The 288,358-nt window shown below is 46.1% G+C and overlaps 4 protein-coding genes across 8 annotated transcripts; 2 read left to right on the forward strand and 2 right to left on the reverse strand.

Moving 5' to 3' along the window:
* Positions 1-48,917: 48,917 nt before the first annotated feature.
* LOC115638820 (ceramide synthase 4-like) lies at positions 48,918-84,376 on the forward strand. The gene is given in 11 exon segments (XM_030540814.1): positions 48,918-48,922; positions 50,497-50,614; positions 56,543-56,661; positions 62,562-62,619; positions 63,079-63,129; positions 64,100-64,192; positions 66,331-66,459; positions 68,597-68,703; positions 77,784-77,937; positions 84,042-84,103; positions 84,105-84,376. Coding segments are annotated over 11 exon segments (1,122 nt in total). The 3' UTR covers positions 84,331-84,376.
* Positions 84,377-88,885: 4,509 nt separating this feature from the next.
* On the reverse strand, positions 88,886-98,271 carry LOC115638831 (kelch-like protein 23). Its single transcript, XM_030540836.1, has 3 exons — positions 95,958-98,271; positions 94,506-94,917; positions 88,886-89,427 (listed from the first exon to the last, which is right to left on the reverse strand). Exons 1-3 carry the CDS (start codon positions 96,877-96,879, stop codon positions 89,136-89,138), a joined length of 1,626 nt encoding a protein of 541 aa, XP_030396696.1. The 5' UTR covers positions 96,880-98,271; the 3' UTR covers positions 88,886-89,135.
* A 2,639-nt stretch (positions 98,272-100,910) lies between these two features.
* Positions 100,911-112,733, reverse strand: LSM7 (LSM7 homolog, U6 small nuclear RNA and mRNA degradation associated). Of its 2 annotated transcripts, none has more exons than XM_030540841.1 (4): positions 112,666-112,733; positions 111,542-111,632; positions 108,906-108,977; positions 100,911-102,124 (listed from the first exon to the last, which is right to left on the reverse strand). In XM_030540841.1, exons 1-4 carry the CDS (start codon positions 112,669-112,671, stop codon positions 101,982-101,984), a joined length of 312 nt encoding a protein of 103 aa, XP_030396701.1. In that variant the 5' UTR covers positions 112,672-112,733; the 3' UTR covers positions 100,911-101,981. The 2 variants fall into 2 exon arrangements, with proteins under 2 accessions (XP_030396701.1, XP_030396700.1); XM_030540840.1 differs by lacking the exon at positions 112,666-112,733 and adding an exon at positions 112,415-112,643.
* Positions 112,734-112,799: 66 nt separating this feature from the next.
* Positions 112,800-240,987, forward strand: SPPL2B (signal peptide peptidase like 2B). Of its 4 annotated transcripts, XM_030540832.1 has the most exons (16): positions 112,825-112,950; positions 113,777-113,852; positions 154,665-154,784; positions 200,593-200,775; positions 207,508-207,597; positions 220,144-220,283; positions 221,081-221,223; positions 222,465-222,561; positions 222,840-222,956; positions 225,805-225,886; positions 227,291-227,365; positions 227,491-227,553; positions 229,093-229,192; positions 230,651-230,728; positions 235,390-235,550; positions 240,609-240,987. In XM_030540832.1, the coding sequence occupies exons 3-16, from the start codon at positions 154,683-154,685 to the stop codon at positions 240,921-240,923; spliced, it is 1,746 nt and encodes a 581-aa protein (XP_030396692.1). In that variant the 5' UTR covers positions 112,825-112,950; positions 113,777-113,852; positions 154,665-154,682; the 3' UTR covers positions 240,924-240,987. The 4 variants fall into 4 exon arrangements, with proteins under 4 accessions (XP_030396690.1, XP_030396693.1, XP_030396692.1 ...); XM_030540830.1 differs by lacking the exon at positions 113,777-113,852 and having other exon boundaries at positions 112,800-112,950; XM_030540833.1 differs by lacking the exon at positions 113,777-113,852 and having other exon boundaries at positions 112,800-112,950; positions 235,390-235,617; positions 240,609-240,693.
* Positions 240,988-288,358: the final 47,371 nt, after the last annotated feature.

A 288,358-nucleotide genomic window follows, 5' to 3' on the forward strand; every position in this document is an offset into this window, starting at 1 on the left:
GGGAAGGGTTCAGTTTGGGGAGGGGTGTGTGTGCACCCACGAGCACTTGTGCACAGTCAATAGGCGGCTGGCTGCTGCTGGAGGCCCAAACGGCGGCAATAGGGCGTGGCTGGCCAGGCAAGCAGCTGAGTCCCAGAGGTGGGAACCGAGGCAGATGGTAAACCGTCTGGGGGGGTGGCGGAGGGGGCAGCGGTGGTTGGAGGGGGACACAGATGGACCAGGGGGCAGGCTCCACGCCACACCCCCTGTGCCCCCACAAACACAGTCTACACCCCCACCACTAGAGCACAGTCAGAGAGTTACTCAGTCCTGAAAGGCCCCCTCCACGGCAGTCTTCAGAGTCCTGTATGCTCCCCCAGCAGCCAGTGGTCCTCTCAGTCCTCACTTTCCTCCAGGCTCCAGCAGCTCCCCAGGCAAACACAGCTCCAGCAGCAGCAATCCTGGTGGCCAGGCAGGAAGGACCCCTCACAGGTGGTAACAGCAGTGGTGGTTGTGGTGGGGTCCTGGCTTCTCCCTCCGGAGGTGGAGGAGTGGGGGCTGGCCCACAGGGCCCCCCTTGCTCAGTAGCAGTCCAGCAAAGGAGCACTCCAGCCAGCAGCAGCCCAGGAATGGAGAAGGAGCTCCGGCCAGCAGGGTAGCCAGAGAAGGGGGAACGCTCCCAGCAGCAGGGTGGTGACCCAGCTCCTGCCCTGAAGGGCTTGAAACAGCTCTGGGGGAAGGTTGTGGCTGGTAGCTGCTAAACTGGGCTGATTGGGAAGTGGCTGCAGCTGGGCCATGCCCCAATCAGGCCACAGCTGGCCTGTATAAAGAGGCTGGGAGCCAGGAGCTCAATAGTCTCTTCCTTTTTATAGAAGGAGAAGGGCCTGTCTGCAGGGAGCTGATGACAGGGTACCTGAGTGTAGCAGGGCTGGGGAAAGGCTGAGGAGCTGGTGAGCTCCAGCCTGGAAAGCCCCAGGCTGTGGCCTAGCAGAAGGCCAAGGGGTACTGGGGGTTGCAGGGGGCAGCCCAGGGGTAGGCCAAGGCAGCATGTCCAAACCCAGTCTTGCCAGTGGTGAGTAGGCTGATACTGTAGTCTGCCCCAGGGTATGGGGCTAGACAATGACTGGCAGTAACCATATACTGAGGTGAGTTGGGGATGGAGGGTGGGGGTTTCCCTGGGAGGGGGAGACCCAGAGAGAAAGGGGTTACTGCTTGGGGGCAGCATCCCAGTGACAGGGCACTGGGGTCCTGGGAGGAACATGGGGGCCAGAGGACAGGTGGATCACTGGCCTGCAGAGGGTGCTCTGGAGCTGGAATGAGCTAATTCCCAGACGTCACCAGCAGAAGGTGCCACAGGGGTGAGTCCACACACAGATTTCATAGATTTTAAGGCCAGAAGGGACCATCATGATCATCTAGTCTGGCCACCTGCCCATCGCTGTCTACAGAACCTCACCAACCCATAATCTTACAGGCCTGGCTTAACAAAGCCCTGGCTGAGATGATTTAGTTGGGAATTGGTCCTGCTTTGAGCTGGGGATTGGACTAGATGACTTCCCGAGGTCTCTTCCAACCCTCATATTCTGTGATTCTTCTTCAAGTGCTTGCTCATATCCATTCCAGTTAGGTGTGCGCGCCGTGTGCACGTTTGTCGGAGATTTTTACCCTAGCAACGCTTGGTGGGCCGGCAGGACGCCCCCTGGAGTGATGCCGCTATGGTGCCTGACATATACCCCTGCCACTCCTCAGTTCCTTCTTGCCGGCTACTCCAACAGTGGGGAAGGAGAGTGGGTGTGGAGTCGATATGAGCAAGCACTTGAAGAAGAAAAGACGGTTACTCACCTTTGTAACTGTTGTTCTTCGAGATGTTGCTCGTATCCATTCCAAATGCGCCCTCCTTCCCCGCTGTCGGAGCAGCCAGCAAGAAGGAACTGAGGAGCTGATGGGCCGGCAGGGGTATATATCTAGTGCCACTCCAGGGGGCATCCTGCCAGCCCACCGAGTGTTGCTAGGGTAAAAATCTTCCCACGAACGTGCACGTGGCGCGCGCGCACCTAACTGGAATGGATATGAGCAACACATCTTGAAGAACAACAGTTACAAAGATGAGTAACCATCTTTTCTAGTTCATGGAACTAGAGTCAATTAACAGGCCTGCAGGCGCAGAACCTCGTCCCATTGTACTGTGGACTCAGAGTATGGGGTGGGGGGTGGGAGGGCGGGAAGTGCCTTAAGGATGTTTACACAGTGGTGACTCACTTCACTCAGCACCATATTTTGAGCCCATGTTCACTTACTCCTAATGCTGCTGATGGGTGCAGCTGAGGCATTAGCAGTGCAGTTTTCCCTCACACAGCCAGGCTGGCGTGCCTCACCATTATGCTGACAGGCTCACCTTTGATAAGTAGCAGGGGGTTCACTCTCTATGTGCCACTCAACTAGGGTTGCCAACTTTGTACTAGCACAAAATTTAACATCCTGGCCCTGCCCCTTCTCTGAGGCCCCCACTCCCATTCACTCCATACCCCCTCCCTCTGTCTCTCACTTGCTCATTTTCACCAGGCTGGGGCAGAGGGTTTAGGTGCAGGGTGTGGGGGGGCTCCACCTGGGGGTGCAGACTCTGGTGTGGGGTTGAGGATGAGGGGTTTGGGGTGTAGGAGGGGGTTCCAGGCTTGGACTGAGGGGTTTGGAGGGTGGGAGAGGGATCAGGGCTGGGACAGGGGGTTGGGGTGGGCTCCACTGAGGGTGCAGGCTCTGGGGTGGGGCTGGGGATGACAGGTTTGGGGTTCAGGAAGGTGCTCCAAGGTGAGATTGAGGGGTTTGGAGAGATGGGGCATGGGAGGGAGTCAGGGGTGCAGACTCTGGGGTGGGGCTGGGGAGGAGGGGTTTGGGGTCCAGGAAGGTGCTCCAGGGTGAGATTGAGGGGTTTGGAGAGACGGGGCATGGGAGGGAGTCAGGGGTGCAGGCTCTGGGTGGCACTTACCTCAAGCAGCGGCCAGAAGCAGTGGCATATTCCCCCTCTGGTTCCTGCATGAAGGCATGACCAAGTGGCTCTGTGCACTGCCCCAGCCGCAGGTGCTGCCCCCGCAGCTCCCATTGGCTGTGGTTTCTGGCCAATGGGCACTGTGGAGCTGCCCTTGGGGTTGGGGCAGTTCATGGAGCCCCAAAGCTGCCCCTAGGAGCCAGAGGGGGACATGCCACTGTTTCCAGGAGCGGTGCAGAGCCATGGCAGGCAGGGAACCTGCCTTAGCCCCACTACACCGCTAACGAGACTTTTAATGGCCTGGTCAGTGGAGCTGGCAGGGTCTGTTTTCGATCAGGCATTCCGGTCGAAAACCGGACAGTTGGCAACCCTACATTCAATCCTTGGCCTTTCTGCTGCAATGGCCAGCCAAAGCTCAGTGTGAAATCAGAGATGCTGTGTTTCTGTGACAGGGACCCATGTCTATTACAAGGTGGAGTGAAATCACTAATTCATTCATATAAGCCATCTTTAAGAATAGCCTCTGCATCAGGACTTTCAGAAATGGGAGCATACTGGGCTAATCTTTCAAAGTTGTAACTAGACACAAGGAATGTAATGAGGTGAGTGGTAATTTAGTAGCTAAATGAGAGACAGTTTTGTCCAGTGGTTAGGGTCTCAGGAGCTCTAGCTTCTAAACCTGGTTCTGCCTTCCTATAACCCACATGGCTGGGGGTACTGGGGAGGCTACCTGGGGCTTGGAGCCCCTGAAAGTGAGATGTCCCCACATCTAGTCTGGGGAATCTGTGGATGGATTCTGTTATTATTCCCGCTGCTGCTGAGAGACTTATGCACCAAAATATGATGAATGGGCTATAAGGTGGATAGAAAGCTGGCTAGATCATCGGTCTCAACGGGTAGTGATCAACAGCTCCATGTCTAGTGGGCAGCCAGTATCAAGCAGAATGCCCCAAAGGTTGGTCCTGGGGCCGGTTTTGTCCAATATCTTCATTAATGATCTGGAGGATGGCATGGACTGCACCCTCAGCAAGTTTGTAGATGACACTAAACTGGGAGGAGTGGTGTATATACACTGGAGGGTAGGGATAGCATACAGAGCAATTTAGACAAATTAGAGGATTGGGCCAAATGAAACCTGATTAGGTTCAACAAGGACGAGTGCAGTGTCCTGCACTTAGGATGCAAGAATCCCATGCACTGCTACAGATTAGGGACTGAGAGGCTAGGCAGCAATTCTGCATGAAAGAACTTAGGGATTACAGAGGATGAAAAGCTGGATATGAGTCAACAGTGTGCCCTTATTGCCAAGAAGTAGGGGCATTGCCAGCAGATCGAGAGATGTGATCATTCCCCTCTATTCGACATTGGTGAGGCCTTGTCCGGAGTGCTGTGTCCAGTTTTGGGCCCCACACTACAAGAAGGATGTGGAAAAATTGGAAAGAGTCCAGCAGAAGGCAACAAAAATGATTAGGGGGCTGGAGCACATAACTTCTGAGGAGAGGCTAAGGGAACTGGGATTGTTTAGTCTGCAGAAGAGAAGAATGAGGGGGGATTTGATAGAAGCTTTCAGCTACCTGAAAGGGGGTTCCAAAGAGGATGGATCTAGACTGTTCAGTGGTAGCAGATGACAGAACAAGGAGTAATGGTCTCAAGCTGCAGTGGGGGAGGTTTAGGTTGGACATTAGGAAAAACTTTTTTTCACTAGGAGGGTGGTTAAGCACTGGAATGGGTTACCTAGGGAGGCGGTGGAATCTCCTTCCTTAGAGGTTTTTAAGGTCAGGCTTGACAAAGCCCTGGCTGGGATGATTTAGTTGGGGATTGGTCCTGCTTTGAGAAGGGGGTTGGACTAGATGACCTCCTGAGGTCCCTTCCAACCCTGATATTCTATGAAATCTTGCTGCACAGCAACTCACCAAGCTGGCTAGTCTTTGGGTAGCTGATCCAGCAGGTTTTGAAATGTGTGCTTAGGGCTAGACCTCAGCCTACAATTCCCGTGATTACCTGACAGGTTTCAGCATCTCCTGAAACCTCTGGATAATCCTGGCTGATTGCAATGGCTCCACAAGAGCAAGTGGGGTGCTGCTATTGATGTGAATTGTTTGCAGCTATCACCTGCTCACCAGGGACAGGTTTTGTAGTTGAACCGTCTCAGGTCTTAACTTGAGAGGCAAACATCCAGGGACCGGCCAGGGAGAGAGACTAGGGCTCCGCATTTGGGTACCATGTGCAGGGAGTGAGCTGCTGACCCACAGGGTATGTTTGCAGGGTCAACAATATGTCTCTAAGGATGAACTAAAATAGCGGTGTGGCTGCAGCGAGCTGGGTGGCAGCACGGGCTAGCTGCCCAGTACAGTCACACCCAATCCCTGCTACGTGTGCAAGTGGCTAGCCCAAGCCACAGCCCATGCTGCCATGGCCCCACTGCTGTTTTTAGTGCCCTTACTCCAACAGAGCTTGCACCTGTCTGCCTGCACTGGGAAGTTGTAGTGTAGACATGCCTAACAGCCGTCATGACAAGCGCCAGTGCCCACCTTGACTGCTTCCAAGAGACGCTGTATCAGTCTTTCCAAGGGACAATGGAAAAGCCTATTCAATCTCCCTTGGAGCCTACTGCCTTGCGCCTTGTTCAAGTGGAGCTGTGTCATCTGATTGAAAATGAATGTACTGCCACCAAAATTACACAAGATGGATGATCTCTTTCCCAGCCATTACAACAGAAGGATCTGTGTTCACTGAAATGTTTAGCACCTTTCTTTGGGAAGGTGCAAAAGCCCCAGAGTGAACCTCCTGTTTGCTGGTAAAGCCTCTGGGCATTTTAATTTATCCCAGATGTGCCATGCTGCTCTCAGGCTAGTAACATACACTGTACTGGGCCAACCTGATTCCTAGTGTACTATCTTTGAAGACAGTGGCCTTACACCAGAGTTGTACTGGCCTAGCGACATTATAATCTACATGACATGCCAAAAATACATTACACCATTGTTAAGGTTGGAAAGTGAAGCACACAAGTTAGGACAGGCCAGAATTAAGGTTGTCTGTACTCAGCAAACTGAACCCCAGGAGGGAACCCAGGAAATGAGGTACACATAAGTAGTTGCCACTTGTGAAAAATGTGATGTAAAAATGTAACTTGCCTAGCATCATGTAGCAACTCTTTGGAAGAGCAGGGCCAGAATCTAGTGCCCCAGAGCAGCATTCAGCTGCTTTAACCATGGCAGTCTCTGCCCTCTGTTGCTACACACCTTCCAACTTCTGCAGCAGATGAGGCAGGGGCCTACAGACAATAGCCTTCTTCACTGCACTATCCAGAGTGGGTGCCTCCTGTGCACTGAATGAGGCAGGGGTCCTGTGGAGAAAACAGACTACTGTATACACCTGACCTTAATACATCTGGCATTTCCTAACTACTGAGTTAGTGACTTTGCAATCTTAATCATATTGTCTAAGTCAAAAAAAATTCCATCAGGTAGACATCTCACGTAGGTCATCAGCAGGGCTGGAACCTTCAGTTCCATCACCCAGACCCCTGCCACTTAAGCTAATGGAGTTGTCAACCTCTGTATGGCCAGGCACTAGTGTGGGATGGGGCCCTTTGCCAGTGAGTTTCACAACTATTTTCTAATGGCAGAGGAATGCTGAAACTCAGGAATCTTGGGTTTGGAGGAGCATATGCTTTAGTGGCCACAGACTCTTCCACCTGTTCCCCCCGAGTTTGACCCTTCTGCCCATCCTATGCAGCCCATCCCTTTTCCAGTCCTGTCTCTTCACTACTTCCTGCTCCTTGCCCAGCCAGTTCCAATCTCCTCCTTGGGGCTTGCTGTCCAAACCTCAACCTCCCACTGCACATTCAGTCCCAGTCTCACTGCCCTCCTCCAGCTTCTTGTCTGATCTCTCTTCCACCACTGCATCTCAGGCTCCTCTCTCATGCCACCCCAGTGCCTTGCTCCCATCTCCCCACTCTGATTCGTTTTCCAGGACAGTCCCAGTTCCTGTCCTAGCCAAACCTTCTTGTCAGAGCTGTCTGCAGTCCTCCTCCCATCACCATTCTCTCCCCTCCCTCCACAGGTTCCTAGTCCCTGTCTCCTGGCCTGGCTAATCCCAGTGTCAGTCCCATCCTCAGCTCTTCATCTGATCTCACTGTTCCCACCACCCACCCACCCAATGGTTACCCAGTCCCCCTCACCAAGTCCCATTCCCAGTCTCCTTGCTCAAGCAGTCCCAGCTTCTCCTTTCTCCCGGCCTCTAGTCTACACTCCAGTTCCAATAGCACCAAATGCCTTGTCTTAATCTACTTCTTTCCTGTCCCTCAGGTCCAATTCTTGTCCCCTCTGGATTTGAATCAGACTGTTTCCTCCTGCATACTGCTCAGGTGCCAGCAGAGGGGTCACTGATCTCTAGGAGAGACAGTCTCCCTGCTCTCAGTTCCAGTACCTACACCACCCAAGCTGGGAGCAGTTGTTACAGGGAAAGTCCTGCTCAGTTCCTCCAGTCCCAGGATGGAGCATGAGCAGTTGCTCTGTAGGGTGCTGCATGCACAGTCTGGTCAGCACTAGGACCTGTCAGGGGATGGAGCATGCTCAGTGAGGAAAGAATCTTCAGAAATTTTAGCTGCTAAATTCTAACAAGACTCAACTGAACATGTAGAAATTTCAGTGAGTGTTCATGGAGATCGCACATGGCACATCTGACACAAAGGGCACCCCTTGCCAAATCTCAAATCTTTGCCTTGCCCTGGTTTGGGGTGCTATATCTGGACAAAGAAAGGGTGTCTAGATGGCAAAACATATTTTGCCCCAGTCTCATTCTCAGAAACAGCTGAACTGTTTTCTCTGAAGTTTTCAAAAAAAATATTCAGCTTGAGGCAGACCACCAGCATGAAAATCTTTAACTCAAACTGTTAAAGTGAGGCAAAGTTACAAGCAATTGAAAACAGGTAAGTGCTGGACAACTGTAATAACAGATGGGGCTTCCAGCTTCTCCTATCATATCCATAGTATCCCGAATCCAAAGCTGTGTTGAGATAGGCACTGTACAAACACATAATAAAGATGGTCTCCCCACATGCAACCAGCTTCCGCTAGGTTACCCTGGTCCATCTCATCCTCTCCCTGTCCTCTTCTCCTCACTCCTTATCCCTCATTATTTGAAAAAGTCCGGCTCCTTCATAATCATGTCTCTCGTACCCATAGTCTGAGTCTGAGCAGGGGGAGCGGTGCTAGCAGTCTCCTTCTCTCAGTTAAAGTGCCCAACACCACAGAAGCCAAGAAAAGCAATTGCAGTGAAACTCCTGCTCCCCCCCGCAGCCTGCAATGGAGCATGCTCAGTGCAGAATAACACTACCAGCCTCTAACAAACCTTTACTGAGCATGTGCAAATGAATATTTTTTTTCAGAGGCTTATAATTTGGCCAAATTTGGATGAATTTTCACAGGGAAGATGAAAGGGACCTCCCTGTACTAGGGCAACCCCTGTCTTCCACCAATGTCAGGTCTCTGCTCCAAAGCATCAAGGCACCACATACAGTTGCCAATTTTCATTGGCCATATTCCTGGAGGTTTCATCACATCCCATAATCTTTATGTAAAGATGAACCTTTAATTCCTGGAGACTCCACAGCAATCTTGGAGAGTTGGCAACTGTAGCACCAGAGCTTCTCAAGTCAGTGACTGGAGGAAGTTTTAGCAGGAGCAAAACAACATTATTTTCCCCTAAACTCTCTCTGAAATAGATGAACTGGTTTTGTGAGATTTTCATATTAATAAATTAATCATAATTTAAAAAAAAAATTGGCCAGCAGCAGGGGAGCTTCAGTCTTAACAGTTCAAGTTTGACAAATTATAATCAACTGAAAACAAGGCTTTATAGTGGACAGTGCTGGACAAGGTTAACAAAGGTGTTGCTACCAGTACCATCTATAACCAACCAATGCCTATGCAAACTTTGTCAATATCAGCATCACTTAGCTTGCAAAGACATGAGTCGGCAGGTGTGGGGAAAGAGTTCTGGGGTCTTTTCAACAACTGCATAATAATATGTATGTATAAATATCTCCTGTATGTATGTATAAATATCTCCCTATGCATCCAAAGAAGTGAGCTGTAGCCCACGAAAGTTTATGCTGAAAGAAATTTGTTAGTCTCTAAGGTGCCACAGTACTCCTGTTCTTTTTGCAGATACAGACTAACATGGCTGTTACTCTGAAACCTGCATAATGATAGACTTTCAAAAGAGTTTCAGCAGGTCTCACAGGTACCGCCATACCAGTAACGCTGTTCATGGCCTCAGACAAGAAATGCCATCTCCTGCAATCTTATCAGTTTCATATCAACAATATTAGGGCAGACACACTGGTGCAGGGAATTGCTTGTCTCTGGAGAATATGTCACTGCATAAACAAAGGTCACCTGTATATCTCAGCTTGCTTGCGCTTGACCCTTGTGCAAGTGGGAAGGTGGGAAAGGGAAATGGTGCTTTGCTCCCCCAGTTACACCTTCTTCATGAAAGGGCAAGGTACCATCATAGTCCCTGTGCTCCCTTGGGACTGGACTGCCTACTGCCTGTTAAGACACTAGCCACCCTGGCAGTGGAGGGGAATAGGGAGATGTAATGAGGCAATAACACCCCTCCCTTGCCCTCACACAAACCAGAAGTGAAGAGGCCTGCACACCAAGGCATTCACTTCCCCTGCATGGACTGCCTCCTGAGGCCAAGCCCTCCAAGAGCTTGCCTTTGGGCCGTAGTGATGCTCCAGCCTTCCCCTTACTCAGGGTAGTGCCTTGATGGACCAACTTGCCCTTTTTGTATGCAGCATCTGCTGCCCTGAGTTGATCACACTCCATCCCATGGCAGAAGGGAAATAGATTGAGATCAAGATTGTCAGCAGTGCCTGGTGACTTTTTGGGGAGTCCAGTTTGAGTCCTGGGACATATCCAGGGTACAACCTAGACTAGTGAGTGGCTGTGTCACCCCTCCCCCCTAACCTGAGTGCCCTTTGCACTGCTCTGCTGTTGTTGCCTCTACTCCTGGACTGCCCACAATCAGCCTCAAGCATGTAAATCACTCCCGCTTATGCCCACGTGCGCTTGCAACCTGCCAGTCACACCCAGCCGGAATTATACTGAAGGTGACCCCAGCACACTCCCAGTCCCAGACTTTTCCCCAGAAATGTGCATCTTGTATTGTGCAGCACTGTCCAGGACAACACAAGCTCATATAAAGTCAATTTGATTAATAGAAATGATATGCACAAATTCTGTTCTCCCAAATGGAGTTTATCAAACACTTCATGTCAAACACACTGGTTTAGATAAAACAAGTCTAGTAACTACAAAGACTTAGATTTTAAGTGACCACAAGTAATGAGGCATAAAAGTCAAGAATGGTTACAGGAGAACTAAAGATAAAACACAACTGGTACCTAACTTAACAAACTATGTGAAATTCAAAGCAAAGTTTCTCTCACCAAATCTTCTCAATAGTTTTACTGGACAAACTTCTAGGGCAGGATCCCTTCTTCTGTGTCATGGCTGCTACCTTTTTTCCTTCTAGTGCAATGAATCGATGTACAGAGAGAGTGGAGGCGGAGGGGTGGGGTCCCTTGGGGTTTTTGTCCCTCATTTTTATAGTGTTAGTCCCCCTCTTAGAAAACATTTTCAGCGGAGATTCAGGAGACAAAAGGGCTGCTGGTGAGGCTATTTCCAGCTGGTTTTCCCTGCTGTTGGAACTCCATTTCTGCTTGATGACTCTGCTTATTGCTTAACTGCAAATTAAGCAGACCACACATTCTTTTGTTTAAGACAGACCTGTTTGGGCAGGGCTGTGCTTTGGAACATGTTAATAACACCATACAGGGGAATCTTATAACTTTACATACAATGTTGCCACATTTTAACAGCACACTACTGACCAGCAAGGGGTGAGTGCAGTTCAGTAACTCCAGCCCAGGCAGCTGGCAGATAGATGTGACCCTTGTGGGAGTAAGAACAAGGAAAAGGAAGTCCTTGGGGGATGTCCAAGGAACAGACAAGTTCAAGGACTGCTGCAAATGGACCATTTTGATTACCACTACAAAAAAATTTTTTCTCTCCTGCTAGTAATAGCTCACCTTAACTGATCACTCTTGTTAGAGTGTGTATGGTAACACCCATTGTTTCATGTTCTCTGTATATATAGATCTTCCTACTGTATTTTCCACTGCATGCATCCGACGAAGTGGGTATTCACCCACGAAAGTTCATGCTCCAATATGTCTGTTAGTCTATAAGGTGCCACAGGACTCTGCTGCTTTTAAAGCTCAAGGAGGAAGCTCAGAGTGGGTTTTCAGTTGTGTTATTGTTCCTGAGTCAAACATACCTTCTTATTTGGGTTTGGTTGTGAGTCTGGCCATGGACTCAGGATCTGTGCATTCTGCTGAGTGTAAGGCGTGTAAACGAGTATGTCCATCCACACTCAATTTATAAATATACACTAGAGTGTGCTAACAGATTGGAGCCATTTGATTGGACATGCTGACAGCTTTAAGTGGAGCCTTGGGCCCTGAACTCACTTTCTTTGGTTGTCAGGATTCCAACCAATGTGTCAAGTAAAGTGATTGAATCAGCTTGTGTTCCCCAGCAGGTGGGGAAACACAGAACACCGCATTGGACAGCCCCTGACAGCCCCAGGCTTCCAGGTACTAACCACATGGTTTGATGTTTCCAAGAAGGCTGTCCTATGAAAAAGGGGCCCACATCAGGAAGGCAAGAAAGCAGCTTTCTGGGTTGATTGTCTCAAAACAATGGACCTTCTCCCAAGATTGTGGCCTTTCCTTTCTAAAGATATTTAATATCCAGTTGGCTACTCACAGGCATTCTGAGCTATCTCCTGGACAACAACTAACTGTAGCTGATACAGCACTAAAGCATGTGATAGCCATGTGAACACACAGTGGAGAGCAGTGTTTCTTAGGGTATGTCTACACTACAAAATTAGCAAAAAGAACAGGAGTACTTGTGGCACCTTAGAGACTAACAAATTTATTTGGGCATAAGCTTCGTGGGCTACAGCCCACTTCATTGGATGCATGTAGTGGAAAATACTGTAGGAAGATCTATATATACACAGAAAACATGAAACAAGAAGTGTTACCATACACACACTAATGAGAGTGATCAGTTAAGGTGAGCTATTACCAGCAAGAGAAAAAACTTTTTGTAGTAGTAATGAAAATGGTCCATTTGCAGCAGTTGACAGGAAGGTGTGAGGAATAGTGAGTGGGGGTGAGGGGAATAAACATGGGGAAAAAGTTTTACTTTGTGTAATGATCCATCCACTCCAAGTCTTTATTTAAGCCTAATTTAATGGTGTCCAATGTGATATATGCCATCATGTGCCAGCAATGTCCCTCTGCCATGTACATTGGCCAAACCAGACAGTCTCTACGTAAAAGAATAATTGGACACAAATCAGACATCAAGAATTATAACATTCAAAAACCTGTCGGAGAACACTTCAATTTCCCTGGTCACTCAATTACAGACCTAAAAGTTGCAACATTACAACAAGAAAACTTCAAAAAAAAGACTCCAATGAGAGACTGCTGAATTGGAAATAATTTGCAAAATGGACACCATTAAATTAGGTTCAGGAGCAAGGATTTAAAGTCCCTATCCCAGGTGAGGACCTGGCTGCAGTCTCTCTCTCTTTCTGGCCTAGTGAATGTTTAATAATTTACCCAGAATGAAAGAGCTCCAGCAGGAGTGATTAAGAGAGATTCTACATCCTGGGAAGTAGGACACTCCCCCAGGATGTAGGGAGACCCTATTTAAAGTTCCTCCTCCATCTCCAGCAGAGCAAGGACTTGACTCTGGGTCTCCCATGTCCCACGTGAGCACTCTGGACTCCTCTGGCTCTCATCTTTGGCAGAAAATAACACTGCTCTGAAAGGTCTCTGTTTCGTTCCAATGTGGAATGAAAACAAATTTCAAACCCTCAAAATTTTTCACAAACTTTAATCCTTGTTTTCCAGCCAAAGTGAGTGGGATATACAATAACAATGAGAGATGCTGCTTTGCACACCACAGCAATCATGTCAGCTATAGCAATTTCATTTGCAGATATGGTTAACATAGTTTAAAAATCTCATGCTTTTCCTTTATTCATGTAGGTCTGCAGGACACAATGAAAACTGATACCAATACTCAGTTTGCTAAGAGTCACATCCTCCTTTGCAGTGATCTGCTTCAACTAGCTCAGCATTCATTAAAATTAAGAAACTAAAAACTCCATTGGCAGCATAAGGAATATAAAGATATGGATGTTTTTTACTGATGATGAATTAACAATTAATATGTGTTTTAATACAGCCAAATGCAAGATGATACATCTAGGGACAAAGTGTGTAGATCACACCTACAAGATAGGGGACGGTGTCCTGGAAAGTAGCGACTCTGAAGAGGACATAGGGATAATGGTGGAAACCAACTGACCATGAGCTCCCAGTGTGATGGCCTAAGAGGGTGAACATGATTTGTGGATGCATAAACAGGGTGTAGTGGGGTGGTCCCCCGCTCCTGCCCTGAGGAGTTTAAAAAGCAGCCCTGGAGAGGGCTGCAGCTCTAAAAGCTGGGCTGATTGGGGAAGCAGCTGCAGCTGGGCCATGCCCCAATCAGACCACAGCTGGCCTGTATAAAAAGGCTGTGAGCCAGGAGCCCAAACAGTTTCCCTCTGCCTGTAGAGGGAGAAAGGCCTGGCTGCAGGGAGCTAGAGACAGGATACCTGAGTGAAGCAGGGTTGGGGAAAGGCAGAGGAGCTGGGGAGCTCCAGCCTGGAAAGCCCCACGCTGGGGCCTAGCAGAAGACCAAGGGGTACTGGGGGTTGCAGGGGGCAGCCCAGGGGTAAGCAAAGGCAGCATGTCCAAACCCAACCATGCCAGTGATGAGTAGGCTGATATTGCAGTCTGCCCCAGGGTGCAGGGGCTGGACAATGACTGGCAGTAGCCATATACTGAGGTGAGGTGGGGATAGAGGGTGGAGGTTCCCTTGGGACAGGAAGACCCAGAGAGAAAGGGGTTACTGCTTGGGGGCAGCACCCCAGCTTACAGGGCACCAGAGTCCAGGGAGGGACATGGGGGCCAAGTGGTAGTGAATCACCTGCCTGCAGAGGGTGCTCCAGAGGCTGGAGAGCTAATTCCTAGAAGAAACCAGCAGGAGGTGCTGCAGGGGTGAGTCCACTCATTTATGCAGGAGAATAGCAAAGAGGAGTAGGACGGTAGTATTACTTGGGTATAAGGCATTAGTGAGACCATTACCTGAATACTAAGTATCAGAGGGGTAGCGTGTTAGTCTGGATCTGTAAAAGCAGCGAGGAATCCTGTGGCACCTTATAGACTAACAGACGTTTTGGAGCATGAGCTTTTGTGGGTGAATACTCACTTCATCAGATGCAACGACAAAGTGGGTATTCACCCACGAAAGCTCATGCTCCAAAATGTCTGTTAGTCTATAAGGTGCCACAGGATTCCTTGCTGCTTTTACCTGAATACTGTGTCCAGTTCTAGTGTTCACACTTCAAAAAGAATGTGGAAAATTGGCAAAGGATTCAGAGCAGAGCTCCAAGAGGGTTCAAGGTCTGGAGAACCTGCCTAACAGTAATTGCTCTGGAGTCTCTTCTGGCACCCAGATGTGTTAACATTCTGGGCACGCTGCATCCTCTTTCTCCTCTAAAGCTGCTGAGGTGCACATGTGCTGAGGTGAAATATTCCTGGGCAGTCCTCTCTATATTTGGGGATTTTAGTTCCTGGGGTAGGTACCCAGAGCATTGGCTGGTGCCTATAGTTGTATTTTTAAAATGTGAAGGAATTAATAAAATAAACACCGTCCACATGTCAACCTTTCTTGGCAGAATTACTGCTGCTGGATGACTGTGAAAGTGTGGGGCATTAACAGGAAAGTGCTGGATACCTTGGGGAATGGGTGTACAAATGTGTAGAAATTATAATATGCAGAGATGAATATATTGGTTGGCTTTGCAAGGTGTTGGCCCCAGGCACCCCACCCCACAGGGGGACTCTGCGATCATCCTGCTTCATTTTCCCAATTTAGCTCTCCATTAAACTCCTACACACCTAGGAGTTTTAAAATACCATTGCCCCTCTTCTGGCTTGATTTACTGAGCCATTACAAGGTAAATGCATGAGGGGGACTTAGGCAATGCAACTCTCTATGGGCACCTCGCTGCCCTCTGCATCTTTGAAAACCCTACTTGCCTGTAAATTTATCTGCATTTGAGGGCTGAGATGTCTGTCCTGACTGGGGAGCAGACTGAACTGTCTGCCAACAACATTGTTTTGTTTGGGATATTAAAAAAACAAACAAAAAGGAGTGAACAACTAGACAGAGAAAAGGAGAGAGAACAGCTACCCGTGCAGGCATGGGGCTTGAAGGGATGAAGAGGACACCCAGCCACTGCTTAGTTAGAGCTCTGGCAGCAAAAGTTTGGGAATTGCTCATCTAGAACAACAGGTCCCAAAGAGCAGGGTGTGAATCTTGGGGATTTGTGGGGTCAGGGGAAGCACAGAACAGCAGCAGTTCAAGTCATAGACTTTATGAGTCATAGACTTTAAGGTCAGAAGCAGGGCTGGTGCAACCATTTAGGCGACCTTGGTGGTCACCTAGGGCGCTGGGATTTGGGGGGCACCATTTTCTTCGGCAACTACCGCGGCAGCCGGATCTTCAGCCACCCCGGTTGCAGCCAGCATTTAGGCAGAGGGAGCTGGGGCAGGGAAGCGCAAGGAGGGCTGCCTGCAGCAAGTAAGGGTGGGGAGGGCGGCACACAGGGGAACTCCCTGCCCCAGCTCACTCCTGCCCTGCTTCCTCTCTGAGCATGCTGTGGCTGCTTCACTTCTCCCGCCTCGCAGGCTTGTGGTGCCTAAGCTGATTGGAGCCACAGGTAGGGTGACCACATGTCCCGATTTTATAGGGACAGTCCCAATTTTTGGGTCATTTTATTATATAGGCTCCTATTACCCCCCACCCTCTGTCCCGATTTTTCATATTTGCTGTATGGTCACCCTAGCCACAAGCCTGGAAGGTGGGAGAAGTGAAGCAGCGACAGCGTGTTTGGGGAGGAGGCGGGGCAGGGATGAGCTGGGGAGGGGGGGTGCCTCAAGGCGGACGGTGGGGGGTGGGGAGCTGCCGCAAGGGGAGTGCTTCATGGCGGGGGGGGAAGCTGCCACCAGGGGGGGCGCCTCAGGGCGGGGGTGCAAGGTGGAAGTTTCACCTAGGGCACGAAACATCCTTGCACCGGCCCTGGTCAGAAGGGACCATTATGATCATGTAGTCTGACCTGCACAATGCAGGCCATACAATCTCACCCATCTACTTCTATAATAAACCCCTAACCTATGTCTGAGTTATTGAAGTCCTCAAGCTGCAGAGAATCCTCCAGCAAATGACCCGTGCCCCATGCTGCAGAGGAAGGCAAAAAACCTCTAGGGCTTCTGCCAATCTGCCCTGGAGGAAAATTCCTTCCCGACCCCAAATATGGTGATCAGTTAAACCCTGAGCATGTGGGCAAGACTCACCAGCCAGTACCCAGGAAAGAATTATCTGTAGCAACTCAAATCCCATCCCATCTAACATCCCATCTGAGACCACTGGGCATACTTACTGTCCTTGCTGTCTCTGCTAACACAGAGGTGTTGAAGAGGTTGGGGGAGTCTTAGTTTTCAAAAAAGTTTGGAACATGTGGTTCTAGAGAGTGAGGGTTATTGTATCAATGCAGCTTTGCTCATGCTGGAGATCATGGTTCTGCCAAAATCAGGGCACTTGCGTGATGCAACTCAGCATTTTAGGCCTTGAGCCAATAACTTTCTGAAAAATGTCTGTCTGATAATCTACTAATGACTCAACAGTGTAACAGCTGACTGCACCCTCCTGCTTTCCTTTAAAAGGATGGTTGGTTGCTACATTCCCATACAGTAATACCTCCTGTCTCACTGCACGTGAATGTGTGATCTCATGTAGCCACAGCTCATGCTGTTTTCTGTTCCATCTAGGATGGTGCTAGCTCTAGATAAATGGTTTTGGTGGCACGAATACTGGTTCCCACCAGGATTCTCCTGGGAGGACATTAAGGAATCTGGGAGTATCTCCTATCCCAAACCTCGAGATCTCCTGCACATCGTTCCCTATGCCCTGCTCTTAGTTGGTGTCCGATACCTCTTTCAAAGGTAAGCCAGTTTTTTTTCCCATTGCACTTACTTGATTCATCTAGCATTTTACTGCTAGCTTTTCTTCAGGACACTCCCTTTCCACTGCTCGATGATGACTGCATGGCAGAGTTGAGTCCTCACACTTTATATTAAGCTAAAGTGAGTCAGACAACCCTAACGTTCAAAGCTGTTTAAACTGAACAGCAAAGTCTATTGTGCATATGCACCTCAATGGTCTAAAGCAGGGGTTCTCAAATTTCATTGCACCACGACCTCCTTCTGACAACAGAAATTACTACACAACCCCAGGAGCAGGGACTGAAGCCTGAGCCTGCTGGAGCTCCACTGTCGCAGGCGGGGGAATAGGGGGAAGGGGGCAAAGTCGAAGCCCAAGGGCTTCAACCCTGGACAGGGGACCTGTAATCTGAGCCCTGCCCCCCAGGGTTGAAGTCTTTGGGCTTCAGCCCCAAGGGGAGCGACTTGGGCTTTGGCTTTGGCCCCAGGCCCCAGCAAGTCTAAACACCAGCCCTGGCGACCCCATTAAAACAAGGTTGTGACCCACTTTGGGATACCAACCCACAATTTGAGAACTGCAGATTGAAAGTATAGACTGAATAACATAATCTAAAGAAACCTAGCAGAAAGTCATAATTTTGCATGCATAAAAAATGTAATGCCAATAACTTCAGAACCATTGAAATTTCCTTCAAACTCAGTGTATTCCTTTGATCATAATGAGATTAACAAAGTAAGCCAAGTTTCAACAAAATTGCTCTAGCCACTGCTGCTCAGCAACATGTAAAACTTTTTATTGGAACACATGAGAAGGACGTTATGCTTAGGTTCAATTTTTCACTTAAAAGTAATTTTTCCATTTCCCATCAACCACTTTGTGTTTTCTGAAGAATACAATGCATTTTCCTAAAACTTTTGTCAGATAATCTTAACTAAAGATTTGATTTGCTGAAGTTTTTCAACTTAACCTTGTACTTAGTTTGAGTCAAAATTTATTAAAAATGGGAACTTTAAAAAAAAAAGTTTCCCCAAATTTCAGATTGCTTGTGCTATAAAATGGATGGTTTGCTATGCTTCCAAATTCCCGTATAGAGAAAATTAGTTTCAAATGTGCATTTGAAGAAATTAGGTTGCAATTAAACCAATGTATTAATGATACTTGTAGCCAGTCTTTGCCACAATAGTCACAATTTGCCCTTATTCAAAATGGCCATAATTTCCCATAACTTACAATATGATTGAAGCCATCCAATGAGATTGAAAGTATTTATGCCCTCAGAGAAGATGGCTCCTATTTCACCAAGCCCTGGGCATGTGCAAGTAAGGCTGCCTCTAGTAAAAAGGCCTACATTTCCCATTGTTTCCTTTCAGGCTCAAGCCAGGCTGTCTCAGGAGAGATGGACATTTTCTCTTTGTGGTGATTACAAAGCTGAACAAGAAGCTGGACTTGTGACAAGCCCCAGCTCAGCCACTAGGGGTGGCTGCCAGGGCTCCTGGGAAGAGATTGTTATGTTCTCTGCCAAAGTTGGATTCTCTTCTCAAAAGACTGAGTCTGGAGGTGGGAATTTGTACTTGCCTCCCTCCAAGTATTTCCTAGGACATCCAGTTAATTTTGTTTGTCCCAACAGTTTTTTTTCTTGTCTGGCATATTGTTTAAAATAGTCCTTTGACATTCAAAATACTACCCAGGATTTACATTGGCCAGGCCTTGGTATACAGAGACCTCAGTCTGCTTAATGCCATGGCAAATACATCATTAAAAATCCTTTTAATCTTTTATTAAGAATAAAGAAAAGCAGGGAAAACAAGTTAAAGCATTTGAAATGTAAAGTATTACATGAGGCTTTCATTTTAAAAACATCCCTTGTTCCCTCTCCCTTTAGCTAGAGAAAGTCTTTAGATGGGGGGGGGAAAGCCCTTATCAGACAGTCTCTTAGTTGGTATCACAGATGGTGAGAACTATCCTTTGAGAGAAAGAAGTGAGCCGGGATGGGCTGGAACTGTTGTTTCTGCTGTTGTTAAGAGTCCAATCCCAGGTGGTGGTTGGGATTCAACTGGAGCCGCTGGAGATGGTGGTATCATCTGGGCCCCTCTCTCTGGCCCGACCAGGTCAGGATAGTTATAAGGATTAGGACAAAGAAGCTCTGGGGTCCGAGGAGATGATGATGGGGCGGGGGGGTGGCAGCGATGATGATGGGCCTGTTAGTGAAGCTCTTTCCAATAGACAACAATTTTTCTCCCGAAGTCTTTTTCTTTAAGGACCCACAAAAAGAACCCCACATTTTGTCCACCAGTTAGGCCTAGTTTCCAGCACACCAGTTTTGAACACTGATTTCTGATTCCACATTTTTCTTGTTTGTCAAGCATGATATGGTCCCTGAATTATATCAGCAGGCTTTTTTGGTTGGACTAGTTTAGTCTTTCTTCCTTTCATACCTTTCAACATCACCATTTGTTATATGTTACAGAGTTCCTCCTCTACCTTGGTGGGTCCTGCTTATTGGCAGATTTGCTCACCTCAGTGATCTTCCCCACAGTCTGGATCAGCTCCTCCTGTGTCTGATCAGGAGTTGGGAGGTTTGGGGGGAACCAAACCCGCCCTCTACTCCAGGTTCCAGCCCAGGGCCCTGTGGATTGCAGCTGTCTATAGTCCCTCCTGTAACAGCTGCATGACAGCTACAACTCCCTGGGCTATTTCCCCATGGCCTCCTCCAAACACCTTCTTTATCCTCACCATAGGACCTTCCTCCTGGTGGCTGATAATGCTTGTACTCCTTACTCCTCCAGCAGCACAGCCTCTCACTCTCAGCTCCTTGTGCCTCTTGCTCTCACTTCCTCTCCTCTGACTCCTCCGTCCCAGACTGGAGTGAGCTCCTTTTTAAAACCAGGTGCCCTGATTAGCCTGCCTGATTGGCTGCAAGTGTTCTAATCAGCCTGTCTGCCTTAATTGGTTCTAGCAGGTTCCTGATTACCCGAGTTCAGCCCCTGCTCTGGTCACTCAGGGAACAGAAAACTACTCATCCAGTGACCAGTATATTTGCCCTCTACCAGACTCCTGTACCCCACTGGCCTGGGTCTGTCACATATCCCTCCCCCCTGCTCAACACCAAGGGGTTGGGCAGCTTGGGATGCCAGACAGTGCACACATGACAGCCATCAGCATTGCCGTGATGGCTCCCTCCTCTGTGCTGCACACGGAACTGGAAAGGTTGGAGGGATAAGAACCACCTGGTCTACCTTGTGTTCTTCTCCTTGTTCCGCTGCATTCATTGAAGAGGGACATGGTCGGTCATGATGACAAATCTGTGCCCGAGCAAGTAGTAGTGCAATGCTTCCATGGCCCATTTTACGGCGAGGCACTCTCTCCCCACCACTGTATATGTTTGTTCTCTCGGAAGGAATTTCCTACTGAGGTAGAGAATTGGGTGTTCCTCCTCCCCGACCATCTGTGATAGAATGACCCCCAACCCTACTTCCGATGCATCCGTCTGCAGGATAAATTCCTTGGAGAAATCAGGGGCTATCAGTATGGAGTCACTGCAGAGAGCAGTCCGTAGGTCTGTGAATGCTTCCTCTGCTGCGTCAGACAATCTCACCAGATCAGGTCCACGGGCTTTCACTAGGTCTGTCAAGGGGCTTGCCCTTGTGGCAAAGTGGGGGATAAATCGTCGGTAATACCCCAGTACACCTAGGAATGCCTGGACTTTTTTCTCGCGACGTGGTCGGGGCCAATTTTGGATGGCCTCCAACTTGTTCACTTGGGGTTTTACCAGACCTTTTCCCACAATGTAGCCAAGATATTTGGCCTTTGTAAACCATACAGCGCACTTGGCAGGGTTTGCTGTAAGGCCAGCTCGCCTGAAGATATCAAGGACTGCCTCCACCTTTTCTAGGTGGGTTTCCCAGTCTGGGGTATGAATGACCACATCGTCCAAGTAGGCAGCAGCATAACTGTTATGCAGGCATAATAGCTTGTCCATGAGGCGCTAGAAAGTAGCTGGGGCCCCATGTAGTCCAAAAGGGAGAACAGTATATTGAAAAAGACCCTCTGGTGTAGAGAGTGCAGTCTTTTCCTTTGCGTCTTCTGCAAGGGAATCTGCCAGTACCCCTTTGTCATGTCTAGGGTAGTCAAGTACCGGGCACTCCTCCGACGGTCCACTAGCTCATCTATGTGAGGTATGGGGTATGCGTCGAACTGGGATACTTCGTTTAGTCGCCAGAAGTCGTTGCAAAATCTTGTGGTGCCATCAGCTTTGGGCACCAGCACGATTGGGCTGGACCACTGACTGTGGGATTCTTCAATGATCCCCAACTCCAGCATTTTTTTTACTTCTGCTTTTATTTCCTCCATTTTGGCCACTGGCATCCGATAGGGCCTCATTGTTATTCTGGTCCCAGGGTTCGTGACGATGTGGTGATATGTCTCGGTTTTTCGACCCGGTTTTGTCGAGAACACATCTTGGTTCCGGAAGATCATCTCAGACAACTCATTCTTTTGGTCTGGTGTTAAATCAGGAGATACTCTCACCTGTTTGGAAGGCTTGTTTTCCTGGGTTAGGTCTTTTTGGACAGTTATGCACACCTCTTGTGCATGCCAGGGTTTTAGAAGGTTGATATGATAAATCTGTTCTTGTTTTCGGCGTCCTGGCTGCCACACCTTGTAGGATACTTCCCCCATGGGTTCAGCCACCTCATAGGGCTCCTGCCATTGGGCCAGAGTTTGCTTTCTGCCTTGGGTACCAACATCATAACCCAATCCCCTGGTTGGAACTGTTGGACTTTTGCCTGGCGATTGTAATGGATTCTCTGGGCCTCCTGTGCCTTTTCCAAATGTTCCCGTACAATAGGGGTGACACGGGCTATCCGGTCTCACATCTGTATTACATATTCTATTATATTTCTCCCCTCATTGGGTTCCTCTTCCCAAATCTCTTTGGCAATATCTAGTATGCCACGGGGATAACGCCCGTATAATAACTCAAATGGGGAAAACCCAGTCGAGGCCTGAGGTACCTCCCAGATAGCGAACATAAGGTAGGGTAGTAGGGTGTCCCAATCCTTCCCGTCCCGACTTACCACCTTCCTTATCATAGCACTGAGGGTTCGGTTAAACCTTTCTACCAATCCATCAGTCTGTGGATGGTAGACTGAAGTTCTCAGGGTATGTATATGGAGCAGCGTACAGAGGTCCTTCATTAGTTTTGACATAAATGGGGTTCCTTGGTCTGTTAATATCTCCTTTGGTAGCCCCACTCGGGCAAAGATCCCCACCAGCTCTTTGGCTATCGTTTTAGAGGCTATGTTCCACAGGGGGATGGCTTCTGGGTAGCGAGTAGCATAGTCCAAAACAACAAGTATATATTGGTGGCCCCTAGCCGTCTTCTCCAGGGGTCCCACTAGGTCCATGGCTATTCACTCAAAGGGGACCTCTATGATGGGAAGGGGTACTAAAGGTGCCCTCAGGCGGGGACGGGGACTGTGCAGCTGACACTCTGGGCAGGACGCACAGTACCTCTGCACTTCTTCGTGTACTCCGGGGCAGAAGAACCATCGTAGGACTCATGCCAGGGTCTTCTCTACCCCCAAGTGCACCCCAAAAAGATGACTATGAGCAAGACTTAATACAGCATTCTGGTGTTTTTGAGGTACTAGGATCTGCTGTACCTTCTGCCCCTGTACTGGTGCAACCCGATATAAGAGATTATTCTTCATTATGAAATAGAGTCCTGGGCCCTGGGTTTTCCCTTCCACAGGGACCCCATCTATTTCAGTCATCTCCTTTCTAATGTTGTCATACCTTGGGTCTTCAGCCTGGTCCCATCCAAAATTTCCTGTTCCGGGGATAATCTGCCTAAGATCTAGGGGCCCGGTCTCTGTTGCCTCTACTGGTTCAGAAGCGTTAGGGTGGGGGTCAGACTCAGGTGCTTCTCCCTCCTGGGTGGCCTCCTTTTCAGCTGCTCTGGTCCGCCTACGGGAGCAACCCTCTGGCTTTGGGTCAGTATTCGGGTTCCCAAGGCCTTAGCTGCCCTCCTTTCCCTTTTTGACTTTCTACCCTGTCTGGGAATGGAAAATAAATCTGGGGATATTTCAGAGAAGACTGGGGGTTGACAGTCTACTGTGGATGCCTCACTAACTTCAGGGTTCCCCTCTTTCTCCAATCCTCCTACTGGGAGTAAGTCTCCAAACCCTGGGAAGTCCCTCCCTATGAGCACCGGGTATGGGAGTTTAGGGACTATACCTGCTGCTACCTCAGTAGTGTTCCCCTGAATCTCGATTTTTACTGGGATAGTGGGGTAATAACCAACTGTCCCATGGATGCATGTTATCCCCATACGCTTAGCCCGCAGCAGCTGACTACACTTCATGAGCTTCCCTGAGACAAGCGTGATAGCACTCCCTGAATCAACCAGTGTCGTGGTCTCTACTCCATTTAGCTTTACTGGTCTGGTGTACATATGTGGGTTTAGTGAGACCCCCACAAGGTGGATTAGGGAGCATGGGTCTGCCCAGTTCCCCAGGTTACACTGCATCGGCTCCTCAGCATTGGGACACTGTGCAGCTATATGTCCCCACTCCCCACAGGCATAACATCTGTATGGGGCCTTAGGCATTCCCCAGTCTCTTGGTTTGGGCAGTCTAACATCACGATCCTCTTCTCCCTTAGTGCTCCGACTCTTTGTGGCTTCTGGTGAGCCTTCAGCCCCTCTCTTTTTCCACCTGGGCCCTTCTGGTGGCCCAGTCACCCAGCTCTAGGGCTTGGTGCTCCTAGTTTAACCCGGGGTGCCTCTTCCTTAACTGGTCAGGTCAGCTCCCTCGCTATCCTTCGTCTCTCTACCAGTGCGACAACCTCATCATAGGTGGAGGGTTCGTTCTGGCTTACCCAGGCACGAAGGTCTGGCGGTAGTCCCCTCATGTATCAGTTGATGACCAGAACCTCTAGTATCTCTTAAAGACTCCGGGACTCTGTTCGCAACCACTTTCGTGCGAGATGGATGATGTTATATAATTGGGACCGTGGGGTTTTGTTTTCCTGGTACCTCCACTCGTGATGCTGCTGGGCCCGCACTGCAGTCGTTACCCCAGATCTGGCCAGGATCTCTGCTTTCAGCTGGGGGTAGTCTGCTGCAGCCTCTTCAGGCAGATCATGGTAGGCCTTCTGGGCCTCCCCACACAGGAATGAGGCAAGGATGCCAGACCACTGATCTCGAGGCCAGGCCTCCTGTAGGGCTGTCCTCTCAAAGGCCAGAAGGTATGCCTTTACATCATCCTCCTGCGTCATTTTCTGCAGCCAACGGCTGGCCCATATGATCTGCGTCCCATTATGGCCAGGGTTCAGCTCTGTAAGGGTCTTTACCTGGTTTACCAGTTCCCCCAACATAGCTCGGTCTTGAGAAGCCTGGTCCATCAGCAGGCGATTAGTCTCTTGTTGCAGCCGCACTGCCTCCTGTTGGGCAGCTGCCTGGAGACGGGTAGCCTCCTGCTGGGCTGCCGTAGCTTGTATCAACGCCTGTGCTAGGTCATCCATTGTGATGAAAAAAAATAAAACCTTCTACCTTTTTTTTTTTAAAGCACCCTCCTTCTTCCGCCGCACTGTGCACACCAGATCCCACGTGTGACACAGTTGTGACAAAGTTCCTCCTCTACCTTGGTGGGTCCTGCGCTTATTGGCAGACTTTCTCACCTCAGTGATTCTTCCCCACAGTCTGGGTCAACTTCTCCTGTGTCTGATCACGAGTTGGGAGGTTTGGGGGGAACCCAGGCCTGCCCTCTACTCCGGGTTCCAGCCCAGGGCCCTGTGGATTGCAGCTGTCTATAGTGCCTCTTATAACAGCTGCATGACAGCTACAACTCCCTGGGCTACTTCCCCATGGCCTCCTCCAAACACCTTCTTTATCCTCACCACAGGATCTTCTTCCTGCTGTCTGATAACGCTTGTGCTCCTTAGTCCTCCAGCAGCACAGCCTCTCACTCTCAGCTCCTTGTGCCTCTTGCTCTCAGCTCCTCACACACACTTCCTCTCCTCTGGCTCCTCCTCACCTGACTGGAGAGAGCTCCTTTTTAAACCCAGGTGCCCTGATTAGCCTGCCTTGATTGGCTGCAGGTGTTCTAATCAGCCTGTCTGCCTTAATTGCTTCTAGCAGGTTCCTGATTACTCTAGTGCAGCCCCTGCTCTGGTCACTCAGGGAATAGAAAACTACTTATCCAGTGACCAGTATATTTGCCCTCTGCCAGACTCCTGTACCCCACTGGTTTGGGTCAGTCACAAGGCCAACACCCTGGGACACCACTAGCTTCTCCTCTCAGCAGGAACCTAGAGCTCCTTGCTTTCCTGTCTCTCCCTTGCTTCCTCCCAGCCAGCTTTATATAGCAGACTGGCCACTCAGACCCACAGGTGCATCCCCTCAGGTGATATGGGCATGGCCTCTCCGCCAGTCCTAACTAATCTCCCTTTTAAGCAGAGCTGGGTTAACAGGGCCTGACTTGGATCTCCTAGCCAGCACCCTGTTACATTGTCCTTCTTTGAACCTTTTCTAATGCCAGTATATCTTTGAGATGAGGAGACCACATCTGTACTCAGTATTCAAGATCTGTACTCAGTATTCAACATGGATTTATATAAGGGCACTAAGATATTCTCCTCCTTATTCTTTATCCCTTTAATGATTCCTAACATCCTGTTCGCTTTTTTGACTGCCACTGCACACTGCGTGGAAGTATTGCGAAAACTATCCATGATGACTCCAAGATCTTTGCTGATTAGTTGTAGCCATCATGCAGCTGTTACAAGAGGCACTATAGACAGCTGCAATCCACAGGCCCTGGGCTGGAACACGATGTAGAGGGCGGGCCCAGGTTCCCCCCAAACCTCTCAACTCGTGATCAGACACAGGAGGAGTTGATGCAGACCATGGGGAAGATCACTGAGGTGAGCAAATCTGCCAATAAGCGCAGGACCCACCAAGGTAGAAGAGGAACTTTGTCACAGTCTGTAAGATATATAAATAGTAGGTGGTGGGGATAGGCACGAACAATAAAAGAGCAGTGGTGCATGTACTTTGGAGCAGTCTCCGACTGAGTTTGTGGAGGGGCTGGGAGAAGGCACTGCTACAGGCAACTAAAATGATTAAGGGTTTGGAATGGGTCCCATGTGAGGAGAGATTAAAAAGACTAGGATTCTTCAGCTTGGAAAAGAGGAGACTAAGGTGGGATGTGATAGAGAGATATACAATCATGAGTGGTATGGAGAAAGTGAATTAGGAAAAGTTATTTACTTGTTCCAATAATATAGGAACTAGGGGTCACCAAATGAAATTAACGGGCAGCAGGTTTAAAACAAATAAAAGGAAGCTTTTCATCACACAGCGCACAGTCAACCTGCCTGAGGAGGTTGTGAAGGCTAGGACTATAATTGAGTTTAAAAGAGAACTGGATAACTTCATGGAGGTTAAGTCCATTAATGGCTATTAGCCAGGCTGGGTAAGGAATGGTGTCCCTGCCTCTGTTTGTCAGAGGGTGGAGATGGATGTCAGGAGAGAGATTACTTGATCATTACCTGTTAGGTTCAATCCCTCTGCGGCACCTGGTATTGGCCACTGTTGTAGACAGGATACTGGTCTGGATGGACCTTTGGCCATACTGGGTCAGACCATTCTTATGTTTTTAAGGACTCTCCCTATGCACATAAACAAAGTGGAGCACAAGCCCCCTGCCTGACCCAACAGAGGAATGAAAAACAGATGCCAGCTCTACCTATGTTTGTTGTACCGCTACCTCTTCTCATACAGTAACTCCTCACTTAACGTTGTTGTTATGTTCCTGAAAAATGCGACTTTAAGCAAAATGGTGTTAAGCAAATCCAATTTCCCCATAAGAATTAATGTAAATGAGGGGGTTAGGTTCCAGGGAAAAAAATTTCAGCAGACAAAAAACTATATATATATACACACAGTATAAGTTTTAAACAAATAATTTAATACTGGTACACAGTGATGATGATTGTGAAGTTTGGTTGAGGTGGAGGAGTCTGAGGGTGGGATATTTCCCCTATTTCTAAATGATGAACTAGCAATTGGTTGAGCCTGCAAGGGTTAACTCTCTCTCTACACAAGACAGCAGGAATGGAGGGAGATAAGGGAAATACACCTAAGTACCCTGCCTTGTTAATTAGATCAGCTTGCTGATAGGCAGCTGCTGCAAGCTCCCTCCATCCTGAGTCCTGATCTGTCCGCCCTGCTCTATGGAAGGTGGGGTAATCGGGGTGCAGGAACAGGGCAGAGGGGGACACCCTGACAGCCCCCCTCTTCCTCTCCCTCCCCCCCCACAGCAAGCAGGAGTCTCAGGGAGCAGTTCCAAGGAAGAGGGCGGGAGCAGCACATGGCAGTGGGGGGAGGGACACAGCTGAACTGCAGGCAGCTGCTGCACAGGGAACTTAGGGAAGCGGGGAGCTGATGGGGGCTACCGGTCCACCCTGGTTCCAAGCCCCCACCAGCTAGCTGCAACAGGCTGCTCTTCCTGCAAGCAGTGGACAAAGCAGGCGGCTGCCAAACGACCTTAGAAGGGAGCATTACACAACTTTAAACGAGCATGTTCCCTAATTCATCAGCAATGAAACAATGTTAACCAGGACGACTTTAAGTGAGGAGTTACTGTACAAGTAAAGCGAAGAAGTCAATATTTGTATCTTGTTAACTTGGGGATGGGATGGGCACCATCTTTAAATTTAAACGCTGTGAGGAAAAATGCATGCACAACTTACCTGAGGTCCCTTCCACTTCGTCAGTCTCCTCAGCAGTGAAGTCTCAAGCAAGTTCTGGCTCACAGCATGGCTGGAGTCCCCCCACTGTGTCTTTCCATTATCCTTGCTGTTCATGGCAGGGATCTCTGTGTTGTGCTCCTCCAAGGTATCCACAGGGATCTGCAGAGTGCTGGTGGGATCTCTGACAAGTATGGTATGAAGTTCATTGTAGAAGCACCAGGCTGCAGCCTAACATCAGAACTATTGCTGCACTCCCTGGCCTTGTGGTACCCCTGATGCCTTTTCTTTGCTTTCACACAGCACGTCTGCTGATCCCTGTCATACCTCTTTGCCTGCATCCCCCATGCAATCTGCTCATAGATGTTCACATTTCTATGGCTAGTCCATAGCTGTGCTTGCATTGCCACTTCTCCCACGGGCCCAGGAGATCCAATTCTTCATGTGTACTCCAAGCAAAAGTGCATCTAGTACCTCTTTGTGTTTATGGAGCTGGCATGGGCAGTTGGGCAGTTCTATACAACAAGGATGAGCTGCTAGGTTTGCTCACCAGGGTGCAATCAGGAAAAAATCATTTCAAAAACAATTTTAGAGTTGGGGTGGCTCCTGGTCTCTGAGCCCTAGCCGGTGCAGTTTACAATTCTGACTAAGAGGGGTCACTGTCACAGGGGATGGGGCATTGTGAGACAGCTGTGGAGGGCTATTAGGGATGACAGGCCATGCAATGTTGGCACTTGCACTGTGTCAATCTCAGTGGTCAGTAGGTGTTCCAAGAAGGAGGAATGCTAGGCAGAGACAGGCTTCACATAAAGAAGAGAGGGAAGGGTGTCTTTGCAAGCAGGCTGGCTAACCTAGTGAGGAAGGCTTTAAACTAGGTTCACTGGGGGAAGGAGACCACAGCAGCATAGCTAGAGGGGAGCAGGAGTAGCTAGGGGGGAGTAGGGATAGAGGCCGCTACCCCACTAAGCATGCTTCAAAAAGTGGCGACTTAGGGGTTAACATAGCGCCAGCGGCCCTACGCTCTGCTCTGAAGCTTGGCGCTGCCGTCGCTGGGCTCCTGCAGCCAAGCTTCCTCCCCCAGCTGCCCTGATAAATGGCTCCCAGCTGATCGGTGGCAAGGAGGGACAGGGCCTGGGGGAAGAGAGCTGAGCTCCAGCAAGCTGCTGGTCGCTCCTGGGAGGAGGAGAGGTGGGGGCCCAGCTCCAGCAATACTTGAGGCCGGGTGTCCCCTCATGCCTTCCGGCCCCGACTTGCTGCCCCCGCCCGCAGCTCGCCTTTCACGGGCTCCCGACCCTGTCACTTGCGTGTGCTGCCTCCGGGAAGCAACTTCTGCCACAGGGTCCTAGTGCCCCTATCTCACTGCCAGGGCAGACTGGCTGAGCTCACCCTTCCTCCTCAGACCGTTTCATTTTCCAGCAGGACCCTCCAGCAGCACAGGGCCCCCCCCTGCCTGCAATAACCACTCCTGCCCCATGCTGGGCAAGGAGGCAGCCCCATCCCTCAGTGAGGCTACAGTCGAAGACAACAACAGGGGAAGAGGTGTGCACACAGCACCCCCTGGCACCCACCACAAGGGAGGCGAAGGTGATTCCTGGACCTGAGAGGGACCCTGGGAGCACATGCAGTGACAGTGGAGTTTGGGCGGGGGCAGGTTCTGGGCACCACCAAAATTTCTACAAATATGCCACCCCTGGGCATGCCCCTTCAGCCATAGGGGCAGGGGCACCCACCCACCAGTCAACTGTTTGAGGCTCATGGGGGCCACAAGCCATCAGCTGTTTGGACAGGGCGGGGGCAGCAGGGTAGCTAGGGCAGTGCTGTTTAGCTGGTTTTTGGCCACCAGCCAATCAGTGAGGGGAACTCTGCTCCTGAAGCATGGGCCAGCTGGGCTGAGCTGAGCGACCCCACAGGTTCGGTGCAGCCCCACCTCCTTCTCCTAGCTGCTTCTTGTGGCAGGCCTGCTTTCTCTGGCTCTGCAGCTCCTAACCTCTCACCCAACTAAAGGCAGCCAGTAGCAGCAGCTGGTAAGTGTATTTCAAAGGGGGCCTTGTGGTGAGGGTGGCTGAGGGGAGGGGACTGAAACTCCATCTCAGGGTGCTGTGCTGAGAGCCAGCGCCTGGCTGCTGGCGGGGTGGCTTTCTGCATGGGGGGGGCACTAGCTGCCACCCAGCTCTCTGCATCTGGCAGGGGGCTCAGCCAGAGGCATCTCCAAAAACATCCCCTGCACCCCCACAGCACAGAGAGACTGAGAATACCAGCCCCTGCCAGGCAGCTGGACCATGGTGGGCAGGGGGGGCATCTCCTGATCTCCTGCGGGGTGTGGTGCCCCCCTGCTTTCCCTCCCTCCCCAAGCAGAGATGCCTGCCTCTGGGACAGTGGCCATGTCCATATAGTGCACTTAGTTCCCCTCCCTGACATCTGGGTGACAGCCGCAGTTCCCCTCTCCTACCTCCCCCACCCCATCCCTTCCCCACTGCCTCTTCCCTTGCACTTCCTAAGAGGCAACCAGGGAAAACCTTCCTAGCAGTGCAATCTCTGCCTTGGGGGTGTGTATGGAATTGTCTTCCAAGGGAAGGCTGTTGTAATGGTCTGTGTTAATCCACGTGTTCTGGCAAACACAAGTCCAGACATAATGTTGAGGGGGAGGTAGGAGGGGGAAACCTGAATTGTCTCCTAAGGGAAGGGCTAGTGATCGTGTTGGGGGCGGGGTGGCGGGGAACATTGCTGAGTCCCAGGGTTGAGTAATTCTCTGGTGATGGTGGTCATTGAATTGCTAATTGTCATTCTCTTGCCACACAATGGCTGGTGATGGTTGTTTAACATTCACCCAGCCATTTGGTCAAGTGACCTTGTTGTTTCTTGGGAATTGCCTTCTGTAACTTGTATAATTCCATCCTGAGAGTACAAATTCTGGTACTAAAGGCCTGGAGGGGAGCCCATATTGCCTTGCAGCGGGATTGGGAATTAGTGCCCTGATGTGCAACTCCTCCTATTATGCCAGTGTAGATCCTGCTGTTAGTACAGCTATTTGCAGATGCCCTTGTGTTTAACTAAACCTTTGGACTCAGTCCCTGAGTGTATCCCCACTAAGCTGAGAGCTAAACGGACCCTACTATCCTGCTGTGTGGATCCCAGTGGGCTTGTATTGTGAATTTTTGGCATGCACATGTGGCTGTATTTATCTCATTGTGCTGATAGTGCTACTTCCTTAATGTGATGATGACATTATGCTAAGATGAATCGTGAAAATAGTGTCCTGGTGTGATGGTCACTCTGTGCTGTTCATGTGAATCTTGCATTTTTGTATGCTGTGTTGGTGTAGCCCTGTTGTTCCCAGGAAATTAGAGCCACAAGGTGGGTGAGGTAATATCTTTTATTGGAGCAACTTTTGTTGGTGCGAAAGAGAGAGAGGCTTTGAAGCTTTCACAGAGTTCTGTCTTCTTCTTGAAGAAGAGTTCTGTGAAAGCTCAAAAGCTTGTCTCTCTCTCTCACCAACAGAAGCTGGTCCAATAAAATATATTACCTAACCCACCTTGATATATATTATACACAGACAAACACCCATATTACCTCACCCACCTTGATATATATTACACACACACACCCATATTACCTCACCCAGCTTTCCAGAAGTGAGTTTTCATGATGACATGGGAAGTGCTCTGACTGGTCCTAACTTCTCTATATCAGCCCCTCTAGCTTGCACTGCAGCCCAGTACCTGGGGGCTGGGGGCCTGCAGTGCTGAGACTCTGCGAGATCAGGGACACTCAGACCAATCTGGGAGCGGAAGGGCACCTCCTCCTCGGCCTCCCTCTCTTGCTGCCTCCTTTTCCCAAGTGGTCTCATGATGCATAGAGCCAGTATGGCTAGGTGCTGCATTGGAGAGTCTCTCAGTGCAGCACCCTACCCCATCTCTCCTGCTCGAACCCCCAACAGACCCTGTCCATCTCTGTCCAATTGTCTCTCTCATGCGGGGGACTGTGCCCCCCCTTGCTTCTGTGTGCTGCCTGCTTCCAGGGGCCACAGATTACAGAGCAGCCCCCTCAGAAGAGATGAGAGGGGCTGTCCCACCGGGTGCGTGCAAGCAATGGCCCCCTCACAGCGAGACGCTGCTCTGCCCCTGCCTCCGTCTGGGTGGTGACCCCGGCCTGAGGCAGCGTGAGCTGAGCATGAGGGCTGGGGGCCAGTCCAGCAAGCCTGATCACTGACACCTCAGGTGTGCCCAAGTGCGGAGCTAGTGCTCCGGGCTTCTCCTTCATTCAATGACACATCAGTGGGACTTGCTTTCTTCCTGCAGAATTTGCCTTTCAGAAAGCAAACCAGCCCCCTCGCCCCCCAGCCCTTTTCATTGGGATCCTGGGGGCTCAGGTTGGAGGCTTGGAGTGGATCCGGGCGCTGAGCTGAGAACAGGGGCAGAGCCCAAAGGATCAAGTCAGTGGCTGGTCATCCTCAGACCCCAGCCCACTCCTGGGTCTGCTGTGCCCAAACTTCAGCCGGGAGCCACGCAGGGAAGGAGACCCTGGTGCAAGCAAACTGCTTCTCCTTTGGAGCTTTTAATTAAAAAAAGGCAGAAATCTGGTGGCTCCAGACAGTCCGGAGTCTTTTTTTCACATGGAGGGGTAGCTCCTAGTTTGTCCCCTCCTCCTCAGATGCTGCCTGCCCCTCTTCGGGGGCTTTCCCTTTACAGCACTCACCTGCCAGGAGGTTGCAGTTTGAGGCTGGGGCTTTTGAGAGACAGACCCCTGGTGGTGTCGAGCCCCCCCCGCCCACACACACCCCCCAGCTGGTCTCAGCTGATCCCTTTGCTACAGTGTGTCTGTCCACAGGCCAGGGAGTGGAGGCTGTAGGGGCTGGGCCAGCTTCACAGTGCTTAGCTCTGGTGCCTCTCCTGAGCTGGCACAGGGGTTTGGGGGGGGGGGGGGGGCACTTGGACCCAGCCTTGGTCTTGTGACACAGCAAATCTGGTGTTGGGGCGGGTATGGTGCATGGGGGGAGGAAAGCCCCTGGTATCAGGCAGTAGCTTCCATCACATAGTCAAATGTGGTAGAAATTTCATCTGTACACTTGTAACACTTACCACGACAGCATTAGTCAGTCTTGTAACATGCGAATCCCTTGCAAGAGGCAAGAGGCCCACATTTTAAAAAAATATTTTGTCTTCGCCCTTTTGTCAGCGCTTTTATAAATGCAGAATAACACACAAACTTATAAAACAATATCATTCTTGTGTTTTTATTTCAAGTACAAAATAAATATGTATAATGAATTTAAAAGTATGTAATTAGTAATTTGATATGTCAGGTTGCGCCTTTTTTTATGTGTTTGCTCCCCCGATTTTAGAACCTGGCTATGCCCCAGCCAAAGCTCTGAGGTAAGTAGGATACCAGGAGGAAGCATGAGCAGGAGAGCGCAAGAGGGGAGGACTCCTGTCTCAGACTGAGAAAGCGGGACAATCAGCAAGTTATCTTAAGTGCCTATACGCAAATGCAAGAAGCCTGGGAAACAAACAGGGAGAATTGGAAGTCCTGGCACAGTCAAGGAATTATGATATGATTGGAATAACAGAGACTTGGTGGAATAACTCAGATGACTGGAGTACTGTCATGGATGTGTTGCCTGCAGATAACTACCTGAGGCCAAGCAACAGCGGGGGGGGGGGGGTCCGTCGCCTGGTGTACCGCGCCAATAAACACACCAGGGTGGAGAAGCAAACCAAGTTTATTTGAGATCTCAAAGCGGTGCAGGGAGATTGACTCAGATCAAGCACACCTAAAACAAGCAGTCTGTTCCTTTATATCCATGAGAACTTTTCTCACTGACTAGCAATCCCCCGTTTCCCCTCCCTCCTCCTCCTTTCTCCCCCTGTAGCAATTACGTAAGCGCAGGTGCATTAAGTAATCTTGGCCACGGCAGCTCGTTAGTAAGTTTTCCTTCTGCAAGTTATCTTGTCCTTCTGCTAAAGGTGCACAGGCCTCATTATTTCTGCTTTAGACCAGTTAGAACTGTTGCAACTGATAACGGCTGTTACACCTGGCCTTTTAGGTCGATTAAAGTTCAAACATGGAGGGACTCTTGTCTGCTGAGGCCTAAAACCAGGAAGGCTCCATACTCTTGTGGCCTTCCACCCTCCCGAGTTACATAGGGTTATGCTTAGTGACACCAACAACTCCCTCCTTTGAGAATACTCAACAAACTTTTGGCTGAGTGTTCTCACATTTAAAGGATAACATGTGATTAAGCTCTAGGGAGCTGGAGTGCTTTACAGCAAGCAAGCAAGAAAAGAGTAACAATACACAACACCACACCAGTGAGCAGGAGGTGAACAATGCCTTCCCCTAGTTCTCCCAGGTTGAGTAACCAGCCCCAGAGGGAATCAGAAAGAGTAGGTTTCCTTTCCTGGGCCTTAAACTGTTCAAAAGCCTGTTTGGCTGACAGGATGTGCTTGTTAATATCCTGTGCGCTTTCTGGGACATAAGTACAGCATTCATCCCCTATAAGGGCGCACACCCAGCCCTGGGAAGCCACACTTCCACCCAGGAAGTGTCCAAGTATGTCTCCATGATCACGGATCAGATGGTATTCCTGATGCGTCTGTAAGGGCAGTGGGCCAAGTCTGGTACTCAAGATCACTCCAAATGGCCATCAGCTGGTCATTTAGGAAATCGTGAATTCCTAAACATACTAGATCCCACTGCAATGCCTTCCCAGCCTCAGTTATATTTAATACCATCTTTTCTTGGTGTAGTACTATAATACACCTGTTATTTAACTATTCTCAGGTACTGTCAAAAGGCATTTCCATTAATAGCATACATTATTAGTCACTGGAATGGTTTCAATACCGGTAAAATTTCTAGTAGCAGAACAAACTCTTTGGGTACTTGTTATTTAAAATCCAATTAGAGAGAGATATATATGCTGAAGGATTTATCCAAAACACAGGGCACAGCCTGTAGAATAAACCCCAAAATCCAATTAATACCACATTCCCAAACATGGGTCCCACAAATGTCCTCCCATCAGTGTATAATTCTTTGTTTCTTCACCAGGGTCAGTTCTTAATGTCCTTTCTAGTCAGGAATTCCTGGACTTTGGCAATTTCAGTGGAGCGAGTGTTCCTTCTTCTTTCCCAAAACAGTCGTGGTGCAGCATCCTTGTACTTTTTCCCTACTGTCCAGAAGGCACAGTGGAGCTAGAAGGTGAAATAGGCTAATCATCAGTAGGAGAATTCTCCCGAGGTGGTGGGGTCTTTTTGCAGTGAGAATCTTGGGTCCAAGCAGTCAGTCTTTGGCACTTCACAGCGGTGTTGGTAGGTAGCAGGACTTAATAAGGGCCTTTCCAGCATGGAGCCAAGGCAGTCTTTTGTCGGTGGACCTTTACATCAATCTCGTCTCCTGGTTCCAAGGAGTGGCAGGGCTGCTAGGGTCTTTGGGTAGCCCTTCTTTACCTGTGAGAAAAGAAACTTAACACATTTCATTAGTGCCTGGCAATGTTTTTCAGATCTCATAGCTGTGTGGGCAAATTCAAGCCCTCCTTTTCCTAGTTGTTAGCCAAGTCTTAACTGTGAGCAGTGTCCTTGAATGGAGTCAGTATCTTATCTATAGCCTGAGCTTGCTAGCTAATTTTTTTTTTTCCCGTTAACTCATTCTGTGCTTTGTTCTTCTTCCTTTCTTGTCTTCTTTTAACCTACAAAGGAAACTTCCACTTTTTACTTATACACCTTTTTCCCAACAATGAAGACATAAACATTGTCATTATACAGTAATTAGTCTTATTATTTAATATATGCCACACACACCCTTTTACTAAAATAACCTTATTACAGAGCTTTGGAGCAACAAGCCAGGACAAGCACACCCACTTTGAGGAGTTAACTCAATACAACCTCTAGTCCAATAGCCTTCCACCATCTCCAGCCCTCTGGCTAGAAATCTGAGGTAGCCAGAAAGATCCCATGTACAATATGGGGAGTGGGTTAACTTTTCATGTCTTTGCTTTCAAAGACTGTTGGTATGCAAATTTTAACAACAATTTTTGCAATTAACAGTTTGGCCAATGAAATTTCTTTTTCTTGAGGAAATGCATTAGACTTTAGTATATCACATTCTCCTGATTTATCCAAACACTTTGTATTCCAAGTTGAACAAAACAAATATCTGCATTTTAATTTAACTTTTTGTTTAATTTTAAACTAGACTATTTTATAAAAATATTAAACACAAAAATTCTGGCCACAAGACAAACACCACAAGACAGAACATAGAACACAAAACATAATTTCTATTGTGCCAGTAAATACATGGTATGTTGAATGCTGTTCAGCTGGCATCAGTTTTCTCTGATTATCTGAAAGACAAAAAAGAGAGGTCTACCCACCCCTTCTGGGCAGACAATCATCGCTTGAAATATACAAATACTCTTGTTGGCTTCAGGCAAAACAGAGGAATTACCCCATAGTTTCTTGTATTTGTTTCATAGGCAGCCCAGGTTTTCAATTACATAACACTGTATACATTCTTCAGCTAATTCAGCTAAATTGTTCATAGCCAAACCAAATGATTGCAATCCAATAACTTCTTTGCCTGAATTTATTTACAAACATTTCACAGACACCAAAAACATTTTTTCTTTAGCATTTTTACAAAGTTCAACTGCCGTTTTCTCCAGCAACTACAGAGTTAACTTCTCACTCTCCCTTAAATCACTTGCTTGTCTCCCAACAGCCACTTTTATCAACTTAAATCACCATTCCAAGTAAGTCCTAGGTATTTGAAATCTCCATGCTTACACTTACTGACTCCTTCCTTCCACTACACCCTTAAAGTTTTCCAACCTGCTTTCCAATCTCTCTCTCTCTCTCTCTGTTGCCTGCCTGCCTGGGCCCGATCCTGCTTTTCTTGCTGAACCGTCCCTTCCATGGGCACCAACTTGTTCCACTACCAGTTTAGTTAGGAGGGTGGGCTTCTCAACTAGCCCCCACCCCTCCTGGTCTCTTCCCTTAAACATTCTTACTCACAAGACTACCCGAGTCCTCCTTCATGAGGCTTGCCACCTGGACAAAAACACATGGCCCATTGGGCAAAGGCCATTTACTTAACATATAATTTAAAGGACTATTCTTAGAGGGTTTACCCAGAGACTCATTCATCTGTTTGACACTTAAACAGAAAAGAGAATTACACAGAGAGCAGAGGGAATTACAGTCTAAGCCAGACTTTCCCACTTCTATACACTGACCGCTACAGGGGACGGGACAGAAGGATCTCAATTCAACCTCAGAACTTTCTCGCACACATGGCTTCCACTCCGAGGAATTACGAACAAGAGGTTCAGTTCTGCCCACACTCCTAACGCCCAAATGAACAGAGCAGGAAAACAACAGTAACCGGTTAAACAGAACAGAACCAGAACCAGATAGCGTTTTCTTATCCTATTAGGACTCACTTTTACTCATGCAGTTCTCAACATATAACACCAACAGTACCAAGCAAAGCAAACACAAAATAACAAGGGTAAAACAAATAGATGGTGTAAATTCTGCAGGGCTCCCCCCTTCTTAATTGCTCACCAAACTGTGACAAATTTCTGTTACCAATCTATCCCTCGTGTCAGGTGATCAGGCTGACACTACAGGATCGTTGGGGGAAGATAAAGAAAACACACCATATAACTGTATTTTAAAGCTCCATTAATAAAATAATAAAACAACAACGGAGAGTGTTGGGAATGCTCCCTCATCACTCAGGAAAACATTAATGCCCCAAGCCCCTTTCATACCCACACACGTACGTCCAAACTGGCCACTTCTGTGTATAATGTTCAGAGAAGGGGGGGAGAGGTGGACTGGAGATTACCCTGTATACAGCTTGTCCAGAATTTCTAACATGCTTCCGCTCTTTGGAGGGCTGTTCTCTTGCACCCTGGAATCTTCTGCAGCGTCTCTTTCAGAGATTCCAGTCCAGGTCGGCTGCCTGTGGCTTCTTCAGTGTCACCAAGCCACACTGGCTCCGGGGTCACAAAGGCACACTGTTGGATCTTACTGGACAGTTAAGCTTTGCAAATGTAATCTTAGTTCTGTATCTTGTATTGCCTTTGGTTCGCCTCTGTCTATATTTTTTCCTTCACAGCCAGCTGGGGCCGAAAGCAGTTTTTCTTTGTACTTAGCATAGTCTGCTTTGATTCTGGACCTTGAACGCAGAGCAATCCCCCCCTTCCATCCCTGGGCCAAGATGAATTTTAAATTAACCCGTTCCTTTCCTCAATAGACAAATGTGCTCACCCTGTATCAGGGCTTTTTGGTGATTAAACGCTCCTCTTAGATGTATGATCTTATCTAGATTGAAGTACTTCTAGTGGGCATTGTTTAGATGGATTTTCACACGTGTAAATATTCCATTTCTCTAAATACCTGCAGGTTGTTGAACTATAATGTACGTACATGTAATATGCTGGGGTACCCTTAGGGGGTGAGATGGAATGTTTAGACTGCCCCCCACCCATTTTCCACTTACACACACAGGGAGGGTGCCCTGTCCGCGCTAGCGGCTCATAAACTAAGGATTTTTCCCTACAGGGTACTCACACAGGAGAGGCTAACGAGGATGGCCACGACCCTCCTACACCTCCCTTCAGCAAAGAGCGTCGGCTAGTCTCTCGGAGATGGCGCCGCTTACTCTGATTGCATCCAGTGAGATGATCAGACTGTCAGTAGCCCACACGGAAAGGAAAGGGGAAGGGAAGATGGGTACACACACTCCTAGACCCAGGCAGCTTCCTCACCGGACGATGCCAGGCCAAGTCAGCCCACCACGGGTCGGACCTCCTAAAGATCCACTAGTTACTGGGCTTGCGTTAGAGTAGTCCTGGTCACGAGCTTTTGCTTCACAGGGTACTCTGGGCGTCTTCCGGTAACAGTCATTCACACTGGCCCCCAGTACCATTCTGCATCTGATCTTGCTTTTTAGCTACAACAGGGAGAGAGTGCACTAGGACATAGGGTCTCCCCTTTCTAGACAGGTCCCTCCTTTGTCCCTGCACTATCCCTAACCTGCTTTTGGATCCTTGCACTCTGCCAGACAGAGGGAGGAACTGGAGCTACAGTGGGGTATTTTTACAAGAGCTCTCCATACAAACAGCTTCAGAAGCTACCCATTTGCTGACAAAACAGGAGTAATTGGAGGATCGTGTTATAATTAAGTGATCCTTCCGGTGGCCACCTTTCTGGTCCTCTAGTTGATATTGAGGCCAGTCTACTATACAGAACTTTTTAGTTTGCTTTTAGTTAGTGGATCTGATCCAAGCACTTCCCAATTTGCTAGAATGCATTCTAAGGGTGTACACCGTGCCCTGCCTGTACTCTGTCCCTGCCCCATATCCTAGGGTGACACTGGGCGTCCCCAGGTCATAACAGGCAAAAATCCAGACCACTGGACTGTTCCTACCTTATCCAAGGGACCGGTTCCTCACCGTCGCCCTCAACTGCTTCTCCACTACTCGAGCGCATTGCACTGTTGTGCCCTCTGGGGTCAGTTGAACTGCGTCTCCGCCGAGGCCCCCGGTGAAGTCACCGGTGCGCGCTGGGCGTCGGTCATCGCCGCAATCCGTCGACTACCAGAAGGGATCCAGGCAAGGCTAATTTTAGCCTCAACGCCCCACGTTGGGCGCCAAGAACTGTTGCCAGCAGATAACTGCCTGAGGCCAAGCAACAGCGGGGGGGTCCGTCGCCTGGTGTGCCGTGCCAATAAACACACCAGGGTGGAGAAGCAAACCAAGTTTATTTGAGATCTCAAAGCGGTGCAGGGAGATTGACTCAGATCAAGCACACCTAAAACAAGCAGTCTGTTCCTTTATATCCATGAGAACTTTTCTCACTGACTAGCAATCCCCCGTTTCCCCTCCCTCCTCCTCCTTCCTCCCCCTGTAGCAATTACGTAAACGCAGGTGCATTAAGTAATCTTGGCCGCGGCAGCTCGTTAGTAAGTTTTCCTTCTGCAAGTTATCTTGTCCTTCTGCTAAAGGTGCACAGGCCTCATTATTTCTGCTTTAGACCAGTTAGAACTGTTGCAACTGATAACGGCTGTTACACCTGGCCTTTTAGGTCGATTAAAGTTCAAACATGGAGGGACTCTTGTCTGCTGAGGCCTAAAACCAGGAAGGCTCCATACTCTTGTGGCCTTCCACCCTCCCGAGTTACATAGGGTTATGCTTAGTGACACCAACAACTCCCTCCTTTGAGAATACTCAACAAACTTTTGGCTGAGTGTTCTCACATTTAAAGGATAACATGTGATTAAGCTCTAGGGAGCTGGAGTGCTTTACAGCAAGCAAGCAAGAAAAGAGTAACAATACACAACACCACACCAGTGAGCAGGAGGTGAACAATGCCTTCCCCTAGTTCTCCCAGGTTGAGTAACCAGCCCCAGAGGGAATCAGAAAGAGTAGGTTTCCTTTCCTGGGCCTTAAACTGTTCAAAAGCCTGTTTGGCTGACAGGATGTGCTTGTTAATATCCTGTGCGCTTTCTGGGACATAAGTACAGCATTCATCCCCTATAAGGGCGCACACCCAGCCCTGGGAAGCCACACTTCCACCCAGGAAGTGTCCAAGTATGTCTCCATGATCACGGATCAGATGGTATTCCTGATGCGTCTGTAAGGGCAGTGGGCCAAGTCTGGTACTCAAGATCACTCCAAATGGCCATCAGCTGGTCATTTAGGAAATCGTGAATTCCTAAACATACTAGATCCCACTGCAATGCCTTCCCAGCCTCAGTTATATTTAATACCATCTTTTCTTGGTGTAGTACTATAATACACCTGTTATTTAACTATTCTCAGGTACTGTCAAAAGGCATTTCCATTAATAGCATACATTATTAGTCACTGGAATGGTTTCAATACCGGTAAAATTTCTAGTAGCAGAACAAACTCTTTGGGTACTTGTTATTTAAAATCCAATTAGAGAGATATATATATGCTGAAGGATTTATCCAAAACACAGGGCACAGCCTGTAGAATAAACCCCAAAATCCAATTAATACCACATTCCCAAACATGGGTCCCACAAATGTCCTCCCATCAGTGTATAATTCTTTGTTTCTTCACCAGGGTCAGTTCTTAATGTCCTTTCTAGTCAGGAATTCCTGGACTTTGGCAATTTCAGTGGAGCGAGTGTTCCTTCTTCTTTCCCAAAACAGTCGTGGTGCAGCATCCTTGTACTTTTTCCCTACTGTCCAGAAGGCACAGTGGAGCTAGAAGGTGAAATAGGCTAATCATCAGTAGGAGAATTCTCCCGAGGTGGTGGGGTCTTTTTGCAGTGAGAATCTTGGGTCCAAGCAGTCAGTCTTTGGCACTTCACAGCGGTGTTGGTAGGTAGCAGGACTTAATAAGGGCCTTTCCAGCATGGAGCCAAGGCAGTCTTTTGTCGGTGGACCTTTACATCAATCTCGTCTCCTGGTTCCAAGGAGTGGCAGGGCTGCTAGGGTCTTTGGGTAGCCCTTCTTTACCTGTGAGAAAAGAAACTTAACACATTTCATTAGTGCCTGGCAATGTTTTTCAGATCTCATAGCTGTGTGGGCAAATTCAAGCCCTCCTTTTCCTAGTTGTTAGCCAAGTCTTAACTGTGAGCAGTGTCCTTGAATGGAGTCAGTATCTTATCTATAGCCTGAGCTTGCTAGCTAATTTTTTTTTTCCCGTTAACTCATTCTGTGCTTTGTTCTTCTTCCTTTCTTGTCTTCTTTTAACCTACAAAGGAAACTTCCACTTTTTACTTATACACCTTTTTCCCAACAATGAAGACATAAACATTGTCATTATACAGTAATTAGTCTTATTATTTAATATATGCCACACACACCCTTTTACTAAAATAACCTTATTACAGAGCTTTGGAGCAACAAGCCAGGACAAGCACACCCACTTTGAGGAGTTAACTCAATACAACCTCTAGTCCAATAGCCTTCCACCATCTCCAGCCCTCTGGCTAGAAATCTGAGGTAGCCAGAAAGATCCCATGTACAATATGGGGAGTGGGTTAACTTTTCATGTCTTTGCTTTCAAAGACTGTTGGTATGCAAATTTTAACAACAATTTTTGCAATTAACAGTTTGGCCAATGAAATTTCTTTTTCTTGAGGAAATGCATTAGACTTTAGTATATCACATTCTCCTGATTTATCCAAACACTTTGTATTCCAAGTTGAACAAAACAAATATCTGCATTTTAATTTAACTTTTTGTTTAATTTTAAACTAGACTATTTTATAAAAATATTAAACACAAAAATTCTGGCCACAAGACAAACACCACAAGACAGAACATAGAACACAAAACATAATTTCTATTGTGCCAGTAAATACATGGTATGTTGAATGCTGTTCAGCTGGCATCAGTTTTCTCTGATTATCTGAAAGACAAAAAAGAGAGGTCTACCCACCCCTTCTGGGCAGACAATCATCGCTTGAAATATACAAATACTCTTGTTGGCTTCAGGCAAAACAGAGGAATTACCCCATAGTTTCTTGTATTTGTTTCATAGGCAGCCCAGGTTTTCAATTACATAACACTGTATACATTCTTCAGCTAATTCAGCTAAATTGTTCATAGCCAAACCAAATGATTGCAATCCAATAACTTCTTTGCCTGAATTTATTTACAAACATTTCACAGACACCAAAAACATTTTTTCTTTAGCATTTTTACAAAGTTCAACTGCCGTTTTCTCCAGCAACTACAGAGTTAACTTCTCACTCTCCCTTAAATCACTTGCTTGTCTCCCAACAGCCACTTTTATCAACTTAAATCACCATTCCAAGTAAGTCCTAGGTATTTGAAATCTCCATGCTTACACTTACTGACTCCTTCCTTCCACTACACCCTTAAAGTTTTCCAACCTGCTTTCCAATCTCTCTCTCTCTCTCTCTGTTGCCTGCCTGCCTGGGCCCGATCCTGCTTTTCTTGCTGAACCGTCCCTTCCATGGGCACCAACTTGTTCCACTACCAGTTTAGTTAGGAGGGTGGGCTTCTCAACTAGCCCCCACCCCTCCTGGTCTCTTCCCTTAAACATTCTTACTCACAAGACTACCCGAGTCCTCCTTCATGAGGCTTGCCACCTGGACAAAAACACATGGCCCATTGGGCAAAGGCCATTTACTTAACATATAATTTAAAGGACTATTCTTAGAGGGTTTACCCAGAGACTCATTTATCTGTTTGACACTTAAACAGAAAAGAGAATTACACAGAGAGCAGAGGGAATTACAGTCTAAGCCAGACTTTCCCACTTCTATACACTGACCGCTACAGGGGACGGGACAGAAGGATCTCAATTCCACCTCAGAGCTTCCTCGCATGCATGGCTTCCACTCCGAGGAATTACGAACAAGAGGTTCAGTTCTGCCCACACTCCTAACGCCCAAATGAACAGAGCAGGAAAACAACAGTAACCGGTTAAACAGAACAGAACCAGAACCAGATAGCGTTTTCTTATCCTATTAGGACTCACTTTTACTCATGCAGTTCTCAACATATAACACCAACAGTACCAAGCAAAGCAAACACAAAATAACAAGGGTAAAACAAATAGATGGTGTAAATTCTGCAGAGCTCCCCCCTTCTTAATTGCTCACCAAACTGTGACAAATTTCTGTTACCAATCTATCCCTCGTGTCAGGTGATCAGGCTGACACTACAGGATCGTTGGGGGAAGATAAAGAAAACACACCATATAACTGTATTTTAAAGCTCCATTAATAAAATAATAAAACAACAACGGAGAGTGTTGGGAATGCTCCCTCATCACTCAGGAAAACATTAATGCCCCAAGCCCCTTTCATACCCACACACGTACGTCCAAACTGGCCACTTCTGTGTATAATGTTCAGAGAAGGGGGGGAGAGGTGGACTGGAGATTACCCTGTATACAGCTTGTCCAGAATTTCTAACATGCTTCCGCTCTTTGGAGGGCTGTTCTCTTGCACCCTGGAATCTTCTGCAGCGTCTCTTTCAGAGATTCCAGTCCAGGTCGGCTGCCTGTGGCTTCTTCAGTGTCACCAAGCCACACTGGCTCCGGGGTCACAAAGGCACACTGTTGGATCTTACTGGACAGTTAAGCTTTGCAAATGTAATCTTAGTTCTGTATCTTGTATTGCCTTTGGTTCGCCTCTGTCTATATTTTTTCCTTCACAGCCAGCTGGGGCCGAAAGCAGTTTTTCTTTGTACTTAGCATAGTCTGCTTTGATTCTGGACCTTGAACGCAGAGCAATCCCCCCCTTCCATCCCTGGGCCAAGATGAATTTTAAATTAACCCGTTCCTTTCCTCAATAGACAAATGTGCTCACCCTGTATCAGGGCTTTTTGGTGATTAAACGCTCCTCTTAGATGTATGATCTTATCTAGATTGAAGTACTTCTAGTGGGCATTGTTTAGATGGATTTTCACACGTGTAAATATTCCATTTCTCTAAATACCTGCAGGTTGTTGAACTATAATGTACGTACATGTAATATGCTGGGGTACCCTTAGGGGGTGAGATGGAATGTTTAGACTGCCCCCCACCCATTTTCCACTTACACACACAGGGAGGGTGCCCTGTCCGCGCTAGCGGCTCATAAACTAAGGATTTTTCCCTACAGGGTACTCACACAGGAGAGGCTAACGAGGATGGCCACGACCCTCCTACACCTCCCTTCAGCAAAGAGCGTCGGCTAGTCTCTCGGAGATGGCGCCGCTTACTCTGATTGCATCCAGTGAGATGATCAGACTGTCAGTAGCCCACACGGAAAGGAAAGGGGAAGGGAAGATGGGTACACACACTCCTAGACCCAGGCAGCTTCCTCACCGGACGATGCCAGGCCAAGTCAGCCCACCACGGGTCGGACCTCCTAAAGATCCACTAGTTACTGGGCTTGCGTTAGAGTAGTCCTGGTCACGAGCTTTTGCTTCACAGGGTACTCTGGGCGTCTTCCGGTAACAGTCATTCACACTGGCCCCCAGTACCATTCTGCATCTGATCTTGCTTTTTAGCTACAACAGGGAGAGAGTGCACTAGGACATAGGGTCTCCCCTTTCTAGACAGGTCCCTCCTTTGTCCCTGCACTATCCCTAACCTGCTTTTGGATCCTTGCACTCTGCCAGACAGAGGGAGGAACTGGAGCTACAGTGGGGTATTTTTACAAGAGCTCTCCATACAAACAGCTTCAGAAGCTACCCATTTGCTGACAAAACAGGAGTAATTGGAGGATCGTGTTATAATTAAGTGATCCTTCCGGTGGCCACCTTTCTGGTCCTCTAGTTGATATTGAGGCCAGTCTACTATACAGAACTTTTTAGTTTGCTTTTAGTTAGTGGATGTGATCCAAGCACTTCCCAATTTGCTAGAATGCATTCTAAGGGTGTACACCGTGCCCTGCCTGTACTCTGTCCCTGCCCCATATCCTAGGGTGACACTGGGCGTCCCCAGGTCATAACAGGCAAAAATCCAGACCACTGGACTGTTCCTACCTTATCCAAGGGACCGGTTCCTCACCGTCGCCCTCAACTGCTTCTCCACTACTCGAGCGCATTGCACTGTTGTGCCCTCTGGGGTCAGTTGAACTGCGTCTCCGCCGAGGCCCCCGGTGAAGTCACCGGTGCGCGCTGGGCGTCGGTCATCACCGCAATCCGTCGACTACCAGAAGGGATCCAGGCAAGGCTAATTTTAGCCTCAACGCCCCACGTTGGGCGCCAAGAACTGTTGCCAGCAGATAACTGCCTGAGGCCAAGCAACAGCGGGGGGGTCCGTCGCCTGGTGTGCCGTGCCAATAAACACACCAGGGTGGAGAAGCAAACCAAGTTTATTTGAGATCTCAAAGCGGTGCAGGGAGATTGACTCAGATCAAGCACACCTAAAACAAGCAGTCTGTTCCTTTATATCCATGAGAACTTTTCTCACTGACTAGCAATCCCCCGTTTCCCCTCCCTCCTCCTCCTTCCTCCCCCTGTAGCAATTACGTAAACGCAGGTGCATTAAGTAATCTTGGCCGCGGCAGCTCGTTAGTAAGTTTTCCTTCTGCAAGTTATCTTGTCCTTCTGCTAAAGGTGCACAGGCCTCATTATTTCTGCTTTAGACCAGTTAGAACTGTTGCAACTGATAACGGCTGTTACACCTGGCCTTTTAGGTCGATTAAAGTTCAAACATGGAGGGACTCTTGTCTGCTGAGGCCTAAAACCAGGAAGGCTCCATACTCTTGTGGCCTTCCACCCTCCCGAGTTACGTAGGGTTATGCTTAGTGACACCAACAGATGGATATAAACTGTTCAGGAAGGACAAGCAGGGCAGAAAAGATAGGGGAGTTGCACTGAATGTAATAGAGCAGTATGACTGCTCAGAGCTCCGGTATAAAACTGCAGAAAAACCTGAGAATCTCTGGATTAAGTTTAGAAGTGTGAGCAACAAAGATGATGTCGTGGTGGGAGTCTGCTACAGACCACCAGACCCGGGGGATGAGGTGGACGAGGCTTTCTTCTGGCAACTAGCAGAAGTTACTAGACTGCAGATGCTGATTCTCATGGGAGACTTTAATCACCCTGATATCTGCTGGGAGAGCAATACAGCAGTGCACAGGGAATCCAGGAAGTTTTTGGAAAGTGTAGGGGACAATTTCCTGGTGCAGGTGCTGGAGGAATCATCTAGGGGCAGAGCTCTTCTAGACCTGCTGCTCACAAACCCGGAAGAATTAGTAGGGGAAGCAAAAGTGGATGGGAACCCGGGAGGCAGTGACCATGAGATGGTTGAGTTCAGGATCCTGACAGAAGGAAGAAAGGAGAGCAGCAGAATATAGACCCTGGACTTCAGAAAAGCAGACTTTGACTCCCTCAGGGAACTGATGGGCTGGATCCCCTGGGAGAATAACATGAGGGGGGAAAGAGTCCAGGAGAGCTGGCTGTATTTTAAAGAATCCTTATTGAGGTTGCAGGAAAAAAACATCCTGATGTATAGAAAGAATAGTAAATATGGCAGGCAACCAGCTTGGCTTAACAGTGAAATCCTTGCTGATCTTAAATGCAAAAAGAAGCTTACAAGAAGTGGAAGACTGGACAAATGACCAGGGAGGAGTATAAAAATATTGCTCAGGCATGCAGGAGTGAAATCAGGAAGGCCAAATCACACTAGGAATTGCAGCTAGCAAGAGATGTTAAAAGTAACAGGAAGGGTTTCTACAGATATGCTAGCAACAAGAAGAAAGTCAAGGAAAGTGTGGGCCCCTTACTGAATGAGGGAGGCAAACTAGTGACAGAGGATGTGGTAAAAGCTAATGTACTCAATGCTTTTTTTGCCTCTGTCTTCACAAACAAGGTCAGCTGCAATGGGTAGCACAGCATGGGGAGAAGGTCACCGGCCCTCTGTGGAGAAAGAAGTGGTTAGGAACTATTTAGAAAAACCAGATAAGCACAAGTCCATGGGGCCACATGTGCTGCATCTGAGCGTGTTAAAGGAGTTGGTGGATGTGATTGCAGAGCCCTTGGCCATTATCTTTGAAAACTCCTGGCGATTGGGGGAGGTCCCGAATGACTGGAAAAAGGCTAATGTAGTGCCCATCTTTAAAAAAGGGAAGAAGGAGGATCCGGGGAACTACAGGCCAATCAGCCTCACCTCAGTCCCTGGAAAAATCATGGAGCAGGTCCTCAAAGAATCAATTCTGAAGCACTTTGAGGAGAGGAAAGTGATCAGGAACAGTCAGCATGGATTCACCAAGGGCAAGCCATGTCTGACTAACCTAATTGCCTTCTATGATGAGATAACTGGGTCTGTGGATGAGGGGAAAGCAGTGGATGTGTTATTCCTTGACTTTAGCAAGGCTTTTGATATGATCTCCCACAGCATTCTTGCCAGCAAGTTAGCCTGGGCTGGATGAATGGACTATAAGGTGGATAGAAAGCTGGCTACATCGTCGGGTTCAACGGGTAGCAATCAACGGCTCCATGTCTAGTTGGCAGCCGGTTTCAAGCGGAGTGCCCCAAGGGTCCATCTTGGGGCCGGTTTTGTTCAATATCTTCATTCATGATCTGGAGAATGCACTCTCAGCGAGTCTGCAGATGACACTAAACTGGGAGGAGTGGTAGATATGCCAGAGGGTAGGGATCAAATACAGAAGGACCTAGACAAATTAGCGGATTGAGCCAAAAGAGAGCTGGTGAGGTTCAACAAGGACAAGTGCAGAGTCCTGCACTTAGGACAGAAGAATCCCCTTCATTGCTACAGACTAGGGACCGAATGGCTAGGAAGCAGTTCTGCAGAAAAGGACCTAGGGATTACAGTGGACGAGAAGCTGGATATGAGTCAACAGTGTGCCCTTGCTGCCAAGAAGGCTAACAGCATTTTGGGCTGTAGAAGTAGGGGCATTGCCAGCAGATAGAGGGATGTGATCGTTCCCCTCTATTCCACATTGGTGAGGCCTCATCTGGAGTAGTGTGTCCAGTTTTGGGCCCCACACTACAAGAAGGATGTGGAAAAATTGGAAAGAGTCCAGCGGAGGGCAACAAAAATGATTAGGGGGCTGGAGCACATGACTTCTGAGGAGAGGCTGAGGGAACTGGGATTGTTTAGTCTGCAGAAGAGAAGGATGGGGGGGGATTTGATAGCTGCTTTCAACTACCTGAAAGGGGGTTCCAAAGAGGATCGATCTAGACTGTTCTCAGTGGTACCAGATGACAGACAAGGAGCAATGGTCTCAAGTTGCAATGGGGCAGGTTTAGGTTGGATATTAGGAAAAACTTTTTCACTAGGAGGGTGGTGAAGCACTGGAATGGGTTCCCTAGGGAGGTGATGGAATCTCCTTCCTTAGAGGTTTTTAAGGTCAGGCTTGACAAAGCCCTGGCTGGGATGATTTAGTTGGGAATTGGTCCTGCTTTGAGCAGGGGGTTGGACTAGATGAGCTCCTGAGGTCTCTTCCAACCCTGATATTCTATGAGCCATGGCGCCACACCCTTGGGGGAAGTGGTGTTACTGTGTCATAGTAATGGGGTACTTACATCGGCCATAGACAAATTGGAGTGTAGACAGGTGCACAAATAGGTAGACACAAGGCAACTGATGTTGACCCAGCTTTGTGGTGTAGACCAGCTGACTGAGGCACTGTAGTGTCTGCTCAAGACCCAAAGCTTTTAAACTATTCTCTTTATTTGTTTAATCAAATGCTCTTATTTCTTAACCCTATTTAAGCTATTGCCTCTGTTCATACTGAAGTGCCACAATCATGCCAATTTGCAGCTGTGTTTGCAGTTCATCCATGTTTGTGAACTTGTGTTCAGTGTTACCAACTGTAATGGGGGGGGGTACTCATCTCTTGAGCACCTCCTACTGCTTTGTGCAGTACTACAGTCTTTTCCTTGCTCCTAGTGTCCTCTGTAGGTTATCGACCTTGCTTGGTAGGTTTTCAGTCGCTCAGCCCTCTGGCCAGGTCACACACTCAAAATGAACATCTTCCAGTGTAGCAGTAGTCCTGTTTTCCCTCACCAGGGTCTTTAGCCCCAACTGTAGGGCTTTTAAATTCAGCCTTTCTCTCAGAGTTCCAAACAAACCTTGTTCCCTTCTCTGGGGTTAGATTAGGCTTGTTCCCCATCCTTCTTGGGGTTTACACCACTTTCTCAGTGATCACTGGAGGAGCGCAGGCCCACCTACAATGCTGAGTTCAACTCTGGGACCCTATAAACAGCAGTCATGTACTGCTCACTTCAATTCATTGCTGTACTTCCCTGGGCCTCTTCCCACCTGGCCCCTGTATCATCACCCCTTACCTCAGGTTAAAGTTCTCCACTCCTCTCTCTCTCCCAGTTTAAACTCTGGTTATCTCTCAAGCTCATTTGGCCAGAGAGGAGCACCCTTCCTTGCCCTTCTGGTCTCAGCCAGGAACTGTCCTGCTACGGTTCTGCAGCTCCTTTTTATCTGAGCCTGCTGGGCTCCGACTGGCTGCTTCTGTGAGGCATCTATAGGCAGACCCAACTTCACTGTTCCTTTCCTGGGGCGGGGTGTAGTAGGAACACTCCAAACTTCACTATTTCATCCTGGGTTTTATGATATTTAGTCCTTTTTCTTACCACCCTAGACCCTGGGGTCACTGACACATCATAATCCCCACTTCCATGTTTTTAAAAAAGCAAGTTTCTAGCAGTGGTTATAGAGATCATGTGGTTTTAGAGAAATGCTGGCAAATGTGTGCAAAATACAGAAGAGAAATAAAAAACTTCAAATCCATATTATTAAAAATCTCATGATTTTGAAGCCAACCTTGAATTTTGATGGTCTGACTCACCATTTTTTCAATGCTTGGGGTTGGCCATACTATTTTCATCTGTATATTTAATTGAGTGCACATTCAATATTGACTGTATTATTTTGGCACTGGAGCATGTCACAGTTCTGCTCAGATGGTCATACCAGAAATGCATGTTTGTACTTGGACAGTATGTGGCATCACCAGGTGACCACAGTGTCTTTATGCCAGATCAGTGGGATTAAGTGTGCATCAGCAATACCATGACACCTACAGGACTGACTGACACCTCACTTGGCTGAAACCTGCTTGTGGTCTCTTGCAGATTCATAGCCCTACCCCTGGGCAGAAAGCTGGGGGTGAGGGACAAGGTGAGATTGAACGCTCCACCCAATCCTGTGCTGGAAACCTTCTACACTACTCACAGCAAGAAGCCAAAGGAGGTGAGTTCCTTCTTCTACCATCCTCTTAGATTCAGACCCTTGCATCCAGGCACCTTCTTATTACTAGTAAGCTACAATTTAATTGAACTGAGCTCTCATTTATGAATCCCCATAGTCACATTGTACATTGCAGGTGGCACCTGCATGTAGAACTGCTGAAAAATCCTTTTTTTTTCATAAAATTTTTCAAATGAAAATATTTACAAATTTTGAATTTTCCTTCCTCTTTCTACTCCTTTGTTTGTTCTCCCTATTTCTGCAACAAGATTAATGATCATAGAATATCAGGGTTGGAAGGGCCTCAGAGTGTCATCTAGTCCAACCCCCTACTCAGGGTAAGACCAATTCCCCGACAGATTTTTGCCCTAGATCCCTAAGTGGCCTCCTCAAGGATTAAACTCACAACCCAGGTTAATGCTCAAACCACTGAGCTATCCCTCCCCCCAACCTATGAGGCATAGGTTGTTTTGTTTTTCCACTTAATTTTGTTTTCTTTTTCTAGTCTTTAACTGCAAAATTTCTCCAATTTTGGAAAAGTTTAAGTGGCAAAAAGAAAATCTGTAACTTTTCCAGAGTTGAAGTTTTGAGAAGTTAAAGAATGGAAAAAGGGGGGGGGAAGGGAACATCATTTGTTTTATTGAATTCAGTGAGAAGTTATGATAAAATAGGGACAAAGAAAAACAAATATCTGAAACTTTAAAATCCCTTGTTTTCAAAAACTGAATGAAATGAAAATTTCCCATAGAAAATTATAATAAAATGAAATCTTCCACAAAAGTTTTGGTTTTGATGAAATCCAATTTTCAGCAGGAAAATGTTTTAGTCAAAACATTTTGGCCAGTTCTGCCTTCATGTAATGACTCATCTCACTCTGCATTTCATGCTAATTCTCTGTGAAGAATGAGTTTTTAGATTTTGCTGTTCATAGAATATCAGAGTTGGAAGGGACCTCAGGAGGTCATCTAGTCCAATCCCCCTGCTCAAAGCAAGGCCAATCCCTAACTAAATCATTCCAGCCAGGGCTTTGTCAAGCCTGACCTTAAAAACCTCTAAGGAAGGAGATTCCACCACCTCCCTAGGGAACCCATTCCACTGCTTCACCACCCTCCTAGTGAAAAAGTGTTTCCTAATATCCAACCTAAATCTCCCCCACTGCAACTTGAGACCATTACTCCTTGTTCTGTCATCTGGTACCATTGAGAACTGTCTAGATCCATCCTCTTTGGAACCCCCTTTCAGGTAGTTGAAAGCAGCTATCAAACGCCCTCCCCCCCATTCTTCTCTTCTGCAGACTAAACAATCCCAGTTCCCTCAGCCTCTCCTCAGAAGTCATGTGCTCCTGCCCCCTAATCATTTTTGTTGCCCTCCGCTGGATTCCTTCCAATTTGTCCACATCCTTCTTGTAGTGTGGGGCCCAAAACTGGACACAGTACTCCAGATGAGGCCTCACCAATGTCGAATAGAGAGAAATGATCACATCCCTCGATCTGCTGGCAATGCCCCTACTTGTACAGCCCAAAATGCTGTTAGCCTTCTTGGCAACAAGGGCACACTGTTGACTGATATCCAGTTTCTCGTCCACCGTTACCCCTAGGTCCTATTCTACAGAACTGCTTCCTAGCCATTCGGTCCCTCGTCTGTAGCAGTGCATGGGATTCTTCCGTCCTAAGTGCAGGACTCTGCACTTGTCCTTGTTGAACCTTATCAGGTTTCTTTTGGCCCAATCCTCCAATTTGTCTAGGTCCCTCTGTATCCTATCCCTACCCTCCAGCATATCTACCACTCCTCCCAGTTTACTTGCTGAGAGTGCAGTCCACACCATCCTCCAGATCATTAATGAAGATATTGAACAAATATCTGTGGCTGTACCCATTCATTACCTAGATAAGTAATGGACAGTGTGGCAGGGCCCACTTGCTCCTGCCTCTTCTCACGTCCGCAAAGGAGCTCGGACACCTTTATGCTGGCAAAGCACACAGTGCAGTTTATTTACAATGGTGGTTCCCACCACCCTTCTGCAATATACAGCCATACTGCTAGCGTCTTAGGGAGCCCTCAGCTCCTGAGGCAAATGGGGAAGAGCAATCTCTTTCTCCCTCTCTCTGTCTGCTTCCTCTTCTTAATGAGCTCTGCTCTCATGTAATTAGAGTTACAGTGACCAGACTGTGCTGCTGTTGCCCAGCACTGTATCAGAGACAGAAGTCCAGAACATTAGAAAGTGATTTCACCATGGTCTTTGTGATATACTTTGATTCCTGGGCTTCCGTAGTTAGTGAGTTATGGGCTGGTAGTTTTCTAAAGAGACATTATTAAGGGCACAAGAGCAAACTATCCTAATGCATAGGAAAGATAGGAAGTATGGTAAGAGAGCACCATGGCTTGACCAAGAGATCTTCAATGACCTAAAACTCAAAAAAAGAGTCATACTAGAAGTGGAAACTAGGTCAAATTGCAAATGTTGAGTATTTTAAAAAGCAACAAAAGAATGTAGGGACAAAATTAGAAAGGCCAAGGCAAAAAAACAAGATTAAACTAGCTAGGAACATAAAGGGTAACAAGAAAATAGTTTACAAAGCAAAAGGAGAACCAAAGACAGGGTAGGGACATTACTTAATGAGGAAGGAAAGACAATAACAGAAAACGCAGCAATGGCTGAAGTTTTAAATGCCTTTTTGGTTCAGTTTTCACCAGAAAAGTTAGCAGGGATCAGATGACTATGACGGCATAAATTGGATAGGATCTGAGGCTACAATAGGAAAAGAGGAAGTTAAGAATTAGTTAGACAAGTTAGATGTCTTCAGGTGAACAGGATCTGATGAAATACATCCTAGAATACTTAAGGAACTGGCTGAAGAGATCTCTGAGCCATTCAGAACTCCTGGAGGACAGGAGAGAGCCCAGAGGACTGGAAAAGGGCAAATATGGTACTTCTCTATAAAAAAGGGGAATAAGGACAATCCAGGGAATTATAGACCAGTCAGCTTCACTTCAGTACCCAGAAATTGGTAAGCATCTAGAAGGAAATAAGGTAATACAGTAATAGTCAACAAGGATTTGTCAAGAACAAATCATGTAAAACAAACCTAATATCCTTCTCTGACAGGGTAACAAGCCTTTGGATGGGGGGAAGCAGTAGATGTCCTATATCTCAGCTTTAGTAAGGCTTTTGATACTGTCTCACATGACCTTTTCATAATAAAACTAGAAAAATATAGCCTAGATGAATCTACTATAAGAAGGGTACACAACTGTTTGGAAAAGTATACTCGGAGAGTAGTTATCAATTGTTCACAGTCTAGCTGGAATGGCATATCGAGTAGGGTCCTGCAGGGATCTGTCCTGGGTCCAGTTCTATTCAATGTCTTCATAAGTGATTTGGATAATGGCATGGAAAGTACAAATTTTGCAGATGATACCAAGCTGGGAGGGGTTGCAAGAACTTTGGAGGACAAGATTTGAATTCCAAATGATCTTGACATACTAGAGAAATGGTCTGAAATAAATAGGATGAAATTCAATAGGGACAAATGCAAATTACTACACTTAGAAAGGAATAATCAGTTGCACAGATAAAAAGAGGGGAAATGATTGCCTGGGAATGAGTACTGCAGAGAAGGATCTGGGGTTTATTCTGGATCCCAAACTAAAAATGAGTCAACAATGCAATACTGTTGCAAAAAAAGTGAACATCTTTCTGGGATATATTGTCAGGAGTGTGGAAAGCTAGACATGAGAAGTAATTCTTCCACTCTACTCAGCACTGATGAGGCCTCAGCTGGAGTACCGTATCCAGTTTTGGGAACCACATTTCAGGAAAGATGTGGACAAATTGAAGAAAGCTTAGAGGAGAGCAACAACAATTATTAAAGGTCTAGAAAACATGACCTTCTGCAGAAAAGGACTTGGGGATTACAGTGGACGAGAAGCTGGATATGAGTCAGCAGTGTGCCCTTGTTGCCAAGAAGGCCAACAGCATAATTGGGCTGTATTAGTAGGAGCATTGCCAGCAGATCGAGCATTGCCAGCAGATCGAGCATTGCCAGCAGATCCCCTCTATTAGGTACTGGTGAGGCCACATCTGGAGTATTGCCACTCGTTTTGGACCCCCCACTACAGAAGGGATGTGGACAAATTGGAGAAAGTCCAGCAAAGGGCAAATAAAATGTTTAGGGGGCTGGGGCACATGACTTACGAGGAGAGACTGAGGGAACTTGGCTAGTTTAGTCTACAGAAGAGAAGAGTGAGGGAGGATTTGATAGCAGCCTTCAACTACCTGAATGTGGGTTCCAAAGAGGATGAGCTTGGCTGTTCTCAGAGGTGGCAGATGACAGAACAAGAAACAATGGTCTCAAGTTGCAGTTGGGGAGGTCTAGGTTGGATATTAGGAATAGGGTGACCAGACAGCAAGTGTGAAAAATCAGGATGGGGTGGGGGGTAATAAGCTTCTATATAAGAAAAAGCCTCAAATTTCAGGACTGCCCCTATAAAATCTGGTCACCCTAATTAGGAAATGCTATTTCATTAGGAGGGTGGTAAAGCACTAGAATGGGTTACCTAGGGAGGTGGTGGAATCTCCATCCTTCAAGATTTTTTTAAGGTCAGGCTTGACAAAGCCCAGGCTGGGATGAGTTAGTTGGGGATTGGTCCTGCTTTGAGCATGGGGCTGGACTAGATGACCTCCTTAGGTCTCTTCTAACCCTAATCTTCATTGATTCTATGACTGTGTGTTGAAGGGGCAGGAGGAAGGATTGTGTGTGGAAGATGCAGGATTGTGTGTTGAAGTGGGAGGGGGGATTGTGACTGGAAGGGATCGTGGAGATCTAGACTGGAATGGGTGGGGGGGATTGTGTGTGGAAGGGGGAGGATTGTGTGTGGAAGGGGCTGGAGGAGATGGTGACTGAAAGGGGCAGGGGGAGGATTGTGTGTGGAAGGGGCATGAGGGCAGGTTGTGTGTGAAAGGCAGGGGTGGCTCTATGTATTTTGCCGCCCCAAGCATGGCAGTCAGGGATCCTTTGGTGGCGTTTCTGCAGGAGGTCCACCGGTCCCGCGGATTCCGCAGCTGTTCAGCGGATGATTTGCTGGTCCCCTGCCTTTGGTGTATCCGCCACCGAATTGCCACCAAAGCCACGGGACCAGTGGACCTCCCGCAGAAATGCCGCTGAAGGCTTCCTGACTGCTGCCCTCATGGCGACTGGCACACAAACACACCCTGGCTTGCTGCCCCAGGCACATGCTTGCTGCACTGGTGCCTGGAACCACCCCTGGTGAAAGGGGGCGGATTGTGGGGGGAACGGGAAGGGGGCAGGTTGTGGGGGGGGCAGATCATCTGTGGAAGGGGCAGGATGGAGGATTGTGTGTGGAAGTGGCGGTAGGGATTGTGAGTGGAAGGGGGAGGGGCAGATTGTGTATGAAAAGGACGGGGATGATATTAGTTCTGAGGGATTTGGGAGGGGTTTTCATTTTAGTTTTAACAGTGGCTTAAATAGATTTTTATGATTGATTGGTAACATCAGTGTGGATTCCTGGAGCTTGGACAGGCTCCCACTGACCAAACTACCATAAATCAACAGGCCTCTGAGAAAATCTTCCACTCGTCCAAGTGAACGTGATCACTCCAACTGCAAACCATTGAACAGTTAGGTGCTATTGGAGCCTCTGCTCAGGAGACTCTCACCCAGGCAAGTGTAAATGCTTCCTGGAGCTAGCAGGAGGCGTGGGTGAGGCCCAAAGAGCCCTGGGCAGAACAGGACAGATAGTGTCTTTATTCCTGTGATCTGAGATTGTAGCTGTAGACTGTAAACTGACCAAGCCTTGGACTCATTCTGGCCCCTGCCCCAGGTGGGAAGAGGGATTAGTGAGGAAGGCTGGGCACTTCTGCTTTTTATGCCATCAGGGAGTATGAGTCCTGTTTGTTTGGTTGTTTTCCAGGGGGAGCTGATCTGCTTATCCAAGCAGTGTGACTTGCCCGCCAGAAAGGTGGAGACGTGGTTCCGATACCGGCGGAACCAGGACAAACCCAGCCTGACTACAAAATTCTGTTCAGTGAGGTAAGTGATGTGGCGAGAGGCCTTGGGTCACTTCAATCTTCCAGCAGGGTCTGAGCTCTGCAGTCTGTGCACAGCCTCCCAGCACCTCCAGGTCCCAGCTGGAATGTGTCCTTCCTGCTGCCCCTCTGCTTCGTCTCCCCCCTCCTGTGCTGCCTCCCTACCCTAAATCAGAGGCCTCACTTTTCCCTCCACCTTCAGCCTCTGAACTGTCTCCTCCTACCCCGACCTAAGGGCCGGCTCACAACATTTTGGCACCTGAGGCAGGGAGCTCAAATGACGCCCCCACGCTTGGGCCAAAACTTTGAAAGGTCTCAATTCTGCCTTCTTCCTGTTCTACTCCTCTCATGGTGCTGCTTTGCTACCTCCCAATAAAGGAGAACTAACAATTTAAAATGCCTTGTTCAAATATTTTAAGTAATACTTAACTTTCAAACACCTGAACAGCAAATGTAACTTTTCTTGTCTGCATAGTCAACACTGGCATTTTTATCTGTTTGAATAATAAAAGTGGTGCTTTCCATGCCTTCTTGGTTGCAAAGATTTGAACTGCTTCCTGCTGAAGGTCCACAGTCTGGGCCAGCTCATGCTCTATTGAGATGGTTGCAAGGCCGACCAGCCTCTCCTGTGTCATTGTGGAGCATAGATGTGTTTTTATTAACTTCAGCTTGGAGAAGCTGTGTTCTCCACTGGCAACAGGAATTGTTAGAAGTATGCGGAGAGCAACAAAAGCATTTGGAAAGAGGATGGTCATCTTATTTGTGCACATATATTCCAGAACAGCCTTTGGAGTTGATCCTGCTGAAATGTACTTTGAAAGGGCTTTCAGTTCATCAACTAAATCACTTGCATCAATATCATGCATGTCATCATGTGTCAACACTGTTTCTAGTGCCCTGCATTGCTGGTGTAGGTCTTCTTCAGGTATAATGAGGAGTTTGGGAATATCATACAATGTCCCAAATATACTGCGGTGTTCCTTGAGCTGCATGAAACGTTCTTCAACTGAACGTATTGCACAATATAGCACCTGGTTAAAGAATTCAACTTTGAATTGTTGTTTGGGGTCTCTTATGGGATTATCCCGTGCCTCGTAATCAAAATGTCTTCTTCAGTGACTCTTGTATTCTTGAATGGGTGGGAAAATAGCTTCAGTGTGGAGTTTCTCTGCCAACTTCTGTGCACTCTTCAGAACATTTTGAAATCCCTCATCTGACCGGTAAGACTGTAGGTACGACTTTGCTTTGTCCAGTTGTTCCATTGCTCCAGATATACCAAGGTCAACACCTTGGAGTCTCTTGCTTACAACATTTATTTCAAACAGTATGTCATGTGACAACACTAAGCCACACAGAAATGTGAAGTTATGTATGTTTCTGATGATTCCATTTCCCTCTGCCACAGTTCTCCCACAAACTGTTCCTCTCATAGCATTATCCACCATAACGGCAACTATGGCATCACCTATCATCCCAATTTGGTGTTCGATAGGCTTTATCGCCTCCACTCGACTTTCCCATCGTGTGGCACTCAGTGGTTTCAGTGTCACAGAAAATGTTCTCAGATGTTGCTTCAAAATTTGCCATCGATGAGTTGATGCAGAGAAAAATACATAGATGCTTTGAATTACGTTAAAAAATTCAGCAGCCTCACTAGAAGTTGATGCTGCATCACTGACCACCAAGTTCAGTGAAGGAGAACTGCAAGGGAGAAAAAAAGCTTGAGGGTTTAACTCTCGGATCAGTGTCTGCACGCCTCTGTTCTTTCCTCTCATGTTGGCACCATTATCTGACCTCTGACGTCAGCTATCGTAATTCCCGTATCTTCCAGCTTTTTAAGAAGCACATTTGTCATACCAGCTCCTGTAGTATCACAATGTCAATAAATTCTAGAAAATGCTCTCTGACAGTCACCATTGCTGGGACACTTTCACTAGGTTCCGTTACAAAACGCACCATTCAAGTAATTTGTTCTGTATGGCTTCTCTCAGGTGTGCAGTCCAGAGTAATATCTTGCTGACTTCAGATCTGCCACAATCTTCTGTTTAACTTTTGTTGCCAGTAACTGTATGATCTCATTTTGAATTGTTTTTCCAAGGTAGTGATGTGTGTACATTTCTTGGGTGGTGACTCTTCTTAGATGCTCCTGGAGTACAGCATTAAACTCAGCCATCAGTTCCACAATTTTAAAGACGTTTCCATTGTTTGGCACATACAGCTGATCTGAAGTGCCACGCAGTGCTAGGTTTTGGGTAGCAAGCATTCTCACAATGGCAATGAGCCTTTTCAGAACATTTTGCCAGTAAAGAGACACTGATGCAATCTTCTCTTGATGCTGATCATCTACAGTGGCCTTTAACCATAGTTTCATCTCAAGCTCTTTCCACCTATGGAATGCTCTCTGGTGATTTGCTGCCTTCTCATGGCATGCCAGATTTCTAGCCAGATTTTTCCAGTGCTTTGTTTCTCTAGAACCCAATGTGGCTTGAACGTTAGACTGGAAGAGTTTGCACCAAAAACAGTATGCAGCATTCCGGGGTTTTGAGTACATAAGCCATGGCCTCTCCACTTTGTCACCGTTGGGGATTTCACGCCAGTAATATGTTGGATGGAAACTTCTATTTTCATTGTCTTTGGGGAACATGAAGTTTTTCACTTGCTGTGGCCCATGCAGTACAAGGAAATCCCTCAGGTTACTGCTCAAGTGGGTCCACAGTCCTGGATTATCTAGACTTAAGGAACTAAACTCAGCAGCAGCTGTTTCTTGTGCCTCCCCCACACTCTTCTCTGATCTACACTTTTCTTCAGGAATGTACATGATTACATCCATTTGAGATGGAGATATGGATTCTGCAGCAGCTGCCAGGTCACCTGCACTCTGACTAACAGGAATATCAGGCATCTCCTCACCACTCACATCCTCGCTGAGGCTGAAGGCTCACCGTGAACATTTGTGTCCATGGGTCATAACTATAATGGGAAGGGAACAGCCCTCCTGTGCACAATACTATAAAATCCCTCATGGCCAGAGACACCAAAATCCTTTTACCTGTAAAGGGTTAAGAAGCTCAGGTAACTTGGCTGACACCTGACCCAAAGGACCAATAAGGGGACAAGATACTTTCAAATCTTGGTGGGGGGAAGGCTTTTATTTGTGCTCTTTGTTTTGGGTGTTGTTCGCTGTTGGGACTAAGGGGGACCAGACATCAATCCAGGCTCTCCAAATCTTTCTGAACCAGTCTCTCATATTTCAAACTTGTAAGTAACAGCCAGGCAAGGCGTGTTAGTCTTATTTTTGTTTTCTCAACTTGTAAATGTTCCTTTTTGCTGAGAGGATTTTACCTCTGTTTGCTGTAAACCTTATTTGAACCTAAGGCTAGAGGGGGTTCCTCTGGGCTACATGAATCTGATTACCCTGTAAAGTATTTTCCATCCTGATTTTACAGAGATGATTTTTACTTTTCTTTCTTTAATCAAAGCTTTCTTTTTAAGAACCTGATTGATTTTTCCTTGTTTTAAGATCCAAGGGGATTGGATCTGGACTCACCAGGAATTGGTGGGGGATGGTTAAATTCTCCTTGTGTTAAGATCCAAGGGGTTGGATCAGTGTTCGCCAGGAACTTGGTGAGAGTCTCTCAAGGCTACCCAGGGAGGGGAAGGTTTTGGGAGGAAAGGGGGTGTTCCAGACTGAGGAATCTGGATGGTGGCAGCGAACCCAGTCTAAGCTGGTAGTTAAGCTTAGAAGTGTTTATGCAGGTCCCCACATTTGTACCCTAAAGTTCAGAGTGGGGGAGGAACCTTGGCACTACGTATCTCAGGAGAGCTCCTTCCTGCTTAGATAGAAAAGCTTCCTTTGCTTGCTTTCTTTTTCTGAATGCTGCCCCAGAGGGGCGTTTTCTTCTTTCACTCATGACTACTGTTCTGCGCCAGCTGTGGTGGCTCGCAACACTCAGTTGAAGGGGACAAATAAGCAGGCTGGTAGAAGGGCCTGAGTGAGGGAAGATATCAGTGTCTTAAGGGCCTAACTGGCTCCTCCTACTTCAGGCGACTACCTATTCTCCTCAAGTGGGTTTAGGGAAGCAGCAGGAAACAAGAAGCTCCCTGAGAAGCTGGTGTGAATCAGTCCAGGCTCCTGGAGGTGCTCAAGAGGTACATAAGAGGTTCCTCCTCCTCTCTCTCCCCGCCGCTTCTGCTGCTTTCTGTTATTCCCTCTCACCTTTTCTCCTGCCTGCCTGTTGTGTCTCTTGTGCCTTCCTTCCTCCAGCACAGCACTCCACCATCTCTGTGCATCTAGAGCAGAAGGATACATATGCACCAGCACCAGATACAATTTTCTACACTCTGGGTCCTAATGGCAACCCCCCTCCCCCCAGTCTGACACCTGAGGCAGCCGCCTCAGTTCGCCTCATGGTAAGGCCAGCCCTGCCTGCCCTGTCTCCACCCATGCTTTTACCCTCCTCACCCATAATTCATCCACGTTCCCTTACCTTCAATTCAGTTTTCTCCTCAGGTTCTGCTTTCAAACACACATTCTATCCTGTAGCTCAGAGGTAGGCAATCTATGGCACGCATCCCAAAGGCAGCACACGAGCTGATTGTCAGTGGCACTCACACTGCCCGGGTCCTGGCCACCAGTTCGGGGGAGGGCTCTGCTTTTTAATTTAATTTTAAATGAAGCTTCTTAAACATTTTTAAAACCTTATTTACTTTACATACAACAATAGTTTAGTTATATATTATAGACTTCTAGAAAGAGACCACCTAAAAACGTTAAAATATATTACTGGCATGCAAAACTTTAAATTAGAGTGAATGAGTGAAGACTCAGCACACCACTTCTGAAAGGTTGCTGACCCCTGCTGTAGCCTGAAAAATCCCTCTTGACCTCACCTGTCTTCCCAACTACCAGCTGTTTCCCTCCTCCCATTCATGATGCAGTGCCTGTAGGCACAGCTATGAGTGTGGGTGGGGGGGTGCTGCATAAACTGCACCCCACCCAGAAAGGCTTGTGCCTCAGATACCCCTTGGTTGTACTCCACAGCAATGCTTATTCACTACTGGCCTCTACCAGCAACACATTGCAACATGTCCTGTGCCATTTCAGTTGTCCTGACCAGGGCATGATCACCAATTCCTTGCACTCCCATCCAGCTTGGGCTCCATCTGCTCTGAGCAGGAGTAAGCAGCTGCACAGAGCTAGAGCACAGACATTCTTGGCTCCCAAGAAACCATGCTGCCTCCTTGCCAACCCTAACAGCATCCTCTCCACCAAATCTCCTTCATCTGTCTGCTTGCCTTTGACACAGGTGATCACTCCCACCTCATCCTCCATAAATGAAACTTGGCTGCCTGGTGCTTCTGAAACCAAAATATACCAAGACCTACCCCAAACTGCCCCCTAAGACCTTGTCTACATTGTGTAATAGAACCACTGATGACTATAATTGTCATGAGAGTGGCAACTCAACCAGTGGTGAATATGGTGTGTTCTAGTCTATACTTTCATTTAAACCATGGTGAGCTCACAACCGTTTCTGACAGTTCCTATCAGCAGTGCTTCAGTCTGATGGTATGTACCAGGGCTAAGGAAATTTAGACTGGGCTTATTAGAAGAGAATATGGAGTAGCGGACTAAGGCTGATGGAAGTGATACGAGATACACTAATGTGCATTATAAGCAGTTATATACAGTATTACATGTTGCTCCTTTTTTGTGAATGAGGGAATGAAATGCACCCAGGGCTCTGCTTTCAAGTGGAGCTCATTTCAGTGCTATATGCTGTGTGAGTATCTTTTAGCTAAGGTCAGTGGTTGCACGAATGACTGACACTAGGTGTGGCCAGAAGGGCTGAGCCTGACCTCTGAACTTCTAATTTCCTGTGTTCTTTTCTTACTTGCTTTTAGTTGGAGTTCTTTGTGTTACCTCATTTCCTTCTGCACTGGACTTGTGGTCTTGTACGATGTGAGTATGTAATCAGCACCCACCCTACCTTGCTAGCAATGATGCACAAAAACAAACGTTCAATAAATATTTCTACTCTGTACTTGGAGAGAAGCAGGATGATGTATTTGTGTCACATAAGGATGATGAAGTACTTTCCAGTCCATCTACTAGGGGAAAACATTTTTAAATAACCCAAAAACTACACAGGAAGTTCAAAAGGCAGAAAAGCTAACACCAAAATTTCACCCTGCGAGGCCATCCACATATTAAAAGAAGTAGGACCTTAATGTAGTCTGATGGAAAATCTTATTGTAAGACTGTTTCAGAATGCATCTTTTTATGATGGGGTCAAAACAAGCACCTCCATTTTGTACTATTATATAATCTGTAATGGGAACAGGCCAATTCATTAGGCCGCTGGTTGAGAGAGGACTGTTTCTGACACTCTCACAGTTAGATTACACTGTTTCTTTGCAGAAGCCCTGGTTTTGGGACCCAAGAGAATGCTGGGTGGGGTATCCACAGCAGGTAAGTCATCCAGGCGTGTTGGTCCATGTAACAGCAACTCAGAAGGTTCACATAGTCTCTTGGCCTTTGTCAGGACCTGTGCCAAGCAGCTGGATGCACCCCTTATCCTGTATTGTTTAAGGTAGACCTCGGAGGGCTCTTTACAGGTAAGTTACAGCATGTGTCATGGACAGACTGGTAAGCATCGCAGGTCTAGGCTTGAGTCCAGAGAATGCAATCACCTGACAACAGGTAGGCTAACCCTTCAGTTCAGCAGAGGTGTGACTCTGTGTAGACACCCACTTCCACAGACGGTTTGTTCAAATCAGTATAATAAAAAGATCCTACGTGGTAAAGGCAGAATCACCTCCAAGGGCAAGTACATTTCGCCCATGGCGCTGAACATAGCTGGGCCTTCTGCAGGTCTGCATCCCATTGGTGTAATGGCTGTTCAGACATTCACAAGAGGGGAGAGATGTAAAAGGGCTGTGGCCATGTCAGGACTTAGCCAGCTCTGCACTCCTGCAAGCAATGGGGGACAAACTAAGCTGAGGTAATAAGAAGGATCCTGTTAATGGTGAATAAAACAAAAACAAGTCACTTTCGTCAGGGTTCACAAAGATCTCTTAGAGCATGGGAAGGCAAACAGTGTCATTTCCCAGCTGCTGGAGGATGTGCTGTGGACATAGGCTTCTCCAGTCTGCTTTAGGGACATCTCAACACAATCTCCCTCTCAAATATATTTTTCCATCTAAAGGGGTCAGGTTCATCTCAATACAGATTGGGGGGGGGATTTTAAAATCTCAGTTTTTCACAGAACAGCTAAACAATTTCCCACACAGCTCTACTGATTCACTGTTTGCCAGATTCCCTGTGCCCAAGTAAATCGTTTCAGACACAGCAAACGTATTCAGCTCTGGTTCTCTTTGCAGCTATCTGCTCTTCCCCATGGTTTATGCATTAACTAAGCCTCTTTGTTTTGCTGCTGCAGCCACTACAGCGCTCTGTGTACTGGTACTACATGATGGAATTCTCCTTTGCCTTGTTACTGACTTTCACCATGGCCTTTGATGTGAGAAGAAAGGTGAGAGGAAGTACTTGGGTTCTAGACAGCGATGTGAGAGATGTGAGTGGCCAACCAGAGGTTCTCTGGGGTCCAATGCAAAATAACAAAGTCAGGGACCTATTGAGCACCCTCCCACTTCTTTCAGCTCTGCACCCTCACAACTGTCTCCTGTCTGCCTCATCAGTTTGTCAGTGACCCGCACTTCAGGCTGTGGGGAGAGTTACCCCAATCTGTTTTAAATGCTCTACATCCTATAGTGATCTTCCCTTCAAAGGCCAGTTTGGGAGATGCTTAGATTCTAGTGTGGTAAGTTCAGTATGGATCAATAGACAGATGCAGACAGAAATTATCCCTTTCCTTAGAGGCTTAATTTTCCCCACTCAGTGTTGACAGGAGGGCAAATCTATCCATTTCAGCAGAGAAAAGCTTTTAATTTCATGTCAAGACATATAATTCTGTGGGACTGAGCTAACTCAAAGAGACAGGTTTCAGAGTGGTAGCCATGTTAGTCTGTATGAGGAGTACTTGTGGCACCTTGAAGACTAACAATTTTTTTTCCCCCTCGCTGCTCTGCCAGCAGCACTTGCCGTTTTTTTTTCCCCCCTCCTCTGCCGGTGGACACCCCACCCCCCACCCCCACCCGCCCCATGTGTCCCGATATTTTCTCCCTCTCATCTGGTCACCCTAGTCAAGGCTCGCTGTGTAGAGTTTCATGAGCCGTGGCATTAAAGGGTAAGTGGGGTCTCCAAGGATCACAATGGGCATTTTGACTTCCCCTATGGTGATCATCTGGTTTGGGAAGAAACTCCTCGCTTGCAGCTTCCTGAACAGGCCAGCGTTCCGAAAGATGTGTGCATCATGCACCTTTCCGGACCACCCTACATTAATGTCAATGAAACGCCTACAGTGATCCACAAGCCCCTGGAGAACCATAGAGAAATAGCCCTTCCGATTAACATACTTGGAGGCTAGGTGGTCTAGTGTCAGAATTGAAATATGCGTCCCATCTATCACCCCTCCACAGTTAGGGAAACCCATTTGAGCAAAGCCAGCCACAATGTCACGCACATTGCCCAGAGTCGTGGTTCTTCTGAGCACGATGCGATTAATAGCTCTGCACACTTATACCAGCACAATTCCAGTGGTCGCCTTTCCCACTCCAAACTGGTTAGCGACCAATTGGTAGCTGTCTGGAGTTGCCAGCTTCCAGACTGCAATAGCCACCAGCTTCTCCACGGGCAGGGCAGCTCTCAATCTCATGTCCTTATATCGCAGGACAGGGGCGAGCTCAGCACACAGTCCCATGAAAGTGGCTTTCCTCATCTGAAAGTTCTGCAGTCACTGCTCATCATCCCAGACTTGCAGGACGATGTGATCCCACCACTCAGTGCTTGTTTCCCAAGCCCAAAAGTGGCATTCCACGGTGGTGAGCATGTCTGTGAATGTCACAAGCAATCTCATGTCATATGCGTTGTGTGTCGAGATCATCATCGGACTCCTCACTGTCAGTTTGTAGCTTAAGGAATAACTTGACTTCAATTCATGATGTGCTGGTGAGACCCATCAGCATATTCCTCAGCAGTTCGGGATCCATTCCCGCAGACTGAAAGGGAAGACAGAGCGCACAGTACAAAAAACACTGAAAGATGGCGCCAGATGTGGACGGAAGCACAGGGTTTGCTGGGATGTGAAGCGATGCATCCCGGGGCGTTGGAACAGGACCCAGAATGTCCCGCACCTCCTGTGCCCCCTTCCCACAAGACACGGTGCCAGAATGGGAAGAGGTGCTCTGTGGGATAGCTGTCCATAATGCACCGCTCCCAGTGCCTCTGCAAGTGCCGCAAATGTGGACTTGCCAGTGCATTTGCAGCTGACAGTGTGAACACACTGCAGTGCTTTCCCTGCTGCAGTCTCCGAGGGCTGGTTTAACTCAAAGTACTCTACAGCTGCAAGTGTAGCCATGCCCATACTCTCAGTCATTTTTCTGCATCTAACACGTCATGTTCTGGGAAGCCAGGTGAGATCCCAGTTCATCTAGAGAGAGTTTAGATTATCTAGAGACAGTTTCTAAACACTGGAAAGGCAGCGGTATCCCTTGTGCTGATACCTGCAGTTTATCGCAAAACTGGAACTCTCAATCTGTTGTCTTATTCCAGGACTTTAAGGAACAAATGGTGCACCACACAGCTACCATCATCCTTATCAGTTACTCATACTGTGCCAATTACCTCCGGATTGGGTCTTTGGTGATGTTGCTCCATGTTTCTTCCACTTTTCTCCTAGAGGTAGGTTATTCACTGGTTATAAAATAGCTGTGCACTTTGGCTTCCTTTCTTAGAACATATACTCCTGTTGCACTGTAGTGGATACATTGCAATATCCCTCCCATGCTGTCTCCATTTTTTTGGTTTATTTTCATAGAACGGTAAGAATGGAAGGGACCTCAAGAGGTCATCTAGTCCAGTCCCCTGCATTTTATTTTATCTCTAAAAAAAAAAATGCTAAGAGAAAAGTTTTAAAAAGAACTCTAAGCAGCATTTTGTGTTGGACAATGTTAGGTTCTGATCCTGCTCTCTCTTATACATGTGCTTAGCAACACAAGTGACTCTACTTCCAACTAACTCAACTTTCATTCTGCAAAAGTAAGAGTATTTCACCAAAGAAATAACCTAGACGATTCAACTGCCTTCCGATGAGCAATGATGTCAAATTTAGACATTGAATTTATTTATTAAATTGTGAAATAGAGGGATTTTAGCCCTGCTTTGAGTGTAAACTTCAGCACAATCTTCACTATGGAATCTCTACTAGAACTTCCAAATTACAGTCACTATCTTTTTAAGAGTGGTGACAGCTTCCAGTGTCATTTGATTAGATTATATAGATACTTGGGCCCAAATTTTCCAAAGTCACCACTGACTATGCATGCCCCAGTTTTTGGGTGCCTAACTTTAAACCCCTGAATTTCAGAGTTACTGAGCTCCTGCAGCTCCCATTGATTTCAGGTGGGGCTGTGGGCATTCATGACCTCTGAAAATCAGAATCAAGTGTCACAAGCTGGATGCCCAAAATCAGTGGCCACTGGGAAATTTGGTGATGTGCAGCCTTAGGAATGTTTCCTTCAGTTTTACTGTGCATGCTGCCTTGAGTCCCTCTCTGCAAAGAGTGGGTGTATGCACACTGCATGGATGCAGTTCAAAGTCTCAGAATACCTAGCAATCACCAAGAGCTTGAAACTTGTTTCTAGTTAGCTGGGTAAACATGTAGTCCAGTCCCAAGCAAACATTACACAGCAGACTCACTGTAGTTTAGACACACAGTTTACAAACCTGGGCATGTTCTCTCTTATAAGCATTCGAATTAAAATGACCAGGCTGTCACCTGCGTTCGGGGCAGCTCCAAGCACCAGCGCACCAAGCGCGTGTCTGGGGTGGCAGGCTACGGGGAGCGGCCTGCGAGTCGCCAGGAGGGCGGCAGTGAGGCTGCCTTTGGAAGTGTTTCTGCTGGAGGTCCGCTGGTCCCGCAGCTTTGGCGGCAATTTGGTGGCGGGTACACCAAAAGCGTAGGACCAGCAGACCTCCCGCAGGCTTGCCACCGAATCCACGTTACCAGCGGACCTCCCGCAGGCTTGCCACTGAATCCACGTTACCAGCGGACCTCCCGCAGGCGCGCCACCGAATCCACGTTACCAGCGGACCTCCCGCAGGCGCGCCACCAAAAGCCTCCTGACTGCCGTGCTTGGGGCGGCAAAATAAATAGAGCCGCCCTTGCCTGCCTTACAGGTTATAGACGTATAAAGTCTGTGTTAATTATCAACTGAAAGAATTTATGGGTACATATTACTACTTCTCTAGCTCATTTGGTGATTCATGATTTGGTGCTTTTTCTAGACAAGTAGCAGCTTTAGAAGGAATTACTGTTATTGGGTCTGATTCTCCATGCCTGGCACCTTGTGTCACCAGTGATACCCGTGCAAAGTGAGGGCAAAATGCTGCCATTCTGATCTCAGAGCATTGTACACGCATTTTGCCCTTGGGTAAATGAAGAAACAAGCAGATCAGGCAGGTGAGAGTCAGTTTCTCGCTGCTGAAAAGACCTAGATAAACATTGTCCCTGGAGCAGGAAAAACTTTCTGGAAAAAACCTGAAAGTACTTTATTAAATAAAATTCAGGGCATAGTATGTAAAGATTTCCTCCCCTCTCTCAGGAAATGCAACTTCCTGTACTCACTTAGGGTTTCCACCTTGTCCAGGATGTGCTGCCTGCAGGTCTGAAAGGGGAGTTCGATTCCTATGACCCATCTTTGGCCTCTGAGATTGATTTGAGGACTGAATGTTGCACTGTGCCTCACTTGTCTGTGTGGGTGTTAACGGTGCCATCACACACTGGCTGACAATAATGGCTTGTTTCTTCTTTCTCCAGCTAACCAAGCTGCTTCATTACTTGAACTGGAGACGCGCAAGCCACCTTCTCTTCTTAATTTTCTCATCCATTTTCCTTGTTACTCGGCTCATCGTTTTCCCATGCAGGTGAGCCTTGGCTTTATTGCAGGTTTCTTCAGGTTTTCTTCAAACGTGCCTCCCATGGAGCTTTCCAGAGTCACCAGGGACTTGCCTGGCTTGTCCAGCTTCCATCAGGTAGTTCAAAGCTCCTTGGGGGACAAGGTTGATCCCACTGGGTCTTGACCCTGTTGAATCTGGGATAATTTTAAAAATGATTTATTTTCCCTTTGATAAATAAACACATGTAACCCTGAATCTCTAGGTGCAGCCTCTGCTCCTTCTATTCCAGGGTTTCTCAAACAGCGGTCACTGCTTGTGTAGGGAAAGCCCCTGGTGGGCTCGGCCGATGTGTTTACCTGCCCTGTCCGCAGGTCCGGCTGATCGCAGCTCCCGCTGGCTGCGGATTGCTGCTCCGGGCCAATGGGAGCTGCTAGAAGCAGCATGGGCCAACGGATTTACTGGCCGCCATTTCCAGCAGCTCCCATTGGCCCGGAGCAGCAATCCATGGCCCGTGGGAGCTGCGAATGGCTGGACCTGTGGACGGGGCAGGTAAACACACCCGCCAGGGGCTTTACCTACCCCTGTTTGAGAAATCCTGCTCTATTCCCAGACACTTATCCAGAATAAGACAATCTGAGTGCCTGGGGCTGGGAAGAAACGTTGGCATTTCTCCCACTTTGGAGTTTCTCATACTGGCATCTCAGAGAAAGGACACCTGAGGTAGATGATCCTGTATAGAAGATCTTGTGTGTGGCTATAGGCTGAAGGCTCTTCCAGATCAGAGATCAGGCAGCAGAGTGGACAGGAGTGAACAATGCATAGGGGAGAGACTAAGGCTAGGTCTACACTTGGGGCAGAGATAGACCTAAGATATGCAACTTCAGCTACACGAATAGCGTAGCTGAAGTGGGCGTATCTTAGGTTGATTTACCTAGCCATGAGGATGGCAGCAAGTCGATCGCTGCTGCTCCCCTGTCAGTTCCGCTTCCGCCTCTCACCATGGTGGAGTTCCAGAGTTGACAGCAGTGCGATCGGGGATTGATTTTATTGCGTCTACACTAGATGCGATAAATCGATCCCCACCTGCCAATCTGGCAGATCCGGCGGGTAGTGTAGACGTACCCTAAGGGTCAGAGCTGTAATCTGAATACATTGGTTAATCCAGGTGGGGGAGACACCACAGCACCAGATGCCAAGGAGCTGAGACTGGGATCCATGCTGCTACCCTGCTTCCCCAGCAGCGATGGCAGGATCCCCTCATAGCCCCTGATCTTCCTTGTCTAATTTCAAGACTAAACTTGTTGATGGCCAGTTTATATCCATTTGTTCTTGTGTCCACAGTGGCACTTAATTTAAGTAATTCCTCTCACTCTTGGGTGTTTTATCCCTCTGATGTATTTGTATAGAGTGATCATATCTCCCCTCACCCTTTCGTAGAGTATCAGGGCTGGAAGGGACTTCAGGAGTTCATCTAGTCCAACTCCCTGCTCAAAAAAGGACCAATCCCCAGACAGATTTTTTGCCCCAAATCTCTAAATGGCCCTTTCAGGGATTGAACTCTCAATCCTAAATTTAACAGCCCAATGCTCAAACCGCTGAGCTATCCCTCTTTCCTTTGTTTGGTTAGACTAAACAAGCCAAGCTCTTTGAGTCTCGTCTGATAAGGTAGGTTTTCCATTCTTCTGATCATCCTAGTATCCCTTCTCTGTACCTGTTCCAGTTTGAATTCATCTTCCTTAAATATGGGAGACCAGAATTGCACACAGTATTCCAGATGAGGTCTCACTAGTGCCTTGTATAATGGTACTAACACTTCCCTGTCTCTACTGGAAATACTTTGCTGATGCATCCTAGGACTTCATTAGCCTTTTTAATGGCCGCTTCACACTGGGGACTCAGAGTCATCCTGTGTTCAGCCAACAGACCTAGGTCTTTCTCCTCCTCTGTCACTTCCAACTGATGCATCACCAGCTTATAGCAAAAATCCTTGCCTTTAGTCCCTAAGTGCATGACCTTGCATTTTGCGCTATTAAATTTCATCACATTTCTATTACTCCAGTTTACAAGATCATTCAGATCTTCTTGTATGATATTCTGGTCCTCCTCTGCATTGACTTTCTGTCATCTGCTAATTTTATTCACATACTCCCACTTTTTGTGCCGAGGTCAGTAATGAACATGTTAAATAAGATTGGTTCCAAGGCCAGTCCCTGAGGAACTCCACTAGTAACCTCCCTTCATTTAGGTGCTGGGCCATGCCTAGATTATCTTTAATCTCTACCTCATCCTCAGTGATTAGAAGTCCCACTTCTTCTTTCCTTGTTTTCATTTTATTTATATGAGTATAGAACATTTTGTTGTTGGTTTTAATCTCTTTTGCAAGGTCCAACTCTGCTTGGCTTATGGCAGTTCTCACTTTTTCCCTAAAAGCAGCAGAGAGTCCTGTGGCACCTTATAGACTAACAGACATTTTGGAGCATGAGCTTTTGTGGGTGTATACCCACTTCATCGGATGCACCCATGAAAGCTCATGCTTCAATATGTCTGTTAGTCTATAAAGTGCCACAGGACTCTTCGCTGCTTTTACAGATCCAGACTAACACGGCTCCCCTCTGATACTTGACACTTTTTCCCTACACTTTCTGACTTCCAAGAGGTAGCTTTCCTTGCTGATCCATCACATCTTCCATTCCTTGTAGGCTTTCTGCTTTCTCTTAATCACCTGTTTAAGATGCTTATTCATCCAGGTTGGTCTGCAACCCTTCCCTATGAATTTTTTCTTCTTACTTGGGATGCAGGCTCTAGCTAGCTTCTGCTACTTTGACTTAAAGTAATTCCAAGCCTCCTCCACATTCAGATCCTTGAGTTCTTCTGTCCAGTCCAATTCCCTAAGAATTCCCTTAATTTATTAAAATCAAAGCCCCTAGTTTCAGATCTATTTTTGTTTATTCTTCTATTTAGTTTAAACTGAATTAGCGCCATGATCACTTGAACCAAGGTTGCTCCCAGTTCTTCTGTTAGGTCCTTACTACTCACCAATACCAAATCTAAAATATCAGCCCCTATTGTTGATTCAGTGACTATTTGGTGAAGAAATCTATCAGTTATCACATCCAGAAATATCTGGGCCCTACTATTATTAATAACACTTGTCCTCCAATCTATATCTGGGAAATTAAAGCCTCTCATAATCACACAATTCCCAATAGTATTTATGTAATTAAAAACATTAAAGAGGTCTCTATCCAGATTCAGATCAGATCCTGAGGGTCTGTAGCGCACCCCAAGCATAGCCCAGGGGAACCTCTAGTAACTTTCTTCCCCAAAGTGATTTTGGCTGAACTAGACTCTGTTTTATCCATTCCATCATTTCTATCTCATTAATATACAGAGCTTCTCCACCACCTTTATCTTTATTCTGTTTTTCCTGAACAGCACATTCCCTTCAGTGCCTGTGCTCCAGCCATGGCTACTATTCCACCATGTTTCTGTTATCCCTCTAATATCTGGTTTTACTTCCTGCGCTAGTCGTTCTATTTCCTCCATTTTGTTACCCAGGCTCCTTGCACTGGGGTACAGACATCTTAGCAGTTGCTGCTTGATTTCGCACACACTCCTCACCCATTTGGGTACAGTCATTCTACAGACAGTATCACCTACCTGACTGTTAGCGTCATTGGTATCAGCACAACCTTTCCTCTTCATGTCCATTCTCCTACCCACTGCTGTTCCTTTCTCCATTGCTGTATCCTCTCTTACTTGATCTTTCTCCCTCTCAATGTTAAAATCAGACGTGGAGATTACATGAGCATCTCCCCCATGTTCCTAGTTTAAAGCTCTTTTAATCAGCTGTGCCAACGTCCATCCCAGAAGTCTATTTCCCTCTCTATTCAGGTGAAGTCCATCCCATGAGAACAGTCATTTGTCCATGAATATCTTCCAGTGGTCAAACATCCCAAAGCCCTCCTTATGCCTGAGCCATCTATTGATTACCAATCAGTGAATTCTTTCCTGCTCCCATTAGGACTCTCTTCAGTCTCAGGTCCACATCCCGTATCTTCGCTCCTGGCAGACAGCTCACCCCTCTGTTCTATGGATCAGCTCTGGTGACAGGGCTGCTAGTTTTTCTTAGTAGGGAGTCCCCAGTCACATAGACCTGCCTCTTCCTGGTGATGATGCAATTCTCCAGTCTTCCTCCTGTTCTTTCAGGCTGCAAGTCCTCTTGTATTTTGTTCTTATTTGCAATCTTCTGTGAGTCATCCTGTGTCCTCCTGGGACTCCAAACTCTGGCTATCTCCATTGACTCCTCCCCTCTTCTTGTAAGGCTAACTACTCTTCTCTTCATCCTGGCCCTCCCACCTTCTGTTAGCAGCTGCTGTGCCCCTTCTTCCTTCTCCAGCTCAGCAAACCTGCTCCTGAGCTTTGTTTCTCCTTCATTAGCCAGTCTTTTTCTCTGTCTGGTTCTTGTAGTGACATGCTTTCACTGGACCCTTTCCTCACCCAGCAGTCTCCCCTCAGAGTTCTTCAGTCCAGCTTGCATCCGAAAGTCTTGACATTTCCCTTCAGCCTCATCTTGCCGTCCCTCCATCATCTCCCTGAATCCTCTTTAAAACTGAACCTTAGTTACCACCTGCATCTCCAAACTTCAGATCTTCTGTTCCATCAGCTCTATCAGGTGGCACTTCATACAAACAAAGCTCTTTTCAGGTACCTGCGCTAAGATCATGTACATGCTGCAGCTTCCACTTCTGGTCCCCTTCTTTGTCTCTTTCATTACTTGGGTCACTACCACTTCTGCCTCTGTGTCTGTCACAGTCTTCCCACCTAAAGTCCTGTCAAGGAAAAAGAAAAAGAAAACACAAAAACCCAAACCCCCAAAAACACCAGGACACTACACAATCCCTCCCCCCTTCCCAACTCCCACGCAAAATCCCCTGTTTACAGTTCTGACTGGATAGGAAGCAGCAGCTGGCTGGGCCAGCGCTGAGCTGAGCCAGCCGGCCAGCACCATGAAGTGACCCACACTGCTACTCCCCAGGACAGGATCAGCCTGCCACCTCCTCACCCATCTCTGCAATGGAACCGGCCTGCTAACCCCCATGAGCAGGCACAGCCTCAGTATGGAGGTAGGAAGTGTCATAACTCTAGTCCCAGATTTGGACCTTAGCGTCCAAAATATGGGGGTTAGCATGAAAACCTCCAAGCTTAGTTACCAGCTTGGACCTGGTACTTGCTGCCACCACCCAAAAAATTAGAGTGTTTTGGGGCACTCTGGTCCCCCTGAAAAACCTTCCCTGGGGACCCCAAGACCCAAATCCCTTGAGTCTCACAACAAAGGGAAATAATCCTTTTTCCCTTCCCCCCTCCAGGTGCTCCTGGAGAGATACACAGACACAAGCTCTGTGAATCCAAACAGAGTGACTCCCCCTCTCCGTTCCCAGTCCTGGAAACAAAAGCACTTTCCTCTTCACCCAGAGGGAATGCAAAATCAGGCTAGCAAATCCAACACACACAGATCTCCCCCTGATTTCTTCCTCCCACCAATTCCCTGGTGAGTACAGACTCAATTTCCCTGAAATTTCCCAGAAAAGAAAACTCCAACAGGTCTCAAAAAGAAAGCTTTATATAAAAAAGAAAGAAAAAATACATACAAATGGTCTCTCTGTATTAAGGTGACACATACAGGGTCAATTGCTTAAAAGAATATTGAATAAACAGCCTTATTCAAAAAGAATACAAATCAAAGCACTCCAGCACTTATATTCATGCAAATACCAAAGAAAAGAAACCATATAACTTACTATCTGATCTTTGTCCTTGCACTTAGAAACAGAAGATTAGAAAGCAGAAACTACTTCTCCAAAGCTCAGAGAAAGCAGGCAGACAGAAAACAAAGACCTCAGACACAAAATTCCCTCCACCCAGAGTTGAAAAAATCCGGTTTCCTGATTGGTCCTCTGGTCAGGTGCTTCAGGTGAAAGAGACATTAACCCTTAGCTATCTGTTTATGACACGCCCCCCAAATTGCAGACAGTGGGGAAACTCACTGGCGGCGATTTCCTTCTAGAACTTTAAAATAAACAGAAGCAGCAGCTGGCTGGGCCAGCGCTGAGCTGAGCCAGCCGGCCAGCACCATGTAGTGACCCACACTGCTACTCCCCAGGACAGGATCAGCCTGCCACCTCCTCACCCATCTCTGCAATGGAACCTGCCTGCTAACCCCCATGAGCAGGCACAGCCTCAGTATGGAGGTGGGAAGGGAGAAGCCCACTCTGCCTTCCTGCTATTGGGGGAAAAAATGCAGCAATACAGGACGGCCTCAATGGCTGTGCATATCCCATGAAAATCCAGCATTCACTCGGGAAACTAGCGTGAATTAAAAAAAAAATCTGATTTTTCTCAGCCTTAACCATAACTCCAAAATCCTTTTCTGAGTCACTGCTTCCCAGGATGGAATTATCCCCTCCCTTCCCCCCCTAGCCCCCCCACCCCAGTAACTGTGGCCAACATTCTTTGTTCCCAGCACTTACATTTGGCTGTGTTAAAATGCATATTGTTTGTTTGGGTCCAGCTTCCCAAGTGATCCTGATCACAATGAATCAGTGATTTGCTCTCTTCATTATTTACCACTCCCCCAGTTTTTGTGTCATCCACAAACTTTATCAGTGATGATTTTATGTTTTATTACAGGCTATTCAGGAAAGTGTTAAATAGCACAGGGCCAAAAACCAGTCCCTGCATGACCCCACTAGAAATAACTCAGTTGATAATGATTCTGCACTTACAGTTACACTTTTAGCTATGTCAGTGACCCAGTTTGTAGTCCATTTAATATGTGCTATGTTAATTTTGTATCATTCTATTTCTTAATCAATTATCACATGATGCCCACTCAAATACTTTACAGAAGTCTCTTTCAACACTATCAGCCAAACTTGTAATCTCATAAAAAATTATATCAAGTTAGTCTGACAGGATCTATTCTCCATAAAACAATGTTGATTGACATTAGTTGTATTACATTCCTTTAATTTTCTATTAATGAGTCCTATATAAGCCTCTGCATCATCTTGCCCAGGACTGATGTCTGACTGATAGGCTTATAATTGCCCAGGTCATCCCATTTACTCTCATTAAATTTTGGCACAACATTAGGTTTCTTCCAGTCTCTGGAACTTTTCCAGTGTTCCATAACTTACTGAAAATCAACATTAATGGGCCAATAAGCTCCTCAGCCAGCTCTTATAAAACTCTTGGATATAAGTTATCCAGTTTAAAAATGTCTAAGTTTAGTACCTGCTGTTTAATATCCACCTGTGTTACTGCTGAAATCGAAAGTTTTCAGTTTCATCATCTGACATGACTACACCATTCCCCCCGCCCCCAAATACAGAGCAGGAATATTTATTGAACACTTCTGACTTTTCTCCATTAATACTGACAGGTTGGAGCTCCAAGGTCTAGTCCCTTGTTTGTTTGTATAAACACAACTTCAACAGGAGAGATTGATACAGAACCACACCTGAAGCACCAATAGCCTGGTGGTCAGGAGATCGGAGATCCAAATTACAGTCCCTGCTCCAAATAATGCAGAGCAGATGTTCGAAAACAGGTGTCCCATATCCCAGATGACTGCCCTAATCACTGGGCTGTTGGCTATAAGGGGAGTAGGGGTAACAATCTCTCTCTTCTTGTGGCTTCTGGAGAGAGAGAACTGACCTGGTTTAGGCTCCTAATTCCAGGAAAAGGTTCATGGTTGTGGGCCCCAAGCAAAGCACCTCCCTCCAGCCCAGAGTTAGGCACCTAACTACCTTTAAGAGTGGGATTTAGGTCATACCCCTCTCTGGGATTTCCTCCTGGCTGATTTAGGTAGATCCCCACTCAGCTTGCTGTCTTCTGTGTCCCTTTTCTTAGGTGCCTAATTCTCCTCATACCTTGTATAGGGAGTCTGGGTGCCCAGTTCCACTGGGCCGCAGGGTACCTAAAAATAAGATGTTTCAGCACCTATGTCCTGTTGTGGAACTAGCCTTAAGTGACCACCAGAAAATCAATGTTCATAAAGGGTTAGCAATCTTGTCCCATTAAAATTAACCAAGTAAAATATACATCCAGTATCTCTGGACACTTTTGTGTAATTTTCACACACCATCTCGGTTTGTTGCTACAGCAATTTCCTACCCTTACTAAGAGCCTTGAAAACTCCTAATTATTTCTTTGGCTTAAACTCTCTTGGCTGTGAGTAAGAAGGCTAATGTGATGTTTGAATAGGAATATCAGGTAGTAGGGAGGTGGTATTGCTTCTGCATACAACATTGATGGGACCATTCCTGGAATATTCTATCCAGTTCTGGTGTCCTCACTTCAAAAAGATGTTGAATTCAGAAAAGAGTCACAAGAACGATTCAAGGTCTGGAAAATCTGCCTTACAGTAAGAGATTTAAGAAGCTCAATCTATCTAATCAAGGATGAAATTAAGAGATGACTTGAGCACAGTCTACAATTGCCTACATGAGGAAACGATTTCTGATAGCAAAGGGCTCTTAAATCTCACAGATCAAGGTGTAATGATATCCAGTGGCTGGAAGTTAAAGGTAGACAAATTCAAACTGGAAATAAGGTACCAATATTTAAGTGATAATTAACCATTGGAACAAATTGCCTAGAGAGTTGATAGATTTTTTCTGACTGAAAGTCTTTTAACTCAAGAGTGGAGCGCTCTCTGAGGCGCATGCTTCAGTTATGGATGTGATACAGGATTTACTGAGTGAGGTTCTATGGCCTTCCTATGCACTAGATGATCATAATGGTCCCTTTTGGCAGTAAAAGCTAAGAAATGCATTAATTTTTATCAGGCTTTGTATCTTCTTCAACTTTTGCTCATTTTATAAATAGTTTCATAGGTCAGGGTGACCTAATTGTCTGTTACCTTTCATTTGCTTTGGACAATTTAAGACATTCATTCAGTGTACTTACCACAACTGGCACAACAAAACTGACCTGAACTTCCACCCAGACCTGGAACTGAACACTCTGAGGTTTGCCTCTTGCTGTTTCTGTTTAGATCTCATGCCTGTTCGTGACTGTGTTTGTCTCTTGCTATATTGCAGGGTGCTGTATACTTCATTCTATGGTTCCATGGAGTTCTACCAGCCCTACTTCGGATACTATTTAATGAATGCTCTCCTGATGGTTCTGCAGCTGCTGCACGTCTTCTGGGCCAGCCTAATCATTCACATGCTCTACAAATTCGTCAATGGCACGGTATAGCAAGTGCCTGTGCAACCTTAATTCAGTCCCCTTATTGTATGCATTATGATATGGTACAGTCTGTACTACTTTTTCCATAAGATCTCCAGCTGCATTCAGGGTACAGAATGGATGTTGCTCAAGGCATGAATCAAGTCTGTGTACAGAAGAAAACTTTTTGTCTGTGGGAGCCCCACTTTTCACAGGTGGTCACTAATTGTATGTTCCCTATTTTTCAGGTGTCTAGCTTGACACCTGAAAAATAGGGAACATACAATTACATACAATGACTTACAGACATGGGCACTCCCAGGTGCAGCTAATGTCCATGGCACAGATAAAGTGCTATATAATGCTATATTACTCTGGAAAATCAGGTCCTAAGCATCTCAGATCAGGCACCTAAAATCAGTGGATATTTTTTAACCTTAATCTCTATGTGCCTCAAGCTCCCATCTGTAAATTGGGGGTCCTATTCCCTTCATCGTGCAGGGGATCTGTGAAAATAAGTGAATGTTGGTGAAGCACTCAGATACACTGTCCATCCTATGCAATTGGGCCTGGCTTGCAGCTGGCTACTGGAGCTGGAGGAGGGTCCCTGGCTGTTCTGCTCCTGCTGCTTTTCCAGGGGAAGGGTGGTGCTGCTGTGGCTGTTGCTCGCTCCCCACCTGGTTCCATTCTGCCTGCAGCAGCAGCTTTCTTGCCTTGTTCCCTAGCTCCGGAGTGTGAGGAGGCCTGTCCTGGCAGTGTTGCCCCTTCCGTTGTAGGTTTGCTTTGGCTTGGTTGATGTTCTCCCTTCCCCTCTTGTGTTTGCTTGGTCTGTTTGTCCCACCCATATTCCCCTTTTTCTCCTCCTGCCCTTCCCTTTTGTTGGGAAGACAGCTCCCTTGTGCTCCCTTTCCCTTCCCTTTTCAGCTTCCTCAGCCCCTGTCCAGGGAACCCTTTTCCCTTGGGGGGGGTGGGAAGGGGGACAGGTTTTCCCCTGCTTCTCCCTCCCTGCTTCTCAATCCCTTCTCTCCCCCCCCCCCACCCCGCCCATGGTGCAGAAAGGCACCAGTAGAGCCACTGTAACCATGACATCTGGGTCAGCCCCTCCCCAGAGCCTTCTTCTGAGCCAACTCAAGTGCCTGGGATGGCCTTTCCATTGCACCCCGACAAGCATTATGGCTGGTGTGCACAGGCTTGAAGTGGGAGGTGGCTGTGGCAGGAGATGGAGAGTGTCCCCTTGGGAAGGAAGATGGAGACCCAGAGGTGCTGCCACTGGCCCTGCTGGCAAATGCTATCTTATTTGCTGACTTGATAATGTTGCTTGGGAGATGGTCTGTGGGGGGAGGCAGGGAGAGGGAGGACAGGTGCAGAGTTAAGGGGAAACACCAGGCTGGGGGGCAGCTGCTGCTTTCAGATTTGGAGGAAGCCTCCCCTTTACCATTCTTGGGGGGAAGCTGCTGTTTCTGCCACACCCCATTTAGTGTCCCCGGGAAAGTTCACTGGGTGGAGCTGGCTGAGGAGGAGGTTTTTTGGGGGGGTGTTATTGCTGCTGTTCCCCCCATTAAAGGAGCCCATGATAGAGGAAGTTGCCAGTGGGGTTTCCTTGTTGTCAACATCAGTCCCCCCGAGTTGGTGCTAAGCTTGAGATTTCTTCCTTGGTTGCCAGTGGGGTGGACTTTGTGACTGGGAGCCTTCCAAAAAACTTGGGGGAGATCTGGAACCTGGGTCTGACACCAGCTGACCCAGGCAGGGATGACCATCTTCCCACCGATCCCAGTCTTGGTGCCAAGCTTATTTTGATGTCCCCCCATTCTCCTTCTGCACTTCACTCCAGCCCTACTTTGGAGAAACCCCTTGGTCCTGGCCCTGGCAGCCTTCTCTTCATGAGCCAGTTAGAGCATGACTTCCTCCACTACCTCCAAAGGCTGTGATATGACCGGCAACTCTTTTATCTCTATCCGAGAGCTCTCCCTCAAGACCTCTCTGAGTTCATAGAATCTCAGAGTTGGAAGAGACCTCAGGAGGTCATCTAGTCCAATCTCCTGCTCAAAGCAGGATCATCCCAACCAGGCCTTTGTCAAGCCATCTAAGGATGGCGATTCCACCACTTCCCTAGGTAACCCATTCCAGTGCTTCACCACCCTCCTAGTGAAATAGTTTTTCCTACTATCCAACCTAGACCTCCCCCACTGCAACTTGAGACCATTGCTCCTTGTTCTGTCTTCTGCCACCACTGAGAACAGCTGAGCTCCATCCCCTTTGGAATCCCCTTTCAGGTAGTTGAAAGCAGCTATCAAATCCCCCCCATTCTTCTCTTCTGCAGACTAAACTAGCCCAGTTCCCTCAGCCTCTCCTTGTAAGTCATGTGCCCCAGATCCCTGATCATTTTCATCGCCCTCCACTGGACTCTCTCCAATTTGTCCACATCCTTTCTGTAGTGGTAGGCCCAAAACTGGACGCAATACTCCAGATGTGGCCTCACCAGTGTTGAATAGAGGGGAATAATCACTTCCCTCAATCTGTTCCTACTAATGCAGCCCAATATGTCACTAGCCTTCTTGGCAACAAGGGTACACTGTTGCCGGTGTTTTGCCAGGACCACCTCAGGATCTGGAAGTTGATCTCCAAAACCAAGTCCATTGTGGCCACTGAGGGTTTAAAGCTCCTTGCTGAATCCCTGTTCCACAATCCATATCTTGTGGCACAGGTGGTGGAGGTCCCCTTGTTGCGCCGGAGGTTGGTCCTGTCAGGTGTTTCCAAAGCTGGAGATCTTCTGGACTACAGGACAGAGTGGAGTCTGGTATGCTCACCCAGCATATGGGGTTGCCCATCCTGCATGTCCTTTGCCATGTGCTGCCAAAGGAAAAGACTGCCCTGCCTTCTGCGTCTGTAGCTTTCTTCAGTGAGTCCTGCAGCAGGGTGTTCCCCGTCCTCTCATCTCCCTTGGCCTGCCAGAGCTTGATGTTGGGCCCCTGCCCTGCGAGTCCTCTCCTGGCTGCTTTTGACCTGGCTTGGACTTTCAGAAAGCCTTTAACACCAAAGGCTCTTAAGCAAAGGCATAAGAGGGAAAGTCCTTTCATGGATCAGAAACTGGTTAAAAGATAGTAAAGGGTAGGAATAAATAGTCAGTTTTCAGAATGGAGAGAGGTAAATAGTGGTGTCCTCCAGGGGTCTGTACTGGGACAAGTGCTCTTCAACATATTCATAAATGACCTGGAAAAAGGGATAAACAGGGAGGTGGCAAAGTTTGCAGATGATACAAATTACACAACATAGTTAAGTCCAAAGCAGAGTATGAGGAGTTGCAAAGGGATCTGATCAAACTGGTGGCTGGGCAACAAAATGTCAGATGAAATTCAATATTGATAAATGTAAAGTAATGCACATTGGAAAACCTAATCCTGACTATACATACCAAACAGTGGGGTCTACATTTGCTGTTACCACTCAAGAAAGATCATGGATAGATCTCTGATAACGTCTACTCAATGTGCAGCAGCAGTCAAAAAAGCTAAGAGAATATTAGGAACCATTATGAAAGGGAAAGAAAATAAGACAGAAAATATCATAATGCCACTATATAAATTCGCCCACACCTTGAATACTGCATGCAACTGAGGTTGCCCTAGCTCAAAAATATATGTATTAGAATTGGAAAAAGTAAAGGGCAACAAAAATGATTACGGCTATGGAACAGCTTTTCTACAAGGATATATTTAAAAGACTGGGACTGTTCATCTGAGAGCCCATTAGCAGGGGATAAAATCATGAATAGTGTGAAGAAAGTTGACAAGAAAGTGTTAGTTACCTTTCAGTTAACATGGCAACCAGGGATCACCCAATAAGAACATAAGAACGACCATACTGGGTCAGACCAAAGGTCCATCTAGTCCAGTATCCTGTCGTCTTACAGTGGCCAATGCCAGGTGCCCCAGAGGGAATGAACAGAGCAGGGAATCATCAAGTGATCCATCCCCCGTCACCCATTCCCCGCTTCTGTCAAACAGAGCCTAGAGACACCATCCCTGCCCATCCTGGCTAATAGCCATTGATGGACCTATCCTCCATGAACTTATCTGTTTCTTTTTTGAACCCTGTTATAGTCTTGGCCTTCACAACATCTTCTGGCAAAGACTGAAATTAATAGAGTTCAGAAAAGAATTGGATAAGTTCATAGAGGATGGGTCCATCAGTGGCTATTAGCCAAAATGGTGAGGGTCACAACCCCATGCTCTAGGTGTCCCTAAACATCTGACTGTCCGAAGCCGGGACTGGATGACGGGATGGATTATTTGATAAATTGCCCTGTTCTGTTCATCTCCTCTGATGCACCTGGCATTGGCCACTGTCAGAAGACAGGATACTGGGCTAGAAGGACCATTGGTCTGACTCAGTCTGGCCATTCTTATGTTCTTACATTTTAACTGAAAGCAGGGAGCCTGTCTCTCCTGTGCTATCTCAGTGATTTCTCTCCTGGGCCCAGGCAATATGGAGGAGGAAGCTGTAAGTTCAAATGGAGAGATGATAGCCTGACCTGGGGTGGAGGGGTTGGCCAGACTGGGAAAAGGAGAATGAGGAGACTGGGTCTGGAGGCTGATGGGGGAAATGCACATTGTGACTAGGAGTTGGGGTGAAGGAGAGACTGGAACTGGGTGGGAAAAGACCCTGGAACTGTAACCTGAGGAGGAAACTGGGAACCAGGGGAGACTGGAACTGGCAGGGCAGAGAGACTAGGAGTCAAAGGGGAGACTGCTTGGCACTGGCTGAGGAAGGAAACAGTGAGCTGGGGCCTTGTAGGGGAATTGGGAATAGCTGGACAAGTAGCCTAGGACTGGTGGAAGGAGATGAAGCCTTGCAGGACAAGGAGACTGGAATGAGACTGGTACTGGCTAGCTGAGGAAAAGACACTGGGACAAGGAGGCAGCAGTAGGGATGATCTGTGACTGGAACAGGTTTCTGGGGATGGGACATAAGTGGTCACCGTGGAGTGGAATGGGCAGAAGCCAGGTCTCCTGTACCCAGTCCAATGCTCTATCCACTGCCTCCTGAAACCCTTATTCACACACAATGTGCCGCAATCAATAGACTTGCCATGGAAGGACCTCAGGGTTTGGCCCATGTGCTCCTTGCTAGAAACCCTTTTGTTTGCTGAATTTCATCCTGTTGCTCCAAACCATGCCACTCTCCTCTTCTACCCCCAGACCAGCACAAACAATTCTTCCCCCTCCTTGGAATTGAGGCTCTGCATAGCCCAACCAGCTGCAGAAAGCTCTTTTTTCCTTTCCTCTGGCCCCATTAAACAGGGATTTGTTACCCTTCTCTGAACCTACAAAGGAAATGTGTTCAGGGGCCCCAGCTCTCACAGCAGGGAAGCCCAAGCAAAACCACAGGCCAGCATGCCTTCAGCCCCCTCCTCACGTCTAGCCCAGCTGCAGGGCCGGCGCTTCCATTTAGGCTGCCTAGGCAATCACCTAGGGTGCCAGGATTATTCGGGGGGGCGGCATTTTGCCGGCGGGGGGCGGCAGGCAGCTCCGGTGGACCTGCCGCAGTCGTGCCTGCGGAGGGTCCCCTGGTTCCGCGGCTCCAGTGGAGCTGCCGCAGGCATTCCTGCAGACGGTCCGCTGCTCCCACGGCTCCGGTGGACCTCCCGCAGGCACGGCTGTGGCAGCTTCACTGGAGCCGCGGACTAGCGGACCCTCTCTGCAGGAATTCCTGCGGCAGCTCCACTGGAGCCGCGGGACCAGCACGAGGGGCAGGCAAAATGGCCGTGCACCTAGGGCACTAAAAACACTAGTGCCGGTCCTGCCCAGCTGTGAGTGTTTGGAAGGTAAATCCTCCCCACCTAGGAACTTAATGTGCTCCTTTGACCTCAGGCTGCTTCATGACCATACAGCCATTCCTGGCGTCGACTGGGATTGTCCCTGGGTCACCCCTCGAGTGAGACAGAGGGACAGTCAGAGACAGTTTCAAGGAGAGATTCTCCAAAGGGCAGCCCAGGAGGACACGAGAAAGAGTTTGCTAAAGCTCACAACCAGAAATGGCAGCTGGACTCGTCATCCGGTAGCTCAGCTGTTTCTTGTGCAGCTTTCCATGTATTATCGCCTCTGATTTAAAATCTCTCTCTCCTGCAGATGAAAAATGATGCAAGAAGTGACACAGAAGAAAGTGATGAGAGTGAAGAGGTGCAATAACAGAACAAAAAAAGAGAAGAATGGGACCCTGTATTTCGGCAATGTCACAAACAATTACAGCCAAAGTAACGGCTACCGCTCTGAAACCAGCCAAAGTGACGTGGCCCAACAACTAACTGGCAGAGCCCATCTCACTAATGGGTGTGCTGATGGCTCCAGAACTGCTGACTGCCCCCGTCCACAACAAAGCAGCCCAGTGGCCTTAGGAACTGTCATGCTCACTGTGTAGACCTGTGGGGATTAGGGTGACCAGCTGTCCCGATTTTATAGGGACAGTCTCGATTTTTGGGTTTTTTTCTTGTATAGACTCCTATTACCGCCCCCGCCCCCACCCCCACCCCCGTCCTGATTTTTCACACTTGCTTTCTGGTCACCCTAGTGAAGATTCAGCCATTTGGCGAGTTAGTTTTAAGACTAGCAATTAAAAGTTGCAAATCTTTTAACCCGCAAGACCATGATGTCTTCTTATTGCAGATAAGTATTTTCCACAAAACTGATACTGAGCAGAACTAATGCCAGAGCCGTGCTGAAGAAAGGCACATGTCTCAGGCAGATACTTCCCTTCGGAAGTAGGTCTATTACTTAACCAATAGAGCCTTCTTCCTTGCCTGTGGGAGTGTGGGATTTGGGTAGTTAGTGAAGTAAGTGTTCTTAAGCAATTCCCAATTATCAACCATGCTTTTCTGTTTAAATTCTTTCTCCCAGCTGATTCAGCTCACAGCTGTTTTCAGCTTTTTGAAACTGGCCCTTTTAAAGAGCCAAGTATATCTATATCTCTGCTCTGGACTTCATTATCAATGTGCTCAAGATGTGATCACTTGTACCTAAGGTACCAGTAAGTTTTAGTTCTGTGAGTAAGGAAATTGTCATCTATAAAAAAAATTAGAAATTCCAAGAATGTTTTGTCCTGGTAGCATAAGACCTTCATCATATATCACTCAAATTAAAGTTATTACATTATAACTAGGTGTGTAAGGAGAGGTCATCCTGTTCCCGAGTGTGATTTGATGGTCTGTAGCAGACACCAGCTAATACCCCATCTTGAGGTTTATCTGTTAGGACATTGGTTCATAAGCAAGCTAGATCATTTTCTTCTGAGCTGTCAGTGACTCAGAAACAGGTAATGCCATTTTTGCCAGAATACCTCTCCCTCGCTTCCCTTGCCCACCTTATCCTTCCTAACTGGGTTACAACCATGATTTTAACATTGCCAGTCATTTGAACCATCCCACCAGGTGTCAGTGACACCAAACAGATCAAATTTATGCACAGAAATGAGTGATTCCAGTTCCTCTTGTTTTGTTACCCAGGCTCCTACTATGGGTACATAGGGACTTAAATAATTTCTTCTCTTCGTGTTCTTTGGTTCCTTGATTAATTTTGTTCTAAACATGTCAGTTTGGTGCTACATAGTGCGAATATCTTCCCTCTTGTCACCCTCCCCTTTTGTTGGTAGTTTAACACCCTCCTGACCACTCTAGCTGGCCTATCCCCAAGAAGATTGGGGCAAAAGGTGGACCAATGTTCCACAAAACCAAAACTCTCCACACTCTACTACTTACCTACCCAGCAGCTCACTTCTGGAATTTTCTTCCTTCTTTTACTCATGGAAGAGGAAGGGTTTCCGAGAAGATCACTTGGACATTCTTCTGATTAAAATTACATTTTCCAGTAAATAAATTACTTGTTCTAAAAGTGTTGTCCAGCTCTTGTCTGAGTGTCATTGGTGCAGTGATGGAGGCGGGGTTATGAATTTGGGAGGCAATATAAGCTGATAGTTAAAAGTGCCCAAGGTCAGTGGAGAGGGCCAGCACAGAGCTGCCTGGCTTTATGCAGCTCCATGTGACATTTTATGAAAATTACATCATGAGTTAATGTTTGATTATCAGCAGGTAAGCATGCCCAGTGGTCTGTGATGGGATGTTAGATGGGATGGGATCTGAGTTACTACAGAGACTTTTTTTCCTGGGTGCTGGCTGGTGAGTCTTGCCCACATGCTCAGGGTTTAGCTGATCGCCATATTTGGGGTCGGGAAGGAATTTTCCTCCAGGGCAGATTGGCAGAGGCCCTGGAGGTTTTTTGCCTTCCTCTGCAGCATGGGGCAGGGGTCACTTGCTGGCGGATTCTCTGCAGCTTGAGGTCTTCAAACCACAATTTGAGGACTTCAGTGGCTCAGACATAGGATAGTGGTTTGTTACAGGAGTGGGTGGAAGAGATTCTGTGGTCTGCATTGTGCAGGAGGTCGGACTAGACGATCATAATGGTCCCTTCTGACATTAAAGTCTATGAGTCTATGTGAATGTGTGGAGCGGGCTAGAGGAAATCCTTACCTTAAAGTCTATGAGTCTATATTTGCAAATAATTTGCATATAGCCATAAGTGTCAGCTTGTAAACAAGTGTTGCTTTAGCACTGGCTAATGGAGTCTCTTGTTCATCTGCCAGGAGGCAAGCATTGCCTTGCCCTGGCTGCCTGCTCAGCCTTATTCTGGGGTGACACCTTCTACGGGTGGTTTAGTGTCCAGGGCCCAGGCAGGTCTTGGCTTTTCTGCTGTCCAAGAAACCTTAATTCAGCCCCCTTAATTTGCCACATTGGCCTTTGGTCACTAGGAAGCACAACTGCAAGGGAAGTGTTGGTCAGCACTTGCTGCCCTGGAAGAACTGTGTGAGAATGGCATGTGCTCACGGGAGGTGGAATTGTAATCATAGCACCAGCCTCTAACAACCCCTACTGAGCATGTGTGAACTTGGCCAAATGGAGGTATATTTTTGTAAGAAAAGGCACATCACTGACATCAAAGCATCTGTGCCCTCCCCCCCCAGCCCCCAGGTTCACACACATGCACTCCCTGCCCCCAAAGTTCAGAGCCAAGAACCACATTCTGCTATCCACCCTCCAAACCATTGTTACATAGTTTAACTTTAAAAATAATGATAATACAAGATGTCAGACAACCATCTCAACCAGAATGTATTTAATCAAAGATTACTAGCCAAAGATTAATACAGCACAATTCAGAATACAGAAAGAAAGGTTTTGTATTTTACCCAGCCAACCTGAAGTCTGCTTGCATGCAGTCACATGCGTTGCTCTATGGCTAATTAATTTTCTATCCAGCATAGCTCTAGATCATGGGTCGGCAACCTTTCAGAAGTGTTGTGCCAAGTCTTCATTTATTCACTCTAATTTAAGGTTTTGTGTGCCAGTAATACATTTTAACATTTTTAGAAGGTCTCTTTCTCTAAGTCTATAATATATAACTAAACTAGTGCTGTATGTAAAGTAAATAAGGTTTTTAAAATGTTTAAGAAGCTTCATTTAAAATTAAATTAAAATGCAGAGCCCCTTGGACTGCTGGCCAGGACCCGGGGAGTGTGAGTGCCACTGAAAGTCAGCCATAGGTTGCCTACCGCTGCTCTAGATCATAATGTTTAACATTATAAATTATATCATTTATCATATTCATATATCATTGGCGTGTCTCTCTTAGGGAGCAGCTGGTGCACAAAGTGCAGGTAAATTTTCAAACATGAGTAGGAATCAGGTCTTATTTCTCTCGTTATACATGTCATGGGCAGAGCTGGGCAAATAACTGATTTTTTGGTTTGGTGGCAGTTCCATTTTTTTTTAAATCATGTTGAATTGACCCAAAAACAATTTTTTGATACTTTTGGCAAATTGAGAGGTTAAAAAAATCATTTGGCCTCAGACAAAACATTTCACTTTGATTTTGAGCATTTTTATAAAACTTTTAAAAAATACAGTTGAAGGAAATTTTGTAACAAAAAGTTATTTTGAATTTAAAATATTAAATATTTTGTTTTGCAAATGTCAAAAGAAAATGTTTTGACTTGTTTGAAGTTTGTTGGCTTTGTTTTCAAAATTAAAACTTCAGTGAAACTAACACAAATTGGTGATATTACCTCACACACCTTGTCTCACAAATTATTGAAACATTTCAGTGACACCAAATCAGTTTTTGCAGAGAAACAGTTTCAGTCAGAAAATGTCACCCAGCTGTGAAGCAAGCAGCCTCATGCATAATAATGCACTGAAATGTTGCAGCGGGGAGGGACAATGCATCCATCCTGAGTGAAATCTTGGCCTCTTGTAGCTAACTGCAAAATTCCATTGACATCAATGGCTGGCATTTCATCCCCTGACTGAGCATCGTAAGATTAGACCAGTGCAAAGTGTATGCAGCTCAACTCCTATTTGCTAGCCGATGGCCACTTGTCATTTGTAGAACTATCTCCATAGCCATCAACAGCACCTCTGAACAGGATTCCCTAGGTTCTTCCTAAAACCCGAGTGACACTTTACACATAGAGCTGATTCAGCACAGAGGTGATGAGGGCATTGGCTTGAATAAAGAATCAGTTTAAATCCTACCATATGCTTGCTCTTTTCCTTCCAAATATAATCAGCACCTTGCCCAGGCTCCTTAGGAACCCAGAGGAGTGAAGCATGAAGTGGCTCAGGTCTTTATAGTCTCCCCATGGCTCTGATTGCATTTTAGGTATTGTCATCCCTATGGACTGAAAATAAAAGAATCAATTTTCAATGACTGAAATTTGATTTTCTTTAGACAGGTGCCTTCCACCTGCTACTGCCTGGAGTGCTCTTCAGTATTTGAGAAGCTGCTGTCCTGTCATTTGGAAAAATCAAAAAAACGAAAAACCAACAGCCATGTTTCTGACTGACCCTGCAAAGCTGTTATTCCTTCTGCTGCTGCAGAGGCCAAGTTAGTAAGTTTGCTAACTAATGTTTCCATGGAATCATGCTGACACCAGTGGCGATATCTTGATAAAGAAAGGAGCAAATCTTCCATTGCCATGTTGGCTCTTTGAGGACAAAGGACACCAGCATTTGCCAAACTGAAAAAGATAAAATCAGGAGAGGAATAAATGATGTTTTCAAGATTCTGTAAGTTCTACAGACAATAAATAGCAGCCCTTGTAAGCGTTAACACACTGGACTCCCTTTCTGTATAGTGGCCTGGGTCCAGCCTTGCTTAAGCTCATGTGTCAAATCTTCATATAGAGACACACCCATAAATAGGAACGGGGCAAGGGAATTTGCTATCTACCACCTGACATGTGTCAGTGTAAGGGTCAAAGAGCACCATGTTGGGGACAGCCATGTTCCCCTTCCTCTGTCCCAGGAGATAAATTTGGCCATTCGCGGTGCTGCATCCCATGAAGAATTTCTGAGTCAGACACTCTTCATCCACTTGGGTCCATTCATCTGTGTCCATATCAAAGCGAAAGGCTCCACCTCCTATGGTGTAGAGCGCTCCATTCAGAGCTGTAACACAGAGGTCATACCTAGGGAGAAGGAAAACTGGTGATCTCAGGAGGACACAAAGAGAAAGGTCAGCACCCCCAGCATGCATCCAGTTTCCTCTAAACTGAAAACCATTCAACAAATTGTATAGTTGCTGAGAATAACTCAGTTTGATGATGGTGAGTGAAGATCTCAGACCCTCTCTGCAATATTCTTACTAATCAACTCTCTGCTTTACTTGCATCTGAAGTTAACTGAAAAGTTGCTACTCTTTAGCTTTCAATAACAACCATCCACTTCAGGGAAAAATCACCTCCTTTAAATATCAGAGGTCAGACATGCATCTGACAAAGTGAGTATTCACCCACAAAAACTTATGTTCCAATACGTCTGTCAGTCTATAAGGTGCCACAGGACTCTTTGTCGCTTTTTACAGATCCAGACTAACATGGTTACCCCTCTGACACTTGACTCCTTCAAATAGTTATTAATCTTTCCCAGGACACTGTCAGGTAGTTTAGGGCCTGGGATTTAATAGCAATTGCCTATCTTTTCCTCTTTAATTCAATGAATACTGCTTGTATTTTGCATTTAAATATCCCCCTGCAGCCCCAAACAAGAGGAAATGCTAGGGCAAGAGCACTAGATAGTGAAACTGACTAGAAATTGAGCAGTCTAGTGTCACTGTCCAAGTCCAGTGAAAGTAAAAAAGTAAACAATAGAAATAACGCCAGCCTTTGGTGATCATATTTTAAAGTGTGATGATTGTTCAAAACAGCAACTTGGGGCTGTTTTTACAATCTCTCTCAACAGATCTGCTCTAGGAATGAAATTCACTTGTGCAGAGGACAGCATAAGACTTTCACGCCAGTGCATCAGCTTTGTGCTGGCCCTTCACAGGGGTAAATTTCAACCTTTGTCATCAGATTAAAGGAGCACCTAAGCATAGAGAAAAAACTGCCTTTGTGATACTGTAGGGGGTGTTTCAGTTCTGCAGAACACCTTTCAGGCTCATGAATGCATCAAGGACATTTCAGAGGGTAGCAAATAGTCTAACCCAAGTTTTGATAATTGAAGACATACTAACATACCTAGATGACTTCATTCGTTCCCACAAAACATGGAAGGAACATCTGGTAGGAATGGAAAGGATCTTAAAGCTTTGTAAGGAGTCAGAGTTTAAATTTTTGGGACACAAATATCAGTTTACAAGGAGTCACATCACCTTCCCAGGACATACAGTCAGTGAGGAGCCCCCACCTTGGAAACTGAATGTTACAAAAGACTGAACGGTTGCAACAAACCAGGAAAAGGTGGTTCAACCATTTGTAGTCCTCTGTGGATTCTACAAAGATTTGTACAAAATTTTGCAGCATGGGCAGCAGCGCCATTATACCAGCTAATTAAGAACAACTTTGCCTGGACTGAGCAACACCAAAAACCATCTGAGTCACTGAAAGAAGGACTTCTAAACCATGCTGTGCTTAACTTCTCAGATCCATCACATCCATTCCTTGTACCCTGTGATGCCTCAAAGTTTGCTGTGGGATTTGCACTTAAACAAATTGATGAGCTCGGTAGGTACAGACTAGTGGATTTTGGAGGTCACAAATTAAATGAGAGAGAAATCAAGGATTTGGCTACAGAACTGGAGTGTCTAGTGTGGAGGTCTTCAAGGCCTATCTTCCATATTCAGAATTCACAGTGTACACAGGGCACAGTGCCCTGCAGTGGCTCTGATGAGGGACATTTTCAGCAACCAGCCAGGAGTCCAAGTCACTGCCAATTATTAAAATGGACTATCAATTATTCTCCTTATTGCATTTAGTAGGCCTTTGCAGGAACTTAGCATTACTAAGGCGAAGCTGGGAGAGAGGGGTTAAGACAATCACCAGAAGTTAGCCTAACTCTGTCCTCCCTAATACGCAAGGATAAGTGTCTGTAAAAAAACAGGAAGTCTGAATATATTTTAAAACTGTCATTATGGGAAAATTTAGCTGCCAGCCAAACAGCTCCAAACTGCTTGTTTAACCATTTTTTTCTTAGTAACATGTTTTTGTAACACCTGCTTTTTGCCCAACAGTTGATTTTGTTTGGTCAGCTACGTAACACTTTTGATTAACATATCTTTGTAACTTTCTAAGTATAAAAAAAATTAAGGGTCTGAGACAGCAGATTGCTTTGTGAACACATTAAAAAAATCTCCAGCAGCAGACGGAAGGCTGGCCACCAAAACTCTGCTGTTAAAACACTCAAAAACCGCTCCAGACTTGTGGGATAATGCTGTAACCTACTGTGTTTGTATCCCCTTAAGGTTAAACAAAGCAAAAGCTTTAAGTAAAGGCATTCCTGTAAAAGTGCTGAAGACTAAAATAAAAGTAAAGGCTTTAAGTAAAAGCACTTAACTTTGGCCTTGTCTCACTACATGGTGAGATGGATCTAAGTTATGCAACTTCAGCTACGTGAATAACGTTGCTGAAGTCGATGTACTTAGATCTACTTACTGCAGGGTCCACACTACGTGATGTCGACTAGATATGCTCTTCTGTTGACTCCCCTTGTGCTTCTCATTCAGGTGGAGTACAGGAGTTAACAGGAGAGCGACCTGTGATCAATTTAGTGGGTCTTCACTAGACATGTTAAATCGACCACTGATGCATCGATCACCCTGTGTCGATCCACCACTAAGTGTAGACAAGCCCTTTGTATGATTTATGCCAACCATCTAGCAGACAAACATGCTGCGTCTTCATTAATTTATTTCCTAATATCGCCTCGCAAAAAGTAGTCACCAAAAGCTTTGTATTTAAAAAACCCTGGGTAACAGCTCCTTATGAAGCACCACCCAGAAGGATGCCTGTGCAGATGGATTCACAAACTCTCTGGATATACACTCACCGTTGACCATAAACCTGGAAAGCAAAATATGGTTGCAGATGCGCTCAGCTGGGTGAGGGCAATTAGAATAGACTCTGCCTACTCTTGTGAGGACATTTGACAAGAACAGCTTAAGGACTCTGAGTTATGTTTGGTGCCGAAAGATCTAGCAAAGGACACACAGATTAGCACAGTGCAAGAATGATTATCCATTGATATGGCTATCAACTTGCTGATATATGAAGACAACAGGATTATCTTGCAAGCAAGCTTACAGAGAACAGTACTGGAGTGTGTTCAAACAATGAAGACAAGTCACTGATATACAGCAGTCTGGATCAGTTGGTTAGCTGGATGCAATTAAAAAAATATATGTTTTAATGATAGCTAAATGCAATGTCATACATTTAGAAACAAAGAATGTGGACTGTACTTCTAGGATTGGGAACTGTCCTGGAAAGCAGTAATTGCAAGAAGGATTTAGGGGTTCATTATAAATAATCAACTTAACATGAACTCCCAGTGCCATAGTACAGCTAAAAGAGCTAAGGTGTAGAAACAAGGGAATATTGATGAAGAATATAGAGGTGATATTACCTCTCCATATGGTACCAGTGAGACCATTACTGGACATTGTGTCTAGTTCTGGTGCCCATACTTTACACAGGATGTTGACAAATTGGAAAGGGTTAGAGCAGAGCTACAAGAATTATGCAAGGTCTGGAAAATACTCCTTATACTCAGAGACTCAAAAGAGCTCTGTCTATTTAATTTATGAAAGAGAAGGTGATTACGTGATTTAATTAAAGTCTAGCGAGGACTTATACAAAGAGAAGACACCTGATACGAAATGGTTCTTTAGTCTAGCAGAAATACATAAGCTGGAAGTTGAAGTCAGCAACATTCTAACTGGAAATAAGATGCACATTTTTAATAGTGAGTGTAATTAACCATTGGAACAGATTAGCAATGTGCTCAATTTGCCTTCAGTTGAAGCCTTTAAATGAAGACTGGATCAGTCTTTCTATTAAATATGCTCTAATTCAATCACAAGCCATTGCCTGAAGTTAGCAAAGTTCTAACTGAAATAGGATGCCTACTTTAACAATGAATGAATAACCATTGGAACAAGTCAGTAAGGGGTGTTGTAAATCCTCCATTACTTCAAGTCTTTAAATCAGGATTTGCTGTCATTCTAAAAGCTACGCTGTAGCTCAGCTAAAAGTTGCTGGATTAGATAGGAGGAGGAGTGGTGAGGTTGTCTAGTCTATGCAATGCAGGAGGACAGACTACATGACTATAGTGGTCCTTTCTGGCCATGAAATTTATGGATCCACGAATGGGAGGGGACGTGTTTCACAGGATGGTGAATAGAGGATGTGTCCATGAGAGAATCTGTTAAAATACTGTCAAGGCAGCCAATGAAATGTCTGAGGACCCTTGAACTAAATGCTATGTGATTCTTTACTTTGCAAACCTTTGTGATGTGATTTTCATCTTGGCATTGTCCCTTTTATATTGATTCTGATTCACACTAATTTGAGAGCCAGACAACAATGGCTGGGGGGCTGAGCTGGAACTTCTACTACTGATATGTTTATTTCTAAAGAAAGAAGTAAATAAACCCTCAGCAAACTGCATGCACTGTTCTGGGCAGAAGCAGATGGGTCTGACTCACGCCTCCTCTTTCCTGCTCCCTCCACACATTTGTCTGTAACACTCACTTGGTGCATCTAGAGTTAAATTAAGTGTACACTCTTTAGGGCAGAGGTTGCCTCTTACTATAGGTTTGAGCTGCACCCTGCACATTGAGGTTTGATCTGAGTGCAGCCTCTGGTGTCACTGAAACAGAAATTTATAAATAAAATCAATCAGTAATACCTATTTCTTATATAGCATTTTTATCTGCGAGTGCTTTACAAGGAGGTCAGAATAGTATGAACAATAATAAATTTAATTTTGTCTTTTAAAAAGAGGAACAGTTGTGACCCTAGAAAATAGGGGCCAATCTAAATGCTGCTAGGGAACCTATCCTGGACATCACCTTATCCCTTCAAGAGATGGAACAGCTTGAAGAGATACAGGTTACAAACAGAAACCAGCATGATCAGATGGATCATACTAGACCAACCAGAGGTGAAATTCAGCTCTACTGAAGTCGGTAGGAGTTTTGCCACTGACGTCAATGAAATCCCCGTGAAATCTTTTGCAGGGAGTCACATTCCAGAGCAGAGTTCCTCACCTGGGAAGTGGTGAAAAGGAGATGACATCCCAAACATCCTTTTCCATGTCCAGTCTCTGCACTCCACCATACACATCTCCCTTTTCATCCAGGCCACAGACCACGTAAAGCCTGGTCCCCACACTGACTGCACCTGCTCTCTCCACAGGCTGAACCATGGGGCTCATGTTTTGCCATTGCGAGTCCATTAATGCCAGGCGCTCCACATCTGGGATTATGCCTTCATCTGTGCTCCCTCCAAGCACGTACAGATAGAGCCCAGCCCCTACGGCACAATGACTGTTGCGAGACTGCTTCATAGCAGGCCCTTCCAGCCAGTTGTTCTCCCAGCAATCATAGATCAACACCCAGTCCACGCTGTACCACACAAACTCATCTCGGAAATAACCTCCTGTCACAAAAAGGAAATTCCCTGGGGATAGAATGGAAAGAAGTGTCAGGCAGAGGCATCTCTCAGCCATCCTCATGCATATCCTGCTGCCCACTTCCCCTCAAGCAATTTGCACATTTAGGTTTCCTTCCTGCAGCCTGATGTGTGGAGTCCCTTGCACCTGAGCAAGTTCTTGGAATCAATGGTAGGTATGAGGTCTGCCCATGTAGACCAGAGTGCAGGACTGGAGTCTTACTCTGTCCTTCAGCTTCTAATATGGATGAGTGATGAACAGTTTGCTGCAAATATTTGACACTCGGTATTTGAAATTTAGCTGCATTGCCTGCATTGTGATTGGTCATGTAAGTCAGATGGCCTTGTTTCTCTTCCCTGATAGGAGGAAGCTAACTCTTAAAATAAGGTTCTATAGAGAACTAAGCTTAAAATGTGCATTCCACAAGTATTCCTCCAATTACAACTTGATCACCCCAAAGCCATCACAAAATGGCTGCAAAGATAGACAGAGCTAATCTGCCCTTTAACTTGCCCTAAATGTCATACCAGTTTACAACATTTGTTTCAGTATTTGCTCAGATGTGTCAGACTAACAGAATAAAGCAAGTCTCCCGTAAGAGTAATGCACTCAGTGTAACAGAGTCAGGTCTGGGCAGTTAATTCTGAAGATCATCACTGTGACAGAGAGGGCTCGGGCCCTAAGAAGGGAGCGATACAATAGAGTTAACTCTGCACAACTGATGTAAGTGGCAGTAGAGTCAGAGCTTTAATGTTTATGCCCCATGGTCATCAAATTCAGAAAGAATGAATATTTCCTTTTTTCAGTCAAGTCCCCATACAAACCCCTTACAGCCCAACCACAAGGACTAATAGGTCTTTGAACCAAAGACAACTTTAGGTCTGAGTTAAGTCACTAACAGCACTAGTTTAATGGGGGGCGGGGAGAATCTGAGCCCATGGCAATCAAGACTTTAACCCCTGACTTCCTCTGAGTTTGCCCAGTTCTTGCTAGGTGCACCATTTGTTGCAAAGAGTTTTGAGTACACATGCATCTCAGGGAGAGTTACCTACTGCTGCCACTGCATACTGGATGAGGTTCCTGCGCTGCAGTGGGGAGCAAAGATGCCAGGTGCCAGATTTAGGTTGAAATTGAAACAATTCTTGCTGTTCCTTATCATGCTTCCCTCCCAGAACATATAGGATCTCATAGCTTCTGCTGGTGCAATGAGACAGCTCCACATTCCTCCAGCTGAGTGGAGGGCAGCTGTCTAACTTCTTTAGCAGCCTGGCAGAGGTATCCTTCTCTCCAGGGCATCTGCTTTGTTTCACCAAGGTATCGAGGAAGGAAAGACTCAGAAAGGTTACCCTGACCTGCCCGACCAAGTCCAAGAAGGCCTCCTCCCTAGATGCTGGGTCCTGCATTATCCATTTCATCACAGTATCAAAAATGACATCCTCTCGAGGAACAAAGAGGTCATCGTTTTGCAGGAGCTGCAGCAAAATTTCTTTGGGAAGCTTCTTAAATTCTTCCTGAGAAGTCACTTCCATCCAGTGCGTGAGAGCCACGCTGAGAGCTGATGCATGAAGCTCTGGACAGGCAAAGCATTGGGCATAGGCCATCAGGCTTAGACAGTTGGAAACATGCAGCTCCCTCTCCAGGAACTTCTCACACATCCTTTTCACTCTCTCAAACTGGAGGAAGTCAGCTGTTTCCAGCAGGCGGGTGACATTGTGCAGAGTTATGAGCACCTTGGCTGTGCGAGTGAACTCGAGGAGCACATGGAAAGTCTCTGCATCTACTCCTCTGATCACTATGTGGTGTTCAGAGCTCTCTCTAGTGCCCCCAAAAAACATGGCCTCAAAATAGCGACTGTGGAGAGATAGTGCACCACGATTGACCTGGAAAAGTCTCTGTCCAATCTCAAGAATGGTGTCGGTAACTGGTTCTGCCTGAAGTCCCAGCCCTTCTGGTTCCTGCACACAGTCCATGTTAGTTGTCAGCTGGAGGAGTTAAAATTAACTCAGCCCTTCAGCACCCTTTGCTCATGTGAGGAATCTGGAACTGTGACTTTAATAAATATGGGATATGCCAGGCTTGTCCTAAAAATAGACCATGCTGCCTACGCCCCTGTCTGGCTCCACTGTCTTTCCCACTCTCACTAAGCTTATTCTGCCACCACTTCACTTCTCTCAGACCCCTCAGCAGCTGCTGCAGTAAGGCTGTAAATCAATACTGAGGTTTTGTGGCTAGTTTATAAACGTTGAGAGTAAGGGGTAATAAGCCTCTCTGAAGGGGCTCATGGATTTCAGAAGCCTAATGGTGAGTGACTGAATGGAAAAAAACCCTGCACACCCTAAACAAATTCCATAAATTAATAAGAAATAAATAAATACTTGGCAGTTATACAGTGGTTTTCATTCAACTAACCCTAACGATTCTCTGTGGGTGGATAGGCAGCTGATCTCTACTCCCAAAGAAATTGAGGCACAGAGAGGTGAGGTGATTTGTCCTGGCCCCCAGGATAAATCTTAGATTCAGCAAGAGAGCCCAGAACTCCCAGTCCTTGTTTTCACCACAATGCAGTTAAATGGTTTGACTAAGCTACAGCTGAGAAATTAATTGTGTGATTTTAAACCGTCAGATCTCTCTGCAGTTCTGGAAAGCAGAGGAAGTTCAGAATGATGTGGGCTTCATAAAGTAAAACCAAAAGGAGCCAGCTGGTTTTCTCAACTGCAGAAAGTCTGTTGTAAAACAAAACAAGAACTAAGAGTCATAACTCCCAGGTCTTTCTCTAAATGAAGAAGTTCAATCTGCAACTTAATACTGGATAAACACAAGCAACCAACTAAACTGAGGCGCAAATCTAGGGGCCCTGGAATGGATCCAGATCCCACCAGCACCACTCTACTTCTCACAGAGAGTAGTGTGAATATGCCCTCCCTCACTGTTCCGAATTACCTAGGTCTTCACAGATGGAGGTATTTCTGCAAAGTGAATGTGGCTCAGAAAGTCAGCTGCAGTAGAAAGTCCCCGCTCTGTTCCTCCAGCTAAGGAGAAACTGTCTCCTAGCATGAGGTTCACAATAATGCTTCTTTAGCAGTTAAGAGCCCTTTTCTAAGGACCTTGGTACTAGGTCTCAACTGTCTCCTACTCTGAACCTCACACTAATCAATCTGACATTTTGGATTTAAATGATGCTGGGTGCTCTGATGCAAGTCTGCCTCCAGATTGGTTACAATCCTTGAAATTGAGCTCTGCAGAATTCATACCAGGCTGCTACAGCTTGGAGAGACTGGGATTCTGCACTTTAGCATTGATGCTATCCCTTTCTACCAACCCAGTCCCTCATTAATAACACAAGGGCTGCTCCAGAGAGCAGTTCTAATTCTGTCAACCAATGTAAAGTGCACAAGCTCCCAGCTGACATGGTCAGATTCTAAGATACGTGACCTGAGGAGGATTTGGCTGTTGCCCGTAGCACTGACAAAGGCAATATTATTCTCTAGAAGTGCTCTGGGTCATCATATTGCTAGTCCAGTAGTAGGTCCACCTAAATACTTATACTATGGCTCATCACCACGGTATATGAGAGCCTTTCAAAGAACCAGAAGCAGGAGTTCTCCACACACTGATCTAACTTTCTTCATTTATCCATGTCAAGGGACAGGATGGGATGGTTATAGCTGATTGGAAAACAATTTCTGTCCCCTGGGAAATTCCAGTATTTCATCCTGTTTTCAGCCTCAATTGGGACAAAAAGTCAAACTATCAAAACTTTTAGAAGAACAAAAAGTTCAGAAAAAGTTTGATTTGGCATTATCTGATTATTGAGAGTCAATATTAACTGGTGCCTGCTTGAGTTGCCCTGGAGTCTCCTACAAGTGTGTAGTTCGTCTGTGTCATAAACAGGTAGTTAAGGGTTAATGTCTCTTTTACCTGTAAAGAGTTAACAAACAGGGACCGAAACACCTGACCAGAGAACCAATCAGGAAACAAGATACTTTCAAATCTAGGTGGAGGGAAGCCTTTGTTTGTGGGTTTTGGGTTTGTGCATTGTTCTCTTGGGGTCCTGGAGGGGACTAGAGGTGCAACCAGGTTTCTGCCAATCTCCCTGCTACAGTCTCTTATCTATTCAGAATAGTTAGTAAGTACAAAGGCGGTTATAGTCTTTTAACTTGTTTTTCTTATTTGCAGATGTGTACTTGCTGGAAGTAGCTTAAATTGTGTTTCTGCTGGAGAAAGCTTCTTTCTATTGTCTATAAGCTATAAAAACCCTGTGTATTTATCATCTTGATTACAGAGACAAGTTTTATTATGTTTTTCTTCTTTTATTAAAGTTTTCCTCTTTTTTAGAATCTAATTGATTTTTTGGTTATCTTTTGTAAAACTCCAGGGAAGGGAGTCTGCACTTACCAGGGATTTGGTGGGAGAAAGGAAAGGGAGGAGGGAAGAAAAACCTGCTCTCTGCGTTTATCTCCGTATCTCTCTCCGGGGAAGAAAGGAGGGGGGGAAAGGGAAATGGTTTATTCCCCTTTGTTGTGAGACTCAGGGAATCTGGGTCTTGGGGGTCCCCAGGGAAGGGTTTGGGGAGACCAGAGTCTATCAGGCACTCTACCTAAGTCCTGATTGGTGGCAGCCTATCAGATCTAAGCTGGTAATTAAGCTTAGGAAAATTCATGCTAGTACCCATATTTTGGACGCTAAGGTTCAGATTTGGGAATTAGACTATGACAGTCTGGCTCATGCTCCTATTCTTCTTTACAGGCCAAAGTCCCCTGCTAGACTAACTTTCCCATGATGCAGCATGGGACACTGCAGCAGTTTAGATGGATATAGATAAACGCTGAACCCTCCTGAAACTACATGTTTTAATTTTCCATTAGAAAAATGGATACTTGTAGGCAAAATTGACATTTTCCATGGAAAAAGCTGATTTTCCAGAAACCACATTTTCCATCATTAAACAGAGCCAAGGTCATGGAGAAGCAGTGATTCTTATTCTTTCACTCAGTCCCACAAATGTAGAATGAAGATGGGGCAGAGGAGACGGGGAAAGTCTCATTTCTGGGAGTTCTCTCAGCAACTATAGGAGCCATCTTTCCACTGACTTCCATCTCCAAATGGAATGGTGGCCCCACATCAGTCCATATGTACATCAGACTTGGTCTTTCACCTTCCCCTCCACCCTCTCTTCTCGCAAACATCTCTATGCCTTCTTCACCACTGCCATACGTGGTTGGCATGCTCTTCCAAGATCTATGCAGAGATGTGGCAGAGTTAAGGTTCTGGTGCACAGTCAGCAGGGGAGGTGCCTGGTTGTTGTTGGAGAAGGCAGGCATGCACTGTTAAGTAGCTTAACTTTTCATGTCCTTGCTTTGGTAGGTTTGCATCACATATGATTCCAAAGTTGTGTGTGTGTGTGTGTGTGTATTAGTCTACATAAGTCTGTAGGACAGAACCAGTTTTGTGAATTTTCTGCAGAAGCCCCAGTACATTTGTGAGTTCTAGAACATAGCATGTTAAACAGGTAAAACTCCTGTTAACTACTGAAAAGTATCACAATTACAGAAAAGAACTTACAAAAATAATTGGCACAGCTTTGATCAAGAACTAGCAAAAGCTTATAAAAACTAAAATCCAACACCTTCATCATTTTATCCCTCTGTAAACAGCCTTTTACTGGTATACCAACAGGGAATTTCTTCTCCCTGAAGTTTCACATGTGTATTCAGAGACTGTCAACGTTCTTGTGACAAAAAAAAAGGGAGATTTAACCCTCCCCCCTTCAAAATCTCTCTTTTTTTTTTGTCACAAGAACAAAGTTTACCTTCAGAGCTATGCTAAATTATGTTCAATGGAGCTGCCCAGACCAAGCTGTGCTTTCACATATATGGGCAGCATTGTTATTATTGATGCTGCATGAGCCAGAAAGAACTCTAGCTGACTTTTCTATGCTCTAGTGAGTTACAAGACTGGCTTTTCAGATTAAAATTAATATGATAAGCACAACAGCAGCAAATTAGCCTCATAAGAGCTTTTATTTATTCACAGTTGTTCTGAAGTTTTCCCACGTATCATGTATAAAGTTTAGAAATGCATAGTTAAAAGTCAACAAGAAGAAATCACAAGTGGGAGTATGTGTGCAAGGTACAAAGTAACCTAGTACTACTAGACTGCCTGCTGTAGAAAATTAAATTTTAAAATAAAGCATACAGGACAAAACCAAAGTTTCTTCTCCGTGATCCAATCTACCATATAGAAGAAAACAGGTAACTTCAGTAGATTTTAGGTCACTTAGCCAAGCCTGAAATTTTCTGGGGCACTCAACACAGATGTTTCTAGGGAAGACTGACTTTAGAAATTCCACCAAAGGCAAGGTTTGGAACAAGAACCAGAAACTGATAGATTCCCTTCTTAGCTCTGTTGTTTATAAAGAATGGTAACAAGCCAGTAAACACTCAGATTTGTTTCCCTGTAAGTATCAGTGTGGGCAGGAAGTTAAGAAATCACTAGTACAGAGCCCAAGATGCTCTATGAAATGGTCCCTGCCTATGAATTCTGCTGCCTAGAGGAACAAAAACAGAATGGAAAAAACAGACCTGAAGAAGAGCTGTGTAAGCTTGTCTCTCACTAACAGATATTGGTCCAATAAAAGATTGGATCTCACCCACTTTGTCTCCCTACTATGAAAACTTGGTTTGGGGTTATTTAGTCAGTCTTTTAAACCCAGTCTTCATGCATACCTGCTGGCTACCACTACTATTAGTTCCAAGAAGTCATTTTAAACCCAGAATAGAGAAAGGGATCCCTGTACCATTTAAGACTTCAGTCTGAACACTGACTAGAGCAGTAATGAAGTTTTTCTTTATTGAACAAAATTAGATCTTATTTTGCAGTTGTCATTCAGTGTTCCTGCTATCACCGTGGCAAATGGCAAAGTAAAAAGGTCAAGGTCCTTCCAACCTTTATAAAATGAACATTTAAAAAAAAACCAAAAAATCTATTCCCCAAAATGGGAAGGTTTCTCACACACTGTCCATTATCTCCAATGATTTGCAGCCTTGAGGCTTCAATGAGTCCCAAGAAAATGTTAGCCTTCCTGCTGCTGAATGAAAGGGTTTGGAATAGCTTCCATTCCATCCTGTGGACAAATAAGAACCACAGATGTTCCTCTGCAAACCACCAGTCCCAGCTGACGGGTATCCTCTGTTAGTTTGTACTGATCATCTGGATCTGAAAGAAAACCACCCAGGAGGGCTTAGGGTTACAATGACAGCATAAATAAAAGAACAGAATTCAGCAATTATTTTAGACAGTAGAGATTAAATTTCCTCTGTCATTCTTCATAGAATCATAGGACTGGAAGGGACCTTGAGAGGTCATCTACTTCAGTCGCCTGCACTAATGGCAAGACTAAGTGTTAGTCTTATAAACTTTTGATTCCTATTAGTACCTCTAAACACACACTTTGTTAGTCTTCTTTTCTTTCTATATTAAACTCACTTGCATATTAACTATTCTCCTAAAATTTTTACAATATTAGCAAGAGTGTGTCTAAGTTCTAAGGCCCAGCATGTTGGTTCTTAACTTGTGAATGACTAGTATTCAGTAATTTTAGGTGATTGAGGGCTGGGCTGTATCTAATTATCCTCAGGCTCTCCGAGTCTCTGGGAATTCAAGTATTCACAGAAAAGACCCCTCAAGCTAGTAAAAATGTCCACAGAAGTATGTTATAAAAATCAGGGCGATCAATAAGGATTATTTGTTATGGCACACTGGTTCTGTAATGGAGGAAATAATGACCACTGAAAAAGGTTTTAAACACATTCAGAACAGTCATTTGTCACAGCTGTTAGTAATAGTGATAAGACTAGAGATTTCTTTTGACTCGGTCAGGTAAGGTGAATTTGTAATAATCCATTAGTAAGTAGAAAAACAAAAATACATTGTAAAATCATCATGGGAAAGTATTTTTTCCCCTTCAGTAATGAGTTTTTGATCTCCTAACTTCAAAAAAAACCAAACCCAGGTCTTGAAAGTCAGGCTGGGGATTGCAGAATATCAGCATCCCACCAGAAAACGAGGAGAGAGAAACAGAGGCCAGCTCTTTCCCTTACACAAATGTGGTTATGTATCTATTCTTTCTGTATTCTGCATAGTGCTGTACTAATCTGATAATCTTTGACTAAATAATTCCACTGCAGCCTGTTATTTGAGTATCTTGACTCGTTAGTAACTTCAAACATGCAGCATATCTTAAAATGAAGTTACTAATAACAGAGGATTCAAAGCTGCACATACCCTGTGCTGTGACAATAACCATGAGTGACAGAAGGCACCTATGTCCACACCCTACACACTATTGTAATAATCTTTGTACAAAGTGTGTCCTGCAAAGAATCACTTGAAAACTCAGGATTTATTTGTTGTCAGTGTTCTGATAAAATGCGTGTGACAACATTGCATGTGAAGTTACAAGATTGTATGTTGTAAGACACCATTGTATGGTGTTATTAATATGTTCCAAACGGAGGTTGGCCAACACATCTGTCTCAAACAAAGGAATGTGTGCTCTGTTTAATTTGCATTTAAGGATAAACAGAGTCATCGTATAGAAGGGTAGACAAAGAAACCTCAAATAGGTGAGGAAAAGCAAAAGGGAATATCCTTTCCTATAGAGTGCCTCCTGAATCTCAGCTGGAAATGTTTTCTAAGAGGGGGACTGACACTATAAAAATGAGGGACAAACACCCCAAAGCACATCCTCTCTCTCTCTGCGCCCATCAATTCACTGCACCAAAAGGAACAAAGGAAGCAACCAATGAACTGGGGAAGGGGTCCTGACCTAAAAAGTTGGTCTGTAATACTTGAGAGCATATGGTGAGAAAAACTTTGCTTTGAATTTAATATAGTTTAAGTTGTGCATCAGTTGTGTTTTATTCTTTATTTTTCTTGTAACTATTTTGACTTCTATTCCTCATTACTTGTACACAACTACAAAAAGATAAATTGTGTGTAATAAACTTATTCTTTTGTTTTATCTAATCCAGTATGTTTACACTAAAATGCCTGTGAAACTCCATTTGGGGTAAGCAGGTCTGTTCATATTATTCCTATTAAACAAATACAAACTTTATAGGAATTTGTATGGTTTTAGGAGAGGGCTGGGACATATAAGACATACATGCACGGGGGAAAATCTATGACTAGGAGTGTGGTAGGGTCACCCTGCAGCAGAGCCAAGGTACAGCTGGCTGCCTGACTGCAGCACACACACAGACATAGCTGGGAGTGACTTGCATGCTGCAGACTATTTGTGAACAGTCCAGACTAGAAGCTACAGCAGCAAAGGATTGTAAACAGCATCCCATGATAAAGAGATTGCACTACAGTACTTGTATTAGGTGAATTGATAAATATTTTTTACAGTTTATTTATTACAAATATTAAGTGATCACTGTATTCTTTGTATTCTGTTTCAACTGAAAACAATATACACCTCTACCCCAATGGAACGCGACCTGATATAACACGAATTTGGACATAACATGGTAAAGCAGCAGGGAGCCCCGGGTCCTTTAAGGCATCACCTGAGCCCCGCTGCTTTGCATATCCTTTTTATATTCGAATTCATGTGGAGCCCTGGGCCCTTGAAAGCACTGCCCGAGCCCGGGCAGTGATTTAAAGGGCTAGAGGCTCCAGACACTGCAGGGAGTCCCAGGCCCTTTAAATCTCTGCCTGAGCCCCAGTGCCAGAGCTCCAGTGGTGATTTAAAGGGACCAGGGCTCCCCACAGCAGCCTGAGCACCGGACCCTTTAAATCCCCACTGGGACTCTGGAAGCCAGGCTCGGGCTGTGATTTAAAGGACCAGAGTCTTCGGCTGCTGCGGGGAGCCCTGGGCCCTTTAAATCCCCGCCCGAGCCCCAACGCCAGAGCTCCGGGCCCTTCAAATCACCGCCAGAGAAGCATGGCATACCGGGCCAAACCCGATATAATGCAGTCTCACCTATAAGGCGGTGAGATTTTTTGGCTCCCGAGGACCGCGTTATATCGGGGTACAGGTGTATTTGAAAATGCAGAAAACATCCAAAAATATTTAAATAAAATGGTATTCTATTATTAACAGCGCGATTAATCATGATTTTTTTTAAATCGCTTGACAGACCTAATTTTTGGAAGAAAAACAAAACCACCAGCAATAAAGTTCGCACATGACACAAAAGTTGGAGAAGTGGTAAATAAAGGTCTCTTATTTAGAGCGATCTGGATCAAACTGGGCACAGGCAGACACTATGCATTCTACTATGACTAAATGTATGCATCTAGGAACAAAAATGTAGGCCATACATACAAGATGGGGGCCTTTACCCTAGGAAGCAGTGACTGTGAAAAAGGTTTGAGGTCATAGTGGATAATCAGTTGAACATGTGCTCTCAGTTTGATGCCGTGGCCAAAACAGCTAATGCTATCCTGGGATGCATGAACAGGGGAATGTTGAATAGGAACAGAGAGGTTATTTTACCTCTATATTTGGCATTGGTATGATCGTTGCTTGAATATTGTGTTCAGATCTGGTGCCCACAATCCAAGAAGGGTGTTGATAAACTGGAGAGGGTTCAGGGATGAGCCACGAGAATTATTAAAGGAATAAAAAACATACCTAATATTCAGAGGGCTAGCCATGTTAGTCTGGATCTCTAAAAGCAGCAGAGTCCTGTTAGTCTATAAAGTGCCACAGATGTTTTGGAGCATAAGCTTTGGTGGGTGAATACCCATTTTGTCGGATGCATCCGACAAAGTGGGTATTCACCCACGAAAGTTCATGCTCCAAAACGTCTGTTAGTCTATAAGGTGCCACAGGACTCTTTGCTACCATGCCTAATACTGATAAGCTATATAGAAGGAGCTCCTTGAGTCTAACAACGACAGTTAAAAGGATAACTGGATTACAGTCTACAAGTATCTACTTGGGGAATATTTAATAAGGGACTCTTCAATGTAGCAGAGAAAGGTATAACATGATCCGATACTGGAAGTTGAATCTAGACACATTCAGATAAAAAACAGATGCCTTATTTCCAAACAATTAGAGTAATTAACCCTGCGTTGTGGTGGATTCTCCCTCAATGACTATCTTTAAATCAAGATTGTATGTTTTTCTAAAAGATCTGCTCCAGGAATTATTTTGGGGGAAGTTCTATGATACTATGTTATTCAGGAGAACAGACTAGATGATCACAATGATCACTTCTGGCCTTGCAATCTATGAACTTTACTTTGAAGGACATACCAATCAGATTCCTTAGATGCTAGACACTAAAAGCTCTCATCAAACGAGGCACCTAAGAATTGTCCAGATGACAAAAGAACTCCTCAATCCCTAAATCATCAGTTTCAAAACACTTCCAGAGAGATTCTGGGACCAAAAACTACAGGAAGACAGACTTTTCCATATATAAATTCCTCATTCACCCACCAAGAATTACATTTGCTCATCCCTAGTACTTAGCCATAATGGCAGAGGGAGAAAAATTGTTCTCCTTAACCTCTGAGGATAGGACAAGAAACAATGGGCTTAAATTGCAGCAAAGGCAGTTTATATTGGACATTAGGAAAAGCTTCCTGTCAGGGTAGTTAATCACTGAAATAAATTGCCTGGGGAGGTGGCGCAATCTCCATTGTTGGAGATTTTTAAAAGCAGGTTAGACAAATGCATGTGTCAGGAATGGTCTAGGTAATACTTAGTCCTGCCTTGTATGCAGGGCTAGAGGACCTCTTCAAGTCCCTTCCAGTCCTACAATTCTATGACTGTTCCCCTACTGATGTCTGATGCAGTCCATTCTCTTGTGTGGATATTGCAACATCAAATGCTATACTTTTTTGTAGTCACCACACTTATTTTTAGCATTCCACAAATTCTTTTTTTTAAATCTACTTCTGAAAAATAAAGTTTTATTCTAAAATTGTGGCCAACTGGACCGATGATACTTTGTGACACAATAAACATGCTTACTTTTGACCCTGTGTACCCTCCTGAAAGTTAGATAGCATGATGCTCATGACCTAGCATTGCCAGCAGATCGAGGGATGTGATCATTCTCCAGTATTCAACATTGGTGAGGCCTCATCTGTGTCCAGTACTGTGTCCACTTTTGGGCCCCACACCACAAGAAGGATATGGAAAAATTGGAAAGAGTCCAGCAGAGGACAAAAAAAATGAATTAGGGCATTGGAAAACATTACTTCTGAGGAGAGGCTGGGGGAACTCAGATTGTTTAGTCTGCAGAAGAGAAGAATGAGGGGGGATATGTTAGCTGCTTTCAACTTCCTGAAAGGGGGTTCCAAAGAGGATGGATTTAGACTGTTCTCAATGGTAGCAGATGACAGAACAAGGAGTAATGCTCTCAAGTTGCAGTACGGGAGGTTTAGGTTAGATATTAGGAAAAACTTTTTCACTAGGAGGGTGGTTAAGCACTGGAATGGGTTACCTAGGGAGGTGGTGGAATCTCCTTCCTTGGAGATTTTTAAGGTCAGGCTTGACAAAACCTGGGCTGGGATGATTTAATTGGTAATTGGTCCTGCTTTGAGCAGGGGGTTGGACTAGATGACCTCCTGAGGTCCCTTCCCTTCCAACCCTGATATTCTATGATTCTATGCTGTACCATAGGATATGCTAAAAAACAAGATCAGAGAGGTAGTCGTGTTAGTCTGGATCTGTTAAAGCAGCAAAGAGTCCTGTGGCACCTTATAGATTGACAGACATATTGGAGCATGAGCTTTCCTGGGTGAATACCCACTTGGTCGGATGCATGTGACGTTGCCATGCATCCGACAAAGTGGGTATTCATCCACGAAAGCTCATGCTCCAATACGTCTGTTGGTGTATAAGGTGCTACAGGACTCTTTGCTGCTTTTAAGGTAAAGATCATAACACAGCAAGAGAGTGTTGTTTTTAAACAAAAAGGGGAAGCAGGCATCAACTGTAGAGGATCACCTGTTTGTGCTGATGGTAATTTTACAAGAGTGCCCTGGGGTTCATAACACAGCTAAGACTGGAATTTTCAAAGAAGATTAATGAAATCTCAGTAGGTCCTGGATGTTTAACACTTCAGGTTGGGATTTTCAAAGAAGCTAATGGAGTTAAAGGCATTTTGTGGGAGGAAGTGGTATCAGGCAATTACCTATGACACTGATTCACAGCAGTTAAGATGATCTGCCCCTTAGTAGTGATTCCTGGTTAAGACTACATTTTAGTCATGGGTATTTTTAGTAAAAGTCATGGACAGGTCAGAGGCAGTAAAGAAAAATTCATGGGCCCATGACCTGTCCATGACTTTTATTAAAAACACCCACCCTGACTAAAACTGAAGCGGAGGGCCATGGATGCTCTAGGGGCAACAGTCTGGGAGCACCGGGCGTGCTAGGGGAGGTGGCCCAGGACCCCTGCTGGTGTTGGGGGAGAAAGGGTAAGGGGGGTGCAGCACATGCCCCACAATCCCTGTTAGTGCTGGGGAGGGGAGGAAGGGGGGCTATGACATGTGACCTGGGACCCCACTAGTGCTGGAGGAAGGAGGGGGTTAGTGGGGCTTCCTACTGGCTCCATCCCTGCAGCTCCTAGGTGGCGGAGTCAGGGGCAGGGTCTCCACTGCTTCCACCACAAGTACCAGCTTCTGCAGCTCCCATTGGCCATGAACTGCAGCCAACGGGAGCTGCGGGGGGAACCACCTAGGAGCTGCAGTGGGACCCCTCACCCAAGATAAGCATCCCCCCCGCCCCGCAATCCCCTGAGCCCCCTCCCATACACCTAAACTGCTGCTGCTGGGCTCAGGCAGCCCCTGAGCCAGCACCGATCACTGCAGAAGTCACGGAAAGTCAGAGACTCCATGACAGACTTGCAGCCTTATTCCTAGTTAGTCAGTTTGGAGACTCGGCCGTTTTATCTATAAGTGAATCCTTGACAACACAAAATCAGCTTCCATAGTTACTCTAAGCTTTCAGATGGCATGTTACATACCTCTCATATATTCAATAGTGCCATCAAGCACAAGGTTTAGAAGAGGGTCAAATCCTTTCAAGACTCCGCTAGCTGAAGACCAAACATACAAAACAAAACAAAACAAAAAACAGTTAGAAACTAAAATACACACTGCTTTTTTACAAGACTGTAGCAACAGGAAGAAAAATCCCAAAGCCAAGATGTAAGAAAATAAAATTCCTAAAATTCCACCCCACTCCTAAACTGGGAAGGGGAAACAAATGGGAGCAGCCACCAAAAAGTGCTTGGTCTGGGAGAGAGAGGGAATGGAGGATGCCCGTCTCATCATATTAAGATGTCATCAGTAAACACACTGAAGCATGACAAGTTGCTTCTAGAACTTTAGGTTATTCGGACAATTAAGCAAAGAAAAAGCCATTTCAACTAGTGAAAAAACGTTTACATTCTAGTTGTGTGGTCAGCAGATTAGCATAGCTTTTCAGTCACAAAACGCATTGTCTTGTGCTTACTAGAGCAAAAAAGTAGTTTAATAGGCTAGTAATTGTTTAACTGACACCATCACAAGTCAGACTAGATTGTGTCTGTGCTGGTAAATTTTCATATTTTAGTTATAACAAAATGAACAATCACAGTAAGTCGCCCTAAACAGCCCCATGCATCCCATCTCCTGTGCATCTTTTCTAGAATGTAAGCTCTTGTGGCACAGGCATTTGCCTTCATGTGTACATACTGTAAAGAGTCAAGTACCTTGTTCATGCTAAAGTACATAAAGTAATGATTTTGCAAGGCCAGGCATTATGCAGGATCACGAGTTGACTTCTCCATCTTGTAAAAGCCAGTTTTACCATTTGTATTACCATAATGTCCAAGACCCCCAGTCATGCTAAGACTCCATTGTGCTAGGTGCTGTACGAAAACAGAACTAAAGATAGTCTATGCCCCAGAGCTTACAATACAAGGTAGCAGACAAACCGAGATATATGGTTCCTCATTTCCTTGTACTCCCGTCTATCAGCAAGCATGCTAGGCAGCAGTATCACTGCACTAATGGGCTAACCATTATCAAGTTCTTTATAGGCAACACAGCAAAGGGGAGTTTTAAGGAGAGATTTGAAGCAGGATAATGAGACAGTTCTATGGAGGTTTATGGTGAGCGTCTCCCACGAGGGACAGCATGAAAATGCTTGTTTGAAAATTTAACAAGTGGGTGATGGAGGCTGGCATCTTTGGGTAATGAGAGACGGGAGTCAATATTTCAATAGTGAATGAGAGATGATAGGTAGGCCATGGATAGGCTGTGAAGGACCTTGAAAGTGAATACAAGATGTTTGATGTGTTAGAGAAAGGGGAGTCATAGTTGAGGGATGCAAAGACAGGGGTGATGGGGTAAAGGCAACGGGCTGGGAGAATGCTCTCTGAGGCAACATTCTGAATGGATACAGGGCAAGACTGTATTTGTCAGGGCCAGAGAAAAAGGATGCTGTAGTAATTGAGACATGAGATGATGAGAGCCTGGACAAGAGTTTTAGCAGCTTGGATGCATACGGCTGATAAGACCATATCTTAAGAGATGTTATGCAGAAAGAATCTCCAATATTTAGATGCATCACCTAGATATAGAGTACCTAGACAGAGGTTTGAATAAAAAATGATAGACCTGTGACATGGGCATGAGTGACAGGCAGAAGGTTGATGTTGTTTGCAGTGACAGAGAAAGAAGGTGGGGGGAGAAGGCTTGAGAGGACAATTAAGAGCTCTTAACCACGCTGAGCTTGAAAGGACGGCTGGTTAGACATCTTTGGGGAGATGACAAAGACATAGGTAGAGATTTTAGTTTGGACAGAAGAACAAAATTTGGGAGTAGAGAGGTAGATCTGAGAGATGAGCACAGAGAGAGTAGCTGAATTTGTGTTTGTGAATGAGACTACTCAGAGATAAGTTGTACTGAGAGAAGAGAAAGAAATCAAGGAAAGAGCCCTATGAAAGTCCCTCCTCCCGCAACTGGACATCCAGTGGACATGCTTAAAGAGCAATTAGAGAGATGGGAGGAGAACCAGGAGAGGAGTCACAGAAGCCAGGGTAGGACAAGGTTTAACAAAAACAAACCAAAAAAACCCACACGCATGGCCAACTGTGTCAAAGATGAATGACAAGTTAAGGAGGAAGAGGATGGAGTACTGGTTCAGAGTTCTTGGCTAGGAAAAAGTCATTAGAGATTTTGGTGAGAGCAGTTTCAGTTGAGTGCAAGGGGTGGAAGCCAGACTGGAGAGTCTTGGATTGAATTGGAGGAGAGAAACTTAAGACAGCAATTGTAGACAGGCATTCAACAAGCTTAGAGATGAGAGGGAGAAGGAAAACAGCAGTCAATGGAGAGGCAAGAGGGGACAGGAATGATATTTTTAAAACAGGAGAAACTGTACTTTGTTTTTTGAGGTGAAAGAACCAGAGAGGAGAGAGAGAGAGGTTAAGTAGAAGAATAAGGGAGAGGGGGAGAGAAGAGTGAGCACCAAGGAGATCTAAAGGTGCAGTGGTGTTACTGGAGCACATGGAGGGATTACAGGAGGCAAAAAGCAGTTAGGATTATGGATGTGGGATTCATTATACCGCAAATGCATGATGATCTGCAAACCAGCATAATTCAGTTTGAAACTTACCTTCCCTACCACCTTGGAATTTTACTCGAATTGTTTTGTCAATGTATTTTGAGAGATCCAAGATGCTCTCTTTCTTCTTCTTTTCTTTATCCTAGGGAGAAAAAAAAGAAGCAGAGCTAACATAACTAAAAAGTAAACCAGAACCATCTCTTGGTTACATGTTTGGCCAGTGCTTGCCACAAAGGGGTCCTCCAATAAAAATAGTTAATAATATATTAATAGTTAGAAAAAGAATGGTGAAAGCGTGACCTGCTTAATTGCAAAGGAGCTCTTCAGCATAAACTATCAGTGCCTTCAAATGATGGATTAGCCCACAGAAACTGAAAGTGCCGACAAACATAACTTTGTTTGGATCTAGATAGACTGTTGCATGAATTTTAGGCCACACAAGATGCAACCTGCTTCGTTAGGTAGGCCCTTTTAATTCAAGGCAGGCTACCAAAAGCCTCACCCAACTCTGGAGTATCATGTACACAACAAACCAACCAATCCCACCATATAACACACTTGCCAAATGGAGGGAGTATTCAAGTAACAGCTTTCTCTCTAAATTGAGCCATAAAACTCTCACTCCTCAACGCGCTAGCTTCAGGAATGGCAGTAGTGATAGATTATGAGAGTCTCACGGCCTGTGTTAAATCTTTGGGCAAGAGGACTTTCAGTGTACTGGATTCTTCTTCATCCGTGATAACTTTCCTAAAGGGAAATTTACACTCTGGGTTCCTTTACGGCGCCCCTCTGTGTTTGGCATCATCCCAGTCACCTGCCGTGCCCAGGCGCTGCCCTCCCGCCAGTAACGCAGCTCAGCATTGGCCCCCCGCAGCCGGGCTTTTTCAGGGCAGCTTCTCGCTGCGGGACCCCAGGCGGACTCACCTCCCCCCGCGTGGCTTCGCTCGCGCCTGGCCCGCCGCACTCCATGGAGGAGCCGGGAGGGGAGGGGCTCTCTGAGCGGCCCCCTCAGGCCGCGGGGGCAGAGCTCCCACAGCCTCCTGCCCCCCGCGCAGACGAGGAAGCTCCGCGGGCCTCCCCTAGCAGAGCCAGACCTAACATCGCCCCACCCCGGCGCTCGGGGCAGACAAGGGTGGCCCCTACCAGGGACCAGCCCCGGCTGCCCCGCTACTCACCGCCATCTTGCGCCCACCAAGCGCGTCAACCCTCGGCGCTTTCAGCCTGCCACTTCCGGAGTCTGGGTCACAGCCTCGTCCTCTGATTGGCCGCTTCGTCCGCTTGCCCCCTCCCAGAGGCGGGACTTCCGGGCAGAGAGGCCGGGTTGCTGGGTAACGCGGGCAGAGCGCTGCCCTTCCTGGCTCTGCTCGCGAACAACCGGGCTTACGGCGGCTCCCGGGATGGTGGCGGCGGCGCTGACAAGCCGGGTCCAGGCTGGGCTGCTCCTGCTCCTGGTCGCCCAGGTGAGTCCCTGGCTCCGCACGGAACAGAGGCGGCGCGCCTGGGCCCGAGGCAGCTCCCGACCCCTTCCTGCCGCCCCGAAGCAGCGCGCAGGGCTCCCTCCCTCCCTCCGTGGCCGCGGTGCGGTGCGGTGCTGCGCGCCCCGCCTGCCCGCCCGCCCGGCTGCTGTCGCTGTGGGACTCCGCCTTCCGAGCGGGCTCCCCCGGCCCGGCCGAACCCCGCGCCCGGCCCCCGCGGCCTTCGCGCGGGCTCCAGCTGGCGCTGCGGCCTCGCACCGAGGGGGCAGGCGAATCCCCGCCCGACTCGTAGCAGGGGAACAGCTAGGTCCTTGGCTCACAGCCCCTGTCCCGGAACGGGGGTCTCCAGTCGCTGTGCACCCAGCGGAGTGCTCCGCCTGAGGGTAGCCGGGGTTTGCTCCTCCAAACCTAACAGCCTTGTCCGCCACTTGCGCTTCCAAATGGGTGACCTGGGGTCACTGCCGCAGCTCATAGACTTTAAGGTCAGAAGGGACCAATGTGATCATCTAGTCTGACCTCCTGCACAAAGCAGGCCACAGAACCCTACCCATCCACTTCTGTAACAAACCCCTGGTAGCACTGGGCGCTTCCTGAACCAAAGACTTCCGAGTCGCCAGATATTTTCAGTGCCCAATGTCTGTTCAAGGTAGGGTGACCAGCTGTCACTATTTTACAGGGACAGTCCTGATATTTGGGGCTTTTTCTTCTACAGGCGCCTATTATCCCCCATCCCCTGTCCCGATTTTTCACACTTGCTGTCTGGTCACCCTACTTCAAAACCAGTCACAGCTGGAATGTCCTTGATTTGTAGGAAGCCATGAAAACCATATACAGTACTATACAGAGACAGAAAATAAACGTGGAGACGTCTGCAGAATGGAGTTCAGGTACAAAGACTGACTTCTTCACCCGACTGCAATAATAAAACTACAGTAAAGCTATATCTATACTACCACTTAAGTTGGTATAACTTATGTCTCTCACGGTGTGAATATGCCATCCTCTGAAGCGACGTAAGTTACACCGACCTAAGCACTTGTGTGGATAGTGCTATGCTGGTAGAAGAGCTTCTCCTGACGACGTAGCTACCGCAGTTCTTTAGGGGTGGATTAATTAAGTAAATGGGAGAACTCTCTCCCATCAGTTTAGAGCCGCTACACTAGAGAGTTTACAGTGGTGCTGCTGCATCAATAGCCTAGACGTGGGAGGTATCAGAGACCGTGTCCATTAGTAAGCTAAACTGGGACTTCAATAAGTCTCTTCCCCATCATGCCATATACATGTTGGGATTTCCCATTACGGTTTTCTTAATGGTCTATGCTACGGAGGTAGACGTAATGCAGCTCATGTCGACCCAACTATGTCAGTGTCTGCACTCCAGCCTTCCTCCCACTGATGTAAGTGCCCTGCTACACCAACATAATAACTCTACCTCCATGAGAGATATAAGGTTTATGTTGGTGTAGTTGGGTGAGGTAGTGTCTATGTAGACATAGTGTCCCTCACATCCCCCGTCTTGTCAATTTCACAGCTCCTGCCATGAAATTGACAAGAAAGCCCCTGATTCCCTGGAGAGCTGGGTGGGTGGACCCTGCTCCCAGCTGGGAGTCAGGGCCAGAAGCTGGGGGGGGGTAAAGAGGGGGGACCAGCCCCTTGGGGGCCTGTGGGGCAGCTAGACTTCTGGCAGGGAGCTGTCAATGGAGCTGAGAACCAGGATCTCAGCTTCCCACGCTCAGGAGTGAAAGTAACTTAAAGGACTTACAGATATGTCGGAGTCCTGAGCGAGGGCAGGGCTTCAACCGGAAGAGGCAAGGCCTTTCAATATTTAAAGGCTCTGGGACAATGGGCTGTGGCTGGGACTTCCAGGGCCTTTAAATCACCCTGGAGCTATCAGTTGCAGAGGTGCTGGGAACCTCGGGGCGAATTAAAGGGCCTGGGGCTTTGGCTGCCATGGAGCTCCGGGCCCTTTAAATCATGGTGGGAGCCCGACTGCTGGGGTCCCAGGACTCCAGCAGCGATTTAAAGGGCCTGGAGCTCCAGCTCCTACGGGGCGTCCCAGGCCCTTTAAATCACTGCTGGAGAAGCCAGTCCAATCCGGCATAGCGTGCTGGACGTACCAGCTTACTTTCCCCTCTGCCCACTCTTCCCCTCTTAGGTTTGGGAAAGTGCTCCTAGTTAGGATGTGCACCACTGTCCCAAGGAGGATAGTGTGGACATTTGACTGTGGTGGTTGTAAGTCAACCTAATATACCTCAGCTTAGGTTTCTAGTGTAGACATACCTTTAGTGTTGACAAAACCATGAGTTTATGGAGGGGATGGTATGATGAGATAGTCAAAGATCAATTAATTGCCAAAATTAGGCTATTAGCGGTAAATATGCCCAATGGCCTGTGATGGGATGTTAGATGGGGTGGAATCTGAGTTACTGCAGAGAATTCTTTCCTAGGTATCTGGCTGGTGAGTCTTGCCTACATGCTCAGGGTTTAGCTTTCCCCCCTCCCCCCGCCACAGGGACGTGATGCCAGCCGCTTTAGGGAGTGGCATGAGGCTCAAGGGGGGCAATCCTTTGGCTGTAGTTTGCCCACCTTTGGCCTGGAGGTAGGCCGAGGGGACGGGGGTGGGCCCCAGGAAATAGCCCTGTGGGCTGCATGCGGGCCATGTGTTTGAGACCCCTGCTTTAAACCATGATTTGAGGACTTCAGTAGCTCAGACATAGGTTAGGGGTTTGTTACAAGAGTGGGTGGGAGAGATTCTGTGGCCTGCGTTGTGCAGGAGGTCAGACTAGACAATCACAATGATCCCTTCTGACCTTAAAGTCTATGATTCTATGTCTTTCTATAGTTCCTGAAAACATAGTCTTCCCTTCCCACTCATGGGAGTCCTGCCTGTGTACTCTGGGGAGAAGGCGTTGCGGATCGGAATACTTAATCCTGCATAAGTGCAACAGTGGAAATTTTTTCTTGATGTACTGAAATTCTCAGTCTTTGTTAAATTTTCTAACAAGCAACTTCTTGCTTTCTTCTGTGCTACCCCTCACATTTGAGAGGAGCTCCCAATAAACATCAGCACAACAAACTCATTATTCGCCTACAAAACCCCCTTAAAATTTCTCCTTTGCTGTGATGTGTACCAAAAAACCCCAACAAACCAAACAAACTTGACAATGGTTAGGTTGCTGATGTGCTGAGAGCACTGCTTATGATACTGACCATTATTTCCTCTGTTTCCCTGTACTCAGCCACCTATCTGCAACCATTTGTTGTATATTTTCTTATACTTAACCCATGCCCCAAAGAGCTTACAATCTATCTTTTTAGTTCTGAGTTTGTATGATGCTTAAAAACAATGGGGTCATAATCCATGTTCCCTCTAATTTTTTCCATCCATGTCTGGAATGAATTTTGTTATGGGCACCAATATCGATTTATTGTGCAGATGTGCGCCACCAGTAGAAACAAAAAACCTAGATACAATATATATTTTTAAAAAGTTACCATAGGGATAATTACTCCAATCAGGACAGGTTAGGCACTTTAGAACTCAAAAGAATTAAATTTAAGCATAAGAGAGCAATAAAATTATGAAATGCCTTGACCAGTCAAAAACCTAAAATAACAGCGCTTTGAAAGAATAAAATTACAGAGAATATATGTGCATTACAGGAAGTGCCAAGCAATAACAACAACACAGGTACATGTTGGGAGTTGAGTTTGAAGGAGACAGAATGTGTCGTTGTGTGTGTGTGTGTAAGTGAGAGAGAGAGAGAGAGAGAGAATATGTGTGTGTGCTGGCTACTGGGGAAGTGTACGGGTACGTCTACACTACGGGATTATTCTGATTTTACATAAAGCGGTTTTATAAAACAGATTGTATAAAGTTGAGTGCACGCGGCCACACTAAGCACAGTAATTCGATGGTGTGCGTCCATGGTCCGAGGCTAGCGTCGATTTCTGGAGCATTGCACTGTGGGTAGCTATCCCGTAGCTATCCCATAGTTCCCGCAGTCTCACCCGCCCCTTGGAATTCTGGGTTGGCAGCCCAGTGGCTGATGGGGCAAAAACAGTGTCGTGGGTACAGCCTCACCCCTCCCTCTGTGAAAGCAGCAGACAACCATTTCGCGCCTTTTTTCCTGGGTGAACTCTGCAAATGCCATAGCACAGCAAGCATGGACCCTGCTAAGATCAATACCGCAATCGTGGATGTTGTAAACACCTCGTGCATTCTCGTGCAGTCTATGCTGAACTGGGACCTGCAAAGCCAGGTGAGGAGGAGGCGGCGGCTATGGCAGCGCGGCAACGAGAGTGATGAGGACATGGACACAGAATTATCTCAAACCGCGGGCCCCTGTGCTTTGGAGATCCTGCTGGTAATGGGGCAGGTTCTAGCCATTGAAAGCCGATTTTGGGCCCAGGAAACAAGCACAGACTGGTGGGTCCGCACAGTTTTGCAGGTGTGGGACGATTCGCAGTGGCTGCGAAACTTTCGCATACGTAAGGGCACTTTCGTTGAACTTTGTGACTTGCTTTCCCCTGCCCTGAAACGGCATAATACCAAGATGAGAGCAGCCCTCACAGTGGAGAAGCGAGTGGCAGTAGCCCTCTGGAAGCTTGCAATGCCAGACAGCTACCGGTCAGTCGGGAATCAATTTGGAGTGGGAAAATCTACTGTGGAGGCTGCTGTGATGCAAGTAGCCAAAGCAATCATTAAGCTGCTGCTACGAAAGGTTGTGACTCTGGGAAATGTGCAGGTCATAGTGGATGGCTGTGCTACAATGGGATTCCCTAACTGTGGGGGGGCGATAGATGGAACCCATATCCCTGTCTTGGCACCGGAGCACCAGGGCACCCAGTACATAAACCGCAAGGGGTACTTTTCAATGGTGCTGCAAGCACTGGTGGATCACAAGGGACGTTCCACCAACATCCATGTGGGATGGCCAGGAAGGGTTCATGATGCTCGCGTCTTCAGAAGCACTGCTCTGTTTAAACTGCTGTAGCAAGGGAATTACTTCCCAGACCAGAAAATAACAGTTGAGGATGTTGAAATGCCTGTAGTTATCCTGGGTGACCCAGCCTACCCCTTGATGCCATGGCTCATGAAGCCGTACACAGGCAGCCTGGACAGTGGTCAGGAGCTGTTCAACTACAGGCTGAGCAAGTGCAGGATGGTGGTAGAATGTGCATTTGGCCGTTTAACAGCGCGCTGGCACACATTACTGACTCACTCAGACCTCAGCCAAACCAATGTCCCCTTTGTTATTGTTGCTTGCTGTGTGCTCCACAATCTCTGTGAGAGTAAGGGGGAGACCTTTTTGGTGGGGTGAGAGGCTGAGGCAAATCACCTGGCCGCTGATTACGCACAGCCAGACACCAGGGCAATTAGAAGAGCACACCATGAAGTGGTGCGCATCAGAGAAGCTTTGAAAATGAGTTTCGTCACGGGCCAGGGTATGGTGTGACTGCTGTGTTTGTTTCCCCTTCATGAACCCCCCACCCCCCCTTATTGACTCCTTCCCTGTAGGCAACCCACCCTCCCCCTCGATTAGAGCTTGCTTAAGGAAATAAAGTCACTATTGTTTAAGAATCATGTATTCATTATTAAAAAATAATTATAAAAAGAGGCAGAGAACTGACAATGTATCCCAGTTGTGGTTTGGGAGGAGGATAGGAGGGAAGGAAAAGGCCATTAAACACATTTCAATGTAATGATAGCCTTTTGGTTGGACTGTCCACGGGGGTGGAGTGGGTGGGTGCACGAAGCCTTCCCCCACGCGTTCTTACACGTCTGGGTGAGGAATATATGGAACATGGTGAGTGGTGAGGGTGGTTACACAGGGGCTGCAGTGGCACTCTGTGACCCCGCTGCTCTTCCTGAAGATCCACCAGACGTCAGAGGATATCAGTTTGATCACGCAGCAGCTCCAGCTTTGCATCCCGCCACCGCTGATCTTCCTGCCTACACCTCTCATCTCGAGCGTCCCTCCTGTCCTCAAGTTCACTGGCATCTTTCCTGTAATTTGATACCACGTCCTTCCACTCATTCAGATGAGCTCTTTCATTGCGGGTTACTTCCATGATTTCCAAGAACATTTCGTCTCGCGTCTTCTTTTTCCTCTGCCTTATCTGAGATAGCCTTTGGGATGGAGTAGGGAGGCTTGAAAAATGTGCAGCTGCATGAGGGAGGGAAAAAAGGGAGAAGTATTTAAAAAGATACATTTTTCAGAACAATGGTTATACTCTTTCACAGTGAACAACACTATTCACCGTACATAGCACATCTGATTTCACTACAAGGTCGCATTTTGCATCTTACTATTGAGTGCCTGCGGCTCTGGTGTTACAGATCTCACAGACGCAGGTCCGGGCATCAGAATTCAGCTTGCATGCGTCCATGGTAAGCCATTGTCTTTTGGCTTCTCCAGCCTTTATATACACAGTGCCCTCTGATGCTTCTTTCCTGTTAACATGCAGCAGCAGAAGCCAACTCCCCCATCCGATTCTCTAGGATGATTGCTTTACCCCTCCCCCCACCGCGTGGCTGGTATCATGGAAGATCACTGCTAATCCCCCCCCGTTCCCCGTCCACCGCATGGCTGGTAACTGGGAAGATTCCTGCTAGCCAAACGCAAAAAAGCTCAGCGCTATCCTTCCTCCCCTCCCCCCGCTTGGCTATGTGCAAGGAAGGATTTCTTTTAAGAAACAGCCCGGGAGGAAAATGGCCAGCTCTGTCTCCTTAATTAAATTCCTGAATTTCAACCAGGTTACCGTGAACGATATCACTCTGCTGAGGATAACAGACCGAGATAAAGAACGGATGTTTCTTGAATGCCAGCAATCACCGGGACCATACGCAGCTATGCTTTGTCATGCAATGATACCCGATTACTTGCTACATGCATGGCGTGGTAAAGTGTCCTACCATGGTGGACGGAACAAGGCTGCCTTGCCCAGAAACCTTCTGCAAAGGCTTTCGGAGTACCTCCAGGAGTGCTTCATGGAGATGTCCCTGGAGGATTTCCGCTCCATCCCCAGACATGTTAACAAACTTTTCCAGTAACTTTACTGGCCGCAAATGCATCCCAAGCCCTCATGGCAAATCAATCATTTTAAAAAGCTTGCTTTTAAACCATGTTTTATATTTACAAAGGTACACTCGCCAGAGGTCGCTTTCATGGTTTCACTGTCTGGGCTAGTGGCTTGGGAGGGCTGGGAGGGTAATTCCATCTGGGTCACAAAAAGCTCCTGGCTGTTGGGGCTAACGGAGTGCTGTGTGCTCTCTGCAAGGTCGTCCTCCTCTTCCTCCTCCTCCTCCTCCTCATCTTCCCCCTCCGCAGAATCCTCAGCCATGGTTGAGATTACAACCCCCACCTCAGAATCCACGGACAGGGGTGGGGTAGTGGTGGCGCAGCCCCCTAAAATTGCATGCAGCTCAGTGTAGAAGCGGCATGTTTTCGGACCTGACCCAGACTTTCCGTTTGCTGCTTTGGTTTTCTGGTAGGCTTGTCTGAGCTCCTTAACTTTCACTCTGCACTGCGCTGAGTCCCTGGTGTGGCCTTTTTCCATCATAGCCTTGGAAATTTTTGCAAATATTTTTTCATTTCGTCTTTTGGAACGGAGTTCTGTTAGCAGTGAATCCTCTCCCCATACAGCGATCAGATCCAGTACCTCCTGTGCGGTCCATGCTGGAGCTCTTTTTCTATTCTCAGGAGACTGCATTGCTACCTGTGCTGATGAGCTCTGTGTGGTCACCTGTGCTGTCTCTTTAAGACGCTCACACCAGAAGGCTCAGACCACAGCAGCTGAGCTCTCTGCTCCTCTGCGCCGTTCCCCCCTTCCCTTGCTCTGCAGAGATGGGGTACATGGGTGGGGGGCACCCTGACATCAGTGCCCCCTTACCCCGCCCCGTCGCTCTGCACAGCAAGCAGGAGAGTCCCGGGAGCAGCTGGCTGTAGGCTCCAAGGCAGAGGGCAGGAGCATCGTGCACCTTAACACAAAAGCTACCATGTATGTGACTCTGCAAATCAAGTGCACAGCATGCCTGGGCGGCCACGTGACCACACAGCTCTGAGGGAACACAGGTCATAGTCCATAACTTGGGCTTCCTAGGTGCTATGAAAATATTAATAAATAACTCTAGTAGCTCATCAGACATACATCAGGGGAACTGTTAAGGGTACAAAACAACTGGTTTCGGTTCTACTGATTTGTTATCATGAAGCAAGTTTTGTGAAGCTATTGTCTCTTGAGTAACATCTGGACATAATGAGGAAAATCACTCTCTTTGCCTTCTTATTATGACCTAAATTCTCCTGGGATTTTGTTATGGATGTTCAGAGAATAGTATCAAGTAAAACAGTTCCTGCCTCCGTCACAGTTCAGGGCAACTGCACCTTTATTTCCCCTCAGGGGTCCAGCAAGGGCACCTATTCTCATGCTTCCAGCTCCCCAGCTGTTGCCTTTCTTGGTGGAGATCCTTGTTTCTCTCTTTTCCAACTGGAGTATTTCCAGGCTGTGCAGTTTCCTGTCTTCACTGTGTATTTTCTAGCACAGACAGGTTGCCTAATGCAAACTGCTTGCTTTCTTTTTAGGGATGGTTAACAAGTGTAACTGCAACAGATATTGTTGCCACATATCACTTCCTATGCAAGCCTACTTTAGTCCTAAGGTGAAAAGCATTACAGAGAGAACATTAAAAACAATAGCAGAACCCACATGCATGCTATTAAACTTATCAGAATTACCCTCAACCCTAACAGGGATTCTGGCAGAAACAGTTCTTCAAACTCTCACCCAAAGGAATTCCAAAAATCTGGGCTGGGGAGGGAGAAAGGAGTTGGGGAATTCAAAGGCTTGATACTGGAGGCAGTATATGCAGTGTGACAACAACATATACAGTTTTAATACAAAGATGTTAAACCCTAATTTAATAAGTCAGGATTCCCCTGAGCTAATGGCTCTTTCAGTTAGGGCAAGTCAGTTTCATAGCCAATAGTATGTAAGGGAGTAATGTGCTCAGCATCACATCCAACCAGCTTTTACTGGGCCCCATTTTGAAGCTGGCCATTCAGTATGAGATCAAGTGAGACTTGAACTCACAACCTTGACAGTTATTGTCAAGGGTCTTAACTGCTGAGCTACGATATCTCAAAGCTAATACCCAACAGGGGACTTGAACTGTAGCCCCTCAGATTAAAAGTCTGATGCTGTACCAACAGAGCTATCCAGACTCATTATTTCAATAAAGTTTTTCTGAATTCCATAAGGTTTGTTCAGGAAATTACATGATATTGTCGTATGTCACAGGATCTTGTTATGGGTGTTCAGAGACTAGTACGAAGTAAAACAGATCCTGGCTTTAATTTAGATATATCAGAAGATCAATACCTGGTATTCTGAGCAGCAAGCCATTGAGGAGAGAAGCTGGTGGTAGTAGGAAAAATACATCCTTTTACTTTTAACTGCCAGACTTGCAGATTCTCCCTGGGATCCTGGAGTCAAGCCCAATTTTTACCTTCTTAAGTATCATCACCAGTAATAAATTCTGCAGGGTAAATTATGTTGTCATTAACTCAATGTCTTCAACAGGTAAACAGCAGATACGTGATGTCAACAGATTTGACTCTGAATGGATTTACTGAGTAAGATAATGCGGTTTTTACGTAGCCACTTTTCAGAAAGACCTGAACTTTAAGATTCCGTGGTTGTGTCAACCTGACCTGGGCTATACTTTCAGTGTTAGTAATGCAAAGTTCTTCTTCATGCTTTTTTTCCCCATAACTTCCTCTACCCTACCTTTTGATAGCTACTGAACAGTCTGTCCTTCTTAGGTATTTACAGGATGTCAATCTGTTAATGAGAGGCCATTGAAATAAGTTTCTCTATTTAGCACCTTCTGTGCTAGGTTCTCAAAATGCTTTACAAACATTTGTGAATTAAACATGAAAATATCTGGGTATTCTCATTTTTCAAAGATGAGGAAAACAGGCACAAAAAGGTGAAATGATTTGCCCCAGGCTCCACAGGAAGCTTGTGGTAGAGCTAAAAATAAAATCTCAATCTTATTAATTCCAGTCCTTTGCTTTAACTACAAGATGTTGTTCCCAATGAGTCTTCAATGGTTGTGCACCAATTCAAGATTTGAAATGGAACAACTTTTAACTTTGTTTCTCTCTTTTTAAGCATGAGACCTGTGACTTTGAAAAGGTACTGCTGTCTTTGTCTGAGCTGAATTTTAACAAATTTCTTTACCTTAATGCAGTGGTCAGCAACCCTTTGGCACATGGCCCATCAGGGTAATCCACTGGTGGTTCGCAAGGCATTTTGTTTACGTTAACTGTCCACAAGAACAGCTTCCTGCAGCTCCCAGGGGCTGTGGTTCGCCATTCCTGGCCAATGGGAGCTGCAGGAAGTGGCAGCTAGCAGGTCCCTGCCGCCTGCTGCTTCCCACAACTCCCATTGGCCAGGAACAGTGAACTGTGGCCCCTGGGAGCTGCAGAGGGGCCGTGCCTGTGGATGGTCAACATAAACAAAATGTCTCGTGGCCCATCAGTGGATTACCGTGATGGGCCTTGTGCTGAAGGGTTGCCGACCCCTGCCTTAATGCATCCTTAACTGAAGTTTCCACAGACCATGCACAACAGCAGAGGATCAAATCATGGAAATAGTCTAAAAATGGATGTGCTGCTTACCTTTGTCACACATGGTAGGTGTGTGCACACTTCTTGCAACTCTTTCTTACGGTCCCTTTTGTTATCTCAAAGAATACTAATTCTAGATGGCATGTGTATCTTTTCTTCCTTCTTTTAAATAGCATGATTGGTCTCACTAAGCTCTCTATCTTCAATTTGTGTGGTTTGATCAATGTCGGCTACAAATCAAGTATTATTGATTCACTGAAAGCATCAGAAACATTATATGAAAATAGACTAAAAGAAGTAGCGAAAAGGAACAAAAAATGGAGCTTGAGTCCATGAGTTATGGTAGGCCTTGGAGTACTTCTCAGTGTATTGGAATATGGCTTCATTGAGTACAGACCTTTGTGGAAATGGCCCAAAAACGCTTTCTTACCTCATCGGAATAATGGAGGTGGCCCTTTCTGTTGGTGTGTAGTCTGTGGCGAGATGGGCTGGTGCCAAAACAGGGATATGTGTGCTGTTTGTAACTCCATTGCATTTTGGAAACCTGATTGCTTCAAAACCATCTATGGTCCTTGCACATTACCAAGAGTCACAGCCATGGTGCATTTCCTGATTCCAAATTGATTTCCCACTGACTGGTAGCAGTCTGGTGTTGCAAGTTTCCAGTGTGCCATTGCCACTCGCTTCTACACTCTCAGTGCAGCTCTCATTCTGGTGTCCCTGTGCTGGAGGGCTGGGACAAGTTCAGCATACAGATCCAGGAATATGGCTGTGCACATCTGAAAGTTCTGCAGCTGCTGCTCATCATACCTAACCTGCATTACCCAGTGATGCAACCAATCAGTACTTGTTTCTCAGGCCCGGGCTCCACCAGCTGCAGCTGCTCCATGAATGCCACCAAAAACCTTGATGGTTTTTGCTGTGTCCAACAGAAAACTGTCCTCCAAGGAATAATCATTTTCCCTACTCGTTCAGTTTTTCTTGCAGCTCTGTAGATACTACTGGACTGTGCTCCCTGAGCTTGCAATGGGGTTTAGTTGGGGTTGATTCTGCTTTGAGCAGGGAGTTGAGCTAAATGACCTCCTGAGGTCTCTTCCAACCCTAATCTTAATATAATTCTGTGACAATAGTGAAGAGCTTTGCAGGCTCCATGCTTTTGTCAGAGATGGCAGACAGTGAGGAGGGCCACACAGGTTTGTGGGATTTTAGAAAAAAAGGTGTGAAAATGATGGGATAAAGATAACATTATGGGATTGAGACAGTTGCAAACTGGGAAGTTGACCCCATGCTCCCAGTCACCCCTAAATGACTAATTCTGGCCCATCATGCATTGCCAGAACTTTGCAAAAGGCAGGGCACTAGATAGTGGCAAGTTGCATAGTGGGATACCGGCCCAAGGTGCATTGCACTCTGCATTGATACAAGCACTCCTGGTGAATGTGTACACTGCTAACGCAAGGAGCCATGTATGCATTTGCAGAAACATTGTACTAACTGCATTAGCTGTATGCTAATATAATTTTGAGTCAATATAACTTTGATCTCAGGCTTTGTGAATCTCCATCATTTTCCAGGCACAGCAATGCTCAGTGTCACCACATCTAAGTTCTTTTGTGAAGCTCCCACTCTCTACATGGGTTTTGTGAGGATATATACATTAAAGATTGTGCGGCATTAAGGGTATGTCTACGCTACGAAATTAGGTTGATTTTATAGAAGTCGATTTTTAGAAACCGATTTTATACAGTCGATTGCATATGTCCACACTAAGCGCATTAAGTCGGCGGAGTGCGTCCTCACTGCTGTGGCTAGCGTTGACTTACAGAGCGGTGCACTGTGGATAGCTATCCCACAGTTCCCGCAGTCTCCGCTGCCCATTGGAATTCTGGGGTTAAGCTCCTAATGCCTGATGGGGCAAAAACATTGTCGCGAGTGGTTTTGGGTACATGTCGTCAGCCACCTTCCCTTTCTCCCTCCCTTCCATGAAAGCAACAGCAGACCAACGTTTCTTCCCTTTTTTCCTGTGTTACCCATGCAGACGCCATACCACGGCAAGCATGGAGCCTGCTCAGCTCACCGTCACCGTACGACTCCTGGGTACTGCTGGCAGACGCGGTACTGCATTGCTACACAGCAGCAGTTCCTTGCCTTCATGGCAGACAGTGCAGTAGGACTGATAGCTGTCATATGTCTCCTGGGTGCTCCTGGCAGACCTCGGTGAGGTCGTTCAGGGGTGCCTGGACAGACATGGTTATCCTCCTCTTAGAACACCGAATTGGAGGCAGACATTCCAGGTCATTCTCTTCTTTGTTTCATCTCATGGAGATTCAGTCATGCCTGGAATATCATGCGAGCTGGAGGCTTCTGCCTCAGGCTGCTCTCCCAGCCAGCAGCACTGCGCAGTCACACCTACCCCAGCCTACCCCTCGCTCCCATGGCTCATGAAGCCTGGACAGTAGAAAGGAGCAGTTCAACTACAGGCTGAGCAAGGGCAGAATGGTGGTAGAATGTGCCTTTGGATGTTTAAAAGCTCGCTGGCAGTGTTTGCTCACTAGGTCAAACCTCAGTACAATCTACATTCCCATTGTTGTTGCTGCTTGCTGTATGCTCCATAATATCTGTGAGAGTAAGGGGGAGACGTTTATGGCGGGGTGGGAGGTTGAGGCAAATCGTCTGGCATCCGATTTTGAGCAGCTGGACACCAGGGTGATTAGAAGAGCACAGCAAGGCGCGCTGCGCATGAGAGAGGCTTTGAAAACCAGTTTCATGACTGGCCAGGCTTCAGTGTGACACGTGTGTGTTTCTCCTTGATGCAAACTCACCCCCTTTGTTGATTTTAATTCCCTATAAGCCAACTACCCTCCCCCCCCTTTGAAATAAAGTAACTATTGTTTTGAAAACCATGCATTCTTTCTTTATTAATTACAAAAAAAAAAGAGAGAGATAACGGACGAGGTAGCTCGGGTGGGGTGGGGAGGGAGGGAAGGACAAGGCTACATTGCTTTATTGTAGCCACACTAAAAATCAAACTGTTTGAACTCTGGAGTGGAGTGGCTGGGTGCCTGCTGGAGCCTCCCCTCTACCCCCCCACCCCCCGCTGCATTCTTGGACGCCTGGGTGAGGAGGCTATGGAACATGGGAGGAGGGTAGGTGGCTATACAGAGGATGCAGTGGGGGTTGTACTCTTGTTGGCTTTCCTGCGGCTCCAACAGACACTTCATCATGTCCGTTTGCTCCCCCATTAGCCTCAGCATCGTGTCCTGCCTGCTCTTCATGCTCACTTAATTCTTTCCTGGCCTCTGCCACTGAATGTCTCCATGTATTAAGCTGTGCCCTATCAGTGCAAGAGGACTGCATGAGCTCGGAAAACATGTCATCGCGAGTGCATTTTTTTCACCTTCTAATCTGTGATAACCTCAGGGATGGAGATGATAGGGGGAGTGTAGAAACATTCTATGCTCTATGATTCTGGGAGGACTTCATGGTCACCTGTGCTGCTGAGTTCGCAACACTGGCCAAACAGGAAATGAAATTCAAAAGTTCCTGAGGCTTTTCCTGTGTACCCGGCTAGTGCATTGGAGTTCAAAGTGCTGTCCAGGGCAGTCACAATAGAGCACTCTGGGATAGCTCCCAGAGGCCATACAGTTGATTTGTGTCCATGCTACCCCAAATTCGACCCAGCAAGGTTGATTTTAGTGCTGTTTTCCTCACCAGGGAGGAGCACAGAAGTCGATTTTAAGAGCCCTTAAAGTCAACAGAATAGGGTTGGTTGTGTGTACAAATTCTCAGATACTACAGAGGGGGCAGGGACTCAGACCCCTTCTCCCAGAGGGGTAGGTCTCTTCCCCACTTATTCAAACTCACACAGAGGCAAGAAGGTGTGGAGCAGAGTCGCCTGTGATCTTGGCACATACTGTGAGGGACCAGAGGTCTGGAACCCTGGTCCAGAGGGCTCTTAAGTATTAGTAAGTTCCAGCCTGCCACCAGGTGATTTGCTAACAGTTGCCAGAACCAGAAGCTCAATTCCAACAGAGGACTCCAGTGATGGGATCTGACTGGCAGAACTCTGGGGCTCCTGATTGGTTCCTTGCTTCTATTTAAATGAATCACAGGACCAGGAAGTTGTCCATGTGAGTTGGTTTCCCCTGCTTAGGACTGCTTCCCTTGTGCTACTTGGTCCTGTAGCCTAACTCTTATTAACTGGTAACCTCACCATGCCTGCCTCCTGACATCTATCTCGGTCTGCCTTCTGGCATATCTCAGACTCTGACCTCCTGATATCTGACCTGGCCTGACTTCCAACTCCTATTCCAACCACTAGGTAGGATGCCCACTCCCCAGTGGTGACAGTGTGCATGGACCACTTACACCAGAGAAATGAGCCTGGTGGTGAAGCAGAATTGATCTGGCTAACCCGTTGGGAGCACTGGACACATTCGAGTAGGCTGCCTGCCTTCAGGTGGACACCCAAGCCCTGCAGACATAGGTTGTCCAAGTGACCTCAGGAAACCAGCAGGAGCAAGTCAGATAGTTGCATACTGAAAATGCCACACTTCAGACATGGCTCTCGCAGAGCCCTGTTCCCCAGTCCATCTTCTGGAACAGTTTGATGGTAATTGCCCAGTGCTGCTTCCTGTTCATGATGCAGCCTCAGTGCTATGCTACTATTGTGCATATCAATAGTACTATGATGCAGCCTCAGTGCTATGCTACTACTGTGCATACTATTGTGGTTATCAGACAACTGTCAGGGGAAGCCTGAAACTGGGCCTCCCCCTTCTTGGAGTGGTTACAGCCTGGTATTTTCAAACTGGGAGGTCTTCCTTCAAGCTATGTCAATGCTATCCAATGATCCACACCGAGCCCAAATGGTGGAGGCTCACATCAAAGACAATGCTTGTTTCTGCTGTATATGATGGTATAAGACGGGGTAGGCAACCTATGGCACGGGTGCTGAAGGCGGCACGTGAGCTGATTTTCAGTGGCACTCACACTGCCTGGGTCCTGGCCAGCAGTCCGGGGGCTCTGCATTTTAATTTAATTTTAAATGAAGCTTCTTAAACATTTTAAAAACCTTATTTACTTTACATACAACAATAGTTTAGTTATATATTATAGACTTATAGAAAGAGACCTTCTAAAAACGTTAAAATGTATTACTGGTACGCAAAACCTTAAGTTAGAGTGAATAAATGAAGACTTGGCACAGCAATTCTGAAAGGTTGCCGACCCTTGGTATAAGATGACCAAAATCAAACTCAGTATTCAAAGTGAGGGTATAATCTTGATTTTATGTAATGGTGGTATGATATTTTCAGTCCCTTACATCCCAAAGAGAAACTTTAGCTGCATTTATTTCATAGAAGATTAGAGTTGCAAGGGACCTCAGGAGGTCATCTAGTCCAACCCCTTGCTCAAAGCAGGGCCAATCCCCAGACACATTGTTACTCCAGTTCCCTAAATGGCCCCCTCAAGGATTGAGCTGACAACCCTGGCTTTAGCAGGCCAATGCTCAAACCACTGAGCTATCCCAACTGTCGTGTTGGATCAACTTGAAGGAGAGTCTGTGAGTTGGAAGATTTTTGCAGTTGAGCCTATAGCATCCTTAGTGTGCTGCCGGGTTCAGCTGAGAGCTTAATCTGGGAAAAGGTGGAGCTTTTTCAGGTGTTTTTGTATTTTGCCTTTCAGTTATTTCCCATAGTGCTCATAGTGTTGTAGTCTTGTATCACGAGAGAAGATTGTACCCTGACAGCCATCCTCATATTTCAGATAGGGTATCATTTTCATTTGAATGTGTCTAATGTATCAGTAGAGGCGGCTGTTGTTCATATTCTGTGCAAAAAAACTATATGGGAAAACTTAAGTTTATGTGAGGAATTTCAATGTACATTCCAGGAAATTCAATGTACAGGGCAGCTCTATTTTGTATACTGGGGTATGATTAGTTTCAACAGGTGTGGACTTGAGACAGCCTTTGCAGGTGGTGTATGCTTTTCTCAAGCCTTTTACTAAGGAAAGGGAAACTATAGATCAGGGGTAGGCAACCTATGGCACAGCACACGAGCTGATTTTTAGTGGCACTCACACTGCTCAGGTCCTGGCCAGGAGTCCGGGGGCGCTGCATTTTAATTTAATTTTAAATAAAGCTTCTTAAACATTTTAAAAACCTTATTTACTTTACATACAACAATAGTTTAGTTATATATTATAGACTTATAGAAAGAGACTTTCTAAAAATGTTAAAATATATTACTGGCACGTGAAACCTTAAATTAGAGTGAATAAATGAAGACTCAGCAATCTACTTCTGAAAGATTGCTGACCCCTGCTATAGATGAATTTGTATTTAGTCAGGGTGAAAGGAAAGGGGCATTGTATAGTAGAACCTAAGAGTTACGAACACCGTGGATGTTGTTCATAACTGTGAAGTGTTCCCAACTTTAAACAAAACGTTATGTCTATTCTGTCAAAAGTGTTACAACTGAACATTGACTTAATACAACTTTGAAACTTCACTATGCAAACGAAAAATGCTGCTTTCCTTTTAATTGTTTAGTAATTTGTTTAACCCAGTACTGTATTTCCTTTTTTTTTTAATGTTTTTATTTTTTTTGTCTCTGCTTCTGCCTGATTGTGTACTTCTGGTTCCAAATGAAGTGTGTGGTTGACTGGTCAATTTGTAACTCTGGTGTTCGTAACTCTGAGGTTCTACTGTACTGTGACAGAGTTTAGAGAGCTTGGCACAGGCAAAAAAACTTTTTGACAATGGCTTTGATGTAGGGAGAGAGGTTGAAAAAGTAGGACAGAATGACAGGAAAAGGAAGGGCGTGAAAAGAGGAATTAGGGTAATAATGACTAGGAGGATGTTAGAAATGTCTTAGGGGTGGGAAGAAGAGGAGAGTATCAGTGGAGGGGAGTTTTTGGAGGCAGGGTTATCTTTATGAATTAGACATGGATTGAAAGAAGGAAGTAAAGTTTTCTAATGTTAATATTCGCCACTGCAGGTATCACTTGGACCCTTTTACTCTTCTGCATTGCTTTGTACTGTGGTAATTTGTGTCATATAGCCTGAAATTGGTTAGGCCCTGGCTGATCTCTGAGATGCCTCTGTGACAAAGTGGGACTATTCTTAATGTTTCCTCTAAATACTGTGTGGGTGCCTCAATTTCCCCTATGCATTTCCTACGTCTCCAGTGTGCATAATTTCCTGACACTTTGTAGCCTAGCAACAAGTGGCTGGGGCCCTTCACCTGCAAGGGAATAGCTAAAGGTGAATAAAGAGATCAGGTGACCTCCTGGCCCGGGAAAGAGACAAAGGCCAAAAAGGAGGGGCTGGAAGGGGTTTCAGTTTGGAGCTGGCTGGGGACTGGAAATGAGGGCAGATGGGGTGGTCTGCCTCGATGGGCCCCAGAATGGACCCGGCTAAGGGGTCCCGTTCTCTGTACCTACAAGCTCTGTTTTTGACCGTGTTCATGTCATCTAATAAACCTCTGTTTTACTAGCTGGCTAAAAGTGACGTCTGACTGCGAAGCAAAGTGGAGGTGCAGGACCCTCTGGCTTCCCCATGACTCTGCCTGGGCAGACTTGCTGTGGGAAGCGCACGGAGGGGCAGAGGATGCTGAATGCTCCAGGAAGAGACCCAGGAGGTGAAGCCGTATGAGCTTCTTGCCCTGAAGACAGTCTGCTCCAAGGGTGAGGAGGCTCCCCAAAGTCCTGCCTGGCTTTGTGGGGAACAGTTCCAGAGCATCGCCCGGGGACTCCATGACAGCTTCTCTGTACCTGATTGTGACAGTTGCATTCTGCTGGAATGCTTGTCTACCCTGGGCTTTACCTCCTTGAAAGCAGGCAGCGAAGGATAACACAGGAGGTAAGGGTCTCTGCACAGGGATCTCTTTCCTCTTAAAGATTGAATATTATTATTTTTAAGGATGCCCTGAAAGAATAGTGTGTTCTCGCTGTATGGCTTTCTTAATTTAGGCCTTCAGCCAGAATGTAGTTATCTCACTTGGAGGTGCAGGTAATAGAAGTTGGAATGAGTTTAATCTGTACCAGTTGTTGAAGAGTTGTTTGCTTTAATGTTTGTACTATGTACTCAAATATTATAATGGGTGCAGTACATACAAACGTTACCTTTTCGAATCTCTCTGGTTTCAGCTACTTTATTTTGTCATACTCATGTTTATTGATACTGAGAATTGTAGGGAATTCCTTCCTACTCCCTCCCTCCATCCACCACCCCAACTGGTCTAGCGTAAGTGCTAGCAATAGTGGAAGTGTCGTGTAAGAAGCAGGTGTTTTCAGTATTGTTGTTTAAAGCTGCTCCAAATAGGGTTGGAGTAATACAGTAAAAGAACTCTCTCACCATTCCTGGTGGAGCTGCAGCAGTACTAGAAGAATGGTGGGAGAATTGTTTAAAAATCTCAGTATAGACAGCCTCAAAGACTGAAATGGCTTAAGCGACTTAAGCAGAGAAATTAAAGCTAGTTTTGTTTGTATACTGTGCCCCTTTGTAATATTTGGGTGCCACAGCAGCTACATTATTAAATCACTCTTTACCTATCTGAAGGTAAGCATTTCTTCTTCGAGAGCTTGCTCAAATCCATTCCAGTTAGGTGTGCACGCACCTAGCAACACTCTGTGGGTCGGCAGGGCGCCCCCTGAAGTGGCGCCGCTATGGTGCCGGATATATACCCCTGCCAACCCATCTGCCCCTCAGTTCCTTCTTACCGCCCGTGTCGGTCATTGGAACAATGGAGCACGGCTTAGCTGATCTCCACCTCCCTAACTATTCGCTCGTTTCTAATCGTTTTTGTATATATAGTTCAATATTCTATATTTCTAGTTCGTTTTATTAGTTCTTTGTAGTAGTTATTGTATATAGTTAAGAGGGATCGGGGATTAGCCCCTTCCCCTCACCCAGTACCGGGGCCCATGCCCAGTTCACTGGGCTTCAAACCGTGCTCGGCCTGTCATAGGCAGATGCCTACAGGAGACCCTCACGACTCCTGTCTCATGTGCTTGGGCGAATCCCACCTCGCAGACAAGTGCCGCATCTGCAAGGCTTTCAAGCCCCAGACGAAAAAGGAGCGGGACATTCATCTCAAGCAGCTTCTGATGGAGGCAGCTCTAACTCCTCCATCTTCGGCACTGACTGCTGCACCGGGTACAAGTGTCTCTTCCGCACCGGAGCGCACGGGCACCGTGAAGGCTCCTCGGCACCAGCCATCACCGGCCCAGGCTCCTGCCCGGCACTGCTCTCTCTCCCCAAGGATCAAGAAGCATAAGACTCCTGCGGCTTCCGTGTCTACGCCACAGTCAGAGCGCCTAATTAAGTTGGACCGCCCGGGACCGTCAGCTGCCGTGGCACTGATTTCTTCTGCGTCATTGATTCCGGTCTCGCAAGAGCCGTCGAGTCCGGTGCCTACCAGCTCCCAGGCACACGCTGTGGTTGAGCTTATCATGCCCTCCACGCTGGAGACATTCTCTACGGCAAGGGAGTTGATTGCCTTGACGGAGCCCGAGCTGCCTCAACCCCCGGCGCCACCGGTGTGGGTTGTTCAATCATTAGGCAAGCCCGCCCTGCTGAGACCACTGAACATCGCTGGTCGCGATCCAGGTCCCGCAGACACTCTCGGTCCCGTCATCGATCCCGGTCCTGACGCCACTCGCAGTCCCGGTACCGCTCTCCATCTAGGTACCGGTCGTACTCGCGGCACCGTTCGAGGTCCCGGCACCACTCGCGGCACCGTACCTCTCGCAGCCGATCTCGACGTGGGGATTCACCGGTCGACCTCCCTGCACCACGCCGGTCGCAGGTCCCGGTCTCACTCTCGGTACCGGTACGACTCCCAGTACCGTCCTCCGGTGCCACTTGGAGACGGATCGAATACACACAGAGACCCTCCCCAAATGGTCTCAGCTCCTCCGTGGCCTTCTCGTCATCCATCCGTATCATCCCATGCGGACAGTGCTTCCTATGGGGATTCGGATACTCACAGTAGGTTCACCCAAAGATCCCACGGTCCAGACCAAGGACCTCATCAGTGGTCCTTTTGGACGCCTTGGGCTTATCACCAAGCCCAAGGTGAACCCGGTGTGCCACCACGCTCCGTTCCTTCAGAACACTGCGTGCCAGAGGCCACTGTCAGCCGACCTCCACCTGCTGGTACAGAGGAAGCTCTTGTCCCCACACCAGACCCCCATGATCTTCCGGCTCCGGATGTCCCCCAGGATCAGGAGTCAGTACAGGACCCACTCATCCTGGGGCTTTCATCCTCCTCTTCTCCGGATGAGGCAGTAGCGGGGACATCATCATCGGGCCCGCCTCCAATTGACCTCAGGTCACACCAGGACCTCCTGCGGCGTGTCGCCCAGAATATCAACTTGCCAGTAGAGGAAGTTCCAGAGGTGGAGGACCCGGTGATAAGTATATTGTCGGCAGAGGCACCAGCCAGAGTGGCCCTGCTGTTCATTCGTTTGATCCAGGCTAAGGCAGACACCATCTGGCAGTCCCCGGCATCTATCCCGCCCACAGCCAGAGGGGTCGAACGGAAACACATGGTGCCCTCCAAAAGGGTATGAATACTTATATGTACACCCCCCTCCCTGTTCATTGGTTGTACAGTCTGTCAATGAGCGGGAGCGCCATGGCCAACAAGCCCCTGCACCTAAATCAAGGGAGGCTAGGCGAATAGATTTGTTGGAACGGAAAATCTATTCCGCTGGAGGCCTCCAACTCAGGGTAGCGAACCAACAGGCCCTGCTGAGTAGATACAATTACAACACCTGGGAGGCGGTAGGGAAGTTCACAGAGTTGGTTCCACAAGACTCCTGCCAGGAATTTACAGCATTATTGGAGGAAGGAGAGAAAGTAGCACGGACCTCCCTATAGGCCTTACTGGATGCCCGCCAATTCGGCAGCTAGAACGGTCACCTCTGGAATCGCCATGCGACGTATATCATGGCAGCAAGTGTCAGGCCTGCCACCTGAACTTCAGCACACTATATGAGACTTACCCTTTGATGGCCAGGGCCTATTCTCACAGAAGACAGACCCTAGGCTAGAGTCTGAAAGACAATCGCGTAATTATGCGTTTGCTCGGAATGCATACGCCACAGACTCAAAGAAGATCCTTCCGCTCCCAACCTCAGCGCCCTTACCCCCCCGCCTAGGCCAAGACAAGACTTTACCAGAAGGCGAGGTCGTACCAACCGCAGACGTCAGTCTGGACCTCAAAGGGGTAACAATTCCGGTCCCACCAAGCCAACAGCGGGACCCAAATCAAACTTTTGAGGGTGCGCCCGAGAGCAGTGTACCAATTGTCTCCCAGGATCCTTTTCAGTTTTACAACCGCCTTTCCCCGTTCCTCCCTGCGTAGTCCCAATTAACCTTGGATCTTTGGGTCCTACTCACGGTGGAGTTTGGATACCATCTTCAGTTTATTTCACCTCCTCCCTCTCAACCCCCTTCCTCGTCCCTCTTCAGGGACCCCTCTCATGATCAACTCCTCCTGCAAGAGGTTCGGAGGCTCCTTACAATGGGAGCTATAGAGGAGGTACCGAAGGAATTCAGGGGCAAGGGGTTTTATTCCCGATATTTCCTAATCCCCAAGGCGAAAGGGGGTCTCCGGCCTATCCTAGACCTGTGACAACTGAACAAATTCATGAAAAAGTTCAAGTTCCGCATGGTATCCCTGGGGACCATCATCCCTTCCCTGGATCCCGGAGATTGGTACGCCGCTCTCGATATGAAGAATGCATATTTCCACATTGCAATTTACCCTCTGCATAGACGGTATCTACGCTTTGTCGTGAATCATCAACACTATCAGTTTATGGTCCTTCCCTTTTGGCCTCTCCACAGCCCCTTGGGTATTCACGAAGTGTATGGCGGTAGTCACCGCCTCCCTCCGTCGTCGTCAAATGCATGTCTTCCCATACCTCGACGACTGGCTTATTCGAGGGACCTCTGAGGCACAAGTCACCAGTCATGTGAGCATCATCAAGAACCTATTCACACATCTAGGCCTGATAATTAGTTTGGAAAAATCTACTCTAGTCCCTCCGCAAAGGATAGAGTTCATCGGGGCCACTCTGGACTCCAATCTTGCAATGGCCAGTTTTCCTCTACCTCGTTTTCAGGCAATAGTCTCACTTATACAAAGACTTCAAAGCTTCCTGACAACCTCAGCTCGCACCTGCCTTGGCCTCCTCGGTCACATGGCTGCATGCACATTCGTGACAAAGCACGCCAGACTGCGCATGCGTCCCCTTCAGACTTGGCTCGCCTCAGCCTACCGTCCAGGCAGAGACGCCATAGATATTGTATTCACAATTCCACCGAGCATCCTCGGCTCCCTCAACTGGTGGCTGACGCCATCCCTGGTGTGTGCAGGTCTGTCCTTCCATCCACCACAGCCTTCCACGTCCCTAACAATGGATGCACCGTCTCTTGGCTGGGGTGGTCACCTAGGGCACCTTCGCACTCAAGGCCTTTGGTCGTCTTGGGAGTTGACGTTACACATAAATGTCCAAGAACTGAGAGCAGTCCGACTGGCGTGCCAAGCGTTCCAGTGCCATCTACAGGGTTGCTGTGTTGCAGTGTTCACAGACAACACAACGGCCATGTATTACATAAACAAGCAGGGAGGGACATGATCTTCCCTCCTTTGTCAAGAGATGATACAACTGTGGGACTTTTGCATAGCCCACTCAATAGACCTGGTAGCGTCTTTTCTCCCAGGAGTCCGGAACACTCTGGCAGATCAACTGAGCAAATCCTTGCTGTCTCACGAGTGGTCCATCCGTCCAGACGTTCTCCATTCTGTCTTCCGGAAGTGGGGGTTTCCCCACATAGACCTCTTTGCCTCCCTAGAGAACAGGAAATGCCAGATGTTCTGCTCCCTGCAGGGTCGCTCCCTGGGCTCCCTCTCAGATGCATTCCTAATTCCATGGAAGAGGCACCTATTTTATGCCTTCCCACCCTTTCCTCTTGTCCACAGAGTCCTACTCAAGCTCCGCAGGGACAGAGCCCAGCTAATCCTGATCGCTCTCGCATGGCCGAGACAGCATTGGTATACCCTGTTGCTTGACCTATCTGTGGCAGACCCGATCCCCCTGCCACTATGCTCAGACCTCATAGCACAGGACTTCGGCAGGCTTCACCAGCCGGACCTGCAGTCCCTTCATCTGACAGCATGGCTGCTGTCTGGTTGAGCCAATCTGAGTTGTGTTGTTCCACCTCAGTACAACAGGTGCTGCTGGGAAGCAGAATGTCGTCCATGTGGAAGGCTTGTCTCGCCAAGTGGAAGCGCTTTTCCCACTGGTGTGCTCAGCGTAACTTTATCCCCGAAGGTGTATCGGTCCCCATTATCTTGGACTATTTATGGTCCCTCAAGGAGCAGGGCCTGGCGATCTCGTCTATAAGGGTGCATCTTAATGATCTGAAGGATGACGTGGACTGCACCCTCAGCAAGTTTGCAGATGACACTAAACTGGGAGGAGTGGTAGATATGCTAGAGGATAGATATAGGATACAGAGGGACCTAGACAAATTAGAGGTTTGGGCCAAAAGAAATCTGATGAGGTTCAACACAAACAAGTGCAGAGTCCTGCACTTAGGATGGACGAATCTCATGCACTGCTACAGACGAGGGACCGAATGGCTAGGCAGCAGTTCTGCAGAAAAGGACCTAGGGGTTACAGTGGATGAGAAGCTGGATACAAGTCGACAGTGTGCCCTTGTTGCCAAGAAGGCTAACAGCATTTTAGGCTGTGTAAGTAGGAGCATTGCCAGCAGACCGAGGGACAAGATCATTCCCCTCTATTCAGCATTGGTGAGGCCTCATCTGGAGTAGTGTGTCCAGTTTTGGGCCCCACACTACAAGAAGGATGTGGAAAAATTGGAAAGAGTCCAGCGGAGGGCAACAAAACTGATTTGGGAGCTGGAGCACATGATTTATGAGGAGAGGCTGAGGGAACTGGGATTGTTAAGTCTGCAGAAGAGAAGAATGAGGGGGGATTTGATAGCAGCTTTCAACTACCTGAAAGGGGGTACTAAAGAGGATGGATCTAGACTGTTCTCAGTGATAGCAGATGATAAAACAAGGAGTAATGGTCTCAAGTTGCAGTGGGGGAGGTTTAGGTTAGATATTAGGAAAAACTTTTTCACTAGGAGGGTGGTGAAGCAGTGGAATGGGTTCCCTAGGGAGGTGGTGGAAACTCCTTCCTTAGAGGTTTTTAAGGTTAGGCTTGACAAAGCCCTGGCTGGGATGATTTAGTTGGGGATTGGTCCTGCTTTGAGCAGGGGATTGGACTAGATGACCTCCAGAAGTCCCTTCCAACCCTCACATTCTATATCTCACCTCGACCTTCATTTGGTTAGGCTAAACAAGCCAAGCTCTTTGAATCTCCTTTCATAAGACAGGTTTTCCATTCCTCAGATCATCCTAGTAGCCTTTCTCTGTACCTGTTCCAGTTTGAATTTATCCTTATCCTTCCTAAACATAGGAGACCAGAGCTGCACACAATACCGGCCCCAGGATCGACCTTTGGGGCACTCCACTTGATACCGGCTACCAACTAGACATGGAGCCATTGATTGCTACCTGTTGAGCCCAAAAATCTAGCCAGCTTTTTGTCCATTCATCCAGCCCAGACTTCTTTAACTTGCTGTCAAGAATACTGTGGGAAACTGTATCAAAAGCTTTGCTAAAGTCAAGGAATAATATATCCACTGCTTTCCCCTCATCCACAGAGCCAGTTATCTCATCGCAGGAAATTAGGTTAGTCAGGCATGACATGCCCTTACTGAATCCATGCTGACTGTTCCAGATCACTTTCCTCTCCTCTAAGTGCTTCAGGATTGATTCTTTGAGGACCTGCTCCAGGGACTGAGGTGAGACTGACTGGCCTGTAGTTCCTCTGATTCTCCTTCTTCCCTTTTTAAAAAATGGGCATACTACATTAGCTTTTTTCCAGTCATCCGGGACCTCCCCGGATCTCCAAGAGTTTTCAAATGGCTAATGGCTCTTCAGTCACATCCTCCAATTCCTTTAGCACCCTCGGATACAGCTCATCCGACCCCATGGACTTGTGCTCATCCAGCTTTCCTTAATAGTCCCGAACCACTTCTTTCTCCATAGAGGGCTGGTCACCTCCTTCCCGTGCTGTGCTGCCCAGTGCAGTAGTCTGGGAATTGACCTTGTTCATGAAGACAAGGGCAAAAGAAGCATTGAGTAGATGAGCTTTTCCCACATCCTCTGTCACTAGGCTGCCTCCCTCATTCAGGAAGGGGTTTCCTTGACTGTCTTCTTGTTGCTAGCATACCTGAAGAAACCCTTCTTGTTACTCTAAATATCTCTTGCTAGCTGCAACTCCAAGTGTGATTTGGCCTTCCTGATTTCACTCCTGCATGCCTGAGCAATATTTTTATACTCCTTCCTGGTCATTTGTCCAATCTTCCACTTCTTGTAAGCTTCTTTTTTGTGTTTAAGATTGGCAAGGATTTCACTGTTAAGCCAAGCTGGTCACCTGCCATATTTATTATTCTTACTATACACTGGGATGGTTTGTTCCTGAAACCTCAATAAGGGATCTTTAAAATACAGGCAGCTCTCCTGGTCTCCTTTCCCCATCATGTTATTCTCCCAGGGGACCCAGTATAGAGATATGATTGCTCTCTGTAATACATCGGAGGGATAAATATCAGGGAAAAAGAGGAATTATTTAAGCTCAGTACCAGTGTGGACACAGGAACAAATGGATATAAACTGGCCATCAGGAAGTTTAGACTTGAAATTAGACGAAGGTTTCTAATCATCAGAGGAGTGAAGTTCTGGTTCCAAGGGGAGCAGTGGAGGCAAAAGACATACACCTCTACCTGGATACAATGCCACCTGATATAACATGAATTTGGATATAATGCGGTAAAGCAGCACTCCAATGGGGAAGGGGAGGCGTCTGCGCACGCCAGCAGATCAAATCAAGTTTGATATAATGTGGTTTCACCTAGAACGCGGTAAGATTTTTTAGCTCCTGAGTGTTAGGATATAGATATTCTTTACCAGAGTAGGCATTGACCTTCTACTTCCAGTATCTCCTATTAGATAGGGTAGTGTAGACACCATTGTCCTTATGTCCATTCTCCTACCCACAGCTCTATCCTTTCTTACTTCATTTTCTTCCCTCTCAATGTTGAAATCCGGCATGGAGATTACCTGGATGTCATCCAACCATCTCCCCATATTCCTAGTTTAAAGCTCTCTTAATCAGTTGTGTTAGCCTCCATCCTAGAAGTCTATTTTCCGCCCTACTCAGGTGAAGTCCATCCCAAGAGAATAGTCCTCTATCCATGAATACCTCCCAGTTGTCATATATCCCAAAGCCCTCCTTATAGCACCACTGCCTGAGCATCTGTTGAGCATCATGATCTTGTCACACTTTTTCCCTTCTCCAGGAACAGGCAGAATCCCACTGAGCCTGGCATAGTCTCCCTTGATTTGTTCCAGCGAGAATCTAGCCATATCATTTGTTCCCACATGAAAGACCATCAGTGTATTCTTTCCTGCTCCCGTTAGGATCTTCTTCTGACTCAGGTCTATATCCCATATCTTCGTACTTGGCAGACAGCACACCCGTCTGTTCTCTGGACCAGCTCTGGTTACAGGCCGGTCTATACTTCTCAGTAAGGAGTTCCCAGTCACGTAGACCTGCCTTTTCCTGGAGATGGTGTCATTCTCCAGTCTATCTCCTGTTCCCTCTGGCTGCAAGTCCTCTTGATTCCTGTTCTCCCTTGCAATCCACTGCAACCCTCCTATATCCTCCTGGGGCTCATATTCGGTATTATCTCCATTGACTCTTCCCCTCTTCCTATAGGACTTATTGCTCTTCTCTTCTTCCTTGTCCTCTCACCTTCAGTGACCACCTGCTGTGCCCCTTCTTCATTTTCCAACTCCACAAACCTGTTCCTGAGCTCTTTCTCCCTCACTAGCCTGTCTTTTCCTCTGCCTGGTTCTCTTAGTCACATGCTTCCACTGTCTTCACCAAGCAGTGTCCCCTCAGAGTTCTTTGGTCTTGCTTCCCTCTGCAAGTCTGAGCTTTTCCCTTTTGCCTCCTCATGTCTTTGCTCCATCATCTGCTCGAACCCACTTCTAAACTCAGAGTTTCCCCCTGCATCTCTAATCCTCAGATGTTTTCTTCCATCAGCTCTATCTGCACGTCATGCAGACGAAACTCTTTTTCAGTACCCCCTCCAGGATCATGTACAGACCACAGCTTCCACATCCAGTGATCTTCATTGTGTCTTCCACTGGTTGGCTCACCACCACTGCTGCCTCACTCATAGCCTTCCCACCTAAGCCGTGTTAGTCCGTGAAAAACAAACCAAACCAAAAAACCACAAGCCACAGCGAAACAAACCCTCAACGAGCACCAGAACACTGCCAGGACACCACACACTCCCTTCACTAACCTGTCTATTCCTCTGCCTGCTTCTTCTAGTCTTCCCTGCAAACTCCCACTCAAACTCCCCTGTTTACAGCTCTGTTTGCTGGCTCCAGTGCTGCTACAGCTGTCACATAGGATTGCCAGGTATCTGTTTTTTGACCGGAACACCTGATCAAAAAGGGATCCTGATGGCTCCGGTCACTGCCGCTGACTAGGCTGTTAAAAGTCCAGTTGGGGGTGAAGCAGGGCTGGCAGGCTCCCTATCTGGCTCCGCGCAGCTCCCCAGAAGCGGCGATGTGTCCCTGCAGCCTAGTTTCTGGGGAGCTGCCTAGGTAAGCACTGCCCAGAGCCCATACTCCTAACTCCTTCCTGTGCCCCAACCCAACCCCCCCCGCCCCAGCCCTAAACCTGCTCCCGGAGCCAGCACCTCAACCCCCAGCCCTGTCTCTTCCCCTCCCCACACCCAAATCCCTCCCACAGCCTACACCTCAACCCCTCTGTCCCAGCCCTTGTATGAGGTGAATTGAAAAATACTATTTCTTTTGTTTATCATTTTACAGTGCAAATATTTTTAATAAAAAATAATATAAAATGAGCACTGTACACTTTGTATTCTGTTATAATTTGAAATCAATATATTTGAAAATGTAGAAAAGCATCCAAAAGATTGAATACCAATTGACATTTATTATATTGTTTAACAGTATGGTTAAAGCTTCGATTAATTGAAATTAATTTTTTTAATCAATGATTAATTTTTTGTTAATCACGTGAGTTAACTGTGATTAATCAACAGCCCTAGTTCAGAATTGCAAACAACCTCCTTTCCCTAAGGTGTTCGTAACTCTGAGGTTCTACTATCAACTAAAGGTGTGACATGTAGCACTCCTAGCTGTCCCTGAAATGATGCAAAGATTTATACTCTGCACTTAAAGTGAAAAGGTTGCCATGGTTACATGGTTATTGTTGTTCAGCATAACTAAGAACCTGATGTAGCTACAGGTTGTTTTGTAGATAATCATGAACACAGCGGGTGTATAATGTCCAACAGAAAGCTCCAAGGCTCTATCCCAGTACCTGCAAAGCTCCATAGAAATCTATAGCCTGAGCTGAGTAAAATAAGTGAAAACTATTAGGGCTCAGCATGCACAAAATGATATATAATGTGGCTGCTGGTGGTTTCTTGGCTTAATTCTGTCTTGAGTTTCTTCTCCTCAAATGGAAGGTTTACATCAGGAGTCTCAAACTCAAATGACCACAAGGGCCACATGAGGACTAGTACATTGGCCCGAGGGCTGCATTACTGACACCTCCCCCCACTGCCCTTGGCCCTGCCCCCACTCCACCTCTTCCATGAGGCCCCACCCCTTCCCTGCCCCCGTTCCAACCCCTTCCCCGAAGTCCCTACCCCAACTCCGCCCCCTCCCTGCCTCCAGGGGGGCAGGAGGTGTGTGGCCGGGGCTCAGAGCAGGGAGTTGGGGTGTGGGGTTCAGGAGGGATGGGGGTTTGGCAGGGTGTCAGGGCAGGGGATCGGGTGCAGGAGGGGTGCAGCAGGGGGCTCAGGGCAGTGGGTTGAGGTGTGAGGTGCAGGAGGGGTAAAGGGTGCGGTGGAGGGTCGGCAGGGGATCGGGGTGCAGCAGGGAGCTCAGGGAAGTGGGTTGGGGTGCAGGAGGAGTGTGGCAGGGGGTCGGGGTGCAGGGTGCGGGAAGGGTCTCAGGGCAGGGGATTCAACTGCAGGAGGGGGTTGGGGGTGGGCTCTGGCCTGGCACACACCGGGGACAAGGCAGGCTCCCTGCCTGCCTGTCCTGCCCCCGCTCTGGGAAGCGGCTGGAACGTGGGTGAGCAAGGGCACAGGGGTGTATGTTGCTGTTACTTCAGGCACCGCTCCCAGCATCTCCCGTTCGTCAGGAACTGGGAACTGCAGCCAATGGGAGCTGCTGGGGGAGGTGCCTGAAGCATCAGCAACACACACCCCAGCGCCTCTCTTCCCCTACCCTGCCCCCCTGGTGTGCACCAGGCCAGAGCCACTCTAGGTAAATGCTGGGATAGGCCGAGGGAACTGCAGAAAATAACCCCGTGGGCCGTGTGTTTAAGACCCCTGGTTTATACTGTGAAAGGATAGGGTAAATATTTGGTTGTTGGGGTGTTGAAATCAAGGATGGATTTCTAGACTTTTGGCTTAGTGTACCATATGGCATCACTGCTGATTATGTTAATGATAATGATATTTGACTCTAGAGGAGGAAAACATCATGAACTGGGCTGATCTAGGGTCTAGGAAAAAGGAGGCATTAGGGTGAAGACACTGTCATCTTGGAGGATGTTGGAGGAAAGACTGTTGGAGGTTGCGAGTAGGAGAAGGTACAACTGGTAGTTGTGATAACCTGGTGGATGGAGGACATTTTGAAGTGAGAGGATAAGTGTGAAAACTGCACTGTATGGTGGGAAGAGTAGGGAATTGTAAAGCTCAACCCTTTCCAGAGTGGATGTGAAAGGCTTTTGGACTTCCAGAAGAAAGGAAGCAGACTAGTGGAGACAAAGTCATTAGAAATTAATCCAGACAAGAGAAGAGCAGCAGTCTGCGTTCAGCATGATGGCCTGTGGGGATGGGGCAGAGCAATGGCTGAAATTTATTATTTGCAGACTAACAGTGTAGCTGATGATGAACAGGTGTCACCCCTGTGATTTGCTGAAATGCACAGTTATTTACATCTCTAGGCTGGTCAGTTGATCATTAGTCCAGATTGTATCAGAGCGCAAGATTCTTGTTTGGGTCATTATCTGCAAACTCAATGCTCATATTAATAGTAGTAATTTTGTGTGAATTGACAACTGACTTTCAATCCATGAAAACTCAGTCACTGGCTGTTATAACAGCAAGCAAATGCCCTGGGAAAAGTAGTGGTGTGAGACCAGTAAACTGGTCAATATTCAGTAGTGTCTGGTATTGCTAAACGTTTCCTTATCGAACACCCAGCATTATTGGACTAATGAATGCTCTCTGAACCTTACGCATAAGGAGCATTTGATATATATACTGAACTTCTTTCCCAGTAGCTTGTATGAGCTTGACCGGTTTGCTCAAAGAGGTCTAATTATAAATACAATTTGCAACTACCGTAAACTTCACTCCCTCAAAATATTAGGAGCCACTACGAATGGAAGGTTACTGCTGTTCTTCAGATAGAGAAACCACAAAAATAATATCTGCCTCATAGGGGTATTGTGAGACTTAATAGTAGTAAAGAACTTTGAATTCTTCAAATGGAGGGGTCTAGGGAAGTCTAGTGTTATCATGGAAGCTTCATGATGTTTCATAAAGGCTTAAAATGCACTTGTAAAAAGTGGCCAGTTCAAATGCTGGCAGAAGAAAGACTACTTAAATATTGTTTGTTTGTTTGTTTGGAGGAAGGAGTGTAGAGGTTTGAACATAAGAATGGCCATACTGGGTCAGACCAAAGGTCCATTTAGCCCAGTATCCTGTCTTCCAACAGTGGCTTCAGAGGGAATGAACAGAACAGGTAATCATCAAGTGATCCATTCCCTGATACCCATTCCCATCTTCTGGCAAACAGGCTAGGGACACCATCCCATCCCATCCTGGCTAATAGCCATTGATGGACCTATCCTCCATGAATTTATGTAATTTTTTTTTTTTATGTTATAACCTTGGCCTTCACAACATCATCTGGCAAAGAGTTCCACAAGTTGACTGTTGTGTGAAGAAATACTTTTTGTTTGTTTGCTTGTTTTAAAACTGCTGCCTATGAATTTCATTTGGTGATCCCTAGTTCTTGTGTTATGAGAAGGTATAAATAACACTTCTTTATTTACTTTCTCCACACCAGTAATGATTTTATAGACCTCTATCATATCTCTCCTTAGTCATCTCTTTTCCAAGCTGAAAAGTCCCAGTCTTTTTAATTTCTCCTGTTATGGAAGCTGTTTCATACGCCTGATCATTTTTTGTTGCCCTTTTTTGAACCTTTTCCAATTTCAATATATCTTTTTTGAGATGGGGTGAACAGATCTGCATGCAGTATTCAAGATGTGGGCGTACCATGGATTTATCTAGAGGCAATATGATATTTTCTATCTTATCCCTTTCTTAATGATACCCAACATTCTGTTTGCTTTTTTGCATGCTGCTGCATATTGAGTAGATGGAGTCATTGTTCTCTGAAAGCAAGATCTTATCTTGAGTGGTAACAACTAATTTAGACCCCATCGTTTTATATGTATAGTGGGATTGTTTTTCAATGTGCATTCCTTTGCATTTATCAGCATTGAATTTCATCTGCCATTTTCTTACCTAATGACTCAGTTTTGTGAAATCCCTTTGTAACTCTTCCCTTTGTAACTTTTGGACTTAACTGTCTTGAGTAGTTTTGTATCATCTGCAAATTTTGCCACTTCACACGCTTTTTCCAGATAATTTATGAATATGTTGGAACAGTACTGGTCCCAATACAAAACCTGGGTGGGACATCACTATTTACCTCTCTCTGGCCTGAAAACTGGCCATTTATTCCAACTGTTTTCCTATCTTTTAACCAGTTACTGATCCATGAGAGGACCTTCCCTCTTATTCCATGACAGTTTACTTTGCTTAAGAGCCTTGCCAAAGGCTTTCTGAAAATCAAAGTACACTATATCCACTGGATCATCCTAGTCCACATGTTTGTTGACCCCCTCAAAGAATTCTAGGAAATTGGCGAGGCATGATTTCTCTTTACAAAAATGATTTTGACTCTTCCTCAACAAATCATGTTAATCTATGTGTCTGAAGTTAAGCTAACTGACCAGAATTGCTTCTGGAGCCTCTTTTAAAAAATTGGCATCACATTAGCTATCCTCTAGTCATCTGGAGAAGGGTATATGTCAGTAATCAGATGGATAACAAATGCTGTGCTTTCATATAGTGGAGAGCCAACTAGCAGAACCTATCCTACTCTTTTCTTTCTCTTGCATACCCATCTTTGCTTGACTATATTTTTGTTCATGCTTGTATTGGCTTTTTAAAATTTCAATACTGAACAGCTGTGTTCCCTGTAAGGTGCGTGGCTGCGCGGCCACTCAAGAGTCAGTCTAGTGCCACACACTTGATTAGCGGAGCTGTGTACATTTGGTGGTGTGTGTTCAGGTTCCACCTCCTGGCCGCCCCCCCGTCTCCCACGCTGCTCTGCAGACGTGTTCCTTCTGCCTTGAAGACCCTGGCCAGCTGCTTCCGGGACATTCCTGCTTGCTGTGCAGAGTGGAGGATGGGGGCCCTGATGTCAGGGTGTCCCTCTCCATTTCACCTGTACCCCATCTTCGCGGAGCGGGGGAGGAGGGACAAGGCTCAGGAACAGGACGGAGTTGCTGGCAGCTGCTGCCATCTGAACTAGCCTTCTGGTGAGTGCCGCTGTGCTTAGAGACAGCGCAAGGTCTCTCAGACTCTCTCACTCACTCACACACACACACACACACACACACACTTGTCGTGGTGGTGGTGGTGTTACTTCTTGGTACTTCCTACAATGCACATATATTATCTGTAATTTTATTCTTCCAAAGTGCTATTATTTTAGTTTTTTAACTACTCTGTACATTTCATAATTATATTTCTCTCTTATGCTTAATTTTAATTCTTTGAGTAGTGAGTTCTAAAATGCCTAACCTGTCCTTGCTGGAGTAATTATCCCTATGGTAACTTTTAAAAAATATATATTATAGCTAGGTTTTTTGTTTCTTCTGGTGGCACACATCCACACACATCTTGATATTGGTGCACATAACAAAATTAATTCTGCACATGGATGGAAAAAATTAGAGGGAACATTGTTGTACAGTTCAAGAAAATTAGTGAAACGAAGTATATCATGAGTCCTTAAGAGTTAGTGTCATTGTTTGCTAACATGTAAACCAGCATTTGGGTCTTGCTCCAAACCAGAGGTGGCCAAACTTACTGATCCTCTGAGCTATATATGACAGTCTTCAGAAGCTTGAGAGTCAGGGTGCACCTGCTGGGGCTCGGGGCTTCAGCCCTGTGGGAGGCTCCTGCTGGGGCTCAGGGCTTCAGTCTCACTCCTGCTGAAACGCCAAGCCCTGGCAGGTGTGTCCCATGTGGCTGAAGCCCTGAGATCCTCCTATCCCACTGGACAGAAGCGCCTACCTCACCACCCTGCTGCAAGGCAGAGATCCTGAGCTCCTGCCCTCCCCACACATGGTAGGTGGAGAATGGGGAGGGTGTGGGGGGCTCTACGAGACGCACTTTAATGGTAGAAGTGCCACATGTGGCTGATGCGCCACAGTTTTGCCATTCTTGCTCTAAACTTCTTTTAAACTATTTTACAATACCTGTTTTTTGTTCATATTGCCTGTGGGGAGCTTTTCATTGTAACCTGGGTGATAGTCTTTTCAGAAAAGACACAGTCCCTGTCCCAAAGAGCTGACATTCAGAATGCAGTAGACCATATGCTCACAAGTCACTAGAGGGCCAGGTGAAAGACCATGTTATAAACAGTGCTTGAAGTCTTCATTTTGTGCATTGTAAACCATATTTTTAGAAGGATAAGGTGCGTGAGTTAATATATTTTATTGTAATAACTTCTGTTGTGGGGAGAGACAGGCAAGTTTTTTAGACAGCTTTTCTGGAAGGGCTTCACAGAAGAGAGTTTAAAGGAGGGTTTTGAGTGAAGTGGTTGGGTGAATGCAATTAAAACTGTTCTTTTTACTGCACAGGTCGAGTCACAGATCTGAGCATGTAATGCTCCTGGTCATTTGGCTCAAGACTGAGCATTGCATATGGGGGCCTGTAGTCAAGGTGTAGAATTTGTCAAATGCACACAATTATGCTCCAGAAACTAAGCATTCTAAAAAAAAAAAAAAAAAAAAAAAATGGGGGGGGGGACAAGTTCTCTTGGTTCATATTTAAGGTTAAAGTTTTCTTTGTCTGCGGACTTACTAGTTACATTCTGTAACTATTGCTTTTAGGCCAGTGCACTCCCAGTTAATCTCATTGGGACGTTTTCTCTGAACCTGGCCATTTAGCAACATTGAATATGCCATATCTGAAGTCCATCTAGTCCAGTTATCCTGCCTCTGACAGTGACAAGCACCAGATGCTTCAGAGGAAGGTGTAAGAAATGTGGGATAATCTTCCTCCCACCTTAACTATTAGAGATCAGGATGAAAGCTAGATTGGTTTAAGACCTGAAAAATAAGGATTTATATCCCTTCCAGAATTTTTGTTAACATTACTTTTGATAACTTGGGATATATTCTTGTAATCCTTAAATATCAAATCCTTTTTGGAATCTTGCTAAATTCTTGGCCTCAACAACTTCTTGTGGCAGTGAGTTTCACAATCTAAATCTGGGCTGTGTGAAAAAGTATTTCCTTTTATAAGTTATGAATTTGCCACCTTTTAATTTTATTGAATGTTCCCTTGTTTCATGTATTATGAGATGGGGAGAACAGAGAAGCTCCTAATCTACTTTCTCTAAGCCATTCATTATTTCATATACTTTTATTATGTCCCCTTTTATTTGTCTCCTTTCGGTTCCAATCCTTTGAATCTGTCCCTCATGAGAGATTTTTCCATGCCCTTCATCATCCTTGTCTGAAACCTCTCTAATTCTACAATATTCTTTTTGAAACAGGGTGACTAGTACAGCACACAGTATTCCAGATGAGGCCATATCATTGATTTTTGTAGTGGCATTATAATCTTTTCTGTAATATTCTCTATCCTATTCCTTTTTCATCCTAATAACTTTTTTTTTTTTTTGACCACCGCTGCGCATTGAGCAGTGGTCTATACTGAACTGTCTACAGTAATGCTCAAGCCCCATTGCTGAGTTGATGTCATTAATTTAGAACCTGTGATCCTGGGTGCCTCTCAATGCTGACTGGCCCACCATCCTATAAATCATATCAGGCTAGACACATTTGTTTTCCCCAACATACTGTTGTCATAATATGTATCTAAAAGGTGTCATGTAAGGTACTGTATATAAACTGCTGACACACACATCCTGAAAATCATTGGGTGATGTATGTACGCTTGTGCACCAAGAATTATAGATGTGTGCTGGAGATACCTTCTTAAAATGTGTTGGTGAGGCAGTGCATAAAGCCAGTCTGCCCTAGACAAGGGAATGTGTATTACCTCTCTAACCAGTTTGATTACTGGCAGAGGACACTGAAAATAACTTCACGTATATTAAGTAAATAAAGTTATTAAGCTAATAAGCAGCAGCTTAATAAACATACCAGAGAACAGAGTCTGCATCTCAGGAATCGTTCCTGCCTCTTGAGGCAGAGACAATTAGACTTTCAGTAATATAAGGGCACCAACAAGGCATTTTAGTTACCTATCACTTACAAAACAAAGGGAATTTTCTGCTGTGGGTGCGCAGTCCAGCAGAATCCCCTGCCCACCCCCCCAGCGATGATCACGCAGGCACGCATGCCTAGCCGCCGTCTCCCATTTGACCCGTTGCTGGGGAAGAAGTGTGTGTCCCCAGGAAGATTTTTTTTTCCCTCCCATTTTTCTGTACGGGTGGGAGGGAGGGAAAGGTGGGCCATATGAATTCTGTGCCCACACATCAGTGCAGAATCACCCTAGGGGTACACCTTGTCTCTCTGGTCAAGGTATCATCTGGTTGGATGCATTCTTCCTAGACAAGGCAGGTTTGGATGAATGCAGTATGACTTCACGATTCCCTGAAAGGCTAAGAGAGAGAGATAGGATAGGAGGAAAGAAATAGTGGGGTGGAAAAGAACACAAGGGAAGGGAATAAAATACAGACTCTTTTGTGCCTTTGTGGTATTGGTAATTAGGTGTCCCCACTGGTAGGCTGATGACTGGATGTCGTGATAACATGATGACTTTCAGCACTCACAGGTGAAAACAAAGTTCCTTAAAGAAGAGCAGGGCCAGCTGATCTTCTCGTCAGGAAGAAAGTCCTTTAGATGCATCAAAATGAGTTGCAGTTCTGGCAGGTCGGGATGAGCTGAGGGAAGATAATTCTTCCGCCCTCTCCCAGTCTTTTTTTTAAGAACCCCAAAAAGGAATAAAAGTGGGTGGCATATTTTATCCTCAGTATTTTTTCCACCAGTTTAATCTATTTTCATAAGGCCAGGCTTGGCAAAGGTAACTTTGCGCCCCCATTTTCTTGTTTACCAAGTATGATCTCACCACAGTCCTTGATTTGTATCATTAGGCCATTTTGTATGGACTAATACAGTTTCTCCGTCTGGTTTTTTTGTACCTGTAATAACCATTCATTGTTGTATACAATTTGACCTATTTTTTCATGATTATTTTAACAGCTCAAGAACTTTCACATACTTTTTACAACTGAGCTTAGGTAACTTTTTGTAGTTCCAATAATCACAACAATAGGTATTTCCCCAAACATCCTCTGCAGTGGAGACTGGATCAGAGAAATCATGTAGTTCTCAGCAATGTCTTTATTTCCTTCTTTGCTCCCTTTAACATCAAATCTCAAACTTAATTATCAAAATTGTTTCTTTTACTTCTGACCATTTTAGCAAAAACATCCCATCAATGTGATTGTCTCAAAATACCCCCATGCTTCCATAGGTTCTGAAAGATCCAACAGCCCATTGCTCGTTGAAAAGGTCTCCATTTTCTTCCTGACAATTTCTGTGATGCAATTATGAATTAACAATACTAAATCTGTAGCCTGTGGAAAATTTAATAAAAGCAGTATAAAACCTGATTTAATGTCAATGAATTACAAGGGGCAATTGGTCTGACTTTAAGTTGTATGAAAACAAATAATAATAGAAAACTCCCTCTTTTTTTTAATGTAAATGAAGAATTTCCAGTCCTTTCCACCCCACAGTAGACGTCCGTCCTGCAGAATTTAAATCTAACTTCATGCAAAGTACATAGAGCCCTGGCTGTAATTTCTACAGGCAGGGCCTGCTCCAGGCACCAGCAAAGGAAGCAGGTGCCTGGGGCGGCCAATGGAAAGGGGCGGCAGTTCATCCATTCTTGGGGCGGCATGTCCTGGTCGGTGGCGGCAGCTCAATCGGCCCACTTCAGGCTTCTGCGGCAATTCGGCAGCGGGTCCTTCTTCGGCGGCGGCACTTCGGCAGTAGCGCAATCATTTTTTTTTGTTTTTTTTTCCCCCGCCACTTGAGGTGGCAAAAAAGCTGGAGCCGCCCCTGTCTACTGGTAGAATGTCTTTATTAAAGATGAAAGCGACTGCAGTCTGCAGAACCATTTTGTGCAAGTTAAACAAAGGCCTCTGGCTCCTAGCGAGTTCTTGGGTGTCCTTGTTTCAATGATTGTGTCCTTTTGTTCTAAGCTAAATATTCCTCATTTCAACTAAAAGCTGCCTTCTTAAATCAAGCCATTTAAATGAAAGTTACAAGTAGAGCTAACGGATTTCAGAGTGGTAGCCATGTTAGTCTGTATCAGCAAAAACAATGAGTCCTTGTGGCACCTTAGAGATTAGCAAAGTCTCTAAGGTGCCACAAGGACTCCTCATTGTTTTAATTACAGCTGAGTGAATTATTGACTTCTTTTGGTTTGTAGTTTTGAACTGAAACTGGATATGGATATATATATATAAAAAAAAATAAAAAACCTTCTGGGGTGCAGTCCAGACGGTAAGAAATACCTTGGGTGTCTCAGCTGCTCAGGCTTACAACCTGGACACCAACAGCCAGCAGATAAGCATGCAGTATCCTGAGTGTCTGTGTGCTATGCAGTCCTGGTTCAATGCTCTGACCCCAGCAGTCTGCTTACAACACAACTCTAGTCTCTGTCACTCAGTTGCCTTATGCAGGGGTGACCTAATATTCGCAGTCCTGAATTTTCCCCAAAACAATCTGCCCTGAAGTGTCCAGCCCTCTCCTGGAACACTTCGAGAAATAATAAAGTTTGCGCCTCTAAACAAACAAAATGCTCAGCTTATAACTGCCACCCAAACACAGCACTGGCTTGGTTTAGATTAAAAGTAAAACAAGTTTATTAACAAAAGAAAATAGGATGTCAAGTGAGTTCATGTCTAAAGGATAGAGTCAGAAATGGTTACAAGCAAATTAAAGTGAAAAATGCTTTCTAGAGACTAAATCTTAATAAAACTACAATCTTGTTTCAAAGTAAGATTCTTATCACACTACCTTTCAGAAAGATGGCTGACCAGCCCTCTCATCAGGTCTTCCACAATGTCCAAAGTAAAGTTCATTCAAGCTGTGAGGAAGGCTCAATGGAGTCTCCTGGTGAGGGAAGTTCGATACTGATTTCTTCCCTGCTAGTGCTTGCTATAATGCAAATTGATGTTTCCTACTATCTCCTTCCCCTGTCCTGATTCTGAGTGATTATCTTCTCCTTTTGTTGTCTTGATGGATCTGTTTACCTTCTATGTACATTGAATTCCCATTGTCTCTTAATGTACCTTGGAAATAGCTTCAAGTAGCGGAACAGCATTCCTTTGCCTAGAGTGGGATAACTTCAGCCCTGCTTGGCAGACACACTTTAAGACAATAATTCCCAATATGTTTCTAATTTTGAATCTGTCCTCCATACACACATCACACAATAATGATCAGTATGTTGTTAGCTTTCTATTGATAAATTACATGTCGCCTTTAAGTAGTGTGGTGTGACATTAGTGAATTGGAATACACTGAATTGGTCAGGCTAGTTGAAATTCACTACCAGATACCGGTCATCCCCTCTGCCCTCTTGCATTGGGATGCTATTAGGGTCATACTCACCAAAACAAAAAAATAAAACAAAATTATCTTTCTGATAGATTCAAAGGTTTTGAAATAAAATGGCATTTGAATCAACATTTTTCAAGCAGTTCCAGATTGGCTGTACAACCATTTGAACCAGATAAAAATAAAAAGTCTTTATCTTTGCAAGGCTCCCTCCTTTTTCTTTGTATTTCTAGTTGCCACCATCTTCCTTTCTCTATCCCAATTCTTCTTTCTGCTTAGGCTATTGGGTATTGAACCCATTTTTGAAGCATGTGTCACACACTGGAGTGTGCAACAGTATCCAAGGGGATTGCTGAGGTTTGAAGTGTAAGGTAGCCAATCAAGAAAGGAGAGAGGTTTTTATTTTGTACTTATTTAATAATAATTAAAAAAAAAAACCCTCTCATCTTTCTCATTTCTGTTACTATGGCAGATTTGGTGAAACAGATTTTTAGGATGTCTCTTGTTTCTATACATTTGTTTTTAAAATTCCCTAATAATGGAATATTGTGGAATGTAACTTTTTTGTTAAAGGTAGTGACTATATGGTACAGTATTTGTATGATCTAGATAGATATGATGACCTGAAAGTAATTGATGTGTGAGAGAACTTACTGCATTTCTGACTTAACAGGAGCCTTAGATAGTCTGCTAAACCACATCAGAAGCCCTTATTGAGCAGTGCAAGTGAGAGGATGGTTCCACGTCACCATAATCAAAGAGATTGAAACCAAGTAACCTCTTCAGCTTGCTGCTTGATAGGTTCCTTTCCATCATAAGTGAAAAGTGGTGTGTCTACATTCTACTCTGCTCGATACAACCCAAACTTACCTTTATCTTCAGGAATACTCATTGTCCTTAATTAAATTTCTGGAGGTAAAAGCTGAGAAACTGAGTCACAAGTCCACCCAATTTAGGCTTAATCCATTTTCTCCTTATTTGTACAATTTCAGACAGAATTATTGTCCCTTATAGTGTCTGGACATACATTTATGCCAGACAAATAATAACAGACAAGACAGACTTGGTAAATGTGCTCAATTTACCACATTCCAGGACACCGGCAAGTTCTCCCATCTTCTATGATAGTTGTCACCATCTCTGATTCCTTGCTCTGGTCCTTCAGTTTCTGGTCCAGTGTTTCTCCAGTTTGGGCCCATGTTCACATAGGTCTTTTATACATTTCTGCACTACAGATTACTTAATCTTTATCCAACTGGCTTTTAGCACATCAATCCTTGGATTTTAGGTAACTTGTACATTATGCATACGCAAACTTCAGTTGCCCAACTTCTGTATTTTTCCTGCTGGTTTAGCAATTTCTCGATTGTGTTGTTTTTGTGTCAACCATCCCTGTGTCTTCCCAGAAGGGATGTGTATGTGTGTGGTCATTTATCATTACATGTTTGTGTATCCTGTACTTACATCTTCCAACACAAAGTTGTGTCAGCAATATTATTTTAAGCAAATTAGCAATTCTATATAAAAGAAGAATTGGCAAAACCTGTACTTAGGTCAGGTCCTTGCTGGTATAAGTGTTACCTCATCTGTACTCAGTCACTATACATACTTTTAAATCTTTAAAATGTAGTTAACAGAGCTTTTAATTTTACCGCTAATAATTCTTCATTTTATATTTTACTGTTATAAATCAGTATGTTATTCTGTGCTACCCTTAATCTGTTAGAAAGGAAAAGGGGAATTATGAGAAACATGATGATTCTTTAATGTCAGCATTTCTTAACTTCTTTAACCTGGGTTTTTCATTCAAAGTCTAGTTTTGTTTGTGAATTATTACTAAGCAACTTCATTAGAGAGTGTCTCAATTTTAGGGCCTTGATATTTCATTGCTTTTAATGAAACTCCCAACAAAATGTTTTGTGTTTTCAGGTGTGTTGCGAGTATGGCATGGTACATGTTCTTTCAGAGAAGGGGAGCCATAAAGGAAAGGACTACTGTATCCTCTTCAACTCTCAGTGGGCCCACTTGCCGCATGACCTAGGAAAAGCTGTAAGTACCTAAATCAAGCAATGAGAGAGGAACATAGTTCACTGACTCCCGTATTTTAGGGAACTTGTTAAGTCTCAACTGGTTCTGGTCAGGCTAGCAATGGCTGGGATGTTTGTTTGATTTCAAAAATATTCTTTGCTTTATGTATATTTCCACAGGTAATCTCAAGCAAACCAATGATTTAGCAACCATCCACTTTTCCAAAAACAAATCATAAGTTAAGTTAACCAGTGTACCAGTCTTGTAAAATAACCTTCCTTTGTACCACTAGAGCTCTTTAATAAAAACTAAAAATGGCACTTGCCTCTGGCAAATAAAGTGTTTAGTTCTTGTATCTGCAAAGATAACCTTGTTTATGTGAATTGAATATAAACAGATACTGTATACTAATGATACTCCCTAATGTTTAGACAAAGAATTCTAATGTCTCTTCAGAGTCACATAGTTCTGCTAAGGTGCAGTAAAGTGAAAATAGATCAATCTTATCAGGTTTTACTGCTTTATTCGGACCTATGAGCAACTTTAGGCTGAGAATTGAGTCAGTTTCACAGTGGTCCTTGAGAAAAGCTATGAGTAATGCTTGAGATTAAAGCACAAAAATGGAGGCTGGAGGAGGAATAGATTAGTGGAAACTTCCTCCCCACCATCACAACTGCCAGGCATCTCTGGGGTGGCAGGCGGGAACTGAGAGAGGCTCTAAAATTTATTGTACACCTGCTACTCAGATGCTGTAGAATATTGAGATCCTGAGTGGGATCCAAGGACAACACCTTGGTGGGAATTGCAACACCTCTTTTCCTAACAGCTTTGGGGAGAGGGGGCTGGCAAGCACTTGATTTCCCACATGATCTTTCATACTGCATTTTGGCTAGTAGGTTTAGAGAGATTTTGATATTAATATTTTTGTAGGGAGACATGAGAGAGAAAGCACAGGAAAAAAAGTAGGAAACAGTTTAGGAAAAGATTGAGGGATATAGGGAAGTGGAGAGGTGAAGAAAGAGAAGAGGAAGCACGGAAACAATCTACATAAAGTATTTTGGGAAAAGAGGATGAGGATGGGGGTAGGGAGTGGGGGTGAGAAGAGACTTAGTGAGTTTTTTTTTTTTAATTGATATTAAATAGTTGGTTTATATGTTACAATTAAATATAATGCTTAACTGTTTTACTCTAAATTGTGAGGAGGTGTGGTAGTAACAGTATTTTTCCATCTGTTTAGTAGGTTTAGCAGTTAGGCTAATAAGTGTTGGATAAATTTTTCAAGTCCTGGAAATACGTTAATTTTTTTCTTTAAACAAAGGCTGGTTCCTGGGAGTCTTAGAATATAACTAAACTAATACAGAAATGGACATCATGTCCCACACAACAGAGCAAGGTGGAAAAAGAAAATATTTTTGGTTTTGTGGCATAAAATATACATTTGTCACTGAAATATACATTGCTGTGCTATGCTCTGGGTATAGTTAATGTGCTTCTCCCAGTGAAGGTGATAATAATGGGCAGAGTTCTGAGAGTATATCAGATTCTGTTGTTGTGTACCTTGATTAGGTATTTTTCTTTATTTTTTTTTTAGGTATTGTGGGAAATATTCCTTTTTCAAAAATGGCACAGAGCAGCATAAATATGTGAATACCTAGGGTTGCTTGACATAATGCATAATTAGAGAATGAACCTTTCATCGTTTGGTATCTACGTCCAAATTCTTATTTTGTTCACATATGGAAATATTACTTAGCACTTGTCTGGTGGTAGATGGATTCAAAGGATTGTACAGATGATAATACCCACACATTTCCTGTGAGTTGTGTACAGCAAATGCTGTGCATGCATCTGTACAATGGGGATAACAAGTAAGTGGCAGAGTTGGAACGTGGGGGCTCCTGACTCCCAAACTTGTGCTCATTCCTTTATATCATATTGTGCAGTAAGTTTACATGCTTCTTAGTCTGCATTCATTTATCTCACACCCCCGTCTTTCACTCCCAGCTTCTGGTATTCAAAGTTTTAGGGTTGCTCTGAGCTCAGGGTTGTGTCCCTGACCAATAGCCATTAATAGATCTATCCTCCATGAACTTACCCAGTTCTTTTTTGAACCCTGATGTACTTTCAGCCTTCACGGCATCCCATGGCATTGAGTTCCACAGGTTAGTTGTGTGGAAAAAGTACTTCCTTATGTTTGTATTAAATCTGCTGCCTGCTAATTTCATCAAATGACCCCTGGTTTTTGTATTGTGTGAAAGGGTAAATAATACTTCTCTATTCACTTTTTCTACATCATTCGTAATTTTGTAGGCCTCTATCATATCCCCCTTTAGTTGTCTCTTTTCTAAGATGACCAGCCATAATCTTTTTTTAATCTCTCCTTGTATGGAAGCTGTTCCATACTCTTGATCATCTTTTTTCCCTTCAATGAGCCTTTTCCAGTTCTTCCTTGTCCTTTTTGAGATGGGGTGACCAGAACTGGACTCATGGGCACGCCAGGGATTCATATAGCGGCATTATGATATTTTCTGTCTTATTTCCTATTGGTTTTCTAATAGTTCCTCACATACTGTTAGCATTTTTGACTGCTGATGCTGCACATTGAACAAAAGTTTCAGAGAACTATCCTGGTGCCTCAAGATCTCTCTCTTGGGTGGTAACAGCTAATTTAGAACCCATCATTGTGTGCTTATATAGTTGAGATTATTTTTTCCAATGTGTATTACTTTGCTCTTACCAACGTTGAATTTCATCTGCTTGTTCGTTCAGCAATGACAACAATCTCATTTAGGTAATGCTTTCTTGTATAGTCTATTGTGATATAGATCTCATTTCCTGTAGTCTTGAAGATTTTGCTGCTTGCTTCCAGTCCTCTGAGCTGCACTTATAGTTGTTTTTTCTAGTCAGTTATATTCAGTCTGAGACCCCAAATTAAAATATTTGGTCAAAGCTTACTGTGGAGATAAACAGGAAAGAGGATTTAAAATTTTTTTTAAGACACTATTCTGCTTCTTAGTGGTGTGGTTTCTTTGGGCACGTCTACAGTACGAAATTAATTTGAAGTTATTTTATTCAAATTTCCTGAATCGAGTTCTTGCATTAGTGGGGACACAACATCGAAAGTGCGTAAATTTGGCGGAGTGCATCCACAGTACCGAGGCTACCATCGAATGGCAGAGCATTGCACTGTTGTTGCTATCCCACAGTTCCCGCAGTCTCTGCTGCCCATTGGAATTGCGGGTTAAACTCCCAGTGCATGATGGGGCAAAAATATTCTAGCAGGTTTTTCTGGGTGTGTGCTGTCACTTGCTCCTCCCTCCATGAAAGCTACCGGTCAGTCAGGAATCAGTTTGGAGTGGGCAAATCTACTGTAGGGGCTGCTGTGCTGCAAGTAGCCAACACAGTCATTGAGCAACTGCTATCAATGGTAGTGACTTTGGGAAATGTGCAGACCACTGTGGATGGCATTAATGTGCTGGAGTTCCCTATCTGCGGCGAGGCGATAGACAGAACGCATATCCCCATCTTGGCCCTGGCACACCGTGGCAGCCAGTACATAAACCACAAGGGGTACTTCTCCATGATGCTGCAAGCACTGGTGGATCACAAGGGACGTTTCACCAACGTCAGCGTGGGATGGCCGGGAAAAGTGCATGATGCTTGCATCTTCAGGAACTCTGGTCTGTTTGAACAGCTGCAGGAAGGGACTTACTTCCCAGACCAGAAAATTACTGTTGGAGATGTTGAAATGCCTGTAGTTATCCTCGGGGACCCAGCCTACCTCTTAATGCCATGGCTCCTGAAGTCGTACACAGGCACCCTGGACAGTAATAAGGAGCAGTTCAACTATAGGTTGAGCAAGTGCAGAATGGTGGTGGAGTGTGCTTTTGGATGTTTGAAAGGGCGCTGGCGCAGTTTACTGGCTTGGTTAGATCTCAGCACAACCAATATTCCAATTGTAATTGCTGCTTGTTGTGTGCTCCACAATATCTATGAGAGTAAGGGGGAGACTTTTATGGCGGGGTGGGAGGTTGAGGCAACTCGCCTAGCTGCCAGTTTTGCACAGCCAGACAACAGAGTGATTAGAAGAGCGCAGCAGGGCACGCTGTGCATCAGAGAAGCTTTGAAAGCCAGTTTTATGACTGGCCAGGGTACGGTGTGACAGTTGTTTGTTTCTCTTGAAGTTACCCTCGCCCTATATATATATGAAAGGAAATAAAGTCAAAATTGTTTAAAAACTGTTCTTCATTATTTGATGCACAGTGCATTGAGAGCAATTATAAGGTAAACTGGGCAGGGAGGGAGGGTAGGTGGGTGGAGGAGGAGGGAAGGACAAGTCCAGAAACTAAATCAAAAGTTCGCATATGCCAGCTTTATGGTGCTTGGGCGATCCTCTGGGGTTGAGTGTGTGGGTCCCCATAGCTTCCCCCTTGTGTTCTTGGGTGTCTGGGTGAGGAGGCTATGGAACTTGGGGAGGAGGGAGTTTGCTTATACAGGGGCTGCAGCGGAAGTCTGTGATCTTGCTGCCTTTCCTGCATTAGGTCCACCATACAGTGGAGCATGTCAGTTTGCTCCCCCATGAGCTTGACCACAGTATCCTGCCTGCTCTAATCACGTGCCTCCCTCCTCTCTTCGTGTTCCTATAATGCTTTGCTGGACTCCACAATTGTTAGGGTGCAGCTGAATGCATGGAGGCAATCAGTGCGGGAGGACTGCATGAGCTCGGCAAACACGTCCTCTCAAGTTCATTTTTTCCACCTTCTAATCTGGACCAGCCTCTGAGATGGAGTAGACAGGTGCCGCGTTGAAACATTTGCACCTGCAGGAGGAGAAAAAGGGAGGGTAGTTTTTTTAAAAATACATTTCAGAGAACAAAGGGGGCACTTTGGTATGAGTAAGCTATCACACATGACCAGGCAACAAAATTCATCTTGCAGGCAGCCCCTAGGGGTCCGCGGGGTTCTGCTTCTTCTACATCCATTTTAATGCTTTCAAACTGCTGGGCCCCCTTTCCCACAGCAAGCAATGCCTCGTGGGTTTGCCATATAAAAGGAGGGCCTGCGGGCTCTCTGGGATGACCACTGCACACAACAACCCCACCCACCACCACCACCACGTGGCTCCAATCAGGCTCAGAGCAGGGATGAGCCATTTACTGTAAACACTAACAACCCAGCACGTCTGGGTTCCTGCCCCCCCGCCATCCCCCACCACGTGGCTCCAAACAGACTCTCACTCACCAGGAATACCTTCTCCAGGGTCATGAAACAGGAGCTCGCCTTGGGAGTGAGGGGAGGCTATTGGATCTAGCGTTAAGATTAGTTCCTGGCTGGGGAGGAAACAGATTCTCCACTTGCCTGTGCACTCTCCTCCACCTCCTTGCTCCATGCAACTCCCCCCTTGCAGGTGTCCACAGACAGTGGTGGGATAGTGGTGGCATCACCCTCCACAATTACATTCCGCTTTTATCATGAGCTCCATGCATGGGGCTGTGACCCAGAGCACCCATTTCCCTCCCTGGCTTTTTGGTACACTTGCCTGAACTCCTTGATTTTTTTTTTGTTTTTTTTGTACGAAACTGCTGTGTCCCTGGAGTAGCCTCTTTCCGTCATGGCCCTGGAGATTTTAGCATAGGAATTTGCGTTCCTTTTTTTGGAACATAGTTCTGCCATAACAGACTCATCTCCCCAGCATGTGATGACATCCAGTACCTCCTGTTTGGACCATGCTGGGGCTCGTCTGTGAATCCAAGACTGTGAGATCTCCTGTGATGGTGGACTGTGCTGCTGGTCACCTGTGCTGCTGGTGACCAAACAGGAAATGAAATTCAAAAGTTCCCGGGACTTTTCCTGCCCACGTGGCTAGTGCATTTGAGTTGAGAGTGTTGACCAGAGCAGTCACAAGGGAGCTTCCTGAGATAGCTCCCGGAGGCCAATAATGTTGATTTGCGTCCACAATACCTTTAACCCGGGATTGCGATCTTGATTTAAGCGCTACTCCACTTGCCAAGGTGGAGTACAGAAATTGAATTAAAGAGCCCTTTAAATCAAAAAAACCCGTTTGGTCTCTAAGGTGTCACAAGTACTCCTGTTCTTTTTGCGGATACAGACTAACACGGCTGCTACTCTGAAACCTGTCTTTATCTAGACTGAGTCCCAGCATGCAGTACTCCACCTCGGACTGAGTGAGCTGCTTGGTTCAAGGAAGCGTTGCATGCTGGGAGTCGTAGTCTGTGGGGAGAGCACAACTTGTAAGCAGGACTTTGTGACATTGATTGGGACATGCTTAAAAATTAATCACTTTATTCTGTGTTATGCAGCTAAAATGGGTCCCGGTTCATTGCTATTGTCACACCTCACATGAGGTCCTAATGTCATTTTTTAAAAGTTTTGAGGCTAGTTGACTGAGGCTCGGTCCACAGAAGACTGAGATAGTGATGATGGAAACAACTAGCAAAAGTTTTCTGGGCCTTTTTGAGTGTGTCTGTCAAGTTGTTGGCTTGTATAGCAGCAGTGACAGGCATTTCAAGATTAGAGTATTGCACTGTACTCTACATGGTGTTGCACCTTATCAGCCCTGAAACTGGTGCAGAAGGTGGAAGGTCTGCTTGTTAAGTGGTGTCTCACCATGGGTGCAAGAAACCAGTGCTTTGAAATCTATATTGGCTTCCCATGGGTTTCTGGAAGGAGTTAAGGTGCATATGTTTTATTATCTATTCTAATATTCCCTAAATGGAATGTGGCATGTCTACCTGAGACACTACACTGCTCTCTGTATGTTATGTTGCCACATTTTAAATCAGCGGAGATGCTTGTGCTATAGCTCCCTTGGTATAGAAGGAAGAGAGCTGCTTGGAGGGTGGGGCCCTTTCTCTGAGGGTACCTTGACTTTGGGATTCACCCACCCACTTGGCCCATAATAGTCCAAATCTGTTTACCTTTAGTGCACATAGTAAGGCTGTGGTTGGGGATTTGAATAAGAGTGTGAGGCGTTTTATTGGGGAGGTTAGGGTTTAGAGCAGTAGTCACCAACCCGTAGATCGCGATTGACTGGTTGATTATGGAGACTCTCTCAGTTGATTGTGATCTCAGGCCACTAAAAGTCTGGTAGTGCACAGGTCTGCTGCAAAGGCACATCCCTGCCTACCCTGGCCAGACGCTGCTCCTGGAAGCAACCCTCGCATGGTCAGGGGGAGGGGCAAGTGGCTCTGTACACTGCCCCTCTCTGCGGGCACCGCACCCACAGCTCCCATTGGCACCAGTTCCCCATTCCCGGACAATGGGAGCTGCACAGGTGGTGCTTGCAGGCAGGAGCGGCGCACAGAGACCCCTGCCCCCCACAGGGGCCACAGGGGTGTGTTGGCCTCTTCCAGGAGTGGTGTGGGGCCGGGACAGGCATAGAGCCCTGCGGGAGCCCGCAACCCAACCTCCAGCCCTAATTCCCTTCCCAGAGCCAGCATCTTGTACTCCGTCCTGCACCTCAACACTCCGTCCCAGCCTGGAGCCCCTTCCTACACCCAAACTCCCTCCCAGAGCCCGCACCCTCTTCTGCACCTCAAGTCTCTGCCCCAGCCCAGAGCCCACACCCTCTCCTGCACTCTTAACACTCTGCCTCAGCCCAGAGCTTGCACCCTTCATCCCCTCCTGCACCCCAACCCTGTGCCCCAGGCTCAGCCTAGAGCCCCCTCCCACACTCTGAACAGAGGGAGGGGGAGATGGAGTGAATGGGGCAGGGCTTTGGGGAAGGGACGGGCCCTTGGGGAAGGGGCGGGGTAGAACCTGGGTTGCGCTTAAATTCAAAAAGTGATCTTGTGCCTAAAAAGGTTCGAGACAACTGGTTTAGAGGTTGTCTGTGGGCAGGTGTGTGTGGAGAAAGGTCACCAGTTTGTTAGTGCTGGTCTTGTTTGAGTTAGATTGTATTTTTAATTTGCCATTATGATACCTAGAATTGGAATAGGCATCCTTTTTTGTCTATGTCCATATATTATATTCAGTGTTGGTATAGCAGTGTTGGTCTCAGGATATTAGAGAGACAAGTTGGGTGAGGTAATATCTTTTATTGGACCAACGTCTGTTGGTGAGAGAGACAATTTTTCAAGTTTACACTGAGCTCTTCTTCATGTCTGAAGAAGAGCTCAATTTGTCTCTCTATATCCAAATGTTGAACTCCAAAATAAAAAATACATTTTTAAGACCAGTATTACTAGCAACTTTCCAATCTTAAAATAAAGATAAGCAAATCTCATGCTTCTGGGCATTAAGATGGTCATCATGCAGGTCAGAATAAAACCCATCTGGTCTAATCCCACCAGTGATTTGGTTAGAATAGATTCCATTCTCTTATTGGATGACTTTTGCAAATGCTTGTGTACATGTTAAGGGCCACATCTCAGAGACTACAGTGATGACCATGGTATAAGAACCTATATAGCCTGAAAGACACACATTTTCTCACTTGGCACCAACTGTTAGGACAGTTCTTTAAATAAGTTAAAAACCTCCAGTAAGAGTGGCTTGACCACATGCTTAGTTTAAATGCATTTGCATTGGGTACCCAGCAATGCCCAGGGTATCGCTGAACTAAAAGTGACTGGTTTCCCTCCACTTCAGAAGAGTAACAAATTCTTAAATGGAAATTGAAATTAATTTATAAAGGTGCAGGTTAGCTAACCCTAAAATATGAGGCTTGCCAACATTTTTAAATTATTAAAGGGATGCCAGTCAATTTGAGTAATTGGCCTGTTTCAGTTATCTAAGAGTGCTCTTTTTCAGCTGCTTATTTACAATGTTTTATTAATTTAATTTAGTAATGTGTCTCGTGGGTTTCTCTGCAGCCCTTCTGATGTTTACAGGGGTGTTTTGCCGGGGTGTAGGCCAATCCAAGCACAATAACAAATGTATTTGAATCCAACTCTTGTTCTCCCACCTCCCCTTCCTCTACATGTAATGTTGCCTGCCAGGCCTATTCTTTTTCAGTGACCTGAGCAGTGGCAGCAGAAGCAGGAACACAAAGGTTAATCCTGCGTTGTTCATTCCCCAGACACCTTTCAATCCAGAGAGGTTGGTGGTTGAAGCTGGCTCCTGTTGCCCCTGGCCCCATGCATGGGACTAGAAAGAGAAGACCACAGCTCCACCATTGCCCCCAGTTTTCAAATGATTTTTTGGTCTCATAGGTAAGGCTCTACCAAATTCACAGTCCATTCTGGTCAATTTCATGGACCAGGGGGTTTTAAGGTAGTCTATTTCACGTTTTCAGATGTTTACATCTGAAAATTCACTGTACTGTAACTGTGGGGGTCCTGATCCAAAAGGCCATCAGGCTGGGAGGGTCTCAAGGTTTTGTGGGGAAGGTGGGATTGCCACCCTTACTTCTGCCCTGCTGCTAGCAGAGGCACTGCCTTCAGAACTGGGCACCAGAGGGGAAGGCTGCTGGCTGGGTGCCCAGCTCTAAAGCCAATACCACCGCCAGCAGCAGCACAGAAGTGAGGGTCACAGGGTATGGGAGGGTGGGTTACCATAGCTCTGGTTTTCCCAGCAGGGCTGACAGCTGGAGCTTCAGCTTCCTCAGGTGGAGTGGGAAGTGTGACAGTGTGAAGCTTCCTGCAGCTGGGGGAGATCCCAGAGGTGGGTCTGACCTGTCCCAGGAGTGGCCCTACAGGGGTGGTGGAAGTCTCCATCCCCATCGGACTAGCAGCTGGAGCCCTGCGCAGGGTAGGAGCCCCTGGCTGGGAGCCAGATTTCATGTGGAAGATTAAATTTCACACTCTGTGACACATTTTTCACTGCTGTGAGTTTTGTAGGGCCCTACTCATAGAGGTTTGGAAGTAGATGGAGCTAACCTAGCTGTTCTGTGGCTCATATTGCTCACTTACGAGAGTGCAGTCACTGACCCCTGTGGCAGAATGAGCCAAAGTAAGTCAAAGAGAAGTTGGGTCCAATTTTATAAGGGACCCATCTGAGCCTAACTGGAGAGAGGACGTGTGAACTGTCAGTTTTCTGGGCTTTGTTTGAAGTTATTAAAGTCTCACTCTGCAAAGTCAGACACTGTGGGAGGCATAACCTGCAAGGTTTTCTCTGGAGTGTTGGGCCCCAGAGGCTTCTTTTCCTAGAGAAGGGATTTATTTTGATGGGCGTGTTCTTGTTTGAATTATTTGTGCCACTTCTGTTGTATGAAATAAACACACCAGCACTGAATATTTTGGCCATTGGGATTGCCTAATTAACCCTAGACCACAACCTTAGGCTATGTTTGCATTACAGACCTTTCAGTGGCACAGCTGTACCGCGGCAGCTGTGCTGCAGTAAGGTCTTCCTGTGTAGCCACTCTATGGCAGCGGGAGAGAGCTCTCCCGCCAATTTAGCGCTATCCACACTGGCGCTTTTATTGTTTTACCAACAAAAGTGTTAGTGTAGACAAAACCTTAATTCAAATGGAGTAGTTACTTTCTTACCATTAAAACATCCTTCTGCAGGATCTAGGATAGAGTGCTCTACTCCTAAGCAGAGCCTAGGGCAGAGCATGAGCTTCCCCTGGGGTAGGGCCTGCATGGGCATGCTCTCCTGGGGTCAGAGGGAATAATATGCCTGTGCTTTCATTATGTTAGTGCATGAGAAAGGAAATGCAACTGACTAGACATAAAATGCCATCCAGTGCATAATGAAAACACACTGGGGGGTGGGAGGGAATTGCTGACTACTTTCAGTTCCATTCATCTCAAATATTACATGTAAAAATAATAGATTAAAAAAGTTGATTTAAAAATGTGTTCAGTGGGGGCATTCCTTTAAAATTACACACATTCTTGGGGTAGTGGGTCAGCTTGTTTGTCTGTTTGTTTGTTCTTTTAGTTTGCTTAAAGTTTGCAAGTGTGGTCTGCTGTGGATTGTGTGTTTGTTTAGGGCAGTGATCCCCAATGCGATGCCCACGGGCACCATAGTGCCCACCGGGGCATCTGTGTGTTCTCACCTACTGACAAGGGCGCACACTCCTGCCGAGGAGCACGGCCGCCAGACAAGCAGCCACCTAAATGCCACTAAGGCCAGGTCCAGACTAGAGCTTTAAATCGATTTTAAGAGCTTTAAATCGATTTAAAGCTGTAACCGTCCACACTACAGAGTGCATAAAATCGATTTTAAGGGTCCCTAAAATCGATTTTGGAACTCCATCAAAACGAGAGGAGTAACCCCAAAATCGATTTTTTAAAATCGATTTTATGATAGTGTGGACGGCCATCGAAGTTAATGGCCTCCGGGACGTATCCCACAGTGCTCTAGTGGCCGCTCTACACAGGTAAAGGTACTCTTCTGCTGGCCAGGTAAACAGAAAAAGCCCCGGGAACTTTGAAATTCCATTTCCTGCTTGCACAGCGTGGAGCTCTCAGCAGCAGAGAGAACAATGCAGTCTCCTGAAAATAGGAAAAGAGCTCCAGCATGGAACACACAGGAGTTACTCGATCTGATAGCTGTATGGGGAGAAGAGTCGGTGCTTTCAGAACTGCGCTCGAGCAGAAGAAATGAGAAAACCTTTGAAAAAATTTCTAATGCCATGCGGGAGAGGGGACATACCAGGGACTCGTTACAGTGCCGAGTGAAAGTGAAAGAGCTCAGACAGGCGTATCAGAAGACCAAAGCAGCAAAGGGCAGGTCAGGCTCTGCCCCCAAAACATGCCGGTTCTACGACGAGCTTAACGCAATATTGGGGAACAGCGCAACGACGAACCCCCCCTTGTCTGTTGATTCAGAGGTGGGCGTCGTGATTCCTGCAACTACGGAAGATTTATTTGATGGCGATGATCAGTATGATGAGGACCAAGAGGAGGAGGCTCCAGCAGAGAGCACAGAGCATTTTATCCCCCCAAACAGCCAGGATCTTTTCCTCACCCTTACTGAGGTTCCCTGCCAGCCATCTCAAGGCAGTACTCCAGAAAATGAAGCTGAGGGACCGTCCTCTGGTGAGTGTAATTTTTTTTACCTTTCCTAAAACACTGACCCATGAGGTGGTTTTTAGAAAAGTCTCCATCCTGTTTGTTGGGGGAACGCGAGAGCAAACCGGGGAAGGAGAGTAGCTTCGCCGCGGTTTGCTCTCCTGTTCCCCGAACCACCCAGCAAACCGCAGGCAAGGAGACCTGCTTGTTCGGGGAACGCGAGAGCAAACCAGGGAAGGAGACCAGCCTCGCCGCGGTTTGCTCTCCCGTTCCCCGAACCACCCAGCAAACCGCAGGCAAGGAGACCTGCTTGTTCAGGGAACGCGAGAGCAAACCAGGGAAGGAGACCAGCTTCGCCGCGGTTTGCTCTCCGGTTCCCCGAACCACCCAGCAAACCGCAGGCAAGGAGACCTGCTTGTTCGGGGAACGCGAGAGCAAACCAGGGAAGGAGACCAGCCTCGCCGCGGTTTGCTCTCCCGTTCCCCGAACCACCCAGCAAACCGCAGGCAAGGAGACCTGCTTGTTCGGGGAACGCGAGAGCAAACCAGGGAAGGACAGTAGCTTGATTACCAGTACAATCTACTACAGGGATTACTAGCCATTATTAACTTCCCATTTTCTCCGGACAAGGTCTGTGTGCTTCCCTGACCTGCGTCTGAGCAGACCTCTCTGTCCTCAGCCACAAGCAATAAGTATTAAAGGAATCCTAAGGTGACCTTGTGGTAAAGTAAAATGTTCAAGGTTCGGTAACAGGCACAGGTCAGTGAGGAGAAAGACTGTATGAATGGTTGTGTGAAATGTGTCTCATGATTCTTTTATCACTCTTTCCAAACCCCACCCCCCCACACACAGCTGCACATTTCTCCAGCCTCCCTCTCGCTTCTCATCCACGTGGGGGGGGTATCATAAGAAGACTGAGGAAAAGGAGGACGCGTGAGGACATGTTCACCGAAATTATGGCAGTGACCCGTACAGAGAGAGCTCAGCAGGGAGACTGGAAGCAATTGGTCGCAAAGTACAGGGAGGCTGCCAGTCAACGCGAAGACAGGAGGGACGCCAAAAATGATGTCAGGTGGCAGGAAGATCAGCGCTGGCGAGCAGCAACTCTGGATCTTCTTCGTGATCAGACTGACATCCTCCGTGATATGCTGCAAGAGCTCCGTGGTTTCAGAATGCCCCTACAGCCCGTGTATAACCTCCCTCAGTACTCACCCTGTCCCACACCTTCCAGAACCAGGCGTGTAAGAACGCGTGGGGGAAGGCTCTCTACACCAGCCCCCTCCACTGCTGCGGACACTCCAACCAGAAGGCTTTCATTAGATTGAAAAGCCCTTTGTGTCCTGTTTTTTCCCTCCTCTAATGATCCAAACTTCTCCCATGCCACCTTTGCCTATTTTTACTCTCAGGTCATGCTATTAAGGAAGTGTGACTGTAGTTTGGTAATGAACTGAAGCAAGCAGCTTTGGAAAGCTGCATGGAAGCTAGTTATCAGCATCAGGATTTGACAATTGGGGATATGGGTAATAAAGGGAAAACAAAGAAAGCAGCCATACTGTAACCTGGTCCATGAGAATTCTTGTTCTGTCTACTCTGATGCACTTTCTTCTTTCAAACCTCCCTCCCCCTTCCTCCAAACCTCCCTCGCTCCGTCCCCCATAGAACGCTGAGTTATGAAATTTCAAGCACAGTATTGTAACAACAAGCATGATGCTTGATTGATGAAAGGATCTGATTTTAAATAAAGAACACAATTCTTGTAACACATAGTAGTAACTTTATTTTCAATAAAAAAGCAGTTAAGGAAGGTTGCAGGTCCTGTGCCTAGCAGCAGACGGAAGCAGCTAATGGTGGAGGTAGGTAATAATTGGGAAATACAGAATTATATGTTTTCCAATGGACAGCTCTCGCAAGTAACCTAAGCAAGCAATTGAGGAATGCTGCAGGCAAAGTATCTTGCAGCAGCAACACCGCATAGACGGGGAGGGCAGCAATCAATTGAAAGGAAAATCAGCATTCAAACTGTACCCTGGCCCCCTGAGGGATGCGCACAGCATCCTGGTGAGATCTTCTAATTGCCCTGGTGTCCGGCTGCGCATAATCAGCGGCCAGGTGGTTTACCTCAGTCTCCCACCCCGCTATAAAGGCCTCCCCCTTGCTCTCCCAGAGATTGTGGAGCACACAGCAAGCAGCAATGACAAAGGGGATATTGGTTTGGCTAAGATCTGAGCGAGTGAGAAGCGTTCGCCATCTCGCCTTAAGCCTGCCAAATGCACATTCTACCACCATTCTGCACTTGCTCAGCCTGTAATTAAACAACTCCTGAGCACTGTCAAGGCTGCCTGTGTATGGCTTCATTAGCCAGGGCATCAAGGGGTAGGCTGGGTCCCCAAGGATAACTATAGGCATTTGGACATCTCCAACTGTTATTCTCTGATCAGGGAAGTAGGTCCCTTGCTGCATCCGTTTAAACAGTGTAGTGCTCCTGAAGACACGTGCGTCGTGAACCCTTCCTGGCCATCCCACGTGGATGTTGGTGAAACGTCCCTTGTGATCCACCAGGGCTTGCAGAACCATCGAAAAGTACCCCTTGCGGTTAATGTACTGGGCACCCTGGTGTTCCGGTGCCAAAATAGGGATGTGGGTTCCATCTATGGCCCCCCCACAGTTAGGGAATCCCATTGCAGCAAATCCATCCACAATGACCTGCACGTTTCTCAGAGTCACAACCTTTCGAAGCAGCAGCTTAATGATTGCTTTGGATACTTCCAGCACAGCAGCCCCCACAGTAGATTTGCCCACTCCAAATTGATTCCCGACTGACCGGTAGCTGTCTGGCGTTGCAAGCTTCCATATGGCTATTGCCACTCGCTTTTCCACTGTGAGGGCTGGTCTCATCCTGGTATTATGCCGCTTCAGGACAGGAGAAAGCGAGTCACAAAGTTCAAAGAAAGTGCTCTTACGCATGCGAAAGTTCCGCAGCCACTGCGAATCGTCCCACACCTGCAGGACTATGCGGTCCCACCAGTCAGTGCTTGTTTCCCGTGCCCAAAAGTGGCGCGGAACGGGTAGAACCTCACCCATAACCGTCAGGAGCTCCAACGTGCAGGGGCCCGGGGTGTCAGAAAACTCGTTCTCCAGTTCGTCATCGCTGTCGTCCCCGCATTCAAGCATTCTCTCTTGCATTTCTGCATCATGGGTCAGCAGTGATAGAACGAGAATGCGTGAATTATTTACAGCATTCGCGATCAAGGACAAGAGCAAACCTGGATCCATGCTTGCTGCAAAATGGCGTTTCCCTCACTGCAGCCAGTAAAAACAGCGCGAACTGACTGTGTGCCGTTTACAGGAGGGGGGGGGGGGCTGTACCCAGAACCACCCAGGACGGGGACTTTGATCCCATCATGCACTGGGCTAGTAACCCATAATTCCAAAGGGCAGGGACCCGTGCAGGAACTGTGGGATAGGTACCCAGAGTGCAACGCTCAGGGAAAAGATGGACGCCAGGGAACATGGACGCTCAACATCCATGTAAGTAGCCCTAGTGTGGACGCGCAAAATCGATTTTATAAAGCCTGCTTTATAAAATCGATTTTAATAACATCGATTTTACCCTGTAGTGTGGACGTGGGCTGAGAAGCGGCAACGTCAAGAAGCGTCGCCGCAGAAATGCTGCTGCTTCTCGGTGGCATTTCGGCAGCAATGCCTCTTGATGACACTGCTTCTCAGCGGCATTTCGGCGGTGACGCCTCTTGATGCTGCTGCTCCTCGCCGGCATTTCGGCTGCTAGTTGTCAGGCACCCGCCACACTGAAAGGTTGGGGACCACTGGTTTAGGGTCTGTTTGGAAGTGGGGTCAGAGACCTACTATCTGCTAGTTGAGTGGGTGCTAGAAAGGCTCTAGCCTCCTGTCCATTGTTCCTTTAATCCTTCTGATCACGTTTCATCATCCTTGTGATTACCCTTCCCTTGTGTGTTAATGAGGGGGCAGGACTGACCTAGGAGAGAAGCTTAAAAGGCAGATGCTAAGTGACCAAATGGAGCTAGTGAGCAGAGGAGTTTGTAGAAGGGAGCGAGAATAAAATCAGCATGGTTCGGAAAGTCTTCGGTGCCAATATTGCTCCTGTCTCCTCCACTTGTACTTGTGTCCAAACCCAGAAATTGATAATCCCTGTACCCAGATCCTGCTGTGGATTTTCAGACTGTGGCCTGCATTTCCCCATTATAGAAAGCCAGGCTAGGGGAACTATCCAATGCGTGAGGTGCCTACTGGTAGAAACTGTTGAAAAGTTCCAGTCTTTTTAATCTCCTCGTATGGAAACATCCAAAAACAGGACTTGGTACTGATGGGGGACTTCTACTACCCAGAAGTTGTTGGAAAAATAACACAGCAAGGCACAGATTATCCAACGAGTTCTTGGAATCCATTGGAGACAACTTTTTATTACAGACAGTGGAGAAACAACTAGGGGAGAGGCTCATCTGGATTTGATTCTGACAAACAGGGAGGAACTAGCTGAGAATCTGAAGCTGGAAGGCAGCTTGGGTGAAGGTGATCATGAAATGATAGTTTGTGGTTCTAAGGAATGGTAGGAGGGAAAACAGCAGAATAAAGGCAGTGGACTTCAAGAAGGCAGCCTTTCGCAAACTGAGAGAATTGGTAGGTGAGAGCCCATGCGAAGCAAGTCTAATGGAAAAAGAGAGTTGGCAGTTTTTTAAAGAGGCATTATTAAGGGCACAAGAGCAAACTATTCCAGTGTGTAGGAAAGATAGGAAGTATGGCAAGAGGCCACCCTCACTTAAACCAAGAGATCTTCAGTAACCTGAAACTCAAAAATGAGTCATACAAGAAGTGGAAACTAGGTCAAATTATGAAGGATGTATGATGGTGTGCACTCACCTCTCATGAGCGCCTCCTATTGGTCAGGTGCGAACCTGCACTCACTCTCTCTTTCTCCCAGCGTCCCCTGTCAGTTGTTACCTCTCAGGATTTTCAGTGGCTCAGCCCTCTGGCCAAGTCTCTCTTAGTCGAAAGCAGTGGTCTCTTCAAACTGTGGGGTGTGCTCCCAGGGCTTCCTCCCTGGCGATCTTTGTCCTCAGCAGTTCTCACTGACCCTGCCCTCCAACCAGGCCACCTCTCACATTCATTCCCCTTCCAGTGGTAATGAAGTTCAACAAATGGTTGGCCCTCTCTAGAGTCTTCAGCCTCATCCTTGAGCCCTTTAAATTCTAGCCCCTTTCTTGGGCTTCTAAACAACACCACTACTTCAATTGCTTGCTCATACTGATTCCAGTTAGTTGTGTGTGCATGCTGTGTGTACAGTCGCCGGAAGGTTTTTCCCCTAGCAGCACTGATTGGGTCGGCTGTGGAGCCCCCTGCATTCGCGCCTTCATGGTGCTGCATATAGGGCCCTGCCAACCCACCACTTCTCCAGTTCCTTCTTACTGCCAGTGACAATCATTGGAATGTTTCTACTATTGTCTTCACAAGCGAACCTCTAACACAGTTTCTCTGTAAATAGTAAAAAGAGAGTGGTTTTTGTTTTTTTTTAAGTTTTTATAATTCATTTAGATATCTGAACTTGGGTTCCGGAAGGGGTTCTCTTACCCCCGTACTGCCGATTTTCCCTTCCCTCTCCTGGGCATGCTTGGATGGGGGTTTAAACCGTGTGGGGTTTGCCAAAAGCTTATGCCCAAGGGTGACCCACACACGGCTTGTCTAAAGTTCCTGGAGGAGTCCTATTGAATGGACAGGTGTAAAATCCATAGGAGTTTTTGCCCCTACATGAAAAAAGAGAGAGGGCCCACAGGCTGAAGCTGCTGCTAATGGAAGCAACTCTGTGCCCTTAGTCCGAATTGAGCCCCATGGACATGGCACTGGGCTCCTTGGCATTGATGCGCAGCACACTGGCTTTGATCTGGGACATGATGCTGAGGAAGGACTCTGGGGTCAGAGATCCTGAGCACCAGCACTCCTTGGCACCAAAGACCACAGCGCGGGAGCATTCACAGCACCGATCTGTCTCTTGTTCAAGGAAGACGCACTGGAAGATGGACAGGGAGCGGCGGAATGGGAGCCACCCAGGGAGGGCAACCTGTGCTGGGCCATACCTCCCCTCTTGCTCAACAGCTGGTACTGTCAACTCCAGGCAGGGGCCATTGAGTCTGGGACCACCAGAGGAGACCCAGGTGGAGGATTTGGATCTTCCCTCCACACTGGAGACTTTCAGGGTAGCCTGGGACCTTTATAACCTTGACCATTCTGCACTCTCCCCATCAGGTGAGAGTGCATTGGCCCCGAGGCTCCAGGTACCACAGAGGCCACTGCTGCAGTCCAAGGGCAAGCCTGCTATGACTTGTCCCTGATCCCTATCTCCCCAGCACCAACAGGTACGGTGCCGCCATGTGATCAGTGATCAGAGTCCTTGGAGTCCGAATCAGAGGCAGACTCCTGTGTGTCCCAGAGGAGCCGGCACTGTAGCTGCCTGCCTCTCAGACTGAGGGGATGATGCAGACCTTCCCCCCCAGTGCTGTGGCTGGCTCAATGGCAGGTATCAGCCCAGATCCCGGCATAGTGGCCTTTCTGGACCCCGTGGCCTTACCATCAGTCCCAGGGGTCCGTCTCTGGGCGCTCTTTCTCGGTTGCATCTGAGAGAAGGATTGCGTCCAGGGCCAGGGATCTCTCTCGGGCTTCAGCCACTGCTACGACTACTAGTGCCACCACAACAGCAGCACTGGCACTGCGCCCGGCACTGTGTCTGCCATAGGCACTACAATCAACGCCGCGGAAGGCACCGTGGCTGGTGCCACGACTGGCACTGAGAGGGACACTGATTTGGGGGTGGAGCCGCAGCAGTTAGAAGAGCCAGATGGGCAGGAGGGACCCTCTCTGGTTCGGGGTTCCTCATCATTGTCACCAGATGTGGCGGTGGCAGGAGTGTCCTCAGGGCCTCCCCCTCTCGACAGCAGAGCCCACCTCGAACTCCTGAGGTGTGTCATTCAAAATCTTGGAATAAAGATGGAAGAGGTCACTGAGGTGTAAGACCCAATGGTGGACATTTTATCCCCAGCAGGGCCCACCAGGGTGGTGTGACGTTGCACTTCATAATGTTCTATGGAAATACGCTTATGAGTGTGACTATAAGGTAAATGGAATGTGCTTTATGCAAAAGGTCTCTTCTAAGGTATCATTACAAAGCTTATAACCTACTGAGTGTGTTCATCCTATTTGTGTGTATGTATGTATCATTCTTGTATTTGAAGCTAGAAATATGAAGTATAACTCTGAAGCCCTATTGTAATTATGCAAAGTGTGGGCCATTAATGGTGGTTTGGAAGCTTGATGGCTCCCATTGACTAGGTTGTAAATGGCTCTGTTTATTTGCAAACCTCCCTGGGTACTTACGGGCCAGCCTTGGAAGAATGAAGTTTCACAGGACATGTGACCATGTCACAGGTTACTGGAATCCATCTTAAAGCTGGTGCTTTTCCATTTAGAAGGAAGAGTGGGGATCTTGAGAGACAAAGGGTTTCTGCCTTGGGCCAAAGCTATAAAAGGGAGTGGAACAGAACAAAGGGGGCTGCCAGTTATATGAGATCCCCTAGTTACCACCTAAGCTGGAACTAACAAGGATTGTACTAGGGGAAAGGATTGGGCCCAGACTAGGAGGAAGTCTAGTCTGTGAAAGAAGCTTATTGGAACATCTCTGAGGCTGAGATTTACCTGTATTCAGTTTCTTAATGTATTGTGCTTAGACTTGCATGTTTTGTTTTATTTTGTTTGGTAACTTATTTTATTCTGTCTGTTATTACTTAAATCCTACTTTTTATACTAAATAAAATCACTTTTGTTTATTAACAGACCCAGAGTAAGTGAGTAATACCTCGGGGAGCAAACAGCTTTGCATCTCTCTCTATCAGTGTTCTAGAGGGCGGACAGTTCATGAGTTTACCCTGCATAAGCTTTATACAGAGTAAAATGGATTTATTTGGGGTTTGGATCCCATTGGAAACTGAGTGTCTGGGTGCTGGAGATAGGTAACCTGACAAGTGGTTTTAAGTTAAAGCCTGAAGCTTTGGGGGCATGGTTCAGACCTGGGTCTGTGTTGCTGTTGGCTAGTGTGTCTGACTCAACAAGGCAGGGTTCTGGAGCCCCGAGCCATTAGGGAACATGGGCTCAGAGGTAATTTCAGCACATCAGGTGACAGTCCCAAGGGGCTCTCTGTGACCAAACCCATCACAGCTGGCCCTTCCCCCTGATTAAAACTATTCAGGAGAACACAAAGACCCTCTGGCAAATACCGGCCTCTCTCGTCCTACAGCTAAGGGTGTCAAGAGGAAATAGTTTGTGCCCTCCAACGGCTACGAATATTTGTTCATTCCCGCCAGACTGGTGGTGGTTGTGGCTGTTAACGAGAGGGAGAAGCAAGTCAGCAGGAACCTACCCCTTAAGCTAGTGACACAAAGAAACTGGACCTCTTTCAGAGGAAGATATACTCCACCAGAGGTCTCCATCTTCGAATTGCAAACCAGCAGGCAATCCTGAGCCGATGTAATTTTAAATCATGGGATGCAATGTCCAAATTCTTGGACCTTGTCCCTCTGTACTCTGTCTGAATTCTCGGCTCTGGTGGATGAGGACAGGGCAGTCGCCAGGACATCACTGCAAGCCATGTTAGACTTTGTGGACTCTGCAACGCGAGCCTTGTCCTCTAGCATCGCAATGTGCCGTTGCTCCTGGCTGCATGCCTCGGACCTCCCTGAGAGGTACAACAGACAGTCCGGGATCTCCTGTACTACACTATTTTCAGAAAAGACTTACTTGAGACTCCAAAGCTTAAGACTTCCGAGCCACTCTGAAATCGCTGGGGCTGCACACTCCCGCCACCTAACGTAGACAATTTTAGGCCACAGCCCATGTCACGACCATACCAGGGGCAGTCTTGACAGAACCATAATCACAGGCGACCCAGAAACCAAAACCGCCATCACCCTAAGCAGACCTTTTGAGGCTGCGTCCAAAGGCAACATACCAACCTATCAGCTGGATCCTTCTTTACCCTTTTCGGCACATCTATCCCATTTCTACCGGGCGTGGTCCCAAATCACCTCAGACTGTTGTGTCCTTAACATGGTAGAAATTGGATATTCTCTCCCATTCTCTTTGCCCCTACCCCCACCCCACCATCCCCTTACTCCATCCCTCTTCAGGGATCATTTGAACGAGCAACTCCTTCTGCAGGAGGTACAAACCCCCCTATTGGCAGGAGCTGTAAAGAAGGTTCCATTGGAGCTCAGAGGCAGGGGGTTTTACTCCCAATATTTCCTAACACAGAAAGCAAAGGGGAGCCTCAGACCCATCTTCGACCTGCGCAACATCAACAGATTCATGAAGAAATCAAAGTTGTGTATGGTCTCTTTGGCCACCATTAACCCACCCCTGGACCCAGCAAATTGGTATGTCATCCTCGACATGAAGGATGCATATTTCCACATTTCCATAATCCTGTCCCACAGGCGCTTCCTAAGGTTTGTAGTGGGGGGCACGCACGACCAATTTGCCATGCTACCATTCGGCCTGTCATTGGCACCTCAGGTGTTCACCAAATGTATGTCAGTTGTGGCCGCCTTCCTGTGGCAAAGTCAAGTTTACATATTTCCATACCTCGACGGCTGGTTAGTGAAGGGCTATTCCAGGACACAAGTGGATCAACACGTCACCCTGATAAGATCCACTTTCGACACACTGGGCCTCCTCCTAAAGACTCAAAAGTCAACACTCACCCCTACTCAGAGAATAGAGTTTACAGGGGCACTGCTAGACTAAAGACAGGCCAGAGTGTCCCTACCTCAGTCCCACTTCCAGGCCATTCATGATATCATACAGGATATCAGAGGATTCCCTATAACCACAGCAATGAGTTGCTTGAAACTCCTGGGACACATGGCATCTTGTACATATGTGGTGCAACACGTGAGGCTCAGACTCAGACCTCTCCAGGCTTGACTAGCATCTGTGTATCGACCGAGCAGACGCAGCCTAGATGGTAGTCACGCTTCCACTGTGGGTTCTCAAGTCTCTTCAGTGGTGGCTCGACCTCCAAATGGTACGTGCAGGGGTCGACTTCTCCAAACCATGCCCCTTGTTGTGTCTGGTCACTGACGGGTTGACAATGAGGTGGCGAGCACACCTCGGAGAGCACAGAATTCAGGGCCTCTGGTCTCCAGAGGAACTATTGCTTCACACCAATGTCAGAGGGCTGAGAGCAGTTTATGTGCTGTATTAGACTTTCCGGCCTCATCTGGAGGGCAGATGCATATCAGTCCTGATGGACAAAACAACAGTGATGTTTTAGATCAACAGACGGGGGGAAGCCCTCAAGCTCTGGGAGTTCTGCACAGGACACTTCTGAGAATATTGAAGGTGCTATCTCCCCCAGTCTCAGAACAACCTTGTGGACCATCTCAGCAGATCTTATCACAATCATGAGTGATCCATTTACCCAGACGTAATAAGCAATATCTTTCAATGGTGAGGAGTTCCCCAAATCGATCTGTTCTCCACCTCTTTATGCATTTCTTTCTATCCCGCTCCTTCACAAGCTCCTCCACAAAGTCCGCCTCAGTGATCTTGGTAGCACCAGCCTGGCCACATCTGCATTGATACACCATGCTACTAGAGCTATCAGTGAATACTCCAGTCACTCTGCCGTTAGTTCCAGACCTCATCACTCAACATCGGGGCCAGCTCCAGCATCCCAATCTCGAGTCTCTCCACCTCATGGCTTGGAAGCTGCATGGTTGAATCCATTAGAGCTCTCATGTTCAGACCCCGTGAGGGAGGTTCTTCTGGGCAGCGGAAAACCATTGACCAGGACTACCTACTTAGCCAAGTGGAAGAGATTCTCGATTTGATGTTCGCAGAGCCGTATCCCCCCCGCAATGCAATCTCCCATTCCCTTTATCATGGACTGCCTGCTAAAGTTGAAACAGCAGGGCTTGTCACACTCGTCAGTAAAGGTTCACCTGGCCACCATCTTGGCTTTCCACTCAGGAGAGGGGAGCTGTTCCATCTTTGCTAGCTCGATGGTGTGATGTTTTCTTAAAGGAATATCCTCAAATCCATTGGCCAACCCCGGCTTGGGACCTTAACCTGGTGCTCTCAAGGCTGATGGGGCCTCTGTTTGAGCTCTTAGTGACATGCTCACTCCTCTGTCTTATAAAGTGGCTTTCTTAGTCGCATACTTCTGCCAGGAGGGTATCTGAGCTGAAGGCCCTCACATCTGACCCTCCCTATACCATCTTTTACAAGGACACGGTGCAGCTTCCGCCTCACCCATCATACCTCCCAAACGCAGTCTCAAATTTCCATGCCAGCCAAGACATATTTCTTCCAGTCTTCTTCCGGAAGCCTCACACCAGCAATCCCAAACAGAGGCTCCATGCCCTGGACGTTCGCAGGCATTGGCTTTTTATGTTGAACGAACAAAGCCGTTCCGCAAGTTGAAGCAGCTGTTTGTCATGGTGTCGAACAGGATGAAGGGCCTCCCGATGTCCTCCCAAAGGATATCATTGTGGATCATGTCCTGTATCTGGGCATATTACAAAGGTCCGTGCCCCTGCATTGATGGTGCATTCCACCAGAGCTTAGGCTTCCTCGGCAGCCTTCCTGGCCCAGGTCCTGATCCAAGAGATCTGTAGGGCGGCAATTGGGTCCTCGGTCCACACCTTCACTTCCTATTATGCTATCACCCAGCACGCCAGGGATGATGCAGCATTCAGCAGAGCAGCGCTTCAATCAGCGATTCCACGAACTCCGACTCCACCTCCCAGGCAAGGCTTGGGAGTCACCTAGTTGGAATAGATATGAGCAAGCACTTGAAGAAGAAAAAAACGGTTACCTACTGTAACGGGGTAAGACTCACTGCTGCAGTGCCTCCTGCTGTCGTCCTGGGAATGAGCTCTTTCACAGCCTTGGAGCGCCCTCTGCAGGCCCCTGTCCCGCCTTGCTGGGCCCCCGTGTTCCTTCCAGACCCCAGTGCCCCTCCCTGGGGTTCTGCCCTTTTCAGTACCCCCACAGTCTTGGAGGGTCTCCCCTCACGGGGGAAACCCCACCCCTCTATCCCCACCTTGCCTCAGTCTTGGCTACTGCTAGTCCCCATCTAGCCTCCATTCACTGCGGCAGACTGCGGTATGATTGCCACTTATCACTGACAAGGAGGGTTTGGGCCTGCTGCCTCTGCCTACCCGTGGGCTGCCCTCTGCAACCCTAGTACCTTTTGGCCTTGCACTAGGCTGGCAGCCTGGGGGGTTTCCAGGCTGGAGCTCCCCAGCAACTCTTGCCTTCCCCCAGCCCTGCTCAATCTTAGCTACCCAGGTACACTCCCCAGCAGCCAGGTCCTTCTCCCTCTAAAGGCAGAGAGAGTCTCAGAGCACCTGGCTCACAGCCCTTTTATACGGGCCAGCTGTATTCTGTTTGGGGCATGGTCCCAGCTGAGGCTTTTTCCCCAATCACAGCCCTCTCCTGGGCTGTTCTAAGCCCTTTAAGGCGGGAGCGGGGCAACCACCCCACTACACGTACCTTCTTCGAACTGTTGTTCTTCGAGCTGTGTTGCTGCCAAGATGTTGTTCTTCGAGATGTGATGTCCATTCCAAACTCACCCACCTTCTTCTCTGTCAGAGTAATCTGGCAAGAAGGAACTGGAGAGGTGGCGGTTTGGTAGGGCCTTATGTGTGGCACTATGAAGGTGTGACTCCAGGGGGGTCCACAGCCAATCCAAGGGGTGCTGCTCGGGGAAAAAACCTTCCAGTGTCTGTGCACACGGCGCACGCACACACCTAATTGGAATGGAGATTGGCAATGCATCCTGAAGAACAACAGTTACGAGAAGGTTGGTAACTGGTTTTTTTCCTCCTTCTCAGGGCTTTGGCTACTCTTCCAGTGGCTGGTGGGGGGACCTCGGCCCATTCACTCCTCCTGATCCCAACCGAGAGATCCTATAAATAACAGCCTCCTAGTGCTTCCTTTATCTCTGTTGCTGCTATTCCGTTGGCCACTACCCACGAGCCCCTTCCTCTTCATCCTTTCCTCAGGGCAGATGTTCTCTGTCTGTTCACTGCTGGAGCATGGTCTTTCCCAGGCTTTCTCATCTGCAGAGTCTCACAGCCTTCCAGTCCTTTCTCACCCTTCTGGTCCCAGCCAGCAGTTGATCTGCTTAGGCCCTGCAGCTCCTATTAACAGAGCCTGCTGGGCTCTCATTGGCTGCTTTCCTGAAGCCTTTTCTAGGCAGGCCTGGAGGACCCACCTTCACTGCTCCTTTTCTGGGGCCGAGTGTGGTGGGACTGCAAGCCCTCCAACAGGGGGCTCAAAGGGCCTGTTACACCTCGTCACAGGATGCGTATACAAAAACAACGCAAGCATGCAGAGACAAAATTAGAAGGCCAAGATATGCAACAAGATTAAAGTAGCTAGGGATATAAAAGGTAACAAGAAAGCATTTTGCAAATACATGGGGAGCAAGAGGAAGATTTGAGACAGGGGAGGGAAATGAGGATGGAAAGACAATAACAGAAAATGCAGCAATGGCCAAAATAGTAATTGACTTTTTTCCATTTTCACAAAAAAAAAGTTAGCAGGGGTCGGATGACTAACATAAAGAACATCAGTGTAAATGGGGTAGGTTGTGAGGCTATGATAGGAAAAGAACAAGTTAAGAATTACTTAGACAAGTTAGATATCTTCAAGTCAGCAGGGCCTGGTGAAATACATCCTGAAATATTAATGGAAGTGGCAGAAGAGATCTCTGAGCCATTAGCAATTATCTTTGAGACCTTGTGGAGGATGGGAGAAATCCCAGAGGACTGGAAAAGGGCAAATCATAGAATATCAGGGTTGCAAGGGATCTCAGGAGGTCATCTAGTCCAACCCCTTGCTCAAAGCAGGACCAATTCCCAACTAAATCATCCCAGTCAGGGCTATGTCAAGCCTGACCTTAAAAACCTATAAGGAAGGAGATTCCACCACCTCCCTAAGTAACCCATTCCAGTGCTTCACCACTCTGAGTGAAAAAGTTTTTCCTAATATCCAATCTAAATCTCCCCCACTGCAACTTGAGACCGTTACTCCTTGTTTTGTCATCAGATACCACTGAGAACAGTCTAGATCCATCCTCTTTAGAACCCCCTTTCAGCTAGTTGAATGCAGCTGTCAAATCCCCCCTCATTCTTCTCTTCTGCAGACTAAACAATCCCAGTTCCCTCAGCCTCTCCTCAGAAGTCATGTGCTCCTGCCCCCCAATCGTTTTTGTTGCCCTCTTCTGGACTCTTTCCAATTTGTCCACATCCTTCTTGTAGTGTGGGGCCCAGAACTGGACACAGTACTCCAGATACGGCCTCACCAGTGTCGAATAGAGGGGAATGATCTTGTCCCTTGATCTGCTAGCAATGCCCCTACTTATACAGCCCAAAATGCTATTAGTCTTCTTGGCAACAAGGGCACACTGTTGACTCATATCCAACTTCTCATCCACTATAACCCCTAGGTCCTTTTCTGCAGAACTGCTTCCTAGCCATTTGGTTCCTGTCTGTAACAGTGAATGGAATTCTTCCGTCCTAAGTGCAGGACTCTGCACTTGTCCTTGTTGAACCTCATCAGATTTCTTTTGGCCCAATCCTCTAATTTGTCTAGGTCCCTCTGTATGCTATCCCTACCCTCCAGCGTATCTACTACTCCTCCAAGTTTAGTGTCATCTGCAAACTTGCTGAGCGTGCAATCCATGCCATCCTCCAAATATGGTACTTATCTTTCTTCTTCAAGTGCTTCCTCATATCCATTCCAGTTAGGTGTGCACGCGCTGCATGCACGTTCATCGGAAGATTTTTACTCTAGCAACACTTGGTGGGTCAGCTGGGTGCCCCCTGGAGTGGCGCTGCCATGGCGCCGGATATATACCCCTGCCGACCCACCTGCCCCTCAGTTCCTTCTTACCACCCGTGTCGGTTGTTGGAACAGTGGAGTGCGGTTTTACTAACTAACACCTCCCTAGCTACTCATAGTTCTCTAGTTATTTTGTTGTGTATATAGTTCAAAGTTATATAGTTATAGTTAATTTTTATTATTCATAGTTAGTGTATAGTTAAGAGGGGTTCGGGGATTAGCCCTTTCCCCACACCTGGTGCCGGGGCCCATGCCTGGTTCACCGGGTTTCAAACTGTGCTCCGCCTCTCATAAGCCGATGCTGATGGGAGATCCACACGACTCCTGCCTTAAGTGCCTCGGGGAATCTCACCTGACAGATAAATGTCGCATTTGCAAGGCTTTTAAGCCGAGAACAAAAAAGGAGTGGGACTTTCAGCTAAAGCAGCTCCTCATGGAGGCGGCTCTTGCCCCTCCGCCTTCGGCACCGAGTGCCGGTCAATCAGCAGGCAGAAGCACCTCCTCAGCACTGGACCGCGCCGGTACTGCCAAGGCCTCTTGGCACCGGCCATCGCCGGCACCGAAGTCAACTTGGCACTGCTCCCTCTCCCCGAGGTCGAGAAAGCCTAAGACTCCTGCTGCTTCCGTGCCACCTGCAACGCAGCCAGAGAGCTCGTCTAAGTCAGATCGCCCATCACCGACTCCTGCCACGGCATCGACGATGTCAGCACCATCGATTCCGGTCCCACGAGGGCCGTCGAGTCCGGTGCCTGTAAGCTCCCCGGCGCGAGCCGTAGTTGAGCTTACTATTCCATCCATGCTGGAGATGTTCTCAACGGTGAGGGATCTGATTGCCATGACAGTCGATCCTGCCTCAACCCCCGGCACTGCCGGTGCGGGTAATACAGTCTATCGGCAAGCCTGCCTTGATAAGACCATCCTCTGTCAGCACAGCAGAGCGGCACCGTTCACAGTCACGGTCCCGCAGACGTTCCAGGTCCCGTCGGCGCTCCCGCTCCCGACGCCGCTCACAGTCCCGGTACCGTTCTCCTCGGTACCGGTCGCACTTGCGGCACCAGTTGGTATCCCGTTTGCCAGCCTGCTATTCTTGGCACTGTTCCAGCTCCCGCCACCGTTCCAGGCACCGTGACTCCCGTAGCCACTCGTGACATCAAGCCTTGCGATCTCGGTTGACCTCCCAGCACCGCTCCGGTCGCAGGTCCCAATCTCGTTCCCGGTACCAGTATGCCTCCTGGTACTGGTCCCCGGTGTCGAGTAGGGCAAGGTCTGCTAGAGACAGAGACTCTACCCAGGGCTTTTCAGCATCTCCATGGCCATCCAGACATGCATCAGTGTCATCCCACGCGGACAGCTCTTATGCTCAGGACTGTGATTCTGATGTGCCCACCAGAGTCGACCAAGGACCCCATCAGTGGTCTTTCTGGACACCTTGGGCATCCCACCAGGCCCAAGGCGTACCAGTAGTTCCGTCCCGCTCTGTCTCATCAGAGCACCAAGTGCCAGAGGCGATGGTTAGCCGTCCCGCTCCGACTGCTGCAGAGGAAGCCCCAGTTCACGCACCGGACTCCCAGGTTCCTCTGGAGCAGGAGATCGCCCAAGAGCAACAGGCCACCCAGGACCCTCTCATCGCCGGCATCTCCTCTTCTTCTTCTCCAGATGAGGCGGTGGCAGGAACTTCCTCCTTGGGCCCTCCGCCAATCGACCTGAGAGCCCATCAGGACCTCCAAAGGGGGTAGCACTCAATATGAACCTCCAGGTGGAGGAGTTCCCGGAGGTAGAAGATCCGGTAGTGGACATTCTATCGGTGGATGCCCCCACTAGAGTGGCCCTACCGTTTATTCAGACCATCCAGGCCAATGCCGATACTATATGGCAATCCCCAGCCTCTATTCCTCCTGCGGGCAAGGGAGTCGAGCGTAAATATATGGTGCCCTCTAAAGGGTACGAGTACTTGTATGTCCATCCTCCTCCCTGCTCACTAGTCATCCAGTCTGTTAATGAGAAGGAACGCCATGGCCAGCAGGTGCCAGCCACAAAATCTAAGGAGGCTAGGCAAATGGACCTACTCGGCTGCAAGGTGTACTCGGCAGGGGCCCTACAGCTCCGGGTGGCAAATCAACAAGCCTTGCTGAGCCGCTATAATTACCCACCGCCACCCAGGTGTTATAAATTTACGGAACTTCTCCCTCAAGACTTCTGCCAAGAGTTCACTGCCCTCTTGGAGGAAGGGAAAAAGGTGGCCAGAACTTCCTTCCAGGCTTCGGTAGATGCAGCAGACTCAGCAGCCAGGACTCTGGCCTCGGGTGTTGCCATGAGGTGCATCTCATGCCTTCAGGTTTCAAACCTCCCACCGGAGCTGCAGTATACCATTCAGGACTTACCATTTGATGGTAAAGGCCTCTTCTCGGAAAAGACTGACCCCAGGCTGTAAAGCCTGAAGGACAACAGGGTCATAATTCGCTCTCTCGGCATGCATACGCTGGTGACCCAACGCAGGCCTTTCCGTCCCCAGCCTCACCGCCCATACTCTGTGCCTAGACAAAGACAGGACTTTGGCAGGCGGCACGGCCAAGTTGGTCGCAGACGACCGTCAGGACCCCAAGGGGGCCAAAATCAAGGTCCCTCGAAACCACCACCGGGACCAAAGATGAACTTTTGAAGGTGTGCCCGAGGGCGGCGTATCAGTTACAGGCCAGGATCCTTCTCCTCCCTTCTCCAACCGTCTCTCCTACTTCCTCCTGGCGTGGTCTCAGTTAACTTCAGATCGCTGGGTCCTACGCAGGGTGGAATATGGGTACCACCTCCAATTTATTTCATCCACGCCCTCCCACCCTCCAATCCTGTCCCTCTTTAGGGACCCCTCTCACGAGCAATTCCTCTTACAAGAGGTGCAGACGCTCCTCGCCATAGGAGCTATAGAGGAGGTACCGATCGACAAAAGGGGCAAGGGGTTTTACTCCATTATTTCCTGATCCCCAAGTCGAAGGGAGGTCTCAGACCTATCCTAGACCTGCGAGGACTCAACTAGTTTATGATAAAGTTGAAGTTCCGCATGGTATCCCTGGGGACCATTATCCCGTCCTTGGATCCTGGAGACTGGTATGCCGCCCTTGTCATAACTTTTAGTCCCAGATTTGGACCTTAGCGTCCAAAATATGGGGGTTAGCATGAAAACCTCCAAGCTTAGTTACCAGCTTGGACCTGGTACTTGCTGCCACCACCCAAAAAATTAGAGTGTTTTGGGGCACTCTGGTCCCCCTGAAAAACCTTCCCTGGGGACCCCAAGACCCAAATCCCTTGAGTCTCACAACAAAGGGAAATAATCCTTTTTCCCTTCCCCCCTCCAGGTGCTCCTGGAGAGATCCACAGACACAAGTTCTGTGAATCCAAACAGAGTGACTCCCCCTCTCCGTTCCCAGTCCTGGAAACAAAAGCACTTTCCTCTTCACCCAGAGGGAATGCAAAATCAGGCTAGCAAATCCAACACACACAGATCTCCCCCTGATTTCTTCCTCCCACCAATTCCCTGGTGAGTACAGACTCAATTTCCCTGAAATTTCCCAGTAAAAAAAACTTCAACAGGTTTTAAAAAGAAAGCTTTATATAAAAAGAAAAAAAAATACATACAAATGGTCTCTCTATATTAAGGTGACAAATACAGGGTTAATTGCTTAAAAGAAATATGAATAAACAGCCTTATTCAAAAAGAATACAAATTAAAGCACTCCAGCACTTATATTCATGCAAATACCAAAGAAAAGAAACCATATAACTTACTATCTGATCTCTTTGTCCTTACACTTAGAAACAGAAGATTAGAAAGCAGAAACTACTTCTCCAAAGCTCAGAGAAAGCAGGCAGACAGACAAAAGACTCAGACACAAACTTCCCTCCACCCAGAGTTGAAAAAATCCGGTTTCCTGATTGGTCCTCTGGTCAGGTGCTTCAGGTGAAAGAGACATTAACCCTTAGCTATCTGTTTATGACAGCCCTCAATATGAAGGACGCATACTTTCACATCGCCATCTTTCCTCCGTACAGGAGATACCTCCGCTTTGTAGCCAATCGTCAGCACTTCCAGTTTACGGTCCTGCCGTTTGGCCTTTCTACAGCCCCAAGGGTATTTACAAAATGTGTGGCCGTAGTCGCCACCTACCTCCGCTGACGTCGGATACACACTTTTCCGTATCTGGATAATTGGACCTATTCACACGTCTAGGCCTGATGATCAATGTAGATAAATCCACTCTGGTTCCCACGTAGAGGTTAGACTTCATAGGAGCTATTCTGGACTCCAATCTAGCCAGAGCCTGCTTATCACAGCTGCAGTTTCAGGCGATGGCAACAATCATCCGAGGTCTACAGAATTTCCCGATGACCTCGGCTCGCACTTGTCTCGGTCTCCTGGGTCACATGGCTGCCTGCACGTTTGTAACCAAACACGCCAGGCTCCACCTCCATCCTCTCCAAGTTTGGCTCAACTCGGTATACCGCCCGGGTAGAGACCCAATAGACACGATAGTCACCATTCCCCCGAGCACCCTAGGCTCCCTAGAATGGTAGCTAACTCCCTCCCTGGTGTGTGTAGGGATGCCGTTCCATCAGCCCCAACCCTCAATGTCCCTGACGACTGACACATCATCTCTCGTTTAGAGTGCTCACCTTGGTCACCTTCGTACTCAAGGCCTTTGGTCTTCTCAGGAGCTGGCATTACACATAAATGTTCGAGAACTGAGAGCAATCCGCCTGGCATGCCAGGCGTTCCAGCAACAGTTGCGAGGCCGTTGTGTCTCAGTGTTTACGGACAACACAACAGCCATGTACTACATAAACAAACAGGGAGGGGCACAGTCCTCCCCCCCTTTGTCAGGAGGCCATCTAACTCTGGGACTTTTGCATAGCCCACTCGATAGATCTGGTAGCGTCCTTTCTCCCAGGCATTCGGAACACCCTGGCGGATCAACTCAGCAGGTCTTTTCCCATCTCACGAGTGGTTGATCTACCCGGAAGTTATGCATTCTGTTTTCCAGAAGTGGAGATTTCCCCACATAGACCTGTTCGCTTCCTGCAAGAGCAGGAAGTGCCAGATGTTCTGCTCCTTCCAAGGTCTCTCCCCGGGATCGATCTCGGACGCTTTCCTGATGCCGTGGAAGAGCCAGCTCCTTTATACCTTCCCACCGTTCGCGCTGGTTCACAAGGTCCTGCTGAAACTCTGCAGGGACAGAACGCGCATGATCATGATCGCTCCAGCGTGGCGCAGGCAGCTCTGGTACATCATGTTGCTCGACCTGTCAATAGCCAACCCAATTACCCTGCCACTCCACCCAGACCTCATAACTCGGGACTGCGGCAGGCTTCGCCACCCGGACCTGCAGGCTCTTCACCTCACAGCGTGGCTGCTGCGTGGCTAAACCAGTCAGAGTTACGTTGCTCTGAATCAGTACGACAAGTTCTCCTGGGTAGCAGGAAGCCTTCCACCTGGTCAACATACCTGGCCAAGTGGAAGCATTTCTCCTGCTGGTGCAAATTGCATAATCTTACTCCCACTGAGGTCTCGATCCCCTCTATTTTGGACTACCTCTGATCTCTCAAACAGCAGGGCCTAGCAGTATCATCACTGAGGGTACACTTGGCAGCCATCTCTACTTTCCACCCAGGCGAAGGTGGTCGTTCCATGTTCTCACACCCTATGGTTTCGAGGTTCCTCAAGGGCTTGGAGCGCTTATACCCTCAAGTATGCCGCCCAGCCCTGACCTGGGACCTCAACCTGGTTTTAACCAGACTTATGTCTCCCCCATTCGAGCCGTTAGCAACCTGCTCGCTACTGTACCTGTCTTGGAAGACAGCTTTCCTCGTAGCCATTACATCGGCCAGACGAGTCTCCGAGCTTAGGACTCTTATAGTGGATCCACCGTACACTGTGTTCCACAAGGACAAGGTGCAGTTGCGACCAGACCCGGCTTTCCTCCCTAAGGTGATTTCAGCCTTTCATGTTAACCAGGATATCTTTCTCCCGGTCTTCTTCCCGAAGCCACACTCAACGCGACGGGAGCAATAGTTGCACTCCCTGGATGTCCGTAGAGCGCTCGCATTTTATATTGAGCGTACAAAACCGTTTCGTAAAACACCCCAACTTTTTGTCGCGGTAGCAGACCGAATGCAAGACCTACCTCTTTCCTCTCAGAGGATCTCATCTTGGATGACGGCGTGCATCCACACTTTCTATGATTTGGCTCATATTTCCCCAAGCCACATCACCGCGCATTCTACCAGGGCTCAGGCTTCATCTGCCGCCTTCCTGGCTTGTGTACCTATCCAGGAGATATGTCGCGCAGCTACCTGGTCCTCAGTCCACACCTTTGCTTCACGTTATGCTCTGGTTCAACAGTCAAGAGATGATGCAGCCTTTGGCTCAGCGCTTTGCATTCTGCCACATCTCACTCCAACCCCACCACCTAGGTAAGGCTTGGGAATCACCTAACTGGAATGGATATGAGCAAGCACTCGAAGAAGAAAAGACGGTTACTCACCTTTGTAACTGTTGTTCTTCGAGATGTGTTGCTCATATCCATTCCAAACCCACCCTCCTTCCCCACTGTCGGAGTAGCCGGTAAGAAAGAGCTGAGGGGGGTTGGGTCGGCAGGGGTATATATCCGGCGCCATGGCGGCGCCACTCCAGGGGGATCCCAGCTGACCCGCGGAGTGTTGCTAGGGTAAAAATCTTCCGACGAACGTTCACGTGGCGCGCGCACACCTAACTGGAATGGATATGAGCAACACATCTCGAAGAACAACAGTTAGAAAGGTGAGTAACTGTCTTTTTTTTTTTTTAAAGGGGGTGTGCGGAATAAGGACAACCCATGGAATTATAGACCAGTCAGCTTCACTTTGGTGCTTGGAAAGATAATGGCACAAATAAATAACCAGTTTGTAAGCATCTAGAAGAAAATAAGGTAATACAGTAACAGTCAATATGGATTTGTCAAGAACAAATCATGTCAAATCAATGTGATATCCTTCTTTGACATCTTGTGGATGGGGGAAAGCAGTAGATATCATGTATCTCAACTTTGGTAAGACTTCTGATATCATCTCATATGCGTTTTTCATAAACTAGAGAAATATAGCCTAGATGAACCTACTATAAGGTGGATGCACAATTGGCTAGAAAACCATACTCAGAGAGTAGTTATCAATGGCTCACAATTGAGCTGGAAGGGCGTATCGAGTGAGGTCCACAGGGATCTGTCCTGGGTTCAGGTCTATTCAGTATCTTCATAAATTATTTGGGTAATGGCAGAGAGAAATAGTACATGTTGAAGTACATCAAAAGGCCCAGGAAGCGTTCCTCCATGCCCCAGGCGCCCGTGCTGACAGCCTTGACAGTTGACCGTGGAGCAGCTGGCCCGCCCCTCCTTTGCAGCTGCTGTGGTGGCAGAGAGCTACTAAAAGGGATCTAGAACAGACAAACCAAGGAGAGCTCGATAAGGGGCCCTAAGGCTTAGTCCCTCCCTCCATTACGTAGCATGCCCTCCTGCCCAGTCTTTCAATGGCTCAGGATTACTCCCTGGCAGCAAAGTCAGACCAGCTTTGTTTCCCAGTGCAGCAAGTGGACCAAAAATTCATTTGGAACCTCCAAGATTGGAGCCTGGCGCCTTTGGGGCGAGGTCAGTCTATGTCCAGGTTCATCCAGGAATCTCTCTTGAATAAAGAGTGGGAACCTAGAAAGCCCTCTTCTGGACTCACGTCAGCACAACCCTTCAGCGTCGTCTTTTTCAAGGCAAGAAAGCTGTGAAGAGTAACCACAAGGTGTCGTCCTTCCCCTTTTCTCCCCCTCCCTGTCAAGGAGACTCAGTCTGAAATTTGTCTTTCCCTATCAGAGTATGAGGAGAAGAGAAAGAAGGATCTCGCTGATGTTCAGACCCCTTTGTGCAACAGAAAGCACTAAGGAGAGGGAAGCCCCACTGATCCCCTGCATCATATGAATAGTTTGACTCAGAAGATTCCTCTAAGGCAGGGGTTCTCAAATGGGGGGTTGGGACCCCTCAGGGGGTCGCGAGGTTATTCCAGAAGGGGTCGTGAGCTGTGAACCTCCACTCAAAACTCCGCTTTGCCTCCAGCATTTATAATTACGTTAAATATATAAAAAGTGTTTTTAATTTATAAGGGGTGAGGGGGTCACACTCACAGGCTTGCTATGTGAAAGGGGTCACCAGTACAAAAGTTTGAGAACCACTGCTCTAAGAGGCTTGAAGCAAATCTGTTTTCCTCAGGGCACACAAATGTGCAAAGAGCCTGGTTTCCCTGCTCCCGTTCAGAGTGCAGCATAGCAGATAATCAAAACTACAGCTTCCACTGCCCACCCTCAGAATAGGCAGCATGGCAAATTAGTGCAAAAAAGACCAGGTCATAGAGATGTATTGGCTCTTCTAGGCCAGTGATTCTGAACCAGGGGTACGCAGAGGTCTTCCAGGGGGTATATCAACTCATCTGTATATCTGGTTTTACAACAGACTACATGAAAAGCACTAGCAAAGTCAGTACAAACTAAAGTTTCATACAGACAATGACTTGTTTATGCTGCTCTATATACTATACATTGAAATGTAAGTATAATATTTATATTCCAATCAATATATTTTATAATTATATGGTAAAAGTAAGCAATTTTTCAAAAATAGTGTTCTGTAACACTTGCTTAAAAAATCAGCCGTAAAAATACAAGGAGTTTTAAGGGAAGTGTAACTTGGGCATATGCAAGACAAATCAGACTCCTGAAAGGGGTACAATAGTCTGAAAAGGTTAAGAGCCACTGGTCTAGAGGTGCATATATACATACCCCCACAAAGGGAATTTTCCCTTCTTAGAGGAGGCAGGCTAGCAGTTCAAATCATAGTTAGATTCAAATAATAAAACAGATGTTTTTAAAACACACCATGCAGACAATAGTCCTTCAGGCAGAACTGTAACGAGTGTAAACTACACTTATGAGGTCAGCAGATTCCCTCAATAAACTATAGCTATAGATCTCTCCTCATGCACCCTGGGAAGATATAATAGTGAAATAAGAATTTTTCTGCCACACCTAAAAGACTGGGAAAGTATTGCGTTGTCATAGTCTCCAGCTGCTGCTACGGGTCACCATGTCCTAATGTGCAGGTTATTGCTCCTAGCTTCTATTGCAGGTTGCCAAGCCTTGGTACTACTTCTATCTTCTCCCCCCTGCACATGGCTGGAGAGTGATGAGAAGGACGACACCCTAGTAGTGGAAGAATTATCAGGCAGTAAGGGGCGTGTTGGCAGAATTTATTTCTACTTTGCCCTGCCCCTGGCTTCCATTTTATGAGGCCAGAAGGTTCCTCGGTGTGAAACAGTCTAAAACTTATCCTGGAATCACTAAGAAAGAAAACTATCCATAGCGAGACTATCAAAATGGATCTCTGGCTGCATCCAGCTGTTATCAACAGAATAAAACAGGACCCCCAGTAGAGATCAGGACTCATTCTGCATCATCAATAGCAACCTCAGTAGCCTTTCTGAACAATGTACCAATAATAGACACATGTAAAGCTGCTATCTGGGCCACTGAGCGTACAATCACAAATCTTTATGCAGTCATTCAAAGCTCAAAGTCAGATGCCATGCTAGGCCTAAAAGTGCTCTCTTCAATTGTGCAAAAAACTCTGAAGTCCCTTTTGTCTACACTGGGGCACTGCTCTACAGTCACCTGCAGTGGAGCACCCACAAGGACATCATTCAAAGAAGAGAAGAAGATTACTCACCTTGTGCAATAATTGAGGTTCTTCAAAATGTCCCCCTGTGTGTGCTCTACTACCCTCCCCTCCTCTCTACTTTGGGTTTGCAGTGAGTACTCCATGGTAGAGAAGGAACTGAGGGGGTCAGGTTGCACACATGTTATATGAGGCTCCAATGGCACTGCAAGACAGCTACTGTACTTGTGTGGCCCAGATGGACATTGCTACCGAAAATCTCTGATCAGTGGTGCCAGGATGCACCGACACCTGAAGTGGAGCACACAGGGAGACCCATCTTGAAGAACCTCAGTTACTGCACCTCTCTCTTACTTCTCTACCTATGCTACATTGATGACCTCTTCATCATCTGGACCTATGGGAAGGAGACTCTGGAAAAATTCCACCACGATTTCAGCAGCTTCCACCCCACCATCAACCTCAGCCTGGACCAATCTACACGGGAGGTCCGCTTCCTAGACACCACGGTGCAAATAAGTGATGCTCACATTAACACCACCCTATACCGAAAACCTACCGACCGCTATGCCTATCTTCATGCCTCCAGCTTCCATCCCGGGCACATCACACGATCCATTGTCTACAGCCAAGCACTGAGGTACAGCCACATCTGCTCTAATCGCTCAGACAGAGACCAACACCAACAAAATCTCCACCAAGAATTCTCAAAACTACAATACCCACACGAGGAAATAAGGAAACAGATCAACAGAGCCAGATGTGTACCCAGAAGCCTCCTACTGCAAGACAAACCCAAGAAAGAAACCAATAGAACTCCACTGGCCATCATATACAGTCCCCCAGCTAAAACCCCTCCAATGCATCATCAGGGATCTACAACCCATCCTGGACAACGATCGCACACTTTCACAGGCCTTGGGTGGCAGGCCAATCCTCGCCCACAGACAACCTGCCAACCTGAAACATATTCTCACCAGTAACTGCACACTGCACCATAGTAACTCTAGCTCAGGAACCAATCCATGCAACAAACCTCGATGCCAACTCTGCCCACATATCTACACCAGCGACACCATCACAGGACCTAACCAGATCAGCCACGCCATCACCGGTTCATTCACCTGCACGTCCACCAATGTAATCTATGCCATCATATGCCAGCAAAGCCCCTCTGCTATGTACATCGGCCAAACTGGACAGTCTCTACGGAAGAGGATCAATGGACACAAATCAGATATTAGGAATGGCAATATACAAAAACCTGTAGGAGAACACTTCAACCTCCCTGGCCACACTATAACAGATCTTAAGGTGGCCATCCTGCAGCAAAAAAACTTCAGGACCAGACTTCAAAGAGAAACTGCTGAGCTTCAATTCATCTGCAAATTTGACACCATCAGCTCAGGATTAAACAGAGACTGTGAATGGCTTGCCAACTGCAAAACCAGTTTCTCCTCCCTTGGTTTTCACACCTCAACTGCTAGAACAGGGCCTCATCCTCCCTGATTTAACTAACCTCATTATCTCTAGCTTGCTTGCTTATATATATATACCTGCCCCTGGAAATTTCCACTACATGCATCTGACGAAATGGGTATTCACCCATGAAAGCTCATGCTCCAAAACGTCTGTTAGTCTATAAGGTGCTACAGGTTTCTTTGCTGCTTGCACAAAATGAGGAGCCTTCTCTTTATTAAACACAGGGGTTAACTGTAATCAGTGAATTAACTGATTATTTCGGATCAGCCTGGAAACACTTTCAAATATGCCTAAGTGAAAATGACTGGAACTTAAGTTTCTGGTTGCCTAAATCGCTTGAAAATTAGTCTTCTAAATTACTTAGGCTAACCTTCAAACTTTTAAAACTAGTAGATCTCATCTCCTCCTTCCTCATTTTTATTCATAGTCTGGAATTCCTGCTTTTTCAATCTCAATCAATTTCTCAATTTTGAATGAATTAATCCAAATGAAGGAAATAGTCTTTCTGTGATTGTAGAAGAGACAACAACAGTCAAAAATAGTTTAGCACTTCAAAAAACTCTGGTCCCAAGTTCTTAGCTATTGACTTCCACCAGTTCATTGCTGTGACTTTCTTTAAAACATCATCAAGAAACATGAACTGCCATGAACACCTCCAACCCTGAAATTTATTATGACTGGCATGATTGATGTGTGATTATTAGGTACCCATATCATATAGCAGCATCTTCTTCTTCAGCAATTAGGCATCTACCTTGGTGCTTTAGGTTCAGAATATTGGGAAGAAAATGAGGTTGATCCATCTGCCTCTTTACTTCCTGCAATTTAACATTATTGATGTGTATTTCTTTCTTCAGTAAAGTTATTTTCAGCATCCACAGTAGAACCACAATCTTTCAGCCATTTGTCCAAGCCTGTGGAATTAGGTTTCAGTATATTCAGCATATCTTCTACATTTCTCTATAGTCTAGTGTTGACTACTTTGGCTGTGGTAGTTCCATCTGTTTAGTCACAATTTTCTTCACAAATTATCATCAGAATAGGGCAGTTCTTAATAAATAGCTCAAAACAGTCAAACACTGAATGCCATCGTTCATCTTGTGGCAGAATTCATTTGGATTCTCCTGCTTTCTTCAGTGAAGCTGAAGCAAAGTGGAAGTTATGGGAGTATTTTGCAATTTCAATGTTCTTCTTTATTCCTGGAGATGCATCTTTTAGCCAAAGCCTTGAGTTCATCAAGTGAACAATACATCCAGATGTTATAAGTTTTAGGTTCATTATCTTCTAGATTTCTTCTTAGCTTTGCTACATTTGCAGCATTTTCAGTGACAGTGCTTAGCTATGCAACTGACACTTGAATTTTTGTTCAGTTTGCTATAGTTTTTATTGCTGTTTCTTTTAGGTATTCTACTGTATGGGCATTTCCTGATGTATCAGTTGTTTCTATAAGGTAGACAGCTTCTTCTTCTGTTGTCACACAAGCACATATTGCTGGATCATTGTCTACATTACTCCACCCATCAAGACTCAGATTAATGAATTTCCTGTCAATGTTTGTTTTGCACAAAGTTCAATTTCTTTTTCATACATGGTATCCATCAACCTTCCAGCAATGTCTGCTCTAGTGGTTGGAGTGTAGCCTGGTCAAAATGATTGAACCATGTCAATGAAATGTTTGTTCTGAACAAGACAAAAGGAAGAATTTGTCACATAGGTGACCCAAGCAATCTTTTCCTTTGTGGAGTCTTCCTGGAACTTGCTGGTCTGATTATGAACTCATTCATAGTTTTACTGGATGATGAAGAAAGTCAGGTTTTTTGGTTCTGTTTTAATATAGGTAATTTTCTGTCTGATGTATGGTTAGTTGCAGCAGTAGTGGTGGTACCAGCAGATAATTCTGAAGTTGCAGACATTGCAGTCGATGGACGTTCATAACCCCTTATGTTTAAGTCAGACCCTGAGACAAAATCATTCTTGCTCAGAGTATTACTCAGTGAACTTTAAAAAATGAAAGATTCCTCCTACTGCAGCTGTTTATAGCATTGTTTAAATTATATAATTCTAAACCCAGTTTTCTGGGGAAAGTTAATAAATCTTACGGGTTTACATAGATTTAGATAATCCTTATCTCTCAGAGCCGGGTGAAAAAAGCATTTTTAAATGTTAAAATTCATAAAACTTTACTTTTAAACAAGAACTAATAAAACTTTACTTTTAAACAAGAACTCTTCACTTAGTATGTTTTGATTATATAGAGCAGTAAAAAAATCATTTAAGAAGTTCAGCAGTAATAGTAAAAATATATTTGATAAATACTCCCACAACAAATCAACATATTTTGAACACAAACATTTTTTAAATTCACTAGTAATCCACCCAAAACACAAATTTAAGACAATAATCTATCATTTACAAGCACAGTAAAACCAGATAGGCAGTCCATAAAAATGGTTTAAAAATAAGTTTACTAACCAGCTCATCCCAGATTGTTCAGACATGTCTACATCATCATCTTCAAAGTCACTATCTTCTGAGGAGCATTTTTTATAATGCTGTTTCATTCCAACAACCAGGCCTTGCATCTTTTTGTTGCCCTGTTTATATTTGGTGCGTGATCCTCTTTTACCCAAAGGAACAGAATTTCTTGAAAATATCCCCAAATAGGGATCTCTTACAATCTGCAGCCATGGTACTATTTTTCCCCCAGTTCCCAGCTGTTAAAAATCAACATTAGAGACTGTAGTCTGAAGAATTTAGTCCCTTCTGCCCACAATCTCCTGCATTCACACCAGTGTTGATCCTTTTTGGTTGCACACTCTGCTCCTTTTCCCTTGTTACATAACCCCCCACCCCAGCCCTACCCCCCAAAAAACAAGAGAACTAACAAAAATGGAAGAGTTCTGCTTGAGTAACCCACATGCTTTTGCACTGCAGTATTTTATTTGTTTAGCGACAGAGGGAGGCAATTGCAAAATGAATGGATTTCTGTTTTTATCTGTGTACACATGCAAGGAGACAGAGCAAAGCTGTTTACGTGAAATGCCCATAATAATCCAGAAGGGCTGGTAGTCACTGAGCAGATCAGTGTGTTTTTTTTCATTAGATGGAGAGGTGTCATGGTGGGTGAAGTCTCAAATATTCATAATTTGATAACTGAGACAGACCTCAGGGAGGAATATGAGACCACCTAGGAAGGCTCAGTTTGATGATCTTGATGAGATACGCAATTGGGGTTGCCAGGCGTCCAATTTTTGACCCTGGCGGCTCTGGTCAGCACCGCTGATTGTTCCGTCTGGTCGATGGCATAGCAGGGCTAAAGTAGGCTCTGCTATGGCCCCAAGGTGCAGGGGCAATCAGAGAAGCAGCATATGCTGCCCCCACTTCTAGCACTGGCTCCACAACTCCCATTGGCTGGGAACTGTGACCAATGGGAGCTGTGGGGGCGACACCTGCAGGCCCAGGCAGTGCACACTATGCAGAGCAGCCCAGCCATGCCTCCACCTAGGGGCTGGACATGCCGGCTGCTTCCCAGGAGCAACGCGGAGCCAGGGCAGGCAGGAAGCCTGCCTTAGCCACACTGTGTTGCTGACCAGGAGCTGCCTGAGTTAAGCGTTGCCCGCCTGGAGCCTGCAACCCCTTCCACACTCCAGTCCCCTGCCTGAGCCTGCTCCCGCATTCCAAACATTTTCCCCAGCCCAGAGCCCCTTCCTGCACCCCAGGGCCCTCATCCCCAGCCCCACCCAAAAGCCTGCACCCCCAGCTGGAGCTCTCACCCCTTCCCATACCTCAATGCCTTACCCCAGCCTGGAGCCCCCTCCCGCACCCTGAACCCCTCATTTCTGGCCACTCCCCGGAGCCCGCACCCCCAGCCCAGTGAAAGTGAGTGAGGGTCGGGGAGAGTGAGCAACTGAGGTAGCGGGGCAGGAGTGAGTGGAGGGTGGGGCAGAGGTGAGGTCTCAGGGCAGGGATGGGGCAAGGGTGTTTGGTTTTGTGCAATTAGAAAGTTGGCAACCCTATATGTTGTGTATAGTGTATCTCCTGGAGCCAGAGGCTGGGTCCCAACGATTGTGATGACTTTGCCCGTTTCTTTCACCAGTAGCAGAGCCCTTGGGTCTCCCACAGGATCAAGCTCTTACTACGTGACCTATTGTGCCATATTTATAAAGTTTGACCTCAAAAGTTAGATTTTTTTCCCCCGGATTCTTTCTTTGCACAGAAAAGCAGCTTTTAATTCAAAGTTTTTGATCGAGGCTCATGGAGTCAAATACAGTAAAAATCTTAAATGACTCAAACTATACCATAGGATCTCTATGGATAGAAATTCCATGCTTGAATAATAAGAATATAGCAGTAGGAATATACTACCTACCAACTGACCAAGATGGTGACAGTGACTATGAAATGCTCAGGGAGGTTAGAGAGGCTGCAAAAACAAAAAACCTAATCATAATAGGAAATTTCAAGTATCCCCATATTGACTGGGTACGCATCACCTCAGGACATGATGCAGAAATAAAAATTGTAGACACCATTAATGACTGCTTCTAGGAGCAGCTAGTCTTGGAACCCACAAGGGGAGAAGCAGTTCTTGGTTCAATCTGAAGTGGAGCACAGGATCTGGTCCAAGAGGTGAGTATAGCTGAACTGCTCAGTATTAACAGCCATAATGTAATTAAATTTAACATCCTTGTAGGGAGGGAAATACCAAAGAAACCCATCACAGTGGCATTTAACTTCAAGAAAGGGGAACTACACAAAACTGAGAAAACTAGTTAAATTGAAATTAAAAGTAACAGTCACAAATGTGAAATGCCTGTAAACTGTGTGGAAACTATTTAAAAATGCCATAATAGAGGCTCAAACTAAATGTATATCCCAAATAATAATTTAATTAAAAAAAAAAAGGACCAAAAAAAAATGCCACCACAACTAAAAAGAGTAAAAGCAGAGTTTAGAGGCAAAAAAGAAATCCCTTAAAGAGAGGGAGTCAGATCTTTTTGAGAAAAATCGAAAGGAACATAAACTCTGGCAAGTCAAATATAAAATTATTATCAGGCTGGCCCAAGAAGAATATGAAGAGCAACTAGCAAAAGACAAAAATTAACAGCAAAATCATTTTTAATACATCAGATGCAGGAAGTCTGCCAAACAATCAGTGAGGCCACTGGATGATCAAGCTGCTAAAGGAGCACTACAGGAAAACAAGGCTGTTGCAGAGAAGCTAGATGAATTATTGGCATCAGTCTTCACTGAAGAAGAGGATGTGAAGGAGATTGCCACATCTGAGTCACTATTTTTAGGTAACAGATCTGAGGAACTATCCCAGATTGAGGTGTCAGTAGAGGAGATATTGGAACAAATTGATAACAGTAATAAGTCATCAGGACCAGATGGTATCACTCAAGCATTCTGAAGGAACTTAGATACGAAATTGCTGAACTAAGTCTGGTATGTAAACTACCAGTTAAATCAGATGAATGGCAAATAGATAAAGTAATGCTTTAAACAAATTTTTAAATTTTTAAACAAGGCTCCAGAGGCAATGTTAGCAATTCCAGGCTGTTAAGCCTAACTTGTGTACCAGGCACATTGGTTGAAACTATAGTCAAGAACAGGATTGTCAGACACATAGATAAACACAATATATTGGGGAAGAGTCAAACACAGCTTTTCTAAAGGGAAATCATTCCTTACCAATCTACTAGAATTATTTAGGGGGAGTCAACAAGTGTGGACAAGGATGATCCAGTGGACCTTTGATAATATCCCACACCAAAGGCTCTTAAACCAAGTAAATAATCCTGAGATAAGAGGGAAGATCCTCTCCTGGATTAGTAAATGGTTAAAAGACAGGAAACAAAGGGCAGAAATAAATGGTCAGTTTTCACAATGGAGAGAGTAAATAGTGAGATCCCTGAAGGATCTGTACTAGGACCTGTGCTGTTCAACATACAGTAGACACTCATTAGTAGCAACATATTGGTGCCCTTTTGCTATGTTGCTCCTAAGCAGCTGTTGCTGTTATGGAGAGCGTCATTTGACCAAAGGTGTATGAATAATTAAGTGTGTTTTGGAAGGGATGGGACAGCCATGTTGTTAGGGGGGAGAGAGGTCAGTTGGAGGGGGACCCCAAGTTTGGAGGAATGGGACAGGGGAGCCCTGGATTTGGCAAGGGAGCCCCTAGTCAGCAAAATGGCTGAGCGAGCTGGCTGCCAGGGACAGGCTGAGATGCTCCCCCTGGCAGTTTCATACTCCGCTCTGTCAAGGGATGGATGGGGAGGGCACTGTGTGCAGCCTGCAATGGAGGGGGTGGGAGGCTCCTACCACGGACAGCAGAGACAGGAGGGGGGAAGAGGACAGGTCAGTGCCCTGGGGAGGGGAGTCCCCCAATTCCCTACTGCAAAATAGCACAACCACACTCTGTCACCAGCAACCAAGATGGAGGGGACAGCTCAGTGCATGAGAGGGGGGAAGACTCCCCGACACCCCCCACTGCAAAATTGCCCTGTTCTGTTCTGTTCATTCTCTCTATCAGAAGACAGGATACTGGGCTAGATGAGCCATTGGTCTGACCCAGTATTGCCATTCTAATGTTATAATTCAGCATATTTAATTTTTGTTTAAATGTTTTAAGACTATAATTTAAAGTTTAGGCCTTAAAATATTTTGTATTAAATTCAGATTTCACTTTAAACAGGTAAAGTTTGTAAAAGAAAAACATAATTTAAATAACAAAATAAAAAACCCAATTTTAAATAACAATCCAATTTAAATTAAAAAAAGATCTTTTTTTTTTCTTTTAAATCATTAGTTTTTATACATCCTGAATTACAGGGAAAGTCTTGCTCACGCCTTGAATCTCTGGAATGGACCTTCAGTACTGATGCAATCATTGGATAATTTAGCTTCTTAGCTCCCAAAAGTTTCTACTGAGAATGTGCAGACCGAGATTTTTCGAAAGTTTACAACTTGTCCAAGTTTGGGCAAATTTGCATGAGAATGGCAAACAGCACAATGCTGACACCAGGCCGACCCCCTCCACCTTGCAAAATGTCAGTTCCCTGCATCAAGCATGACATTGCTAAGGTTTCTCAATAAAACAATTGTGTGATTCTTTTTTTTTTTTTTAACATTGGCAAAACATTTCTCCCCAGTCTTGTTCTTGGAAACAGCTGGACTATTTTAACTGTAAATTTCCAAAAAAAATTCAGCCTGGGGCAGATGCTCACTTTGGAAAATTTCAGACCAAATTGTTAAAGACTGGAAAAGCTACAAGCAACTGAAAATAGGGTCTTGTAATATTAAGTGTTGGGCAATGTTAACTATAGGTGGTGCTAATAGTACTGTCTATAATACAAGATAAGATGGGCAGCATGTCAGAGTTTATGCTACTGTGAATACTCTCTGACTTTCGTTTCCTGAAATGAATGTTCAAAGTAACCTTGACATCATTTTAATACAGATGCTCCCTGACTTTTTAGTTTAGGGAACTTTTTCCCTAAATGCGGATTTGTGTAAGTTGGGTTTGCGTAACCCGAGGGAGGTGTGTGTCTCTATAAGTGTTGTGTTTTACTGCAACTTAAATTCAGATATTTGTTCCTGTTCCTTAGATCCTGGAGTTTTGGGGGGGATTGTTTTGTTTTGTACATGGCAATTCTTGCTTAATATAAAGAAATTAAGAATGATATTTTTCCTGTAGTTTCTGTTCTTGGTTTTTCAACTGGTAATTCTTATTTTTCAACTAATGTTTCTTTCTCTCCAGTCTCTCTTGCAGCTTCAGGATCAAACAGCATCTGTCTTGTGTTCTCCTTCTGATGTACCAGATGGCGGATTTCATAACAGAATCCCTATGGTGATGCGGGGAAATTGCACCTTTTATGAGAAAGTCAGGCTTGCTCAGATCAATGGAGCCCGGGGGTTGCTGATAGTCAGTAGAGAGAAACTGGTGAGTCTATTCCTAATTATTGTCTGCAGTACCGATGTATCTCTGATTGTTAGTTTTGGTTATAAAACTTTATTTTTCATCTAGACTTCATTCTTGATAAGCTGCATTGTCTCAGTGCTTCCCAGAGTTGCTATCTTTAGCTTATTTACTTTGGGGTTTTCTGACCTGGCAAGTTTCTTCCTAGAATTAATATCTCTCTGTGCGCATGTGATGACTCAGCCTGCCGTATTTTGGACCTGTACAAGGGGCTGTGAAGCTACTTATAAAGTTACTCATGTTCTTAGCCAACAGAAAAATATACGTTCATTCCTGATATACTGCCTGAATAATTGCTGTTTTGTGAGTAATTTTGTTAAATTTTTCTATTTGTGGCATTTAATATTTATTAATTAAGCCAGAGGTTTTACTCACACAAGTAGCGATGGTTCCCAATGGGACCTGTGTATATACAATGCCCCTGCATGAAGTCTTGTCTATCATTAAACACTTGGCTAAAACAATGAAACCAGCTCCTTGGACCTCAACAAAATATTAGTTCTGTGTTGTGACTTAGCACTCAAAAGATTAATTCAATGAAAATGTACAGCAGTATGGCTTCGGTTTAATTAAATCTGAGTGTCAGCACTGGAAATACGTGTCTCTCTTAGAATCGTATGCCAGATGTGGAGAGATGTTGCATGAAGATTGGTGATTCTTCGAGGGCTTGCTCATGTCAGTTCCAATTAGGGGTGTGTGCGCCACATGCAGTCACCAGAAGGTTTTTCCCTAGCAGTACCCATCAGGTTAACTATGGAGCCCTCTGGAGTTGCGCATTCATAGCGCCACATATAGGGCTCTTCCGACCCACCACCTCTCCAGTTCCTGCTTACTGCCAGTGACGGTCGTTGGAGCGTTTCTTCTGTCGTCCAAACATGCAATCCTCTAGCTTGCTTGTTGTACATATATTTCTGTAAATAGTTAAAAATTGTTTTTCAATATTAGTTTAGACTAGCTGAACTCTTGTTACCAGGGTTTTTCCCCCCGTTTCCCTTCCCTCTCTCTGGGCCAGGGTATGCCTCGGTCCGAGGGATTTAAATCATGTGGAGCCTACCAGAAGCCAGTGCCAAAGGGTGACCTACACACGGCTTGTCTGAAGTATCTGGGAGAGTCCCATCAAACAAACACGTGCAAAATTTGTAGGAATTTCTACCCCAGGACCAAGAAGGAAAGTGATCACAGGCTGAAGCTGCTGCTGATGGAAGTAGCTCTGCGGCCACAGCCAGAATCAAGCCCCATGGACCTGTCACTGGGCTTGTTGGCATCAGTGTGCAGCGCACCAACTCCAATCCAGGACGCAGCACCGAGGAAGGACACTGGGGTCAGACACCTTCGGCACTGGCACTACGCGACACTGAAGACTGCTTCCCAGGTGGAATCGTGTCACTGCTCTCAGTCACCTGTGCCACAAAAGAAGATGGACGGGCCATTCCCCCTCTCGAGCGTCAGAGCATGAGCCACCTAAAGGAGTGCCACCTGTGCCAGGCCACTCCTCCCCACATGCACAGCAGCTGACAGTCAATTCCAGGCCCACAATGGGGCCCGTCAAGTCTGGTGCCACTTGAGGAGCGCCCAGTGGAGGACGTAGACCTTCCCTCTATTCTGGAGTCTTTCGAGGCAGACAGGGATCTCGTAGCCCTGACGGGTCTGCACTCTCCTGACCAACGTGAGAGGGCACCGGTCCCGAAGTATCCCGCATTGGTGCAGTCCAGGAGGAAACCAGCAATGACGCGGCACTGCTCTCCATCTCCCCAGCACGGTGCCATCTTGGTCACCACGTTTGAACTCCTCGGAGTCCAATTCTGAGGTAGATTCCTATGTGTCCTGAAGGAGCCGGCACAGAGTTGGCGAAACTCTGACTGGGAATATGGCACAGATCTTCCCTCTGGTGCCATGGCCAGTGCAATGGCAGGTGCCAGTGCAAATGCCGGTGCTGTGGCCTTTTTGGACCCCATGGGTGTACCATCAGTCGCAGGAGTCTATCTCCAGGCACTTCTTGGTTGCATCTGAGGGAGATCAAGCTGCTAAAGGAGCACTACAGGAAGACAAGGCTGTTGCAGAGAAGCTAAATGAATTATTGGCATCAGTCTTCACAAAGACTCAAAAGTCAACACTCACCCCTACTCAGAGAATAGAGTTTACAGGGGCAGTGCTAGACTAAAGACAGGCCAGAGTGTCCCTACCTCAGTCCTGCTTCCAGGCCATTCATGATATCATACAAGATATCAGAGGATTCCCTATAACCACAGCAATGAGTTGCTTGAAACTCCTGGGACACGTGGCATCTTGTACATATGTGGTGCAACACGTGAGGCTCAGACTCAGACCTCTCCAGGCTTGGCTAGCGTCCGTTTAGCGACCAAGCAGACACAGCTTAGATGGTAGCCACATTTCTACTGTGGATTCTCGAGTCTCTTTAGTAATGGCTCAAACTCCAAATGGTATGTGCAGGGGTCGCCTTCTCCAAATCACACCCCTCATTGTGTCTGGTCACTGATGGGTTGGCAATGAGGTGGGGCATGCACCACAGAGAGCACAGAATTCAGGGCCTCTGGTCTCCAGAGGAACTGTTGCTTCACATCAGTGTCAGGGAGCTGAGAGCAGTTTATGTGCTGTGTCAGACTTTCTGGCCTCATCTGGAGGGCAGATGCATATCAGTCCTGATCGACAATACAACAGTGATGTTTTAGATCCTCTGTTTTAGATGTTTTAGCACACTCCTCTCCCCTATGTCAGGAATCCCTCAAGCTCTGGGAGTTCTGCATAGGACGCTTCCGAGAGTATTGAATGCGCTATCTCCCCGGATCTCAGAAAAACTTAGCAGACCATCTCAGCAGATCTTTTCACAATCAAGAGTGGTCCATTCACCTGGCCATAATAAGCAATATCTTCCAACAATGGGGAGTTTCCCCGGATCTGTCTGTTCGCCACAAGGGGCAGCGGGAAGTGCCTGCAATTCTGCTCCTTCCTGAACCACAGCCTGGGCTTGTTGGCAGACTCATTTCTTCTTCCATGGAAAGATCACCTCTTCTACACATTCCCTCCTATCCTGCTCGTTCACAAAGTCTTCCTCAAAATCCACAGAAATGGAGCCTTGATCATCCTGGTAGCACCAGTCTGTCCATGTCAGCATTGATACACCGTGCTACTGGAGCTATCAGCGGATACTCCAATCACTCTGCCATTAGTTCCAGACATCACTCAACATCACGGCCGGCTCCAGCATCCCAAACTTGAGTCTCTCTATCTCATGGCTTGGAAGCTGCGTGGTTGAATCCATTAGAGCTCTCATGTTCAGATCCCGTGAGGGAGGTTCTTCTGGGCAGCAGAAAATCATTGACCAGGACTACCTACTTAGTCAAGTGGAAGAGATTCTCGATTTGGTGTTCGCAGAGCCGTATCCCCCCAACGCAATCTCCCATTCCCTTTATCGTGGACTGGTTAGTGAAGGGCCATTCCAGGACACAAGTGGATCAACAAGTCACCCTGATAAGATCCACTTTCGACACACTGGGCCTTCTCCTAAAGACTCAAAAGTCAACACTCACCCCTACTCAGAGAATGAGTTTATAGGGGCAGTACTAGACTAAAGACAGGCCAGAGTGTCCCTGCCCCAGGCCTGTTTCCAGGCCATTCATGATATCATACAGGATATCAGAGGATTCCCTATAACCACAGCAATGAGTTGCTTGAAACTCCTGGGACACATGGCATCTTGTACATATGTGGTGCAACACGTGAGGCTCAGACTCAGACCTCTCCAGGTTTGACTAGCATCCATGTATCGACCGAGCAGATGCAGCCTAGATGGTAGTCACGCTTCCACTGTGGGTACTCAAGTCTCTTCAGTGGTGGCTCGACCTCCAAATGGTATGTGCAAGGGTCGACTTCTCCAAACCACGCCCCTCGTTGTGTCTGGTCACCAACAGGTTTAAGGGGAGAAGGGATAGCTGAGTGGTTTGAGCATTGGCCTGCTAAACCCAGGGTTGTAAGTTCAGCCCTTGAGGGGGCCACTTAGGGATCTGAGGCAAAAATTGGTCCTGCTAGTGAAGGCAGGGGGCTGGACTCAATGATCTTTCAAGGTCCCTTCCAGTTCTAGGAGGTTGGTATATCTCCAACAATTACCTTTTTTTTTCTTTTTCTTTTCTTTTTTAGGGGGGAGGGATAGCTGAGTGGTTTGAGCATTGGCCTGCTAAACCCGGGGTTGTGAGTTCAATCCTTGAGGGGGCCATTTGGGGATTGGTCCTTCTTTGAGCAGGGGGTTGGACTAGATGATCTCTTGAGGTCCCTTCCAACTCTGATATTCTATTCTATTCTATGAAATGAGGTGGGGAGCACACCTCAGAGAGCACAGAATTCAAGGTCTCTGATCTCCAGAGAAACTGTTGCTTCACATCAATGTCAGGGAGCTGAGAGCAGTTTATGTGCTGTGTCAAACTTTCTGGCCTCATCTGGAGGGCACTAGAGCTCTCCATGCTTTATCACGGACTGCCTGCTAAAGTTGAAACAGCAGGACTTTTCACATTCATCAGTAAAGATTCACCTGGCTGTCATCTCAGCTTTCCACCCAGGAGAGGGGAGCTGCTCCGTCTTCGCTAGCCCGATGATGCAGTGTTTCCTTAAAGGACTAGACAGGCTATATCCTCAAATCCATTGGCCAGCCCTGGCTTGGGACCTTAACCTGGTGTTCTCGAGGCTGATGGGGCCTCTGTTTGAGCTCTTAGTGACATGCTCACTCCTCTGTCTTATAAAGTGGCTTTCTTAGTCGCATACTTCTGCCAGGAGGGTATCTGAGCTGAAGGCCCTCACATCTGACCCTCCCTATACCATCTTTTACAAGGACACGGTGCAGCTTCCGCCTCACCCATCATACCTCCCAAACGCAGTCTCAAATTTCCATGCCAGCCAAGACATATTTCTTCCAGGCTTTTTCCCGAAGCCAGTAGTCCCAAACAGAGGCTTTTTATATTAAACAAACAAAGCCGTTCCACAAGTTGATGCAGCTGTTTGTCATGGAGGCGGACTGGGTGAGGGGTCTCCCGGTATCCTCCCAGAGGATATCATCATGGATTATGTCCTGTATCCGGGCATGCTATGACCTGCCAAAGGTCCCTGCCCCTGCATTTCACCAGAGCTCAGGCTTCCTTGGCGGCCTTCCTGGCCCAAGTCCTGATCCAGGAGATCTGTAGAGCAGCACCGTGGTCCTTGGTTCACACCCTCACTTCCCATTATGCTATCACCCATCATGCCAGGAGTGATGCAACATTCGGCAGAGCAGCGCTTCAATCAGTGATTCCATGAACTCCGACCCCACCTTCTAGGTAAGGCTTAGGAGTCACCTAATTGGAATCGCAATACATGAGCAAGTTCCCGAAGGAAAAATGGTTACCTACCTTTCGTAACTGTTGTTTTTCAAGATGTGTTGCTCATGTCCATTCCAAATTCACCTGCCTTCCCCTCTGTCAGAGTAATCCAGCAAGAAGGAACTGGAGAGGTGGCGGGTCGGCAGGGCCCTATATGCAGCGCCATGAAGGCGCAACTCAAGGGGGCTCCACAACCGACCAAACAGGTACTGCTAGGGGAAAAAACCTCCTGGTGACTGTGCATGTGGCATACACACACCTAATTGGAATGGACCTGAGCAACATATTGCAAAGACCTAACTTTCATAACTGTTGTTAACTCTTTTTTATTGTCTTCTTTTGTTATGCCCTTTAGGGGCTGATATCTGTCTGGTTGCAGACTTATTGGAGTGTGACATTTTGTTAGGGATGCCTTGACATCTTTTTTCAGTTTTATGAGTTAAACTATAAAAACAAATCCTTTTAATATTGGATATGACTAGAGAATGGCATCGCAATGTGGACATGAATCCAGGGTAGTTGTCCCTTGTATCATCAGAAAGTTAAATTGAATCTGACGTCACCATGCAAAATTTCTTGGAGCTTAATGCTGTCCTTTGGGGGAAATGCTGATACACGTCTTTATTGTTTAAAGCAATATGTTAACCTGAGTGCTGGGTCTTTAAATCTTACTATAAAATATCATTTTGGAAATATATTTTGCATTTCCAGTCAAATAAACATTTAATGTTTTCAGAGGCCTTTGTGAGACATGGCTGTTATAAACTTGCCCAAGCGATTTTAATAATGAAGAATTAATCAGATCTATAGTTGATTTGGGGAGCAGGGGGGCTGTAGGTGCTATTGTAAGATAAATACCGTTATTCTTTGATGGACAGATAATGATTTGCAAGTCTTTGTAATGGATCTTTTCTGTTCTGGTAAATATATTGTGATACTAAGGTCAGAATGTAGCCATCTTTTGCATACATAAAACAGCACATGATCCTAAATTGTATTATTTTTATCTATTATGAGGAAAAGGTTTATTAATCTGCTTCTCCTGCCTATGCAGAATGGATTTTGGTTTGAGATGCTGATGTCTCATACACAGACTGAAGAACACTAGAACAGATTCACATGATTATGGACAGTAAAGTGGCCTCTTGTAACTTTTACTGTTGTTTTGTGTTAGGCATTCTATTTATTTTCTGCATAATCCTCATTTTGTTATAATCCCAAATGTTAATATGTCTTGTTCCTTTCAAAAACTTTTCAAATGTTTAGAAATAGACCTTTATCTCTACTAAAGAAATACAGTCAGCTCTACAAAGACTTCTGTTCTGACTTTCAGGCTCCCCCAAAAGGTAACTGGAGCCAATATGAAGAGATTGATATTCCTGTGGCTTTGCTCAGCTACACTGACATGTTAGATATTGGAAAGGTAAGCACAATTTATATAGAACAATTTCACTTATACCATCTGAAGCATGTTGTGCCACAGCAGTGTTTGCAGTGCATTTTAGAAGCTTTTTAAGATGGGCACTTTTCTCAATGACTGAATGGTTACTGTAACCCAATAAGCTTATATTTTTCTGTCTTAAGTGTACACAAAAATGAAATTCTCTACAGAGAGGCTTATGGTATAATGAGATGGTGTGATTTAGAATGCTTTGGTGCTTGACCCCAATACCGTGACTAAGTAAAACCATCACCTTGTTCTCAAATATTTTTAATAAGGTTTTGAATCTATGGGCTTATCTACACGGGAGATTCAGTCCATGCTAAGTCAAGGTACTCTGGTATGAAAATACCTGCATACACACAGTGTAATTCATTAGCGTGCCCCATCTTCGCATTTATTGCAAACTCTGAACACCTCTTTCAAGGTGTGCTAAGTTTGATACAAGTTGAGTTAGTGTGGTCAGTTCATGTGCACACAATGCTGTTGCACACTACTTTGGCAGTCCTCCAACTGCTGTCTCATCCTGTTTTGCGGGCATCCATTACTGACCTGTGTGTTTACCTGTGTGCCCTCCACTGGACTGGGGTCAAGTTGACTGGATGTCCCCTCCCCCTAACTAAAATTTGGCATGTGCTAGAATTGGTCCATTTGCTTCTTGATGCCTATATATTGGCACTGCAGCAATATCATTCCAGCAGCCTTTACAACATGCCTCAAGCAGCCTTATCTTCTCACCATCTGGGGAGAAGTATTGGTGGAGCAGCTTCTTGGGGCAGCCAATTGAATAAAGATGTGTTTGTGGACATTGCTGATCAGAGGTCTGCAAATGGTCACAATTGGATTGCTGACCAGTGCCAGATAAAGAGCCATCAGCTCAAGAGGACTTATGCTAAAACCAGGGATGCTAGGAAACAGACTGGCCATGGAAATATAACCTGTTCATTTTTTGAGGAACTGCGCAGGATTTCGAGTAGTTGCACCACTACTGAACCCAAGGAAGCTGTGGACCCTGCATTTCACTCTCCCATGGATAAGCAGCACGAGTCATCAGAGGAGGAGAATGAGGGCTTGTCTACATCAGAAAGTTGCAGCGCTGGTGAGGGAGTTACAGCGCTGCAACTTAGGAGGTGTACATATCTGCAGGGCACCACCAGTGCTGCAACTCCCTGTTTGCAGCGCTGGCCGTACTCCCGTTTTGTCTCGGGTGTAGAGGATCCAGCGCTGGTGATCCAGCGCTGGTAATCAAGTATAGACACTTACCAGCGCTTTTCTTGACCTCCGTGGAATAAGCAGGTATCCCAGCATACCTGAGGAAGCCTCTGGTAATCAAGCTGGTCTCCTTCCCCGGCTTGCTCTCGCGTTCCCCGAACCCCAAGCAAGCAGGTCTCCTTCCCTGCGGTTTGCAGGGTGGTTCGGGGAACGCGAGAGCAAACCGCGGCGAAGCTGGTCTCCTTTCCCGGTTTGCTCTCTCGTTCCCCGAACCCCCGAGCAAGCAGGTCTCCTTCCCTGCGGTTTGCAGGGTGGTTCGGGGAACGCGAGAGCAAACCGCGGCGAAGCTGGTCTCCTTTCCCGGTTTGCTCTCTCGTTCCCCGAACCCCCAAGCAAGCAGGTCTCCTTCCCTGCGGTTTGCAGGGTGGTTCGGGGAACGCGAGAGCAAACCGCGGCGAAGCTGGTCTCCTTTCCCGGTTTGCTCTCGCGTTCCCCGAACCCCCGAGCAAGCAGGTCTCCTTCCCTGCGGTTTGCAGGGTGGTTCGGGGAACGCGAGAGCAAAATGCGGCGAAGCTGGTCTCCTTTCCCGGTTTGCTCTCGCGTTCCCCGAACCCCCCTTGAAGCCGCCCAACAGCGCTGCAGTGTGGCCACATCTAACACCACTTGCAGCGCTGGTTGCTGTAAGTGTGGCCACTCTGCAGCGCTGGCCCTATACAGCTGTACTAATACAGCTGTAACAACCAGCGCTGCAAAATTTTAGATGTAGACATGGCCTGAGGAGGGCAGTGAAGAGCTCTCCCTGGAGAGCCAGAATCTCTTTAGAACTCAAAATCCGGAGGGTGAGCATGTATAAGATATCCTGATTCTCAGCAGGAAACCCAGCCCGGGACTCGGGAGGCAGAGTGTTATGCTTATAAGAAGCACACGGGATCTTTTTCTGGGGAAAAGGTAATAAGCCACATTTATTGAAGATACAACAATTAGCATACGCATTCACACACTCACCCTCTCTCTCTCCTGCCATTCAATGTTATAGTTACCAGTCCAGAGTCTGGATCAACCTACTGGCCAGCTAGGTTGATCAGCGATAGGAAAGAACTGGGTTCCGTCAGTCGCGTCACAATGCTCCGGGGAAGTCTGGGCAGGATGAACCCAAAGTCTCATGGCAAGGCACCCTGTTCATATAGTGATTTTCCTTCATTGGGACCAATGAGTTTTGCACCATCATGCTGTAATCAATTGTTGTTTGACAAGTGCTTGTTTTCTTAAATTGTCCTTCTCATCCTTTATCATGTTCTTTCATCAAGACTCTCAGGGAGTTACCCAATGCTGGTTTTGATCACAGCTATCTTGTCCCTATTGATAGGTGCCTGTCTCATCTTTAGAGTCATCAATCTGCCCTCTGACATTTCAATAGGGGTGTGTTGCAGGGTCTTGGCGCCCTTCCATCTGTCTGCAGTGTCTCCCTAGACCATCTGGTTCAGCGATGGCCTTCACACTTCTCTCTTAACACACACATTCCTCATTCACACACAAAACAAAATTAATTTTCAAAGAACATTTTGAACAGGAACATCAAGTTGCAATGCAAAAGAAAACAATCATGGCATTCTTTTACATATTTTAAAATGCTAAGCCTACAACAAGCTGGTGACCCTCAAAGGTCTGTCACTGCCTTGAAATCAGCACAGACACAAATTCTGGTTGATGTATCTCTACCAATGGCCCATTAGGCCATTCCTTTCTGCTATTCAAAAAGGGTGGCTTGCAGGAGATGATCAAATCATACACCAATACATTTAATACATGCGACATTATTATTCTTTATTCTAAATTATATAAAATACAAACATAAAATCCTACTACTACAAGAGCCTCTCAAGGGAGTCTTGGTATATATCTGCCTTTACAATTTATTATTGCACTATATTTGTCATGGAGATACGGGTAACATAAAATCCCTCCTGGGAAGCAGTACTAGATCACTTTACCTGTAAGGGGTTAAGAAGCGCAAATAACCTTGTTGGCACCTGACCAGAAGGGCCAGTGTGTCAGGTTCCCTCCCCACTCTGAACTCAGGGGTACAAGTGTGGGGACCCCCATGAAATCCCCCCTGAGCTTATATTCTACCAGTTTAGGTTAAAAACTTCCCCAAGGTGCAAATTCCTTTCCTTGTCCTTGGACGGTATTGCCGCCACCGCCACCACCAAGTCATTTAAACAAAAATTCAGGGCAATATCACTTGGAACCCCTGAACCCCCAAAATATCCCCCAAGCCTCTTCACCCCCTTTTCTGGGAAGGCTTGAGAATAATATACCAACCAGTTGGTTAGCGATGTGAGCACAGACCAAAACCTTTTGTCTTTGGGACACTAAAAATCAATCAGGTTCTTTAAAGAAGAATTTTATTAATAAAGAAAGAGTAAAAGAATCACACCTGCAAAATCAGGATGGAAGGTAACTTTACAGGATAATAAAAAGATTTAAAACACAGAGGACTCCCCTCTGGAGTCAGCTTCACAGTTACAAAAACAGGAATAAAACTACCTCTTAGCATAGGGAAAATTCACAAGCTAAAACAAAAGATAAAAGCATTCCTCGACCACGGGATGCTATTTGAGGAAGGACTGCTAGGAACAGATGGCGTTCACCTTTCGAAGCGGGGAAAGGCCTTATTTGCACACAGACTGGCTAACCTAGTAAGGAGGGCTTTAAACTAGGTTCGACGGGGACAGGTGAGCAAAGCCCACAGGTAAGTGGGGAACAAGACCTGGGAGATGGGTTGGAAACAGGAGGGAGCACGGGCTATAATGGCAGAGAGGAAGGAGGGTCAGGGCAAAGCTGGGAGGCAAGATCAAACCAGTATCTTAGATGCCTTTATACAAATGCAAGAAGTATGGGTAATAAGCAGGAAGAACTGGAAGTGCTAATAAATAAATACAACTATGACATTATTGGCATTACTGAAACTTGGTGGGATAATACACACGACTGGAATGTTGGTGTGGATGAGTATAGTTTGCTCAGGAAGAATAGACAGGGGAAAAAGGGAGGAGGTGTTGTCTTATGTATTAAAAATGTACACACTTGGACTGAGGTGGAGATGGACATAGGAGACGGAAGGGTGGAGAGTCTCTGGGTTAGGCTAAAAGGGGTAAAAAACACGGGTGATGTCGTGCTGGGAGTCTACTACAGGCCACCTAATCAGGCGGAAGAGGTGGATGAGGCTTTTTTCAAACAACTAACAAAATCATCCACAGCCCAAGATTTGGTGGTGATGGGGGACTTCAACTATCCAGATATATGTTGGGAAAATAACACCGCGGGGCACAGACTATCCAATAAGTTCCTGGAGTGCATTGCAGACAACTTTTTATTTCAGAAAGTTGAAAAAGCTACTAGGGGGGAAGCTGTTCTAGACTTGATTTTAACCAATAGGGAGGAACTTGTTGAGAATTTAAAAGTAGAAGGAAGCTTGGGTGAAAGTGATCATGAAATCATAGAATTTGCAATTCTAAGGAAGGGTAGAAAGGAGTACAGCAGAATAGAGACAATGGATTTCAGGAAGGCGGATTTTGGTAAGCTCAGAGAGCTGATAGGCAAGGTCCCATGGGAATTAAGACTGAGGGGAAAAACAACTGAGGAAAGTTGGCAGTTTTTCAAAGGGACGCTATTAAGGGCCCAAAAGCAAGTTATTCCGATGGTTAGGAAAGATAGAAAATGTGGCAAAAGACCACCTTGGCTTACCCTTGAGATCTTGCGTGACCTACAAAATAAAAAGGCGTCATATAAAAAATGGAAACTAGGTCAGATCACGAAGGATGAATATAGGCAAATAACACAGGAATGCAGAGGCAAGATTAGAAAAGCAAAGGCACAAAATGAACTCAAACTAGCTATGGGAATAAAGGGAAACAAGAAGACTTTTTATCAATACATTAGAAGCAAGAGGAAGACTAAGGACAGGGTAGGCCCACTGCTCAATGAGGAGGGGGAAACAGTAACGGGAGACTTGGAAATGGCAGAGATGCTTAATGACTTCTTTGTTTCGGTCTTCACTGAGAAGTCTGAAGGAATGTCTAGTATAGTGAATGCTTATGGGAAGAGGGTAGGTTTAGAAGAGAAAATAAGGAAGAGCAAGTAAAAAATCACTTAGAAAAGTTAGATGCCTGCAAGTCACCAGGGCCTGATGAAATGCATCCTAGAATACTCAAGGAGTTAATAGAGGAGGTATCTGAGCCTCTAGCTATTATCTTTGGGAAATCATGGGAGACGGGGGAGATTCCAGAAGACTGGAAGGAGGCAAATATAGTGCCCATCTATAAAAAGGGAAATAAAAACAACCCAGGAAACTACAGACCAGTTAGTTTAACTTCTGTGCCAGGGAAGATAATGGAGCAGGTAATCAAAGAAATCATCTGCAAACACTTGGAAGGTGGTAAGGTGATAGGGAATAGCCAGCATGGATTTGTAAAGAACAAATCATGTCAAACTAATCTGATAGCGTTCTTTGATAGGATAACGAGCCTTGTGGATAAGGGAGAAGCGGTGGATGTGATATACCTAGACTTTAGTAAGGCATTTGATACAGTTTCGCATGATATTCTTATAGATAAGCTAGGAAAGTACAATTTAGATGGGGCTACTATAAGGTGGGTGCATAACTGGCTGGATAACCGTACTCAGAGAGTAGTTGTTAATGGCTCCCAATCCTGCTGGAAAGGTATAACAAGTGGGGTTCCGCAGGGGTCCGTTTTGGGACCGGTTCTGTTCAATATCTTCATCAACGATTTAGATGTTGGCATAGAAAGTACGCTTATTAAGTTTGCAGATGATACCAAACTGGGAGGGATTGCAACTGCTCTGGAGGACAGGGTCAAAATTCAAAATGATCTGGACAAATTGGAGAAATGGTCTGAGGTAAACAGGATGAAGTTCAATAAAGATAAATGCAAAGTGCTCCACTTAGGAAGGAACAATCAGTTTCACACATACAGAATGGGAAGAGACTGTCTAGGAAGGAGTATGGCAGAAAGAGATCTAGGGGTCATAGTGGACCACAAGCTTAATATGAGTGAACAGTGTGATACTGTTGCAAAAAAAGCAAACATGATTCTGGGATGCATTAACAGGTGTGTTGTAAACAAGACACGAGAAGTCATTCTTCCGCTTTACTCTGCGCTGGTTAGGCCTCAACTGGAGTATTGTGTCCAGTTCTGGGCACCGCATTTCAAGAAAGATGTGGAGAAATTGGAGAGGGTCCAGAGAAGAGCAACAAGAATGATTAAAGGTCTTGAGAACATGACCTATGAAGGAAGGCTGAAGGAATTGGGTTTGTTTAGTTTGGAAAAGAGAAGACTGAGAGGGGACCTGATAGCAGTTTTCAGGTATCTAAAAGGGTGTCATCAGGAGGAGGGAGAAAACTTGTTCACCTTAGCCTCCAATGATAGAACAAGAAGCAATGGGCTTAAACTGCAGCAAGGGAGATTTAGGTTGGACATTAGGAAAAATTTCCTAACTGTCAGGGCAGTTAAACACTGGAATAGATTGCCTAGGGAAGTTGTGGAATCTCCATCGCTGGAGATATTTAAGAGTAGGTTAGATAAATGTCTATCAGGGATGGTCTAGACAGTATTTGGTCCTGCCATGAGGGCAGGGGACTGGACTCGATGACCTCTCGAGGTCCCTTCCAGTCCTAGAGTCTATGAGTCTATAATCTAACACATTTCCTTACCTTACTTACAATCTTTGTAATCTTAGATGGATCATTTCAGGTATGTTTTCAGGAGATGTTGTCCCTTTCTGGTGTCTCTCTCTGTCCAGAGAGAGACAACAAAGAGAGCACAAACAAACACCCACCTCACATCAGATTTGAAAGTATCTTCTTTCCTTATTGGCCCTTCTGGTCAGGTGCCAGCTAGGTTATTTCAGCTTCTTAACCCCTTACAGCTGAAGCGATTTAGTACAGCTTCCCAGGAGGGATTTTGTTACCTTTATCTCTGTTTATTACAGTGCTGCTGTTCTGACTTCTCTCCTTCAAGTAGTGTCCCTATAGGTGCTCCACTTCACCTGCACATGTGCCTCTTGAGTACTTGATTGGAGGCTTTCAGCTGGCAGTGTCCATTCACCCCACACGTGCACCCTGAGCCTCTTTGTGCCAGACACTGAAGCTTTATAGGGGTGCATGGGCGACCCACTCTCAGTTCCTTCTGAACTGCCTTGGCCGGAAACGGAGCCTTAGTGTGTCCACCATGAGCATGCTTCACCCATTCTATTTTTCCTTAGTGTTAAGATATTTAGTGTAGTGGTTGTTAGTTGTGAGTTTATTTAGATTGTATAGGTAGTGAGGGGATTGTTTGTTCTCTTCTCCCTTTTCCCTCTGGTAAACTTGTTTTCCTGTCAGGGCATGCCAGCTCACTAGGCTTCAAACACTGCCTCTCCTGCTTAGAGGCTGTATCTGTAAGAAACAGCCACTCTAAGTGCATCCACTGCTTGGGGGAGTTCCACATCTCCCAGAAGTGCATGATCTGCTTGCCCTCAAGTCTAGGACAAGGAAGATCAAGCTAAGATGTTCATGATGGAACGCTTCCTGTGACCAGAACTGGGTTAGGAGACATCCCTGTCCATTTGTCCCCAGACAGATTCAGAGCCTCTTCTATCTCATGGCAGGCTTTCCCTAAGGAAGGGAAGACTTTGGAGGCTTATGGGAAGACTCCCCACCCCAAAAGAGGAACATGGAGACTCACATCAAAGAGCCCTCTCCAAAAAGGACCAGGTCCTGGACCAAGTCTGTGGTCTCAGAGAGTACTGTTGAGACCAAGGACTCCTCCACTGATACTCCTCCAAGGAGAAGACATGGCTCTGTTAGGGCCTGGTACCTTCTACCAGCAAAGAGAGCAAGCGTAGGGCATGTCGAGTTTGGCCCAGCCATTGGTACCTATGTGTCCAGCCCAGCTTTCAGTAATGATGCAGCCTGTCCAACTGCCAGTACCAGTGCATTTGGCATCTTCAGCACTGAAGAAACAATAATGCCTCATCTTCAGCTGAGATGCATTCATCGTTGGAACAGCTGGCTTCAGCGACAGTGGCCTCAGCCACCATGTTGGTACAGGATTCCTTCTTGGCACCTCAGGAATTCTGATACTCTAAGAATCTTTAGGTATCAAATGAACCAGAGTCTCTGCTTTTTGTGGTACCGAGCACCTTTCCGTATCAAGACCCCGGTCTCCGGGTTACTGTCCTCCATCACCATAAGAGACTCATCCATTTTCAGCAGGTGCCCCGACGTGGGATGATGTGGAGGATGAAGAAGACTCAATCGATCCCCTCTGTTTCAGTGAGGGATTCACCAACATACCCCTCCAGGAATCCCTTTCTGGCGAGTCAGAAAGAGGATAGTACTGATCACCAACGGTGAAAGAACCAACCCTGTATGGCACCTTCCCTTTCATATGGACCACAGTGACCGTATTGGGACTGCTGGGTGGCCTATTGACAACAGTTTGCCAAACCACCAGTACCATCTCATAGGGAGTTCAAGGTTTCGCACCTCCCCCTTGCCAGCCAGCCCCCACATTGAAGACATTTGAGGAACAGAAGGCTAGGGCAGATGAGGCCACCCCTGAAAGTGCCATCTCATCTTCATTGCTGGATGAGGCAGTCATGCCTCCCTCAGCTTCTATGGCTGATGACTTTCCACCCCAACCCCTCCAAAAAAAGTAAACAGAGAACTGGAGGTTGTATTTTAGATTGGAGAGGGAAAATGACAGGGAGCTAGCCAGAGACAGTGTTGCAGTGGTCAGAGACATGCAGAGGCAACCCCTGGAGACAATACAGAATGAGAATGCTCTGCTGTGGTGCATACTACAAGCTGGCACACAGACAATGCAGTGCCCTTAACCATGTTCTGCAGCCCTGGACAATACAGGGTACAGAACACCAGCATATGTTCCCCCACAGCCATTGTACCCCCCTGCCATTCCCCTCCCTGGCCCAAACTCAGGGAAGTGAGGACAATTGCACTTGGGAGCCCAGCTCTTTTGAGCCATCTAATGCCCCTGCTACACCTCAGGCAACACTGGAAGAGAGAAGAAGCGGCAGAGGCAAGGCATATTCTCGCCTGTGAATTGGAGCCCCGCTCTTAATCCCCCCGTTGCTGTGTGCTGCTCTCCACTGCACTGTGTCACTTTAAAGCTGTGTTTCTTTGTTGTTTTAATTAAAAGCTTTATGTTATTTCTGGTTGCTAAATACTACTAATAAAAAACGTTAAAATTAATTCATAGAGAATCTGCAATACATAATACAGAGAAAATCTCTAAATTTTGCATAAGTTGTATGTTTTTATGAAAGTGTAAAGGCGCACACACAATAAAATGAGGATTGCCAAATGTGCCACTTCTGCCACCCATAAAAGAGACTGCAATGCATGCAATCCATTCTTCTCCTTCCCCCACCCCTGCCCCCAGCATAACAGCTGCATATTTTCAGGCCTGAGACTAAAGATAAGAGCAATAGGCATCCCATTGCCCTGATGTTTCATTTTCTAATGTATGCCTTGCTGTCTGCTCAAACTGGTGAGCATGTCTTTGCATCTAGCATCCCACCCCTTGTTAAGGCTTTTTCCCTTATGCTCATATTGTGCAAAATACGGCATGCAGTTAGGCAAGTTGTTTTCTGCAGCTTTCAACCTAGCCCATAAACAGCACCACCTTCCTTTCAGATGGCCAAATACTCATTCCACTGTCATCTGCAGCTACTGAGGCAATAGTTAAACAGTTCCTTCCTTCTGTCCAAGTGGCCTCTGAGTGGCTTCTTTATCCAGGGAATCAGAGGTTAAGTCATGTTTCCCAGGATAACCAGAGCAATGTCCATACCATTAATGTCCATAGAGACCCTGGGGCAATAGTCTCCTTTATTCATTAAGGTAAATAGGGAGAGTTTCAAAAGAAATTGTATTCATGGACTTTTCCAGAGGCCTCTGCATTTATATTTGTGAACCTGCCATGGTGGTCACGCAGGCCTTGGAGAACCATGGAGAAATACCCCTTTCTGTTTATAAGCAGTGTGGGCTGATGGGGGAGCCATCCAACCCTCCCACTCCCCACCCCCTTACCATGCCGCTCAGAGCACCAGGACTGGCATCCATGCCTCCTGGCTGGAGCCAGCCATGCTGCTGCACAGTCTGGAGCACTGGAGCAGGCTGACGGTTCTCGCAATCACACTGCCAGGCAGGAGCTCGCAGCCCCACCTCCCAGAGCACTGTTGGCACAGCGAGCTGAGGCTGCAGGGGATGGGAGACAGCAGGGGAGGGGCTGGGGACTAGCCTCACCAGCTGGGAGCTCAAGGGTCAGGCAGGACGGTCCCGTGGTTTTCCCGCCTCTGCAATAGGCACATGAGTCCTATCTGTTGCCTCAGTACAATTTTGTGAGCCACATGAATGCAAAGCCATCAGTAATCTTCTAAGCATTACCGAACTTTATAACCAGTGCAACAGTACCTTAGGCATGGCATCACACGCCTGCATAACAATGGCCTCAACAGTTGGTCTCCCTATGCCAAATTGGTTGACTATGGACTGGTAATGTTCAGGGGTGGCCAACCTCCAGACAGAAAGGGTGACCCACTTCTCAACAGCTATGGAGAGCTGAAAGTTGGTATGCTGCCGCTGCAGCTCCAGAGCAGTTCAGCACATATCTCAAAAAAGGTTGCCTTCACCATCCTGAAATTCTCCCACCACTGCTGGTCATCCCAGATCTGGAGAATGATCCTTCTCCACCAATCGACTCTGGTTTCCTGAACCCAGAAATGGTGCTGCTCTGTGTGAAACTACTCCACGAACAGCTCCTGTAGTAGCAGTTCCTCAGTGTCTCCTTCATCCTCCTTTTTCCGCTGCTGCTGCTGCTGCAGCCACATCATCTGTTTGGTAGTGTGGCAGGTTAAGTCCAGAACCAAGTCCACTCAGCTTTGAGAGCACAAATAAAGTCAAACAGCCTGTGTATTCACGGTTGCCAACATAGCACCATGGTGCATTGTCGGGTCCATGCTGGCTTACAGCAATTTGAAATTGGCACTAGTCTGCCCAGAAAGAGAAGAAGGAAGGGATGGACAGAGCAGAATTATAGGATTTTTTAAATTTGATGCCAAGTCCCAGAATTCCACTGGCTTCTGCCTGGCTTCCACTATGCATTTGCAATGCACAATGAGAGCAATTACACACTGCTTAGTAGTGAGGCTGAGGTTAGTATACAACAGGGATCAAGCAGCCTTTCAGCAGTGGTGTGCCAAGTCTTCATTTATTCGTTCTAATTTAAGGCTTTGCGTGCCAGTAATATTTTTTAATGTTTTTAGAAGGTCTCTTTCTATAAGTCTGTAGTATATAATTAAACTATTGTTCGTATGTAAAGTAAATAAGATTTTTAAAACATTTAAGAAGCTTCATTTAAAATTAAACTGCAGAGCCCCCCATACTGGTGGCCAAGATCCGGGCAGTGTGAGTGCCACTGAAAATCAGCTTGTGTGCTGCCTTTGGCACGTGTGCCATAGATTGCCTGCCCCGGTATACAACAAGACCCCACCACATGTATGCAATGATGTGAATTGAAAGAGGGCATAGCCATCCCATATACACACTATTGGTATGGCTTACATAGTGCACGCCAACTAGTGCATGTCAACTTGGTATGAAATAAACCCCCTATGCAGAGAAGGCCTCAGAGTGCTTTTGTAAAGAAAACAAGTAACATAACCTCTCTCAGCATAGCTTTGGGCCTTGTGTCTTATTGACTGCATCAAAAAACGGAAAGTCCTCTTTTAGTTCTTATCAAAGGGGCTTTTGATCCGCTCTTCCTTGGGAATGTGCATAGAAGCTTTTATCTGGGTACAAGATTGTCATCATCAAGTTAATGGCATCTAAGGAGATTCTGCCAATAGTTTGTTCTCCTTGAGGTCCGCAGGTTAACTTCTTTCAGAAATGTAGCCATCCTTAGTTACTCCACTTCTCTCTGGAGAATCTTACTTTTGGGGAGGAGGAGGCTAAGTAAGAAGACATGAAGGGTGGGAATTTTCAAAAGCCTCTAACTTTGAGGCAATTGAGTCAATGCAGAGCAGTTTTGAAAATCCCATCATGGTTCTTTTGGAGGACATGGGTCATGTTGCTACAGTCAGCCACAAACACTGGAGCTGTCAACATCAGTTTGAAGACTGAGTGCAGAATTGACAAAGCACTTTCACATTATCTTACTGGATTTAAAGAAATGGTTGATTTTGATAAGGCTGAAACACTATAAACAGTTTGTAATTTTCATGTTTCCATTACAGAGTTTTGGCAGATCAGTGAAGGTGGCAATGTATGCGCCAAATGAGCCTGTTCTTGACTATAACATGGTGATTATCTTTGTAATGGCTGTGGGCACTGTTGCAATTGGAGGCTATTGGGCAGGAAGCAGGGATGTGAAAAAGTAAGTAGAGCAAATTGAGTGCCATGTTGTGCAGATATTCCTGAGTTCTGTTATGGTTCAAAGAATGCTTAGCAAACATGATTCAGAGAAGCCCAAAGCAGCACTCCTCCAGCTGTTGGGGTGGCTGTGCTTGTGTGTCTGAAATGGGAAAACACTAAAGTGATAAATATATGTATGAGCAAGCCTAACAATGACCTTTGGAGTTACTTCAGTATAATTTGAATTTACGGTATTTTGGTGTCTCAGTTTACAAGGAAAAAATTTGGAGCATGTTTTAAAAATATTAAAAAGAAGAATCCAGCTGAAATGTTAGTCTTCCTATCTAGGCCTCTGTGAGGGCTCCTTTAGGCTTTTCTTGGTGTTTTTCAGTTCACAGAAGATATTTTAGATGACTTTTTTTTCTTACTAGTATAATTTCATTTAGAGAGATTTATTTATCAACCTAATGATAATTTTAGTGCAAGAAATACAAAAAATTTTTTAATCAAATGTTGACTAAAATGTGAATGTTTTGCAGCGTGTGTTGAGCATCTCTTCATATTTTTAAATATTAAATATTTAATTTTTTAAACACTATGTTCATTGAGACCCTTTGCTGAAATTTTACATATTCTCTTTCCTAAGAAGAAAAAGTTGTTCTCCATTGACTTCAGTGGGGCTTCATGCAGGCCCAAGTGTCGTCCCATTCTCATCATCTTCCTCCCTTGCCTCATCTTCCTGTGTCGTGCACCATGAAGAATTGGAGCCTTTGTCTGTTCACTGCAGGATCTGATTATAGACATGCTGCTCTCTTTCAGGCGATACATGAAGCACAAACGAGATGATGGGGCAGAAAAACATGATGATGAAACAGTTGATGTCACTCCCATCATGATCTGTGTATTTGTGGTGATGTGCTGCTCTATGCTGGTCCTTCTTTATTTCTTCTATGACCACTTAGGTGCTTTTTTAATTATATTTCTATAAAATTGTCTTATTTTACACTGTCAGACTATTATCCTTTAAAGTGCATGCCTAGTTTGAAAAGTGATTGTAAAAATGGGTACCAGTTCATAAACAGGTTAGATTCGTTTGTTTAGAGTCTCATCTACTTATTCCAGTGACAGACGTGCTTTTTACTACTTCTGGTAGCTCTGAAGGACTTCCACATTTCTTTAGGGGTGAACTGGACGTGGTGGATTCCCCATTGCTTGAAGTTTTTATTCAAGGTTCCAAAATATCTGCTGTAGCTTAACCATGAGTTCTAGGCTTGATGCGTGTATTGCTGGTGTTATGGAAGCATTCAGACTAGAGGATCATAATGGTCCTTTTTGGCCTTAAAATCTATGAATCCCCACTTAGATATGGAATTCAATGCCCTATGCTCTTGGTCTTGTCTGGAGAATTCTGTGTAATAGAATTGTATAATCTGATTTCTGTTAGTTATTTTAATGTTATTAAAACATGGAAAGTAGCATCAGATTTTATACATAATACACTTATCATGTAATTCAGAAAGTTACTTTTAAATTATATGATCACTTCAGAAGGGGACCTGGAAATGTAGCTTGAAGGTTTAATGCACTGAAATGAGCTCCAGCTAATAACCATTAAAGGCTTTGTAGAGCAATATGTTTTTATGCCCCATCTTTATGTAAGGAATGGAATAAGAAAATCCTGTTATATCAACATATTAATAAAACTGATTACCAAAACTCACACAGTGACCAAATTAATATGTGACCAGTAAAGTGGTAAATAGCTGTCCATTTTTTGGTATAATTTAATGACAGACAGCTGAGTATTTGCAAGATACAGCTTATCTATTAATAACTGCATGCAACAAAGTCTATTGCATAAGAGCAATGGGCAGCTAACAGAAGATGAGCTAGATAGACTTCAACAATATTTGAGTAGTAAGAGACCTTGGATGCAAACAGTAATACTTCAGAATCCCCTTGGAAGTTTAACCTTTTATCTATAGAACTGTAAACAACCTCTTCCCTGCCTTACCACTGGCTGTTGTGTTGCATGAACAAGTAACTTTTCATTTACCTGCGTAATCTCACTAGATAGCAATGATGGCTTTTAATCTACTTTTTAATATGGTTTTCTTTTCTGGAGATATGGAGAGCCACATGGTTGAGATGAGAGGGACAGTGTCTGGTATCCTACCATCACTTATTAATTTTACTCTTTCAGTCTACGTTATTATAGGGATTTTCTGCCTGGCTGCCTCCATTGGTCTCTACAGTTGTCTGTCTCCCTTTGTAAGAAGATTCCCATTGGGGAAGTGCAGGTATTTGACCATTTGCATACTTTTTAAAGTAAAAAATGTGTTTCATGAAGTCTTAGAGTATGTGATGCTTCCCTTGGGTGTTAGGTCAGAGTTAGACTTGGATTGTTGCTGCAAAATTAAAAATGTTAAACTGAAAAGGGGTAATTGTGCCAAAAGTCAGGAGCCAGTATGAGTGGTTGTTTTCCAGTATGCCTATATGTTGTTCAAAGCTTTACCTAAAGTGCCCTTGATATTCCCTTTGTCTGTTAATGTTTACATGGTATCTTTTCCACTTTCAGAATCCCTGACAACAACTTGCCATATTTTCACAAGCGTCCGCAGGTCCGGATGTTGCTTCTGGCTGTGTTTTGTATCTCTATTAGTGTGGTTTGGGGAGTCTTCAGAAATGAAGATCAGTAAGTCCAGGCTTTACTTTCCACACTGAGTCACTGTAATACTGAATACTTTGTGTTGTCCAAGAGAACAAGTTAACAGACCCCCTCAAAAGCCTGTGTTGATACTGCTCCAGAATTCAGGAAGGGAGGAGGGGCTGCAGAATTTAGGCAGAATTTAGGAAATTGTCAACCACATCTTCCAGGAACTGAGTACTTCTTCTCTGCACTGTATTCTGAGCCCACAGACCCATGGTTCATAAAGCTATACCTGCTACCAAAGCTAGATTTTCATAGGCACAGCACATTGTGCTGCCACTGGGGTCCTGGGTGGTCTTACACTTTGCAGGGCTTCAGCCTTCCAGAATGGGAATGGAAATTAGGCCATGAGTTCCACTGCTGGGTGGATCCTCCTCCTCCAGTCTCAGTGCTGCACAGGGATATAGGACTGGCCCATGATTTGGATATGTGGCTCCAGGTGTTTGTTCGGAATGGTTCATCTGGGCTGTTGTTAAAACCATTACTCATTTGGTATAGATCACTTAATTACTAATTCTCCTTCGAGTTCTTGTCCGTATGCATGTTCCACTAACTGTGCACATGTGCCTCATGCACTCAAGTTCAGAGTCTTTTGGCCAGCAGTATCTGTATGTTAGAACTCTGCAGTGGGACTGGGCTCCCACGGGTCCCACAGGACCCACTGCCATAATAGTGGGAGCAAGTAAAATGTATTTTTTTTGTGGGCGGGTTTGGGTGGGCAAAAAAACCAAACTGCTGTAATTTGTGGGAAAATGCCAAATCTCTCGTCAATTTACTATAAAAATTGTGTCTGAATTCCATTTCCATATATATATATATATATATATATATATATATATATATATATTACCAACTGTTGGGGGGTTATTTTTGGTTGTTTGTTTTTTTTTTTGAAGTAACGTGGGGGAATATCTCTCTCTCTTGCTGGATTTGCAGGATCTGAGGTCTTTGCATGTGGGAACAGCATAAAAATGCAAGAACAATGCAGGAATGGCTGGGAGTGGCAGGATGGGAATGAGATTAGGGGCTTGTACTAGCCAAGATGGGCAGGGATGGTGTCTCTAGCCTCTGTCTGCCAGAAGCTGGGAATGGGCGCCACGGGACAGATCACTTGATGATTACCTGTTCTGTTCATTCCCTCTGAAGCACCTGGCATTGATCACTGTCAGAAGATAGGATACTGGGCTAGGTGAACCTTTGGTCTGACCAAGTATGGCCGTTCTTATGTTATGTTCTAATAGCGTGCTGTAACATTTTTGTATTTTTATGTCTGATTTTGTAAGTAGTTTTTAAGTGAGGTTAAACTTGGAGTACACAAGACAAATCAGACTCCTGAAAGGGGTACAGTAGTATGGAAAGATTGAGAGCCACTTAGTTAAAGCACTGCAGACCTTTATGGGTATCTCTACACAGCAACTAGACACTTGCAGAAGGCCTGTGCCAGCCAATTCGGGTTCCCCAGGCTCGGGCTGCAGGTCTGTTTCATTGCTATGTAGATTTCTGGGCTTGGGACACATGGTTGGTTTTTTCCCCTAAAGTAAAATTATTCTTGGCTACCTAGAAATTTGGAACAGTAACTGAACTGATATGATCAGATAAAATGAAAATATTTGACTCTCTGTAAGAATATAAGCTTTTACAGCATGCAGAGGAGCCAAGATAAGACCCAGTGTAACTTACCTAAATACAGATTGCTGTAGATAAGTTCCTGTTCTTTTAATAGTGGCAAACTTTTGAGCAGTTCATTTTAAATTATCCCAGTTAGTACATACAGCTGAACCAAACACCTCATGGTCTCTCCCTACTTCTCAGCAAATAGCAGATTGTTGTGATGAGGTCTCATGTTACTAAGAATTCAGTACTGAAGCACATTTATTGGTATTACTGCAAATAAATAAAGCTAAATTGTATCTGCCAAAATAAATGAACAAAGTATGTTTTATAATACAATGTCCTTTTTATTCTCATGTTTGTTACTTCCTTGCTAATCCTCAATAGGTCTACAGGTAAAGTTGCAAAATTGAATTTGGATTAAATACAGGCAGAAATATGAAAATTTTTTCCTAGATTGTATCAATATAAATACATGAAATACCCCAACTTGACATTAGAAATGCATTTTAAATATATAGTATGATGTAATAGCTCACTATATAAATTATAATTTCTCTTCAGTAGCACTGCAAACAGTAATAGCTTTCACAAACACACTAACTTATTGAAAAGGTCACAGTGATTAAAAACTGTGTACTGGCAATGAATGTTTAATAGTCTTTCTCGGTCTGTTTTGATATCCAGGTTCTAGGCTCTTGACAGAAAGTGGAGGAGGGGTATGTGGGTAGAAGACAACTAGGGCCGCTCTAGGCACCAGCATTCCAAGTATGTGCTTGGGGCGGCCCTTTTCAAGGGGCAGCATTCCGGCTCTTTCGAGGTGGCACTTTTCAAGGGGCAGCACTCCGGCCCCACCCTTTTTTCTTTTTTGCTTGGGGCAGCAAAAAACCTGGAGGCAGCCCTGAAGACAACTACAGAAGTTAATTAGTTTTCATAGACTTAATTGGCATGCACAAAATGCACAGTATCTACTACAGTTTTCCTTATTGTCATAACAGATAAGGCACTAGGTACTAAATTTTACATCTGTCTCAGTTTTTTAGCCTATTATAAAGGTTAATTCAAAAGAGAGAAAAAGATAACACTAATAATGTGTCTATGTAACATGCGTTCTTTGCCCAAACTGGTGGTAAGCAACTATTCCGAATGTGGTTGAGAGAGCCTGATTTGGATTGGCTCTTTTTGTGCCTCCTGCAGGAAGGTAACGTTCTTGTCTCTCTAGGTGGGCATGGGTTTTGCAAGATGCTCTAGGAATCGCCTTCTGCCTTTACATGCTGAAAACAATCCGCCTACCTACATTCAAGGTATGGAAACCGTGCAAGTGCCAAAATAAAGAACCTGCTCAGACATGGTGTATGAAAGGGCAGTTTTTGATTACACACATTGATTTGGAAACACATTTCTGGTTTTAACTTGTGCTGTGTGTGGATTGGGGTAAACGTGGACAAAGAAATTTGAGAAATCAAATGGCCTGACATTCAGTAGAGAGCTGGCCGCTAACAGAAAATAGCCCCTATCTGAAAGTACCAACTACTATCATATAAGTGTGAGGTAAGATTTTGGGAAAGGGGTGTCCATGCAGGACCAGGACAAAGGGATAAGAACGAAATGTGCTTGTGCCCTCTCTACCATTGATGCAGTGCTCCGCTTTAGATTCTTCCATAGCTTTCAGATTCATGGAGACAAAAAGACACTTGAAGGGCCAGAGTATTCATATTGGATCTTGGACTGTCCAAGTGCGTAAGTGGAGTCAGATTTGTACCTGTTGCGATTGCTAGATTATCTTTCTAGACACATCTACAAACGTCTTGAATCTTGATGTCTGATCAGGATGACCCTTGCCAGAGCCCCCAGCATAGTTCTTTAGGCCTCGGACTGTTACACTTAGAAGAGCTTCTGAAGGAGAAAAGAAAAACAAACCCATCATTTCACGGTGCAGTCTCACATGAATGTTCTTTTAATTTTTGTAAAATTCATCATTGGAGCTTTCATTTGTCTATGAAGAGTTTGTTCCCATGATGCAGATTCCCTCGCTGATATATCCCTGTTGTATTACTCCTTTTTGTATCCTGGCAACATTCTCATTGTTTGGACTATGTAAAAACATACAATAGGGGTGTGGAATGTGCTTTGGTTTTTATGGGTCCCACGTCTCTGAATTGGGTACTATCCCAGATCTTGACTTTCCTCTTCTTTTCAGTGGAATGTTTGTGTCCTCCAGCTGATCATTCTAGGTCAGACTGACCCCTCCATCTCTTACTGTAAGTGGCTGCCATAGCAGATTTTCTCACTGGGCTAGGAAGATGGGCAACTTGACTGGGTGAAAACTACTGTCAGAGGCCCAGCACAGATTGGCCAGGATAGTGTTATAGCTACTGCTGTCTAGCAGAATCTGTCCTCCAGAGCTTTCCCATAATTCCTAACAAATCAAAATTGCAGCATATTTAGACTTCATAGAGCAAGCATATTTCATGGCAGGAATTCTATTGGGAGGAAGTGTACAGTGTCATGTCTGAAGGATAACACAGTTATACATTGTATGCAGGGACATATGTTATATTTGTGCAGAGTTGAATTCAGGGAAATACATGAGTATATTGAATAAATCTTGTAAACTGAATACTCTTGAACTGCTAACTGTAAATTTATTTCCATTAGCTAGCACAGAATAAATAAAATATTCACTGTAGCTCTCATCTTTCCCCCAGGGTTGCACCTTGCTCCTGATGGTTCTTTTTGTGTATGATGTGTTCTTCGTATTCATCACACCTTTTCTAACAAAGGTATATACAGTGTGTCTCCAGTACTTGCTGTTCAGAATAGACTGTAACCCAACAGCATATTTCTATGTGTTGTTCTTAGATTATCCAGACATGCCGGTTTACAGTTTCCTCTCTTTTTTCTTTAGACAGGGCAGAGTATAATGGTGGAGGTGGCTGCGGGCCCGACTGACTCTGCCACTCATGAAAAGGTACTGTATGCATTTTGAAAATATGAGACTATCTACCAGCTATTAACCTATGAGGCTTTCAGCTTCTGAAAGAGTCAGACCACAAAGAGCTGCTGAAATGGCCTGGCACTTCTAGTGCTGCTAGTTTCAAAAATATTTGGCGTGGAAATATAAAGCACTGCAGAGCTTCATGGGAATCCACAGCATTCTCAGACGTAAAATTTTAAGTAACTTTCTTCAGTAGGTCCAATGTCGTCACATCTTGAATTGTAAGTTTTTAATGCAGGGAAATTTATATGCTGCTGTATTTGCAAAGAACTGTGTAACCATAATAATATTTAATATTGTTAATATCTACCGAGGTAGGTGTATTTCTTCCATTTCCATGGTCAGAACAATATGCACGCTACCATGACATGAAAAAGCACAGTGTAGTAAGGAAGATATGGCTTTTGGTGTGCAGAGCAATGAGTGGCACAAGCTATTCATCACTTACGTAGTCCATTTAAATAAAAATCATTTAAGTTTAAAAAAAAAAATCTTCAAACAGTACATGTTTTTTTTCCAAGATTTTAAGAAAGTCACTGAACTGGTGGAAGTCATTGTCTAAGCAGCTAGAATCAAAATTTGTTGAAGTGCTCAGTTAACTTTTGGGAGGAATAGTCTTCTCTGAGGGGGCAGAAGAGTGTTTCCTCATTTTGGTTTATTCGACTAGTTCAATTTGATAACTAGTTAATTCAAAGCTGAGAAACCGAATGAGAGTTGAAAAAGTAGGAAAGCTTGTTTTCTTTTTCCCATCTATGAATTAAAATAAGATATAAGACAATGAGATCTACTAATTCTAAAATCTTGAAGAGACATGGTGACCAGAAACAATCAGTTCACTTCACTAACTACAGATAATATTTCCTTTGTTTAATAGGAGTTAGTTTTAAATGCAAAACATGTTAAGGAAAAAAAAAGGTAAGTTTATATATCCAGCTCATTGGAGGTAGTTTTATTTAACTAGGTAAAATATATTTCAAATGCTTGGGTTTTGGATTTTTAATTGATTTTCAGTTTCCACACACATGCAGCTTGACACAAATTCCAAGTTTAAAAAAAAATCATCTAGCAAATAAGTGTATTAGTCACCATTTTCTCGTATAATAATAAATGTAAAACTTAAGAATCTGAATAGATGAATGGGAAGCAATATAATTCTTAAATAAATGTATATAGCTACAATGTATCCTCCTGGTTAGCAAAAAATACCAAATTATACAAACCACCGAGAACCACCTTTTCTTTAGGAAAATAATTACAAAATACAAATGTTCAGCAGGTTTAAAATCAATGATTTAAAGCGAGATTTTCTGCTTGGTGATTTTAATCAATCCGCCCTGTTCAAGGGAGCTCAGTAAAATGAAGAATAACGCTCAGATAATACTCACTCATATATGTAGGTTTCATATGTTTAAAGTCTGCATACCCAGTATGACAAGACAGACGTATTTGATACTATCAGTACATGGGTGTAACCTTTCTACTTTATAAAACATGTCTTCTCTCATTTCCAAGCTCCCCATGGTCCTGAAGGTTCCAAGGCTGAACTTTTCACCGTTGGCTCTTTGTGACAGGCCTTTTTCCCTCCTAGGATTTGGAGACATCTTAGTTCCAGGTATTTCTGATTGTTTTCCTAAGCAATATGATGCAAAGGGAAAAGTTCTTATTGACACGTCTCCCTTCTCCCTCAATTCCCACTCCCAAGTGGTAAATTTGACCTGACCTCTCCCAAGCTGGTGTATTCATAAACATACCCCTTTTTCCTTTGGCTCTGCTCTGTTTGCTTCTCTTAACAGACAAGTTAAATGAGAAGAATCTATATGAATTTGGTGTTATGATGAGACTTGTGCATGCAGGGAAGTCGAGAAATTTAAAGGGGTGCAGGCGGTGGTTGGCTTATGTCCTGAAACATGAGCATTTATACTCTTAAATTTTGCATCCTAGCTAATGTAACTGGATGTTTTTATTAACCATATAAATAGCTGATATTTTAATTGTGCTAACTTTTAGCCTTAATGATCTCTTGTTTCATTGGGTACACGGGATAAATGTGTTGTTTGTTTGTTTTTTGTTTTGTTTTAATCCTCTTACAGTTTTAAATTTGTGGCCTTTCAGTTTCATTGATCTGAAATTTCTGCTGCTCTTAATTCAAAATTGTTAGGGTTTTTTTTTTCCGTTTCACCAAAATTGATACACTCATTTTTTAATAATGTATAATTTTTTTTTAAGTTTATTATGATCCTATAAGAAATTTTGCACACACATAACAATGAGAGAAGATAGTAATGTCACAACTGGCTTGCCTAATTGATCTTGCTGGGATCTAAGTAGTAAGCTGAGTTTCAAGAAAATTAGTACAACAGGTATGTGGGTGAGGTAATATCTTTTTTTGGACCAACTTCTGTTGGTTGAGGGAATCAAGTTTTGAGCTTGTCTCTCTCACCAATAGAAGCTGGTCCAGTACAAGATATTACCACACCCACCTTCTCTCGCTAATATCCTGGGACCTACAATGGAGATGAGCATTAATGAGGAAAATTTCATATGCACATTCTGAACTCTGCTATTCATATTTTGATTATTAATTGGAGATGTTGTCAAGTCCGCTTACTTTGGACTGAAGAAAATTTGAGTTGTTAATAATTTGGACTGCCCTGTACGGTAATATGGCCCAGATCTTGAACTGAGCCTTAAGGACACAGATATAAGCCATAAATTACCACTATATGCACTAGTATAGAAATCCACAGTGCAAAGGGCACAAGTTATGTTTGCTGTCACTGTTAATGCTGCTTGTATGCAGTTCTTTATGTTGCATATGGACTGTCTGTTGTTTACTGACAGATGTCAAGTTTCTTATTCAGTAGTTTATGTAGAAGTGCATATCTTCTGTTCCATGAGTTGTGCATTCTCATGAGTCATATCAGGATGGTAGAGCACAGCTTATTAGGCAGGAAATTTAACACAGTGGGGGGCCATCTTATAAACACCTTGATAGGGCACTACGTTCCATGCATCTTACAATTAGTGTGTATGTGTTTAAAAACTGTTCAACTTTTCTTTACTTCCCTAGGCTTACTGGTAGCCTACTGCCATAGGTTTGATATTCAGGTGCAATCCTCCAGAGTCTATTTTGTAGCCTGCACTATAGGTATGTATGACCCTGGTATTTCTACACAGCAGGTAGTGCAGTCCCTGGAAAAGCAAAGCCAGAGCTCTCATATTACGTAGCTTGCTTTTCAACTCTTATCTTGCTTTCAACAATCAAGCAGTGAAGCAGTTTAAAATAAATAAATAAAAACTGTACTACTTTTGAGGTTGGACCTTTGAACCCTAGCTCATCTAGCATAACACATGTCTGTCCAAACTAGAGAGTAAGCCCTTTGTTATGATTTACACCCTCACCAGAACCCTTTGGTTGAATTACAGTGGTTTTATGTGTGCTTGGGATACACTTATTCTTTCTTATCATTGTAATTTTCTTGTTAGTGAACCTTTCAAATTGCATTTATTACATGAGAGAATTCAGGTTTAGTGCTTGTCTTCTTGACTTCAGTCTTAAACTGTGTGCCTGCAAAAAATCTGTAATTGACCTCTGTTAAATTAGATTAAATTAAATTGTAGAGATGGTAGTGTCTTCATAGATAATACTAGCTTTTTTTTAAAGGTCTGATTTTTTTTCATTTTTTTTTTTTTTGACAACACTGAGAGCCGGTCTACACTAGAAGTGCTACATCAGCGCTGCACTGCATCTTGTAAAGACGCTCTGTGCTGATGGGAAAGCACTTTCCCATCAGCATAATTACACCACCTCCACGAGAGACAGAAGCTATGTTGTTGTGGACAGCGCTTAAGTCGCTGTAACTTGCATTGCTCAGGGGGGTGTCTTTTTCACACTCCGAGTGATGTAAGTTAGATCGTCAGTCGGTAGTCTAGACCTGCCCTCAGTTGATTGACTAACCCAGTGAGCTGCAACTTATCCTTTGTGGTTCTCTGCTAATGGAGGGGGAAGAAAGTTTCTTCAAATTTGAGATAGAGATAAGGCATTTTAAAAAGATGATCTGAAATATTAGGAGGTTCAATTTCAGGAAAGGTTGTGAATGAATTTGCCACCTCCTAATTTGATAAAACTTTGCTTCAAAGCTCAATTTTTTATTTTGCCCTGCATGAGGAGTGATGTCTGACACTTTTGGGAGGCTGTTGGGTTGGTTGACTTTTGGCTTTATTCAATATATTTAATCTAACCTTAATAACTATTAACTGATGACATCGAGAAATCTGAGGTGCTTAATGCTTATTTTGCTTCAGTTTTGACTAAAAAGGTTCATGATGACCAGATACTCAACAAAATTAATATTAACAATCGGGGGAAGAAATGCAAGCCAAAACAGGGAAGGAACAAGTTAAACAATATTTAGATAAGTTAGATATATTCATGTCTTTGGAGGATAGATTATTATTCAAAATGATCTGGACAAACTGGATAAATGGTCTGAAGTCAATAGGATGAAATTCAAAAAGGACAAATGCAAAGTACTCCACTTAGGAAGGAACAATCAGTTGCACACATACAGAATGGGAAATGACTGCCTAGGAAGGAGTACTGTGAAAAGGGATCTGGGGGCAATAGTGGACCACAAGCTAAATATGATTCAACAGTGTAACACTATTGCAAAAAAAGCAAACATCATCCTGGGATATATTAGCAGAAATGTTGTAAGCAAGACATGAGAAGTAATTCTTCTGCTCTACTACGTGCCGATTAGGCCTCAACTGGAGTATTGTGTCCAGTTCTGGGTGCCACATTTCAGAAAAGATGTGGACAAATTGGAGAAAGTCCAGAGAAGAGCAACTAAAGTCTAGAAAACATGACCTGTGAGGGAACATTGAAAAAATTGAGTTTGTTTGGTCTAGAAAAGAGAAGATTGAGAGGGGACATGATAAGTTTTCAAGTACCTAAAAGGTTGTTACAAGGAGGAGGGAGAAAAATTATTGTTCTTAACTTCTGAGGATAAGACAAGAAGCAATGGGCTTAAATTGCAGTAAGAGAGATTTAGGCTGGACATTAGGAAAAACTTCAAAACTGTCAGGGTGGTTAAGCACTGCAATAAATTGCCTAGGGAGGTTGTGGAATCTCCATCACTAGAGATTTTTAAGAGTAGATTATACAGACACCTGTCAAGGATGGTCTAGATAATACTCAGTCCTGCCGTGAGTGCAGGGAACTGTACTAGATGACATCTCAAGGTCCCTTCCAGTTCTCTGATTCTATGTCTGCAGATTCTGATGAAATTCATCCTCTGGTACTTAAGGAACTAGCTAAAGCAGTCTTGGAACTGTTAGCAATTATCTTGAGTACTCCTGGAGATTGGGAAAAGTTCTGAAAGATTGGAGATGGGCAAACATAGTATCTGTCTTTAAAAGGGGGGAAAAAGGAAGAACCATGGAATTATAGACCAGGCAGCCTGACTTCAACACCTAGAAAGATACTGGAGCAAATTATTAAACAATCCATTTGTAAGGGTAATAGGGTTATAAGGAATAGTCAGCACAGATTTGTCAAGAACAAATAATGCCAAACCAACTTAATATCCTTCTTTGATAGATGAGTGTTCCTGTGGGTGCTCCACTCCAGGTGTTGGTGTGTCCTCGCGCCTTCGCTCAGATATTTTTACAGCAGTACTCTTACCAGTCATGCATGCGCAGAGCCTGCCCCGTGGCTCTGAGTGTACCTTAATAGTGGTGGTGATTTTAAAGAGCCCAGGGCTCCAGCTGGTGCGGGGAGCCCAGGGCCCTTTAATCAGTGTTGGAGCTCCAGCAGCCAGGCTCAGGCAGGGATTTAAAGGGTCCGGTGCTCTGGCCACTGCAGGGAGTCCCAGGCCCTTTAAATCACCTCCAGAGCTCTAGCAGCTGGGCTTGGGCAGGGATTTAAAGGGCCTCTGGCCCTTTAAATTCCTGCCAGAGCCCAGCTGCCAGAGCCCCAGTGCTCCAGCAGCTGGACTTGGGTGGGGATTTAAAGAGCCTAGTGCTCCTGTCACTGTGGGGAGCCCCAGGCCCTTTAAATCACCACCAGAGCCCTGCCGCTGCTATCCCAGCAGCAGCAGGGCTCCAGCTGCGCTTTAAAGGACCCGGGGCTCCCCATAGCGGCCAGTGATCGGTGGGGGAATCCAGGCATGCCCACTATGCTCTGTTGCAACCCAAGGGCCCATAAACAGCAGCCATATGCCCTCACTTCTGTTTGATGCTGCTAATTCCCTGGGCCTCTTCCCATGTAGCCCATTTATCGCCATCCCTTAGCTCAAGTTAAAGTTCTCAGCTCATCTCCCTCACAGCTTAAGCAAATGCAGCCAGAACCAAACGCTGGTGATTCCTCGAGCTCCTTTGGCCAGAGAGGAGCACCCTTCCTTGCCCCTCCGGTCTCAGCCAGGAACTGTCCTGCTAAGGTCCTGCAGCTCCTTTTATCTGAGCCTGCTGGGCTCTGACTGGCTGCTTCTGTGAGGCCTCTATAGCCAGGCCTGGAGGACCCATCTTTACTGTTCCTTTCCTAGAGCAGGGTGTAATAGGATCCCAGGGCCTCCAGCAAGGGGCCACAGAGGGCCTGGTATACCCCATCACAAACACAGCTAGGTATCTGTTTAATGATGTTGCAGTGATGCCCAAGAACGTGAGTGAAAAGCCAAGCACTTCCAAATCACAAGATGTGCTGGTTATAGTGATCAGGCAGTATTTCTTTGTTGCAATTAAAATATTGTACGGTTGAAATACAAGGCCTTTTTTGCTTTTTTTTTATTTTTTTTTTTATTTTTTTAAACTCAAGTGATTTAATAAAATGTTTCATTGATTTATTTTGCCTCTGTAAAATTGCTCTAGATATTGAGTTAATTGAACCACAAATACTGCACAACTGGATCACGCTTCTTTTTGTCCTGTTTCACTGAAAGACAATGTCTCATAGTCTAGCACAGGGGTGAGAAACCTTTTTCACCCGAGGGCCACATCTGAGTATGGAAATTGTATGGCAGGCTCATGGAATTAGAGGTTGGGGTGCGGGATGGCGTAAGGGCTCCTGCTGGGGGTGCGGGCTCTGGGGTGGGGCTCGGGATGAGGAGTTGGGCGTGCAGAAGGGTGCTCCAAGCTGGGACAGAGGGGTTCGGAGAGTGGGAGGGGGATCAGAGCTGAGGCAGAGGGTTGGGGCACGGGAGGACATCAGGGTTACAGGCTCCGGGTGGCACTTACCTGAAGCAGCTCCCGGAAACAGCAGCATGTTCCCCTTCCGGGTCCTACGCAGAGGTGCGGCTAGGCAGTTCTGCATGCTGCCCTGTCCGCAGGCGCTACCCCTGCATCTCCCATTGGCTGTGAGCTGCAGCCAATGGGAGCTGCAGGGGTGGTGCTTGGGGCGGGGGCAGCATGCGGCGCCCTCTGGCTGCCCCTGTACGCAGGAGCCAGAGGAGGGACATGCCACTGCTCTTGGGAGCCACACAGCGGAACGGGGCACGCCCCTGACCCCTCTCGTTAGCAGGAGCTCAAGGGCCAGATGAAAACATTGGAAGGGCCGGTTCAGCCCCTGAGCTGTAGTTTGCCCACCCCTGGTCTAGCAGATAATCTTTCCATGTTTAGCAAAGAGTAATCCTGAATGAATGTTGGACACAGAGTGGTGGTATTTAGGGAAGTCTGCAAAGCACTATAAAAGCAGCTTCATACTGCTAACTGAAGGAAGCTATCATTAGAATGTTTTTCTAGATAATTGTGCTGCCATTCTTGACCAGAGCTGTTTCTGAATTATTTTCTTTTGTTATTTTTATCTCCTTTTAGCATATGGCATTGGCCTTCTGGTGACCTTTGTAGCCTTGGCATTGATGCAGATGGGTCAGCCAGCTCTGCTCTACTTGGTGCCCTGTACTCTTATCACTAGCTTTGCTGTGGCTCTTTGGCGTAAGGAGCTTGCAATGTTCTGGACGGGCAGCGGCTTTGCGGTGAATACCAGTTTGATATGAGTGTCTTCAAGAAATACTAATATTATAAATCCTAAATAGAATTAAAGTTGAGTAAAATATTGTAGTACTATCCAACAAAACAAAGAACTTGATATTTTGCATTCATTTAATGTTCATGTTTTGGTCCTAAAGAGTCTTTTCAGGCTTTAGCAATTGTATAACATGAGTCTTAGAATTTTCTGCTTTAATGTTTGTAGCCACTAAAACTAACCAGTATAAAGTAGATCAGTCCCTACCTATCCACCCTGATCCTGCTGTAAGTCTTGGTATTTGTGACAAATAGCTTTATTGTGTGTTTTATTAATTATAACTTCATCAAGTAACTTCCATGAATATGAAGAATTGCAAGGATCTTTTTGCAGGTTAACAAAAGGAGTTAGGGAGGTAGAGAGTTAATTTAGAATCTTAAATTGTCACCTTTAGGCTAATCTGTTAAATTCTTTGTTGCAAGTTAAATGAAGGGAGTAGGTATCTCATAGTAAGGGATAATTCATAGAACAGATATTTAATATAGGGGTAGAGATGCAGCAAATCAGTTCAAGATCCTGCGGAAAGAGACTAGATTTTTCATAGGGTGTCCCACAAGCTCCTGAAACATCCTGGTTTTTCACTTAAGTCAAAACACTTGTGGATTTGTTTTTGTATTTGTTTATTTTAGAACGATTCTTTTGCTGTTCAAGATGTATTCCCATACAGAGTATAATTTATTGTGTATTCACCAGGAAACACTGCCCAATGGAATGAGAGTTCAATGTGATAAACAGCATTTGGAGTGAAGAGACAAGTCCAGTATCAAAGCAGTTCTTTTGCTCAGAGTGAATGTTAGTCAGTTCGTCAGTTTCATGATAAACTCAGGCCTTGTCTATACCACAAAGGGTTTGCCAGTATAACTACACCTCTACCTCGATATAATGTGACCCAATATAACACGAATTCGGATATAACGTGGTAAAGTAGCGCTCTGGGGGGGCGGGGCTGCGCACTCCGGTGGATCAAAGCAAGTTCGATATAACACAGTTTCACCTATAACGCGGTAAGGTTTTTTGGCTCCCGAGGACAGCGTTATATCGAGGTAGAGGTGTATATCAGCATAACTATACTGGCACACCAACCTAGTGGAGACGTAGCTTATACTGACAGGAGTTCTTTTGCTGATGTAGCTTATGCCAGTTCCCTGATTGAACCAAGCTATCTGTCTAACTGTGTCTACACTTGGACTTTTGCCAGCATAGCTATGTCAATTAGGATTGTGATTTATTTTTTCATATACTCAGCTGACATAGTTATACATTTGGAAGTGTACACCCAGGCCTCACTCAGAACACTAACGGTATGTCTACGCTACAGCATTATTCCGATTTTACATAAACCAGTTTTGTAAAACAGATTATATAAAGTTGAGTGCACGCGGCCACATTAAGCAGATTAATTTGGCAGTGTGCGTCCATGTACCAAGGCTAGTGTCGATTTCCGGAGCGTTGCACTGTGAGTAGCTATCCCATAGCTCCCGCAGTCTCCCCCGCCCATTGGAATTCTGAGTTGAGATCCCAATGCATGATGGGTCCAAAACAGTGTCGCGGGTGATTCTGGGTAAATGTCATCACTCAATTCTTCCTCCATGAAAGCAACGGCAGACAATCATTTCGCGCCCTTTTTCCCTGGATTGCCCTAGCAGACGCCATAGCATGGCAACCATGGAGCCCGTTTAGCCTTTTGTCACTGTCACCGTATGTGTACTGGATGCTGCTGACAGACACAGTACTGCAGTGCTACAAAGCAGCATTCATTTGCCTTTGCAAGGTAGCAGATGGTTACCATCCCTATTGCACCGTCTGCCATGCCATTGTAAATTAGCGATGAGATGACAGTTATCAGTCGTTCTGTACCGTCTGTTGCTGTCATGGGTGCTCCTGACTGACCTCGCTGAGGTCAGCCAGGGGCACATGGACGAAAATGGGAATGATTCCCCAGGTCATTTCCTCCTTTATGTTTTGTCTAAAAATAGAGTCAGTCCTGCGTAGAATATGGGGCAAGTATACTAGAGAACCAGAGAGCACAGCCGCTCCGTGTCAGAGCCCCAGAGATCCCGCAGAAATGATGAGCTGCATGCCATTCTAGGGGGTACCCTGCAACAACCCCACCCGTTGCTTCCCTCCTCCCCCAACCCTCCTGGGCTACCGTGGCAGTGTCCCCCACAATTGTGTGATGAAGTAATAAAGAATGCAGGAATAAGAAACATTGACTTTTTAGTGAGATAAAATGAGGGGGAGGCAGCTTCCAGCTGCTATGATAGTCCAGGCAGTACAGAATCTTTTCTTTAGACATGAAAGCAGGGGGCTGATAGAGCTCAGCCTCCAGTTGCTATGATGAGGATGGTTACCAGCCATTCTGTACCATCTGCCAGGAATGACCGGGAGTCATTCCCATTTTTACCCAGGCGCCCCCGGCCGACCTCAACGAGGCCAGCCAGGAGCACTCATGGACTGATGATGATGATGGCAGACAGTACAATATGACTGCTATCCACTGGGAAGGAGATGCTAGTGTTCAGCGCTGCAGCACCCCGTCTACCAGCAGCATGCAGTAGACATAGGGTGACACTGAAAAAAGGTGAGAAATGTTTTTTTCCCCTTTTCTTTCGGGAGGGGGAGGGAAGGGTGTAAATTGACGACATATACCCTGAAACACCCGGGAAAATGATTTTGACACTTCAGGCATTGGGAGCTCAGCCAAGAATGCAAATGCTTTTCGGAAACTGCAGGGACTGTGGGATAGCTGGAGTCCTCAGTACCCCCTCCCTCCCTCCATGAGCATCCATTTGATTCTTTGGCTTTCCGTTACGCTTATCACACAGCACTGTGCTGTGGACTCTGTATCATAGCCTGAAGATTTTTTTCAAATCCTTTGTCATTTCGTCTTCTGTAATGGAGCTCTGATAGAACAGATTTGTCTCCCCATATAGTGATCAGATCCAGTATCTCCCATACGGTTCACGCTGGAGCTCTTTTTGGATTTGGGACTGCATCGCCACCCATGCTGATCAGCGCTCCACGCTGGGCAAACAGGAAATGAAATTCAAAAGTTCGTGGGGCTTTTCCTGTCTACCTGGCCACTGCATTTGAGTTCAGATTGCTTTCCAGAGCAGTCACAATGGTGCACTGTGGGATACCACCCGGAGGCCAATACCGTTGATATGTGGTCACACTAACCCTAATCCGACATGGCAATACCAATTTCAGGGCTGCTACTCTTGTCGGGGAGGAGTACAGAAACCGGTTTAAAGAGCCCTTTATATCGCTATAAAGGGCCTCGTTGTGTGGACGGGTGCAGGGTTAAATCGGTTTAACGCTGCTAAATTCGGTTTAAACGCATAGTGTAGACCAGGCCTAAGTTATTATGAAAAATACTCCCCTCGGAGAATTATGCAACTGTTGGGTCAGAAGCTGGCAGTAATAACACCAGCACACTTTAAAAAACAAACACTTTAGTCCTTGATTATTTTCATGGCCCCAGAATGTTTCTACAAAAGTCTTTCTCTTTTTTTATTTTTAAATATAGTCACCTTATTCTGTAGGCAGTTCAAGGTATGAGAATAGGGAGAAAATGAATAACCATAAAGATACATTGTGGAATGAATTTTAAATCCTTTGTTTAAATCCTGCTGATACCCACAATTTGTATTTAGTATCTATATCCCTTTGGTAGCCAAACTTTTCATATCTGAAGGCCACACTGGAAACTTGTTGAGTGCAAAACTGCAGCTGATTTGTGTAAAATAAAGCCCTCACTAACATCCTTAGAAAGGGGTGCAGCCCATTGCAGATTAGTTCAACGTGAGTGTTCAGATGAAGATGGTTTGTTAGAATCTGTATTCTCTACATTGAGGTTAATGATGGCTATAAAGTGGGCTTTGCCCATCTCTGGTCTACACAAATGCCAGGCACAGAGCTAATAGGCAGGTTGAGTTTGAGTTGGTTATGTATAGGAAGCTTGACCTTTAAGTTTGAAGAAGCTTGTTGGAATTAAATGTACAAGTCAAATGGCAATTCAGGTAGGAAGAGCGTATATAGAAATGATAGACAAGGGCTGAAAGGAGGAGAGGGCTTGTTCTATTTAAGAGAACATACTACAGGAACCAAACTTGAGCCCTCGTGATGCAAATGATAAAAATGAAACACAACGGAGAAAACCAATAAACCATCTTACAGGTAGTCTGTTAAAGACACCTAATCATGGGGAACACCAGAGCAAATCACTAGTAAAGGATTTAAAACAAATGGCTACTGCTATCCAGATGTTTGGGACATTATCTGTATTGAATATGTATCCCTTAAATTTGATTACTCTCCAGTAGAAAGGAAAAGTTAGAGATAGGACCTAATGGGTAGAGCTTGGGGCAGGGGGTTAATTTCTCATCTGGGTACTTTGTGAACTTGGGTTGTTACTTAACATATCTTTTACCTCAGTTCCTCAACTGTAAAACGAGAATAAAATGTCTTAGGGGAATTGTGAAGCTTAATTGATGTTAAAATACTTTGAGATCTGGTGATCTGTGCCAGAAAAGTGCCAGCTGTTGTTTATTATTAGGGAGGATGGGAAGCAGCTGTCACCATGGCAGGTAAACAGGAAGAGAGCTGAGAGTGCTTCCCATATCAGTCAGAGATAATGAGCCTATAGGCTTTAAGCATTTAATTAAATTCCTCAGAGAGCATTCTCCCACTGTGTTTTGTTACTCAGTGGGACCTGCCCAGAGAATAGATGTGCAAATCTTGCAACAATTAGGGATGATTTGAATTAACTGCAGTTGCACAGCAAGTAATCCTTCTCCTTTCAGTGCGCTTCAGTTCATGTTTTTGAACTCCTTCACCAAAAGGCCATTGTGTAATTGCTGTTGGCCATTCAGTATAATGATTGGTCTCCTGTAAAAACTAGCTTGTTTTGAGAAATTATGGTTTAAATTGCTCTTAGTAGCAATAGTAGCTCATGTTACTCACTGCACATCGTCCTAAAAATGATTTATTTATTTTTTTCTAACAGAAAGACCTACCTCATCCTCCCTTGGTGCTGGCTCCTGTCAGTTGCCCTAACCCCCGCAAAGATACGAATGCACCAGCATCTCAACAAGAAGCAGAACAACAAATGACCAACCCCACGCTCCATGCAGATGATCGAAATAACCCTTCCCAGTGTGCAGAGGAGCTGCCTAACTTGAATACCAAGGAGCTGACCAATCCCAGCATTCGAGCAGAACAGCCACAAATTTCCATCCCACAAATAGAACAACAAAACAGTCAGAACAAGAATGATCCTGAAAGCAAGAGCCTAACAGTAGAAAAGAACCAGCTGGATTAGATGATGAAATAGGAAATCCTCTCTTCCCCTCCCCCCCGTCCCCCCCCAATCACCAAACTTCCCCACATAAAATCAGAAAACCAGTATGTAGACTTGTTCAGTAGTGTTCACATTCATTGAGGAACCTCACTGGGAATCTGATCATCAAATGCAAAGATATTCTGCCTTTGACTTCAGATAGAGCTATACATTTCAAACAGCTTTCTGAAATATGGTGCTTTACAAAAATTCTGATGTATAAATTTCAGTGATCATTTGATTACTTAGATGCCTTTTACCTTTCCTATTTCATTATACTAGGGTAATATTAAGAATTTTTATTTATACAGTACTCTGGGCTTGTGTGGCTGCTGTGCTTCTTTAGTATATTGTAGATTAATGTGGAGGATAAGCATTGGACAAGTCTGCTACAATGCTGAGAGGGGAGAAATACTGTAGTTTTATAGATTTTCCCTCCTTGATACTTTTAAATTTCTGCTTGTAAAAGCCATTGAATCAAGTGAATGGTTTCGTATAAATTGACACTCAGGAAATGTTGAGAACTGGTTAAATTGTCAGCCTTCTGAAAGGATTTGTTTTACCATGGTGCATTAAATGCATCTCTTTCCTCAACATTTTTTTTTTCCACTTCCAGGTGCCTGGGTTGGATGATATTCTAGTTTAAAAGGCAGGATGCATTGATCTCCAGTAAGCACTGTAAGCACTCCTATGAATTCTAGGGTCTCTCTTTGAAATAAAACCTTCACTGAGTGGACCTTGCAGAATAATACACAGTAGACAAGCTTACTCGAAGTATCTTTGATGTTTTTTGGTTTGGTTTTTGGTTTGGTTTGGTTTTAAAAGCACCCCACATCCTTATTTACCAGATAAATCAGATCACAAATAGTAACATTCTGCACAACTTAGTGGTCTAGCAGAGTGGTCTGCAGGAGACTTTAATTACTGACATTGATTTAGGATGTTCAGCTGGTTTCTTTGAATCTCTGCTTATTATTATTTTTATGAATATAACTTTGATTTCTATGGGTTTATCTACATTACAAATATTTTGCTGGTATTGCTATATCAGTATAGCTATGTTGACAAAAACTTCTAGTGTAAATGCAGCATATGCACACAGAAGGGTTTTTTCAGTTTTCAGTAACACCACCTCCCCAAATTACATTAGCTGTGCCGACTGAAGCACTCTTGTGTTGTCATAGCTGCATCTACACTTGGGTCGACTGCAGGGAGGGGGTTCTTACCTTGGCCAACATAGCTATGCTGAGAAAACTTTGTAGTGCAGACTTGGCCCATTGCTGAAGAAAAGTCTGAAGTTCTCTTCAAAGGAGAGCTTGTGGTGCAGCTGTTCATGGTTTGCAACCTCTTTATAACTGGTCAGCTGCCACAAGTCAGGTTTTGTTTTTGTCCTAGGAGTGTTCAAAGTGTGACCTGCAAGGTTTTAGAATGAGGCTGTAGCCACCTTCACTTGTGCTAGAACTGTGGAATAGATGCCCTACCATGCAATGGGAGAGCTGCATCTCCACAATGAAGTTTAGGGAGACTAAAGTCTATTCAGCTTTAACAAGATTAGGTGTTGTTCATAAGTTGCCAGTGCAGCTTTTCAATATTCAAAACGTAGGCATCTCTTGTGCAACCTGACTCGCTTCTTTGCACACCTGTTGCACATACAGAGGGGCAAAGTTGTCAGATTAACTTTTGTTAATTATAAATATTATGTAGAATCTATTCTGTTTAAGAATTTACTGATCAGAGCCATTTGATTTATTTCTAAGACATGCACATTCTTTATTTTAATTATAAACATTCCAATCCATTCAAAAAAACCTTGCATTTTAAATGCAATTAACAAGGTTTTCAGGAACCTGTTGATATCCTGGAAATAGAATATAATCTTCAACTCAATGGAGAGGGCCATCCATCTGCCACTTAATAAATACACTTCTTCTGAGAGAAGAATTATTGCAAGACATAGTGTGACACTTTCAAGAGTGTAGCCTCAGTGGACCCAAAAAATGTATTAATATTAAGCTCCAGTTGGCCTTTTGGATCAAGTTTTGAAAGGCTTTCAGTTGGCAGCTGTACGTGATGATTCTGTTTCTGTTTTCCTTCCTTTGAATAGGCCTTCTGAAAGTTTATGCTGTGTCTTTTAGACTGTAACCGCTTTCCCTTTACTGTTTCATGTTAAATGGACAATATTGATTTTCCAGAATATTAGAGGCTTTCTGTAAAACTACCCTGTGGGTTCAGAAGTTTACCATCTTCTGTCTAAGCCTTGATGACCTTAACTGGGCTCTGTCTGCAAGTTGACTCAACTCTGGCTGAAATGATGGTGAGTTTCTTGAAAGGTTTTCCGAGTCCTGAAGTCTGTAGTGTGTTCAGATTTGGTTTTCAAATTAACTGAATGCAACATGTTTTGAACAATACTAAAGAGATTTTACCTATTTTATTTCCTCTTCTCCTTTATGAGCAATGTTGTTTTTGCTGAGGGTAAGCTGAACCAGCTTTTAGTCATGCAGAGTGACAGAGATGCTTGTGTTGGACACTTCAGCCAGCTGGATGATGCCTTAATTTAAGCCATTTTATAAATATGTATATTAAACATTTATAAACAAACAAATAAACAAAAACTGTGTTTAAATAATAAACTTGACAGACAAATGCCAGGAAATTCAAAGTTGAGGCTGATGTGTCATGACATCTGAATTTCCTTTTGCCTTGATTCTCTTTCAACCATAACATTAAACATAATTTTTATATATGTAATATTCAACCTGTTTTATTTGGTGATAAAGTATTAAGTTTTATCAAACTTCCTGAAACATACATTTCTTTTCATTTGCTGTGGTGTTTCTTCCAGAGGTGAAACAGAGGTCTGATGGGAGAACGTAGACCATCATGTTGCCTGTAATTAAATTGAAAAGAGAGAATTCAGAGCATTATAACTAACTTGTAGTAAGCATTTTAAAGTCACTTTTAATGTGTAGTCTTCTTGGCTAATCTGTTTAGGAGAGATAATTTGCCTTTGCTTTTGTGAATTATCCCCAGAAATGTCATGTGCACATTTCACCTCCTATAAAGACATGTAAGGAAATGGATATGGTTAGCACACTAATGCAATACCTCTGGTTAAAATAGGTGATTTGGAGATGCTTTGACCATTACAATACTGTTTAAATCAGGTGACCCTGATCGTTCTATGTAGCTGAGGCTCTATGGGCTTTGTCTCTGTGCAGAGCAGTAACACTCTCCCTCGTGATAAACCAGTTTGTTTTAAATGTTTCATGATAAGGTTACATTTTTCTATTTTATTTTTTTTAAAGCTTCCTTGATTGGTTTTAATATTGTGAAACTCAATATTGCATTGAAAAGAACTAGCAATATTTTCATAAGTTTAATTTTTTATTTGATAGCAAACTTGTCAGTCCAATGCCAAATTATTGTTGAAATGCACATTTTAAAAGTAATGCTGGAGTATTTAATATTTGCATCCTTCAGTATCTGGTTAACTGAAAATTAATTTGCTATAATAATCAGAAGATACAGAATTTACTTCCACAAATTAGGGCTGGTCCAGACTAGGGGGGGGAATCGATCTTAGATACGCAACTTCAGCTACGTGAATAACGTAGCTGAAGTCGAATATCTAAGGTTGGATTACTCACCCGTGCAGACGGCGCGGGATCGATGTCTGTGGCTCTCCGTGTCGATTCCGGAACTCCGTTCGGGTTGATGGAGTTCCGGAATCGATATAAGCGCGCTCAGGGATCGATATATCGCGTCTAGATTAGACACGATATATCGATCCCCGAGCAATCGATTTTAACCCGCCGATACGGCGGGTAGTCTGGACGTACCCTTAGTGTGTGTTTGGTCACAAGTACTTGTTTTAGTGACGTACATTTTTCTTGTTTCACACTCCTTTAGAATCTCTACAGCAGTGGGAGAGGGAACTAAGTTTATTTTGGCTCCAGCATCATAAAATTCTAATTAGCACACTGTGATGGAGTAGGGGCTGTCTGTGTGGGGAATGGAAGAGCAGGGGAGGACTTTAGGGGATGGACAATAACGGAGCCTGTAACCTGAGCTAGGTAAGGGAGGGGAAAGGTCAACACCTTTGCCCGGGAAGGAGGAAAAGGAAGGGAGTGGCAGGAGGGAAGCAGTTTTTGAGTTGGGGTTTGGGGCTGTGGGGTGGAATTCAGGGTATCCTAGCTAGGATCCAAGCACCCTGAAAGCCCAGAAGGACTCAATGGAGGGGTCCTGACTGTGCCTGCAAGCTCTGCTGTAACCTGCAATCCTGTTGTCCAATAAACCTTTTGTTTTACTGGCTGGCTAAAAGTCACTGTGGTCCCAGGAAGAGGGGTGCAGGACCAGACTCCCCCACACTCCGTGACACACACCAAATCCTGTCGTCAGTTCCACCTGTCTGTCCTATTGAAGACAGAGGGGTTGCACAGAGGGAACAGAGGACAGAATCTGGCCTGCAGAATTTTGAATAGAGGTGGTGCATGAGTCAGAAACACTCAGAACACTATTTTAAATTATACTTCTCTCTCTTTAGTCATATTACACATGAAGAGTATTTTAAGTGCAATCCATTACAGCATGAGAAAACTTACCCTGCTTTTTAAGATAACAGTGAAAGATAAGACAACTCCACAAGATGTAGAAATTAAACCCCTGAAACCACTTATCATTGACTGAATGTGAACTTGTAATCTAATCAATCAATGAAGTTCCTAGAAAAAAGGAGAGGGGGAAATCAGCAGCATGCATTCAGTTTTTTTCTGCATCTTCTTCACTGGGATCATTAATACGTCTGTAGAAGATTGCCAGTTTACTCCATTGTTTTTATCCTTTTTCTGTATTAACCACCTCTGATCTGGTTGTTCTTGTAGCTGATTTCCTTACCTCTAAGCTGAACTTTCAAGCCTTTCCTTTAGACTTTGCGTCTGTGTTACAATTGCCCTCAAACTCTCCCTCACATTCCTACTGCCTTAAAAGTCTTAAAAATATTTTTCTCAGCAGTGCACAGTTCATACCAAATTTGTTTCTGTACCCATGATCTGTGTATCTGAGGGTATGTCTTCACTACCGGCCGGATTAGCCAGCAGCGCTAGATCCAGCGGGGATTGATTTATCACATCTAGTCTAGACATGATAAATCGACCCCCGAGCACTCTCCCTCGATACTCAAGTTTTGGGAGAGGTGCAGGCAGAGTCAATGGGTGAGTGGCAGCAGTCGACTCACCGCGGTGAAGACCCCACGGTAAGTCGATCTAAGAACGCTATTCACATAGCTGAAGTTGCATAATTTAGCTCGATCCCGCCCTGCCCCCCCCCCCCCAAGTTTAGACCAGGGCTAAGATTGAGAGCTCCATGAGTGTGATGGCAGTATGTTAGGGAAGGCAGCAGTGACCAGTGGTGACAGAGAGGGATCAGGCAGTGTTACTTTGGTTCACTGTACTGAGGCAGGACTCTGAGGTAGTAGCTGCATTACCTGGGCAACTAATAGAAAGATGGTGAATTGCCATCTGCTTACAGTTTTCACCTCTGTGTTGTGTACTGTCCTGGAAGCTCTCGTGGTCCTTTTATAAAGACATGGGATTTTAAAGGCTGTTTTCTACTAAACCCTGTTCTTCTGTAACTCAGCCCATGTTGAAGCATCTTTCAAAATAAAATGATTGAGCAGATGTGCATGTTGAACCTCTCATCTCTGTGGAACTTGCCCTGTCGTTTTTGGAAGCCTCTTCTGTTCCTTTTCCTGCTTGCTTGTAATGTTCATACTAGGAATGTATCTGGATTGAGTCTCCTTAACTACTTTCTATTGAACTCCACTTGTGTTAGGGGTTCCTTGGCTCTTTCATGTAACTCCTCTTATGGCCTCTTTGGCTTGGTCACAGAATCATTTTTTCAGTTCTTGTCACTCCTGCTTTGAGTGTCTGGAAATGAAATAAATAGGGCCCTACAAAATTAATGGTCCAACTTGGTCAGTTTCACGGTCAAAAGATGTAAAAAATCATAAATTTAATTATTTCAGCTATTTAAATCAGAAATTTCACGGTATTGTAATTCTGTGGGTCCTGACCGAAAAAAGGAGTTGTAGGGGGGAAGGCAAAAGGTTACTATGAGGGGGTTATGGTACTGCTACTCTTACTTCTGTACTGCTGCTGGTGGCACTGCCTTCAGAGCTGGGCAGCTGGAGAGTGGCAGCTGCTGGCTGGGAGCCCAGCTCTGAAGGCAGCGCCACCACCAGCAGCAGTGCAGAAGTAAGGATGGCCTGGTATATTGTCACCCTTACTTCTGCGCTGCTGCCTGCAGAGTCAGGCCCTCAGTCAGCAGCTGCCACTCTCTGGCCACTCAATTCTGAAGGCAGCGCAGAAGTGAGGGTGGCAATATTGCGACACCCTTTCCCCCTAAAATAATCTTGTAGTGAATTTGGTAGGGCCCTAAGTATAAATGATCACAAACACACACTCTGACCTGCTTGTAACTTAGCTTTGTCCCAAGTTATCTTTTACACTTAGTATTTCTGAACCCACTCCTGTAGGCAGCCTCCTTGCTGAAAAAACAATTTCACTCTATTTAAAAACAAAATATTTTGTATCAGAGGGGTAGCCGTGTTAGTCTGGGTCTGTAAAAGCAGCAAAGAGTCCTGTGGCACCTTATAGACTAACAGACGTTTTGGAGCATGAGCTTTCGTGGGTGAATACCCACTTCGTCGGATGCATGTAGTGGAAATTTCCAGGAGCAGGTATATATATGCAAGCAAGAAGTACGCTAGAGATAACGAAGTTAGTGCATTCAATGTGGATGAGGCCCTCTTCTAGTAGTTGAGGTGTGAAAACCAAGAGAGGAGAAACTGCTTTTATAGTTGGCTAGCCATTCACAGTCTTTGTTTAATCCTATAAAATATTTTGTGGAACTTCTTTTTAATGCTTGTTAGAGCAATTTGGAAAATGCTTAAGGAATATGCTCCATGGGGCACTTGTACCATCTGGGTCACAAATAACATCAGTCTTTAGCCAGACAGCTTCTTCAGCAGTAGGCTCAGAAGTGCCAAATGTAATTGAGTAGTTGGGGTGAAAGAGATTTCACAAGTTTTTCAGGGTGACCAGTTATTCTTACCCTATGAATATTCATAATGCAAAGCTGTACAAAATGGGGTGTAGTTTCACTTTAAAATACGAGAGATGGTATTTCTCATGATAAGAGAAACTACACTGCTCAGAACTGGGTTGGTAGTTGTACATGATGCTGTACTACAATGCTTTGGGACAAAAGTTTGGTTCTGTAGGCGTTTCAAGTATAGGAAGCTGAGATCAGCCTGGTACAAGAATTCCATGTGGAATAAAAGTTTTCATCCATAGATCTCAAAACATTGAACATGGTTCAAGGGATAGCATGGACAAAGGATGGGGGGATAGTTTGTGATAAAGATCAGTTGCACAGGAGCTCTGTGGCAGCAAAAAGATCCACTGCTTAGTTATTATTTCCCATAATCTCACTGAATGGGATTTTCAAGAGCACCTAAGGAATTTAGGAGCCCAGCTCTTAACTGACTTCTAATGGTGGTTAAGTGCTTTTGGAATCTCACCTGCTATGTATTACGACTATCTTCAATATATTGTGATATTTCATGCAAAGTTACTAAGACACTGTCACTGCCCCAAGTGCCCCCCCCCCCAAAAAAAAACAAACAAACACGGCAGCGCAATCACACCGCTCCACTCTTCAGCAACTGGTCCTTCACTCCAAGAGGGACTGAGGGACCTGCCGCCGAAGACCCGGATGTGCCACCCCAATAGCAGCCGGAGTGCCACCCATTGGTATTGGCTGCCCCAAGCACCTGCTTCGTTAGCTGGTGCCTGGAGCCAGGCCTGCACATTCTGGGGTGCAGTCCATACCATAGTGAGTAACCTCACCATGCCTTACTGTTGCAGCTTCCAACCTGGGCCACTCCCAACCAGTCTAATAGCATGCAGGTGTGTGTGCTAGACAGCCCTGGACCAACAGCTCTAACCCCAGCACCCTGTCTACAGCCCCATCACCCCATTCTGATTTCCACTGGCCTGGGTTGTAGCCAGCAGGGTGACCCCAACACTCTCCCAGTCCTGAATTTTTCCCAACCATGTGCTTTGCAATGTCCAGCCTCTCACTGACAGTTCAAAGAAATAGTATGGTTTGCTTGCTCCTTTTAAGGAGACAAAATACACACCAGTTTGCCACATTAATTGGAATCGACAACCACTTTAGTACAAACACAGCACTGTTGGTTTAGCTTAATAGTAAAACAAGATTATTAACAAAAGGAGGTTAGATTTTAAGTGAGTTTATGTATAAGAGAAAGTTAAAATAATTACAAGCAAATAAAAGTGAAAACTCGCATATAAAACTTAATCTAGCAAGGTTTGGTTCCAGGCTTTGTTCAAGATGGCCTTTCTCACCCCCCTCTCTTCCAGCAGGCTGGTAACAGACCCTCTCCTTGGTCAGGATCTCTTTCAGAGGCCCAAAGGTGCTGCTGCATTTGTCGTCTTATGTAAAAAAGAGAACTTCAGGGTTCTCTACCCCTTTCTTTGAAATGGATTCTTCCAAAGGATTACCCTCCCAAAAAATTAAAAAATGATTCAAGCTGTGAGGAAGACAACATGGAATCTGGTGGCAAAGGAAGCTCCATGATCTTTCTTCCCCAACGTGTGTTTGCTGAAATGCAAAGTGTTCTGTTTCCTGCCATCTTCTCCCCCTGCTATATTGATGGTCCTTATGTAAATATAGATCTTCATTGTCTTTGTGTGAATATCAGACTGATCAGAGAATCAAATACACGTTCCTTTGTCTAAGATAGACCTGTTTTGTGCACACTTCAGTCATAATTCCATCATATATCCATAACTCTTAATACCCATTGCCAACATACAGCATGCAAGAATATTAATGATTAATGAGTTGTTAATTTCAAATGATACCTTACAAGGCATATTTTGTACAAAAATTATTACAGTAGTGTGTAGGAGTGTGATAACAAGTGCTTAGTGTCACATACATCACTATATTTGAACAATCACCTTGCTATAATTAATACTGGGAGAAGTAGAATTTGTTCGTTACAGCAAGATTGTCTCTTAGAGCTATTCATTCCCTCGAAAAGGAGCTTTGAGACCATTCCAACTGCTGTAAGGAAGCTAAGAGAGCTGAGTAGGGCCCACCAGAGCTACTTTATCCCTCTCTGTAGGATGTACAGGGCTCTTGGGAATGATGCTCAGCTCTGAAATTTCTTTAGTCTCATGATTGAATGCCACTGTCATGAACTCTCACTTGCAGCACTCAGCAGGCCTTTGCTTGAGCGAAGTGTTCGCTATAATGCAATTTGTAGGGCTGTAAATGGCAACATATATGTGAAGCACAGAATCATGTGTACAGTTGAATAGATACAAAATTTCCCTTTGCCCCTTTCCAGACTTATAGGATTTCATAAACTGCCTGGAAAGAAAGCTCTCCAAAATGTGTAGATGTTTGATCTAACGTTTCTTCAACAATAACCAGTCCCTGAGAAATTAGTGGCTGATCCTAATAAGCTTGTGTCTCACTTTCAGAACTGAATAGCTGTATGAGGTACAAGAGAGTGTCTCTGGGCATTGAAACAAGAAATTTGGCTCTTTGCTGAGCATTTCTAAGTTTTAACATGCACATGGTACTGAGGGAAGGATTGCTCAGTGGTTTGAGCATTGGCCTGCTAAACCCAGGGTTGTGAGTTCAATCCTTGAGGGGACCATTTGGGAACTCAGGTAAAAATCTGTCTGGGGATTAGTCCTACTTTGAGCAGGGGGTTGGACTAGATCATGATAATCTATGATTCTATTCTGAGTACAGCCAATTTTAAAATAAAGCAAACATTCATCTGTAAAACTATCTTCCTCGTGCAATTCCACAGGAGGGTACGGGAAGGGCTGCTGCCATCTATATGTTATTGATTGAGAGGAGACAAAAAAATTGTAAACATACAGACCTTGCATTTAATGCTGAACCAATGGTCATGTTGATACCTGGAAGAAAGGAATTCAACTGTAGGCCAGCTGCTGAGACATCGCCAGCTTTCCTAGCACATGCAAGTTTCAGCCCAGATGTCATCACCAGCCCACTATCTCTGCTGAACGCAGCTATCATGATTGTTTGAGGTCACAGATAGTGTAGACAGAACACAGTCTGTTGATGGCTTTGAAAATCAAGACCTGACTTCAAAGTGAATCCTGTAATTGGATCAGGAACAAGTACATTGTGCATGGTAGTGTGGTGACTTTGTTTTGTGCCATGTTAATGTAACATGTAACAGCTCTTCTAAATACCTACGCCTTCCTCTTCCGAACCATTAGTGGACAGATGCCCTCTCCTGAGGACAATGTTATGATTTTAGCAAGTTCTTCAAACTATATTCCTTTGCACACTGGCATCACCTCCAGGAGTCGACACCGCCGACAAGTGCACAACAAACACTTGACAAAATTACTGTACTTAACCCCCCACCTGCAAAGTCTATCATTATGTCATTGTCAACAGATGTCCAATACATCTGTTAGTCTATAAGGTGCCACAGGACTCTTCGTTGCTTTCTACAGATCCAGACTAACACGGCTACCCCTCTGATACTATGTCATTCAGTTTTTTTTTAAATTACCATGGACCTCAAAATTTTTACCACAGACACTTGTGTCCATATACAAACACATTCCTGACCTGTGATCACCTCAATCTTGCCCAGATTTAGTTGCAGCTGGCAGGTCTTCATCCAGGTACACATCTTCCTCAGGCATTGGGAGAGCTGTGTGATGGTGCTCTCCATTTGTAGGGTAGGAAATGTAGAGTTAATTGTCCTCTAAATTCTGCTGGCACTGATGTCTTCTATGTCTTGTGATCTTTGCTGTGGACTCAATATGTATATTGAATAGGATGAAGAGAAGGAAATTTAAACTTTGCAGAAGAATGTTGTCTAGGTACATGAGCAGTGGCCCATCACAACCTAGAGGAAGGAGTATAGTCAGTACAGTGTAAGACTGCCCAGTCCTGCCATATCAGTAGCACCTACTGGCCAAAACTGGTGACAAAGATAGTCTGAATTTGTTAGTATTCAGTTACTAAAGAGAGATCCATCAATGACTATCGCCTGTCTAGTGTACTCGCAGAAGATTAGCTGTCACTTTGTTCAAGAATGGTAGTAATTGATGAGATTATTCCCAATGCAGTATTTTTTAACTTTGTCTTTAACCAAAGGAAAACATCTATTGTCTTAAAAGTTTGGCTGTGGTCAGAACAATGGCATTAAAATGGCACATCCTCTCTCACCATGGAGCCAAATTTAAGATGCTTAAGTGCGTGCACAGCAAGGAGACAAAAGGAGTAGAGACCCTGACCCTGAAGACTCCACACACACCCCAGTATGCCATGAAAGTGATCCCTTGAGTGGGTTTCCACAGCTAACAGTAGAGGTTTTGAAAAATCGGCATGCTATAGATGTGACCAGTGGATATATGCATGATGCCAACACACTTAGCAACAAGCTTGCATGGAAAGATAGCAGTGGCCGTCTTTATGATTTCCCTCTCTACCCCCCTCCCCTCTGCTATTACCAAGTGAGGCTGGTGGCTGTGTGCGTGAACTGCTTTGCTTTCAGTTTGGGGGCAGGGATTCTGATTCTTAGACCTCTTGTAGTTTGTGCAAGTAGAGCTCTTTATTTCAAAGCTGTGGTAATGACGGGATGATATCTGATATCTGTCTGCTTCTTGTGTGTCTGTAGGTCTCACCTACTTGCTCACTGTCACTGACAGGCTTTTATTCCTCATAGAATCATAGAAGATTAGAATTGGAAAAAACCTCAGGACGTCATCTAGTCCATCCCCCTGCTCAAAGCAGGACCAGCCTCAACTAAATCATCTCATACTCCTGCAGAGCCAACAGCAGCTATGGGAGAGCAAATGAATTTGTTCTCTGCCTAGTACATTAGCAGTAGCATTGTCAGCTAAATTCATCACCATAAACAAAGGGTGGAAGTCAGTCAGCAAAAGCCCAGCTTGATGATTGGCTCACAGGTTAGGTTTACTGTGTTGGCAATTGGATAATATTTTGAGTTTTCAAATGAGCAAATTTGATCCTGGGAGCCACTGACAGAATAAATATGGGACCCAACAATTTCATTCTGCGCACATATTAATACAACACCTTAGAGCAAAATATCGCTGCACTAGGGCAGTTTGCTGTAGGGTGGGTTATGGTAGGTTTTTTAGCCTTTTGAGGTGGATGGTCTGTTCAGTATGTGTAGGTTAGTCATATCCCTACTGATTCTCCTACTACTGCCATAATGAAGGAAGTGGAGACAGACACAGTTGTACATGAGTGCTGATTGAACAAAACCAATGCTGCTTCATCAAAAGAGAACTGGTGCTGCTTCATGTGTGGAACAGATGGAACATTTAGACCAAATCACAGCATTCCACCCAATATGGAGAACATTTAAAAGACAAGATATAGGAATGTTTTTATTAAAAATTGATTTATCTTGGATGCTTGACAGAAGCTGCTTTTGGGAGAGAGGCTTATCCGTGGGATGCATAATCTACAGACCAGTTCTAATGGGCTGGCTTTATGGAAGGGCCTTGTAATAATGTGTAAACACAGCATTTCAGTTAGTATTGTAAAGACTTTAAACACTAAGGGGGTATTAATCTTAGTTCCTAGGGAGTCATATATTTAACTCTGCATATGTAGAGTTCTGAACTGAACCCTTTAAACTAGTATTTCATGCTGTATAGTCCAGTAGCCAAATGCAAGTTTTGGGCCCTGGTTTAGTGTCCATAGAGTGTTGTTGTTTTTTGTGGATTCTGAATTTCAGTATCCTAAATTCAAAACAATTGCCTAATGACATCTTGTCATGCTTGAACATTTTGAAATCTGAGCACCTCCCTCCAGACTCTCAAGCCAGGTGAGAGTGAAATCACTTTAATTACATTTCAGTTATTTTTAATGAAAGCCACACACTAATATTTTGTTATGGAACATAATTAGCAAAGAGGTACATATGTAATGTCTCTGTATTGGTGTATGTATAATCCGTATATTTTGCTAGTGCACCCTCACCTTCCCCCTAAGCCATATTCTTGTACTCACAAACCATGCGGACAACAAATCCTTGCATATTTACTCATGAGAATTAATTTACAAATATAAGACAGTTATAAACATTAACAGATTATAAACCAAACAGAGATTCAACTCTTTTCCTCATTCACTGATCCTTTAGACTCCACTTAGCACCCAGAGGCAATTGTAAACATTGTCTGTGGTAGAGTGTCAATGTACGCACTTCCAACTGGAATTCACTAAATGCAAGAATTGAACATAGCTGGCCCACGGTATTCTCTGACACAATACCAAGGATAGTAAGCACTCAATGACAAAAAAAACAAACATGTACAGGTGCGTCTAACACTAGCCTTCACTATTCAAGAGTGATAGGCCTACAAGCAAGTTCATGAGAGGTTGACATCAAGAATATTTTGTCATACGAATTGGATCCTGTACAAGTGTCCATGTTCGCTAACTGATTACATGAGGATTTCTACAGCTGAGTCTAACCTAAAGAAGCAGCTGTAGACAGAAGTGTCAACTAGACATACTCCACAAGAAATATCCTATACAGTCATTGATGGTTCAACAATTCCTTGGGTTACTCAAGCGGCATCGTCAAGGACTTTGACCAATTTCAAAGTCTATGGTGAACATAAGCTAGCAGCAGGTGATGTACATCTTGTCTTTGACAGATACAAAGACTTCAGCACAAAGAGTGTCACAAGATCTAGCAGAGCCACAGAAGCAAGCAGAGTGCATCAGTTGAGTATAAGTACACAGCTGCCTCCACTGAAAGTTGTCTTGACAGTTACTGAAAATAAGAAACAGTTGACTTACATCATTTATACGGAACATATTCAAGACAAGAAGTTTGACCAATGACACACACTAAAGCACAAACTAGTCATCACAGGCAGAGACAATCCCCCAGTGGAAATAAACAAGGGAGATGTGGTGATCAACAAAGAAAATACAGCCACCTCAAATGAGAGAGCCTTGTACAACAAACGGTTATGGTTGCAAAAAAGAAATCAGTGGGGATGTCAGTATTATCACTGATGTATTTGTCTTATATGACAAGAGCATCCTTATCTTGAACAGGGCCTAACATCTTTGATGATTATGGAACCCCAGTCAAAGAGGAATCTGTAATAAACATCCATGCTACTGCAGAGCAATGCTGGAATGCTGTACCAAGACTGTTAGCTGTCTGTGCACTCTCAGGCTATGATACAGCAGCTTCCTATTTTGATTGCGATAGAGGAATTATGTTGATTCTGCAAGCTAGATACCCTCTCTCTCTCTCTCGGGTGACATCAATGCAGCAATGCCTGCTGTCATTGAACAAGCAACCAAATTCATGGCTGCATGGTACGGACAATCAAATTGTGCCACCATGTTAGAAGAATGTCAGAACTCATGGGCAGCGAAAGCGGGCAAAGATACTAACACCAAAGCGAAGCTCCATACCACCACCAACTGAAGCATTTATAGAAAACTTAAACATTTTCAGGTGTGTGTGGAAAAAGTGCTTTGGATCCAGATGCACTACCACCTGAGCCACTTAAGTATGGATGGATACATGGTGATTGTTCTAACTCTCCGTTCCCAAAAACTGTACCATACAATGTCATGCTTGATCCTCCAAATATTTTGAAGTTTATCTGGTGAAAGTTACACACCTTGTAAATTTGAGAGATGTGGATATAACAGTGCCAAACTGCCATATACCACATTCTTTTCAGGCGAGGGAGAAGTGAGTGTGTTGCAATGAAATGAAAAAATTAGCTTTCGCATTTGCACATAAAAACAGTGATGACGAGTAGTGACCTGATTATTTATATTAGGACACTCAACTATAGTTTGAATGACAAGAACACTAGTAATCATTTATAATGATTCTAAAATGAAATATTTGGTTCAAATGGTTTTGTTAAATATTTTTCACATTCAAGTGGACAGTGTATTGAATGAAAATTGAGGTCCGTGCCTATACCCACAACCCCTGCCCCATGTACCTCATTATTCAAACATGTATTGTTATTGATTGTCATTGCAAATGTTAAATACTTGCTTTTTATATATTAAAACTCTTTTGGCTTGATTTTGGCAAATTCTCACTAACAGGGATAGGGATGGCAGCAAGGGTGGGATGGGATGTCAATATTTCAAATGCTCTGCAGTGACAGTTTCAGGCAGATTTTTAAAATATATGGTCCTGAGATACAGAATCCACAAAAAAGCCTTATATGGACCTTAAAGCACGGTTGACCAGCGGGGTTGACAGACTAATGCTGAACGAAGCTGCCATGGTCCAAAAGCTACACTATGTGTTTCTGTTCTCATGAGTCGCTTTCTATTTCTTTCTTTCTGTTTAAAAATGGACAGAATGCAACATTAAAATTCTATTAAAATGTGATACTTTCTCCACTCTTGATGGGCACTACCACAGTAACTGACACTGTGAAAATGGGGTATACATGAGCCATAAAAGAACTGGAAGTGCTTCTTCGGGTGCTTATTCATGTTAATTCCAATCAGGTATGCACACACTGTGTGCACAACAGCTGGAAGATATTTCCCCTAGCAGTATCCGTAGAGTCTGCCTGGGCGCCCCCTGGAGACACACCCTCATGGTGCCCAGTATAGGGCCCTGCCAACCCGACCTCCCCTCAGTTCCTTCTTACCACCTGTGACGGCTAGCTGGAACTCCCCGCTGCTCTTGTGCTTGAAGTGTCTCAGGGAGGGTCACCGTTGTAAAATCTGTAGAGGGTCTTGACCCAGGACCCTCAAGGACCAAGAACAGTGCCTTCAAGTTCTGCTTATGGAGGCAGCACTTCGGCCTTAGTCAGACCTCGGCGTGGTGGACCAGGCCCCAAGCACTCCTTCCTCGGTGCACAGTGATCCATGCGCAAGCCAGTGCTGAGGGAGGACTCCTCCAGAGACCCACGGCTCTGTGAACAGGTCCCAGTCTCACTCCTCGACCAAGTGGCCAGCAAGCATTGAGGACCTACAGCTTTTCTCCACACCGGCAGCATTTGAGGCAGCATCAGACCTCCTGTAGCTGACAGCACCACCCTCCCCTCCAAGGCAAGAGAGGTCACCAACGCCGGTTCCTGGCCCAATACACTCTGTGGGCAAGCTGGCAATATTGGCGGCGATGAGGGTACCATCCCCTGTGTGCTGAGCCCTGGTACTGGTGGCCCATATGGGGGAGCTGCTACTGTCCCCCAGTTGGCATCACTCGCTTGCACCAAGTGGCTCTGCTCTTCCATGTCAGAGCCCTCAGAGTCAGAAGCAGAGTCATCACACTTCAGTAGGATCAGAAGTTCCTGCTCCTACTGCAGCTGACAGCCCTACCTGGGACAGTGGCAGGCTCCTCAGTGACCCTTCTGGACACCCTGGGGCTATCACCAGAGACTGGGCAGAGTCAGGATTTCAAACCAGTGCCGGTGGCCTCAGCGTCCTTCGGGCCACCACACATGCCCTCCACACCAGGGATCCTGCAGGGGACCCATCCGGCAGCTTTACTGACGTCGACGATCTCGGCACTGATTGGGGCATTTCTGACGGGAACGCTGATTGCCGCACCATCCACGGCACTGACCATGGCACCACCAGCAACACTATCCATGGCACTGACCACGGCACCAGTGTTCATCACTCCTAGGGACTCCAGAGGGGCCGAGGGCAGGGAGCAGGCTCCTGTGCCGGCCACCATCTCGTCGTCCTCCTCTCTGGATGAGATGGTGGCTAGCTCAGCAACTGCTCCAGCCTTCAAGGGTCCTACAGCAGCTGCTGAGATGAGTGGCCCAGAACCTGAACATCAAACCTGAGGAGATGGTGGAGGCGGCCGAGCTGATGGTCAACATTCTTTCCCCTCCAGGGCAATCCTATATCATGCTGCCAATGATTAAAACCATCAGCGATGCCACAAAGACTCTGTGGCAGACCCCATCCTTGTTGCCACCTACCGCCAAGAGGTACGAACAGAGATACTTTGTCCCCTCAAAGGGGTAGGAACACCTATATATGCACCCTCAGCTGGACGCTCTGACATGGCCAATCAGCTTGAGCACCAGGGCTACCAGGGGCCCTTTCCCAAGAATTAAGAGGCCAAAAAAAACGGGATCTCTTCAGAAGAAAATCTGTTCCATGGGGGGGGGGGGTTTGCTGCTCCATATCGCTAACCATCTGGGGGTGGTTAGCAGGTACAATTATAATGTTTGTGGGGCCAAGCAAAAAATTTGCAGAACTCCTCCTTATAGAATCTCACGTGGAGTTTTCTGCACTGGTAGAGGAGGGCAAATTAATTTCCCATGCATCCCTTCAGGTGGCTGGGGATGCAGCGGATGCAGCATATCGCATCATGGCTACCGGTGGCCATGAGGAGGAGTTCCTGTCTGCAGGTCTCTGGCCTCCCATATGAAGTGCAGCAGACTATCCAGGACCTGCCCTTTGAGGGTAAGTCATTGTTTTCTGAGAAGACTGACTCAGCTGCACAGCCTCAAGGACCTCAAGCCACCTTGAAATCCCTGGGCCTCCACACCCCTGGCAACCAACGGAGCCCCCACCAAGGAATTATCAACCTCAGGGTAGGAAGGACAGGTTGTTCAGGAGGAGTAGGAACTCAAGGAAGAGACCTCACCTCTCCTCTGGCCAGGGCTCTGGCGAGTCTAAACCCTCCTCAGGCCCAAAACAGGCCTTTTGAAAGTGCGCCCAGGGGCGATGCACCAGTGCAAAGATTGGATCCATCCTGCCTTACCTTTTTGTCTCATCTGTCCCCTTTCTACCATGCATGGGCCCGTATTACGTCGGACCGCTGGGTACTCCGCACAGTAGAGAGGGGATATTTGCTCCAATTCTCTGGCTCCCTGCCCTTCCAGCCCTCTTCCCCAGCCCTCTTCAGGGACCCTTCTCACAAGCAACTCCTTATACAGGAGGTGCAATTGCTCCTCTTGGTGGGGGCAGTGGAAGAGGTTCATCAGGAGTAGAAGGGCAAGGGCTTCTATTCCTGGTATTTCCTAATACCAAAAGCCAAAGGTGGGCTCAGGCCCATCCTATACCTACGAGAATTCAACAAGTTCATTAAGAAACTCAGGTTCTTTTTCGAGTGCTTGCTCATATCGATTCCAATTAGGTGTGCGCGTGCAGCGTGCACGATCATCGGAAGATTTTTACCCTAGCAATACTCTGTGGGTCGGCTGAGATGCCCCCTGGAGTGGAACCCTTATGGCACCGGATATATGCCCCTGCCGACTCAGCACCCCTTCAGTTCCTTCTTACCGCCCATGATGATCTTTGGAACTGGGGAGTGTGGCTTAGCTGAACTCCACTTCCCTAGCTCTTAGCTCGTTTATACCTGTAGATAGTTATAGAGTAGTTAGTAGTAGTTTCTAGTTGTAGTTAATAGTAGTTATTGTCTTTAGTGTACATAATAATTGGAGGTAAGGGGTTTCTCCCTTTCCCTCCTTCCCAGTACCCGGGCTTATGCCTAGGTCTCCATGCTTGGCCTGCCTTAAGCCTATGCCTACAGGAGACCCCCACGACTCCTATTTGAAGTGCCTGGGGGAATCCCATCAATCAAATAAGTGGCATTCAAGCCTCGGACCAAAAAGGAGCAGGACTTTTGCTTGAAGCAGCTCTTCATGGAAGCGGCACTTAGCCTGATGTCCTCAGACCTGTGCTGAGATCCGGCACTGTCAGTTTGAAGCACACCTCCAGCACCACAGCTTCACAACCTGGCACTGGCAAAGACCCCCAGCACCGGACATCTCTGGTACTGCTACCAGTGCGGCACCGCTCACTGTCTCCGAGACCCAAGAAGCAGCACAAGCAACCTGCTGCACCTGTCCAGTTGCTGGCACCGCCTGTGCCCACCTTGGAGCAGCATCCCGTGCTGGACCGCCCCGCGAAGGCTCCAACTCCAGCACCGTCGATTCTGGCGCTGCAAGTGCCATTGAGTCCAGTGCATATAAGCTCCCCATTGTGCACCGCGGTCGAGCTCGGCCTGCCTTCTACCCCGGAGACTTTCTCCATGACTCGTGACCTGATTGCGTTCACTGAGCCGGGACTGTCACAACCTTAGGTACCACCGGTGCGGGCTGTGCCCTCGACAGGGAAGCCCTCCACGATGTGCCTTCTGTCACAGAGCGAGATGGGTCGGCACTGATCTCGGTCCCAATCCAGATCACGGTCCCAATCCAGGCACTGTCTCATCCACAGCACCGCTCGCTGTCCTGGCAACGATCACCATCTCGGCGCTGGTCGCACTTGCGGCTCCGCTCTGCCTCTTGAAGATCTTCTTCCTGGTACACTCGGTACCAGTCCAGCTCCCAGCACCAATCCCAGCGCCAGTCTACTCGGAGTCGTTCCCGGCACTGCTCCAGCTGTAAATCTTCATAGAGGTCCAGATCTGCCTCCCAGCACCGATACAACTGTCGGTCCTGGTCCAGGTCGCAGTACCATTTGAGACCGAGGCATCCATCTCCATCTCCGTAGCGCGGCCTACAGCACAGGACAGTGTGACCCAGCATGAGCGATCGGCTCCACCTTGGCCGTCCTGCCCCAGCTCGAGGTCATCCCAAGTGGAGAGTGGCTACCATGTCCATGAACAAGACACGGACGAGGCTAGCCAATGACACGATGAGGGGCATGATCCTGCTCAGGGACCCCCACAGTGGTCCTTTTGGACCCCTTAGGCATACCATCAGGTCCAAGGTGTCCCATCTGGGGCTTCTCGCTCTGCCCACTCGGAACCCTGGGTTCTGGAGGCCACTGTCAGTCACCTCCCCCCCAGGGGGTTTAGAGGCAATGGCCCTACCCTCAGGTAAGGCCCATGCACCTACCATGGTGGACCTAGGGCAGCTGGATGGACGGATGGACAGACACACACACACACACACGACTTGCCTCAGAATCCGTTAGTCCCAGGCATATCCTCTTCGTCTTCACCTGACGAGGCGGTGGCGGGCACGTCCTCCTCTGGCTCACCACCTATAGACCTCTGTGTGCACCAAGACTTACTTCGTAGGGTGGCACAAAACATGAACCTCCACGTGGAGGAGGTGGTGGAGGTCGAGGACCCGGTGGTGGACATTTTATCTGCCGAGACCCTGACTCATATAGTCTTGCCATTTATTCAGACCATTCAGGCTAATGCCACCACAGTCTGGCAATCTCCGGCGTCTGTTCCTCCCACTGCCAAGGGGGTGGAGAGGAAGTACTTGATCCCCTCCAAAGACTATGAGTACTTGTACATTCACCCTCAACTGTGCTCCCTCGTTGTGCAATCCGTTAATAAGAGGGAAAGACACAGCCAACAAGCTCCTGCTCCTAAATCCAAGGATGCTAGATGCCAGGATTTATTTGACTGAAAGATCTATTCTATAGGCAGCCTATAACTCAGAGTGGCTAACCAGTAGGCCCTCTTGAGTCTTATAATACCTGGAACTTGATGGGGAAGTTCAAAGAGCCGGCTCCTCAGGAGCCCAGGGAGGAGTTCGGGGCCTTGCTAGAGGAGGGCAAAAAAGTAGCCAGAACATCTTTGCAGGCTTTGATAGATGTGGCAGACTCGGCAGCTAGGACTCTAGCCTTGGGCATAGCTATGCGCCACATTTCGTGTCTGCAGGTGTCAGTTCTCCCACCAGAACTGCAGCAAACAATTCAGAGCCTACCCTTTGATGGCCAGCAGCTATTTTTGGACAGAACTGACTCCAGACTCCAGAGTATGAAGGATAACTGGGACATCATGTGTTCACTGGGCATGTATACCCTGGTGACACAACGTAGGGCCTTCCAACCCCAACAGCAGCGCACCTATCCTAACCCCCAGCCGAGACAGGACTTATCTAGAAGTCGCGGCTGGAGTTATAGGAGGCGGCAACCTGGTCCTCAGATGGGCCAGAACCAGGCCCCCCCCCCCAAACCATTGGTGGGGCCCAAACAACTTTTGAAGGTACGCCCGAGGGCGGAGCACCAGTCTCCTTACATGATCCTTCCCCACCTTTCACCAACTGCCTCTCCTATTTCCTCCCTGCGTGGTCCCACATAACGTCAGACCTCTGGGTCCCATGCATGGTGGAAAGTGGATACTGACTTCAGTTTGTTCCTCTCCTCCCCCGTCCCTCTTCAGGGACCCCTCTCATGAGCAACTCCTCCTAAAGGAGGTGCAAACGCTCCTAACTATCAAAGCTATAAAGGAGGTTCCAGAGGAACTGAGGGGCAGGAGGTTTTACTCCTGCTACTTCCTAATCCTCAAGGCAAAGCGGGGGCTACGGCCCATTCTGGACCTACGCGGACTCAAAAAATTCATGATAAAGTTGAAGTTCCGCATGGTTTCCCTGGGGACCATTATTCCTTTCCTGGAGACTGAAGGACATGTACTTCCACATAGCAATTTACCTGCCACACAGGCGCTTCCTTCACTTTGTGGTCAACCAACAACATTTGCAATTTACCATACTTCCCTTCGGCCTATCCACAGCACCAAGGGTCTTTACAAAGTGTATGACTGTCGTTGCTGCCTCACTCCGTCAACATCAGATCCAAGTGTTCCCATACCTCGATGACTGGTTCATTCGGGGTCACTCCGAGCTTCAGGTGCAATCTCATGTTCAATTCACCATGAACTTGTTCAGACAGCGGGGCCTGCTGCTCAATGTCAAAAAGTCCACTTTGCAGCCGACCGAAAGAATAGACTTCATCGGAGCAGTCCTGGATTCAAATCTCACCCATGCGTGTCTACCGCACGCCCGCTTCCAGTCCATGATGAGCATTATCCACGGCCTCCAAAGCTTCCCGACCTCGACAGCACTCACGTGCCTTGGTCTCCTGGGACACGTAGCGTCTTGCACCTTCGTGACCAGACATGCCAGACTGCGCCTCCGTCCACTTCAGGCCTGGCTCTCATCAGTGTACTGCCCAGGCTGGGACAATTTAGACACAGTGCTTACGGTACCAATGGAAGTTTTAACCTCCCTGGTTTGGTGGCTGAACCCCAACTTGGTATGTGGTGGAATGCCATTCCATGCCCCGCAGCCCTCACTTTCTGGTTGGGTGCAGCAAAGTCAGATACTTTATCTCAATCAATTGCATAGAGGGAGAGAGTACACCAGGACACCAGGATTCCCCCTCCTAGGCAGATCTCTCAACAGGTAAACAATTACAGTAAGCATTTATATCTTTATTACAGACAATAATAAGCAACACTGTACAGACAGTAGCAAGCAACAGCTGCATTTTGTTCATACATAGGTCATCCTGATAACTTATTTTTCTCACTTATTTTGACTCTAGTCCACATTCTGTCTTATCTATACAAGGTCGCAACAACTTCTCACACAGTTCTTTTCCACTCGCCTCACACAATCCTCGCTTCTACAAATCTCACGTTATTAGGGTTACAGTTAGCCTGACTCTTGCTAACAGAGACTGTCATGCATTGCAAAACCCCTTCAAATCCCTGTCAGTTTTTTCTCTACTTCCACACCACGGACGCATCATCTCTGGGCTGGGGCGCTCATCTTGCAGACCTTTGGTCCACACAAGAAATAACCCTGCAGATCAACATACGGGAGCTGAGGGCAGTACGCCTGGCATGTCAGGTATTCCACAAACACCTTCAGGGCCGTTGTGTCGCGGTTTTCACAGACAACACAATGGCCATTTTTTATATCAACAAACAAGGGGGAGCACAATTGTCCCCACTCTGTCATGAAGCCATTCGCCTTTGGGAATTCTGCGTAGCCCACTCGATCGAGCTGGTAGCGTCATTTCTCCCAGGAGTCCAGAACACCTTGGCAGATCGCCTCAGCAGACCCTTTCTGGCTCAAGAGTGGTCGATTCACCTGGACGTTATCCATTCTGTTTTCCAGAAGTGCAAGTTTCCCCACATAAACCTTTTTGCCTCTCGTGAGAATTGGAAGTACCAGGTGTTCTGCTCTCTCCAGGAGCACTCCCTATTGGACACCTTCCTGATGCCGTGGAAAGACCATGTCAGACCCACTGTATACAGTGTTTCATAAGGACAATGTACAGCTGCAACCACACCCCACCTTCCTTCCTAAGGTGGTGTCTGTCTTCCATGTCAACCAAGACATCTTCTTTCCGTCTTCTACCTGAAGCTGCACGCTTCTCAACGAGAACAACCGCTGCATTCCCTAGATGTTCGCAGGGCCCTCGCCTTTTACATCGAACAATGAAACCTTTTAGGAGGATGACCCAGCTGTTCGTAGCTGTGGCAGGCCGGATGAAGGGCCTCCCGGTCTCCACACAGCACATCTCGTCCTGGATTACATCATGCATCTGTGCATGCTATGACTTAGCTGGTGTCCCAGCTACGCATCTTACTGTCCGCTATACTCAGGCTCAAGCTTCATCCTCCACCTTCCTGTCTCGTGTGCCCATACAGGAGATCTGTAGGGCAGTAACTTGGTCATCAGTACATACCTTCGCTTCCCACTATGCAATAGTGCAGCAGTCCAGGCGTGATGCTGCATTTGCTTCAGCGGTCCTTCACTCCACGATATCTCACTCCAACCCCATCACCTAGGTAAGGCTTGGGAATCACCTAATTGGAATCGATATGAGCAAGCACTCGAAGAAGAAAAGACAGTTACTCACTTTTGTAACTGTTGTTCTTCGAGGTGTGTTGCTCATATCCATTCCAAACCCGCCCTCCTTCCCCTCTGTCGGAGCAGCCGGCAAGAAGGAACTGAGGTGGCGCTGGGTCAGCAGGAGCATATATCCGGCGCCACTCCAGGGGGCGCCTCAGCCGACCCACCGAATGTTGCTAGGGTAAAAATCTTCCGATAATCGTGCACGTGTCGCACGCACACCTAATTGGAATAGATATGAGCAACACATCTCAAAGAACAACAGTTACAAAGGTGAGTAACTGTCTTTTCCACATGGTCTCTTTGGCCTCCATCGTCCCTTCCTTGGATCCAGGGGACTGGTATGCTGCCCTCTACTTGAAGGACGCATACTTTCATATAGGAATTACGCTGTCCCACAGAAAATACCTCAGGTTTGTGGTGCACAACAATCACTTCCAGTTCACAGTCCTCCCGTTCAGCCTGTCAGCAGCGCTTCGATATTTACCAAATGCATGGCAGTCATGGCCATGTTTCTGCACAGCTGCTGGGTACAGATGTTCCTGTACCTCGTCAACTAGATGATCAAGAGCTGCTCCAGGACTCATGTGGAGGCACAAGTCAGATTCATCATTGCAACATTTGATGAACTGGGCCTTCTCCTGAACACAGGGAAGTCAACTCTGTCCCCTGTTCAGAGGATAGAGTTCATAGGGGAGTGCTGGACTCAACCCAGACCAGGGCGTACCTACCGGAATCAGTGTTCTGGGACCTGAGCAACATCATTCGGAGTCTTAGGCAGTTCCCCACCACTACAGCAAGGAATTGCCTGAAACTCCTGGGACACATGGCTGCTCGTACCTACGTGGTGCAACACACCAGGCTCAGACTCCGGCCACTCCAATCATGGCTAGCCTCGGTGTATTGGCCGGTTCAGGCAGTTTGGACAGGGTCTTGACTTTGCCTCACCCAGTCCTCAACTGTGGTAGATAGACCCACAGCTAGTGGGTGCATCGGACTTGGGCTGGGGAGCACATTTGGGAGACCTCTGGTCTCAGGTGGAGCTCATGCTCCACATCAATGTCAGAGAGCTGAGTGATACACCTGGCATGCCAGATTTTCCGAGTCCACGTAAGTGGGAGATGTGTATCGGTGTTGACAGACAGCACCACAACAGACGGGGAGGTGCATGCTCCTCTCCCCTGTGCCAGGAAGCCGTCATGCTGTGGGACTTTTGCATAGAGCATTCAATACACCTGCAAGCATCGTACCTCCCTGGGGTACAGAATGAGTTAGTGGACTATCTCAGCAGGTTGTTCCATGGCCACGAGTGGTCCCTACGCTTGGACATCATGAACTCCATTTTCCAACAGTTGGGCTGTCTCCAGATAGACCTCTTTGCCACATGGCATAGCAGGAAGTGTCAATAGTTCTGCACCTTCCTGAATCACAGCCTGGGCTCCATAAGATATGTTCCTCCTTTCCTGGGGAGGCCATCTCCTATACGTATTTCCACTCTGGTCCACAAGGTGCTCCTCAAAATATGGAGAGATTAAGCATTGGTAATATTGATAGCCCCAGCCTGGCCCCACCACATTGGTACACGTTACTCCTGGATATGTCTGTGGAAGCCCCAGTCACCTGGCCATTCTTCCTGGACTTGATAACTCAGGCTCACAGCCATCTTCAGCACTGGAACCTTGAGTCATTGCACCTAACTGCGTGGATGCTCCATGGCTAAACTCGATGGAGCTTTCCTGCTGGGACCAGGGTAGACACGTTCTCCTTGGCAGTAGGAAACCCTCCACCAGAGCTACCTACCTTGCCAAGTGGAAGACATTTTCAATCTGGTCAGCACAGCATCATTCGTCCCCGACACTCACCTCTATTCCACTCATACTGGGACTATCTTCTCCATCTCAAGCAGCAGGGACTGTCCATGTCATCAATAAGGGTTCACTTGGTTGCCATCTGTGCATTCTATCCAGGCACAGAGGGCCCGTCAGTCTTTGCCAACCCATTGGTCAACCATTTTCTCAAAGGTCTCAATAGGCTATATCAGCAAGTCCGGCAGCCAGTCACGGCCTGGGACCTTAATCTGCTCCTTTCCAGGTTGACAGGGCCGCCCTTTGAACCACTAGCGACGTGTTCCCTGCTCTACCTCTCGTACAAGGTGGCATTTTGGTAGCGATAACCTCAGCCAGGGTGCTATCTGAGTTCAAGGCCCTAACATCAGAGCCTCCCTACTGTGTTCTATAAGGACGAGGTGCCGTTCAGTTCCCACCTGTCTTTCCTTCCGAAGGTTGTCTCCCATTTCCACATCAACCCGGACATCTTCCTCCCAGTGTTCTATCCTAAGCCACACTCGAGTGGCAGGGAGCAGAGGCTTCACTCATTGGATGTCCTCAGAGGGTTAGCCTTTTACATCGGGAGAATGAAGTCATTCCAAAGTCCATTCAACTACTCATGGCTGTGGCAGACAAGATGAAGGGTCTTCCTATCTCCTCTCAACGAATTTCGTTGTGGATCACGTCCTGCATTCAAGAGTGTTACAACCTGGCAGAGGTGCCTGTCCCTCCGCTCACTGTGCACTCCACCAGGGTGCAGGCTTCTTCAGCAGCGTTCCTGGCGCAGGTTCCCACCCTGGAAATATACAGAGCAGCAGTGTGGTTCTCCATCCACACTTTCACCACTCACTATGCAATCACCAAGCAGGCCAGAGACGATGCGGCCTTTGGTGGAGCGGTGCTCCAGTCTGTGAACACTCCGACCCTGCCTCCTGAATTTAGGTTTGCAAGTCATCTGATCTGGAATTGACATGAACAAGCACTCTTAGAAGAAAAAACGGTTATTCACCTTCTCATGTTCATTCCCATTCAAGTCCATTTCAATACCCACCGTTCTTCCCCGCTGTCAGAGTAGCCGGCAAGAAGGAATGGGGAGGGAGGGGGAGGTCAGGTTGGCAGGGCTCTATACTGGGCACCATGAGGGCGCAACTCCAGGGGGCGCCCAGGCCAGCCCAACAGATGATACTAGAGGAAAAATCTTCCGACTGTCTTGCACGCAGCGTGTGCACACCTGATTGGACTGGACATAAACAACACATCTCAAAGAACAACAGCTACGAGAAGGTGTGTAATTGTGTTTTCTCTGGAAAGATGTAGCTGATTATCAGTAAAGTGTATTTGCTGATGCTCTGAAGGCATGGTGGTAAAATTAATATCCTTGCCTGATTTGTAATCACACACATCTGAATGAATTCAATAGCCAGTTAGCTAATCACTCTGCACCCAATTCCAGGCAATAAAGAGTATTTAGGCAGCTTTATAGTGTACTTGCATAATTTTTTCCCTATTCACGTGCACTCAGTAAGAGATTTGGAATTTCTTGGACAAGAAATTGCAAAGTCATTGAATGACCAATAAAATTATCTACAATGGTAGGCTTCATATGAAATAATACAGACAGATATTGCCTAATGGTATATGTAACTTTTTTAATTGCAATATATAATAAAGGAAATGGACATAATGGTTTTCCTGTAACTAATCTCCAGTGTTGACAGTAGGACACAGGCACTGCAAAAAGAGAGTAAAATTGGTGTCTTATCTAAGTGGGGGAAACCTCTTGCCTCATTACTAAACAGCTCTGTAGTATATACAGCAGAACCCTGTTTATCTGTTCTAGTTGAGACTGGGGCCAGATCAGATGATCAAAAATTCAGGGTATGTCTACACTACCTGCCGGATGGGCGGGGAGCTATCGATCCAATGGGAGTCGATTTATTGTGTCTAGTCTAGACGCGATAAATTGATCCCCAAACGCTCTCCCATCGACTCCTGTACTCCACTGCCACGAGAGGCACAGGTGGCGTCAACAGGGGAGTGGCAGCAGTTGACTCACTGTGGTGAAGACACCACAGTAAGTCGATCTAAGTACGTAAGTTGCGTAACTTAGATCAATCTCTTCTTCCCCTCCCTCCCCCCGTAGACCAGGCCTCAGATAATCCAGAGAATGGGAAAGTGCAAAGCTGTAGCACCATCTATCGGTCACAAGAGAGATTGCCTGTTTCTGGACCTGTGTGCATTGGTTGTTCGGTTAATACAGAGAGCTGGATAATGGAGGACTGGATAAATGGGGTTCTACTGTCTTCTAAATAATTACTACAGTAGGTCTTAATTGCATTGCTTGCATCAAATCTGTAATTCTGTCTGAGTGGGTTCTTTCTGCCATATGAGCATTCTTGGTGCTCAATTTGCCTTCTCTAGTTTTTTATATCAACCATCCCCCACTGACTGAATTACAGCCTTGTATTCAATTGCCCAGTATATTATAATATATATATTTTATATATGTAAATATGTTGTAATTCATAACATTTCCACTGACCAAATGTAGCTTTGGTTCATCCTTCTGTGATGTTATCATGGAACATGCCCTGTTTCAAAACTAGCAGTGGAGGGGTAGAGGGAGGAAGGGCTCTAGATTAGAAATATCCAGAGGTTTTCTGCAAACTAACTTTTACTGTTATCCCTAGAAAGTAAATGATTAGGTCCATTCAGGTACACAGTGATGGGTGAAATTAAACACAAACTTGACAAATGACTTGATGGGTTATCTGTGCTGCTCCAAATGAAATTGTGGGAATTTTATTTTTCAAAGAAAATTGGAATTGACTTTCCTTTTGCCTGTTTTAGGTTATACATTCAAACATTTTAAAAAACTGTTAAATAAAGATACTTAATTTTTAAGTCGATTTTGTTCAGTTCTTTCTGGATCACTGTATGGTTTGAAATCCAGTCGTTTGCCTTTTGTTCTTTGCACTGTGACATTACAGAAAAGTTTCCCTGATTTTAAAGGGTCACTGCCATGGAGTTTAGTCCTTGACTGAAACCTATCTTAAAAATTATTCAAACTGGTGTCTAATATCTTCATTTTTCAAGTAACTACTTGTTCATAAACAATTCACTATACCATCATAAAGAATTGTTCTATATTTCCATGTGGATCCACACACATTTCCATGGGGATCTCTCTTTTCTTTTGTCTCCTGAAACTTGGGTTACAATAGTACCAAAATAACCAGCTATGGCAATTTAGGCCCATTTTGTGATGTGCCATATCATGTACTTTTTTGTTTTGTTTTCTGAAAGGCAAATTTCTGAAGGGACTAAATCTCCACTGAAAGTAAAGGCAAATCCTGGATGCAGCTAAAAGAAATGTGCCCTGCTGTCTTAGCCGTTTCCTAGTGGATGTGAGTTATTAAATAGTGTATGTACCCGTTTCCGTGCCCCTTGTTTTTCAGTGCACACTGCTTTCCTTTTACAGATACAAAGCAATACAGTAAGTCAAAAATTCAGAAACATCTTGTTACCTGCTTTTTAAAGAATTGACAAAGCAACAGCTCTGTTCAGACTGAGGGGGACTGAGAGACAACTGCTTCCATTCACATAAAGAGGACTCTAAACCAGAAAGACCAGTTTTGTGAAAATAAAGGATAGTAAATAGTAAGATACAATCTGTCCCCAAAGCCCAGCTCAGGATCTCTGTAGTTGTATACATTGCAGGATTAGCACAGTAAGGATTAATATGGATTGTATAATGTTCAATTGTTTTGAATTGCAAACACAAACCTATATCTCAGTTTGTTCTGTTATGTGAATCTCCAGCATTTATAGCCTGGCAAACGTTAGGTGCCACTTCTAACATACAAATGCCTTAAAGGGAATTGGGTCCAGTGCTGTGATCCTGCTAGCTCTGCACCATTTCTGCTGAAGCTCCCCAATTCGGGGGCAGACTGGGAGCATAGGCACCAACTTCTGCTGGTGCCAGTAAGTGCTCGACCTGACTCCAGCCCTTCCCCACCCCCTCCTGCCCCCATTCCAACCCCTTCCCCAAAGGCCCCGCCCCCTCCCTGCCCCATTCAACTGCTTCCCAAATCCCTGCCCCAGACCTGCCTCTTCCCCGCCTCCTCCCCTGAGTGCACCATGTCCCCATCCTCCCCACTCCCTCCCAGAGCTTGCTACAGCTGTTTGGTGGCAGCAAGCACTGGGAGGTAGGCGGAGGAGCTGGGACATGGTGCGCTTGGGAGGATGCAGAGGTGAGGTAGGGAGTTTGGCTGCCAGTGGGTGCAGAGCACCCACCAATTTTTCCCTGTGGATGCTCCAGCCCCAGAGCACCCATGGTGTTGGTGCCTATGATTGGGAGTGGGAGGAGATATGATTGGGAGTGTCCTGTGCATGTCTGCTGGCCACTGAAGCCATTACAACAGGAGCATAAGTGAAGGCAACCCGCAGGGCTGGTCTAGCTTATGTTGGGCATCAGACCCAACTCCAGTCCTCTCATAATTAGGGAGGTGCAAGGCATCTCCTTGAACCAACCCATGGCAGAATCTTCCCTGTCATGTCTGCAACGTGAAAAACACAGAATCTATTGTCAGTTTCTTGATGGAGTACTGACAGTGATGGAGCAAAGCAGTAATCTGCTCCTGCACTACATTGCACTGTCACTTGGTCAGATCATTGACAGACATAGGCAGTTCTTGGATGGGAGACCTCCAGGCAAAACCAAGGTACTGTAAGAAATTCTGGTGGTTAGTAGGTGTCCCTTTTTCCTCTGTCGGTACTGAGCTAAGGGCCTAGCATGGTGCCATCTATCTAGTTGCTTCTATAGCCTCCATTCCCATAATATCTGAGTACATCGAAGGCACGTCTTTTGACTAAGGTGTAAAACCAAGCTGTGGACTTCTGCTTAGTTGGCAAGCCCTGTAAGGGCCATAGAAACCAAAGATTTATTTCTGTCCTTCCTGATAAAAGACAGTAATTCTCTCCAAGGAGGATTTTTGACCTGAAAAGTCCCCACAAACGTGCAGGTAGCCATGCTTAGAAAGGAATACAAAGCTTCTTTACAGCCTCTCTGGCAAACATGCGCTACAAGGTCCTGGGGCAGTGTCTTGGAGCTTTGTAACTCAGAACCAAAATAAATTCAAATTGATATTCTGTGGCTATTGCACTTATGTTTGCTGTGTCCATTGAATCCATATCCCTGGCAGCTATTGCAGTGGCTAGGCCCTAACTTTGTCTGAAGTCCTAGGCAGCAGATAATTACATCTCTACCTCAATATAATGCTGTCCTCGGGAGCCAAAAAATCTTACCACGTTATAGGTGAAACAGTGTTATATTGAACTTGCTTTGATCCACTGGAGTGCACAGGCCCCCCCGCCTCCCCGGAGCACTGCTTTACCGCATTATATCTGTATTTGTGTTGTATCTGGTCGTGTTATATCGAGGTAGAGGTGTATTTGAAGCAAATCCACTCTGCCCCAGTTCTCAGGTGGAAATCTTTGAGAGAAAAGATTGTGTCATTGGCTAACTCCTTGCCAATCAGAGGAGCTGACATGTTTATTCCCAACTCCAGCAAAGCCCAGAAAGGACTGCAAGACCTGGCTGTGGCTTGGAGTTTCTTTCATACCTTAGCTGTGAGAAGAAATTGGCAAAGGGATACCTCATTATTCCAGGGATAAGACCTACACCCAGACCAGCTGAGGGAGGCTAGTTCAGGGAACCAACTCTGCCCCTCCTGCCTGGCCATTTGGATACTATTACGCCGCTGGGTCTGATGCTGTCTAGAACTAGGCCAAGGGATCAGAATACCTAGCTCCTCAGCTATTTGGTGCTAATCATCTTAGAGATTGCTACTGGGAACAGTGCATATATTCTGTAGTCCACTACATGCACAGTTGCACCTTCCTCCGAAGGATCTGGTAGTGGCCACTATCAGGAACAGGCTGGTGGACTAGATGATCCCTATGTAGGTACAGTCTGGCAATTCTCATGTTCCTTTGTTCCTAATTGTTGTTGAAAATGGTTTAGTCGCTAATGCAAATGAGACAAAAATGCCTGTAACACTGTTAGAGGAGCTTGAGAGAGGCCACCCACAAGTGGGCCGGGCAGTTCACAGAAACAAAATAAGCCCCTGCTCCAAAGAACCCACAGTGAAAAATGATATGCAACATTAGGAGGGAGGGTAGCAAAGGGGAGGGGATGAGTCCAGGACAAACAAGAGTCATAGCTTTGTGATACAGTGTAGGTAAAGCGATTGTCTTGAGGGTTCAGTCGAGTTCTCACCTTCTACTTTCTGCAATGGTACTGAACCATTCTCAACAGCAGCCCATTGCTCACAACCATTGTCAGCAATAGGACATGTTTCCAATGGAGACAGGGCCAGTGGTAGGTCTTTAAAAGAGTGACATAATGAGAGTACAGTACCATCATCAAAAGTTTGAATTATTCCTATTTCTGAGAAGATTGAGTCACTTAACTCCCTCAAGATTATAGGAGCTCTCTGCCCTGGAGAAACAGAATCTTCCATCAGGAACAAAGTTGGGGCAGTCTGGAGCTTTCCTTACATTTATCAAAATCTGCATGAAAAATGTCACTTTGTGGCAAGGAAGTAATTGATTTCCTCTCAGTCTTCCCGATATATGTTCTGCCTGTTGGAGTCCTTCCTGCTCCCTGCCAGCATTGCTAGAGATGCTTTTTAAAGTGATGATACTGACCATGAAATGGAAGTGGGATGGGTGTAATCACAAACCTGGCACGGAGCCACTGGCTGTGGGCAGACACCAGGTTCCCTTGTTCAGAGGCATCTCAATGACCGGAGTCAGATAACCTGAATATGGCTCATCTTATGAGAATCAAAGGCCATGTGTAATTACAGCTTTCTGTTTTGTTCTTCAGTAATGAGAAATATGATTCATCCACAGTAATCCTCTGTCTTTGCTCTGGCATGGGTAACTTCTCTGACCTCCAGTGCCCACTCCCAGTTCTGAGTCTCTTTGTTATCGTCCGTTCAGTTTGTCTGGTTCCTGCAACCTCTTGTTTTCTGTCTTCTCTAGTACTTAGGTCCTTGGAAACTGACCCCTCTTATTTATTTACTAATAACCACCTCTCCTCTACTGAATGCAAAGGAATTTGGAAAGAACAGCTTGCAGTGGTGTGACCCTAAGAACCACTCACTGCCAACTGGCATAGATGATACTGATCCTCACAATCATCACGTAATGTACGTATAGACGATATTTAAGAAGTTGTATGTATGTACTGAAAATATATTTTAGGATCGGTGTCACAGACAGGGTTGACAAACAAGTATTTCCCAGACAAAGGGATGTTGGTTTACCTGTCTGCCTAGAATCATGTGAAAATTAAGCATTGTAAACAGATGCAATTGAGGAGATGTGTGAATTGAACAGGGGAGAACTCTGGGGGAAAAAAGACAATGAACTCTTTAACAGTTGCTGGTGGTCTGTGCAGAGATGGCAAGTCACGTGATGCTAGTTCCTCCTTGTTTCCATCTGCTTCTACAGCCATCCAGGCTCTTCATTGCAAAGAAGAGCACAGAGGCCTGTAAAAGTAGCTGGAAACAAGAGGAGCATCCACAATAACTTCCTTGATGGGGGACTCATAAGAGGAGTTGCTCATAAGAGGAGATGGGGAAATGGGAGCCATCAAACAGAGACATGAGTTGCCAGTGGATCTGGAGCTGCCGCATGTGATTGGGAGTCATCTGCGGGAGCAGAGCCAGGAGCCTGGAGCTTTCCAGTGGCAAAGAAATGTTCAGGAGATGAGGAAATCAAGCCGACATCTGAGCAGCATGTGCAGGGTAGAGGGTGGAAGGAAGGATCATTTCTGGGAGAGTGTAGGGAGGGAAGGGGCAGGAGGGGACGAGGACCAGACAGCCACGAACTACATTCAGGGGCAAGAGAAGAGTAGAAGAGGGCCCGGGCTGATGAAATATGGAGCAAAGGGAGACGGGTTGATCAGTTATCTTCCCCAGAGGTTCAGTTGCTCTGGTTACCACAGGAATGTTGCACAGTTTCAAATGGTGGTGTGGCTGGGCAGCTGAGGTCTCCAAGTGCTCTTCAGCTGCAGTTTGAGAATCTTGGGGACCTGTACTGGCCTCATTGAGTGCAGCTTCTTCTCTGCTAGAGGGACTGACCTGTGAGGCAACAGGAAAAGGGTGAAATTAGTGGAAATTGGCTCAAAAGCTCTGAAGAGGAAGAAATTATATTGACAAGTACTTGGAGGGATAAGCGCCCGAATGGGAGGGGCTGTTCAGACAGTCCAAGGCAGGAATGGAAATAAACTGAGTCAAATAAAATGTTGGTACAACGTCAGAGCAAATTCCCTGACTGAAGAATCTTTTTCCCTGTGGCATAGCCAGCAAAAGGGGCAGGAGCCTCATTGCATCCCCAACTTTGGAGTTGGCCAAAAGGTGCTCAGCTCACGAGCAAACGCTCCCGGTACCAACCATACCATCAGACACGAACACACAATCAGTACTCAGCACCTCATTAACTTCGATGCTAATGCTGCCACCTAGTGAGACCATTGCGCACTCCAGTCACACACCAGTGCCGACAAGCAGTTCTTTGGGCTTGGCTACACTCGAAACTCCAAAGCGCTGCTGTGGGAGCGCTCCCGCGGCAGCGCTTTGAAGTGCGAGTGTGGTCACGGCACCAGCACTGGGAGAGAGCTCTCCCAGCGCTGCACGTACTCCATCTCCCCGTGAGGATTAGCTTACAGCGCTGGGAGCTGCGCTCCCAGTGCTGGGGCACTGTTTACACTGGCGCTTTGCAGCACTGTAACTTACTGCACTCAGAAGGGTGTTTTTTCACACCCCTGAGCGAGAAAGTTGCAGCGCTGTAAAGCGCCAGTGTAGCCAAGGCCTTCGAGTGATTGCTCATGTGTGTTCCACAGTAGGTGTGCGTACTCGCCACGTGTGCCGGTGCTGGAAGTTTTTCCCTTAGCAGTACCCGTAGCGGGAAAGCGCCACCCGCAACTCCTGGAGTGGCACCTGCCTGGCACAGTATAAGGGGAGCTGCACAGTCCCCACACCCTCAGTTCCTTCTTGCCTCCAGTGAAGGTACGTCGGAACTGCTCAGCTCCAGCCTTGCTACAGCTTGTCCTCAGAACTGTTCGTTCAGTAGTACCTGTAGTCAGTTTAGTTTTCAGTAAAGGTTAGTTAGTTAGTGAGCTGTGACCGGGGCATGCTCTGCGCCCTGGGCTTTAAGTCGTGCGGCTCTTGCAGGTGTTCTAGGCCAAGGAGTGACCTGCATGCAGACTGCCTGTGCTGCTTTGGAGAAACCCATATCAGCGAAAGGTGTAAGATCTGCAAGTTGTTCAAACCCTAGACTAAAAAAGAAAGGGACATTAGACTCTGGGCCATCCTGATGGAGTCGGTACTGGCCCCAACCCTGGCATGCCACTCCGATCCAGTACCTGGCACCACAGCATCGGTGCACGGAGACCCTCCGGTACCCTCGACTAGTCGGCACTGCTCTCCTTCCATGGGGCATGCCAAGAGGACCAGAAAGACTCCCTCTTCCAGGGCACCGAGGGAAGTCTGGGGACAGAGACTAGACCCATGTCAGGTAGTCCTCGATCCCCATCAGGCCCTAGGCCTCCGACTCACACGGAGCAGAGTAACCCTGCGCCTTTGGAGCAGGCCTCTCTGGATGTCCAGATGCCATCTATGCCCTAAGCCCTCTAGGTGGCTAAGGACGTCATGTCCATGCTGGGGCCGGGAGTGCCGCCAATGTCGGCCCCACACTCCAGAGGCAAGCCGCCACTGGTATTGCCACAGTCACCACCAGCCTTGTACTGGTCTCAGTTGAGGGAACATTCCCGACACCGCTCACTGCCCAGTGACCGTTCAGGTCTCAGTCCATGTGGATCGCCCTCAATGCCGGCCAGACTGTCTAGATGGTGCCATCCAATCGGGGATCCCAGAACCGCTCGTCTTCACATAGCAAGTTCAGATGGGACTGTGGCAGACGTTGCCAATGGTCCTCGTCTCAAAGGCGGTGCCACAGTTGGTCACAGCATGACCATCGACACTGTTCCTACTCGGAATCCTGCTCAAAGTCTCCGCAAAGGCACTGTTACCCTGGGAGTTGATCGCCGGCTCCTCTCTGTTGGAGGTCTGCCCATAGAGATTGCTTGCAGAGCAGCTACTACCATCAGTGCCGTTCTCCCACCTTGAGGTCACGGTCCCGTGGTCGACATAGATCCCGGCACCACCGCCACTCCCGGTCCAGAGACAGCAGCATGTCATGTGCCAGCCCGACCATTGCTCAGTCATCTGTCTACCGGCCAGGCTAGCCAGCCTGATTGGCCGGCCCTGCCAGTGCCTCAGCAAGTGCAATGGCACCATGTGTTGTGGCCAGCCCAGTGGTACCAGTGGGCACCGTGCTCGAGCAGGAGGTCGGGAGACTCCTGGAACTGGGAGCGATAGAGGCGATACCCAAGGAGTTCATGGGCAAGGGGTAATACTCCCGGTATTTCCTTAGGCCAAAGGGAGACTCAGACCCATACTAGACCTGTGAGGTCTGAACCAGTACTTGGTAAAATTCAAGTTTCGTATGGTTTCCCTGGCCTCCATCATCCTGTTCCTGGATCCCGGGGATTGGTACGCGGCCCTCAATCTACAGGACGTGTACTTCCCCATTCACCTATTTGAGGAGCACAGGTGCTTCCTCCTTTTTGTGGTGGGACAGAATCACTACCAATTTACGATCCTCCCGTTTGGTCTGTCCAGTGCCCCCAGGGTCTTTACAAAGTGCATGTCGGTGGTAGCGGCCCACCTCAGGTGCTGGGGGGGGGCGGTCCAGATAGTCCCCTATCTGGATGACTGGCTGGTCAAAGGCACCTTCCGGTCGCAGGTGAGGGATCATGTGGCGCTCCTGCTGTCCACATGCGCTGCCCTGGGCCTGTTGGTAAACAACACCAGGTCCATGTCAGTCCCAGTTCAAAGCATAGAGTTTATCGCGGTGCTCCTGGACACAATGTCAGCCAGGACCTCTCTCCTCACAGGCAGGTCTGAGACTCTGAAAGCGCTCATCAACTCAATCGTAAGGTTCCCGGTGATGATGGCCAGGTCCTGCCTAAGCTTCTAGGTCACATGTCAGCATGTACGTATGTGATCTGCCACGCCAGGCTCAGGATGTGGCCCCTACAACTCTGGTTGGCCTCGCAGTTCTCCCAAGCCACGGACAGATTGGACAAGGTCCTCACCATGCCGAACTTGGTGACCGCCTCCCTATAGTGGTGGTCCACATCGAGCAACATGCTCTGAGGGGTCCTGTTCAGGGACAGGACCCCATCTGTGGAGCTGGTGTCCAGTGCATCAGACCTGGGGTGGGGAGCCCATGTGAGGAGTTTTCAGACCCAACGCCTGTGGTCTCTGCAAGACCTGACCCTTCACATAAACATCAAGAAACTCAGGACTGTGCAGCTGGCGTGTATGGCTTCCACTCACACCTGAATGGCAAAGTAGTTAGGGTTCTTACGAACAGCACGGCCTCGATGTTCTATATCAACAGGCAAGGTGGGGCCCGATCCTCCGCCCTCTTCCACGAAGCTCTCAGCCTGTGGACTTCTGAATAGCCCACGACATCCACCCAAAAGCCTTTCACCTACCGGGCGCCCGGAACATGAGGGAAGATCGCTTGAGCAGGGGCTTTTCCTCTCCGCACAAGTGGTCCCTACACCCAGAAGTGGCTCGCCAGCTTTTCCGGAGGTGAGGAACTCCCCAGGTGGACCTATTCGTGACCCGACAGAACCCCCTGACAATGCCCCCAGTTCTGCTCCAGGGGCGGCCTGGGGAGTAGCACTATCTCCGATGCTTTTATCCTGCCCTGGTCAGGCCAACTCCTATATGCCTTCCCCCCATTCCTGATGATCAGCAGAGTCCTAAAGAAAATAAGGACGAACAAGGCCCGGGTCCTCCTCATTGCCCCGGCGTGGCCCAGGCAGCACTGGTACGGGACCCTCTTGGGCCTGGCGGTGGCTCTGCCATAGCTATATCCGCTCCGCCTGGACTTGCTCTCTCAGGACTGGGGCCATCTCCTCCACCCCATCCTGGCAGCTCTTCACCTCACGGTGTGGCTGCTCAGTGGCTAGGTGGCAAGGAGAGGACATGCTCAGCTCCGGTTCAGCACGTCTTCCTTGAGAGTAGATGGCCCTCCACTTGCTGCTCTTAGATGGCAAAGTGGTCTCGTTTTGCTAGGTGGGTGACGGACCAAGGTGTATCCCCAATGGCCATCCCAATTCAGCTTATCCTCAATTACCTCCTCCGCCTGAGGGCCCAGGGCCTGGCACCTTTGTCAGTCAGGGTGCATCTGGCAGCCATATCAGCTTTCCATCCCCCAGTGCAAGGACACACGGTGTTCTCCCATGCTATGACTAGCAGGTTCCTTAAGGGGTTGGATCAGCTTTACCCGTGTTCTAAGCCTCTGGTCCCACAAGTGGGACCTGAATCTGGTGCTGGCTCGGCTTACAGGGCCCCCATTTGAGCCACTGGCCACGGGTTCCTGGTCTCATCTCTCATGGAAGGCGGCCTTCCTGGTTGCTATCGCATTGACCAGGTGCATCTCAGAGCTCAAAGCCCACACCCCGCGTTCCTCCCGAAGGTTGTCTTCACCTACCACATGGGTCAGGACATTTTTCTACCAGCCTTTGCCTCAAACCTCACGCTACTAATGAGGAATTCCGCCTCCACATGCTCGATGTGAGGCGGGCTCTGGCTTTCTACCTCGAGCAAACCAAGCCATTCAGAAAGTCCTCGCAGCTGTTTGTCACCTCAGCTGAGCAAGCTAGAGCCAACTGGATCACTTCGTGTATCCGCTCCTGTTGTGAACTGGCGCCCATGTGAGGGCACTCTCTACTCTAGCACAGGCCTCATTAGCTGCCTTTTTGGCCCACGTCCCTATTCAGGACATTGGTAGGGCAGCCACGTGGTCTTTGGTTCACACGTTCACCTCGCACTATGCGATAGTCTCCCAAACCAGGGATGATGCTGGATTCAGCAGGGCAGTACTCTGTCCCAAGAACTCGTGAATTCCTACCTACCTCCAGCAGATACAGCTTGGAATCACCTACTGTGGAATACACATGAGCAGTCACTCGAAGAAGAAAAGACAGTTACCTTTTCTGTAACTGGTGTTAGATTCATAGATTCTAGGGTCAGAAGGGACCAATGTGATCATCTAGTCCGACCCCCTGCACAAAGCAGGCCACAGAACCCTACCCATCCACTTCTATAACAAACCCCTAACCTATGCCTGAGTTACTGAAGTCTTCAAATTGTGGTCTGAAGACCTCAAGCTGCAGAGAATCCACCAGCAAGTGATCCATGCCCCACACCGCAGGGGAAGGCGAAAAACCTCCAGGGCCCCTGCCAATCTGCCCTGGAGGAAAATTCCCTCCCAACCCCAAATATGGCGATCAGCTAAACCCTGAGCATGTGGGCAAGACTCACCAGCCAGCACTCAGGAAAGTATTCTCTGCAGTAACTCAGATCCCATCCCATCACCAACCACTGGGCATACTTATCTGGCGATAATCAAAGATCAATTGCCAAAATTAGGCTCTCCCGTCATACCATCCCTTCCATAAACTTATCAAGCTTAATCTTAAAGCCAGATATGTCTCTTGCCCCCACTACTCCCCTTGGAAGGCTGTTCCAGAACTTCACTCCTCTAATGGTTAGAAACCTTCATCTAATTTCAAGTCTAAACTTCCTAGTGTCCAATTTATACCCATTCGTTCTTGTGTCTACATTGGTACTAAGCTTAAATAATTCCTCTCCCTCCCTAATATTAATCCCTCTGATATATTTATAAAGAGCAAACATATCCCCCCTCAGCCTTCTTTTGGCTAGACTAAACAAGCCAAGCTCTTTCAGTCTCCTTCCTGGTAGGAAACGGTACAGCATGATGGAAAAAGATAGTTATCTTTTCCATAACTGGTGTTCTTCGAGATGTGTTGCTCATGTCATTTCCACATCCCGTCCTCCTTCCCCTCTGTTGGAGTTGTCGGACAAGAAGGAACTGAGGGTGGAGGGAACACGCAGCTCCCCTTATACCGCGCCAGGCAGGCACCACTACAGGGGTCGCAGGGGGTGCTTTTCCCCCTACGGGTACTGCTAGGGGAAAAACTTCCAGCACTGGTGCATGTGGCAAGCACGCACACCTACTGTGGAATAGACATGAGCAACACATCTCTAAGAACACCAGTTATGGAAAAGATAACTATCTTTTTCCATCATGCGGTACCGTTTCCTACCACACCAATGGTACCAATACCAGGCACATCGCAGCAATTCCTCCACCAAAAAGACCTCTCTGTTTCATCGGTGCCAAGCCTCCGATCCTTGGCACCAATTATACCTCGGTACCCGCAGTGCTTAGTCAACCAAGTTCTCCATCTCTGTCCACTCTACAGTTCTCCAGTGAGGAAGAAGATGGAGATAAGGATGCAGGGTGCTTTCCACCACGTTCCTCTCCTGTGGTTACTCCTATCACGCATGTCCCTCCATGCACAGGATGCCCAACAAACCTTCTCAAACAACCATAGTTTGGGCAACCCTGGATGCCCACTGTGCCCTTCCAGAACCCATGGGCTACATACCCACAATAACAGGGCACACCTGTCGGCCTTCCCACAGCTGTCAGATCACACACCTTTACAGATGCCACAAGGCCCACCCGCCACTTCTGAACAGGGGCTTAAGAGGAGGAGGAGGAATTCTCTGATCAAGACAATCCACCTGAAGTCCACTTCTCCTCATCTTTACCGGATGACACTTATGCCCCCACCTCAGGTGATGATTTTAAACAATTTCAAGACCTCTACAAGAGAGCTGCCACTTCACTGGACGGCTCCCTGGAAGAGGTCCAAGAATCATGACACAAGCTAGTTGACATACTGCACCCATCAACCTCATCTAAAATTACCTTTCCCATGAATGATGCGATCATGGACCCTGTGAAGCTGCTCTGGCAAACCCCTGCAACAATTCCACCTACCTATAAGAGGTCTAATTTAAAAAAAAAAATACAACGTACCTACAGAGGGCTCTGAATTCCTTTTGTTTTGCATCCAACAACAAATTCATTAGTGATCAATGCCATCAATGAACGGGTTAGGCAACAATACTACAGAAACACCCCATATGACAAAGACTAGAAACACCTTGACTTTTTCAGCCACAAAGCATATTCTGCTGTGACCTTACAATTGAGAATTGCCAACTACAAGGCCTTATTAACAAAGTATGACCATAATAACTACGTGAGTCTCTCTGAATATATTGCCTTTATTCCAGGTGACAAACAAGAACAATACAAATCGCTCATCACAGAAGGTCAGGTCATACCAGAACAGCATTACAAGATGCCCTTGATTCAGGAGATTCATCTGCAAGATCCATAGCAACCGCAATTGTTATGAGACGAGCCTCCTGGCAGTCGACCGTGGAGGACTTGCCATTTGAGGGATTCATACTTTTTGTGGACAAAATAGATGAGTTGGTGCGCACTCTTAAGGACTTGAGGGCAAAATTGCAATCTCTGGACATACACACACCTAAGATCAAAAGATGACAGGGCATCAAGCCCCTCAATGATTCTGACCCTCTCCATATGCACAATGCAATAGATACTACAACTATCAGGGTTGGAAGCAAAAAACCTTGAGGAGACAACAATCTGCTCCCTCTAATACTACTTCTCAACCATCAACTTCCAGACTACATATTTGAGGCCTTTGTCAAGAACCCAATTTCTTTTAACACTGAAACTTTCAAGACCTTTGGAGATCGCCTGACCCCATTTCATCTGGTCTGGCAGAGTATTACAACAGACAGATGAGAATTAGAAATTTATCAAAACTGGTTACTCCATCCCTCTTACCTCCAAACCCCCTACCCACTCACCTTCCCTGTCCCTCTTCAGGAACCCTTCTCACGAGCATCTACTGTGAGCACAGGTAACTCACCTCATGTCTCTAGGAGCAGTAGAACCCATACCATCCAAGTACAGAGGGAAGGGGTTATATTCCCATTACTTTCTCACACACAGAAAAACAAGTGGTTGGAGGCCTATCCTCAACCTACGGCAACTCAACAAATTTGTGAAAACAGCGATTCAAAATGGTCACACAAAGCACCATAATCCCAGAGTTAAAAAGAGGGGACTGATTCTCAGCCCTCAACCTGCAGGATGCATATTTTCATATATCCATCCATACATCCATCCCTCACATTGAAAATTCCTACAATTTGCAATAGGACAGGACCATTTCCAATACAAAGTGCTTCCCTTTGGCCTTTCCACTGTGCATTGGGTATTCTCAAAGGTACTAGCTGTAGTAGCTGCCTATCTACACAGAGAGGGAATCATGATTTTTCCCTACCTGGATGACTGTCTATTGAAAGAACAAACAAGACAGGCAGCCATAAAGTACACCAAATGCACAATCATTTCGTTTACCAGGTTAGGCCTTCAGATAAACATGCAAAAATCCACTTTAACACCAGTTCAACAGCTGGGATTTATTGAAGCGGACCTCAACTCTTGAGGCAACAGCCTTCCTATGAATGAAACTATTTCTGACTCTAACCAATTTGATCTCTACGGCACAAAATAGCCTGCAAGTGTCTGCCAGAACTTGCCTACAAATTCTAGCCCACCTGGCCGCCACAACCTTCATCTTCCGGTATGCAATATTACCTATGCGGTATCTAAAAGCCTGGCTCTCAACAAATTATGTCCCACACAAGCACAGTATAATCAGGTGCCTCACCATGCCAGAGACAAACAAAGATTCTCTTTTGTGGTGGACCAACCCTGCAGGGGGGTGCCTTTCCTGCAGTAACCACCATCGATCACTATCTCCACGAATGCTTCCCTCCTAGCATGGGGAGCACATCTGCAACCACACTCTCTATAAAGGGCTGATGGTCCACGACTGAGTCCCATCTTCATATAAACCAATTAGAACTGTGAGCATTTCGGAACACTTGTTCCCACACTGCTAATCAGAGACAAGGTGGTACAAATTCTCAAGGACAATGTAGCTTGTATGTTCTACATAAACAGACAGGTGTGTGGAAGCCATACACCTTTGGCAATGGTGCATCAAGCACAACATCCATATTATGGCTTCATACCTACCTGGTTGCCTGAATACCATGGCAGATACCCTAAGCAGGAAGTTTTATCAGGACCACAAGTGGAAACTGACCACACCAGTATTCCTAGATATTTTCCGAACATGAAGGTTTCCAACAATAGATCTTTTTGCAACTGCACAAAACACCAAATGACCTCAGTTGTCCTCCAGAGCAGGACTCAGTCCATACTCTCTGGCAACGCCTTCCTCATCCAATGGAATGCTCTCCTATTATATGCCTTCCCTCCCACCCCCCTCCTAGCCCGTGTGCTTCACAAGATCAAATGAGACAGATCTAGAGTGATCCTAATATCTGTTTTTTCCCAAATGTAGTCAGAAAAAAATAGTGATCATTTCTGCCTTTTCTGCATTATTAATAATTCTATCATTTCCACCTTGTAATGGACAAATACCATTGTGAGGATTCTTTTTGTTCCTACTATACTTCAAAAAATTCTTATTGTCCTTTATTTTGCTGGCCATAGATTTCTCCTTGTGTCCCATTGTTTCCCTTATGTTTCCTTATTTATTACAATTCCTAGCTTCTAATTTATATTACTTACTATCAACTTCCCCTTTCATCCATTTGTTATATTTTATTTTTTTAATAGCTGCCTTCACTTCCCCTCTAAACCAGGTTGTTGTTTTTTAAGTAATACGGCCTTCTTCCTCATTTGTGTGCTTGTGGCTTTTTGGGCATCTACTGAAGTGTTCTTAAACAACTCCTAACTATCATTCACATTTTTCTGATTCAATTCTTCCTCCCAGCTCACTTGGCTCATAATTGTTTTCAGCGTTGTGAAACTGGCCCTTTTAAAGCACCAACTATTGATATCACTGGTCTGAACTCCATTCTGTTTGCACATTATAAATGTGATAAGTCATGATCACTTGTGCTTAAGCTTCCATTCATTTTTAGTTCTGCACTCAGTTCCTCTTTAGCTGTCAAGACAAGGTCTAATATAGAATCGTCCTGTATGGGATGCAACACATCATGAGTTAGGAAATTCTCATCTATAATATTTAGAAATTCCAGGATGTTGTAGTACTGGCAGTAGGAGACTGTGAAGCTCCCAAGAGTGATGCAGGAGAGTGAGTACCAACCTCAGGGCAGACTTTTAAAAAACAGAGCACAAAATGCAAATTGGTTGTAAGTTCTAAACTTGGGTTTCTCCAACCAGCCTCCAAGTGCCACCACATGCAAATGCCTCAGGCACTTCAATAGCCTTAACAAGGAGTCACAGACAGTCCCCTGGGGTTCTCGAGTCTGTCTGGCCACCCACGTGAGCATCTCTTGATGACAGAGGGCCCCTTACACCAATAATCATAGCAATATTTATCTTGAAGGACTTGTCACTTACCCCATGTCAATCGCACTTGAGTTTTCGCACCAAGGAGAGGGCTTGTAGCCAACCCTATAACAAAGTATATAAAGATGTATTTAATAGGCAAAGGAAATTGGAGTGTTATTTGCAAGGTTAAAGCAGGAAACATAGATCCATGAAGGAGTTACAGTCATAAGTTTCAAAAGCTAATATAGGTGTCTATCATCAGCAAGCTCTGTGAGTCCTTTAGGGCTAACCCAGCATCTGGGGACCTCTTGCTTATGCCTGAAAACACCTTGTCCCCACCAGTGTCTAAGCAGCTTAGAGATACCTAGTTCCTTTTGTCTGGGATTTTTATCCCCCACCTGCCATGTGCTCTGAGCTGCAAACTCTGCTGATGGAAAGAGTCCAATTGAATGACTCGTTATGGGGAGGAGAGCCAAACACCAGTAAGAGTCTTTAAGTCCTTGTGTTGATTACTCCTCAATGCAGATATTGGGAGTTTCCAGTTGTAAAATCCACCCATAGCCCGTATGGTATTGATGGGTCTCCTCTTCCTGGAGGGCTATAACAATTTCTGTAGAAAAGCAGCTCTTCACACTAATTAATGTTGCTCTCTCGTATAATGATTCAGACAGTCACAGAGGCTCACAATACACCTGCTCCAATATCACATTATAATATGGAACACAGCTATTACAAATAAGATTAATTCATGCAGCAACTCACAGACCTTCAGCAGAGTCCAAACACTAAACATTTATAATCCTAATACCTAGCTTATCAATATTAACCCACAAGTGAGACAGATAGAGTCCAACTCTGTCTATCAATGTCCAGTGGAGACATGGGGACCTTGGCATGAGCTGGTACCTGGCCTGTCAGTGTCACAGAGACCTCCGTCACGTTGAAGTCTCCCATGATCACACAGCTTTTCCCCTACACATTATAGATAGCTACATAAGCAGGCGGTCACCCTAGTCCATAGTGTGTCCATAGAAGACACCAGCTAATACCCCAGCTTGTGCTTTATCTGTGAGGAAATTGGTCCATACGCATTCAGTATCATTTTCTTCTGAGTTATCAGTGACTCAGAAACAAGTAATTCCATTTTTACATGGAGTGCACCTCCACTCCCCCTTTTTCCCACTCTGTCCTTCCTAAATAGGTTATAATTGTTAATTATAACAGTCCAGTCACGGATATCATCTGTCCAGATTTCAGTAATACCACCTGAAACAGAATGTTAAACTGTATTATAAAAACAACAAGGAGTCTGGTTGCACCTTAAAGACTAACAGATTTATTTGGGCATAAGCTTTCGTGGGTAAAAAACCTCACTTCTTCAGACGCATGTATTATGTAATTCAGCCACTAGGTGGTGCTGTGTGTAATGTGCCTTAAGTGTACAACAGCCCTGGACATCAGCCGGGTATTCCTCAGAAAGAACAGTCAACAGAGCAAACCCTGCAGATGACAGATGCAGAATGAAAGGAGACTCACAGATTCCAGACCGACCAAGTCAGTTCAACTAATGGACAGCAAGATGACCAAATTGTTATGCGCTCGGGTCATGTAATTAACAAAGCAGGATGATTCAGAGACACTTAACACACTGATGCCTACTGAACTTTAAAGACAGTGGTAGGACTGTAGAACTTAACAGGGGAGATGTAATAGAATGTTAGACTGTATTACACTGTTCAGCCAGTAGGTGGTGCTGAGAGTGACATACCTTAAGCTCACATGGCCCATTCCTGTTAGTTATTAAAGGATCTTATAGTGAAGACAGCTGGGAAGGATGCTCGGTAGCCAATCCATAGCTGGTACAGAAGCTTGATCGGCGAGTAGCAGCCCTCCAGTCTACTGTGTATAAGGTGTACATGACACCAGGTGGATGAAATGTATGTTCATAAAAGTGATTCTGATTCCTCTTGTTTCTTACCCAGGCTCCTAGTATTGGTATATAGGCAGTTAAATTTCTTTTTTTCATATCCTTTGGTTCCTTCATCAATTTTGGTCTCATCATCTTGATTTTGTGCTAAATGAGTACTTATATCTTCTATCTTTTTACCCTCTCTTTTTGTTATTAGTTTAAGTCCCTTCTGACCACTCTAGCCAGCCTGTCCCAGTGAAGATTGGTCCTCTTTCTACATTTAGAAATGCATATGTGATTAACTAGAGCATTCAGTGTTATGCACGAGAACTTAATTGTACTTATACTGTGAAGGTGTTTCATTTCAGTTACAAACACATAGTGTAAACAGTGTCCTGGACATGTCTGAAATGCCAGAGGTTTCCCCCCTAGAATAATCAAATTTCAAGGCCAGAAGGGAATATGATCATCCAGTCTGAGCTGCTGCATAACACAGACCATAGAATCTCAGCCAGTGATTCTTGCATCGAGCCCATCACTTCTGGTTGAGCAAGGGCAGATATTTTAGAAAGAGACATCCATTCTTGATTTTAAAGTGATCAGGAATCCATACACACAATCCCCAGGTAAGTTGTTCCAATGGTGACTCACCCTCACTTTATAACGTGCAACTCACTTCTAGTTTGAATTCTTGTCTCTCTTCAGCTTCCAGCCATTGGCTCTCTTCCTGCTTTGACTGCTAGAGAGTCCTCTACTATCGGAAATCTTCTCCCCATTTAGGAATTTATAGACCGGGGTAGGCAACCTATGGCACATGTGCCAAAGGCAGCACACACGCTGATTTTCAGTGGCACTCACACTGCTCGGGTCCTGGCCACCAGTCTGGGGGTCTCTGCATTTTAATTTAATTTTAAATGAGGCTTCTTAAACATTTTTAAAACCTTATTTACTTTACAAACAAACAATAGTTTAGTTTATATATTATAGACTTATAGAAAGAAACCTTCTAAAAACGTTAAAATTTATTACTGGCACACGAAACCTTAAATTAGAGTGAATAAATGAAGACTTGGCACACCACTTCTGAAAGGTTGCCAACCTCTGTTATAGACCATGGTCAGGTCATCTCTTAGTCTTCTCTTGGATAAACTAAATAGTTTCCTTAGTCTCTCTCAGTAAAGCGGGGTTCTCAGGCCTCAAATGATGCTTGTGGTTCTCTATGTCCCTGGTTGTCCCCCTCTACCCCATAGTCTTTGCTTTCTTATTTTATGCTGGTCCCTGATTGCACGTGCTGGATCACGGTTACCCATTAACATTGCATGAGAACATCAACCTATAGCTGGCTCACTGGACAGCAAGGCAGCTGTGGTTTACCAGGATGTATCAGCCCCATCCAACAGCATGTTGGTCTGCCAGTAAGGTTGGGCAGCAGTCACATGGTAAATGGTACTCAGTCTAGCTTTTATGACCAAATATATTTAGCTCCACAAATCAGATGTTCTCCAG

Source organism: Gopherus evgoodei, chromosome 22 (genome assembly GCF_007399415.2).
Source record: "Gopherus evgoodei ecotype Sinaloan lineage chromosome 22, rGopEvg1_v1.p, whole genome shotgun sequence".
NCBI lineage: Eukaryota > Metazoa > Chordata > Testudines > Testudinidae > Gopherus > Gopherus evgoodei.

Bases quoted from the DNA above. Each gene is read 5' to 3' on its own strand.
- LSM7 (XM_030540840.1), bottom strand. From the start codon at position 112,459: ATGGAGTGCGGCGGGCCAGGCGCGAGCGAAGCCACGCGGGGGGAG. The intron at 108,978-111,541 runs GTAAGTTTCAAA...TTTGGTCTTCAG, and splicing joins ATTCCAAGGTGGTAGGGAAG to CTAGCGGAGTCTTGAAAGGA. The intron at 102,125-108,905 runs GTATGTAACATG...GTTTTCTTTCAG, and splicing joins CACTATTGAATATATGAGAG to ATCCAGATGATCAGTACAAA.
- LOC115638831 (XM_030540836.1), bottom strand. From the start codon at position 96,879: ATGGACTGTGTGCAGGAACCAGAAGGGCTGGGACTTCAGGCAGAACCA. The intron at 94,918-95,957 runs GTAACTCTCCCT...TTCTATCCCCAG, and splicing joins GTATGCAGTGGCAGCAGTAG to GGAATTTCCTTTTTGTGACA. The intron at 89,428-94,505 runs GTGAGGAACTCT...CCTTCTCCCTAG, and splicing joins TCCTTTTCACCACTTCCCAG to GTATGACCTCTGTGTTACAG.
- SPPL2B (XM_030540830.1), top strand. From the start codon at position 112,888: ATGGTGGCGGCGGCGCTGACAAGCCGGGTCCAGGCTGGGCTGCTCCTG. The intron at 220,284-221,080 runs GTAAGTAGAGCA...GCTCTCTTTCAG, and splicing joins GGAAGCAGGGATGTGAAAAA to GCGATACATGAAGCACAAAC. The intron at 227,554-229,092 runs GTACTGTATGCA...CTCATTTCCAAG, and splicing joins ACTCTGCCACTCATGAAAAG to CTCCCCATGGTCCTGAAGGT.